This window comes from Astyanax mexicanus, chromosome 9, assembly GCF_023375975.1.
Source record: "Astyanax mexicanus isolate ESR-SI-001 chromosome 9, AstMex3_surface, whole genome shotgun sequence".
Lineage (NCBI taxonomy): Eukaryota > Metazoa > Chordata > Actinopteri > Characiformes > Acestrorhamphidae > Astyanax > Astyanax mexicanus.
The window spans coordinates 2,354,587-2,642,944 of NC_064416.1; the positions used below are offsets into that span (position 1 = coordinate 2,354,587).

Genomic DNA, 288,358 nt, shown 5'->3' on the forward strand with positions numbered 1-288,358 from the left:
TCATTCGGATGCTTCTGTCCTGTGTCACATCATCAATAAAACACTAGTGACCCAGTGCCACTGGCAGCCATGCATGCCCAAGCCATCACACTGCCTCCACCGTGTTTTACAGATCATGTGGTATGCCTTGGATCATGAGCTGTACCACTCCTTCACCATACTTTTCTCTTTCCATCATTCTGGTAGAGGTTGATCTTGGTTTCATTTGTCCAAAGAATGTTCTTCCAGAACTGTGCTGGCTTTTTTTAGATGTTTTTTTTAACAAAGTCCAGTCTAGCCTTTTTATTCTTGAGGCTTATGAGTGGCTTGCACCGTGCAGTGAACCCTCTGTACCTACTTTCATGCAGTCTTCTCTTTATGGTAGATTTGGATATTGATATGCCTACCTCCTGGAGAGTGTTGTTCACTTGGTTGGCTGTTGTGAAGGGGTTTCTCTTCACCATGGAGATTATTCTGATCATCAACCACTGTTGTCTTCCGTGGGCGCCCAGGTCTTTTTGCATTGATGAGTTCACCAGTCCTTTTTTTTCTTTCTCGGGATGTACCAAACTGTAGATTTTGCCACTCCTAATATTGTAGCAATTTCTCAGATTTTTTTTTCTGTTTTTGCAGCTTAAGGATGGCTTGTTTCACCTGCATGGAGAGCTCCTTTGACCTTCCAAATGCAAGCACCACACATTAAATCAACTTCAGGCCTTTTATCTGCTTAATTGAGAACAACATAATGACGGGATTGCCCACACCTGTCCATGAAATAGCCTTGCAGTCAATTGTCCAATTACTTTTGGTCCCTTTAAAAACAGGGTGGCACATGTTAAGGAGCTAAAACTTCTAAACCCTTCATCCAATTTTAACGTGAATACCCTCAAATAAAAGCTGAATGTCTGGACTTTATGCCCATGTACATTATATAACTTTAACTTGAATATGTTTCAGTAAACAGGTAAAAAGACAAAATTTGTGTCAGTGTCCAAATATATATGGCCCTAACTGTATATTCAGAAGCTCTGCTGCTGTTTAAACCAGGCAGGTAGAATGTGTAAAAATAGACTGTTGGTGGGGTGTAAGATAGCGATGAGCATCATGGTGCGCATTGTGCAAGCTGATCGGGATCGGACTTCTGGATATTTATCATCATTTTGAATAGAATTATGATCCCACACTTCCTTTTGGGTGCAGCTCTGTTTTTTTGAGGACGGGTTTAAATGCATTAGAAATTCACTGGACAAAGAAATGAATCTCATGAATAATTTTCTCTGTAATTCTTGGCTAAGCGCCTCCTCGCCTTAATAACAGCTGGCAGGTAGGATTATTCCAGCCACTGATGTCTAAGAAAACAAGCCCATTTCACTGTAATTGTGTTTTTAGCTGAAAGTAATGCAGATATTGGGTCATTATATTTTTATTTATTTATTTATTTAGTAATTTTGCTCTGAGGCCCTGAAGATCCTAGTTACACAATTAAGTGCAGCTGCAGACGCTAAAGAACAATACCCTCTGCATGAACAGGGTCTCTGCAGATATGGGGGAAATTAAATGTACCACTCACAGACACAATTCAGACCTTTTTCATAATAATAAAATGATAAAATGGACAGAACACCAATATAATACTGTATTTACAGTCTTTTGTGAGCTCTTTCGACAAACCAATATTATCAGTTCTGTAATAGGCTCAAGCCATGCTGACACCCCAATTACTGAGGATAATATAACAATTGGCCCAAGCCAAAATCCAAGTATGCCAAGTTTAATGCATCAATTGGCCCAAGCTGCGAGAGACAACACCCTGGTTGCTGAGTATAAAATGAAAATCGGCCCGAGCCTCATGTGCCAGTTCCCTGGTTGCTAAGAATAATGCGATAATTGACCCAAGCCAACACCCAAGACTGCTGAGAATAATACAACAATTAGCTCAAAACAAAACCCAAGTATGTCAAGAATAATGCATCAATTGGCCCGAGCCACAAGTGCCAACACCCCGGTTGCAGAGTATAATAAGACAGTTGGCATAAGCTGCTTGTAATAATAATGCGATAATTGGCCCAAGCCGCTTGTGCCAACACCCCGGTTGCCAAGTATAATCTAACAATTGGCCCGAGCTACTTGTGCCAACACCCTGGTTACTCAGTAGAATACAGGAATCGACCCAAGCTGCATTTGACAACTCCCCACTAAGTGTAAAGTGGGATTCAGTCTAAGCCACTCGTACCAAAACCCTGGTTACTAAGTATAATACAACCATCGCCCCAAGCGGCTTGTTCCAAAATCCCAGGTGGCAAGTTTAATACAAAAACTGATGATTTCATCGATTCTGCATTTTATCTGAACTAAATACAGAGTTTGTAAATTGCAAAATGCATGATGTTAAAAGCAGCATTTAAAAGTAGCATTTTTAAGACCTTTAGGGTGGATTTAAGGCATTTTGAGACAAAGTAAAGTTTAAAGGAGAACTAAGTACTAGTTGAATTGCCCACCTGCGTTCTCCCGCAGCTTTCTGAGATACAGCAACTTTGTGCTTTCTGACCAGAACTCTGTATCGGGGCATATTTAGTCCTAAAAAAACGCTTTTTACACCGTTATCCAGCTCAAAGTAGCTCCACACCTCCTTACTAGAATCTGGAGAGCCCTGACATTTAAAACGAGGCATTAATAACTTAAAAAGTTAAAAAGTTCACAGGAAGCTTATTAAAAAACACTGATTACATCCTTTAACACTAGCTTTAGCTCAGAGCGCCGCCATCACTGTACTGATAATAACATAGACATATATATACATAGACTCTGCATAGCGTAGCAGCCGGCGCCAGGAGTAATGGTGGCGCTCGTAACTGAAGCAAGTGATTAAGACCAGAAAACCAAGTACAGGTGTGAAAACGCCCACAGACAATGAGTAAAGCTTTAGCTTAAGATCTGTTTTTCTGCTCATAAAAAGCCAAAAAGCAGCAAAACCCTTTAGAATCTTTAGAATCTTTAGAGTTTAATAGAGAAAATCTTCCCAGCTCTTTTATGTTATCAGCTCTTCTCCTCAAATCGCTCTCAAAAAAACATCCCACAAATCAGATTAATCTCCTCTTTACCCCAAAAAACAGACTCAGCCGGATCGTTTCTCCAGCGTTTGATAAGATGTGGTGTAATAAGGCTCTTCACTCCGGTTAATACAGTCGTGGTAAAGGCCGGTGAGGCGAGGCGAGGCGGCACGGTGCCTCAGAACAACGGTCATCTCCTCTCACAGCGAGAGAGCGGCTGGAGGTGCAGAAAAATCACACCTTTAGTCCTCTCACACGCGTTATGGGGAACGTCTTGACTGCATTCGCTAGCAAATGTTTGCCGTTCGACTGCAGTTGCGTTTATTGTTGAGATTTTTTATCGTAGCCTGAGGGGTCTCAAAAATAATGAGATGACCAGCGATGCTAAATTTCATTTTATAAGATCAATTTTAATACAAAATTTCCAGTAGTTCAATACATGGGGTCTCTCACCAGGAGGTACACTACCCAATTATACAGGGCTGTGGGGAAAGTGAGGAAATCAAGAGGAGGGTGTAAAATTTCTGTACTCTCTCTCTCTCTCTCTCTCTCAAACTTTGGCTGCTGATGGAGAAACAGCAGCATGACCTACTGTACTCTCTCTCTCTCTCAGACTCCGGCTGCTGATGGAGAAACAGCAGCATGACCTACTGTACTCTCTCTCTCTCTCTCTCTCTCTCTCAGACTCTGGCTGCTGATGGAGAAACAGCAGCATGACCTACTGTACTCTCTCTCTCTCTCTCTCTCTCTCTCTCTCTCTCTCTCTCAGACTCCGGATGCTGATGGAGAGGCAGCATGACCTACTGTACTCTCTCTCTCTCTCTCTCTCTCTCTCTCTCTCAGACTCCGGCTGCTGATGGAGAAACAGCAGCATGACCTAATGTACTCTCTCTCTCTCTCTCTCTCTCTCTCAGACTCCGGATGCTGATGGAGAGTCTGTAGTCTCTCTCTCGGACTCTGGCTGCTGATGGAGAATAGTAAGGAAATTAAGAGGGTGTACAAGTTCTTCCCCTACTGGCCTATGTATAAAATGTTCTAAGAGGATTTTAGAGGAGTGCTAGACATGCTACTATGACTAGCAATGCAAACTTTTCTTTTTTACAAACTCAATTTTAATGCAAAATGTCCAGTAATACAATAGTTAGAATATAGTTAGTTCTTGGCATGCAGTTTGCATGTTTCAGGCACACAAATTCTGCATTAATAGTGACCTCATAAATTGAAATTCTGCATTGCTGGACGTAGGGACATGTCTAGAAGCCGATCTCTCACCAGGAGGTACACTACCTAAAAGAAGACTTTAAAAGAACATTTTATACAGGAGAATGGGGAAAGTGAGGAAATTGAAAGGGTGTAAAACTCTGGAAAAAAATAAGAGGTCACCTGAAAATGACGAGTTTCTTTGATTTTACCGAATTGAAAACCTCTGGATTATAATCAAGAGGAAGATGGATGATCACAAACCATCAAACCACCAAACTGAACTGCTTGAATTTTTACACCAGGAGTAAAGCAGCATAAAGTTATCCAAAAGCAGTGTGTAAGACTGGTGGAGGAGGAGAACATGATGCCAAGATGCATGAAAACTGGGATTAGGGTTATTCCACCAAATATTGATTATTTCTGAACTCTTAAAACTTTATGAATATGAACTTGTTTTCTTTGCATTATTTGAGGTCTGAAACAGTCAAAGTCAGAGTTTCAATTCCTGAGGTCACAAAATTGCAAAATACCACTAATATATTACTCATAATGGCTGCAAAACCCTTAAAGGGTCTCAGAGGTTACTTTTGGGTTTGAGTAAAATGAACATTGTTGTTTTATTCTATAAACTATGGACACAATTTCTCCCAAATTCCAAATAAAAATATTCAAAATAGTCATTTAGAGCATTTATTTACAGAAAATGAGAAATGTCTAAAATAACAAAAAAGATGCAGAGCTTTCAGACCTCAAATAATGCAAAGAAAACAAAAAGTTCATATTCATAAAGTTTTAAGAGTTCAGAAATCAATATTTGGTGGAATAACCCTGTTTTTTAATCCCAGTTTTCATGCATCTTGGCATCATGTTCTCCTCCACCAGTCTTACACACTGCTTTTGGATAACTTTATGCTGCTTTACTCCTGGTGCAGAAATTCAAGCAGTTCAGCAGTACCCGATCCACTCGATCCTGGAAGGATCTGGGTGAAGGTTATTAATATTATACAGCTTTGCTTGAGGAGCATTAAAAGCTTTAACGTCCTTCATCACGATGTCCTCCGTCCTTCAGAAGCTTAATCTGAGATAACCCAGTGCTTTATGGAGCAGGACGTCCCCGCCCCCCTCCTTCCTCCACTTCACCACGGCATTGGAAACGGCACAATGGCCGCCGCTGTGATTAAATCAGCGCTACCGTTAAGGAGGAAAGGTCAAGTCTGGAACACATCTGTCTTCCTGAAGCTCCTGCTGCGTGGAGGACAGGAAATAAAAGAGTGGTAATACTCAGAGATCGCCTGATTTATTATAAACAACAATCATTTTCTTCTGCAGGATACAACCCCTCGCTTAAGAGCTCAGCATCACGAGTATCTTGAGGAATTACAGATATTACAGTGAATTATACCACAGTTAGTTCTGATCGTGCAATGTGATTGGCTGAGAGGAGTTCTATAAATGCCGTTATCAGCCGGTAATGCACTGTAACCGAAGCTCTCCATGTATTACTCTGCCACATATAGGTAACCTAGAAACGATGCAGCGCTTACAAACCAAATACAAACCAAATGCAATGTCATTATTATACACCACTGGGAGGAGCTGGTTAAATATATATAACTATTCAAAATATGTACTGGTTTAAATATACAGTGTACAATGTTTAAAAGCAAGTCCACTAATTAATTTGATTTTCTCTCAAGAAAGTCTTTATTTTAAAGAAATGTGGTAATTATGTAGAAATTATTGCATTAAAATTAGACAATTAGATTTATTTTGAATGTTTGCATCACAACATTATTAGAACGTTTCTCACATAGCGTCCCAACTAGACAAACCCTTAAAAACATTATGGAAACGTTAAAACTAACATTCCACACATTTATGCAGAATGTTTAAAATCGTTAAATCTAAGAACATTGACAAATTAATTTTCTTTGATTTTATTAAATTGAAAACCTCTGGAATATAATCAAGAGGAAGATGGATGATCACAAACCATCAAACCAAACTGAACTGCTTGAATTTTTACACCAGGAGTAAAGCAGCATAACGTTATCCAAAAGCAGTGTGTAAGACTGGTGGAGGAGAACATGATGCCAAGATGCATAAAAACTGTGATTAAAAAACAACCAGGGTTATTCCACCAAATATTGATTTCTGAACTATTAAAACTTTTTAAGAATATTAAATAAATACAAATATTCTAAGAACATTGACAGATTAAATGTTCTAAATCAACCTGTAACATTCAGAAAACGTTATACTGATCATAAACTGAGAGACGAGTCAGAATCAGAGCTTTTGAAATGTTTATTGTTTTCTGTCGTTTTGAATCTCTTTCTCTTCTGAAATGAGGCATGGAGAAAAAAAGAACATTTACAAGAGTAACATGCAGAAATGCTTCGCTTTGTGTTTCAAACTGAAGAGATTTAGAGGCGCGAGTGTGTGTGTAAGGGCATGTAAGAGTGTGTAAGAGTGTGTAAGTGTGTGTAAGAGTGTGTAAGGGTGTGTAAGAGTGTGTAAGAGTGTGTAAGGGTGTGTAAGAGTGTGTAAGGGTGTGTAAGGGTGTGTGTAAGTGTGTAAATGGAAACTGAAACAGTAAGAGCAGTATGTGAGGGTACTCAGTCTCAGTGACGGGTTGTATTATATTTGTGTATTTGTAGGAAATGTCAGTGAACACACCACTATTTTATTTCAGTAATTTAATGTATTAATGGTTTTATAATGATTTGGCATTACTTATGTTTTCATACTAGAAACTCAGGAATGTGGAAACGTCAAGAGCTGCAGGGTCTTAAAGGAGAAGTTCATCATAAAAACATGGATAAAAATAAGAGAGCACTTAAAAATGATGAGTTTCTTTGATTTTACCACATAAAAAACCTCTGGAATATAATCAAACATAAACCTATAAATAGCAAAATCAGAGAAACTGATTCAGAAACTGTGGTCTTTTAATTTTTTCCAAAGTGTTAAACAAACAAAATAAAAAACTTTGCTTTTCATTTTCTGAAGCAGTCCAGATGAGTGCCAGTTCCATCATCATAGCGTTTTTGATGGTCTTTTTTCCCCAACTGCACTTGAGGAAACTTTGAAAGTTCTTCAAATGTACTTTCTTATAGAATGACCATTATTTCTTAATTAATTATATAAAGTAATAATAAATAAAGTATTTTTCTTTACTTAGTTGAGTAGTTCTTGCTCTAGCTCTTCACTACTTTACTTTAACTGATGCTCTCAAACACTTTATTAAGAGACAAGAAATTCAAGTAATTAACTCTTGATGAGTTCAGCACAGCTGTTAACTGAAAGCCTGAGTTCCAGTTTGTTTAACACTTTTTGTTACTATATAATGCCATATGTTTTTCTTCATAGTTTGTATGACTTTAGTATTAATCTACAATACAGAACATTTTAATATAATGAATAAACACTGAATTTAAGGTGTGTCAAAAACTGGGATCCTGTTGGGCTTCCCAATAGTTTCTGTAGTTTTGAGCTGGAGCTACATCGCTGTGATCAGATTTTTTATTTTTTAAATGTGTCTCAGACCACCTCTTTAAATTTATCTTAAGCCCTATCCAGACAGGATTAGTATCTCAGGGGGTTCTGGGTAATTTTCTCTTTTATGGGGGTTTTTATCCTATGTGATTTTATTCCCGTCCAGAACGATCATGTAGGTGTTTTTCTCAGACGTCCTCTGAGAAAATTACAGGCTGAATTATCTACTGTTTTTCTCTGAACTCCGTGCTCCTCCGGTAATTTTAGTCCCGTTCGGACGCACATCTCTGAGTTTCGTCTCCTCAAGTTTAATAAAATAGATATTTGTCCACTGCTGCGCACCGTAATTACACTTTGGAGCTTGGGAGTTTCCACAGAGATCCACGTTAAAAACACAACAGCGAGTGGAAATGGAGGAGCTACTGAACATGATGTCATGTGACTGAGAAAGCCTAAAAACTCACTGTTCCTCCTGTTTTTTCAATTGCAAGAGATTTATTGTGAAATTTTTACAGACGCCCCCCTGAGAAATGAATCCCATCCGGATAGGACTTAAGACCATGTCCTTAAATGGTTTGAGTTTTATTTTATCTGTTTTAAATGCAGCTCAGACCACATTCTGAGGTTGTTTTTTTAAAAAAAAATAAGTGTGTCTGAGATCACCTCCTGAAGTTTGTCTCAGACCATGTCCTGAAGTAGTTTGAGTGATTGAAATTGTTTCCGTTATAAATGCATCTCTGACGACCTCCTGAAGTGGTTTGAGAGATCAGATTTTTATCTATTTTAAATGAATCTCTGAAGTTTGTTTTAGACCATCTCCTGAAGTTGTGTGATTAAAAGTTTGGAGTTTGTCTCAGACCACCTTCTGAAGTTTGTCTGAGATCATGTCCTGTAGTGGTTTGAAAGATCGGATTCATATCTGTATAGATAATATTTATTGGATGTTTAACCACATTTCCCCTTTTAAATTTCAGTTATTTTGTAATTTGCCTTGAGCTCCAGTGCAAAACTAAAACTTAAGAAGAAAACTTGATTAATTTAGTTTATTTATTTATTTATTGTTATTAAACTATTATTTCTTTAAGGATATTTGCCTTTATCATGTTTGTTGTGGCTCTCACTGACTTCTGCTTGATCTGAAAAATCTTATAAACTTATATATATTCTACTTTCTGGAAACGTCTTTCTGGAATACGTGGTTTAAAGTGTGAGAATTGAGATCTGAGTTGGTGTGAATACTTCAGGACATTTTATAAATGCAAAATAAATACAATAAATAAATATTTCAGTATAGGATAAATACAAAAAAAAAAGAAAGAAAAAGGAACACACAGCATTTTTTTTTACAATGTACAGAATAAGGAGGTTCCTGGCAGGAAACTGGGTGCCGCTGTGCAAAATAATGACTTGGGCTGAGATGGATCGCTGCAATAAGCGCCTTCCTTGCAGCGTCTTTTAACGAGAAAACCCAAAATCCAGTTTTCCGGAGCTTTTTTTCTGTTTGTTTCGTATGAATCGTTGAATTTGCCTTGCGAAAAGCAAGACATCGTACACACATCAATTTGTTCGTAAGTAATAACTTCGTTACGGGGCGACGTTAGCAACGTTAGCGACGTTAGCTCATTTCCAATGTCATTATTACAGTGTAGGGAGGCAACTCGCAGTCAGTGCATGCTGTACCAGCCTCTGTGCTACCGTCATATTCATATACAGCAAATAAAACAACAAAAAACAAACAAATAAACCGAAAATAATGTGCACCAGCAATGCAAATACTCCTGTGCTAATGGGTTAAAGGCAGACAGGTGCAAAAATATGCCTAAGACCATCACATTTACAGTATTTATATATATAGAGAGAGAGTGCTCAGAAATAACCGGCAAGGGCCTGCTGCAACCAACCAATCAATACCCAGCTGATTACATATTACATACTACATATCTAGATTGACTGATCTTTAACTCACTTTAACCTAATGCCAGGTTCCCACTACTTCTCCAAAAACCCACCAAACGTGGTGAAGAACATCGTTATTGTCTCAGCGTTGAGTCGAATTAAAGATATTCTGAATGTGGATTGGATCTAGCTCTGATCTCAATCTACAGACGAAGTGCTATATCTCAGTTTCAGCCTCGTATCTCTGGGTTTTAGTAGTTTGAAACCAGCTTAAGTTGCAAAATCCTCCAAAAACCCAACAAACTTAGTGCAGAACATTGTTATCGTCTCAACGTTGAGTCAAATTAACATAATTCAAAAGGAAGGAACAGGAGGAACATTAAACACCTCTACAATTCCAGATTTTAATAGGATTTTATAAAATGTAACCTAAAATTGTGTAGTTTCAACCTGGCCTAAGCTGCAAAATCCTTAAAAAACCCAACAAACGTGGTGAAGAACATCATTATCGTCTCAATGTTGAGTCAAATTAACGATATTCTGAATGTGGATTGGATCGAGCTCTGATCTCAAACTACAGATGAAGTGATACATCTTGGTTTCAGCCTCGTATCTCTGGGTTTTTGTAGTTTGAAACCAATTTAATGATATTCTGCACTACATTTGTTGTTTTTTTGAAGGATTTCGCAGCTTAGGCCGGGTTCAAACTACATGATTTCATAAAATCAATCAATCAGCGCTTCCTAATGTTCCTCATGTTCCTTCCTTCTGGATAATGTTAATTTGACTCAGCGTTGAGACGATAACCATGTTCTACACTACGTTTGTTGGGTTCTTGCAGTTTAGGCCAAGTTCAAACTACACGATTTTAGATTCAATTTCATAAAATATGTATAAAGATAAAGATAAAGATGTTCTGGTGTTGTAGAGGTTTTAATGTTTTTTCCTTTAGTTCAATTTCATAAAATCAATTCAATTAATGTCTGGAGTTGTAGAGGTTCCTAATGTTCCTCATGTTCCTTCCTTCTGGATAATGTTAATTTGACTCAGCGTTGAGATGAAAAACATATTTTGCACTACGTTTGTTGGGTTTTTGGAATATTTCGACACTTAGGCCAGGTTTACACTACACGATGTTAGTTAAAATTGTATAAAATCAAATTAATATCTGGAGATGTAGAGGTTCCTAATGTTCCTCCTGTTCCTTCCTTCTGGATAATGTTAATTTGACTCAACGTTGAGATGTAAACGATGTTCTGCGCTACGTTTGTTGGGTTTTCGGAGGATTTGACAGCTTAGGCCAGGTTTAGACTACAAAAACCCAGAGATACGAGGCTGAAACCGAGAGGTAGGTCTTCATCTGTAGGTTGAGATTAGAGCTAGAGTCACTCCACCATCAGTATAAGGTTAATTTGACTCAACGTTGAGACGATAACGATGTTCTGCACTACGTGTGTTGGGTTTTTGAAGGATTTGACAGCTTAGGCCGGGTTCAAACTACAAAAACCCAGAGTTTAGAGCTAGAGTCACTCTGAGATGATAGCGATGCTCTGGAGTTGTAGAGGTTCCTAATGTTTTTTCCTTTAGTTCAATTTCATAAAATGAATCGAATTAATATCTGGAGTTTTAGAGCTTTCTAATCTTCCTCCTGGTACTTCCTTCAGGATATTGTTAATTTGACTCAACGTTGAGAAGATAAAGATATTCTGCACTACGTTTGTTGGGTTTTTGGAGGATTTCACAGCTTAGATCTGGTTCAAATTACATGATTTTAGAGTTCAATTTCATAAAATCAATCAAATTTATTTCTGGAGTTTAAGAGCTTTCTAATCTTTCTCTTGTTCCTTCCTTCTGGATAATGTTACAAACGTCGTGCAGAACATGGTTACCGTCTCAACGTTGAGTCAAATTAATCCTATCCAAAAGGAAAGAACAAGAGGAACATTAGGATGCTCTAAAACTCCAGATATTAATTTAATTGATTTTATGAAATTGAACTGAAGGAAAGAACATTTTAAACCTCTACAACTCCAGACATTCTCTAGGTAAGGTTAATTTGACTCAACATTGAGACGATGGTGATATTCTGCACTACGTTTGTTGGGATTTTTAGCCTCATCTCAACCTACAGATAAGATTTCATCCTCATATCTCCTGGTTTCTGATGGTAGAGGCGTGTAATTGTGTATAATCGTTTAGGTGTATGGGGTATGGAGTTTGGGCTGTGCAGGATTTTAGTGTTGCCTCAGACGTCTCTCTACGCCGTGGCGGCGGTTTTGTTTTCACTCACTCTCATGTCGCTCTGTAGCCTTCTGGAACAGTGTCTTTGTGAGGAGCGTTGTTAAACGAAGCTCTCAGGAGCTCCAGGGTGGTGTGAAATTCAGGTGGAGCTGTGGAGATTTGTGAGGGTGAGATGAAAGCTCTGCCCAGGTGGATACGAGTTCAGAGAAATCTCCCGATCCTCACCAGCTGAGACTCTTACGGGCTAACGTCTTCATTCTGGTAGCCGTGTGGTGGAGTATGGTTGGAGTACAGTGTGAAGACTGACTTTAAGGCTGGTTGGATGCACGGAGGTTTGATTTTAATGAAGCCTCATGAAGCCTCATGAGCACTAAACTCATAATGAGATCAATAAAGGTATAATGTTGTCTGTTTTGTATGCTAATAAGCGATTGAAACTATAATGCTGCAATGGGGTCAATTTGGCCCAATTTAATGTTAAAAGTATCTATAAAAATGGTTGAAATTAGTTTTGAGATTCATATTTATTGTCTTTTCCTAATGTGATGAAGACGATACATAAAAAAAAAAATATTTTCAATGTTTTGCTAAATAAGTGTTTTTTTATGATGGTGATGTTCAAAGATGGTTCTTTGAAAAGCAAAATAAACATATGCAGCCTATTTAATTAAGACAATTGTGAAAAAAGTGGCAAATTTTTTTATTCAGCCTTTTCAGATTAATGAATGAACTGATTTTAATCAAGCTCCACCGCCACCATGTTTAACAGAATGAGGAAAAGTACTGAATCCTTGTTATAAACACTCCGAAAAATGGCAAAAAAGCACTTTTTGTGTGAAAAAAATGAATAATTTTTACAGATTTTTGTTAATGTGATGAAATCACAACCAGCAGGGATGCACTAAATATTTGGCAACCAAATATTTATTTTAGACAAATTATTTGTCTAAAAATGGCACAAAAGCGCTTAGGCAATTGACTAACTGATTAATTAGTGAAAAAAAGATTTTTTGGGCAGTAAAAAATGTGCTCGATGTGCTCAAAATCATTAATTATTATTTTTTTTTAATTGTAACTACTTTTTCTTTGAAAAGCAAAAGAAACATCCTATTCAAGTTGTGCAATAGTGAAAAAGTGGCAAATTTTGGTATTCAGCCTTCAGATTAATGTTTTATTTTGTTGGGTTTAGGCCAAAAAATATGGGATACTTTCATATCCCATATTATATAATCAATAGTAGTATTAAAGTGATTTTAATCAAGCTCCTCCACCACCATGTTTAACAGAATGAGACGAAGTGCTGAATTCCTGTCCTGAACACCGAACTCTGTATTCATCTTTAAATCTAGCACAAATTAATAAGTATTTAATAGGGATGAAATATATATTTGGCAACTGAAGTTATATGTTCGAATGTGTCAGAAAAAACACTTTTGTGAAAAAAGACTGAACAATTTTTCTGATCAAAATCAGTAGGGAAATAATCTTTAAAAAATTTAACTTTTTCTTTGAAAAGAGAAACTAAATATATACATATATATATATTAATATATTTAGTTTAATTAATACTACAGTGAAAAAATGTCATATTTTGATATTTAGCTTTCAGATTAATGTTGTAATGTTTTATTAATGTGGGATATATTCATATTGTTGCATCAATAGTAGTACTGAAGTGATTTAAATCGAGCTCCACCACCACCATGTTTAACAGAATGAGACAAAATGTTGAATCCCTGTCCTGAACACTGAACTTATTAATCTTATTAAACTGTATTAATCTTTAAATCTAGCAAATCTAAATAGGGATGCATTAAATATTTGGCAACTGAAATATTTGTCTGGAAATGTCAGAAAAAAACACTTTCGTGAGAAAAGACTGAATCATTTTTTACCGTTTTTTGATGCTGTGATGAAATCCCAACCAGCTGGGATGTAAAAAAAAAGGGTTTCAAAAAGAGCCCCACCGCCACCATGTTTAACAGATTGAGACGAAATGCCGAATCCCTGTTCTGAACGCTAAACTCTACCCTGCTGTTATATATCTGAGTGCCCCTCTCTGAGCATGTGCGTGGTCTTATACCTTATTCGCCGACGTGTGGACGTCTTAGTAAATTGTTCTTCTTCAGCCTCTCTTTACTTTAACACTGGAATATGAATTATAAATACAGTAGAGTTACATTGCTTGATCTTGTTGAGTTTTAACGCTAGACTTTTTAATGCCACTTGGTTCTGAAGCCTATGACTGTTCGTAAAGTAAATTATTTACAACGTAATGTCCGCTCTGGAACACTGGACGTAACATTTAAGTGCCGTAAGGTCCTAAAATCAGAAAAAAAATAATATAAAGTGTTATACACTCACTGACCGTCAAAAAGCAACATGGCTGCCAGGCTCAGGATGTGTGTTTTATATATATATATATATATATATGTACAGGGGTTGGAGAATGAAACTGAAACACCTGGTTTTAGAGCACAATAATTGATTGTGGTGACGGACAGTTCTGGTGGAAACAGGAGAGTTGAGGTGCACATTGAATTCTGCATGATTTGATCAGCCGTGGTTTAATGTTTTTTGGATACAATCCGGGTTAGCACCCGAACATCCCTTTCAGACAGCTTCCTCTTACAGCGTCCACAGTTAATCCTGTTGGATGTGGTTGGTCCTTCTTGGTGGTATGCTGACATTACCCTGGATACCGTGGCTCTTGATGCATCACAAAGACTTGCTGTCTTGGTCACAGATGCTCCAGCAAGACGTGCACCAACAATTTGTCCTCTTTTGAACTCTGGTATGTCTCCCATAATGTTGTGTGCATTGCAATATTTAGAGCAGAACTGTGCTCTTACCCTGCTAATTGAACCTTCACACTCTGCTCTTACTGGTGCAATGTGCAGTTAATGAAGATTGAACACCAGGCTGCTCCAATTTAGCCATGAAACCTAAAATCCCACACTAAAATGATGACAGGTGTTTCAGTTTCATTGTCCAAACCTTGTATATAAATATATATAAATATATATATAATACTGCTTTGCAAAATTGCTTCGAGGACCTGTATTTGAGTTGAGGCAACAAGAATCCAAAACCAGTAGTTCAGTAGTTCTGAGCTAGAACAACGAGACAGTCGACGCAAACAGTGAATGAACAATGTAAAAGAACAACGTAAAGAACAACGTAAGAACAGCGTAAAGAACGTAGTTCTGAACTTTCTATCAAGACGCGCAAACGCAATTAAATTAAACATAGATAAACGTAGATTTTGCGTTATGTAAAAAACAAACAGAACACATTCCCTTCTGCGTACGCGTTAAATCTCTCGAATAAAAGAGTCGAGTCCGAGTCCAGTCCAATCCGAGACCAATCGCTTTAAATTCCAATCGTTTTTCAATCGTCCAATCATATTCTACTTTAGTTCCAGAGTCTCATCAACTCTTCAGCCAGGCTCCACCCCTCCCGCCCTGCCACTCTCTGCAGTTATTACCCTCCTGGCACGAGGCGGGCACCGTGTGCCGGGTAGAAGAGTGGCAGGTTCGTCAGCGGGTCGAGTGCCCCGTCGCTCCGGCCCCAAGCTGCGCCTGCAGGAAGCATCACCCACATCCCTCTCGAGTTCATCTCCTTCTGATTCTGCTTCTTCTTATAAAATACTGAGAAATATTGCCTTGTTTTAACCAATCTGTGCTTTGAACTTTGAACTGATACTGTATCTCTGTAGCAGTAACGTCTGTTTGGTTATAAAGTCAGTAGGAACGAGATTAATTTGTCCAAAGGTTTTGGTTCTGAGGTACCGTCTCCGTCTCTGCGTGTTCCCGTCGGACCTGGATGAAGCCAAGTGCCTGAAACACACATAAAAAACACATAAAACATACATAAAACACATAGTAATTCATTGAGAAACAATAATACTTAAGTTTTAATCATTCATAAATTAATATTTGGTGGAATATCCGTGATATTTTTAATTGCAACTTTAAAGTGTCTTGGCATCATGCTCTCCTCCACCAGTCTTACACGCTGCTTTTGGGTGATCTTATGCTTATTACAGTCCTGGTGCAAAAAGTAGTTGAAGTAGTTTTTATTTTTTTAAGGATAAAGTAAAAGTTACATGGCTCGTAAAAAGGCTTTTTGTGTAGTTAGCTATGAGTACTTTACAGTATAAAGTAAGTTTATTTCAGTAATTTGGTTGAAAATGTGAAACTATAGTGTCTCAAAACAATTTTGAACCTTATAAGAACAATTGGTAATTTTGGCAGTGTGGGCAGTGTGCCAAGTCCTGCTGGAAAATGAAATCCTCATCTCCATAAAAGTTGTTTTCAGCAGAGGGAAGCTGTAAGATATAAAGTGCTGTAAGATTTTGTGGGAAAACAAAACTGCACTGACTTTAGACTTGATAATAAAACACAGTGGATCAACACCAGCAGATGACAGACATGTCTCTCCAAACCATCACTGATCATCAGTAAATTTTACATTTCATTTAAAGTAAATCAAGGGAGCAGAGTCTGGAGGAAGAGTGGAGAGACACACAGTCCAAACTGCTCGAGGTCTAGTGTGAAGTTTCCACCAATCAGTGATGGTTTGGAGATGCGGATTTCATTTTCCAGCAGGACTTGGCTGGACACTGGCCACACTGCCAAAAGTACCGATTGGTCTTATATAATAATACTGTAATTTTCTGAGACACTGATTGTTGGGTTTTCATTGGCTGTGAGCCATAATTTTCAATGATATTTAAATTTTTTGAGATGCACCAGTAATACTTTGTTTTTTGTTTGCCGAATCCTATTGAAATGAATGTAATGTTGCTCACAGATGGTAGTGTGACTGTGGCAGGAGTTGGATAATCTCCCCAGGAGAGACAGTTCCAGCCTAGTTTAATAATGTTTTTTGCTCAAACACCTGAATTTACTCATCCGTTAATGTTCCAGCTCTTGCAGCTGCAGCAGAGCAGAGAAATAAAGACACAGCGCTGGACTCCGACCCTCAGCTCCACACCTGCAGCAGTTTACTGAGTCATTTACTATAAAGCTTTATCACTTTATACAGATCTGGAAGAAAAAAATTAAATAGACCGCTTCAGTTTCTGAATCAGTTTCTCTGATTTTGCTATTTATAGGTTTATGTTTGAGTAAAATGAACATTGTTGTTTTATTCTATAAACTACAGACAACATTTCTCCCAAATTACAAATAAAAATATTCTCATTTAGAGCATTTATTTGCAGAAAATTAGAAATGGCTGAAATAACAAAAAAGAGTTCAGTTCTGAGTTCAGAAATCAATATTTGTTGGAATAATCCTGTTTTTTAATCAGTTTCATCTTGGCGTCATGTTCTCCTCCACCAGTCTTACACACTGCTTTTGGATAACTTTATGCTGCTTTACTCCTGGTGCAAAAATCAATTCAAGCAGTTCAGTTTGGTGGTTTGATGGTTTGTGATCATCCATCTTCCTCTTGATTATATTCCAGAGGTTTTCAATTCCGTAAAATCAAAGAAATTCATCATTTTTAAGTGCTCTCTAAATTTTTCCAGAAAGATTACAGCTGTGAACTGATAAGACCTATAGGCGAGACATCAAATTTTCCCAAAAATCATCAGAGCTCCTTATAATCCGGTGCTGCTTATGTATGAATTCTATCAGTCAGGTATTAAGGAGCATTAAAGTCACTCCACTGAAGTACAGAGTTATATAGTCGGGGGGCCAAAACTGACATTGTAACTGATGCGGACATCTCAGGGTACAAGCTGACAACCTATATAATATTATTATTTGACCCCTAGGGATGTAATCTAGTCTGGTTGTCAGCTTGGATAATGAGATTTAGTGTTTCCTCTTCTTCTTAACCCCTGCTGTACTCTTGAACATACTTCCAATATAATCCATCTTATGTGCAAATATAACCTTTGATAAAATTAATAATAAGCATGCCAAAGGAGTATTGCTCCACAGGGGCACTGTTTTGTTATCACATCTGTGCTATGAAGCTTGAAGAAAAAGATTTAATGGAGATCATCGCAGAAGGTGTTTTCACAAGAATTCATTGATTAGTTTCACTCATTTCTAATTGTCTACAACAACAACAACAACATCTCACTTATTTCCAATTGTCTACAACAATTGGGTGGATTTCATGTGCAGATGATCTTCTCAAAGCTTATTGGTCAGCACCTCTCCAAATCATGAAGGGGAAAGGATGGAATCGTGTAGCCTGTGCACACAAACTTTTGAAGCCTTTGAAGCCCTTTGGAGAATGCTGTGGCCAACTTTTCTGCAATCTCAGAACACAAACGATGTGATGAAATTGAAACTGCTGCAGTATGCTATGAAGAGCTTGTGCTGAAAGCAGAAAAGGTTCAAGATCTCCTTGCAGAGTTTGACAAAACGATTGAGCACAATGAGTTTTAACTTTCACAGTAGCCTGACCAAGAGAACCCCCAAAACATTCTCAGATTGGTACTACAGCAAAGATAAGAAACTTGAAAAATCCAAATGTGTGAAGCCTGTTGCATAATTGTATCCATGGACAGCGGTAAAAAGGTCAACATTAATGAGCTCCTTCAAAAAGAACTATGTCCAGTACCTCTCTCTCTCTTGCCACAGCAGATCTGTTGCTCAGACCAACCAGCAAAGCTGACCTTGCCACCATACTACAAGCTGGTGCAATGGTAACCGACCATACTTCATCTCCTGTGAGCACGTGCACTATAATTGATGGGATGGCCCTGGTGAGAGCATCAGGAAAACTTCCTGATGCATCAACATTTGGAGAGTACGTTGACATTTTCATGCATAAAGTCAGTGGTCATCTACATGGTGGGATCACAAGAGTTGACCTATTGTTCGATCAATTCAAACAAAACTCAATAAAGAATAGAGCTAGAGCAAAACGCAGCATGACACAACTAAAGATTTGGACCATTGTCAGAAGGAATGTGAAGGTACCTGCTGACTGGAATACTTTTATTGACCTGGATGAAAACAAAGCCAACCTGACCCATTTCCTGTCAGAGGAGCTTGAGATTCATCAGTATGGTTGGGAATAGGGCTGCCACGATTAGTCGACTAGTCACGATTATGTCGACTATTAAAATAGTCGACAACTAATTTAATAGTCGATTAGTCGTTTTTTTTTTTTTTCTTTGTTTTTCTCTCCAAACTGCTGCGACTGCCTTTCTGTCCTGGACGCACATGCGCAGTAGTGGAAACCGGGGTAGGTAGTGGACGACATCTCAGGACATTATAAAGACAGGCTCTGGTTTCATGGCTACCCCGCTACAGAACTCAAAAGTGTGGGATCACCAAGAAAATAAAAGTGAAACGCGTGCAATGCAATATCTGCAATGAAGAACTTGCCTTCCTCGGCAGCACAACCGCGATGCACGAGCACCTGAAAAGGAGGCATGTTGTGGCTGATTAAATGACGAAGAAGCTAAATTGCTATTTAGCTGCTAAAATTAGCGTAAACAGAGCGTTAACTTAGTACTTAACTTACTCATCTTGATGGCTTTAAAACAGAGGTCACTAATAGGCGGACCGCGATCCGGATCCGGACCCAGACGTTGTCACAAATGCCGTCCCAAACCGATAAACTACAGAGAAGGATTTCATTCTGACAGTGGCTTCTGTTTTCAGTGCTTTTCGGTGCAGTAAACTCACAGATCAGTCATGTGTGGTGTAAAATCACCAAACGCTCTCCTCTGCCAATCAGATCTGTGCAGACCGCTGCCCTGTGTACGGTAATGTACACAATATCTGGACAGAGAGGCATTTTTTATTAATATACTTTTTTTTCATAATAGTTCAAACAACCTCACGGTTGAGATGTTTCATAAATGCCAGTGCCTTATCCTTATTTTACACAGTTGTTTACACTTTATGCTAAACAGTAAAATAATTGTCTGTTACAACAAGCTGCATATTTCATTAAAGGTTTAATGAACTATGATTTTAATTGTTTTTATTTTTAGTTAGCATATAGCTGAAATCTAATGTTGGTTGTATAATAGCAGCTGCATTCTATTGTGATAAACTGTGTTTTATATTCAATTAACGTATGATCCGATTAGTCGACTAATCATAAAAAATAATCGGTGATTAGTCGACTATAAAAATAATCGTTTTTGGCAGCCCTAGTTGGGAAATTGTGATTAGTGGGGGATTTCCTGACCCTAAAAAAGTGGCATCTACAGCTGACTTTGATGTTTCCCAACTGCAGGCTGTTCATGAGGAAGCAGATACACGCATTCTGCTACATGCAGTTGATGCAAAAGTCAAGGGGATTAGCGGCTCATCGATCAGTGCAGAGAGACAGATGTTCTGGTGTTCCTGCTTGCCTTTGCGCAACATTTGAGTCCTGAGGTTTGGATGAAGGCAGGAACAGCCAAGAAACCCCGCTTCATTAAAGTGCATGACATCAAATTACCACATAATATCAGTAATGGTTTATTGGCATTTTATGCCATCACCGGATGTGATACAACTAGCCAGTTCACTGGTATAGGAAAGTGTTCCAGCAGTATCCTCATCTTCTTCAAAACTTTGGTGAGGAAGAAATGCCAAATCCAGACACTCCAGGCATGGCAGAACAATTTGTGTGCAAATTGTATGACCCAAAATCAAGCAGTGAATCAATCCATGAGGTTCGATGTGCCCTGTTTCGGAAGGTGAAAGCCAATGTGGATACTTTACCTCCAACAAAGGATGCCTTGTCTCTGCACCTCATGAGGGCACACTATCAAACAAAGATTTGGAAACAATCACTAGTGTCTCATCCACAGCTTCCCTCACCAACTAGTTGTTGGCATATGAAGGATGGTGTGCTGGTACTCAAGCTTTTAACCAAAGAACCATTACAGGTAAGATCTTTGGAGCTGTCAACCTGTGCATGCAAGGAGAGTGGAACGCAGTGCAGCACTAGGCAGTGCTGATGTTGAAGAGGTGGGATGTTTTGCTGTGGGGCATGTGGTTGTGGTTCAGCAGCTTGGTGCAAGAATACTCAGGTAACCACATCACATTATCATATGTATCATATTATGTTCAAAATAATAATTTTCCTGTTCATGTGATGCATCTTTTAACAAAATTAAACCACAAACTCCTCTGTTAAATCCCTGTTCAGGACTTTGACTGAAAATGTGGACATGGCTTGTAGGTGTTTTCTGATGGCAATATTCAATTTCTACTTTATTCGGAGTACAACAAACCAATGTAATTCTACCAGCAGGCTTTGATGGACATTACTATACATCATCTTGCTGCAGATGGTGTCACTGTGCATCGGTCAACAATACAGCGCACTTTACACAAGGAGAAGCTGTATGGGAGAGTGATGCAAAAGAAGCCATTTCTGCAAGCAAACAGAGTCGCCTGAGGTCTCACTCTCCCATACAGCTTCTCCTTGTGTAAAGTGCGCTGTATTGTTGACCGATGCACAGTGACACCATCTGCAGCAAGATGATGCTGCAGCTCTTTGGAGGTGGTCTGTGGATTGTCCTTGACTGTTCTCACCATTCTTCTTCTCTGCCTTTCTGATATTTTTCTTGGCCTGCCACTTCTGGGCTTAACAAGAACTGTCCCTGTGCTCTTCCATTTCCTTACTATGTTCCTCACAGTGGAAACTGACAGGTTAAATCTCCCCTTATACTTATATCCTTCCCCTGAACAACTATGTTGAACAATCTTTGTTTTTAGATCATTTGAGAGTTGTTTTGATGAGCCCATGATGCCACTCTTCAGAGGAGATTCAAATAGGAGAACAACTTGCAATTGGCCACCTTAAATACCTTTTCTCATGATTGGATACACCTGGCGATGAAGTTCAAAGCTCAATGAGGTTACCAAACCAATTTTGTGCTTCAGTAAGTCAGTATAAAGTAGTTAGGAGTATTCAAATCAATAAAATGATAAGGGTGCCCATACTTTTGGTTTAATGCATATTGCACATTTTCTGTTAGTACAATAAACCTCATTTCAATCCTGAAATATTACTGTGTCCATCAGTTGTTAGATGTATCAAACTGAAATGGCTGTTGCAAACACCCAAATATTTAGAACTAAAAATTATTAAGATTAATATGGGTGCCCAAACCTTTTCATATGACTGTATATGAATTAAGTCAAATAGGACCAAATTGTATGGGTTTAATTAGAATTCTAAATTTCCGCCTAGTCATTAGATGTTAAAAACCTATGCAATGTTGTCCCATTTCACAATACACTTGGCACACCTCTTTCCCCCAGATGGGGGTATTGATTTGTAGAGGTTTTTAATTTGTATCTTGTGTTTTCAAGCTGATATTAACTTTATAAAGTGGTACACTTTAGGCGGATATTGATTTTTACATGTTCAAGCTCCATTATCTCCCAGAGTGTAATAGGTATGTACATGGTTCATACTTCTACTGACATCCCAGAAGTGTCAGCTTTCATTTAGTACCAAGTAGTAGTTTTTGTCTGTGGCCCTTGCGGTTCCTGAGATAATCACCATTTTCTGTAGTTATGTTGTGTTACACAAAATAATTTTTTCCCCCATAAAATAGCTCATAAAAGTCATAAAAATATTTTTTCAGCCTGACAACCACTGTAGAATTTTACCTGTGTGTCCCTTCTGACTAAAAAAATAGGTTGTCATCTTGTACCCTGACATGTCCGCAAAAGTCTTAACGGAAGCACTTTTCAGAAATGGCCCCCTGACTAATACAGGAGATTCAGTTTAGTTCTCCAGCACCGAGACTGGAGCAGCATTAGCATTAGCCGCTAACCACGCTAAGCGCTAGCTAAGTATTATCGGCCTGTAACCTGCTGCTAACCCCGGCTAGCACTGCTGGAGAAGCATTAGTATTAGCCGCTAACTGTGCTAAGCGGCAGCTCTTTCACTGTCCAGCGGTAAGTATTATCAGACTGTAGCCTGCTGCTAACCCTGGCTAGCACTGCTGGAGCAGCATTAGCATTAGCTGCTAACCGTGCTAAGTGCTAGCTCTTATGCCGTGAGTATATCAGACTGTAGTCTGTGTGTTTAGGGTGTTAAAACAAAGCTACGTGGGATGAACTGCTAGCTAATATCACCCTGGCTTACGGGAACACTCAGGGTTCCTCAGAGTAGCGCTGTTGGGCTAGAGGTTAGTCGCTAATGCTAATGCTCCAGCCTTAGTGTTGGAGAAATTCGTGAATGTAAGCTTACTGCAAATAAACAGAAGTGCTTTTCTCACCCAAATAAACAGTTTTTAGGAGAGAAATCTGTGTAGATTAACATCCAGCGCTCATTTGACTTCAAAAGAAAGTCTTTTTTTATTACAGTTTTGTTTACTTAGCTTGATTAATTTGCGTTTTATAATCCAGTGCACCTTAGATATGAAAATAGACCAGAAAATATAGGTTTATTGATAGTGCACTTTTTAATATGATGCACCTAAAATACGGTATACAGTATAAGCTGTGCAAACACCTGTTAAAAGCTGCAGTAAATGTAATTTTTTTTTATTAAAGGTTTTTCTACTTGTAAAAAGGTAATGTAGTGTACAAAAAGGAAAACAACAGTAGCAGTAAATGCTAATTTAACTCAATTAAACCAACCAGATCTTCAGCAAATGTGTGTCTGTGTGTTCATGTTGTGTCTGATTACCAGAATTCAGGCAGACGTCAGATCTCCACGTTCGGGTCTGTGAAGCCCTTCTTCCCTTCGTTCACCAGGACGGGCTTTTCTGTCCTCGTGTGCCACACGAGAATCTGCCAGCAATCAGAAAAACAGAGAGCGCAGTTTGTAAAACAGGCAGAAAAACAAGTACGTAGTGTTGCGCCGCGCTCCGGAGGGACGCTGCTGTTTAATTTTTCATCATGTTCACAGCCGGCAGTAAGAGAACGCTGCTCGTGATTGGGGTATTTCATCCTGCTGAATTCACTCCTACTCACTATCAGTACAATCTGTCAAACACACACATATATAACACATATATAACCACGTATACATTCTTTATATAAAGCTCTGCAGAGGAGCAGTGGTGGCAGACAGCTCTACAAACTGAAGAGAGCGCTCTATATCCTCCTAAAACCTGGAGAAAAAAAAATGTTATTGTAATACATTATATGATTATGATTTTAATATATTTATTAGATTCATAATAGAGACGTCCTGATTCTTTATTTATTTTTTACCTCATTGGTTTGATTGAATATTGAACATTTTTAATTTACCGATATTTAATTGTTCATTTTCTAGTTTTTTTTTTTCCTTTTCTCCTGTTTGTCTCTAGTTAAATGCTTGTTTTTCTCCTTGTCCTCCCAAAATAAAAAAAACGAATAAAAATAAAGTCTTAAATAGTCCTATGAAGATTGGGATCGTTGGGGGTTCAAAATAAATTATTAATAATAATAATAATAATAATAAAGAAATGTGATTGAAACCGAGTTGAAGTTACTTAAATTTACATGAAATTAAATCTACTTAAAAAAAGCAAATGCAGAAAGTTGCGAAACTTTTTTCAAGTAAATTTTACTCATCATTTTTTTCACTGCAGTGCTGAGAATGACGGTGAATGTAGGCGCTCATAATGTCCACAAGCAAATAATTTCTATTGTTCTTGTTCTATTGTTCTATTGCAGTTTTCTTTTGTTATGTAAGATCTTTAGGGAATAAACAGAATAAACAGGATTGACCCGTTATAATTAAATCCATCATCTTACGCAACCTAGACTTCCTTTGATTTTCTACATAAATCAGCTCAGAAACGAAATAATAAGAATGATAATAACGATGATAATTATTATTTATAAATGCAGCACCGCGCTCTGCTTGTAGCGGTTGTGAATAATATGCAGCATCACGCTTGTTATTGTCCTGCAGGACGAGTGGAGCGGGTCGAGGGAGCTGTGATAGCGAGAGAGGAACAGCTCTACATGCAGAATATTCATAAAGGACCAGATAACGCTCATCTTCCCTCACTCCCATCCTTTTGTTCTCCGAGCAACAACACTGCAATCACCTCTCACTACCTCCCTCTATCCCTCCCTCCCTGCATCCCCTCTCCTCCAGCTCACCAGCCCTGCTGATGAATAATGTATAGAAGTGTGTGCGTCAGTGTGTGTGTGTGTGTGTGTGTGTGTGTGTGTGTGCGCACCTGCTCTGCTAGCCCTAAGCCCACCAGGTAGAAGAGGCTAACTGTTGCATTTGGCTCCTGGAATGTAGGGTAAGTGTGCACGTGAGTGTGCACGAGAAAAAAGGATGTTAGTACTGATCTCTGCATCTTAGCACAAGAGCTAACATTGTAAGCGAGCCGTTAACCATGCAGCTTTTTAGAATTTAGGGAGCGTGTCAGTGTGTCTTTGCTATCGGAACAACGGGAAAAGTACACCTTGTGCATGTACTAATTCTCTTAATTAATCATGGGTTTGGTTCATTTTGGGCGTAACATAAAAAAAAAACAATCAATGTGTGATTTGCTCATCATTTTCTTTAAGAGTCAGGTGAGCTCTGACTTTGGTGGATTGCTATTTTAACGGCGCAGCTACCTGGACGTGTTCAACCAGCGCTTCTTAGCAGAGGATTAATGTTTTGTCACGTTCATTCATTCTGTTTATTGTTGATGAAAAAGTTGGGTTTCTGCACTGCTGTGCGGTGTGACTGTGGAGTGTGTTCCAGTAACAGGACTGAGTTCCAGTAACAGGACTGAGTTCCAGTAACAGGACTGAGTTCCAGTAACAGGACTGAGTTCCAATAACAGGAGTGAGTTTCACTAACAGGAGTGATTATTTTTCTTATTTTACTAATTCTTTTATCTTATTGTTTTTTTTTTTTCAAAATACACTCAAATGTGCTCTGTGTCTTCATGCTATTAGTATATCCGCCGTTTAGCTATTTTTCATGTTTTTGCTAATTCTATGCTAAAAACTTGTTTTTATTACTTTCATTCCTGTTACTCAAAACATAAAAAGTATCAGGAGTGAGCTCCAGTAACAGGATTTAGTTTCAGTAACAGGAGTGAGCTCTAGTAACAGGAGTGAGTTTAAGTAACAGGAGTGAGTTCCAGTAACAGGAGTGAGTTCCAGTAACAGGAGTCAGTTCCAGTAACAGGAGTCAGTTCCAGTAACAGGAGTGAGTTCCAGTAACAGGAGTCAGTTCCAGTAACAGGAGTGAGTTCCAGTAACAGGAGTGAGTTCCAGTAACAGGAGTGAGTTCCAGTAACATGATTGAGTTCCAGTAGCAGCAATGAGTGCCATTAACAGGAGTGAGTGCCAGTAACAGGAGTGAGTTCCAGTAACAGGAGTCAGTTCCAGTAACAGGAGTCAGTTCCAGTAACAGGAGTCAGTTCCAGTAACAGGAGTGAGTTCCAGTAAAATGATTGAGTTCCAGTAGCAGCAATGAGTGCCATTAACAGGAATGAGTGCCAGTAACAGGAGTGAGTTCCAGTGACAGGTGTGAGCTTTAGTAACAGGAGTCAGTTCCAGTAACAGGAGTGAGCTTAATTAACAGGAGTGAGCTCTAGTAACAGGAGGGAGTTCCAATAACAGGAATGAGTATTGTCCCCTCGTTTATTGATTTATTAATGTGAATATTAGTTAATGTAAAACACTGTCAATTCAGTTGAATTGAAAAGGTATTTTATAGAAAGATATTTTAGAAAATTACAATGTGCATGCATATATAGTGTTTTATGTAGTGTTATATAGTGTTTTAGTGTCATATATTTGAATGTGCAGTCTATAACTATTTCTTTAAAATAAAGACTTTCTTTTAAACATGATTTTTAAATGTTCCATGAGTTTTGTAACCATCTTCAGATTAGAAACCTTGTAAAAGTAAAGTAAAGCTGCCAGAGTTTGACTAGTACATGTTTTGAGTAGTTAAATATATGTGTTATTAGATATTAGAGTGTTGAAAAAAGATAAAAAAGTAAGTTTAATTTGGTAGAGTTACAACAAGTAAATGGCTTCCATTCAGTGGAATGGTCCTTATACACCCTCAGAGCTTCTTACCTTAGTGCAATTAGCAGCTTTAGGCTCCAGGTCGTTGAGAGTGACGAGCTCTCGGAGGAGGCTGCTCTCCTGGTACCCCCCCTTCACCCCCCGCAGTTTAAAGTAGGCCTGGGGTTTGAACAGGATGAGCCGCAGGTTGATGGCGAAGCCGGCCATGTCGATGGCGAAAGGCCGATGGGGGTCGAACACCGTTTTCCAGCCGTAGACTTTCCCAGCGGCGTTAACCTTCGGAGACTCGTACCGTAAACCTCCAACAAACGCCACGGGCCAAACCGAGACCTTACGGGTGGAGCGCATCTGCAGGGAGACGGAGGAGAGGACAGGGGTTAAACCAGGAAATAGTGATCCGGTATAACTGGGATTTTATACAGGCTTTAAATTAACCCTTTCAGATGCTGTTTTCTGTCTGCAATGCACATAAACGAAGACTCTAACATTATAATATAAATCTATATTAACATTAAATACAACTAACTAAAATACTGTAAATAATAATTTTTAATTTATAGTCTATTCTAAATAAACAAAAAATAAGAAATCGTTTGATGTCCATTGTAATGGGACGCAGGGTCTGAAAGGGTTAAAGCTTATGAAGAATATGAAGAAATCAGACTTTATTAACAGAAAATGCAGAGAAAACAGCTGGAGAATGTTAATAAACAACAGACCTTAAAAAGAGATATACGCCAACAACTTTAACACTTTAACATTCTTTACGAAACTAAATATTTTAAATAGTTCTACAAACACTATAAATAAACCTACAATACTCAAAGTTTAAGTATTTAAAATGGATATTTCTTAAAAAGTTTTTTAAAGCTTTTTTAAGCAGGTTTAATATAGATTTTAGTATGTTATTATTATTGACCCCATAAGAGGAATTACAGTATTAAAATCAGCCACAATTTCCTTCTTTCTCAAGATAACCAATACAGTAAATTCAGTTAAGTGTGCATTAAAACTATCATTTAATCTTCAGTAATAATATATTTAAACAGGGCTATAGTTACTGCTCTGGAAGTTTTTTTGCACCTCATATCCAGAGTTTGTGAAATTTTATCACTTATGCTGAATAAATTATTCGAGAGGTACTTTTTTTGTTAGCTGTGGACTGTTTGCGCAATTCCATTTCTCTCATTCCAAAGAAGAATAATTGCTGTTTGCTGTTGTTTTTCTATTTTACTCAAATGAAAGCACTAATATTGCTGGAAACAGCTGCAGGAGCTCCTCAGATAAAGTGTTGGTTCTCAAGTTTCTCCAGGCACGGTGGAAAGAGATGAGCGTGTGAAACAACAATTGTAAAACAATGCCCAGTTCTAGGTCTCAGTACTGAAATCTACAGTATCTAAGCTTGAAGTATCTTTATTCTACAGTTTATTTGCAGTATCTGGAGATCTGTTCTGAGTGGACACTGAAGCACTTGTTTCAGCCGCAGTGGGAAAAGAGCGTCGGCTAAATGTGATAAATGTAAATGTAAACAGAGCATCGATATAAAACCGGCTGCTGATAACTGAACTGTAGACCGGCTGGATTTTACTCCAGCAGCCACCAATAAACAGAGCGATCCATCTCCTTTAACGTTCCTCTCCTCCACAAATGCTCTAAAACCGTTAGAGCAGATTGTGGTTACTCGTTTTTTCCCCAGATAATATCATTCTCTGTCTGTCCTCTCACTACCGAGCTCTACATCCCTAAAACATCTACAGCATCAACAGCCAATCGCTGGAGAGGAGCGACCCGGCCCAGAGCCAATCAGAACCCCCGAGAGAACCCGCCCAGAACATCAGCAACTCACCTGAACAGGTAATCTGAGAGAGATCAGAGAGAGAGAGAGAATACAGAGAGAGAGAAAGAGAAATAGAGCGGGGGAATAGAGGGGCAGAAAGAGAAGGAATAGATAGATAGATAGATAGATAGATAGATAGATAGATAGATAGATAGATAGATAGATAGATGAAAGAGTGATAGAGACAGAGAGGGGGAGAGAGAAAGAAACTGAAAGACTGGAGGATAGATAAATAGATATATAGATATAGAAAAGAGAAAGAGAGAAAGCGAGAGATAGAGACTGGAGAAGAGACAGACCTAGATAGATAGATAGATAGATAGATAGATAGATAGATAGATAGATAGATAGATAGATAGATAGATAGATAGAAAGAAAGGGGGAGGGAGAGAGACTGAAAGAGGGAAGAGATAGACGAATAGATATATACATAGATAAGTGAAAGGGGGGGCGGGAGGAGATAGATAGATAGATAGATAGATAGATAGATAGATAGATAGATAGATAGATAGATAGATAGATAGATAGATAGAAACTAGATATATAGATATAGAAAAGAGAAAGAGAGTAAGCGAGAGATAGAGACTGGAGAAGAGACAGACCTAGATAGATAGATAGATAGATAGATAGATAGATAGATAGATAGATAGATAGATAGATAGATAGATAGATAGATAGACAAGTACAGGAGAAGAGATAGACAGCAAGAGAGAGACTGAGAGAAGAAGGGAGAAAGTGGAGGACTAACAGACAGATAGATAGAATGTGTGGAGACAAAGAAAGAGGGAGAGAGAGAGACTGAGGGATGGATGGACAGAGAGAGATAGTCTGACAAGAGGAGAGAGAGAGAGCAAGAGAAATATAGAGAAATAGGGGGGCACTAAAGAATTGTGAGAGAAAGAGAGAGAAATGATTCTTCTAATTTAATGATTTAATGTAAAATGAATAATTATAATGAGTGAATTGTCTATCTGCTTCTGCAGCAGTGAACCTGTTACAGTCATTCCATTAAAACCTTACTAAACTGTACTGAAATATTGAGAAATAGAGCAACAGAAACAGAGAGAGAGAGAGAGAGAGAGAGAGAGAGGGCCCTGGAGAAGAGAGACATTCTTTAATCTTCTGCTTCAGACGCTGCGCTCCTTTCTTCTGTCCAGGCTTTTTGTGCTCTACCCAACACAAGCGTACGCATCATAAAAGCGAGCCGGCTAATGAATGGTGGTAAAAGGGGGCTGAGGGGGATGCAGTTGTTCAGTGCTTCCACATAATGCACCAAACACTCACGCCAAAGAAACTCCTCTAGAGATCTGAGAGAGAGCTGCACAGTGCTGACACAGCCTATAGCGCTTTACAGCAATCCGATGCACACATGCACAACTACTGGTTTTAAAAAGGGCACAAATCTGTTCAAAACATTAAAGATAATATCAACTCTCATAGAATGTGTAAAACAACTGTAACTTGTGGAGAAAGCAGAGTAAAGATTTGTAACTCCACTGAGCAGATACCCCTGTCAAAAGTCCATTACTCAGCACAGTACAGTGAGTAGATTGAGTATAAGAACACTAATCGATTGAACTTAATGTTTAAATCAATAAAATCAATAAAAAACTTTTTTATCACTCAGCCCAATACAGTGAGTATTAGAACAGTAACCAAATACCCGTCTCAAGAGTCCATCACTCAGCCCAATACACTGAGTATCAGAACACTAACCAGATACCCCTTCCTAGAGTCCGTCCTTCAGCCCAATACAGTGAGCATCAGAACACTAACCGGATATCCCTTTTCGAGAGTCCATCACTTAGCTAAATACATGAGTATCAGAACATTAACTGTATAATTCTCTCAAGAGTCCATCACTCAGCCCATTACACTGAGTATCAGAACACTAACTGGATAACCCTCTCAAAGTCCATCACTCAGCCCATTACACTGAGTATCAGAACACTAACTAGATACCCCTGCCTAGAGTCCGCCTGTCAGCCCAATGCAGTGAGTATCAGAAAACTAACCAGATACCCCTTTCAAGAGTCCATCACCCCAAAACAGTGAGTATCAGAACACTAATCTGTAGGGCTGCAACAAATGAATATTTTGGTAGTCGACTAATCTGATGAATATTTTTTCCCTCTCAAAAGTCCATCACTCAGCCCAATACACCGAGTATCAGAACACCAACCGGATATGCCTCTCAAGAGTCCATCACTCAGCTCAATACAGTGAGTATTAGAACTCTAGAAGGCTACCTGCCTCTCCTCTAGAGTATCCATAGAGTTTTCACAGCCCTAGTAAATGGGAAAAAACAGCTATTTATCTGTAGTCTACGCTCCATTACCATAACCATCAGAGGATGTTGTACACGTTACCGTCCATTTCTCAGCAAATGACATCATAGGAAATTGTCTAGCGATATGTACTCAGTATCACATAATCAACATATCATGATAATATCGTATTGCGAGACGCCCTGTGATTCCCGCCCCTAATCCTGAGGCTAAACATTTGGGGTCAATACATTGAGTATCAGAACACTAACCAAATACCCATCTCAAGAGTCCTTCACTCATCCCAGTACAGTAAGTATCAGAACACTAACCGGATCCTCTCTTAGCCCAATACACTGAGTATCAGAAAACTAACCGGATATCCCTCTCAAGAGTCCATCACTCAGCCCAATACAATGAGTATTTGAACACTAGAATGCTACCTGTCTCTTGTCTTGCGATATATTGAGTATCGCAAAATCAGCGTATCATGATAATATCGTATTGCGAGATGCCCTGTGATTCCCACCCCTAATCCTGAGGCTAAACATTTTGGGAAGCGAATTATGTCAGATATATTAATAATTTTGTATTAGGGAAACGTGAGTAGAAAATCTCTCTCTCTCTCTCTCTCTCGCTCTCTCTCTGTCGTTCTTTCTCTCTATGAAATATATACTGAGTTGAGAGCAGCGCTGTGAGGATAGGTGTATTAATTAATGAGCTTTTATTAAATCTGCTTATGCAGGCAGTCTTACAGCACAGGCATATATTTACAGCACTCCTCTATTTTTATCCAGCACTCCCCTCCTCCTCCTCCTCAACTCCACCCACACTGCTGCCTTATCTTCAACACTTTCAGCACCTGGGCTCAGCACGTCTCTATACACACAGCTCGCTCGTTAACCAGGGAACACGGTTATCCTGCTGTTTCTTTACTTCTCACCTCAATATTAACTTTTTCTTTCTGTACAAGACTTTCCTAGACTCTCCTACACGCATAAAAACATCGATAGAACTGGATATTTCAGATTACGTGGGCTCTACCTTACACCCTGCCCAAGTTGCGTCGCAATGCTCATTGCTATCTTACACCCCTCCAACAGTCTATAGTTTCACTCCTTCCACCTGCCTTGTTTTAATAGCAACAGAGCTTCTGAATATATCTACACTCATGGGCGTGGTGGTCTGGAAATGAGTAATGCTATCTCTATCTTGGCAACAGAAAACACATGAGCTCCACTGACTGAATACAACCTAGACAGACGCCAACACTCAGACGTTCATTGCTATCTTTTGCATCAACAATAAACAGGATAGTAAATAAAATAATATTGCTGTTCCCGTAAATGAGCTGCTGGAGCTCCTTCACAGCGTCAACCAGCAGCTCAGTTTCCTCTGCTGAGAAGAGTTTGTTGGACACGTCCAGGTAGCTGCACCGTTACAATAGCAATCCGCCAAAGTCAGAGCTCACCTGGTTCTACTCTTAAAGGGAATGATGAGCAATGGATACTCTGATTGGTTTATTTTATGTTATGCCTAAAACTAACCACACCCATGATTAATTATTATTAGAATTAGTACGTGCCTTAGTACTTTTCCCTTCGTTATGATAGCAAAGACACGCCCTGACACGCTCTAAATCAAGCTGCTAAGTAGGGGCACTGTGTATCGATGGTTGTGAGCTAAAAATGGGGAGTGCAGAGGAATAATAACAATTAAAATAAGTTATTTATTTGCACACTGCTGTGTGTTCATGTGTTTAACAAGCGAGGGTGTACTTGCAATGCACCCGTGATGCCAAGATAGCAATGAACGTCTGACTGTTTACGTCTGTCTAGGTTGTATTCAGTCAGTGGAGCTCCTGTGTTTTCTGTTACCAAGATACAGATAGCAAAACTCCAGAAATGTACCTGAACACACCTCATTTCATAAGCAGAACACCACGCCCTTCAGTGTAGATATATTCAGAAGCACTATTGCTATTTAAACGACGCAGGAGGAAAGAGTGAAAATAGACTGTTGGCGGGGGTCTAAGATTGATGACTTTCATCAGGCAGCAGTTATTCCAGCAGTGTCGTTATTCTGCGAAGTCCTGAACTTTATGCATTACACTGCGCCGCCGCTTTCACGCCAGAATGCCCTCGTCACCCTTTTGTTACGCTGTTTTTCACGCCTCTCGTGGGTAAGTTTCTCTCTTTTGTTTGCCCGTCTCGCTGTACCCTGCCTGCAGAAGTGCTGCTCTGGCTCGTAAGGGTTTCTCTCATCTCTGACTGAACAAAAAAACTGAGCAGAAAGTGCAGCTTAAACAGAGGCGATGTGAGTCTGAGCGAGAGAACAGGCCGCTAAAATACGGTAAACTAGGCCAGCCTGCCACTGGCAGCGCTCCCACCGGACGGCTCTTTAAGCAAGATGGATGTTGGCCAGGATTCAAACAAAATCGCAAAAAAAAACTGTATGCAATTTCTGAGCGCTATATATGTATATATTTATCAAAGCTGTGGGGCAGATCTGTTTGAATATACTGTGAATGGAAAATAAAGTTCGGTGTCATTTGCTGAGAAATGGACGGTGCCGTATGCAACATCCTCTGATGGTTATGGTAATGAAGCATAGACTACAGATAAATAGCTGTGGGTTGGCGAGGCTAGACAAGAAGAGTTCATACATCAATTTTATTTCATTTATATTTTTTAGCATCTAATAATAGTGATACATTACAGGTAGCATGCTAATGTCCTAATACTCACTTGAGAGGGATATCCAGTTAGTGTTCTAATACTGTGTCACCATAAAAATTGGCATCTCTGTGGTGCTGCTCATAAGAGGTGTGGACCTGTTTTTCCTGTAAAGCGGCTTTGTGACCACCTTTGTTGTAAAAAGCGCTATATAAATAAAATTGAATTGAATTGAATCTTCAATGTATTGGGCTGAGTGATGGACTCTTGAGAGGGTTATCTGGTTAGTGTGCTGATACTCAGTGTATTGGGCTGAAAGGGGGACTCGGTTAGTGTTCTGGAACTCACTGTACTGGGCTGAGTGAGGGACTCTTGAGAGGGATATCTGGTTTGTGTTCTGATACTCAGTGTATTGGGCTAATGATGGAATCCTGAAAGGTGTACCCGATTAGTGTTTTAATACTCACTGTACTGAGCTGGGTGATGGACTCTAGAAAGGGTTATCCGGTTAGTGTTGTAATACTCACTGTATTGGACTGAGTGATGGAATCTTGAAAGGGTTATCTGGTTTGTGTTCTGATACTCAATGTATTGGGCTGAGTGAGTGAATCTCAAAAGGTGTACCCGATTAGTGTTCTAATACTCACTGTATTGGGCTAAGTGACGGACTCTCTAAAGGGGTATCCGATTAGTGTTCTGATACTCACTGTACTGAGTTGGGTGATGGACTCTAGGAAGGGTAATCCGGTTAGTGTTATCAACACCTTAGCAATCACCATAGCGAATGGTGGGAGCCCTTTTAGCTGTGCAAGCATCCTGCATTTCCTTCAAAAAAGGCACTTTCCCAGTTAATAATGAAGTCTGGTCTTAAATTATTTTATTATAATCGAATTTTCCTCCTTTTAAAGGAGGTTTAGACACGCCTGGTGTATATATTTCCACACTGAGAGCAGCTATATATACGACATTTCTTTGAAGCCCATTTCCTGCTCTGATTATAGGTAACCCTTTATACAGACATGCCATTGTTTGCAGATGGAGCTTCAGTAAGTGGCTCTCGCTGCTGTATTGATGACACTGTCGTTACCTTTGTCTTGGGATCACCCATAATGCTGCGACCCAGACAGCCCCCTGTCACTTCAGAGCCGCTAAGCTCTCTGAGACCGGTCTGTTGTTTCACTTACTGATCGTTAAGGGCTTTAAAGACAGGAGCTTCTTCTCCGGCTGACATTAAATGACTGCCCCTCATTGCAGATGCCAACAAAAGCTTGTGGCTAATGGGAGAAAAAGGTCAGAACAGGCCTGTATAAATTTTATGAACAATAGGTACTGCAGTATATAATGAGACACCTTCTCCCAGCAGGTTTTGTAAGTACGTTACAAGGACGAGAAGACTTAATTCAGTTCAGATTAAGCTAAAAGCAAAGCATCCTGCTCGAATACTGCGTATCAGAGCACTGCTGTTCACAAACGGCAGGTTTAAGTTCATTTTTAAACTCATTTTTAAAATAAAACGTTCAGGATCACTTAACACGCTCTGTGTTAGTTTACTCAGTTCACCACCTCTTTACAAACTGCCTTGTGTTTTCCAGCTGAAAGTTATGAGCTGTACAGGACAAGATAGTATACATGTTGGCTAAATTAACATGTGAGCTAAATTAGCCTTAGCATTTATTTGTTTACAAAAAAAATGGCTAGTTTTTCTGTGTACATTTCACTCACATGCAATTTAAATAGCACTACTGAGGTAAATGTATGATTTGATTAGCATTTCTGAGGTAAATTTATGATTAGATTAGCAATGCTGAGGTAAATGTATGCTAGGAATAGCGCTGCTTAAGTAAATGTATGATAAGAAAAGCACTGGTGAGGTGAATGTAGGATTAGAATAGCACTGCTGAGGTAAATTCCTGATAAGAATAGCATTACTGAGGTAAATATTTGATAAGAATAGGATTACTGAGGTAAATATATGATAAGAATAGTATTACTGATGTAAATATATGATTAGAAAAGCACTGCTGAGGTAGATCCATGATTAGTATAGCATTACTGATGTAAATTCTTGATTAGAATAGAAGTACTAAGGTACATTCATGCTAAGAATAGCACAGTTGAGTTAAATGTATGATTAAAAAAGCATTGCTGAGGTAAATATATGATAAGAATAGGATTACTGAGGTAAATATATGATTAGAAAAGCACTGCTGAGGTAGATCCATGATTAGTATAGCATTACTGATGTAAATTCTTGATTAGAATAGAAGTACTAAGGTACATTCATGCTAAGAATAGCACAGTTGAGTTAAATGTATGATTAAAAAAGCATTGCTGAGGTAAATATATGATAAGAATAGGATTACTGAGGTAAATATATGATTAGAAAAGCACTGCTGAGGTAGATCCATGATTAGTATAGCATTACTGATGTAAATTCTTGATTAGAATAGAAGTACTAAGGTACATTCATGCTAAGAATAGCACAGTTGAGTTAAATTTATGATTAAAAAAGCATTGCTGAGGTAAATATACGATTACTAAAGTAATTCTGAGGTAAATACATGATTAGAATAGCACTGCTGAGATAAATATATGATTAGAAAAGCACTGCTAAGGGTAAATTCATGAATAAAATAGTAGTACTGAGGTAAATATTCTTTGTTCTTTGTTGGTTTGTCTACTTTTAGTTTCTTTTAAGCCAAACAAAAATACATAGATGCTATTTATGCGATGGAAAATGCAATTTTAGTGCGCTACCTCTACAGATCACTCTGTTTAAGAAAGAGATGAAATCTGAACTCACCTCCTCGAAGAGCTCCAGGCTGTACGTGTTGTCGTCGTCGGCGAAGTAGACGATGCCCGCCTGGCTGCTGTTGGGGCTGAAGGTCTCTCTGAGCCACCTGAGCGCCAGGTTCCTCTGCATGGTTCCTCGGGGGATGCGGGGGTCTCGCGTGTCCCCCCTCAGCTTGTAGTTGCGCGGCGTCTCCACGTTCAGGTGGGTGTAGTTGAGGCCGGTCTCCCGGAGCAGCCGGGTCACCAGCGGTGTCCGTCTCTGGGAGTCCTCCACCAGGATCCAGTGCAGGTTGGGCACGTGGAGGAAGGTGTTGGCGAGCCGGGTGAGCTCGGCCTTCTGCACCGGCCGGCTGTAGGTGGGCGTGATGACGTGGATGGTGGGCAGCACGTCGGACCAGGGCGGCGGCCGGGTGTAGACATACTCGGTGCGCACCACCTCCACTATGTCCTTGTCGGGGGAGCAGTACTCCTTGGAGTCAGCGGGACCCGCCTCGCGCCGGGCGTCCGACCCGTCATCTACAGGGCGGAGAAAGAGAATTGAGCATTAGCTCGCCCCGGGGCAGCTCTCGCTATGTCTGACACATGCCAAGAACCCAAGAGGAGTACCTGCCAGGCGCTGCCGCTGGACCATTAGCCACTCGGGTATGATAAAGATCTCTTTTACTAGATGGTGACAGGCTGGAAAGAGTGAGAGCAGGCACCGTGAGAGGGGAACACTGGTGCTGTTCGCCAAGAAGAACTCTGATATAACCCTCTGATAAACCTACAACACTGGCAAAGGTGTCTTCTTCATCTCTACCTATATATTTTTTAAATATTTGGCACATGAAATTACTTAACTAAATTAAATATGTTCAGTCATACTGCAGCGTTTCAGACAAACGGAATGTTTAACTTGATTTTCATTTTTACACTCTTACACTCTCAAACTATTTAAAAGTAATCGAAATAAAGCATTCTGCATTAGTTTACTACCTCTTCACAAACTGTTTGTTTTCGTATCTGAAAGAAATTAGCTGTACAGGGCTAGGATAGTAGTGCTAGCTTAGCTTGATCAGTTTGATTGAAAGTTTAGATTTCTTACTCTGTAAATTTAAATCACATGTGATGTAATGAGCACTGCTGAGGTAAATGTATGTGTAGAATAGCACTGCTGAGGTAAAACTATGATTAGAATAGCACAGCTGATGTAAACTTATGATTAAAATAGAATTTCTGAGGTAAATGTATGATTAGAATAACACTGCTGAAGTAAATGTGTGTTTAGAATAGCACTTCTGAGGTACATTTATGATTAGAATAGCACTGCCGCTACACCATTAGCCACTCGGGTATGATAAAGATCTCTTTTACTAGATGGTGACAGGCTGGAAAGAGTGAGAGCAGGCACCGTGAGAGGGGAACACTGGTGCTGTTCGCCAAGAAGAACTGGCAAAGGTGTCTTCTTTATCTAAACTCATATATATTTTTTCAAATATTCGGCACCTGAAATGATTTGGCTGAAAATAACTTAATTCAGTATGTTCAGTCATATTGCAGCGTTTCAGACAAAAGACATGTTTAACTTCATTTCTACACTCTAATCAAACTAATTAAAACTAATCTAACTAAAAAAGGATAGTAACGTTAGCTTAGCTTGATCAGTTTGTTTACCAAACGTTTAGATTCCTATTTCTCTGTAAATTTCGATCACATGTGATTTAATGAGCAGTGCTGAGGTAAATGTATGATTATAATTGCACTGCTGAGGTAAATGCATCATTAGAATTGCACTGCTGCAGTAAATGTATGATTAGAATAACACTACTGAGGTAAAACTATGATTAGAATGGCACTGCTGAGGTAAATACATACTGACAATAGAATTTCCAAGGTAAATGTATGATTAAAATAGCACTGCTGAGCTCTTTTGCCGTTCATAATTTGGCACCTGAAATTATTTAGCTAAAAAGAATAATTGACACCAAACTTTGGCTAAATTCAATATGTTCAGTCATACTGCAGCGTTTCAGACAAACAACATGTTTAACTTCATTTTTACTTAAACTGTTTAAAACTAATAAAATAAAGCATTCTGCATTAGTTTACTACCTCTTCACAAACTGCTGGAAGATACAAGCTCTACAGGACTAGGATAGTAGAGTTAGCTGAGCTTAATCAGTCTAGACATTTGCTTGTTAACCAAAAACTCTAGATTCCTTTTTCTCTGTAAAATTCAATCACTTTTTTCAATAGTAGTGCTGAGGTAAATGCATGATTAGACTAACACTACTGAGGTAAATGTATGATCAAAATAACACTGCTGAAGTGAATGTGTGATTAGAATAGAACTTCTGTGGTAAAACTATGATTAGAATGGCAATGCTAAGGTCAATTCATGATTAAAATAGAACTTCTAAGGTAAATGTATGCCCAGAAAAGAACTTCTGAGATAAATGTATGATTAGAATAGCACTGCTGAGGTAAATGTATGATTAGAATAACACTACTGAGGTAAATCTATTATTAGAATGGCACTGCTGAGGTAAATGCATAATGACAATAGAATTTCCGAGGTAAATGTATGATTAAAATAGCAAACTTTGGCTAAATTCAATATGTTCAGTCATGCTTAGAAAAGAACTTCTGAGATAAATGTATGATTAGAAAAACACTGCTGAAGTAAATGTATGATTAGAATAACACCTGTTCCTTACTAGTCTTGCATAGTGCGCCTTATAAACTGGTGCACCTTATGATGCAAAAAATACGGTAAAAAAATATTTCTGAAGGCAATTGATTGCACTGTATTTTCATTCCACTTCACAATTATATGCACTTAAAATCTCGATAAAATAAGTTATACTTACTAGTCACTTATTTAGCGCTATAAAAATATAAAAGAGCAGAAGTGTAATCATATTTTAGAAACAAATCTGGGCTCATTATCACTGAGGCCGATTCACCCGTAATAATAAGCGTGGAACAGTTACTCTGATAACTTATATTCTAATAAAAATAATAAGAGCTCCTATCTCAGCATGAACACACTGATGTCTCATTAAAGCCATAAATCTCCTCCCTGACGGTGACACCCAGCATCGCAGGTCTTTAACACTGCTCCCTTAATGCCCTCTTCTCACTTCAGAGGAAATTAAACTTTCACTTCCCCTGCATTAGCATACTCCACTAACAGCCCAGCTGTTAGCGTTCTGATGCTACAGCGCTACAGCGTGATGACAAACGCTGTTAACATGCTCTAAACACCCTCCTCAGAGAGAGAAACATGATCATGCATCTACACTGCTTACATACACCACCAGTCAAAAGTCTGGAAACACCTTCTCATTCAGTGTTTTTCTCTATTTCTATACACAGCTCTCGAAAAAAACTTTAGTTTCTGAATCAGTTTCTCTGATTTTACTATTTATAGGTTTATGTTTGAGTAAAATTAACATTGATGTTTTATTCTATAAACTACAGACAACATTTCTCCCAAATTCCAAATATTTAGAAAAGCATTTATTTGCAGAAAATTAGAAATGACTAAAATAATACAAAATATGCAGAGCTTTCAGACCAGAAATCAATATTTGGTGGAATTACCAATGATGGGACGATACACATTTTCAGCTCCGATCCGATATGAAACTGATATAAAATTGCTGATACAAATACTGATACTGATACTTTTAGTTTATTATTAGTACTATGATTAAGGTTACATAATGAGACTGAAACAAATCACAAAGCCCTTTGAAGAGTAAATACAAGTGCATTTAATGTAAATGCATTTCAAAGTAATTTATTTGAAACACAATAGTTTTAATTTGAATTAAATAAATTTTTAAGTTAAATATTAAATACAGGGCTCAAGACTAAACGTTTTGCACTGGTTGCACAGGAGACTTTTATTTTGACACGTAGCATAGTGGATTAGCTGCAATGGCTAACAGCTTTGATCTCTAGGAATAACCAGGTTTTTAATCCCAGTTTTGATGCATCTTGGCATCATGTTCTCCTCCACCAGTCTTACACACTGCTTTTGGATAACTTTATGCTGCTTTACTCCTGGTGCAAAAATTCAAGCAGTTCAGTTTGGTGGTTTGATGGCTTGTGATCATCCATCTTCCTCTTGATTATATTCCAGAGGTTTTCAATTTGGTAAAATAAAAAAAAGTAACTTACTATTTTTAGTCTTTTTAGTCTTTTATTCAGTTTCTAGAGCTGTATATGTTGTTCCACTTCTTACACACAAGTTCCCGTAACTCCACATGAGTACAGCAGGTCAGAAAGTGAGGGCTGTCTCTTTAGTGAGCTCCACGGTCGTGTCTGTAGCATAGAGCGTGATGACAAATCAATACGGCGAGCATCACGCTCTGAGAAGAGTTCTGAGAAGCTCTGAGACGAATGCGGAGACTCTGAGTGTACGGCGGCTCTGGTAATTTGAGGAGCTGTTTAAAAGCAATCCAAATGGATCAGTGATTACACTTCTGATTACACAGCACTTCCCCAACTCAGCTGCTAAATACATCAGCCTGATGACTCCCATCTCCTGCAGACGAGACGGCCATCAGGATCTATCAGGTTTAGGTTTACCCTGAACCCCCAGCAGCTGCAGTCAGTGATTCAAAATTAATCGTGTGCATCATCGCTTTAGTGTTGACAGCCCTATTCATAACATGAATACATCAAAAATGACTTAAAATCATTGCATTACATTTATAAAATGTACAGTAAATGCTAATGCTAATAATTATCTTTATTTTGTATAGCCCCTCTTCATTCACTTCTGGCCGAGTGTTTGATTAGGTTCCGTCTGTCATTACAAATCATTTCTCCTTGTGTTTATTTTCTCATGTAATATGTATTATATATCTCTTTGTCCTTTTTTTAGGATTATGAGTTGCTTTCTGTTATTAATCATTTTACTATAAACAGACCTCAAGAGAGCGATTCACACCAGATATCCCATAATATTATAGCTGAACTGAAACAGTTTAGTGAAGAGGAATGATCCAGAATTCCTCCTGACCGTTCTGCAGGTCTGATCTGCAGCTACAGGAAACCATTGGTTGAGGTTTTTGCTGCTAAAGGAGGATCAACCAGTTATTAAATCCAAAGATTCACATACATTTATTTACTCTCACTGTGAATATTAACATGTTGTGTTCAATAAAACCATGCAAACATATGATTTTTGTGTGGTATTAGTTTAATCAGACTGTGTTTGTCTATTGTTGTGACGTAGATGAAGATCAGAACACAATTAATGACCAATTTATGCAGAAATCCAAGTATAATCCCAAAGGGTTCACATACTTTTTCCTCGAACTGTATATCTTAATTAAAAGATTAAGTACAAGTGTATGCCAAATATATTTAATTTGCTTAATTTAAAAGAAATAAACTAACAGTACACTTGAATAAACTCCTTTTTTGTAAGGGTGATATTGCCAATTGATAAAATCTCTTTTAAAAATCAATAGCAGTGCTTTACCAAATCCATTCTTATCACAACTGATGATAAACGTACCCTTTCGGATGGCGAGAAGAGGGGCGATAGCGCTCTGGTGCCACACGGTGATGAGCAGGGTCCACGGTAACACGATTAACACGATGGCAAGAATGTCTCTTCTCTTCGGCATCTCCAGGGTTGGTTCTGTGCCTGGTCATTACCTGGAGGAGGATGGTAAAGAGAGAGAGAGAGACAGTGAGACAGAGATAAGGGGTTTTAATGCAGGCCTTCTAAAAGTGAGATTGGGCTCTGTGTTGAATATAGATACACCTGCATGTTAATTCTGTTTATTGATTTTTTACATTTTCAACACTGAAGAGACCTTCTGTTTGAGGATGCCCCACAGATGCTCAATTGTGTATAAACTAAATGCTATAGATTGTAAATCTCTTAAACATATATTTTGTGCACAATAGAACACATATCAGATGAAGAAACGTTTGGAAATAACTTTGAAAATATCCTCAAGTGTAAGTGAACTGGCTCTCATGTACTAATTTTCTTAAGAAATAATGGGTGTGGTTAATTTTGAACATGAAATAAACCAATTAGTGTGTCAGTCATCATTCCCTTTAAAAACCAGGTGAGCTCTGACTTTGGCGCGCTTGTATCTTAACATTGCAGCGCTTTTGTGCGTCTCAGCAAAGGATACTGAGCTGCTCGTTCACACTGGGAATATACACCAGCAGCTTATTTAATGGAACAGTGACGTTATTTTATTCTTTATTCTGTTTATTGTTGAGTTAAAAGCTGAATTAGCATACAGCGTTTATTTATTTGTGTGTTACGAAGGCACGGCTCCTGCATGGCTATGATAGGATTGAATGGCTGACTGTTGACTGTTGTCAGGGTTTTAAATCAGTCAGTGGCGCACCTGAATTCCCCACCGCCAAGACAGAAACACGGCAGAAATTTGCATGAACACACCTCAATTCCATACCAACACACCCATCAGTGTAGATTTGTTTCTTAACCTTGTTGCACAGGGTATACAATAGGGCCCAATGTGTGTGTGTGTGTGTGTGTGTGTGTGTGTGCAGCATCTGCTCACCTGTGGTTATAAGTGCTGGACAGGTGTGTGTTTGTAACGCAGCTGTAGAGGCTGCTTGCTGGGGATTATGCGCCAGGCCATCACTGCCCAGGTCATCTTATACAGCAAAACCTGAGAAACACACACATACACACAATTATAGCCAGTTGCATAAACACACCTACCATAAACAAATATTCAGCAAAACAATTATGGTGCATTAAGAGCTGGGCAATATATTACTGTATCTTGAAAAAAAAAATTAAAAAGTTTTATTGGGATCAAATTTACAGTACATTAAGGATTTCATTAGTGCTTAAGAGCACACAACTCATACTCTAATGTATTCTAGCCAAATTAGCTGGCTAATCATGTTCAACAACATGCCAACACATGCAATCTAGCTTAGCTTACTTAGCTAAACTAGCTAAAAAATAGCTTAATTAATAAAAAAACTTACTTTTTAAAACTTAATACATTTAAATCTCTTTACTTTGTAAAATACATTGTAGCTATAGCTATGTTAGCTAGCAGTACATCCTACAGCCTCTAGCTTGGTTAGCTATGTAGCTAGGTTAGCTAGTTAGGCTAGCTAAAATAAGTAGGTTAGCTAGCTACCCAGATAGATAGATAGATAGATAGATAGATAGATAGATAGATAGATAGATAGATAGATAGATAGATAGATTAGCTAAGTAGCTAGGTTAGGTAGTTAGTTAGGCTAGCTAAGATAACTAGGTTAGCTTGCTAGTCAGCTAGCTAGATTAGATAGATAGATAGATAGATAGATAGATAGATAGATAGATAGATAGATAGATAGATAGATAGATAGATAGATTAGCTAGGTTAAATAGCTAAGATTAGTAGATAAATAGCCAGATTAGTTAGGATAGATAGGCAAGCCAGTTAGTTAAGGTCGCTTAGTAGGTAGGTAAGATAGGTTACCTAATTAGGTTAGCTAGGTAGCTAGATTAAATATCTAGCTAGCTGGGTTAGCTTGTTTAACAACTAGCCAGATTAGCTAGATCAATTAAGTGACTTAGGATAGCTATGTAAGATAGTTAGTTACACTAGATAGATAGGTAAGATAGTTAGATAGGTTAGCTAGGCAAGCTAGTTAATTAAACTAGCTATGTAGGTTAGTTAGGTAGGATAGTTAGTTAGGTTAGTTAGTTAAGCTAGGTTAGCCAAGATGTTACCTAGCTAGCCAGGTAGCTGGGTTAGCTAGTTATGTAAGCTAGTTAGGTAGGTTAGGTAAGCTAGTTAGTTAAGATATCTAGGTAGATAGCTAGGTAGGCTAGCTAGGTAAGATAGTTAGTTAGTTAGGTTAGCTAGGATAACTAGGTAGCTAGGTTACATAGGTAACTTAGGTCGATAGATTAGATAGCTAGCTAGCTAGGTTAAAAGCTAGCCAGATAGCTGGGTTAACTAGGTTACTTTGGATAGCTAGGCTTGCTAGTTAGTTAGGCTAGCTAGGTAAGCTAGTTAGTTAAGCTAGCTAGGTTAGCCAAGGTAACTATTTTACCTAGCTAGTTAGGTAGCTGGGTTAGCTAGTTATGTAAGCTTGTTAGGTAGGTAAGCTAGTTAGTTAAGATAGCTAGGTAAAATAGGTTAGTTAGGTTAACTAACTAGATAACTATGTCAATAGGTTAAATAGCTAGCGAGCTAGGTTAAAAAGATAGCCAGATTAGCTGGGTTACCTAGGTTACTTTGGATAACTAGGTTAGCTAGTTAGTTAAGGTAGCTAGGTATGTAAAATAGATTAGCTAGCCATATTAAAGTTAGGTAAGTAAGTTAGGCTAGCTAGGTTAGCTAGATTAGCTAGCTAGCTAGGTTAATAGCTATCTTACCTAGTCTAGTGTTCACTATCATTACTGAGAAATGAGTATTTACTTTATTTGCAGAAAATGAGAAATGGCTGAAATAACAAAAAAAAGTAACAGAGCTTTCAGACCTTTAATAATGCAAAAAAAAAAAAAAAAAGTTCATATTCATCAAGCATGTTCTCCTCCTCCACCAGTCTTACACACTGCTTTTGGACAACTTTATGCCTTTACTACTGGTGTGAAAAAATTTAAAAATTGGTAAAAATCTACCAAAAAAATGTACACATAAAAAAGTAAAGAATGTACAAAATATAAAATGAGGAAAAATATAATATAATAAAATAAAATGATAAGAATGATAAGAGATTATAAGAAATCATCTATATAAAATTAAAATATGAATATCCTTTATTTATTTTTTATTATTTCTTATTTTATGTTTTCAATCTCTTTTAAACTGTAAATGCTCAGCTGCATTGTAAACGAGATCACCCTCTATGTAATCTTGAGTAAAAAATAATAAATAAATAAATAAATAAATAATGATTCATTGATCTTGATGTGAGCGTTTCAGGGTCACTGTCGTTTCAATTGAGAAGCTGAGAAAATACCTAAAATCTTCAGAAATATCCAGATATATTCCAGGTAATATGGCTTTAATCTCTTTAATAAAAAAAAACTATTTTCGCTAATTTAAATTAAGCATTTAAAGTACTAAAGTATAAGTGAGAATATCCCAGCTGCAGCACTTTGTGTGGCTCTATATCGGACAGCTTCTGTTTAATCTCCAGCGTGTGAATATTTATTATATTAACAGAAATCTGCATTACAGCTGCCTCAATATTTAGAATATTCTAGGCTGCCCTCGGGAAGTAGCTGCATGCAGAGCCACGTTCTGTTTCCGTCTCTCTGATATGAATTATAATATTTCTAATAACAGGATAAAAAGCACAGCCTGTTGTGCCGAGATTCCCTCAGAAAACATCTACAGATTCACGAGTTCAGGCTGGAACAAAACATTTAATGCTAAAACACATAAAAACACATACAAATGAAAGCAGGGATGACGCTGTGCCTGCAGCAGTGTGTGTGTGTGTGTGTGTGTGTGGCAGCGCTGCAGTGTAAATGTTGGTTGACTGCAGATGCGACTGTATATTTTTAGCTGTTTTTATGGAGGGAGATGAAATGAAGTGGAGAGAGGAAGTTGTTTTGTTTGAACTGGGAGAACAGCAGGGTCCCTCCGGCTAATGCTAACGCTAACACTGACTCAGGCTATAGCGCAGTGTGTGAGGGGAAAAGGACGCGGCCTTATTTGGTGAAAAGTCCGATAGTACTGAAGGATCACTGCCCTTGTGAAAAAGAAGTATACCTATATTATGCTGACATAGGTCTGTACTTAAGTTATGTTATTTTGGAATCAATATTTTGTACTTAATTACTACTTATTTGTAATTAAAATTATATAAATGTGTTATTTTCGCCACTATTTAATATAATTTAAGTATATTTGTGTGAGCTGTCCGACTGAACATTAAAAATCTATTAAAAATGTGATTAAAATATAGATTTAACATCACATTCATTTTGAGGAGTGACATATATAAACTGGGGAAAACAAAATCAATATATCTCATTGCTACAAGTTTTTTTTTAAGTTCTTTTACCGACACAAGTAAAGTAACTAAAGTAAACGTTTTAGGTATAAATTTAACGCATAAAAGTTCATTGTCACAGTTTTAATTTGTCAACACAAAATTATTGATTTATAGCAAATTTGGATTTTATTGCAGAAATATCGACTCCTTTAGACTCATTTAGTAAAAGTATAGTTTTATCATAAAAAGCACAGTTTTATAAAATAATACTAAGCATATATTTTTATTAAGTACATCACCAGTATAAAATCAGCACAGCCAAATAAAGTATACCAGACATCCCAAGTTGCAAAAGTTGATTTCAGGGAGGTTACATCTCCCCCCCCCCGGCCAAAAAAAAAAAAAAAAAAAAATTCACACACACCAAAGGATAATGAAATTTTACTTTTATATGAATTAATTTTACTTTTTTAAAATTAAATTTAGAGTATTCAGAGGTGAAATGAGTTTTATCTTTTTTCTTTTTGGAAGGCCCTGCCTCTGCTTTTCTTTTTTTTTTTTTTTTGGAAAAAAAGCCTTTATTTGACAAAAATTGACAGTTACAATATCACAAAAAATTGCACAACATCAAAAACATTTCATATCATATTACAATATGATATGATATGAAAAGTCGGTGTATTCCCGACTGCTTTCAAACAAGCACATGTGACACCACTGCTTAAAAAGCCTTCTCTCAACCCCGCCCAGGTTGACTACAGACCGGTCTCACTGCTACCCTTTCTCTCTAAAACACTAGAAAGAGCTGTTTTAAACCAGGTCTCTGGCTTCCTCTCCCAGAATGACCTTCTGGACCAGAACCAATCTGGGTTCAAAAAAGGACACTCTACCGAGACGGCTCTGTTGTCTGTGACTGAAGGGTTGAAAACTGCCAGGATTGCTCATTGAGCTCCATTGGCTACCAGTTGATGCTCGCATCAAATTCAAAGCTCTTACAATCGCCTACAAGGTGATACAGAACAGGCTCCTTCCTACCTGCACTCGCTCCTGAAGACTTACGCTACCTCCCGGCCGCTGCGCTCCTCCAATGAACGTCGCCTCGCTTTGCCAAAAACTCACACAAAGCAATCCAGACTGTTCTCATACAGAGTTCCCCAATGGTGGAACAAACTACCTTCCACTACCAGATCAGGAGAATCTCTCGCTATCTTTAATAAACTCCTGAAGACAGAGCTCTTCAAAGAGCACTTACTCTCCTAACACCTCTAACTAACTACCTTCCACTACCAGATCAGGAGAATCTCTCACTATCTTTAATAAACTCCTGAAGACAGAGCTCTTCAAAGAGCTCTTACTCTCCTAACACCTCTAACTAACTACCTTCTACTACCAGATCAGGAGAATCTCTCGCTATCTTTAATAAACTCCTGAAGACAGAGCTCTTCAAAGAGCACTTACTCTCCTAACACCTCTAACTAACTACCTTCCACTACCAGATCAGGAGAATCTCTCACTATCTTTAATAAACTCCTGAAGACAGAGCTCTTCAAAGAGCACTTACTCTCCTAACACCTCTAACACACTAACTACTTCTATCCTCATTTCCTTCTTCCTCTCCTTCACTCCTCTATCCTATTATTCCCCTTTGTCCTCCTTTTATCCCTATCCAAAGATGTTTTACCTTTAAACTTATTTTACATTGTACTTGACTATTGTAAGTCGCTTTGGACAAAAGCGTCTGCCAAATGTAATGTAATGTAATGTAATGTAAAACAATAATTATTAATATTGCCTCCGCCATGATCTGCTTTCTCTCACTCACTGAACAAATCCCATCCGGGAGGGGGGAAAAACACTGCCCGCCCACACTAAAAACTGATTGGCTGTTTCAGACTCTTTGCAGAGAACAGGCCAATCAGAACCCTCTCTGTTTTCTCTCTCTCCTTCCCACACGCAATTAGAGAAAAAAAGTCTGTCTCTCGTTCTGAATTCCGGGAGATTATATGTGACTCGCAGGCATCAGGGAGCCACTACCGAAATGCGGGAGACTCCCGCAGCTTCAGGGAGACTTGGTTTGTCTGGTATACTTTTTCAAAGTAGACTGAAATACAGATTAAGTGGGTAAAAATGTAAGTATAAGTAGAAAAAAGTATACTTAAATTATTAATTAATTGTGCATAATTAATTGTGCATATAGTTCAAGAACACTATTATTATATTTAAATAATTTAAAAACTTTTTTTACAATGGTGATTAAGGCCTGATTAACATGTACTAACCACACCAGACCTGAACGGAGCAGCTTAATGACTAAAGAGGCTAAACGCAATGCTAACTCCTGCCTGGTTTAAATATCTTGGTAACATTAAACACTGGAGCTCCACTGACTGAAATGTAGACAATCTGGACAGACGCAAACAGTCAGGCGTTCATTGCTATCTTGGCAACACAGGCGCACCAAGCATACACCCCCAGATGTTACACATACATACACACAGCAGTACAAACCCAACTTTGATTTTAGTTTGAGTCGCCATAAACAACACTTGACACTTAAATATTAAAGTTTTGTTTTGTAGTTTTTATTAACTTTTTACCACATACAGAACCAGTCAAAATTCAGCATTACACAACCTTTCTAATGCACGTTTTTTTATTTTTCTCTTTCTTTACTTTCTCTATCTCTTTTTTATCTATCTCTTCTACATGTATGGAGATGCCCTGTTCCGGATGTTCCAGCCTGGCTCTCCACTGATCAACATTAACACACTCAGTATCTGTTTCTATATTAGCCGTAGCTCTTCATTATCAGTTATGTGCTCATCATATTGATGGTCCAGTGCGGTAGACTGAGCCCTCTTAAAGAACTGGAAGCAGCAGCAGTTAAAAACTGCAATCAGACGAGAATCCTAACGAACTCTGAACGACCCAGTCCAGAACGGCTCGATGTGCAACAGGACGACACACCCTCACCTATCCTGCCATGAACACGGCATCGGCAGGAGGATAACCAGCACTTTGTTATCAGACGTCCTGCGGTCGATAGAAGCCGATTTCAGCATGAATCAGCAAGATACTGAGACCCACTATCAGCTCTCCAGTAGTGGGTGGGAATCATTGATTTCATTTCATTTCATTTTTCATTTATTATTAATGACCACACAACAAGTTGGTGGAATTTACTTACGGTACAGCATAACATAACATGCTCACATCTCTGTCTGTATCAAAACAACAAACAACACATAACAGTGAATAGACAAATACATACATAAACAGTTAAACCTGGTTTAGTAAACGTACAGCTGTTGGGAAAAAACTATTTTTAAATCTGACAGATTTGGTTGACAGTGACCTGTAACGTCTTCCAGAAGGCATAAGTGTAAATAGATGATATGCAGGATGGGAGGGGTCTGAGGTGATTTTTATTGCTCGTTGTGTGATGCGTCTGTAATATAAAGTGTCAATGGATGGGAGGATGTGCCCTGTGATTTTTGATGATTTATCTACTATACTTTGCAGTTTTTTGCGTGAATGGGTATCCAAATTCCCATACCACACTGTTATGGATGAGGTGAGTATGCTTTGAATGATGGCAGTGTAAAACTGAAGAAGGATATTTTTCCTAACTCTGAATTTTTTTAGTTGTCTGAGAAAGAATAGCCTTTTATTGGCTTTTTTGTAGAGTTGGTGTGAGTGTAGTTTCCATTTAAGTGTGTTGCTGATATGGGTTCCCAAAAATTTGAATGAATCAGTGATGATAATGGGTTGTGAAAAAATAGAGATGGGTATTTTGTATATGGGTGTGCGAGAAAAATCAACTATGAGTTCCTGAGTTTTTAATATGTTAAGCTGTAAATTGTTATTTTGGCACCAAGTGACTGCTTGGGCAACCTGTTCACGATAGTGATGTTCGTTATTGTTGGTGATAAGACCAATTATTGTTGTGTCATCTGCATATTTGAGAATAGAAACTGAACTGTGGGTAGATGTGAGGGTGTTTGTGTAGAGTGAGAATAACCACGGTGAAAGAACACAGCCCTGGGGGGCTCCTGTACTAAGGGTCAGAGTTTGGGAAGAGAGGTTACCCATCCTGATACTGGGATACTGGGATTCTGGGATTCTGCAATACTCGATATACAGCTTTGGAAAAAATAAGAGAGCACTTAAAAATGATGAGTTTCTTTGATTTTACCAAATTGAAAACCTCTGGAATATAATCAAGAGGAAGATGGATGATCACAAACCATCAAACCACCAAACTGAACTGCTTGAATTTCTGCACCAGGAGTAAAGCAGCATAAAGTTATCCAAAAGCAGTGTGTAAGACTGGTGGAGGAGGACATGATGCCAAGATGCATGAAAAAAACTGTGATTAAAAACCAGGATTATTCCACCAAATATTGATTATTTCTGAACTCTTAAAACTTTATGAATATGAACTTGTTTTCTTTGCATTATTTGAGGTCTGAAAGCTCTGCATCTTTTTTGGTATTTCAGCCATTTCTCATTTTCAGTAAATAAATGCTCTAAATGACTATAATATTTTTATTTGGAATTTGGGAGAAATGTTGTCTGTAGTTTATAAAATAAAACAACAATGTTCATTTTACTCAAACGTGGTTTTTAATAACAGTTTTTATCATGCATCTTGTCATGTTCATGTTCTCCTCCACCAGTCTTACACACTGCTTTTGGATAACTTTATGCTGCTTTACTCCTGGTGCAAAAATTCAAGAAGTTCAGCTTGCAACATTATATGTTCGATGGCTTGTGATCATCCATCTTCCTCTTGATTATATTCCAGAGGTTTTCAATTTGGTAAAATCAAAGAAACTCATCATTTTTAGGTGCTCTTTTATTTTTTTACAGAGCTGTGTGTCTGCTATGTTCTTGCTGGAGTGTGGGCGTGGCGTGTGCATCCAATCACAATCAGATTCACTCTATCTGGATGGAGAGATTTATCTGGATAGGGGTTTTATTGAACGATGAGAAGTCGGAATGAAAACAAGCTGAAATGAAATAGGATTAACGAGGCTGTTTTTATTAAAATGTAAGAAGTAGAAAGTTCAGATAATTGTCTGAAAATAAAAATAAAAGATAATTACCCCAGTAAAGAATAGATAACCAACATTTATACTTCATAGAATAGAATAGAATATCTTTATTTGTCATTATACCAAGTATAACGAAATTAAGGTACAATCCTCTCCGGTGTCACACACAATACAATTTGACAAAACTTAAACTTAAGAATCTTAAAATAGAATTACAAAAAGATTTACATAAAGAAAAAACAGCAAAAACAAACAAGATGCAAAACAGTGACAGATTGCCCACTGCCCTATTCAACAATGAAATATTAGACTATTGGTTGTTAAAATGTAAAAAATATTGCACAATGCCAAGTTAATAAATAAATTAAAAAAAATGATATCTACGTAATAGATAGATAGATAGATAGATAGATAGATAGATAGATAGATAGATAGATAGATAGATAGATAGATAGATAGATAGATAGATAGATAGATAGATACTTTATTGATCCCCGGGGGGAAATTCTTGGCATCCAGCAGCAGGTTACACAATACACAAAGTTAAAAAAGATAAAATATAAAGATACATATAAATACAATCAAATAAGAAATAGAATATACTATAAATACAATCAAATAAGAAATAGAATATACTATAAATACAATCAAATAAGAAATAGAATATACAAGAAATAGAATATACAATATGTTTTTTTTGTTGCAAAAATAGTGACTGCCCTATTTAACTATTAAATATTACACTTATAGAGTCTTATGTTCTATGTCTTGCTGTTTAGTGCTCATATTGCGGTTGGATAAAAACAGTTTTTGAGTCGATTTGTTCTCGTTTTAATAATTCTGTACGATCTCAAAAACTTGGTGTCCAGGGTGAGATTTGTCCATAACAAGTAAGAAAATCAAGTATTAAATATTGCTGAATATTACGAATTATCCAATAATAAGTCAGGCACACGCTGTCCATCACACTCCACACACATACAGCAGCGAGTACAGCAGGTACAGTTTAACACCGCGGGCGCTAATTACTCAGCGCTAACTCGCCCGCGTACGCTCTCGCCTGTACGTGACACAGAGACAGCATTCTGAATCTCCATCACGAGGCGATAAGCTGAGCATCTCTGCTCAAATATTGATGTCTCATCTCCGGCGTGTCTCCAGAACACGCTGATCTGAATGCGCCGGCTGGCATCGCGGCACGGAACAAAAGAGGAGCTTAATACAGATCTGCCCGGCTCCTCGCCCGCCCCCCCGGCTCACCATTCACCATCTTCACCCGCCCCCCGGCCAGCAGCGACAGGTCCGTATCGACGTGCCCGTCAGCGCCCGCTAAACCAGCTCACCTGTCTGCACAGGTGAATTCAGAGAGTGACGTATTGATTTTATGTTGCTGCAGCATTAATTACCTTCCAATCGGCCAAGCGGAGGTTATAAGAGTTTATATAACAGAAAAAAGTAACAGTACAGCAACGAATAGTACAGTTCACAGGTACGCAGGACAGGTAGGACTGCTATTATTGATTATATGTACAGTATAGAAGGTATTAATTAATCATTAATTCATCTGCAGATTTGTCAACGATGTGATAAAGTACACTAGTAAGGATGCCTACATCGAAGTGAGCAAGGGTGTCACCATGTTTCCCTTCTAATAGTAAAGTAAACTAAACTGTAATTCTTAAAAATACATTTTCTTTAAAAGTAAAACGAGTGCTGGATTTATTTGGGTGATTAAAAAAGTGCTTCTGTTTATTTATGGTAAGCTTAGATTTACAATACTTGGTGTAAGGGAAGTTCTCCAGCATTAAGGCTGGGTGCAGCAGCATTAGCATTAGCCACTAACCGCAAAAACGTAAAAAAAAAATATAAGCTAGTGATTCATTCAGCTAGTGAAACACTCAGACTACAGTCCGATATACTCAACTCTGAACGGCGAAAGAGATAGCACTGTGGTTAGCGGCTAATGCTGATGCTGCTGCACCTAGCCTTAGTGCTGGAGAAACTTTACTGCTCCTTAATATCTGTCTGATAGAATTCATACATAAGATTTACCAGATTATAAGGAGCTCTGTTGATTTTTGAAACAAATTGAAGAATTTTAAGTCTTTAAGTAGTCCAAAAAATATAGTAATCATCTCTCATTACAGAGAAAAGCTAGTACGTTTATAAGATTAGCTAAAACAATGAAAGAATCACACCTGTAAGCTTACATCAACATGTCTTTAGAGCTACACTGAACTGATGCACTATGAAAGAAAGAGGTTGAGTGTAAATCCAGGTTACAGAGCAGGCTGACAGGTTTTAGCACTAATCAGGATGTCCTCTTCGTCACACTCATATCTTGATTGATCGTTTCTAAAAAATGCATAAGCAACAACCTAGACAGACGTCAACCGTCAGACGTTACTTGCTATCTTGGCAAAACCAGAAAGAAAATAACATTGCTGTTCCCGTAAATGAGCTGCTGGAGCTCCTTCACAGCGTCAACCAGCAGCTCAGTTTCCTCTGTTGAGAAGCGTTTGTTGGACACGACCAGGTAGCTGCACCGTTACAATAGCAATCCACCAAAGTCAGAGCTCACCTGATCTACTCTTAAAGGGAGTGATGAGCAAGAGACGCTCTGATTGTTTTATTTCACGTTACGCCTAAAATTAACCACAGCCATGCTTTGTGTTTCAAGCTGTGAAATGTGTACTTTTCCCGCCGTTACAATAGCAAAGACACACCGACACGCTCTCAATCAAGCTAAATCTGCACAATGCATGACTCTACACACTTCTACACAATCAGAACTCTGTTTAAAGCAAAGTTGAGAGAAGTGCTGTGAGCAGACCTCGCTCTGACCCTTCAGACTACAAACATCAAAATCAAAAGGGCAAAAACAGACATAAGTCACACCGGGTAAACCGGGAACAGAGCCACTTGTTCAGCGGTTTAGCCAGAGGCTCTGCAGGACTGGTGGACTGGTGCTGCTCGGAGAACACCACAGGGTCTGGAAATGTCAGGCTGATGACATCCAAAGAGACTAAATAAAAAACAGAGGATAAAGAAGCTGTTCAGACTGCAGTTCTGCAAGCTTCTCTGTTTTTCTAGTTAGAACAGATCATGTTGGAGGAGACTGTAAAGACCACCAGACTCAGGTACGATCAGTTCCACTGCAGATGTGGAAGCTATCTGCTCCCTGTGCAGTGTATGGGGTTGAGTGATTGGTTCATTTTGTAAGCTGATCCTATAATTTATGGCATTACTTCATTTTCTATCAGTATATCTGAATAAAGCACACTGTGCTCAGAGTATAAATACAATACAATAAAAATAAAAGTAATTTTTATGTGTTCGCTTGCTGCAATTGGCTTGAACTGATGTGAATTTAGTAATTGCACTTGAATGCGATATTGTATGTGGTGAGAACTCTGTGCACTGGGATTTGAATTCAATCCAACTTTAGGAGTATTTAGGATGTTTTCACAGCACTAAATCTGGGCTTATAATTGCTTGTTTGTTTTCACACACAAGAACTTCTTTTGTTCTAAATCGTGAATCGATTGCACAATTCCTGAGATCACTTTTTCTGCGAGTAGTGTCACTAAAGCTTCGTCCGTTTGCTGCTTTTTATTATTTTTATTAGAAATAAACAGTGAGCACAGTGTGCTTTATTAGGATATACTGATGAAAAAGGAAGTAATACCGTAAGTGTAAGCGTCAACTTGTGAAACGAACCATTCACTAGACCCCACATGTGGCACAGGGAGCGGACAGCTTCCACATCTGCAACAGAACTGACTTCACCGTATTCAGCTTTAGGTCTGAAAGAGGTAATTAAGACCAGATATCGGTACTGCAATCAGTACTCCAAGTCTTAAAGGGGTAAGGAGGACCAGAGATCGATACTCCTATCTGTACTTCAGGTCTGAAAGGGTTAGGGAGGGCCAGAGATTGGTACTCTAAGCTGTACTCAAGGTCTAAAAGGGTTAAGGAGGACCAGAGGTCAGTACTTCAGGTCTTAAAGGTTTAAAGAGGACCCGAGATCAGTACTCCAATCGGTTCTTCAGGTCTGAAGTGGTTAAGGAGGACCAGAGTTTGATACTGCAATCGGTACTCCATGTCTGAAAGGGATAAGAAGGACCAGAGATTGGTATTTCAATTGGTACTCCAGGTCTGAAAGGGTTATGGAGGACAAAAGATCGGTACACCTATCGGTACTCAAGGTCTGAAAAGGTTAAAAAGGAACATAGATCGGTACTCCTATCAGTACTCTAGGTCTTAAAGGGGTAAGGAGGACCACAGATTGGTACTTCTATCAGTAATTCAGATCTAAAAGAGTTAATAAGGACCAGAGATTGGTACTCCAGAGCTGAAAGGATTAAGGAGAACCAGAGATTGGTACTCCTATCGGTACTCTTGGTCTGAAATAGTTAAAGAGGACCAGAGATTGGTACTGCAATCAGTACTCCAGGTCTGAAATGGTTAAGAGGACCAGATATCGGTACTGCAATCAGTACTCCAGGTCTTAAAGGGGTAAGGAGGACCACAGATCGGTACTTCTATCAGTACTTCAGATCTAAAAGGGTTAAGAAGGACCAGAGATCGGTACTCCAATCAGTAGTCAAGGTCTGAAATGGTTAAGAAGGACCAGAGATCGGTACTCCTATTGGTACTCCAGATGTAAAAGGTTAAAAAGGACCAGAGATCCGTATTCCAATCAGTACTCCAGAGCTGAAAGGTTTAAAGAGGACCAGAGATCAGTACTCCAATCAGTACTTGAGGTCTGAAATGGTTAAGGAGGACCAGAGATCTGTACACCTATCTGTAGGTTTAAAAGGATTAAAAAGAAACAGAAATCGGTACTCCAATCAGTAGTGCATTTCTGAAAGGGTAAAGGTGGACCAAAGATCTGTACTCGAGGTCTGAAATAGTTAAGGAGGACCAGAGATCTGTACTCCAATCAGTACTCGAAACATACCAAATTCACAGAGCAAGCACTTTTAGGTCCGGAAAAAAGGCTGGTGGAGTAAATTTAGAAAATAATCCAAACATAAAGCAAACTTTTAAGTTTATTTGCAGCAAAAAAACAGGCCTACCTGTCTGGGCATCACAAAATTCAGCACGCAAGGTGAAATCTCAGCTCTTCCCCCTGAGAATAGCTTGTTTTGACGAAAACAGAGAAATCCGCGGCTGGCGTTCTTTGTGGCGGAGTGACAGTCGAGACACATTTGGGAATAAAGTTTATTCCCCAGACTCTGTGCCAGCTTTATTTATTAGCATCTTAAACTCTTTCTGACAGCGGAATACCAGATTCTCATTTTCTAAATAGAGACTAGAATCCATTCAACCACAACCCCATTAGCCAGCAGACAGGGCTTAGCGTGGAACTTAAAACACACTTGACGGTTCTGACACGATACGCTACTTAGCCCCAGCCTTCGCTCGGCTCCACACACACATTTACATTTATTTATCTGCTGTAGATGCCGGCGGAAAGTGTATCAGGGGCAGTCGGCCGGTGGTGAAGGCTGCCTCGCCTCTGATTTACGGAGGAATGGTGTTTTATTCTCAGGATAAGGTAAGTAAGCCGTTAGCGGTGAGCAGCGCCGCTGATTGATGGTGCAGGTCTTGTCTCGGGAGCTCTGGCTTGGCGCTGATGAAAGATTTAAGGGGGTAAGTTGAGCTCTGGGTCAAGAACGCATGAATGATGACCATCAGGCCAACTGTCCTCAATTCCATTAATCAATTACCTTTTTTATTCTGTTGAACTGTAGACTCTAGATCTGGAGCTCAGCTGTGTTCTGGTGTCCTGCTGGTGTAATTAAGTGTACAGATATAATACACTAGCCTTACACTCTTGAACAGATCACCTACTTCCTGTATTTACTTAATTAACCTCGCCCACACAGCTCTGACCAATAACAGGAGAGAATGTTCTTATATGGTTTGGTGTAACACATGACCAGACCAAGCCAACTGGACTAGACCAGATCATACCATACCAAAGCAGATGAGACCATGACAAGCCACACCAAAGCAAACCAGACCAGGTCAGACCAAGCCAAGACAGATCAAATTAGAACAGACATAAAAAGATAAAAACAGACAAAACTAGACCAGAACAAGCCAAGCCAATCCAGATAAGACCAGGCCAAAACCAAACCAAATTTATCACAGACATGACTACATCATATCAAAACAGAGATTGAAGACATGCAAAGCCAAGTGAAGACAAACAGAAGCAACCCAGACTAGAGTCGACCAGACCAAGCCAACTGGACCAGACCAAGCCAAGCCAGGTCAAACCAGAACAGACAAAAACAGACCAGACCAAACAAGACCAAACCAGATCAATCTAGACTAGATGAGTCCAAACCAAGCCAATCCAGATAACCAAGCCAAAACCAAACTAAATCCAAAACAGACATAACCAGTTTAGTTTGAAACAATCAGATCCAGACCATAAGAAACAAAACTAGACCAGACCATGCCATGCCAAGCCAGACAAAACCAGACCAGACCAAAGCAGATGAGACCAGACCAAGCAGACGAGACCAGACCAAGACAAGCAAAGACTAGAGAAGCCAAACTAAAGCAAATCAGACTAGATCAGACTAGACCAGACCAAGCCAACTGGACCTGACCAAGCCAAGCCATGCCTATCCAAAACAGACAAAAACAGACCTGACCAAACCAGACCAAACTAGACCAGACCAGACCAAAGCAGATGAGACCAAGCAAGTTAAGCCAAACCAAAGAAAACCAGACTAGACCAGACCAAACCAGGCCAACTGACCCTGACCAAGCCAGAACAAACCAGAACAGACAAAACCAGACCAGATCAAAGCAGATGACACCTGGCCAAGCCAAGCCAAATCGAAGTAAACCCTACCAGACCAGACCAAAGCAGACTAAAAGCAAAACCAAAAGCAAACCAAATCCAATACAGACATGACCAGATCAGGTCAAACAATCAAATTCAGACCAAACCAAACTAGACCAGACCTGACCAAAGCAGATAAGACCATGCCAAGTCAAAACTAAATCAAATCAGACTAGACCAGACCAGACTAATCCAGACTAGGCCAAACCAGATCAAACCAGACTAGACCAGACCAGACTAATCCAGACTAGGCCAAACCAGATCAAAGCAGACTAGACCAGATAACACCAGACCAAAACCAAACCAAATCCAACACAGACATAACCAGATTATATCAAATCCAGACCAAACCAAACCAGATCAAACCCAAACCAATTCCAAAACAGGCCTGTCCATATCAGATCAGAATATATCAATCAAATCCAGACCAGACCAAGTCAAGCCAGTCCAAACCAGACTAGACCAGACAAAACATGTATAAATATGTTTGTCAGTTTAATAAGAAAAAAATCTTTAATATAAGTAGAGCTTCTTAAAGTCTATTTCACAGAATAGTTTAATGCTATGAGATTTTTCTTGCTAATTATTATATATTTTCTCTTTAGGATCATCTCTCCTCCTGTTTAAGATTGGATCCATCCTTCAGATATCACTATTAGTCACTTTAATAGTGTGTGAGGTTGGCACGACTCCTGCAGCTCCTCGCCAGCAGTTAATCTGATTTCTGCATTCATGTGGCAGCGATTTGGCACCAGGGGTTTAGCTAAAATATTCATATTCAATTTAGTTTTAGAGCATGTAATGAATACTTATAGCCGAGTTTTCTATTGGGCGAAACTGTCATGCAACTTATTCCTGCTTAAAACGTGATGTTTTATGGATGGCGCTAGACGAGTGGCTGAGTTTATGAGATATTTATATGGATTTGTCATTTTTATGGCGGAAGATTTCTCAGCAAACTCTTCAAAAGTTGCTCAGAGTGTGGAAACTCAACTGCTCTCGTCTCCCTGAGCAATCCTGCAAGAGCTGCAGTCGTTTCACAGCAAGTTTCAAGAAGAAACCAGTCAATACACTGACGTGTTACATAGACGACGTGATGTAAGTAGATTCTGTTCACGCAAATGTTAACGAATTCTCTAAATTACAATTATAAAGAAATAAATCAAGAAATACTTATATAAATAATATATATGTCACTTTGGTCTTCATTATAGGCTCTTTTAACAGCCTAAAAATACGTTAAACACTCCAGAACTTCTCGCTCTTCCTTTCCTGGGGCGGTCCTGATGAGTGCCAGTTTCACCATAACGGTTTTGATGGCCTTTGCGACTGCACTTGAGGATACTACTTTAAGAAAACTTTAAGAAAAAATGAAGGTCAGTCAATCAGAAAAGAAGAATTTCAAGAAATTTAAAAGTATCCTCAAGTGCAGTTGTAAAGACCATCAAAAACAATGGTGAAACTGGCACTCATCAGGACTGCCCCAGGAAAGGAAGATCTTAAGGAATGTCTAAAACACATAATCTTAAGAACTTACGTTAAAGACGCTAAATTTGTGTATTAACGTAGTAATTAGGTTGTAATTAAAATAATTATTTGTATTTTTTTGTTGAATGTACAAAATGTACCATTTTAAACATTCCCTAAACTCTTGCTCTTCCTTTCCTGGGGTGGCCCTGATGAGTACCAGTTTCATCATAACTTTATCCTATCCTGGTCTTTGAGACTGTCCTTAATGTAATAATATTAGACTGTAATAATGTAGTAATTAGGTCGTAATTAAAAGTATAATTTGTATTTTTGGGTTGGATGAACAAAATGTTCAAATGTGTATTTTTAAACATTCCCCAACTTGGCTCTGATTAGTGCCAGTTTCATCATAAATTCATTATAACATATTCTTTGATAGTCTTTGATAATAGTCATGATGCTCTCAAGAAGTTATCTTGAAGACACAGATAGTACGCAATATTTTTAGAGGTTTATTAAGTTAGCTAAATTTGTGTATTAAAATATTAAATAGGTTGTAATTGTAAGGGAAAAGTTTCTATTATCCGGATCAGTTGATGAGTTTGTTTGTTTGAAGAGTTTCTACCTCTGTTTGGTTTGGTTTCACACAGGAATAAAAACTTAAACGCAGCAACATTTTTGCGCCATATTTGAAAAAATTGCTGCTGTGCTTTTAAACACAGTGTTTTCAATGGGACATGCAGCACATATGTACATGTAGTAAACAGTAGTAGTCACGTGGCTGTGAGCAGTGAATGCAGCACATACCGTACTCAGTGTGTAAACAGCATGGAGCAGCAGAGATGGCGTTTGTTCATAGCAATATATTATCTGGCTAATAGATCAGATTAAACTGCACCTTATCAGCAGTTGCACCTGCTCAATCGAACCGCACTAAGAGTATAAAACAACCAGAGTCCGTTTTAAAAGAATTAAATAGTTCTGGTGTGAAAAAAGCCATAAAAGTATAATTTATGTTTTTAGTTTTTATGTACGAAATGTTTAAATATGCATTTTAAACATTCCTTAACCCACCAGATGAACTGCTCAGCCTCCAGTATCATCATCTCTGTGTTTTATTAAAGCACAGCCTTGTTTTTTAATATTTTTTTTGTTTATGTTGGTATATATTTAAAGATGCCATCAGTATGTTTCTGAGCGAGCAGCAGTGGGCTTATTATAAGGCTTATTATGAGGCCATTAAAATCTCCCCTTGACTCCTCCACACAGAGAGCGTGTACTGTACTGCAGTCGGGTTACGGCTAATAGCCTCGCTCTAATGAGGAGGAAGCTCAGGACTCGCTCTCCAGAGTCCCCGTCCCGTCATTAATGCCCGAGTGTAGAGAAAAAAACCTATGAATCTGATCATGGATAATTAAACTATAGGGAAATAACCCAAGGTTGGGGAAAGTGCCTTTGTTGTAAGGTTGAAGAGTAATTAGTAAATATACTCATGAGCCAAAACATTGAGACCATCAACACTGAAAAAAAATGATGCGTAAAATGTACTTTAAAAAAGTTTCGCAACTTTCTGCATTTACTTTTTTTAAGTTAATTTAATTTGAGATAAATTTAAGTGACTTCAACTCGGTTTCAAGACTTAAATAGAGTTACATAGAGTAAATAAGTGAACTGAACTTCAGTCAATCCTTTCTTTTAGTAAACTTCACTTCATTTATTTTTACTGAATCAATCCTTTCTTTTAGTAAACTTTACTTCATTTATTTTTACTGAATCAATCCTTTCTTTTAGTAAACTTTACTTAAATTATTTTTACTGAATCAATCCTTTCTTTTATTAAACTTTACTTCATTTATTTTTACTGAATCAATCCTTTCTTTTAGTAAACTTTACTACATTTATTTTTACTGAATCAATCCTTTCTTTTAGTAAACTTTACTTCATTTATTTTTACTGAATCAATCCTTTCTTTTAGTAAACTTTACTTCATTTACTTTTACTGAATCAATCCTTTCTTTTAGTAAACTTTACTTAAATTATTTTTACTGAATCAATCCTTTCTTTTATTAAACTTTACTTCATTTATTTTTACTGAATCAATCCTTTCTTTTATTAAACTTTACTTCATTTATTTTTACTGAATCAATCCTTTCTTTTAGTAAACTTTACTACATTTATTTTTACTGAATCAATCCTTTCTTTTAGTAAACTTTACTTCATTTATTTTTACTGAATCAATCCTTTCTTTTAGTAAACTTTACTTCATTTATTTTTACTGAATCAATCCTTTCTTTTAGTAACTTTACTTCATTTATTTTTACTGAATCAATCCTTTCTTTTATTAAACTTTACTTCATTTATTTTTACTGAATCAATCCTTTCTTTTATTAAACTTTACTTCATTTATTTTTACTGAATCAATCCTTTCTTTTAGTAAACTTTACTTCATTTATTTTTGATGAATCAATCCTTTCTTTTAGTAAACTTTACTTCATTTATTTTTACTGAATCAATCCTTTCTTTTATTAAACTTTACTTCATTTATTTTTACTGAATCAATCCTTTCTTTTAGTAAACTTTACTTCATTTATTTTTGATGAATCAATCCTTTATTTTAGTAAACTTTACTTCATTTATTTTTGCTGAATCAATCCTTTCTTTTATTAAACTTTACTTCATTTATTTTTACTGAATCAATCCTTTCTTTTAGTAAACTTTACTTCATTTATTTTTACTGAATCAATCCTTTCTTTTAGTAAACTTTACTTCATTTCTACATACAATATTACCTAATTACAATTACTTAATTTATACAATATATATCTATAAATATGCTTACAGATTTATGTACTTAAAATATATTAAAAGTACATTATTATTATGCTTTCATCAAATGTTTGAAAGTAAACTTTGATCATACTTTTTCAACAGTACAATATAGTGTATTTAAAACAAAAAATACTATAAAGTACACTTTTAGTTTAATTAAATCTTTTAGTTTAATTAAATACTTATTTCTAAATATACTTTTGTACATTTTTAGGAAAGTGTGTTAAAAACAGCTGTTACAGTAGTTCAGTTAAAGTACAATATATCATGTAACTTTTTAGAAAGTAAATTAAATTACTACTACTAATCTACAAAAAATGTACACAGTATATTAAAATATATATTTCTATACCCAAGAAAGTATACTAGAAGTGGGCTACTTACAAAAGACAGGAGAAAGAATATATATAGTATATTTGTAGTATATTTGTACTCTAATGTAAATATAGATCACATATATTTAACATCAATTTACTAGTACATTTCTAATCTAATATACCTGGTGTATAATAAATAGTGATACAGTTGTAATACTCATTATTAAATGTACTATAATTTTACTGTAAGAATAATATATAAAATATATATGGGGTTACATACATGAAGTAGTTTAAATAGTGTTTAAATGTTACTTAAGTATACTGTATTTCAAATAATTCCTTTTTAGTACAGTTAAATACACTTTTTAAGCACAATTTAAGTAAGAGTTTTGTACTATTTTTATACTGTAATTAAAGTATAATAAGTACAAAAAAGTTGTTCCATTTTATCACTCTTTAAATATATTGATTAATAATAATGTGGCATAGTATAATAATAATAATGCTTAGTATACTTTAATCTTTCAGGGGTATGAATACTTTTGCAATCCACTGTATTATAAAAATGCACTGACGATTTTTTGGAAAAATGTAATGATTGTAAGTGCATTTGTCAACAGTCTATTTTCACACCCTGCGTCTGCACTGTTAAAATAGCGTCAGAGTTTATGAATAAATCTACACTAAAATCATCTTGAACACAAACCTAAAATAACGTTTTTGCTAGAAACCATAAAAAAATTCAGCACACAAAGAAAAATACTTTACAGCACTTTTACAGAGGTCTATTTTCTGTGCATTAAAGCACAGTACAGTACTTATTTATTTATTTATTTTTTTTGTTTAAGGGTAAAAGTCAGTCACGACATGAAGGCATGCAGGAGACTGTGAAAGTCTGCTCGAGTTATTCAAAGAATCCTCTGACTCATCCTGCTTCTTCCTATAAAATAAAGAACATAACCTTTCAGAACCCATACGGGTCATCTACCCATCGGCTACGCAGCGCTGTGATTCAGCGTACAGTATAAATAACCCAGTTCTGATTCATTAAACAGTAAATCTGACTCTGTACTGTCTCTTTAAGAAAAAACCATAATGTAATTTAGAGCGTTTTTAAGCAGTGATGTCATTTATACTCGGTTTTAATGTTTAATGTTCACAAACTATCTCTCAGATAAAGATAAATAGATCTCAGCAGCTCTATTCTTACTAGTTTCAGTCTATTTCAGAATGAGCTGTTTAAGGGCTCTGTCACTTTTATGCAAATAAGCTATAGCTGGCCACGCCCCATGTTTACACTGAGCATTTATCACATGTTAATGTTCGCTTGTGCTAAACGGCAAAACATGAACAAGCTAGTTATTACATCTCCCTCAACTGATGACTTGTCACAGACAGTAGTTACAGATTCCTCATTCAGAAGAAGTCTGATGGATAATTCTGCTTGTGTAGGATTTTAGCTGTCTGAGCTTCTTAACAAGCAAACCGAAATAACTGAAATAGCGTTTTCTCAACTGAAGATATAGTGGGTGGGGTTTTGGTGGGGGTTGACGGGTAAGGGGTGGAGACATAGTTATAAGGTAATGCAGAGTGTTTTTAAGCAGTGATGTCATTTATACTTGGTTTTAATGTTTAATTTTCACAAAATCTCTCTCTAGAGAGATCTCACCAGGTCTATTCTATTGCCAGTTTCAGTCCCCTTCAGAATGAGCTGTTTAAGGGCTCTGTCACTTTTATGCAAATAAGAAGCTCTAGCTGGCCACGCCCCATGTTTATGCTAAGTGTTTACTACATGTTAGTGCTAGCTTGTGCAAAAACAGCAAAACACAAACATCTCCCTCTTCTGCTGACTTGCTATAGACAGTAGCTACAGATCCCTCCCTCAGAAGAAGTCTGCTGCACTGTAAAAAATAAAACCGTAAAAAAACGGTCAAATTACTGGCAGCAGCGGCTGCCAAACAAAAACCCTAAAATTAAAGTAAAATACTTTCATTCATATGAAGTGCAAAACCAGTAGATTCACATGCATTTTCATTAAAGGTTTCACATACATACACCAGTATTTTACAGTTTTTCAGAGCATATTTACAACTAAATTTCTTCAATAAAGTGATTTTGATCAACGTTCTGCAGGGAAATAAACGTTATTTTACAGTTTTTCAGAGCATATTTACAATTAAATTTCTTCAATAAAGCGATTTCAATCAATGTTCTGCAGGGAAACACTGTTATTTTACCTTTTTTTTAAACTAACTTTATTGTCTTTCAAGTTGTGAGCTTTATGATTCACAAATTAATGTGTATTTGACTCATTCAGTGACAAACTGTATGATCTTTTCAGAATTTCTTTATTAACAGGCTCTCTGCTCATTTAATGCAATAAAAAGTGCTCAGAGAGGGAAACCACTTATATTAGCACAGTTTAAAACCCAGCCAGGTGGATAAAACTGCTATGAAACTACATCATGGTGAGCCCTCTAAACTGAACATCTAATTAACATAGCCACGCCCCACAGACAGTTTTTTTTTTTTTAGGTATATTTTATTTTACATAAAAGAAAGAAAAAAACGTTTTATTTCTATGGTTATTTTCTGTATTTTTTTTTAACAATGAATAAAAAATAAATAAATAAATAAACCTTACAATTATGAAGAAAAACACAGAGTTGTTGGGAAAGAAATAAACCTTTAAATAATAACACACACATATAATTACATATAATAATAAGTAATTTTACATACATATCTATATAACTTAAGAACATGGAAAAATACCATAAAAATAATACAGCAATATAGCCCTAAAAATAAGAGTTTTAACCGTAATCTCTCATTAATGTCATAATATGTAAAATTAGAACAGGGGCTTGTAATTAACAGAAAATGTCTGTAATTTGACAGAATTAGACTGCAGTACAAGAAAAGGGATAAATAGTGTAAACATTTAGAGTTATTTTCTGTAAAAATAGGATTTTTTTTTACAGTGTGGATAATCCTGCTTGTGTAGGATTAGCTGTCTGAGGTTCTAAACTAGCAAACTGAAATGACTGAAATGGCATTTCTTCAACTGATCTAGTTGATCTATAATTTTTTTTTATCCAGTTTGTCCAAAAGCAGTGTGTAAGACTGGTGGAGGAGAACATGATCCCAAGATGCATGAAAAAAAAACTGTGATTAAAAAACAGGATTATTCCACCAAATATTGATTATTTCTAAACTCTTAAAACTACTTTATGAATATGAACTTGTTTTCTTTGCATTATTTGAAGTCTGAGTAAATATAAAACCTATAACCAGAGTAAATATAAAAAATAGTTTTTAAATGATGATCTCATTTATTAAGGAATGATAATAATTTAGTTCAAAGCCCTCAAATTGTCAGAATGTAAATAAGTTATTTTACAGCAGAAAAAAAAGGTTTTGTATCACCTACACATATAGCTCGTATACAGAATAGGGTATTTTAAGTTTTTAAGCAGTAATGCAATTAAAATGTGTAAGAAAACTCGTCAAAAAGCCAATTTCTGACATGAAACTAGACCTTTCTGGTCACATATAATAGCAGATATGGTGACACTGCTCTACTCCAGCTCTAACACCCTGTAATTTACAAATACAGCTCCAAACATCGATGCCACCCTGTTGTTTTCTTAATTGTATAATTACTCAGGCCGCTGATGCGTGTGGATTATTCTTTGACATGTCGTCATTAGCTCTGAACCTGAACCGCGAGCCACGCCAACAAATTGATCTCCGCCAAGCCTTCGCTAATGGCTCAGGTAATTAAAGCGTATACTACGCGTGTGCTCCACCGCTGTTCAACTCGGTATTTTAGGTCACTAATTTAACAGAGGTGAACACGAGGCGTGAATTTAACACACGCAAAAAGAGAGCCGGACACGTTCAACACCACAGTGTGAAATAAAACAAGCTTTAGAAGCTACTAGAGCACTTAAAAATGATGAGAATATAATCAAGAGGAAGATGGATGATCACAAACCATCAAACCACCAAACTGAACTGCTTGAATTTCTGCACCAGGAGTAAAGCAGCATAAAGTTATCCAAAAGCAGTGTGTAAGACTGGTGGAGGAGAACATGATGCCAAGACGCATGAAAAATCTGTGATTAAAAACTACCAGGATTATTCCACCAAATATTGATTGATTTCTGAACTCTTAAAACTTTATGAATATGAACTTGTTGTTTTCTTTGCATTGTTTGAGGTCTGAAAGCTCTGCATCTTTTTTGTTATTTCAGACATTTCTCATTTTCTGTAAATAAATGCTCTAAATATGACTATTTTGGGACTATTTTATTGGGAATTTGGGAGAAATGTTGTCTGTAGTTTATAGAATAAAACAACAATGTTCATTTTACTCAAATATAAACCTATAAATAGTAAAATCAGAGAAACTGATTCAGAAACTGATTTTCACTACTAACCACAACCAGACCTGTACAATCAAGAAAGCACTTATATAATAGAATCTGTCTGACAACATGAAGCAGATAAAAGATCTCAAAAAGCAGCACATTATTATTATTATAACCCCATCTGAAGAAACTCAACAACAGATGAGAAAAAACAAAGTAATTGATCATCTATCAGTCTGGAAAAGGTTATAAGGTCATTTCTAAAGCTTTGAGACTCCAGAGAACCACAGTGATTCACTATTATTCACTAATAGAGAAAAAAACATAGAACACTGGTGAACCTTCCCAGGAGTGACCGGCCGACCGAACAAAATTACTCCAAAAGGGCATGAAGAACTCATCCAGGAGATCCATATAAAAGAATCCAGAACAACTAAAGAATTTAAAGAACTGCAGGATCTCACTCGCCTCAGTTAAGATCAGTGTTAATGATTCAATAATAAGAATAAAGAGACTGTTTGCTGAGTTTTGCAGCGATTCGAGACGCTTTAGACTTTCTTTTTCTACAGATCTGATCTCAGAAAACCCCCATAAACCCACAGTAAAGCGTATAAACCTCACCATGTTCTCTAATCCAGATCTGTGCCTCATATTTACACTCTGGATGCTGGATGTGAGGCTTTTATAAGCATGACCAGGCCGACTGATGATCCAGATCAGACCGGCGTATTTCCGTAATGTGAATATAACCCGGTTCATGTGAATGTAATGTCAGCATGCTCTTAAAAGCAGCTGCTAGATTTTAGTGTGTAAATTGATGAAGGTTATAATCAACGCTCTGTGAAACATGAATCGCTGCTTTAATTTAAGCAAAGTAACCATAGTATAGCCAGAATAATGAGTGTATCCTGCTTGTGCTTGTGAGAACAGACCTGAACTGTACAGGCATGGAACTTCGGCTCTATTTTACACCCTGTGCAAGGCGTGTTGCCATGCTCATTGCTATCTTACACCCCATTAACAGTCTATTTTCACGCCTTGCACATGCCTCGTTAAAATAGCGTTGGAGTTTAGGAATATATTAACGCTGATGGGTGTGGTGGTTTGGAAGTGAGGTGTGTCCAGGTAAATATCTGGCATTTTTTATCTTGGCAGCAGGAAATACAGGTGCGCCACTGACTGTTTAAAACCCTGACAACAGTCAATAGACAGTTGTGCAATCACCACAGCAAAAAAAAAAACTCACCCAGAACCTTCAGCAATCAACTATAAAATAAAATATACTCAAAAATGTGCACAGTACCTATAAATTATTATTAGTTATATTTATATTTCTGACATTTATAAAGATTTACATTTATGTTTACTACACATAAGCTACATAATTGTCATAATTGTCGTAATACTCATTAAAAATGAAAAGAGAGAAGCACTTCGACTGAACATAAATTTATTTTGTTTCACTGTGCTATTGTTTAATTTGCTTCCAAATTCGCTTTTATATTTTGTACATTTTTAAAAATGTCAAAGCTTATTGCCACCATGCTCTCGTCTTATTATGATTATTCAAAACTTCAGAAAAAGGGGAAAGTGCACACAGATCTATAACTTCTCTATAACTTCACTTCTCATCACCAGGTCACATTTATTCAAATATAAAATATATTAATTCAGTAACTTAAGTCTCGTCCAGCGCTCTAATATTGCTCTAAAAATTGAGAGCAAGGTTATAGATACAAATCTCAGTTCTGTTAAATAAACGTAAGATGAGTAGGGTAAGCGTTAAAAAGTTAATATCCCAAAGTTTTTTTCATGCATCTTGGTTTTATGTTCTCCTCCACCAGTCTTACACACTGCTTTTGGATAACTTTATGCTGCTTTACTCCTGGCGCAAAAATTCACGCAGTTCAGTTTGGTGGTTTGATGGTTTGTGATCATCCATCTTCCTCTTGATTATATTCCAGAGGAAAATCATAGCAACTCATCGTTTTTAAGTGATCTCTTAAGGCGTGAAAATAGACTGTTTTTGGGGTGTAAGATAGCAATGATAGTATCCAAAGTGTTTGTTTCTCTCTGTAAATTTGAATGACCTACACAGAAGCACAGCTCAGCACTCCTCCGCTGCTTTAGTTACAGCTCTGACATTTGATATATGATGGCGTTTAAATGTATGGGTAAGAAGTGAAGTGTAAAAGCGGTTGTTCTCTCCGTTAACTCTGGATCTGCGTCTCTGAGAGAGAGAAGATTACACTGTCCTCAGACACACGCCGCCGGCTGGAGGTCAGGAGGAAGGAGAGAGTAATACAGCAGCTCTTATATCTCCATCATGACCTTATAACACACTGTTCTTCTCCAGCGTTTACTGACCTCGCGCTGCTGCAGCGGGGAACACACACACTGATGCTGCGTATCAGCAGATATACGGAGGTGCTGTGTCAGGAGTTCAGAGCGTGAGGGATGACTTCGCTGTGAAACCTGACCCCTGACTGCTGCTTAACTCACTGCAGCATCCTCACCGCTGTCATCTCTCACCGGCTCTGACACCGACAAGCAGCGCTACAGGATACGGCGGCACACCGCGAGGAAACCAGGCTGTCATCAGAACAACTACGCTAAAATCAAATCCCTGTACCCACAGGAAGATTTTACAGCTCGCTATCTGATGAACTGCAGGAGTTTCCTTTCTGTATTGTCTTTTTTTTTTACTTATTACATTTTTTCCCCATTTTTCCCCTTAATTTTATCTGGCCAATTGTCCCACCCATTCAGCTGCAACTCTGCAGTATATACCCCATCATTAGTAAGTGCCCCAACACCAGCACACACCTCCTCCGATACATGTGATTAATATATATCAGACTCCGCCTCTTTTTGAACTGCTGCTGATGCTGTAGCATTGACGAGTAGCATCACAGCGCTAACACTCAGAGGAAAGCAGCGCAGCGACTCGCTTCTGATACATCAGCTCACAGATGCAGCCTTGTGCTGATCCAAGGCCAATTGTGCTCTCTCAGGGCTCCGACAGCTGATGGCAAGCTTAAATGATTTTGAGAGAGGTAGAGTGAGGTAGAGTGAGAGAACTGGGTAGAGGGGAGTAAAGTGTGGTAGAATGAGGACGAACATGGTAGAGCGAGGAAAAGTGAGGTAGAGCAAGGTAGAGTGAGATAGAACTGGATTCAGGAAGGCAATAGTAGGAGTGTGGTAGAATAATGTTCAGCGAGGAAAAAGGTAGAGAAAAGTACAATGAGACAGAACAAGATATCATTTGGTAGAGTGAGGTGGATTGAGGTAGAATATGAGAGTTGGGTAGAGGGAGGCAGAGTGTGGTAGAATAGGGTAGAGTGGGGTAGAATTACATAGAGTGTGATGGAATAAGGTAGAATGAGGTTGAGTGAGATATAATTAAGTAGAGTGAAGTAGAGTGTGGTAGAATTGGGTAGAGGAAGGTAGAATGAGAGAATTGAGTAGAGTGAGGCAGTGTGAGGTAGAATATTGTAGAATGAGGTAAAATGAGGAAAAAAAGGAGAATTGAGTAGAGAAGTGTGGTAGAATGAGAAAGAAGCTGGTAGAGGAAATCAGAATGAGGTGGAGTGTGGTAGAACGAGGTAAAATGAGGTAGAGGTTTTAAAAATAATTAAATGTATGTGGGTAGTCCTTAAAATGTTAGAGCATTCAGAGTAGAACAATACTATTTATTATTTATTATAATATTCTGTGTTTCTATAGTATCAGAGCTCTATTATCTCTTTTTCACTACAGCATGAAACTCGGATCGAGCCCAAATCCCTGACAGCGCTGGGGTTCCTCAGGGAGCTCTGCTCCACCACCACCAGCAGAACCAGCACCACCAGCACACGCTGCACTGGCATCTGACCAAACCATTAAACAGCAGCGGCGAGGGAAACGGACCCGTAATTAAGTCCCGCGGGACCGTCCCGCATTACACTCGGAAAACGCTCCAATTAGACTACCCCGTGATGAATTCCTCAACAAGACAATGCCGGGCTCATGCTCTTCACTGTAATGGGAGTCGGGGAGGTCAGCGGTGTCTTGGAGGTGACTGTAATCATATGTCATCAGCAGCATATTCATATTATGTACTTTTCCTGTGGTTATTATAGTAAAGACACACAGACTGGGGCTAAGTCAAGCTGCACGGTGCCTATATATACAGCTCACATATAGATGATATGACTTCAGTTACTAAAATAGGTCCCTTAAAGCGACAGTCTGTAAATTCTGAGGGATTCGGAGATTTGGAGCCCTCTCTGGTGAGAGTGTGTAATTGCACAGATCATGTGCAGAGTACTTTTAATGTGATATTCTGTGACATTAAACGTTTTAAATGTTTTTATAATGTTGATGCATTGTCACTTTTATCCGAATACAATTTTTTTGTTTTCCAGACACCTTTTTAAAACATTTCTATACTGTCAACATGTAGAGACTACTTTAGATTTAAAATAAATATATTAGACATTGTGGAGACAGTTGTGCCAGGACACTGATATCATTAATTGCAATATTTTCTCCTCTCCCACCTCAGAAAAAAAATACTGATTTTCATTTACTGGAACAAAAAGGCAAAGCAGAAAAGTTACATATATTTTTTCAAGCAGAACTAGTTTCCTGGCTATTTTTAACTTGTTTTCTTTGGCTGTTGTTCATTTTTAGACTCCCACTACATGAGCAAATCTGTGTTGAATAATTAAAGACAAAAGCAGATCTGGCAAACATGGAGTAAAGTTTCTTACACGCCCTCTCAGTTTAGTGATGCAGAGCTTTCAGACCTCAAATAATGTAAAGAAAACAAGTTCATATTCATAAAGCTTTAAGAGTTCAGAAATCAGTATTTGGTGGAATAACCCTGGTTTTTAATCACAGTTTTTTTCATGCATCTTGGCATCATGTTCTCCTCCACCAGTCTTACACACTGCTTTTGGATAACTTTATGCTGCTTTACTCCTGGTACAAAAATTCAAGCAGTTCAGTTTGGTGGTTTGATGGTTTGTGATCATCCATCTTCCTCTTGATTATATTCCAGAGGTTTTTAATTTGGTAAAATTAAAGAAACTCATAATTTTTAAATGCTCTCTTATTTTTTCCAGAGCTGTATATATTTAATGTTTCCGATATGTAAGACAGAAGCCTCTGTGTTTTTTTCTGAGTGCTAAAGCAGCAGGACTGCATTATGAAGGGCTGTTAGCTCTGCTGTAGTGCCTCAGGGTTTACAACTGCTCAACACTTGTGCATCCATCTCACTTATTCCCCGGGGAGGCTGGAGACGACAGTGGAATCTGGGAATTTATGTTTTGCCACCTTCTCTGAAGCTCCTCGTGAGCTCTTACCTTCTAAAATGCAGCACGAGTGGATTTTATAGGCGTGAAATAATGATGACACGATCACTGGGGTTCACTATACTGTATATCACTTTATGTTTCACTATTCAAACCCCATCATCCTCCCTCTAATAACTGGGAAACCTTTCTTAACTAGTATACCATATTTCTTTTCACACTATAAGGCTCACCGGAGCATTTTAAGCTACACTAGTAAGGAACAGGGGTGTCGCCATGTTTGTCTTTCTAATTCAGCAGGTCTCACCAGCTAAGTTAACAAAACTGTAATTCTTAAACAAAAAACGAGTACTGGATGTTAATCTACACAGTTGTCTCTCCTAAAAAACTGTTTATTTGGGTGTGTAAAGCTCTTCCATTTATTTACAGTAAGCTTAGATTTCCAGATTTACACTAAAGCTGGGTGCAGCAGCATTAGATTTAGCATTAGTGGCTAACCTGACAGGACTAAACTGAGGAACCCTGAGTAAGCCAGGATGATATTAGCTAGCGGTTCTTACCATGTAGCTTGTTTTAACACGGTAAAAACGCAGACTACAGTGCAATATACTCACCTCTGAATGGGGAAAGAGCTAGCGCTTAGTGCAGTTGCCAGCTAATGCTAATGCTGCTCCAGCAGTGCTAGCTGGGGTTAGCAGCAGGGTACAGGTTGATAATAATCTCCTCAGAACTGCAAAAGAGTTAGCGCTTAGTGCAGTTAGTGGCTAAAGCTAAAAATGCTGTAGAACTAAACTGAAACTCCTGTATAGCTCTGTACTTTAGTGGCTTTACTGCTCTGGTAAAATTCAGATTTTAAGGCGCGATTTTTGGGAAAATTAAAGTGCGCTTTATAGTACATAAAAATGACCTTTTTTAAAATGATTTAAATGCGGCAGCCTCTGTCGTCTTTTGCACCATTTAAGGTGGAATGGGAAAAGTTATCTAGCTGGCTAGATTACGAAATACGAAGTACTAACATTTAATTTATTTAAATGCTTGTTATGACAAACATGGCCATTAAACATTGATATATACAGTATATATATATATATGTATATATCTTACAGTCATTTTGGAGTAGTTCCTTTATATTCACTATGTTTAAACTCATTTTCCCAGAGCTGCAGATCTACACTGAACTGATGCACTGTGAAAGAAAGAGGCTGAGTGCAAATCCTTCCCACAGAAAACACTAATAGATGTACTGAGCACAAACTCAAACTCTCAATCTTATTTTTCATTTCTACCCCTATTCCTATGTTTTCGAGTGCAACCCTTTTTTCTCATGTCCACCTTAAATGTTGCATTTAAATATATTAATATATTAAAGCACAAAAAACAGCAAAAAACTACAGTGTAGCACAAGAGCAAAATACAGAGGACAGAAATGGAACATATTTTATGACAGTAATTGAAAACTACTAATATATTTTCTATTTTCTCAATAATACATAAAAAAATTCATAACAATTCTACTACTAATAATTATAATGATAATATTATTAGTTAATTTTAGTTAACAGGGATAAAAATCCCTGATTTTGTGGCTTAAAAGTTTTAAAAAAGAATCAGAAAACTTGACTGGTGACTTTTGGGTCAAATTACTTAAAACAAGGTGAATTTCCACCTTGTTTTAGGTAATTTGACTCAAAATAAGCTAAAAAATAATGTATAATATAATTATTCATAAAATAAGGAAAATAATCTTGAACTTACACAATGCTTAGTAAGATAAAAAAATATAACAGGACGTAAATGCTGCCCGACAGTGCTACACTGAGGAACCTTGAGTGTTCCAGTATCCCAGGGCACTATTAGCTAGCGGTTCGTCCCACGTAGCTTTTTTTAACACAGTAAACACAGAGACTACAGTACAATATACTCACCGATGAACAGCGAAAGAGCTAGCGCTGTGGTTATCAGCTATTGCTAATACTGCTGCTCCCAGCCTTAGTGCTGGAGAAACTTTACTGCTCCTTAATACCTGACTGCTAGAATTCATACATAAGATGCACCGGATTATAAGACACACTGTAGATTTTTGGGAACATTAAAAGATTTTAAGTGCACCTTATAGTCCAAAAAATACGGCAAGTAAAAAAATAAATAAATTCACTCAAGACTTTGAGATACGTGAATCAGTCTCAATCTAAATTTCCACGTTTAATGAGTTGAATTAGAATTTCAGCATCATGATTTGATCCTTTATATCCAGTTTGAAATCTATGTAATAATATAATTGGGTGATTTAAGCTTTAAGCTACAGAAGAAACCCCTCTGTTCTGATCCACATCTTTATTCATCTGAATGGATTCGACTTCCTGTTTCACATCAATGAACAATACGCAGTTCTGAAATATCTTGAACTTACACAATGTTTAGTAAGATAAAAAATATATATATATATATATATTTTCTTTAAATTAGATCATTTAACTTGTTTTTCGCAGTGTAAAGTGTTTAATCCTCTGCTGAAACATCTCAAACTGTATTCAGCTCATCATCATCATTCCTGTAAACATAATTCCTGTATTAAAGCGCAAAAATACAACAAAAACTACAGCGTAGCACCAGAGTGAAACACTGAGCTAATTATTCCTCTGGTGCTCTGGTGTGAATTCAGTGTGGGAAATATCGTCTCATTAGGCCACGTCCCGGCCCGGTTCTCCTGTTTTTCCCTGTTCCAGCTTAATTTAATCCAAAAAGAACAAAAAAAAAGCACAAACATTTCATTCTGACCCAGAAAAACTGGGATGTAGGCTACGCGTATCTCCCAACCGCTTCACAGCCGCTTCACGCTCTGTTTCTGAGACGCGTGGCGGCGGCGGTGCGCGAGTGTGCCGCGGGCGTGTAAAGGGAATAAGAAAGTACTTTTACACGCCTCAGAAATCGTGCCCACCATGATGGGTTTAGTCCACACAGAGAAGTAAAGCACAGCCAGATCAAGAGTGGATTTGCTGAACATGCTGCAGCTGCATCACTTGGATGCAAAACTATGTAAAATCGCAAAACCAAATGGAAAAAAGCATGTCGGTGAGAAATGGTTACATCCACCCTCAACACAAGTTGGCATCGTACTGTGCCAGGCTTTTTATTCGGGCACTGTTTTTATTTCCCTCAGAAAAACAGTGATATTAAAAAATAAAAGCAGTCAAAATCGTTTCAACAGCAACATTGCTTTTTTAATATATACCTACGCTGATGACTCATTAAAACCCTGACAACAGTCACCAGTCAGACGTTCATTGATATCTTACTATAAACAGAATACTAAATAAAATACAGAATACTGAATTGCTGTACCTGTAAATGAGCATGAACACGAAGGTCAGTCTCCTCTGCTGAGAAGCGTTGGCTGCACCGTTAAAATAGCAATTCGCCAAAGTCAAATGTGAAATGCTTCCATCCACCATTAACACAAGTTGGCATCGTACTGTGCCAGGCTTCTTATTCAGCCACTGAGTGTTTTTATTTCCCTTAGAAAAACAGTGATTTTAAAAAAATAAAAACAGTCAAAATAATTTCAATAGCAACAGTGCTTCTGAATATACCTACGCTAATGACTCATTAAAAACCCTGACAACAGTCAACAGTCAGACGTTCATTGCTACCTTACTTTTACATCAACACTAAATACAGAATACTAAATAAAACAAACATTGCTGTTCCCATAAATGAGCATGAACACGAAGGTCAGTCTCCTCTGCTGAGAAGCGTTGGCTGCACCGTTAAAATAGCAATTCGCCAAAGTCAAATGTGAAATGCTTCCATCCACCATTAACACAAGTTGGCATCGCACTGTGCCAGGCTTCTTATTCAGCCACTGAGTGTTTTTATTTCCCTTAGAAAAACAGTGATTTTAAAAAAATAAAAACAGTCAAAATAATTTCAATAGCAACAGTGCTTCTGAATATACCTACGCTAATGACTCATTAAAAACCCTGACAACAGTCAACAGTCAGACGTTCATTGCTACCTTACTTTTACATCAACAATAAATACAGAATACTAAATAAAACAAACATTGCTGTTCCCGTAAATGAGGATGAACACACAGGTCAAAAAAACTGTTAAAATAGCAATTTGCCAAAGTCAAATGCAAAATGCTTACATCCATCGTTAACACAAGTTGGCATCGTACTGTGCCAGGCTTCTTATTCGGGCACTGAGTGTTTTTATTTCCCTCAGTAAAACAGTGATATATAAAAAAAGTCAAAATCGTTTCAATAGCAAGACTTCTCCGGAATATACCTGCGCTGATGACTCATTAAAACCCTGACAACAGTCAGTTCATTGCAACAGTTCATTGCTCTCTCACTTTAACATCAACAATAAACAGAATACTAAATGAAAAATAACATTGCTGTTCCTGTAAATGAGAGTAAACACGCAGCTCAGTTTCCTCTGCTGAGATGCGTTTGTTAGACACATCCAGAAAGCTGCGCTGTTAAATTAGCAATCCGCCAAAGTCAGAGCTCACCTGACTCTTAAAGGGAATGATGAGCTCTTAAAGAGACACTCTGATTGGTTTAATTCACGTTACGCCCAAAATTACAATAAGCTTAGATTTCCAATATTTTGTCTACGGGTGAGTTTTTTTTAGTAAAGTTTCTCCAGCACTAAGGCTGGGAGCAGCAGCATTAACATTAGCATTAGCCACTAACCAAATTGCTAACGGGACGTAAACGCTGCCCAAATGTGCTACACTGAGGAACCTTGAGTGTCCCAGTATCCTAGGGCACTGTTAGCTAGCGGTTCTTACCATGTAGCGTGTTTTAACACGGTAAATATGCAGAATACAGTACAATATACTCACCTCTGAACAGTGAAAGAGCTAGCGCTGTGGTTATCAGCTATGGCTAATACTGCTGCTCCAGCCTTAGTGCTGGAGAAACTTTACTGCTCCTTAACACCTGACTGCTAGAAATCATACATAAGATGCATCGGATTATAAAGCGCACTGGATTTTAGGGAAAATTAAAAAGGATTTTAAGTGCACCTTAAAGTCAGAAAAATACAGCAAATTAAAAAAAAAAAAATACTCAAGAACTAGATTTGCGTGAATCAGCCTCAATCTAAAATTCCATGTTTCATGAGTTGAATTAGAATTTCAGCATCACGATTTGTTCCTTTATATCCAATATGAAATCTATGTAATAATATAATTGGGTGATTTAAGCTTTAAGCTACAGAAGAAACCCCTCTGTTCTGATCCACATCTTTATTCATCTGAATGGATTCGACTTCCTGTTTCACATCAATGAACAATACGCAGTTCTGAAATATCCCATGATAAATCTGCATATTCCGAGACAATCTGAGCGCACAGATCGATTCCACGCTGTCGGGATAAAACCTCGCTATTAATAGTCATTTATACGTCAATTCATTACAGAACAGAGAGAGGGCTTTCAGTCTTTAAACAGGAAGTTAGTTCTGCAGCCGAGCTGCTTCAGATATCTGCTCTGATTATGCACATTACTGCGACGCTGAACCGGACCGGCCGGTTCCGGGTGGGCGGAGAGAGAACAGTGAGACCTTAATATTCACTTTGTTTTTTACATAATTAAACTTTCATGCAATCAGAGGCATTTTAGAATTAGCATTAAGGCTAACAATGAAGAATAACAGTGGAAAAAACAGATATTCAACCTACTGTTTCTGCTAGCTGAAAATAAATAGCCATAAAGTAATGAAAAACCTTGTTGCAATTAAAAAACCTTTCCTGGGGTGTTCCTGATGAGTGCCAGTTCCACCATTCCATTAAGGGGTTGTACAAAGTACTAACACCAGGGGGGGCGTCAATAATTGTGGCACACATGATTTCATTTAAAAGATTTATTCCTTAAAGTGTGATTTTTCCCGACCAAATAATGGCACTTGAATTAAAGCTTAGAATTAGATTTTGATTTATTAGAAGCCACTTGTAAACTTCTTAACCAGAGGTGCCAATGATTTTGGCAGGCCCTGTAAGGTGCACTGACGATTTTTGGTAAAAAACAATAAATTAAGAATTTTAAGTGTGCCTTTTAGACCAAAAAATGCAGTAAAAAAAAAAAAAAAGAAATAGAAATACTTAAGAGATCAAAACACGTGAATCAGCCTCACTCAAAATTTCTATCTTTCATGAGCTAACTTAGAATGTGCATGATGCTACTGCATAACTAAGATAGGATTGGATTAGGCGGATGTTGACTGCTGTCAGGGTTTTAATCAGTCAGTGGTGCACCTGTATCTTGGCGCTGCCAAGATAGCAATAAGCCAGAAATTTACCTGAACACTACCTCACTTCCAGACGACCACGCCCATCAGTGTAGATATATTTCTAAGCTTTGACGCTATTTTTACAGGGCAATGAGCAATGAGCATCACCAGGCACCTCATGCAGGGTGTACGATAGGGCCCTTAGAAATTCAAGTAATTAACTCTTGACGAGTTCAGCACAGCTGTTAACTGAAAGGTGACTCTACCTCATAAAGCTGACTGAGAAAATGTCTTATCTAAGCAAGAGGTGCTATTTTGAAGAATTTAAAATATAATATAATAATGCTGCACATGATAAAACTCTTCCTCATTGTCTGCAGCAGCTAGTAAAAAAAATATTCAGAAAAACGAGTCGATCAGGAAAAGCACCGTGTCTACATCAACCTGTCAATTAGTATTCATGGCCCCGCCCACCTCGGCTCGGGACCGCCCACAGACAGATCTGAAGCTGTGCAGCGACGCCGTCTCGTCAGATAGGAGATAACTAACAGCGCTAGGAACAGCATGCAGTTCATTCCTGTGTTATTTGTGTGAATAACACATCAGTGTTTATATACTTTACCCAGTCATTCAGAGCTAAGAAACAAATGGTTAGAATTAGTCTATGGAGGAAAAGCACCACCAGCCAAGTACAATTGAGATAGATAGGTGTTTAGATGTTTAGAACAGTTCTGTTTACACTGGTTAAAACTAGTAAAAATTAGTAACTAAATAACTATAGGTTTAAATAGGATCTCCGGTGGATTTGGTGTTTTACAGAGACTATAAGACTAGGTCAGTGTCTGAACTGCACTTAGCAGGGCATTATTACACATGTTGTAAAGTAACATATGACATTGTAAATACTGTTATTAGTGTAAAAATGTCTTTATTTTAAAACGTTTCTAAATGCTGTCCGTCTCACTGCCTCACATATACTGTAAATTTCAGCATGTCACTGATCTGGTATAAACCCTCCACACACACAGAAACACAGCAGCAGCCCGGGAAGCTTCATGGATGTGTAGTTATGTAGTTTTCATGCTAATAAAAAGAGCCAGAACCCTGCTGGGATGGATTCTCTCAATTATTCATGATCCAATTCTGTGTTCTGTAGGAAAGGAAAGGACGCGGATAACTCGGTCATGGATCTGGTTTTCACCGACTGTTTCCAGGCTTCCCCATGGACGACTGCATCACAGAGCCCACGACCAATCAGATAGCTCGTGCTGAGCAGGAGGAGAGGAGGAAGGCTCTTTGGCACAAGCATAATGACCTCTGGGTAATGACCAATCCTGTGAAGGGAAGGGTTTTGAGCAGATGCCCTCGTGTTCCTACAGGGCTGTCCGGCCGTATATAAGCATATATTATATAAAGATGATACACGGTATATTAAAGGAGGTGTAGAATGGTGTAGAAATAGGGATTTATTTGCATGGGTAACTCTGTGGCCCTATTGGTAGGATTGTAAGCCTGTTGGATGCATCGGCTAAAAGCTAAAATGCTTGGTGTAAATAAACGTTAGCTATTCGACAAACGTTTGTACTTGTTATCATGTTTTACTTCATCAAAAGTTCATTTCGCTCTGGAATTCTCCTTTAACTTGGTTACAATATTAGCGTGAAAGAATGAAAGTTTATTGGATTTCATTGGAAATGAGACTCTAATTTAGACCCTGTTGGATCCATAGAGATGAGATTGAGAGAGTTCTGTATGGAGGTTCTACAGTACGTTCTGTATCCTTAAAAAAATTATCCCACAGATGCAAAAATAAATCTTAGCAAGTGAAATCATCTAATTTCAAGGCAATAAATCTTATTGTTTTCTCTGATAAGAGTTTTTGTCTTACTAAGCATTATAAGTGTAAGATTGTTATACTTATTTTATGAATAATTATCTTTTTTTATTCTTACTTAGAATTTCCACCCTATTGTAAGTACCTTGAACTCATAATAAGCACTAAATGCCACCAGTTAAGTTATTCTGATCCTTGTGTTCAAATTTAAGCCACAAAATAATGAATCTTTGCTTGATTTAAGTTTCACTTCACTCATTTTGGGACTTTTTTTATTGTGGCTTATTTAAAAGAAACATTTACTCACCGTATTGGCAGATTTGTTTGCTTAATTTAGTCATTTACCTCTCAATTTACATTTATTTGGTCTAGTTTTTGCCAATGTTTTTTTTTGCAGTGTGTTGTTACAGCTGGACCTGTAGATCCTGTAGCTCTACACTCGTAGGTTGAAACTAAAGATGCCGCATCCCAGCTGCTTCCTAAATGCTTAATTAGTGATATAGAAATCTGAAAAACGGGCAGAAAAAGGACAAGTGCTGCAATCTGGTCGAGACGTTCCTGCATTCAGTGTGTCTTTGCTATCGTAACGACAGGAAAAGTACACCTTGTGCAGCGTGAAATATGCAAAAGACGAGCACTAATTATCTTAGTTAATTATGGGTGTGGTTAATTTTGGGCGTAACGTGAAATAAACCAATCAGAGTGTCACTTCCTCATCATTCTCTTTAAGAGTCAGGTGAGCGCTTACGAATTTGTCGGATTGCTATTTTAACAGTGCAGCTACCTGGACGTGTCCAACAAACGCTTCTCAGCAGAGGAAACTGAGCTGCTGGTTGATGCTGTGAAGGAGCTCCAGCAGCTCATTTATTTCCACATATAATTTAGCAAACACCATATATATTATATGGTAACATAACTATGATCTACAGCTCTAGAAAAAAAGTAAGAGAGCACTTAAAAATGATGAGTTTCTTTAATTTTACCAAATTGAAAACCTCTGGAATATAATCAAGAGGAAGATGGATGATCACAAACCATCAAACCACCAAACTGAACTGCTTGAATTTTTACACCAGGAGTAAAGCAGCATAAAATTATCCAAAAGCAGTGTGTAAGACTGGTGGAGGAGAACATGATGCCAAGATGCATGAAAACTGTGATAGAAAAAACAGAGTTATTCCATCAAATGTTGCTTTATTATCATTTTGTGTTTTCTATTGAAGAACAAGCTACTATCAACCCCAAAACTGTTACATCACTGTCAAAACTGGTGAAATGGTAAAATGTAAAGGCGACTTTGGGAGAATACAGTGGTGTTGTTGATACTGGAGAGCAGCCCATCACCTCCACACTGTATAAAAATCAATTGGCAAAAACTAGACAAAACATAAAATTGAGACATATTTTCTTAAGAATCTAAAAATACTTGAGGTAATAAAAAAATTGATATTTAGTAAAATATTCAGTAAAATATATATATATATATATATATAATTTACTGATCAACTGTAGGATGCTTTATCATTATTTTGTGTTTTCCAATGAAGAACAATGTCTAATTGCTACCCCAAACCCCAAAACTGTTACATCACAGTCTTGACAAAACTGGCAAAATGGTAAAATGTAAAGGCGACTTTGGGAGAATACAGTGGTGGTGTTGATACTGGAGAGCAGCCCATCACCTCCACACTGCATACATTAAGAACACAAATATGCTAAAGGTAATTTTCTCAAAAAAATCTCTATATCATTGAAATTTAGTAATTGAATCAAGAACAAACCTGATATTTACTAATACATTATATCATTTAATGATCAACTATAGGTTGCTTTATCATTATTTTGTGTTTTCTAATGAAGAACAAAGTCTAGGAGCTACCCTCAACCCCTAAACATAATTAAAAAATGGCTTTCAGGAGAATACAGTGGTGTTGTTGATACTGGAGAGCAGCCCATCACCTCCACAATGTATAAAAATCCTTTGGCAAAAACTAGACAAAACACAAAATTGAGACACATTTTCTTAAGAATCTAAACATACTTGAGATAATAATTAAATCAAGAAAAATATATATATATATAATTTACTAATCAACTGTAGGTTGCTTTATCATTATTTTGTGTTTTCTAATGAAGAACAATGTCTAGCAGCTACCCTCAACACCAAAACTGTTACATCACAGTCTTGACAAAATCAAAACTGGCTTTCAGGAGAATACAGGGTTGTTGTTGTTGTTGATACTGGAGAGCAGACCATCACCTCCAAGCTGTATTCAAATTAATTGGCAAAAACTAGACAAAAGATAAAATTGAGACATATTTTCTTAAGAATCTCAAAATACTAATTGAATCAAGTAAAAATCCCTGATATTCACTAATGAATTATATCATTTACTGATCAACTGTAGGTTGCTTTATCCTTATTTTGTGTTTTCTAATGAATAACAACACCTAACAGCCACCTTGATCCCCAAAACTGTTACATCACAGTCTTGGCATATTCAAAACTGGCTTTCAGGAGAATACAGTGGTGTTGTTGATACTGGAGAGCAGCCCATTACCTCCACACTGTATAAAAATCCATTGGCAAAAACTAGACAAAACACAAAATTGAGACATATTTTCTTAAGAATCTCAAATCCTTGATATTCACTAATGAATTATATAATTTACTGATCAGCTGTAGGACCCTTAATCATTTAGTGTCTTCCAATGAAGCACAACAGCTACTTTCAACCCAGGAAAAGCACACAGAACATTCACACTCCATCCCTCAGTACTGAAACCAGACTCCGGCCCTATTGATCATCTATTTCTAATTAATTCCTAATCAATAGAAAGGATTTCCCCGGCGTTTCAATCCAATTTGTTGCATGAAACCCAGTTTAAATGATCCGCTAATGAAGAATTTAACGTGTTCTGGTAATTAGTCAAAGTCAAATCAATTTGAACTTATAATTGCTCAGTTAGCAGCGAACCCACAGTGTGGTGAAATTTAATGTTATAATGAAAACATAATGAAGAGAATGTGGAGGAATGTGAGACTCCAGCACTGGAAATATCGACTTTTAATGGTCAGGATTTTACTCTCAGCTGCTCTGTTAACAGTCTGTGAGTTATAGAGGTTAATCAATATCAAACTGATGTGAAAACTATCACTGATATTGATTTTAACAAGCTAAATAAGCTGATACATTAATTTATTTGTAGTTTCTGAATCAGTTTCTCTGATTTTGCTATTTATAGGTTTATGTTTGAGTAAAATAAACATTACCGTTTTATTCTATAAACTACAGACAACATTTCTCCCAAATTCCAAATAAAAATATTCTCATTAAGGGCATTTATTTACAAAACACAAAGATGCAGAGCTTTTAGACCTCAAATAATGCAAAGAAAACAAGTTCATATTCAGAATGTTTTAAGAGTTCAGAAATCAATATTTAGTGGAATAACCCTGGGTTTTAATCACATTAACCTACGTTCAAGAATTGACAAGAGGGTCTACAAATGGAGAAAGTTCAGCACTGTTGCTGCTACTCTCTCTAGGTGTGGTAAAGTCCTGTAAAGATGACTGTAAGAGCACAGCACATGCAGAATGATCAATGAGGTGAGGAAGAATCCTATAGAGTGTCTGCTGAAGACTGAATACAGAAATCTCTGGCACATGCTAACATTTTTGTTGGCAAATCTACAATAAGAAAAACATTAAACAAGAATGGAGTTGATGGGAGGACAACATGGAGGAAGCCACTGCTGTTAAAAAGAAAAACCATTGCTGAACGTTTGAAGTTTGCAAAAAAAAAAAAAGCACCTGGATGTTCCACTACAGCACTACTGGCTAAATATACTGTGGACAGATTAAACAAAATTGAGTTGTTTGTAAGGAAAACACACCCAACGCTATGTGTGGAGAATAAAAAAGGCACAGCACACCATCATCAAAACCTCATCCCAACTGTGAAACATGGTGGAGGGAGCATCATGGTTTGGGGCTGCTTTGTTTGCTGCCTCAGGGTCTGGATGGATTTTGCCGTCATCAACAGAAAAATGAATTCCCAAGTTTATCAAGTTTACCAAGAGATTTTGCAGGAAAACTTAAAACCATCTGTTCACCAACTGAAGCTCGACAGAGGATGGATGATGCAACAGAACAACGACCCAAAACATAGAAATAAATCAACAACTGAACGACTTCAACAGAAGAAAATAAATAAATACTCCTTCTGGAGTCCTGACCTCCTGAACCCAACTGAGATGCTGTTTATATAATCAAGAGGAAGATGGATGATCACAAACCATCAACCACCAAACTGAACTGCTTGAATTTTTGCACCAGAAGTAAAGCAGCATAAAGTTATCCAAAAGCAGTGTGTAAGACTGGTGGAGGAGAACATGATGCCAAGATGCATGAGAAAAAAACTTTGATTAAAATCCAAAAGGGTTATTCTACCAAATATTGATTTCTGATCTCTTAAAATGAACTCTTTATGAATATGGACTTTTTTTTTTTGCATTATTTTAGGTCTGAAAGCTCTGCATCTTTTTTTGTTTGTTTTTTTCAGTCATTTCTCATTTTCTGTAAATAAATGCTCTAAATGACTTAAATATTTTTATTTGGAATTTGGGAGAAATGTTGTCTGTAGTTTATAGAATAAAACAACAATGTTCATTTTACTCAAACATAAACCTATAAATAGCAAAATCAGAGAAACTGATTCAGAAACTGAAGTCTTTTTTAGCATTTTTCCTCTATTTTTGTCTTGCTTTTCATTAGATTTATACTACTGAACTGAACTATTACACTTTTTATCTTAACTGTTATCTTAAAAAGCCACTGTAGTAGTTGGTTGATTTGAAAGTTATAAAAAATGTTCTATTCAGGCGTTTTTTTAGACAGATTGTGGACAGTATACTGCGAGTGTAAGAGTTGCTCTCATCAATCTGCTGCTGCTGCTCTCTCAGCAGTGCTCTCGCGCCGGAACAGCGAGGAAGATCTATAGGGATGCGGTGTCAGATCCGAAACGGACTGATTAGACAGCTGTCCTCTTAGGAAATGAGTTTTATGGCTTTATCGATATTTCTTGTTTACTTAAACAGCAGAAACCAGCGCTGCGCTCTTCCCTCCCTCCATCCCTCCCTCCCTCCACCCCTCCGTCCCTCCACCCCTCCGTCAATTCATCTTTCCCATCATGTACTACATTTCCAACTCAATAGCTTTCAATAATCATTCTCCCGGCTGAAAATCACCGGCAGTAACAAAGGAAAAGCTCACGGCGCATTAGTTCATCACGGTGTTCCTCGGCTCGCGGTGAACCGGCGGCAGCGGCGGCAGCCCGTCGGGAATCAGCGCATTGATGATTACTTTACTTACGTCCCCGAGGAACCGGCGTCTCATATTTGGGAAAAACAAACAAACAAAACCAGGCGAACTAAAAATACGATGCTTTAATAATCTGCCGACGCCGTCTCCGTTACGGAGTTGAAGATGATCTTTAGAGATCAGCTCTGGAGTCACCCAAGGATACTTCACCAGCACTAGTGAACTTTCAGCTTCTTTACCCAAAGCTTAAGGCCATGTTCACACCCAGAATAGTGATTCTGGTCCATCTGATCACAAAAAACGATTGCCCAAACTCAAAGCCGTTCACACCTAACATCTGATTTAGATTTTGGGCCCTATTTAACATCATGAGAAAGTCTATTTTCATACCTACTACCTAAAATAGCATCGTTTAAATAGCAACAGTGCTTCTAAAAACATCAGTTTCTCTGATTTTGCTATTTATAGGTTTATGTTTGAGTAAAATGAACATTGTTGTTTTATTCTATAAACTACAGACAACATTTCTCCCAAATTCCAAATATAAATATTCTCATTTAGAGCATTTATTTACAGAAAATGAGAAAAGACGCAGAGCTTTCAGAGCTCAAATAATGAAAAGAAAAATCAGTTATCAATATTTGGTGGAATAACCCTGGTTTTTAATCACAGTTTTTTTTCATGCATCTTGGCATCATGTTCTCCTCCACCAGTCTTACACACTGCTTTTGGATAACTTTATGCTGCTTTACACCTGGTGCAAAAATTCAAGCAGTTCAGTTTGGTGGTTTGATGGTTTGTGATCATCCATCTTCCTCTTGATTATAGTCCAAGACAAGTCCAGGTGCGCCATTACAATAGCAATCCGCCAAAGTCAGAGCTCACCTGACTCTTAAAGGGAATGATAAGCAAGCCCAAAGTTAACCACACCCATGATTAATGAAAAATGTTTTTGTTCAAAGTAAATTTGTTCATGCTTTTTGCGCATTTAGAGCCACACACAAGGTGTACTTTTCCCATCATTATGATAGCGAAGACACACCGTCACGCCCTAAATCAAGCTGCACAGTGTACAGTTGACGACTCACCTATAGATCACTAAAATAGATCCCTTTATTTGCATCTCCTGTGACCAAGGTGGGGCTGTAGATGGGGCTAGTCTTAAATTAACTCTAATATTAAAACTGTCCCACATAATATACTGTATATTCTCACTCTCTACAGCGTGAAATAAATCATACAACAAAACGATAATAATTTACACTTAATGTAACTTCCCTGTATGGATTCAAGAAGTATCTACTCTATTGAACTGATTCCGCTGATGGAGCAGTGTTTAGTCTCTTGGTGTTGGATTTAAAGTTGGATATGGGTCTCAACTAAAACTTTGTTCATTTTAACGCAACCTAGTTAATGCTAAACTGTGATAGAAAACAGAACTCATCACTGTATTTGAAAATTCTTTAATCTCCCTCGTCTGCTGACTTGCCACAGAGAGTAGGTACAGATCCCTCCCTCAGAAGAAGTCTGCTGGCTAATCCTGCTGTGTACTGTCTAGGCTCCTAGACCCAAAATAGCACCCACCACCATATTCTAACCCTGAGGTAAAGTTCACTAATTATATCAAGCCCAGGCCTCACAGATGGTGGAAATAAGTGGATTTAGCATTAGCAACAGCATCTTTTGGTATTGCAGAATTCGTAAACCCCTCACCTTTACTTAGGTATGAAGGAACTATCTACAGTATGATATATAATATCATAAGATCATTTTTCAAATGTTAACACAGGTTCAGAATCACCAAATGTGTGAAAAGTATCTCTATTCATTACTTTGTAGGTAGAATAGAGTATAGATACTAGGGTTTAAAAATAAATACTTTTGTGGAAGTTAAAGAAGAATCAAATTAAGCTTTTTACTCTTTAAGTAAAAGTGTTTAAAAAAAGTACTGGATTCAAAACTACTTAAAGTATAAAAGTAAAAGTAATGTGAGGGGAAAAAAGATTTAGGCCACGCCCACAGAGTCCTATAGTGCGCTTACAGAATAACTTGTGTTTGTTTCTGAGGCTGGGAACTTGTCAGGGTAGGGTGCGGGAAAGACGAGGAGGCGGACGCAAACGCAAACTATACAAAAAATGATTAACAAAAAAAAAAAAACACAAAATAAACATAAACTTAACAAAGAAACCAGAACTGAGCATAAACAGAAAAAACACGAGGACCACTAACAGACGTAAAAACGTACAAAGATCGACACGAGAGAAGGGAACACGGACTATAAATAGTGGTGGACACACACGGGAAACAGTTAACACCTGGGACTAAGGGGCGGAGCTACAAATGAACACAGGTAAGTGGAAAATCACTGGGGAAGAAACACAGAGAAGCACGGGTCACGTGGGAGACACAGACATGAGGAACAGGTAAATAACAGAGAAACATGACAACAGACCGGAAACAGGGCAAGGACGTGACAGAACTCTTCCTTTCCTGGGTCAGTCCTGATAAGGGCCAGTTTCATCGTTATAAAATGTTGTGTTTCAACCTTGAAACCTAATTCTAACTCTAACATTAACCTAAAACTTACATCCTTATAAACCTAAACCTAACTTCTAAAGGTTAAATTAGGATGTGGGTTTAGAGTTGGGTTTAGGGTTACATTTAATGCTGGGGGTTTTGGATATTTATTTATTTATTTTATTGAATCTACGAGGAATCACCAAGTAAGATCATACAAGTAAAGTGTTGGTTTCCAAACCAATGAACTCAAATGAGAGATTCTACTGTAGACGATGGACGAAGTAAAGAGAAAAAGTGATCACTTCTACTTACTTACGATTAACGGTGTGGCGTTTCTCCTTCTTCTTCTCCTCTTTTTCTGTGAACGATGTTTTTTCTGAGCTCCAGTAATCCAGTAAATTTTAATCCACACAGAGAGCTGATAGGACAGGGGTTCAGTGGACGGGGGGTATCTCTGGAGAGGAGATTCTGCAGAAGCTGGAGATGCTGGTGTTTTTCTGGAGGTTCTGCTGCTGGTCTCCACACCACGTGTTGGGTCACGTCCTCAGAGCAGGCGGCTGTGGACACAAGAGGAGTCGTCTGTTAAAGGAGAATGGGTCATTCTCATCCCCACACAAAGCCTCACATTGAGGCCAGCGGGTGGAGGGGAGGGGGGGCTCTCCAGCGCTCTTCTGCAGGACAGGATATATCCAGCCAATCAGGAGTCTCGATTTATAATATGCTCGTTAAAGTAGTCAGTGTAGATTTAATGTGATTTACAGATCAGAATTTAGTATACAAGCAACAGAAAGAGAGAGTACACTGCAAAAAATCCATTGGCAAAAACTAGACAAGATATATGCAAATTAAGACAAATATATGTATATTAAGCACAACAATCTGCCAATGGGGTAAGCTATATTTCCTCAGTAAGATTTATTAAAAAAGCAATGGCAACGTCTCAAAATGAGTGAAGAAACACCTAAATCAAGCAAAAAAAGTCACTGTTTTTGGACACAAGAATCAGAATAACTTGATTTTGCTTATTTTGAGTTCAAATCACTTAAAATAAGGTACACATTCTAAGTAAGAATGATTAAGATAATTATTCCTAAAATAAGCAAAATAATCTAACACTTACCTAACACAATGATTAGTAAGACAAAACTTCTTGTCAAAGAAAAGAATACGATTTTTTGCGTTAAAAATAAATCATTTTACTAGAGCAATTATTGTTCTTCCTTTTCTGGGGTAGCCCTGATGAGTGCCAGTTTCACCATCATAACATTTTTGATGGTCTTTTTTGCAACTGAACTTGAGGATACTTTCAAATTTCTTGACATTCTTCTTTTTGGATTGACTGACTTTGATTTCTTTACTTAGTTACTCAAATATTCACTATTATTCACTGTATACCTGTAACTCTACCTCTTCACTACTTTACTTTAACTGATGCTCTCAAACACTTTATTAAGAGACAAGAAATTCAAGTAATTAACTCTTGATGTGTTCAGCACAGCTGTTAACTGAAAGCCTGAATTCCAGGAGACTCTACCTCATAAAACTGACTGGAAAAAATGCGTTTAGTAGTAAACTACCATGCAGAACATTTAAAAATAAAGACTTTTAAGTGTCTACTCACAGCAGGAGAGGAGAATCTGATATCCCAAAGGTTAATACGAGAAAACTGTGTTTAATAATACTGGTGCTACTCATTTACCACATTAAAATTTCTGCTGTTTCCTCCGATCTTTATGTCCGTATAGACGCCATATCGAACCTGAACAGCCATCAGCAGCACGCCTGTGTATATATATTTATATATATATATCAACCCGGAGGGTCAGACCCAGGCCGCTCGATTTTCCTGCATCTTTTTCCAATATCCCCTCCTGCATGTTTGCTGTTGTTCTGGTTGCTCTGGCTGTGCTCCGGTACAGTGTTCCCACACTCTTATTGGCTGCTGCTGATCGCTAAAGCTGCTGTGTTTTGTAGAAACAAGATTTTAAACATGCTTCAGCAGATTCAGCTTCTCTGATCAGTAAAATCGAGGCTATTACTGCTAAACAGACCTTAGAGGTGTCCTGATCCAAACCCAGATATAATGTTAATAGATTGTGTATCAATTAGTCTTTGTTTTAACAGTGTTCTTCCACTAAAATCCACTTTTTCTTGGTTTTACTTTAAATTCAGCAGGTCTCTCTGAGTTGTTTATGATGAAAAGAAAACATTCAGAAAAACGTGTCGATCAGGAAAAGCACCGTGTCTACATCAACCCGTCAATTAGAATTAGTATTCATGGTCCCGCCCACCTCGGCTCGGGACCGCCCACAGGCAGAGCTAAAGCCAATCAGAGACGCCGTCTCGTCAGATAGGAGATAACTAACAGCGCTAGGAACAGCATGCAGTTCATTCCTGTGTTATTTGTGTGAATAACACATCAGTGTTTATATACTTTACCCAGTAATTCAGAGCTAAGAAACAAATAGTTAGAATTAGTCTATGGAGGAAAAACACCACCAGCCAAGTACAATTGAGATAGGTAGATGTATGTTTAGAACAGTTCTAGTTAAAACTATCTAAAATAAATATCCAGATCTTTACTTTCTGGACCTGGACTCTACCCACCTCTGTGTGTGAGTAACTATAGGTTTAAATAGGATCTCCGGTGGATTTGGTGTTTTTCTCTGAGAGACTCTAAGACTAGATCAGTGTCTGAACTGCACTTAGCAGGGTATTATTACACATGTAGTAAAGTAACATATGACATTGAAAAGACTGTAATTAGTGTAAAAATATCTTTGATTTAAAACGTTTTTAACTGAAACGTACATCTCGCTGCCTCCTAGTGTTGCAGTGATGTTAGCCAATCAGAGGCGATATGTTTGCATGTATGAATATTCATGAGCAAGAGACGAAATCCTATTGTTTCTCCCTGCCGCTCCACTCCTCCACCAGACTAAAGCAGTGTTATACTGGATGTAACTACTTTACACACTAACTAGAATAAAAAAAAAATATATATATATATATATATATATATATATGAATATTGCTACATCCATAATACAATTTGGTTGCAGATTTTCAGAGTATAATGATCGATTCTACATATTGCACAAGTGTCATCAATGATTATCAATAAAAATGTCTCTAACAATCTGACAATGACAACAGTTTTTCTTGGTTAAACAGTCATGCACTGTTAAATCTAATTTTAAGGCAATTAATCTGAGAAGATTTATTAGACTTACGTTTTCTTAATAAGCATTGTGTGTAAGTGTTAGATTATTTTGCTTATTTTAGGAATAATTACCTTAATCAGTATTACTTAGAATGTTCAACTTATGTAATTTTAACTAAAAATAAGCACATAAATTAGCAATCAAGTTACTCTAATACTTGTGTCTCTAATTCCCCTCTAATTGAGATGTAGATGCTTAAATTAAGCAAAGAAATCTGTCAAAGATGTTGTGATATAATCAGGTAAGATAAGGTAAGACTGGCTTAAATTTGTACATAAGAATTAGACTAACTTGACTGGTGACTTTTTTGTACTTATTTTGAGTCAAATTGTAAGTAAGTTTAGTAAATAAGTAAAACTATCTTACAGTTACACAGTACTTAGTGCGACACTGCTGGAACAGCATTAGCATTACCCTCTAACCATGCTAAGCGTTAGCTCTTTAGCCATCTAGAGGTGAGTATTATCAGCCTGTAGCCTGCTGCTAACTCCAGCTATCAATGCTGGAGCAGCATTAGCATTACCGCTAGCGGTTAGCTGCTAATGCTAATGCTCCAGTTTTAGTGGAAATATGTAAACCTAAGCTTACTGTAAATAAACAGAAGGACTTTACTCAAATAAACAGTTTTTCAGGAGAAAACATGTGTAGATTACCATCCAGCACTTGTTTGTTTTAATGTTTTATTAAGAATTACAGTTTTGTTTACGTAGCTTAGCTTTACAGGTCTCACTATCCAGCGATATAATCTGCAGCTATGATTTCTCAAATTAAGCTTTTATAAAAACTCACTTCATATAAAGTCAGTAATGACTGTATATAAGGCTTTATAATGTGTTACACACTTATATAAAAGCACACTTAATTTAAGAAATCATAGCTGCATGTTATACTGCATTATACCAAAATATACCAAATCTGTGTTTTAGTGCATTACAACACTACTACAGTGTACAATGTTCTCACGAACAGATATTACAAAGCATTATAAGCCCTTTCTTTATAAACCCTTATACTTGTAGTTTATAATGTGTTTTGAATGTCTTATGAGTTACAAGTTGTTATAAAGGCTTATTACTGTCATTATAATAAGGTATTATGCATGTCCTATAATGCGCTATGAATGCATTTATAAGGCATTATGAACACAGGGTTCATAGGAAGTGTTACCAAATGTTCTTCTCTAGTGTTTATTCCTTTTTTCACAATATCAATAAATCAATCAATCAATCAATCAATCAATCAATCAATTTATCAATCAATCAACCAGTCTTTATTTCCACTCGGTAAATATTGGTGTTACATGGGAGTCGGAGGGGTGTGAAGGAGGAGGAGGACGTAAGTGCAAAGATATTTATTATAATTAAACAGACAAGATAAATCAAAATAAACAAAACGCGGGTAACGCAAAAACAAGGCTTGGATGATATAAACAAGAAACACAGACTAAGAAACTAAGACAAGGAAACATACGGGTAGCAAGGATACATACTGGAATCTGGATACAAAGGATACTGGATACAAGATACAAAAGACAAAAGACTCGACACTGAACATTCTAACAGAGGGGCTTAAATACAAGAGGAGAGTGAGAAACACCTGGGCTAGGAAGACGAGGGGGCGGGGTTACAAACAGGACACAGGTGAGAACACTGATGCTACAGGGCAGGGCTGGGGCGGAGCTAGGGTGGAGACAAATACTAACAACAACAATAGCACATGGCTGTGAACACTGACAGGAAAACAGAGGGGCAGGAGCACAAGAGACCAAACGAGGGAGAAACAGAAGACAGACAAAGGCTAAACTGTGACATTACCCCCCCTCAACGGCGCCACTACCAGAGGCGCCGAGAGAGAGGGAACAGGGACTGGACAGGGGACACGAACGGAGACTGGACATTAGACTGGGACAGAGACTGGACTGTGGAGGAGAACATAGACTGGGCTAGGGGCTTAGACTGGACAAACGACCTAACAGGGGACTGAGACTGGACAGGGGACAGAACAGGAGACGGAGACTGGACAGGGAACGGAGACTGGGACTGGACAGGGGGCTCAGACTGAACAAACGACTGGACTGGGGACTGAGACTGGACAGGGGACAAGGACTTGACAAAAGACTGTACAGGGGGCTTAGACGGGACAGAGGGTTGGACACTAGACAGGAATGGAGACTGGACAGGGGGTTGAAACACAGACTGGACAGTGGCCGGGAACTGGGACTGGATAAGACTGGGCAGGGAAACTGGGACAATTACATGGACAGGGACGGACACAAACACAGTGACAGGGACGGGAACAGGAAAACCACCGGGGACAGGAATGGGAACAAACACAGACACCGGGACCAGGACAGGGAGAGACACGGGAACAAACACTGGTGGGTGCCCAGGACTGGCGAAAGTCTGTACGGAAGTCCAAGGAGCCAGCCTGGGCACAGTTCTGGGGGCAAAGACAGGGGGCCTTGGGGCAGGCCTGGGGGTATACAAAGTTCTGGGAGTGGGCACAGGGTCAGAGACGGCCGGAGCCGCGGGCACAGGGTCAGAGGCGGCCGGAGCCGCGGGCACAGGGTCAGAGGCGGCCGGAGCTGCGGGCACAGGGTCTGGAGCAGTGGGTACCACGTGGGCGGCAGGCACTGCTGGTGCTGGAGCTGAGGCTGGAGCAGCGGGAGCTGCAGGAGCTGAGGCTGAGGCCGGAGGTGCTGGAGCTGGAGCTGTGGCAGCAGGTGCTGGAGCTGGAGCTGTGGCAGCAGGTGCTGGAGCTGGAGCTGTGGCAGCAGGTGCTGGAGCTGGAGCTGTGGCAGCAGGTGCTGGAGCTGGAGCTGGGGCAGCAGGTGCTGGAGCTGGAGCTGTGGCAGCAGGTGCTGGAGCTGGAGCTGTGGCAGCAGGTGCTGGAGCTGGAGCTGTGGCAGCAGGTGCTGGAGCTGGAGCTGTGGCAGCAGGTGCTGGAGCTGGGGCAGCAGGTGCTGGAGCTGGAGCTGTGGCAGCAGGTGCTGGAGCTGGAGCTGTGGCAGCAGGTGCTGGAGCTGGAGCTGTGGCAGCAGGTGCTGGAGCTGGAGCTGTGGCAGCAGGTGCTGGAGCTGGAGCTGTGGCAGCAGGTGCTGGAGCTGGAGCTGTGGCAGCAGGTGCTGGAGCTGGAGCTGTGGCAGCAGGTGCTGGAGCTGGAGCTGTGGCAGCAGGTGCTGGAGCTGGAGCTGTGGCAGCAGGTGCTGGAGCTGGAGCTGAGGCTGGAGCAGCGGAAGCTGCTGGTGCTTGAGCTGGAGCTGAGGCTGGAGCAGCGGATGCTGCTGGTGCTTGAGCAGGCGCGGCGGGTGCAGCTTGAGCAGGCGCGGCGGGTGCAGCTTGAGCAGGCGCGGCGGGTGCAGCTTGAGCAGGCGCGGCGGGTGCAGCTTGAGCAGGCGCGGCGGGTGCAGCTTGAGCAGGCGCGGCGGGTGCAGCTTGAGCAGGCGCGGCGGGTGCAGCTTGAGCAGGCGCGGCGGGTGCAGCTTGAGCAGGCGCGGCGGGTGCAGCTTGAGCAGGCGCGGCGGGTCTAGGAGCTCGTGACCTGGGAGTAGGCACAGGAGCAGAGGCTGGACCCCCAGGCACAAGAACTGGGGTAACAGCAGGCACAGAGTCAGAGGCGGCCGGGGCCGCGGGAACTGGGTCAAAGGCGGCCGGGGCCGCGGGAACTGGGTCAGAGGCGGCCGGGGCCGCGGGAACTGGGTCAGAGGCGGCCGGGGCCGCGGGAACTGGGTCAGAGGCGGCCGGAGCCGCGAGCAGCGCTGATCCAGAGGCGGCCGGAGCCGCGAGCAGCGCTGAAACAGAGGCGGTGGGTCCTGCTGGCGAAGAAGCCGCTTCAGCGGGAGCCGAGAGTGCGGCTGCCGCCAAGATCCGGACTGGAACCGCAGACTCAGCAGTGGGCGTGGCTGAAAACACCGGACCGGAGCTTGCTTCCGGAGCAGGAGTCGAAAACCCGGAATCCAGCCGGGCTGTACAGCTGGGATCTGGCCGAGCTTGAGAGCTGGGAGTCGGCCGGGCTTGAGAGCTGGAAGGCGGCCGGGCTTGAGAGCTGGAAGGCGGCCGGGCTTGAGAGCTGGAAGGCGGCCGGGCTTGAGAGCTGGAAGGCGGCCGGGCTTGAGAGCTGGAAGGCGGCCGGGCTTGAGAGCGCGGTGGAGTTAGCAGGCTAGCTAGCTTAGCTGGAGCTGGGCTGACACTCTCCACCCCACGGAGAGGCGCCGGGAGCGGTTCATCCCCCCGAATTAGCTCCGCGAGGAACCGGAGATACGCCAGGTCCGCCTTCCTCGTGGCATTCCTCTTCGCTACGTCCATATTTGGGTCGAGTCTTATGTTACATGGGAGTCGGAGGGGTGTGAAGGAGGAGGAGGACGTAAGTGCAAAGATATTTATTATAATTAAACAGACAAGATAAATCAAAATAAACAAAACGCGGGTAACGCAAAAACAAGGCTTGGATGATATAAACAAGAAACACAGACTAAGAAACTAAGACAAGGAAACATACGGGTAGCAAGGATACATACTGGAATCTGGATACAAAGGATACTGGATACAAGATACAAAAGACAAAAGACTCGACACTGAACATTCTAACAGAGGGGCTTAAATACAAGAGGAGAGTGAGAAACACCTGGGCTAGGAAGACGAGGGGGCGGGGTTACAAACAGGACACAGGTGAGAACACTGATGCTACAGGGCAGGGCTGGGGCGGAGCTAGGGTGGAGACAAATACTAACAACAACAATAGCACATGGCTGTGAACACTGACAGGAAAACAGAGGGGCAGGAGCACAAGAGACCAAACGAGGGAGAAACAGAAGACAGACAAAGGCTAAACTGTGACAATTGGTGAATGTCGCTGTAAGTACTTATGAGTTATAAGTTATTATAAAGGCTTATTACAGTCATTATAATGTATTATGCATTTCATGTAATGCACTATGAATGCATTTATAAGGCATTATGAACACAGGGTTCATAGGAAGTATTACCAAATGTTGTTCTCCAGTGTTTCTTCCTTTTTTCACAACATCAATAAATCAATCAATCAATTAATCAATCAATCAACCAGTCTTTATTTCCACTCTGTAAATAATGGTGAATGTCGCTGTAAGTACTTATGAGTTATAAGTTATTATAAAGGCTTATTACAGTCATTATAGGGTATTATGCATGTCATATAATGCGCTATCAATGCATTTTTAAGGCATTATGAACACAGGGTTCATAGGAAGTGATTATAATGCAGGATCTGTTAAACTGTCTGGAGGTACAGTGTGTTCAGGAGGTTTTGTAAACTCTCTGTTCTACAGCTGCATAAATAAATGACATATTTCAGTTCAGCCTCTCTCAGCTTTTCAGTGCTTTTTCAGCAGAACTGAAGAAGAAACTGATAATTAACTTCTCTTTTTCTGCTTTAATAGCTCTTCCGTCACGCCGTTCCCATGCGACTGAGGTGTGTAGGTGTAAATCCTGAGCCAACCTGCAGAACATGCAGAGGAAGCTGCAGACTCTGGATCAGCGCTGACAGGAGCCTCGGCGTTCACTATAAATAGTGCGTCCTCCGAGTCCTGCCTCCAGGAAAGCCGAGCTTCTGCACGTCTGCTGTAGAAGAAAGCATCCAGCATCATCCTGCACTTTTTATTTGAGCTGTTTTTGGTTGTTTTGAAGTTTTATTTTTTGATAAAGTCCAAAAAAAAGGTCTGGTGTGTCGGAAAAGCATATGAGATTCCAAGCAGCAACACCTTCTGAGGTAACTGACCAATAGAAACCTGTTACACTAACCTGATCAGCTATGCCTACTTAAAAAAAGTAGATTAAATTATACTAAGCATTATTATGCTATAGTGCACTAAAGTGTTTTTGTGGCCACATTATTATTAATCAGTATATTTAAAGAGTGCTTTTAAATTGTACTTTTTTATACTTTAATTACAGTATAAAAATAGTACAAAAGTCTAACGTATTAAAGTGTACTTAACACTGTACTACAGTAAAGTGGAACTATTTTAAATATACTTAAGATTACCATTTAACCATTTAAACTACTTCATGTATGTAACCCCATATATATTTTAAATATGCTTACAGTAAAATTATAATATATTTAATAATGAGTATTACAACTGTATCACTATTTATTTATTATACACCAGGTATATTAGATTAGAAATGTACTAAAAATTGATGTTAAATATATGTGATCTATATTTACATTAGAGTACAAATATACATGCTTCTTGTTCTTGTCTTTTTTAAGTAAGTAGTACACTTCTAGTATACTATGTTGGTATAAAAATATATTTTAATATACTGTACTAAAATTTTTAGCGTGTTACAAATTTACTTAAATGTTTTTTGTAATTAGTAGTAGTAATTTAATTTACTTTCTAAAAGGTTACATGATACATTGTACTTTAACTGAACTACTGTAACAGCTGTTTTTAACACACTTTTGCTAAAAATGTACAAAAGTATATTTGTAAATAAGTATTTTAGAAGTATATTTAATTACATTAAACTGAAAGTGTACTTCATAGTAGTCTATTTATTTTAAATACACTATATTGTACTAATTAAAAAGTATGATCAAAGTTTACTTTCAAATATTTGATGAAAGCGTAATTTTAATGTACTTTTAATATATTTTAAGTAAGTATATAAATCTGTTAGTATATTTACAGCATAGTTAGATCTTTCTCAATATGTTTTAAGTACAATTAAGTATATTTCATTTTTTCCATTTTCTCCTAATTTTATCTGACCAATTGTTCCACCCATTCAGCTGCTACTCATCTGCATATCCCCCTATCACTAGTGATGCTCCAACACCAGCAGCCTGAAGATTAGAACATGCCTCCTCCGATACATGTGAAGACTCCAGACTGCACCTCTTTTCCAACTGCACTGATTTTAGACTTGATGATAAAACACAGTGGATCAACACCAGCAGATGACAGACATGTCTCTCCAAACCATCACTGATTGGTGGAAACTTCACTCTAGACCTCGAGCAGTTTGGACTGTGTGTCTCTCCACTCTTCCTCCAGACTCTGCTCCCTTGATTTACTTTAAATGAAATGTAAAATGTACTGATGATCAGTGATGGTTTGGAGAGTCATGTCTGTCATCTGCTGGTGTTGATCCACTGTGTTTTATTATCAAGTCTAAAGTCAGTGCAGTTTTGTTTTCCCACAAAATCTTACAGCACTTCATATCTTACAGCTTCCCTCTGCTGAGAACTACTTTTATAGAGATGCAGATTTCATTTTCCAGCAGGACTTGGCACACTGCCCACACTGCATACCAAAAGTATCAATTGTTCTTATATAATATTCTAATTTTCTGAGACACTGATTTTTGGGTTTTCATTGGCTGTAAGCTTCATAATCATCAACTATCAAACAAATGCTTAAAATAGATCACTCTGTGTTTAATACATCTATATAAACTGAATTACTGGAATAAAGTAGCTTTTCAATGATATTCTGATTTTTTTTAAGTGCACTAGTAAGTCCTTGTATCCATATACAAAAAATAAATTAACACCTAAAGATTTTATAAAGGGCAAAGAAACTCTTAAAAAAACGAATCTCCCTCACAGAGAGTGTAACAGGATTTGATGCATGCTCTTCACAAACCCTGACCACACCTCAGAGACAGGTAATCCTATCAGGTAGAGTCAGTTCAGCACCTTCACAGCCCTGAGCAGCATCAGCATCAGCTTCAGCCTCTCCATAAACTCACGGTTATTTCCGTCGCCATCCCCCCGAGGAGCGTTAAACCAAGCTCTGCTGAGAGATCCGCTATACACACACTCTCGCGCACTGAGAGAAAGAGAGAGAGAGTGGCTGTATGTGACCTATGGGGGATCAGTGGATTAGTATTGATTGAATGTGCCAGTCTGCAGGCAGCAGGGATGAATCAACAGCTTATCAGTCTCTATCTGTCCCAATACACTCATACAGATTCCCACTCCAACCACAGCTCTCACCAGTAACACCATCATAAATCAGAGCTCCCACCCGCAGTGTGTGGAGGAACACGTGTGTGAGCTTTACACTGAAGAGAAATGGTTTAAAATGGTGCTGCGGTTGAGTTACGTCAACATCCAGATCAAATTAATCAGATATAAACGGACCTTTACTGAACGCTAGTAATGGTACGATCCACTTTTTTCAGCTCTGATCTGTTTCTGATATAAAACTGATATAAAAAAGGCACACTGATATTCAGCCCAATCAGCTCTCCCTTCTGCCCTGCCCCTAAACCCATACATCACCCAGAGCCCCTCCCATATTTGAGCATTTTTCAAATTTGACACACCTGAAATTCAGTGATTTTTCATTATTTTAAAATGTTCTTCATTGTAGATTAATATAAAAGTTGTCCAAACTATGAAGAAAAACATATGGGATAATTTAATAAACAAAAAAAAGTGTTAAACAAACCAGAATATTCGTCTCACCGCCATCAGAGGCACACTGATACTCCCTCCTGCCCCGCCTATAAACCCATACATCACCCAGTGCCCCTCCCAAACTGCCCCTCCTATTTTCTTTAGCATTTTTCAAATTTGACACACCTCAAATTGAGATTTATCTTTGTTTTAAAATGTTCTGCATTTTAGCTTAATACTAAAATCATCCAAACTATGAAGAAAAACATATGTAATTATTTAATAAACAAAAAAATCATTAAACAAACCAGAATAAGCGTCTCACCGCAATTAGAGGCACACTAATACTCAGCCCAATCAGCTCTCCCTTATGCCCCGCCCCTAAACCCATAAATAACCCAGTACCCCTCCCCTCCTATTTGTTTTTCAAATTTTTCAAATTTGACATACATTCAGAGTTTTTAAATTATATTAAAATGTTCTGTATTGTAGATTAATACTAAAGTCATCAAAACTATAAAGAAAAAGAGTAACAAAGAGCTATCATCAAAGGGTAACATCAAAGGGTAGGCAAGAATTAAGGAACAAAACAAGATCAAAACAAATAATAATAAACACTGACAATAGGATAGATAGTTGTACAAGAATATAATTGTAAATGAGCCCATTATATAGGGCTAAAACCATGTGGCTAGTACTCAGGTGATCTACTCCTAGTACTCTGTGTGCTGCATTCTGGGAAATGTAGTCCAGATTCTGCAGATATCAGGCAGAGCTGACTGTGGGAGTGGTAATGCTTTCAGTGCCAGGTGTGACACCTTTCTGCCCCGCCCCTAAACCCATACATCACCCAATGCCCCTCCCAAACTACTCCTATTTTTTTTTAGCATTTTTCAAATTTGACACACACACTTTAAGTTTAGTGTTTCTTAATGATTATTTTAAGATGTTCTGTATTGTAGATTAACACTAAAGTCATCTAAACTATGAAGAAAAACAGTAACAAAGAGGTATCATCAAAGGATAACATCAAAGGGTAGGCAAAAATTAAGGTTGGTGAACAAAACAAGATCAAAACAAAAGATAATGAACACAGACAATAGAAAAGATAACGTGTTGTACAAGGATAGAATTGTCAATACTCAACAAAGACTAAAAGCAAATGAGCCCTATTTTTTAGGGATAAAACCATGCGGCTAGTACTCAGGTGATCTGCTCCTAGTACTCTGTGAGGTGCATCCTGGGCAGTGTAGTCCAGATTCTGCAGACTCCAGGCAGAGCTGACTGTGGGAGTGGTAGGAATGTTTTAGCGCCAGGCGTGCCACCTTTCCCTAAACCCATACATCACCCAGTGCCCCTCCCAAACAACTCCTCCCATTTTTTTCACCACATTTTTTCAAATTTGAGCTGAGGGTGGAATCAGCTAAAATCAGAGGGTTTAGTGTTTCTTTAAGAGGTGGTATCAGTGTCAGAGTGGTATAGTGGCACTACCGTATTCACTATTGCACTACTACTGCCTCACGCTACCGCACACAGGCCCGGGCCATCACCATGGTAACTGTTTTCACCCTTTCACGGACATCGTTAGAGGGGGATCTGCAGGGGCATCGCAGAGGTCTCGACTCAGAGAGCGCGAGAGAGAGAGAGAGAGAGAGAGAAAGAGGGAGAGCGAGAGAGAGGGAGAGCGCGAGAGAGAGAGAGAAAGAGAGAGAGAGAAAGAGAGAGGGAGAGAGAGAGAGGGGGAGAGAGAGAAAGAGGGAGCGAGATAGAGGAAGATATAGAGAAAGAGAGAGTACGAGAATGTGAAGGAGAGAAAAAGATAGAGAAAGAGGGACAGATAGAGAGAGAGTGCTATACATAAAAATACTCTCTCTCTCTCTCTGTGGCTTTCTCTTTGTCTCTGCCTCTCTCTCTATCTCTCCCTCTTTCACATTCTCTTACTCTCTCTCTTTCTCTATATCTTCCTCTATCTCACTCCCTCTTTCTGTATTTCTCCCTCTCTCATTTTTTCTATTACACACTCTTACTTACTCTTATCTCTCCCTCCCTCTCTCTCTATGTCCCTCCTTCTTTATATGTTTCTCTGTCTCACTCCCTTTTTCTGTTTCTCTCTGCCCCCTCTCTTTCTAATCCAAATAAGCTTTATTGGCATGACCATAGTAAATAACAGTATTGCCAAAGCATTAATTGATTAAATGATTAATTGGAAAAATAAGAACAACTTTTGATCAGTTATAACATCTACATAAACAATTCACATCTACATAAATAAATAATTTGCTTCATTTAAATTAGACATTGATTATTATTGTAATTGATTGTTTAGATATTTTATATATATATATATATATATATTTTTAATTATATGATTTATATGATTATCTCTGTTTTAGAATCTGGTGTTTTGGTGTGTTTATGACTAAACTAACTAACTCTCTCTCTCTTTCTCTCTCTATCTCTCTCTCTACCTCTCTCTACCCCTCTCTATCCCTCTTTTTCTCTCTCTCTCTTTCTCTCTCTCTACCTTCACTCTCTCTCTATCTCTCTCTCTCTCTGTCTCTACCCCTCTCTATCCCTCTTTTTCTCTCTCTATCCCTCTCTCTACCTCTCTCTACCCCTCTCTATCCCTCTTTTTCTCTCTCTCTCTTTCTCTCTCTCTACCTTCACTCTCTCTCTATCTCTCTCTCTCTCTGTCTCTACCCCTCTCTATCCCTCTTTTTCTCTCTCTATCCCTCTCTCTTTCTCTCTCTACCCCTCTCTATCCCTCTCAAATTCAAATTCAAATAAGCTTTATTGGCATGACCATAGTAAATAACAGTATTGCCAAAGCATTAATTGATTAAACAATTAATTTATCAGTTATAACATCTACATAGACAATTCACATCTGCATAAACAATTCACATCTACATAAACAATTCACATCTACATAAATAAATAATTTGCTTCATTTAAATTAGACATTGATTATCATTGTAATTGATTGTTTGGATATTTTATATATATATATATATATATATATATATATATATATACACGTACACATACATACATATACATATATATATATATATATACATATACACACACACATATATATATATATATATATATATATATATATATATATATATATATATATATATATATATATATATATATATACAGTGAGTCCAAGAAGTATTTGATCCCTTGCTGATTTTCTTTGTTTGCCCACTAATAAAGACACTATCCTTCTGCACTTTTAATGGTAGATATATTCTAACATGGAGAGACAGAATATCAAGACAAAAATCCAGAATATAATTTTAAAGAATATATTTTAATTAATTTGTATTTCAATGAGGAAAATAAGTATTTGATCCCTCTTGCCAAACACACTCAATACTTAGTGGCAAAGCCTTTGTTTGCAAGCACAGCGGTGAGACGTTTGTTGTAGTTAACCACAAGTTTAGCACACACACCAGGGGGAATTTTGGCCCACTCTTCTTTGCAGATCCTCTCTAAATCATGAAGGTTGGTGGGCTGTCGCTTGGCAACTCTGACCTTCAGCTCCCTCCATAGATTTTCGATCGGATTGAGGTCTGGCGACTGGCTGGGCCACTCCATGACCTTAATGTGATTTTTCTTGAGCCAATCCTTTGCTGTATGTTTAGGGTCGTTATCATGTTGGAAGACCCAACCACGGCCCATTTTCAGATCCCTGGCAGAGGGGAGGAGGTTGTCCCTCAGGATTGTGCGGTACATGGCTCCATCCATCTTCCCAGTGATGCGGTGAAGTAGCCCTGTACCCTTGGCAGAGAAACACCCCCAAAACATTATGCTTCCACCTCCATGCTTGACGGTGGGCACAGTGTTCTTGGGGTCATAGGCAGCATTTTTCTTCCTCCACACATGGCGGGTGGAGTTGAGGCCAAAAAGTTCAATTTTGGTCTCGTCTGACCACAAAACCTTCTCCCAATAACTTGGTTTATCTTTCAAATGATCATTGGCATACTTGAGGCGCGCCTCCACATGTGCTCTCTTCAGCAGGGGTACCTTTCGGGCACTGCAGGATGTGAATCCATTGTTGCGCAAAGTGTTGCCAATTGTTTCCTTGCAAACTGTGGTCCCAGCTGCCTTCAGGTCATTTGCTAACTCCTGCCGAGTGGTTGCAGGACGATTTCTGACCGTTCTCAGCATCATTGCCACCCCACGAGGCAAAATCTTCTTTGGAGCACCGGGCCGAGGTCTGTTGATTGTCATGTTATACTCTTTAAACTTTCTGATAATTGCACCAATAGTTGTTACTTTCACATCCAACACCTTACTAATCTTTTTGTAGCCCATTCCAGCTTTGTGAAGGTCAACAATTCTGACTCTGAGGTCCTGTGACAGCTCTTTGGTTTTACCCATGTTGGAGACTTGAAATCTGTGTGATCTGTCTGATTCTGTGGACAGGTGTTTTTCACACAAGTGATTAGTGAGAACAGGTGGCTTCAGGTCAGGTAACAAGTTGATTGGGAGTGTCTAACTGGTCTGTAAAAGCCAGAACTGCTAATGAATACTAAGGGATCAAATACTTATTTCACTCCATGAAATACAAATCAATTAATATATATTCCTTAGATTTATTTTCTGGATTTTCTTTTTAATATTCTGTCTCTCCATGTAAGAATACATCTACCATTAAAAGTATAGAATGATCATGTCTTTATTAGTGGGCCAACGAAGAAAATCAACAAGGGATCAAATACTTCTTGGACTCACTGTATATATATATATATATTTTTTAATTATATGATTTATATGATTATCTCTGTATTAGAATCTGGTGTTTTGGTGTTTATGACTGAACTAACCCACTCTCCCTCAGACTGTGACACTCCTGCACATACCTGCCAGCCAGAGCAGGACTCCGCTCCTCTCCCAGCACCACCCTCAGTTTCTGTTCATCTGATAAATCAGTGAACCCAGAAATCTGCTCTCTGAATTTGGGAAAGTATTTATCTCTGATGTGTTTATATTCATCACAGTGGAGGAGAAAGTGCATCTCCGTCTCCACCTCTCCCCCCCACACACTGATCACACAGCCTCTCTCCTCTGGGCAGCCAGGTCTTCCTCTGCCTGCCTCGCTCTATAGCCAGGCTGTGATCACTCAGTCTGTACTTGGTAAGGAGGTTTCTGTGCTGAGGATCTCTGATAGAGTAGAGATACGGGGCCAGTGTGTAGGTGTCTCTGATGGACCGGTAGCAGATCATTTTGTTTTGCTGAGTTGTTGTGGTGTCCCAATGTTCCAGATAAGAATTTTGTGAGAGAGAGTTTGATTATTTGTTGAATTGGAATTTGGTCAGCAGGAGGGGTCTGAACTGTAGAGCTGCTGGATGGTAGCTGATGAGTGAGCTCTAAAACCAACTGGCAAAGGGGATTCCTTGGGTTCAGCTCCTGGGCCTGAAGTGCTTTAAATTGCAGTGAATTTGGGGAACTTGCTTTTAAATGCATCCAGAATTTCAGTGCCCTTTTTTGGATTTTTATAGCCAATGGGAAACGGCCTAATTCAGCTCTACATGCATTGTTTGGTGTGTGTCTTTGCACTTTTAGGATTTTACGGCAGAATTCTACCTGTAGGCTCTCAATTGGGTGCTTGTCCCATGTAGTGTAATTGATTCCGCAGGCTGGGCCTCTCTCTATCTCTCTCTCTATTCCTCTCTCTTTCTCTCTCTCTATCTCTCTCTATTCCTCTCTACCCCTCACTCTCTCTCTATCTCTCTCTCAAATTCAAATCCAAATTCAAATAAGCTTTATTGGCATGACCATGTTCAACAGTATTGCCAAAGCATTATCACAACACAAGTGGACAAGTCTAAACATTAAGAAAAACAGACGTATAACCAAAAATAAATACATAAACATAAAATCTACTGAACACTATTAAAACATTTGAACAGCTTTATGAACAACATAAATGTAAATGTAATGTAATATGTAATATTTATACTATATAAAGGGGTACAGAGAAAAAATACATAAAGATGTTCACATTCAGGGCTGTGTGGTGTGGTGTGTATGTGTGTGGGTGTGTGTGGGTGTGGTGTGTGTGTGTGGTGGGTCACTCACTGTCCGGCATGTTGTGGCAGGCTGAAACGTATCGTGCTGCCAGGGCACTGATGTCTCTCTCTTCTCCTAACAGGACGGGTAGTTTGTGGGTATCAGAGAGACGGCTGAACTGGGGGTGAATTTGATTAATTTGTCTATAATAAATTTCCCGTATTTGATTATATTTCTCACACTGAGTGAGAAAGTGCAGTTCTGTCTCTACAGTGTTGCTGTGGCACTGCTGGCACACCCTCTGCTCTGCAGCGGCCGGTCTGTACTGCCAGGCTGTGTTCACTCAGTCTGTACTTTGTCAGCGTGGTTCTGTGTTTGAGATCAGATATTCAGCTACAGTGTACTGACGCTTTAGGGCCAGATAGCACTGCATTCTGCTCTGTGCTTGTGTTTTAGTGTTCCAATGGATGATGTAGTTTGTTTTTTGGAGTGTGAGAATTTGGTTTGGTCTAATTGAGTTGAGTACAGGCTGGTCCTGATGGTGAACAGTGTTAGTGTGTGTTGGTGAACTCAGGCTCAGGACCAGCTGTGTGAGGGAACTCTTTCTGTTGCTCAGCTCTTGGCTCTGCAGGGCTTTATAGTGATAGGAATGGGGGTCACTGTTTTTTAGGTGTAGCCAATATTTAACAATTCTTTTTTGAATTTTGAGTAGTAGTGGGTATTGTCCTAATTCAGCTCTACAGGCGTTGTTCATTGTTTTTCTGTGGACCTGTAGAATACTCTTACAGAATTCAGTGTGCATCATTTCTGTGGGATGTTTCTCCCATTGGTCAAAATTATAATTTGGTTGTGCCCCCCATACCTCACTTCCATATAGGAGAATTGGTTCTATAACTGATTGAAATAATTTGAGCCAGATTTTGATTGATATTGGGATGGGAATTTGGCCTGCATGCTTTCTCTCTCAGTTCACTTACTGCTGGACTGAAGTTTCCGGTGGAACTGATCTTCAGTCCTAAATAATTGTATTCTTTACAGCTATCTAATTTGTGTGTCCCTATTGTGAAACAGGAGGTGCCTCCCTGAGATCCGGATCTGTTTTGGAAAATTATAGTTTTGGTCTTTTTAAGGTTTACTGCCAGGGCCCAGGTCTGGCAGTACTGCTCCAGCAGGTCCAGGTTCTGCTGTAGACCCTGCTCTGTGGGGGACAGCAGGACCAGGTCGTCTGCGTAGAGCAGGAATTTGATTTCGGAGTCGTGCAGAGTGAGACCCGGGGCTGCAGATCCTTCTAGAATAGTGGCCAATTCATTAATATAAATGTTAAATAGTGTTGGACTTAAGCAGCAGCGCTGTCTCACTCCGCGCTCCTGAGAAAATAATTCTGTTCGCTTGTTGCCAATTTTTATTCCGCACTTATTATTTGTGTACATAGATTTAATAATGTCATATGTTTTACCCCCTACACCACTTTCAAGAACTTTGTAGAATAGACCGTTATGCCAAACTGTATCAAAAGCTTTTTTAAAATCAATAAAACATGCAAATATTTTCTTTTTGTTCTGTTTTACGTGTAAGTCAATTAGGGTGTGTAGGGTGTAAATATGATCTGCTGTGCTGTGATTTGGAATAAATCCAATCAAGACACTGTGCTTCATAAGGAAGTCTGTAAGTCTCGAATTCAAAATGCTACAGAATACCTTCCCCAGATTACTGTTCACGCAGATGCCTCGGTAATTGTTAGGGTCGAATTTGTCTCCACTTTTGAAAATGGGAGTTATAAGACCTTGACTCCAGATTTCAGGGAAGTAACCTACACTCAGAATCAGATTGAACAGTTTAAGAATGGCCAATTGGAATTTTGTACTAGTGTTTTTGATCATTTCATTTAAAATGCCGTCAGATCCACAAGCTTTTTTAGATTTCAGGGTTGATATTTTAGATTGAATTTCCTGCTCAGTAATGGGGGAGTACAGGGGATTCTGAAAGTCTTTTATTGCTAATTCTAATGTTTTTAGTTCTTCTGTTATATTTTTCTGATCAGTTGTTATATTGGTGGGTATTTTATTATATAGTGATTTAAAATGTGTGGTCCAAATTTCTCCATTTTGAATAGCCAAATCCTCTGATCTAGATTTATTGAGAGAATTCCATTTGTGTTGATGGACTCCTCAATTAGTGTCAGCTGTTTGTGTGCATATTGTGCTTTTTTGATTCTGAGTGTACGTTTGTAGAGTTTTAATGTTTCACAGTACTGAAGGCGTAAATCTGCGTTATATGGGTCTCTGTGTTTCTGATTTGACAATTTACGTAATTCTTGTCTAATTCTTTGACATTCTGTGTCAAACCATTTATCATCTTTAATTTGTTGGGGTTTGTTCTTTAATTGTTTTAATTTGCGTATTTTTGCAGTTGAAATGAAAATATGGTTTACATTTCTAACTGCCAGATTGATGCCTTACTTTTGATTGATTACTGTGAGTGTATGTGGTGTCCAGAAAGTTGTCTAAAAGTGTTTGAATTTCTTGATTTCCAATTGCTTTCTGGAACTCTTCGGTGCTGTTTTGGGCCCATCTGTACGGTCTCCGGATGTTGTACAGCTTGCTGGGCTGAGTGTGTGCTGTGCTGTTAGTCTCTGTCCTTTTAATGAACACAGTAATTGGACTGTGGTCAGACAGAGGGGTTAGTGGTCTAACAGAGAATGCACTGAGAGAGAAAGGGTCTCTGTGATCATGTAATCTACTGTACTGTTCCCAAGAGGTGAGCAAAATGTGTATCTTCCTAAAGAGTCCCCTCGTGTCCTACCGTTGACAATGTACAGACCGAGGCTTTGACAGAGCTGCAGGAGGTCCCTTCCATTTCGGTTCACCTGTAAATCAGAATTATATCGAGGAAGGTTAATTATGTTTCTTGGGTATTGGATCCTGTGCGTGCGTTGAGATCCCCACAGATCAAAATGCTTCCCTGGGCCTGGAAGCTGCTGATCTGATCATGTAAAATAGGAAAAATGTCTTCATTATAACATGGGGATTCACTGGGAGGAATATAGACACTACATAAATAAATGTCTTTTGGAGTGTCAGTAATATCTTTGTTAATTTTAAGCCAAATATGTGATTTTTCCAATTTTATTGGGACTACAAATTTTGATAATTCTGATTTATACCATATAATAATTCCACCAGAATCTCTACCGCGTTTAATATTAGGGTGTTTAACAGAGGGAATGATAATTTCTTTATAGTTTGCGGGGCAGTGAGTGATGGTGTCAGATCTACACCAGGTTTCTTGTAGGATTATGATGTCAGTGTTTTTTGTGTTATATGTGAATTCATTGTTTTTAGTTTTGTACCCGAACAGAGATGAATTTATGCCCTGAATGTTCCACATTGAAATTGATAGTGTTTTCATTTTAAAAAGTGTAAAAGTGGGAATTATTTTTAAGAATGAGATAAACCAATGTATTTAAGAATTCAAAAATGTATATCGTCGCTGTCCAATGAAAAACACTTATCTCCAAAACAGCAACTTTACAGGAGAGAGAAAAAACCTTGTAAGCTTTCAATGGAAGTCAATGTAAAAACAAGTTTATTTCAGGTCATTTTGAAGCGTTTCTATTGGTCCATTCATCAAGAAATTTTGACACAGTGTAAGAGACAGTTTGTTTGTTCAAATTATGTAGTAAACTAAAAATCGACAAATACGGAGATAAGTGTTTTTCATTGGACAGCGACGATATGTAATTATAAACAAACCATTAGTTGTCTATGTACAATTACATTCATATACATTCATATATATATACATATACATCTTTCTCTCTCTCTCTCTCTTACTCCCTCTATCTGCCCCTCTTTCTTTACATCTGTCTCACTCCCTCTTTCTGTTTCTCTTTCTCTCTCTCTGTCTGCCCCCCTCTCTCTATCGCTCTCTTTCACATTCTCTCTCTCTCTCACTCCCTCTTTCTGTTTCTCTTTCTATCTCTCTGTCTGCCCCTGTCTCTGTCGCTCTCTCTTTCACATTCTCTCTCTCTGTCTGTCCCTCTCTCTATCCCTCTCTCTGTCTCTCCCTCTCTGCATCTCCCTCTTTCACATTCGCTTACTCTGTCTTTCTCTGTATATCCCTCTATCTCGCACCCTCTTTCTGTCTCTTTAATTTTTTCTATCACACATTTTTACTCTCTCTCTCTATCTGTCCCTTTCTTTATATTTCTGTACATTATCTGTGTAAATTTTATTATAATATTTCTGCTATATATAACAGTGCATCCCAATTTTTCCAAACAATTTTTGAAACATTTTAAATCTTTATTTTACTTTTATTGTTGATGATTATGAAGCTTACAGCCAATAAGAAACCCAAAAATCAGTGTCTCAAAAATGTTGAATATTATATAAGACCAATCTGTACTTTTGGCAGTGTGGACATTGTACCAAGTCCTGCTGGAAAATGAAATGTGTACTCTCTCTCTCTCTCTCTCAGACTCCGGCTGCTGATGGAGAAGCAGCATGACCTACTGTTCTCTCTCTCTCTCTCTCTCTCTCTCTCTCTCTCTCTCTCTCTCTCAGACTCCGGCTGCTGATGGAGAAGCAGCATGATCTACTGTACTCTCTCTCTCTCTCTCTCTCTCTCTCAGACTCCGGCTGCTGATGCAGAAACAGCAGCATGATCTACTGTACTCTCTCTCTCTCTCTCTGTCTCTGACTCTGGCTGCTGATGCAGTAACAGCATAACCCGGGATTTGACCTGGAGATCTTTGGATCATAGTGACAGCATGGTAGACTAAAGTTTAGTTTATGCTCAATCTAAAATACAGAAATACAGAGGACAAATTTATTTAGCACTGGATATTTCTCAGTCAGTTTTATGAGGTAGAGTCTCCTGGAATTCAGGCTTTCAGTTAACAGCTGTGCTGAACTCATCAAGAGTTAATTACTTGAATTTCTTGTCTCTTAATAAAGTGTTTGAGAGCATCAGTTAAAGTAAAGTAGTGAAGAGGTAGAGTTACAGGTATACTAATCCAGATTATGAGAAGCAACAACTACTCAACTAAATAAAGAATCACAGCAAAGACCATCAATAATGTTATGATGATGGAACTGGCACTCATCAGGACTGTGCCAGAAAAGGAAGAGCAGGAGTTACCAGCCTCAGAAACAAACGAAACAAAAGTTAACAGCTCCCCGGATGAGAGTATCTAAAAGCTTTTTACAGAGTATTTTAGTTTGTTTAACACTGTTTTTAAGCTACTACATGATTCCTTATATGTTCCTTTATAGGCTATTCTTTCCATCCTGCTGCTTTCTCTATGCTTTGCTAAAGCATGGAATTATTAGAGCCAGTTCTGTAACTCATAGCGTGGAGGGAGCTTGGGCGTGAGTGGTGACAGAATGTGAAGTGGAATGATGATTTATAAATTGCCGGCTGCTCGCTTTTATCCAGCAGGTGGAAAATGTGACGGCGGAGACAACAAAAGCCCGTCTGCTGAATTTTTGATGTCCGGTAAAGTGATGCCGCAGATAATAGCCGGGTCCAGACTGCTGAAGACGTCCGTCACTTACAGAAAAAAACGGAGGGTTTTTAATGAAGGAGCTGGCCATGCTTTTCGGACGATGTTATGATTAATTCAGTAAAATGCTTTATTCTGGGGAAAGCGGCCGATATCAATAATTTAATGGTGGGCACTGGTTCAGACTCAAGTCAAGTAATGAAATACAAATACTTTGTTACGTTACTTAAAGGAGAACTCTGGTTTAAAATACACTTTTGTTGTAGTAAAACTGATCAAAATGATAAAAAGTTGTTACCTTTATTGAATAGCTCACCTTAGTTCTCCCACAGCTTTCTGAGATCCAGCAACTTTGTACTTTTTGCCCAGCACTCTTTACAAAAGCCGTATTGGCTTTTAAAACAGTGTTTTTGAATAAGCTTTTTAAGTTATTAAAGCCTCGTTTTAAATGTCAGGGCTCTCCAGATTCTAGCCAGGAGGTGTGGGGCTACTTTGGGCTGGATAACGGTGTAAAAAGTGAATTATCAGGGCAAATTATGCCCCAAAATGGCCGTTGTAAAGAGTAATGGGGAAAAAGTACAAAACTATGGACCTCAAAAAGCTGTGGGAGAGCAGAGGTGTGCTGTTCAACAAAAGTTTAGTACTTTTAATCATGTTTTACTACAGCAAAAAGTCCATTTTACACCAGAGTTCTCATTTAAGTAGAAATGTAGGTTCTCTGTACTTTTTACATTTTCACACAATTATCTGAACTTTCTACTCCTTATATTTTAATAGAAATATCCTTGTTACTTCTATTTCATTTCAGCTGGTTTTCATTCCGGCTTCTCATCGTTCAATAAAACTGAATCTGATTGTGATTGGATGTAGAGAAGTATAAACATATACCATTCCCACTCCCTATTGGTTTATACTGTGATCCATCACACCTGCACATGCCCCCAGCCACCACCCCCCCAAATAGTGTAGTGCACTATAGGACTCTGTGGGCGTGGCCTAAGCTTTTGTTTTTAGTCTTATTGCCTTAATTTTTTCCCCTTACATTACTTTTACTTGTATACTTTAAGTAGTTTTGAAACCAGTACTTTTACAGTACTTTTAATTAAAGAGTAAAAGAGTAAAATACTTCTACAGAAGTATTTTATTAAACACTAGTATCTATACTTCTACCTACAGAGTAATGAATCACCTGTGCACTGGAGATTTTTTACACCAGGACGTCCAGACCAAGGTCCAAATCAAAGCAGTTACACTGTATTATGTACTGTATTTAATTTGGTTAGATTTAATCCAGTTTTACACTGCAGTTTAGTGACTGAGCTCAGATAGAATATGTATAAGGATATTTATTCAGGTGTAATAGTGAATAAATGTTGTATATTTTGGTATATTTGATCTTTGAAGTTGTTTGTTAACGTCATGCATTAGTTCATTCGTTATTTGCTATGATTACGGTTATTTTGAAACACACCCCAATAAATTACAAATGATCTGAAGCAACCAGAAAACAAACAGAAGCAAGTGATCAAAACAGGATATTATGCGTAGTATGCAATGAGGAGATGTTGGCAATACTTCGCAAAGTCAGCAGCTGTGTCCAACACTGGGGAGCTATTTACTATTCCCCACATTCCCAACATACAGGTCACTGTGAGTACTGTGAGTAACTAATTCTCAATGCATTTAATTTTACAATATTACAGAATCATTTACAGAATCCATACACACAAACATATGTAAATATGCAATCATCAAACAAGCAACTCATTCATCTTATTAATGGATTATAAAGTATTTACAACCTAATTATAACCATTAATAATCTGCTTCATAAACTATTAGGAACCCATTTTAAAGGAGCCTTATTTTAAAGTTGTACGTTTTTTTGGTCTTTTAGACTGGACCAAGGTTCTTGGCACCTTTAACACCTGCTATTTGGGTTTGGGATCAAACTGAAAAGTACAAAAAAATCTTATCAAAACAGGAATAACACTGTTGGCAATACTTTGCAAAGTCAGTATCTGTGTCTAAAACTGCAATATTCTCTTTACCTTACTCTGAATGCTGTGAACAACCATTTTTCAATGCATTTCATTTCAGAAAAGCTCATTTACAGAATCCATTCGCACAAACATTAAGTCGCTGGTTCGAATCCCAGTTATGCAGCTTGCCATCAGATGATGGAGCCCCGAGAGTGCACAGTTGGTCTTGCTCTCTCTGGGTGGGAACAGTAGATGGCGCACTTTCCCTTCATCACTCCTAGGGTGATGTGGATCAGCACAAGGCTGCGTCTGTGAGCTGATGTATCAGAACCGAGTCGCTGCGCTGCTTTCCTCCAAGCGTTGGGGGGCATCACTAGTGATTAAAGGGGGGATATACAGCTGAGTAGCAGCTGATTGGGTGGGAGGATATAAAAAAACATCTAAACATCAAACAAGCAAACTATTCACTATAGCCCACTTGTGTAGCAGAGCCGGTGGGCGTGAACAAAAGAGCTCAGACAGGAAGTTATCAGAACATCAGAGAGGAATGATATCCCTCTTTAACCGACTCCCTCTTTAACTGTGGGATGAAGAAAACATTCCCAGTCTAACCAATAGAGAGAATAAGAGAGTGAAAAAACACATTTACGAGGGATGCGGTTGCCATGACAACACGTTAACTCCTCCTCAACCTCCCGAGAGCAGTTTCAGGGTGTGGTGGAGATGATAGGAGCATCATGGCATCAAGTCATGGCCGGTCATGATTTTACCAGATTGAAAACCTCTGGAATATAATCAAGAGGAAGATGGATGATCACAAACCATCAAACCACCAAACTGAACTGCTTGAATTTTTGCACCAGGAGTAAAGCAGCATAAAGTTATCCAAAAGCAGTGTGTAAGACTGGTGGAGGAGAACATGATGCTGAGATGCATGAAAAAAAAACTGTGTTTAAAAACCACTCTTAAATACTCTTAAAACTTTATGAATATGAACTTGTTTTCTTTGCATTATTTGAGGTCTGAAAGTTCTGCATCTTTTTTGTTATTTCAGTCATTTCTCATTTTCTGTAAATAAATGCTCTAAATGAGAATATTTTATTTGGAATTTGGGAGAAATGTTGTCTGTAGTTTATAGAATAAAACAACAATGTTCATTTTACTCAAACATAAACCTATAAATAGCAAAATCAGAGAAACTGATTTTTTTTCTTTTCCAGAGCTGTATATTTAACTTATTTCTTTATAAGGTTTCTAATCTAAAGATGGTTACAACACTTTTACATTGTGAGGTTTAAAAAAAAACATGTTTAAATTCCTTTGATTTTCTCTCAGGAAAGTCTTAATTTTAAAGAAATGGTTATAGACTGCATGTTCAAATAATTGATATTTATGACAAAAAAAAAATCACTCCTGTTACTAAAACTTATTCCTGTTACTAGCACTCAGAAATGTTCTAATCCATATTATGAGAAGCAAGAACTACTCAACTAAGAGAAGAAAAGTAAAAAATAATAATTAAAGAAAGTATCCTCAAGTGCAGTCACAAAGAAGGAAATCAAAAATGTTATGAGGATGAAACTGGCACTCATCAGGACTGCCCCAGAAAATAAAGAGCACAAGTTACCTCTGTTGCAAAGGATAAGCTCATCAGTCTCAGATATTATTACCAGTGTTTCCTGTATTTTGGTTTGTTTTTGTTTGTTCACGCTTAACTGAAATAGATAGCTACAGATCCCTCTCTCAGACAAGGTCTACTGGCTTATCTTGTTGTGTACTGTCCAGGGTGGTTTTATGCAGGTTTCCTTATTGTGACATTACAATAAGTAAGGAGCAAAAAACGGCTCATAGAAGCTGAATATTATTCCTGACACCAAACTTATTCAGCTGATTCACAAAAAAAAAACTAACAAAAAAACTGACGGATGGATTTTTTTGGTGTTTGGAGTGTTTATAGTGTTTATAGGGGCAGTCAAGACTCAAGTGAGATTTGCATGATATATGAACCCTATAAAGAACCCTAAAAAGAGTATTTTTGTTTGTTTAACAATTTTAAATTACTACATGACACCAAACTCTTTCAGCTGATTTACAGAAAATGGATGGATGGATAGATTTTTTTGGTTTTTAGAGAGTCTATAGAGTTTATATGGACAGTCGAGACCCAAGTAGGAACACAAAAGCACACAAAAAGTGAGTTTTGCATAATATGTCCTCTTTAACCAACAAAAGAACCCTAAAAAGAGCCAGAATTTCCATCAGAACCTCTTACATGTTTCCATTCCCCCGATCAGGACCACTCAGGAAGAGCAAGAGTTACCTCTGTTGCACAGGATATGTTCATCAGTTTTAGATATTATTACCAGTGTTACCAGTATTTTTGTTTATGTGTTTCATCTCAACACAAACAAGCTAGATCACGCTTAACTTTGATAGAAGCACAAAATGTATTATTTGAAAGTTCTTACATTTTCCTCATCTACTCACTTAATAGACAGTAGCTATAGATTCCTCCCTCAAACAAAGTCTGCTGACTAATCTTGCGGTACAGAATAGTTCAGCTCATTCACCAAATAAAAAAGTAGTTGGATGGATTTTTTTGGTGTGCTTATAGTGTTTATAGTGTTTATAGTGTTTATAGGGGCAGTCGAGAGACAATTTAAAATACAAAAGCACTCAAAAAGTATGTATTGCATAATATGTCCCCTTTAAGCAACAAAAGAACCGAGGTTAATCAGTCTCAGATATTATTACAACTAGCTACAGATCCCTCCCTCAGATGAAGTCCGCTGGCTAATCCTGCTGTGGACTGAATATGATTCCTGACACCAAACTCTTTCAGCTGATTCACAAAAAATGGATGGATGGATTTTATTCTTTCGAGTGTTTATAGAGTTTATATGGGCTGCCGAGACCCAAGTGGAAATACAAAAGCAAGCAAACAGTGTTCCTTCACAGTCTGAATCACTTAACTATTTATTTGTAACGTAGTAAAAAAGAAAAATTAGATGCTGAGCCTGAACTTTTTACAGGTACTGTATTTATTCTATTCTGAGCTCACCACGACATGAACCTCCACCTTCAGAAGCTTCCAGTAGATCCGAACAGAGCTGTAGATATTTTTACCTGCTGCTGGCGGGCGCTGGCGTATTTCCCGCGCTGCAGTGTAATGGGAGAGGACGCTCTGTAATCTCAGAGACCAGAGCTAAACTCTTCCCTTTGCTCCTGCAGAGAGACGCTTCCAGAAAGGTCTCGTATTAGAGAAAGGTCCCGCTAAACCCCGGCAGCTGCAGGCTCACAGATAGCGCCATCGACCCGGGTATTAGCGGTAGCCTCCGTCCCGCTGTGGAATTTGGCATAGCCTCGGATTCTGTGCCCCGGTGATAGAGGACGGGGCGAACTCACCCCCCTCCCCTCCCCCCCCCCGTCACTCGTCCCAGGTCACCTCGGTTTTAATAATGCTCTGAAACTTATCAAACTGAAACTGAAATCTAATCACCCTTCCCCACCTCCAACACCCCCACCACCAGGGGCATCACCTGGCCTGGGCTTCTGGGGCTTTAGCCCCGAATAATTATCCAGTAGCCCCGAATCATTTCACTCAGCTCAGCTGTTTTATTAATGAGGAGACAGACCACTGAGCGCGGTGTGAATGGAAAATCTCTTAACGCCAATCACGGAGCCAGTTCAAGGATAAAGTTCCGCCTCTCAGAAGAAACAGCCAATCAGCTTACTAATGACTAATTCACTTTGAGTTTCTCTGAAGCAAGTCTTTATTTTAAAGAAATGGTTGACTGCATGTCAAATAATCGATATTTCTGACAAAAATTATAACTCCTGTTACTGAAACTCACTCCTGTTACTGGAACTCACTCCTGTTACTGAAACTCACTCCTGTTACTGAAACTCACTCCTGTTACTGGAACTCACTCCTGTTACTGGAACTCACTCCTGTTACTGGAACTCACTCCTGTTACCTTTTATGTTTTGAGCTGAATACGATTCCTGACATCAATTTCTTTCAGCTGCTTTAAAAAAAATGGATGGATGGATTTTTTGGTGTTTGGAGTGTTTATCGTGTTTAAAGGGGCAGTTGACACCCAAGTGAAGCTCCTTTAAGTGAGCCTAGCCAACCCTAAACCCTAAAAAGAGTAATTACCATCACTACATCTTAAACATTTCCATTCCCCTCATCAGGACCACCCCAGGAAAAGAAGAGCAAGAGTTCCCTCTTCACTTTTAAGTTGTTATAGTGTTAAACATTATATATCAGGATATATATATATATATATATATATATATCAGGATATACATACCCAGGCAACTCCCCTGCCCACCACCACCCCCTCCACCACTCTGCTACTCTTCAGCCCAGGGAAACAGATCTGCTGATCCATGCAGAATGTCCTACTGAAGAAATACTGCCTGAAGCTGCGAGCGTAGCATAGTGTGCGCACATGAACAGCAGGTAAAGGAGATTTTTTATCTAATTTATATAGGCCTATTGAGTGTAAACAGAACTGTTCTAAACATCTAAACACCTACCTATCTCAATTGTACTTGGCTGGTGGTGTTTTTCCTCCATAGACTAATTCTAACTATTTGTTTCTTAGCTCTGAATGACTGGGTAAAGTATATAAACACTGATGTGTTATTCGCACAAATAACACAGGAATGAACTGAATGCTGTTCCTAGCGCTGTTAGTTATCTCCTATCTGATGAGACGGAGTCGCTGCCCGGCTTCAGCTCTGTCTGTGGGCGGTCGCGAGCCGAGGTGGGCGGGGCCATGAATACTAATTCTAATTAATGGGTTGATGTAGTTTTTTCTGAATATTTTCTTTTACTTGCTGCTGCAGACAATAAACAACAAACTACAAGAAAAGGGGGATTTTAGCAGAAGGAGACCTTTAAGACTTTTTATTTTAAATTGAAGCTACGATACATTATATTCATCATTCATAAATGCGTGTTTTAAAAGTACTCTTCCACATACTCATACGCAATTACACATTCTCAACAGAGGGGTCTCCAAATCCCCATATTCTCGAATATTCCCGACACTTACAGACTGTTTCTTTAAATTAAACAGCATTTTCAGGCCATCAAATGAATTCTAGTGCTCAGCCTTCCCATAATGCACGCCGTTTTCATTTCTCCACGCTGTCACTCAGCTCCTCCAGTCACATTAACTACAGCGAGGATTCAATTAATCCCAGCAAGAGAGGAGCACCAGTTCATTTTCACCCACGACGAGTGGCTGACCACTGCTCTGTTTACTCTCTCTCTCTGTCTCTCTCTGTCTCTCTCTCTCTTTCTCTCTGTCTCTCTTTCTCTCTCTCTCTTGGCTCAGGGGTTATAACACCAGAATAACAATGGCAGTGGTCTCAGCATCCCAGTGCTGTCCAAACACTGACAAATCCATCGCTGTATCAGAGAGAAGGAGGTGTAAGCAAAGTCTTTACTCGTCCTCCAGACCAGACTTCCATTAAAATACTTTAAACTGAGGCTCTAATTACAATTTCAACAGCATATATTACATCACTGATAAAATATGATAAAACCTCATGAACAGTTTGTAATATTTGGCTTAAAAATGCACAAAAATCATGATTATTCGACATGTTTTGGCTGCTGCACTTCCATATAAGGAGGGGCAGGACTTTTCTACCAGTGTTACATGAAATGGGGAGAGACCAAAATACTCTGAACTGAGTATTACAATTTCAACAGCATATTTTACATCACTGATTAAATCAGATAACGCCTCATGAACAGTTTGTAATATTTGGCTCAATAATGCACAAAAAAGCATGAATTTTTCAGCTTGTACTGGCTGCTGCACTTGCACAGATCTCCACAGCACTACATGAAATGGGGAAAGACCCAAAATACTTTAAACTGAAGCTCTAATTACAATTTTAACAACATATTGTGCATCACTGATTCAATCTGATAAAACCTCATGAACAGTTTGTAATATTTGATTCAGTAATGCACAAAATACATGATTTTTCTGCTTGTTTTGGCTGCTGCACTTGCGCAGATCTCCATAGCAAGCTTTCCTACCAGCATTACATGAAATGGGGAGAGACCAAAATATTCTAAACTTAAGCTCTAATTACAAAATTTCAACACCATATTTTACATCACTGATAAAATCTGATAAAAAAAACCTCATGAACAGTTTGTAATATGTTGCTTAATAATGCACAAAAAACATGATTTTTAAACTTGTTCTGGCTACAGAAAATACTTTAATCTGAAGCTCTGATTACAATTTCAACAACATATTTTCATCACTGATTAAATCAGATAAAACCTCATGAACAGTTTGTAGAATTTGTCTCAATATTGCACAAAAAAGCATGAATTTTATGCTTGTTATAGCTACTGCGCTTGTGCAGATCTCCATAACAAAAAGGGACAAGGCTTTCCTACCAGTGCAACATGAAATAAAGAGAGACCAAAGTACTCTAAACCAGGGGTGTCCAAACTATGTTTGCGGCCCATTTCCTTTTTTGGAGCGGCCCGCGAGGTATTTTAGAAATAGAATGAAAGTTGGCCCGCTGTTAAGCAGGTTTTTATAATGTGAGATTCAAAGTTTAAACGCTAGGTGTCAGAAACGGACCAAAGAGTCTAAAAGCGGAGAGAGTGCGCATTTCTAGTGCAGAAAAACGGGCCAAAGAGTCTAAAAGCGGAGAGAGTGCGCATTTCTAGCGCAGAAAAACGGGCCAAAGAGTCTAAAAGCGGAGAGAGTGCGCATTTCTAGCACAGAAAAACGGGGCAAAGAGTCTAAAAGCAGAGAGGGTGCGCATTTCTAGCGCAGAAAAACGGGCCAAAGAGTCTAAAAGTTGGTGTAATTAAGGGGTTTAATATTAAGAGACATCATGAAATTAAACATTAATTTGAAAAATCTTAGTTTACACAACACTGTCAAAGATAAAGATAGTAAGTCAAGTAAAATGGTGTGTAAATGAAATAATCAGGAAAAAGTATTATTTAAAGTGGTATATTTCATTATTTGTTTTATTACAGAGTCTGTGGCCCGTGACTTCAAATATATTTCTCCTTCTGGCCCCCAACAAAAAAAGTTTGGACACCCCTGCACTAAACTGAAAGTATGATTCCAATTTCAATGACAAATTTTACATCACTGAAAAAATCTGATAAAACATTTTTTTCAGAAATGCACAAAAAAAACATGATTTTTTGATGAGTTTCTGGCTGCTGTGCTTGCGCAGATCTCCTATCAACACTCTTATACCACTACCACACAATCTGCAGGAACTGTGTGAGAATATTGAGTTATTATGGGATGGATTACCACAGGAGGAACATTAGAAACCTCTACAGCGTCTAGCTAATGTTGCAGCATTACTCATGTTACACACTATTACTGTATGTGTAGCTCAATAATTATGACCAAAAGTTTCCATATCAGTCTAAATTTATGATCATTTATTGTTCCTGGAAAGTTTCCCTCGTATAATATATGAGTTTCACACCTTTTTTTACGGAACTGTCCACAGCAGAACATCTCCAGTGCTTATGCTTTTCCACCTACACACTTGTCAAACACTTCTCACACCTACACTCCCCTTACTGTACCTATAATGCACTGTACCCATAATACACCATCCAAAAATGGAACAATACATCTTCTGCAGCTTTATGACAACTCCATGAAATTCAGACACTATAGAACTGACAGTATAAAGTTATGCAAATATTTTTCTCACTATAAGGAGCACTGTATTATAAGGTGTGTTATGTGACACTAGTAAGGAACAGAGGTTTCACCAAGTTTTCCTTCTAATTCAGCTGCTGGGTGGTTAGGTAAAGCTAAGTTAAGTAAACAAAACTGTAATTCAAACTGTTTTTTTTGTAAACTGTAAGTCAAACGAGTGCTGGATGTTATTCTACACAGATTTCTCTCCTGAAAACTTTATTTGGGTCAAATGACTGATTCCGTTTATTTACAGTAAGCTTTGATTTCCAGATTTCCACTAAGGCTGGGTGCAGCAGCATTAGCATTAGCAGCTAACAATAAATGTTGCCTAACAGCACTGCTCCTCTGACTGAAAACAACCTAGACAGACGTCATCAGTCAGACGTTCATTGCTATCTTGGCAACGCCTGCATGCATAGCAGTGCACAAACCCAAATTTTACATTAACAATAAACATAATACTAAATAAAATAACAATGCTATTCCTTCACACCTCGACAGCGTTGGACACGTTCAGGTAGCTGCACCGTTAAAATAGCAATCCACTGCCACTATGAGCAGGAGGTTGCAGGTTCGAACCCAGCATCGAACCCAGCATGCAGCTTTGCCAAGCTGCCGGCGCTCAGAGGGAGCACAATTGGCCCTGCTCCCTCCAGGTGGGTACAGTAGATGGCGCTCTCTCTCCACATCACTCCTAGGGTGATGTGGATCAGCACAAGGCTGCGTCTGTGAGCTGATGTATCAGAACCGAGTTGCTGCTCTTTCCTCCGAGCGTTAGCGCTGTGATGCTACTCGGCAATCCTACAGTATCAGCAGCAGTTCAAAAAGAGGCGGAGTCTGACTTCACATGTATCGGAGGAGGCGTGTGCTAGTCTTCACCCTCCTGGTGTGTTGGGGCATCACTAATTATGGGGGGTAGTCCTAGTGAGTGGGTTGGGTAATTGGCTGTGCTAAATTGGGGAGAAAATGGGAAAAATTAGAAATAAAATTATATATATATATATATATATATATATATATATATCTTTTTTTTAATCAGAGCTCACCTGGCTTTTCCTGGGAAAAATAAGCAAGAGACACTCTGATTGGTTTATTTCACGTTATGCCCAAAATTAACCACACCCATGATTAAATAAGATAACGCCTTTTGCACATTTTTGAGCCGCACCAGGTGTACTTTTCCTGCTGTTATGATAGCAAAGACACACTGACATGCTTTAAAAACCTGTAAACTGTTAAAATAGGACCCACTGTACTACATTTAAAACAACATATAAACTACATATAAAATTGCCTCATATAAAATGGACCCTTTCATGCTAATCACCAGGATGTAGCATTGCGCTAAACTCCGCAGGTTACAAAGGAACTGGCCTGGACGCGAAAGAGAAAGCGCGACGGCACAATGAGAAATCTCATTAGCATGCTCCAGCAATTGAATTGAATGAAAGTGAAAATGACGCTGCATGCGGCTCCCAGAGCACCAGGGCTGGGTGGCTAAAGAGGAAGCGAACCTTCTGCTGGAAACTGAAATCACCTGGCACCATCTGTGAGCTGGGTAATTACAGCCACTGGGGGACGGTAGGAGGCTCATGCTAACCGCTAGATTATAGCTTCAGTAATATGCTGGAAACGGGGTGAATTTCAGAGGGTCCCGGGCGCCGGTGAGGTATGTTTTATTCAGTGTAAACACCAAGAAAGCGTTGGCCAAAATTCAGAAACGCAGAGCTAATTTATTTCACACCGAGCAGAAAAAATCAGAGATTATTATCACATCAGTTCCGCACGCTGCCAAGACATTCTGTGAAACTGAAGCTCTTTGCACATTTTAATATTCACAACTTTCTTATGACTCCTTATGAAAAAAAGAAACAGGGTGGTAAAGACTTTCTGAAAGAAATTATGTTTTCAAAATGATGAAAGCAGGGATGAGGGGAAAGAGCGCCATCTACTGTGCCCACCCAGAGAGAGCAAGGCCAATTTCGCTCTCTCGGGGCTCCGGCAGCTGATGGAAAGCTGCATGACCGGGATTCGAACCAGCAATCTTGAACCCAATCATAGTGGCAGCTCTTTAGACTGCTGGACCACTCGGAGCCCCATGGTCAATAGCATTTATGAGTCTAATAACAAATATATTTAACTATTCAAAACATGTGCTGGTCAATCTCAGGCAGCTTTACTTCATTTTTTACAAGGTTTCTAATCTGAAGATGGTTATAAAACTCATGTGAAATTTAAAAAGCATGTTTAAAATCAAGTCCACTAATTCCTTTCATTTTTTCTCAAGAAGGTATGTTCTTGCATGTTCAAATTATTTATATTTATGGCAAAAAACACTCCTGTTACTGACACTCACTCCTGTTACTGGAACTCACTCCTGTTACTGACACTCATTTCTAATACTACTTACGCTTTGAGTAACAGGGCTGAAAGTAACAGGCATGACTTAGTTAGCGTAGAATTGGCAAAAAATGATAAATAGCTAAATGGTGGATATGCTAACAGCATGAGGACACTGAGCACATTCTAGTGATTTTCCCAAAATGTGTATTTAAAAAAATAATCAAATAAGATGTAAGAATTAATTGAGGTAACAGGAGTGAGTGTTGCTCCTCAGTCAGAGTTACAATAAGATCAAATATACAGAAAAAAAACTAATGAGGGAATTTAATTTTGATCTTCCCTTGATCTCCAGAACCAGAACCAGCTGATGATGTCACTTCCTGTTGTAGATGTGACTTCCTGTTGTAGAATGTTCCAGATGTTTCAGATGATCAGGGGTAATGTGTTACACTAACAGAACTGAGTAAAACCAAAACACAGGGACACAACTAAAAACTATGTTTATTTTATAACTTAAATATAATGGATTTATTAGATGGGCATAGATGGGATTTGGAGTCACACAACAATGCAAAAAAATACATTTACCATTTAATGAGTTTGTAGTTTAAATTTTATAGTTCGAGAGTGTGGAAAATGGGTAACAAATGCTATTTCTTCAGTGTTTTAAGTAGCTTTTATGAATGTTTTTAATTACATATCTTACTTTTGCAATTAGGTCAATGTACAATACACTATGCAAAATAAATAAAATGTATTTTAAAGTTATTTTGTGTGCACGTTTATACATGTAATTTTTTATCTCATTTTCTTTTTTATTTACAAGGCCAATTACCCAACCCACTCATTAGAACTCCCCCCTATCACTAGTGTTGCCCCAACACACCAGGAGGATGAAGACTAGCACATGCCTCCTCCGATACAGGTGAAGTCAGACTCCGCCTCTTTTTGAACCTTTTTGCTGAGTAGCATCACAGCGCTAACGCTCGGAGGAAAGCGCAGCGACTCGGTTCTGATACATCAGCTCACAGACGCAGCCTTGTGCTGATCCACATCACCCTAGGAGTGATGAGGGGTAAGACACCATCAACTGTACCCACCCAGAGAGAGCAAGACCAATTGTGCTCTCTCGGGGCTCCGGCAGCTGATGGCAAGCTGCATAACCGGGATTATAACCAGCTGTCGATCTCCCAATCATAGTAGCAGTGCCATAGTCCAATGGACTGTCCATTTGGAGCCCTGGGTTTGACCCTTTTGACTGCAAACAATGGAAATCCTCAAGAAACCAAAAAATTAAAAAATGTAAAAAGTTCTTCACTTTTTTTAAAGCATTATCTACAGTATTTTGAGAGCACGTCCTCCGTATTACTATTCACGCTATACTGTCACACCACTAACACACACACAATAAGCCCCGACCTCTTTATACTTGCAGGGAAAGAAGTTGCCAGAACTGTCAGAATCCTGCAAAGACGAGCGCGGTGATGTTGTTTAGGGCTGGAGAGCGTAGCGCAGAGCGTGGTTACAGGGCGGCATTGCTCAGCACTGTACTGTCCTCTGACACATCCAATTATAGCAGAGTGACGAGACACTTTCATCCCGCCATCGCCGCCAGCAGCAGAGCATCCTGCAGCCCCGGCTGTGTTTAGTAGCTGAGAGCAGCAGTACTGATTTCCAGAAGAACATCAGGACCTATAGATACGTCTAGAGCTTTCACAGGGTAGCGATGCATCAGTATACAGGTAGAAATATACAGGTGTTGGACAATGAAACTGAAACACCTGTTTTTTCATTTTAGTGTGGGATTTCATGGCTAAATTGGAGCAGCCTGGTGTTCAATCTTCATTAATTGCACATTATTGCACCAGTAAGAGCAGAGTGTGAAGGTTCAATTAGCAGGGTAAGAGCACAGTTCTGCTCTAAATATTACAATGCACACAACATTATGGGAGACATACCAGAGTTCAAAAGAGGACAAATTGTTGGTGCACGTCTTGCTGGAGCATCTGTGACCAAGAGAGCAAGTCTTTGTGATGCATCAAGAGCCACGGTATCCAGGGTAATGTCAGCATACCACCAAGAAGGACCAACCACATCCAACAGGATTAACTGTGGACGCTGTAAGAGGAAGCTGTCTGAAAGGGATGTTCGGGTGCTAACCCGGATTGTATCCAAAAAACATAAAACCACGGCTGATCAAATCACGCAGAATTCAATGTGCACCTCAACTCTCCTGTTTCCACCAGAACTGTCAGTTGCCGGGGGAGATTCACTCTATCTGGATGGAGAGATTTATCTGGATAGGGGTTTTATTGAACGATGAGAAGCCGGAATGAAAACGAGCTGAAATTAGGAGTAATGAGGCTATTTTTCAAAATGCAATGCTGTATTGTGCTTTAATGTGAATAAACACATGGGCTCAACGTATCAATGTATTACACGCATTATGCTCATTGCTACCTTACACCTCACCAACAGTCAATTTTCATAATAGCAATTTTTAAATAGCAGCAGTGTCTCTGAATATATCTACACTGATGGGCGTGGTGGTCTGGTTATGAAATGAGGTGTGTTCAGGTACATTTCTGGAGTTTTGCTTGTTTATCTTGGTAACAGAAAACACAGGAGCTCCACTGACTGAATACAACCTAGACAGATGCCAACAGTCAGACGCTCATCGCTATCTTGGCAACACAAGCCTTCTGTTCCTGTAAATGAGCTGCTGGAGCTCCTTCTTCACAGCGAGAACCAGCAGCTCAGATTCCTCCGCTGAGAAGCGTTTGTTGGACATGTCCAGGTAGCTGCACCGTTAAAATAGCAATCTGCTAAAGTCAGAGCTCACCTGGTTCTACTCTTAAAGAGAATGATGAGCAAGAGACACTCTGATTGGTTTATTTCACATTATGCCCAAAATTAACCACCCCCATGACTAATTAAGATAATTAGTTCATGCCTTTTGCTTTGCGTTTTGAGCAGTGCAAGGTGTACTTTTCCCATTGTTAAGACAGCAAAGACACACTGATATACTGTACTATAGTAAATACTGATCTGGAATCAGTACACACTCACACTGCAGGCGTGTAGCTGATATTCAGCAGCAGCGTCATGTTCTGAACCCAGGAGAGAATCGTTCACACTGATGGATCAGAGCGCCGCGACCGCAGCTCTGAAATATTCATCTAACAGCTGCGCTGAGCTGAGCTGGCAGAAAGCAGAGCACAGTAAACTGCGCCTGAACGTCTGACTGCTGACCTGATCCAAAACATTTCTCCTGCATTCTCCCTCTTTTATTCCTCCTTTCTCTCTCAATTCTCTCCATCCGCTGGTGTCACGACATCTCCCAGCCAATCAGAGCCCTGCCTCCATACCAGCCTGCGCCAACCCTTCCACTGGCACCACCACCCAGCTGCCCGTCAGAACCCTGCCCACCATCACCATCACACAGAGAGAGAGAGAGAGAGAGAGAGAGAGAGAGAGAGAATGAACAAGAGAGCAAGGTAACAGAATGTGAGAGTGTGTGATATTAAGAAAGAGAGACAGATTGAAATAGAGAGAGTGAGAGAGATAAACAGAGAGAGAGAGACTGAACAAGGGCAAGATGAGAGAAAATGAATAAGAGAAAAAGAGAGACAGATTGAGAGAGACTGTAAACAAGAGAATGAAAAAGAGAGAGAGAGAATAAAGATAAATAACAGTGATATATAGAGAGAGAGAAAGAGAGAGAGAATAAGAGAGTAAATGAGAGCGTGACAGAGAGAGAGAGAGAGAAAGATAAATAAGAGTGATATATAGAGAGAGAGAAAGAGAGAGAGAATAAGAGAGTAAATGAGAGCGTGACAGAGAGAGAGAGAGAGAGAGAGAGAGAAGGAGTGAGAGCAAGAGAGTGACAACGAGAGAGATAATAAACAAGAGTGGTATAGAGAGAATGAGTGAAAGAGCAAGATGTAAGTGAGTAAAGAGAGAGAGAGAAAGAAAGTGACAAAGAGAGTGAGAGAATAAGAGAGAGCAAGAGAGTGAGAGCAAGATGTGAGTGAGTAAACAAAAGAGTGATATGAAGAGAGAGAGTGACATAAAGAGAGAGTGAGAGACAGATAATGAACAAGAGAGAATGAACGAAATAGCAAGATGTGAGTGAACAAGGGAGTGATATAAAGAGAGAGAGAGTGAGAGAATGAACAAGAGTGCAATATGAGAGCTGGACAGTGACAAAAAGAGAGAGAGAGACAGATAATGAGCAAGAGAGTGATTAGAGAGCTATAGAGAGAGAAAATGAACGAAAGAGCAAGAACAAGAGAGTGACAAAGAGAGAGAAAGAGAGAATAAATGAGTGAGTAAGATGAAGATAAAGAGAATGAACCAAGAGGGAAAAAAACAAGTGAACAGGAGCATAGCAGAGCGAGAGTGAAGAAAAGAGAGTGACATAAAGACAGAGTGAGATAATAAATAAGAGCAAGAGAGTGACAGAGAGACATAAAATAAACTAGAGAGTGATACAGAGAGAGAGAATGAACGAAAGAGCCAGAGCGATTGAACAAGAGCATGACAGAGAGAGAGTGAACGATAGAGTGACATGTGATAGTGAGAGAATGAGTGAGAGCAAGAGAGTGACAAAGAGAGAGAGACAGATAATGAACAAGAGAGTGATATATATATATATATATATATATAGACAGAGAGAGAGAGAGAATGAACGAAAGAGCAAGAGTGAGAAACAAGAGCATGACGGAGAGAGAGTGAACGAAAAAGTGATATAAAAAGAGAGTGAACGAGAGAGAAATATAAAGAGAGATATTAAAAGCAAGAGAATGAATGAATTAAACAGCAAGATAAGAGTGAGAGAACAAGAGAGTGACATGAGAGAGAAAGAGAATGAACAAGAGAGCAAAATAAGAGAGATTGAATAAGAGAGTGATATAAAGAAAGAGAGACAGAGATTGAGAGAGAGTTAAAGAGAGAGAGAATGAATGAAAGAAAGAGCAAGATGAGAGCGAGACAGAGAGGGAATGAACCAGAGAGTAAATGAGAGAGTGACAAAGGGAGAGAGAGAGAATGATCGAGAGAGCAAAAAGAGAGAAAGTAAGTAAAAGAGTTATATAAAGAAAGAGAGACGGAGATTAAGAGAGAGAATAAAACAAGAGAGCAAGATGAGAGCGAGAGAAAAAACAAGAGAGTGGCGAAGAGAGAGAGAGAGAGAATGAACAATGAACAAGAAAGCGAGTTGAGAGCGAGAGAGTGAATGAGAGAGTAATATAAAGAAAGAGAGAGAGAGAGAATGGTCGATGAACGATAGAGCAGGTTGAGAACGAGAGAGTGATATAAAGAGAGAGATATAAAGAGAGAGAGAAAGAAAAAGAGACTGAAAGATGAACGAGAGTAAGTTGAGAGTGAGTGAGTGAATGAGAGAGTGATATAAAAAGTGAGAGAGAGAGAGAGAGAGAGAGAGAGAGAGAGAGGAAGAAAGAGAATATGAGACGGTGAGTTCTGTTCTAAATTAGATTGGCTACATCTGTGCCCTGAAGGACTCTGGGAAATGAGTCTGTCTCCATCACTGTGTGTTTCTCCTTGACTGAACTCACTCCAGCTCCTCTACACGGTTTCTCTTCCTCCGGTTCTGGAGAAAAGCTCGCCGACAGCCGGCCCGGTTCACATTTTACCCCTCGACTCATCCATAACCCGAATATATACACTCCATTTCCTGTAGAAAACTCCGCTCTGCGTCAGGTAGAACCGTACAAGTTCCTCCCCAACCTTAATAATCTGACCGATCTTCTAAAACATTGGACCTTTAGTACAGATCCCTCTCTCAAACAAAGTCTGCTGACTAATCCTGCTGTGTACTGCCTCATAGAAGCATATGATTCCCGACATCATCTCCAGAACGTCCACAAAGTTTCCTGGTTTCAATACTGTCCAGACTCAGCGACCCAGACAAAACTTTTGCGCTGTCTAGGTTTAGTCCCTTTCAGAATGAACCGTTTAAGGGCTCTGTCACTTTTATGCAAATAAGCTGTATCTGGCCACACCCCATGCTTACGCTGAGCATTTACCACACATTAGTGTAAGGGAGCTAAATGGCAAAACAAAACACAAACAAGCTAGCGCATTTTTAGCTGCGATAGAAGCACAAAATACATTATTTGGAAGGTACAGATCCCTCACTCAAACAAAGTCCGCTGGCTAATCCTGCTGTGTACTGCCTCATAGAAGCATATGATTCCTGACGTCATCTCCAGAACATCCACAAAGACTTCCGTTTCTCGCTTTCAATACTGTCCAGTCACACTTTTGCTCTGTATAGTTTCAATCTCTTCCATAACAAGCCATTTGAGGGCTCTGACACTTTTATGCAAATTAGCCGTAGCTGGCCACGCCCCATGCCTATGATGAGCATTTACCACACGTTAGTGGTAAATTGGTTTTGCCATGCATGGCGGAGGCGTGGGCACGCTGTGATTTTGTGTGGGTCTCTGAAGGCATGTGTGCTTTCAGATACAGAGGTGTTTAAAGTCTCGCTTAAAATTCAGCTCGACACCAGCAGAGTGTATATTTACACTACAGGAGGGAGAAGAGGAATGATGGTGGTTTGTCCTGTAGACGTGAGGTCAAATATCTTCTGCTGCAAATAAAGAAGGATTTTTAAAAGCTAGAAGTTCAGAGCTGTGATGTACCTGTGTAGAACTTTCCTGGATGAAGAGATCGCTGATATAGACCTTTAATATGCTGGATACATTGCAATTACAGACTGTAAAATGACCCCACAGAATCACCTACAATATAAAATAAGGTAAAAAAAATATAACACCTCTTAAAAACATTGAAAACCTCTGGAATATAATCAAGAGGAAGATGGATGATCACAAACCATCAAACCACCAAACTGAACTGCTTGAATGTTTGAACCAGGAGTAAAGCAGCATAAAGTTATCCAAAAGCAGTGTGTAAGACTGGTGGAGGAGAACATGATGCCAAGATGCATAAAAAAAAAACTGTGATTAAAAACCAGGGTTATTCCACTAAATATGGATTTCTGAACTCTTTCAGCCATTTCTCATTTTCTGCAAATAAATGCTCTAAATGACTAAAATACTTTAGTTTGGAATTTGGGAGAAATGTTGCCTGTAGTTTATAGAATAAAACAAAATGTTCGTTTTACTCAAACATAAACCTATAAATAGCAAAATCAGAGAAACTGATTCAGAAACTGAAGTGATTTCTTACTCTTCTTCAAAAGTATTGAAACAGTGAGGTCAATCCCTTTATTTCTGCGAAAAAGACTAAAAACATTTGCATTTGACATTGATGTATAACAAAGATGAATATGAGACAAAAGATCAATATTTCAGCTTTTATTTCCTTTTAAAAGAGATTTAAATCTGAATCTGATACACAGTTCACAAGATTCAGCACATTCTATATGAACTCACTCATTTTAATTATGAGAAAAAGTATTATTCAAACAACAGACATTTACCACACGTTATTGTTAGCTTGTGTTAATGGCAAAACACAAACAAGCTTTAAGTTTAAGCTTAACTGCATGCAACAGAAGCACAAAACTCTCTATTTGAAAGGTACAGATCCCTCCCTCAGACGAAGTCTCCTGGCTCAACCAGTTCTCAACCAGCAGAGCACAATGGCGGATCATTAACTAAGTTCACAATAATGGAGGAGCATCCAATCCATCCATCCATTCCCTGCTTTATAGGGGCAGTCGAGACCAAATTGAAATACAAAAGCACATAAAAAGTGAGTTCCATTTAAACCTTTTTTAGACTCTGCATCCATTACAATAGACATCATGTTTTCTTTATTTATTATTAAATAGTAGACCATGAACCAGTGAACCAATGAACAAATTAATAAATCAGTAATGAAACAGTACCTTGGTCCCAAACACTGCACTGGAAAAATAAAACAGATACCAGCATTCTTACATTTTTTTTTTTATCCATCAATGGAGATAATTCACGTCTCAACCGGGTATTGAACCCACAACCCACACACATTCTTCCACTGTGGTGCCCTTAAACAAATTCCAAATAAATAATTGTTGGAAAAAAGTCAGAATCTTTGTTTAAACTACAGAATTGGGGGCGTCGAGTGGTCCAGTGGTCTAAAGCCGCAAACAAAGCCTCCTGCCACTATGATCAGGAGGTCGAAGGTTCGAATTCTACTCATGCAGCTTTGCCATCAAACTGCCGGCGCTCAGAGGGAGCACAGCTGGTCTTGCTCTCTCTGGGTGGGTACAGTACAGTAGATGGCGCTCTCTCCCCACATCACTCCTAGGGTGATGTCCACAGCACAGTGCGTCTGTGAGCTGATGTATCAGAACCGAGTTAGCACTAGCGCTGTGATGCTACTCGGCAATGCTGCAGCATCAGCAGCAGTTCAAAAAGAAGTGGTGGCTGACTCTACATGTATCGGAGGAGGCATGTGCTAGTCTTCACCCTCCTGGTGTGTTGGGGGGCATTACTAGTGATAGGGGGGAGTCCTAATGAATGGGTTGGGTAATTGGCTGAGCTAAATTGGGGAGAAAATGGGGAAAAAATAGAAATAAAATCATTAAAAAATGAATAACGTCTGGGGAATGATGGTTTTTAATTGTTATCAGTCACTGATACAAACTTAAAAACTGAAATTTTAGCATTTTAGCATTCCCGCTAGCTCCGCAGCCGACGCTCAACAATTAACAGTTTGATTAAAAAAGAGGGAACCGTGACGGCTCCGCAAACAAAGCCCCGACTTTCCACGGAGGCAATAAATCCGCAGTGATTATTTATTCTTTCCAGCGCAGCGAACGCTTAGCAGAAATCAATAACATACGCAAACACCCGACCCGAACACCAATCACAGACCGACGCCATTAAACAAATGCAGCACTGAAACAAACACAGCAATGAGCTTTTACTCCCCCATCCCTCCATCCCCCCATCATTCCAGCAGGGAGGAATTAAGCAGCCGACTGAAAGACAAAGATGAATAATTAAAAGAACACAACCTGAGCGCGGTTTTATTCTTCTCATCTGTTTCACGGCTGCGGTAGAGAGGAAAACACAGCGCTTCATCACGCATCATTTTCTCTTTACTCTCAGATTGAGGGATTGAATTTGAATTAAAGAGCTCGTATCCTACAGATTTATAACACCACGAAATGTATCTACTGTAACTGTAGATTAATTACAGAGCAGTACGGATACAACAGATTACGGTGCTGGTGATTCTGTATCTACTGTAACTGTAGATTAATTACAGAGCAGTACGGGTACAACAGATTACAGTGCTGGTGATTCTGTATCTACTGTAACTGTAGATTAATTACAGAGCAGTACGGATACAACAGATTACAGTGCTGGTGATTCTGTATCTACTGTAACTGTAGATTAATTACAGAGCAGTACGGGTACAACAGATTACAGTGCTGGTGATTCTGTATCTACTGTAACTGTAGATTAATTACAGAGCAGTACGAGTACAACAGATTACAGTGCTGGTGATTCTGTATCTACTGTAACTGTAGATTAATTACAGAGCAGTATGGATACAACAGATTACGGTGCTGGTGATTCTGTATCTACTGTAACTGTAGATTAATTACATAGCAGTATGGGTACAACAGATTACAGCGCTGGTGATTCTGTATCTACTGTAACTGTAGATTAATTACAGAGCAGTACGGGTACAACAGATTACAGTGCTGGTGATTCTGTATCTACTGTAACTGTAGATTAATTACATAACAGTACGGGTACAACAGATTACAGTGCTGGTGATTCTGTATCTACTGTAACTGTAGATTAATTACAGAGCAGTATGGGTACAACAGATTACAGTGCTGGTGATTCTGTATCTACTGTAACTGTAGATTAATTACAGAGCAGTATGGGTACAACAGATTACAGTGCTGGTGATTCTGTATCTACTGTAACTGTAGATTAATCCTTATTTCTAAACAGAATCTGAGTCAGATTTTGACAGTATTTCTAGTGTTATTGCTACAAAATTCTGCTATGGTTGTTCAATTTGTTTGATGTTCACGCTAGCGTTAGATCTTCTTTAGAAACAGAAGAGCCGTGGAGCAGGTACACTCTGGCATGCGCATATTTTTAGATTTTTTGATAACTCTCTCGCGCTGATGCCATCTATTCACAGTAAAGCAGTCAGTCAGCAGCTAAATTTAATATCGCCATCCACTCAAACCTCCAGCTTGATCTGAAACTGTCTATGAAATTAGCCCCATCATTCTATTCACTCCTGCCGTTCGGAATATACGCCACAAATTGCCTCAACCCAATTCTCCACAGCCTCCACTTCAATGCCGTACTCTTACCAGGCATTTAAGATGCAATCTGAGCCTCATTAGAGCCGGCTAAAAGCAGGGGGAGCTATCCGTCATGAATTACACTGCTAGTCAGCGGTTTGCGGCTTAGTTGGGCGCTTTACGGACTGGGAGCAAAGGGTAGAACCAGATGCTTAGATGGAGAGAATATGATCTGGATGTCTTGAAGGAATTTGTTATTTGGTGCAAAAATGTGATTTAAAGGAGAACTCTGGTGTAAAATTGACTTTTGGTGCAGTAAAACATAATTAAGAGTACTAACCTTTGTTGAATAGACCATATTATAGGTGTATTACCTTAGGTGTAACACCTTCCTCAGTGTAAATAAATGCAAAACTATGCAGAGTCTATGTATATATATGTCTATGTCATTATCAATACAGTTATAGTGGCACTCAGAGCTACAAAGAAACTATATAGTGGTTTTTAATAAGCTTCTTGTGCACTTTTTAAGTTACTAATGCCTCGTTAGCTGCACTGTTAAAATAGCAATCTGCCAAAGTCAGAGCTCATCTGGCTCTTAAAGGGAATGATGAGGCACAAGGTGTACTTTTCCCATCGTTACAATAGCAAAGACACACTGACGCCCTAAATCAAGCTGCACTTTGCATGGTTGACAACTCGCCGATAGTAGAATAGTAGTAGTCTAGTCTAGTCTAGTTTTCTCTAAAAAAAAAAAACAACTCTTCGGCAATTGCAAATATCATTGAAAATTTAAATTTTTCATGCAGTATTTTAATTAATAAACAGTGTTTTTTTAAGTTGTTAATGTCTTGTTTTAAAAGTCAGGGCTCTCCAGATTCTACCAATGAAGTATGGAGCTACTTAGACCTGGATAAGGGTGTAAAAACTTATTTATCGGGGCAAAAAATGCCCTGATACGGCCGTTATAAAGAGTGCTGGGCAAAAAACACAAAAATTACTGGATCTCAAAACGCTGTGGGAGAGCAGAGGTGTGCTATTCAAGGTAAGTACTCTTTATCATGTTTTACTAAAAAAACAAAACGCTCAGATGCTGTTTTATATGCTGATTTACAAGCCAAGTTATTTTACCTCAGAATAAAACATGCAAATAAAGAAAACTAACTAAAAATCAAACAAAAAGCGTTATGTTCTAGGGCTCTATCTTGCACCCTGAGCAAGGTGTGGTGCGATGCTCATTGCTATCTTAAACCCCACCAACGATCTGTTTTCATGCCTTTTTTCTGCATCGTTTAAATTGCAACAGAGCTTCTGAATGTATCCACACTGATGGGCGTGGTGTTCTGGAAATAAGGTGTGTTCAGGTACATTTCTGGCGTATTGCTATCTTGGCCATTGACATCATGTATACCCCCACTTATTAGTCCCACAACGTCCAGGTAGCTGCGTCGTTAAAATAGCAAATCCGCCAGATTGTCAGAACGGACCTGGCTCTTAAAAGTAATGAGGAGCAAGTGACACGCTGATTGGTTTATTTTCACATTACGCCCAAAATTAACCACACCCATGATTAATTAAGAGAATTAGAACATGACTTTTGCATTTTGCAATTTTGAGCTGCAAGGTGTATTTGCAGCCAATGAAAACCCAAAAAATCAGTGTCTCAGAAAATTAGAATATTATGTAAGACCAATTGGTACTTTTGGCAGTGTGGGCAGTGTGCCAAATCCTGCTGGAAAATGAAATCAGCATCTCTATAAACGTTTTTCTCAGCAGAGGGAAGCTGTAAGATATGAAGTGCTGTAAGCACTGACTTTAGACTTGATAATAAAACACAGTGGATCAACACCAGCAGATGACAGACATGTCTCTCCAAACCATCACTGATCATCAGTAAATTTTACATTTCATTTAAAGTAAATAAAGGGAGCAGAGTCTGGAGGAAGAGTGGAGAAGACCAGTGTGAAGTTCCCACAATCAGTGATGGTTTGGAGATGTGGATTTCATTTTCCAGCAGGATTTGGCACACTGCCCACACTGCCAAAAGCACCAATTGGTCTTATATACTATTCTAATTTTCTGAGACACTGATTTTTGTTTTTTTTCATTGCCTGTAATCCATAATCATGAATAATAAAAGACATAAACGCTTAAAATAGATCACTCTGTGTTTAATACATCTATATAATATTTAAGTTTACTGAAATAAAGCGACTTTATAATGAATAATGATTTCTATTTTTTTTTCTTTGAGATGCACCCTGTAAATCATTTATATTACAGTACAACATTCTCCCTGTAGAGAGAAGGATGTGTTTCCTGTGTTACACTCGTACCTTTATCCTCACCCAGCTCTCTAACAAGCCATTACCAGAAACAGCGTCACGCTCAGACCCTTCATCCTCATTACTGGAGTCTGCTGGTGCCAGAGCATCCATCCAATACCACCATGTTTCCCCCACCCCCACTCCATCACCCCCAATCACTCTCCATTCTGCCTCCCATCAGGCTCCGGCCGACACCGCCCGACCAATCACACTCCAAACAGCCAATAAAGTCCAGCGTTCATACATCCCACTGCTAAACGACTCGGACCACTGTCCAATCTAGCCTGAAATTGGGTTTGAATGCAGCGGGTTTCAGTTCAGCGAGATTTCTGACCGTGCAGACGCTCACTGACCCACAGCTCCTACTCAAATAAAGGGGTTTTCTCTGCTGCAGTACCAGATTCTACTAGTCTAGAAAAAATGCAAAATAAAAAAAAATAAGAGAGCACTTAAAAATGATGAGTTTCTTTGATTTTACCAAATTGAAAACCTCTGGAATATAATCAAGAGGAAGATGGATGATCACAAACCATCAAACCACCAAACTGAACTGCTTGAAAGTTGTCCAAAAGCAGTGTGTAAGACAGGTGCAGGAGAACATGAAAAACCAGGATTATTCCACAAAATATTGATTTCTGAACTCTTTTAAAACTTTATGAATATGAACTTTTTTTTCTTTGCATTATTTGAGGTCTGAAAGCTCTGCATCTTTTTTTGTTATTTCAGCCATTTCTCATTTTATGCAAATAAATGCTCTAAATGAGAATATTTTTATTTGGAATTTGGGAGAAATGTTGTCTGTAGTTTATAGAATAAAACAACAATGTTCATTTTACTCAAATATAAACCTATAAATAGCAAAATCAGAGAAACTGATTCAGAAACTGAAGTGCTCTCTTCATGTTTTCCAGAGCTGTACATGCTGTATAAATTATAAACTGTATAAAGGTACCTATAGTGCTGTAAAAAAGTATTGTTATTGTAATTTTCTCATACATACATTTTTCAGATACAGAAAACGTTTTTTTTTTATATAATAATTGTATTTATTAAGAGATAAAAACAATCCAAACCACCCTGGCCTATGTAAAAATATAACAGCGGTGAACCTTCCTAGTAGACTGAAATTACACCAAAAGGGCATGGGCCACTCATCCAGGAGGTCCCAGATGAAACCAGAACAACATTTAAAGAACTGCAGGAGCTCACTCGCCTCAGTTAAGATCAGTGGTCTGATTTAAGGCAAAAACTTTTAGTAGTTTTTAGTAGTCCGAAACTATATTTTATCCATATTTACATGGCTAAATAAAATTGTTGATACAACACTAGACTCTGCCAACTTGTTAACAGAATTAATTTGTTAAATATAAAAGAATAATTGCATGCATTAATGCGTTAGGAAATTTGGGCATTTGGGAAACACCATTTAATAGATTATTTTGGTCTGTCAGTGTATATATTTAAAGGAGAATCCTTTTCATAATGGAATATAATGATTTATAGTGCATGTCTGCAGATCTGAATCTCCATTATCTTCTATTAAACAGCAGCTCTATCCCGTACCGTTACTCAGAGTCTGCCCTGTTTCTACCCTGGGTAAATCTTCCGGGTGCACTAAAGAGAGCAGGACTCTTATCAGATTTGTCTTTAGCTCGTAAAACTCACAGTCCTCTACTTTCTTTGTTCATTTAAACAGCTTTATTCCATTTATCTCCCCCGCAGGCTTAGCCCTCGCCTTTCTGGATAAAGAACTGCAGCCATTATCCAGGTTTCTGCTTCTGCTGTAAATTCAGGACCTGAAATACCACCTTTACTCATTCTGTTAATGATATAATCAACATTTTTTAGAAATAAGAGGAATCTGAGTGCAATCTTTACTATACTGATGTATATTTTTGCTGTCTAATTAAAAACAGGCCTAAAAATGCAGAATACTATAAAACAATCACATGCAGTTCTGGAAAACATTGTTGTTTTATTCTATAAACTACAGACAACATTTCTCCCAAATTTCAAATAAAAATATTGTAATTTAGAGCATTTATTTACAGAAAATGAGAAATGACTGAAATAACAACAAAAAAAAAGATGCAGAGCTTTCAGACCTCAAATAATACAAAGAAAACAAACAAGTTCATATTCATAAAGTTTTAAGAGTTCAGAAATCAATATTTGGTGGAATAACCCTGGTTGGTTGTTTTTAATCACAGTTTTTTTTTCATGCATCTTGGCATCATGTTCTCCTCCACCAGTCTTACACACTGCTTTTGGATAACTTTATGCTGCTTTACTCCTGGTGTAAAAATTCAAGCAGTTCAGTTTGGTGGTTTGATGGTTTGTGATCATCCATCTTCCTCTTGATTATATTTTTAAGATTAGATTTTAGGTTTTTAATTTGGTAAAATCAAAGAAACTCATCATTTTTAAGTGCTCTTTTATTTTTTTCCAAAGCTTTAGTATCTCCAAAACAGCAACTTTACAGGAGAAAGAAAAAAAAACTTTTAAACTTTCAATGGAAGTCAATGTAAAAAGAGTTTATTTCAGGTCATTTTTTAGTATTTATCAAGAGATAAATTTTTGTACAGTGTAAAATACAGATTGTCTGTTTATATTATGTAGAAAACTAAAATTTGACAAAAATTGAGACACTTGTTTTAGTTCTCCAACACCAAGACTGGAGCAGTATTAGCATTAGCCGCTAACCGCACTAAGCCCTAGCTCTTTCACCGCTCAGAGGTCAGTATATTATTGGCTGCTGCTTAACTTGGCTAGCACTGCTGGAGCAGCATTAACATTAGCCACTAACCATGCTAAGCGCTAGTTAGCTCTTCTGCCATTCAGAGGTGAGTATATCGGACTGTAACCTTCCTGTTTAATGTGTTAAAACAAGCTACATGGGATAAACTGCTAGCTAATATCGCCCTGGCTTACCGGAACACTCAGGGTTCCTCAGTGTAGCTTTGTTTGACTAGCTGTATGAGAAATCTGAAATCTAAGCTTATTTTAAATAAAAGGAAGTGTTTTACTCACATACTTAAACAGTTTTCAGGAGAGAAACCTGTGTAGATTAACATCTAGCACTCGTTTGACTTATAAAATAATAACGCCAATATGATTAATTAATTCCAATATGGCTGACTTTCTGTTGGGTGGAGCTTACACATGCCAGAAATTTTGAGACATTTACAGCTAATTTATTAGCCTAAACAATATAGGGGGTGCTGTAGAGTCTGCTAGCTACACATGAGAAAAACGACAAAATATTTCTAAATCATTTCGTGGCCTTATTGAATCTGCCAATTTTTTTAAGAGGCTGCGAGCTTTCTGGCGCAAGAGAGCTGAAGAAACACGAATATAATATATAAAATTCCACTTTAAGATCAAAGGAAGGCCTAAACCAAATAGGCCTGTAAAGTTTTATGAGTTTAAGAGCATCCTAACCCCCTCAAAACCTAGCGGGAATCTTATTTTCTTGCGACTTCCTGTCAAAATGGCCGGCTTCCTGTTGGGCGGAGTCAGATAAAACCAAGTGATCGTTGTTCTTTATGAGGAAGTCAACTTCATCCCGGCCAATGCCAACATTTGGTGGCGCTATGGAGCAACTGAACCATGCCCAAACCCAGGCTCTATGGAATTTTGTGTGTTATAATGCAAAAAATACTGTAGTCAGATTAATTTAAAATAAAAGTATGCTTTAAAAGAAGTAAATAAACAAAAAACCCAGTTTTATTTTCATAATTCAGTTCCCCTGTGCTTTTACTCGATACAGTCAGGCTGTGGGAAACAGAGCGGAGATGTAAGAGCGTGTTCTGATGTTAAACTGTGAATTATCTGCGCAGATAAAAAAGAAAACAGCACAACAGAACAATAAAACCAGTAACAAACAGCTTTGTCTTCAGGCAGCAGCAGCAGCAGGGAGATTGCAGGGTCTGATGGATGCCTCTGGTTTTTCAGCATCGCACCATATTTCCTCAGAGACTCAGTACAAGATGAACAGAACGGTCCAGACGTTCCACAGACCCAAATACAGAAGAGCTGCGGGGCGGCGATGTGGACATGATGAGCTTTAGATTAGCATTCGTCTTCTTTTATGTGAAAAACGTTACTTTTAGGGCAAAACAAGACAAGAATTGTATCTGTTGGGTCAGATTTAGCTGTTTAATATGAATATTTGACCATAACACTACCACCACCATGTTTTACTACATTCAGTATGATGCTTTTTTTTCTGAAATTATGTGTTTATTATATAGTTTTACGCCAAATGTAACGGATGGACACACACCTACCAAAAAGTTCCACTTTTGTCTCATCAGTCTAAAAAGAAAATGTATACAAAATTTTCCTGGAGATCATCAAGATGTTTGTTGGTAAATGTGAGACGGGTGGTTGTGTTGTTTTTGGTCAGCAGTGTTTTTTATCTTGGAATTCTCACATGGAGACCATTTTTACCCAGTCTCTTTATTCTTATTATTGAATCATTAACACTGATCTTAACTGAGGCGAGTGAGACCTGCAGTTCTTTAAATGTTGTTCTGGGATCTTTTGGGATCTCCTGTATGAGTTGTTCATGCCCTTTTGGAGCAATATTGTTCGGTCGGCCGGTCACTCCTGGGAAGGTTCACCAGTGTTCCATGTTTTTTTCTCCATTAGTGAATAATAGTGAATAACTGTGGTTCTCTGGAGTCTCAAAGCTTTAGAAATGACTTTATAACATTTTTCACACTGATAGATGATCAATAACTTTGTTCTTTTCTCATCTGTTGTTGAGTTTCTTTAGATGGAGGTATAATAATAATAATGTGCTGCTTTTATCTGAGATCTTTTATCTGCTTCATGTTGTCAGACAGATTCTATTTAAGTATTTCTTTTATTCTACAGGTCTGGTAGTAATCAGGTCTGGTTGTGGTTAGTAGTAAAATTAAAACTCAGCTTTACAAAAAGTGATTAATCACAGTTAATTCATGGGGATGACAAACACTTGTTTACACAGGGCTAGATTGGTTTGGATAGTTCACCTAACTTTACTGCAATAGAAGCACATTAAAACTCATTATATAAAAGTTGCCACAGACAGTAGGTACAGATCCCTCCCTCAGAAGAAGTCTGCTGGATAATTCTGCTGTGTATGATAAGCTGTTTGAGGTTCTCAATCAGCAGACAGAAATGACTGAAATGGCATTTCTTCAACTGATCTAGTGGGCGGGGTTCTGGTGGCGGATGGCGGGTGAAAAATGTTGAGATACAAAAGCCAAATTTGAAAGCTCTATAAAATGTATTGTGTTGTATTGTATTTCAAAAAATTGCTATATGAAACATAAAATATGCTGTACGATTTTCGTACAAATTTGTCCCACAGGAATGGATCAAATGGGGGGCCCAACGTCCCCAGCAACCACCTAGCCGCACCTTACAACCACTTACAAACAACATAGCAACCAACACAGATACCATAGCAACACCTAAGCAACCACCTAACAACCACTTAGCAACACCTTAGCAACCAGCAGAGACACTATTGCAACACCATAGCAACCAACCAGTGTGATTGTAGTAGGTAACTCCTAGACAACACCTTATCAACCATCTAGCATCATCTTTGCAACTGAATGTGAATCCTCTTTTGTAGTGTATATATATATATACAAATCTGAAAAAAATAATTTCTGAATCAGTTTCTCTGATTTTGCTATTTATAGGTTTATGTTTGAGTAAAATGAACATTGTTGTTTTATTCTATAAACTACAGACAACATTTCTCCCAAATTCCAAATAAAAATATTGTTATTTATAGCATTTATTTACAGAAAATGAGAAATGGCTGATATAACAAAAAAAAGATGCAGAGCTTTCAGACCTCAAATAATGCAAAGAAAACAAGTTCATATTCATAAAGTTTTAAGAGTTCAGAAATAATCAATATTTGGTGGAATAATCCTCGTTTTTAATCAGTTTTTTTTTCATGCATCTTGGCATCATGTTCTCCTCCACCAGTCTTGCACACTGCTTTTGGATAACTTTATGCTGCTTTACTCCTGGTGCAAAAATTCAAGCAGTTCAGTTTGGTGGTTTGATGGTTTGTGATCATCCATCTTCCTCTTGATTATATTCCAGAGTTTTTTAATTTGCTAAAATCAAAGAAACTCATCATTTTTAAGTGCTCTCTTTTTTTCTTAGGGATGGACGTGAAGATGAGCATGATGAAGACGTGCTGTTGGTGCATGCGCTGCAGCTCAGGTCTGAGCCGTGATTAAAGCAGCGCTGCATCTCATGCGTCTCAGGAGAGAGAGACTGATGCACTGCCAGCATCTGCTACTGTCAGCTCAATCCCCAGCACAGCTCACACAGCTGGAGCCTCAATCAGCAATCTGCACTTATTTCACCCCGAGAATAGAGACATGCTGATGAAGAAGCAGAGAAATACAGAGATATACGGAATAAAAGCAGAGAAAGCGGCCGGATACTGAAGCTAGAGGAAGCTACAGGGTTCCTGACGGGAGATAAAAGAGATCAGGAACGTCCTGTGATACTACGACCGCCGCTAATAATGAAAATGTCACAATCCGTTACTCTACACTCAGAGAAAAAGTGATTCTCGGCTGCTTTGAAATCAGTTCTTTGATTTATAACAATAGAGGAATCTATTTTTGATGTTATATAATGAATCATTTGAGTCATTTGTTAAAACAAACTTAAAAGCAGGTCTCTATTATAATAATAATACTTTAAAAAACTATTTGTGTTGCTTATTGTGTGTTACTAGGTGAAATATAGTTATATTGATAAATGGTTGCTAGGTAGTTGCTATGGTGTTTCTATCACCGTATTAAAGCTGTTCTTTTCTAATGCATTGCTATGTGATTGCTACATAGTAACATACTGTAGTGTTACTATGGAATAGCTAGTGTAAATTGTTGGTTGCTAAGGTGTTACTATGCGATAGCTATGGTAACGCGTTGGTTGCTATATGATTGCTATGTTATAAGGATTTGTTTCTAAGGTGTTGCTATGCAATAGATATGGTAATGTGTTGGTTGCTATACGATTGCTACAGTATGATGATTTGTTGCTAAGGTGTTACTTTATTTTTGCTATGCTAAAGTTTTTTTTTTTGCTGAGACTATACTTGATCTAGTAAAGAACAGCTATGATAAATGATTGGTTGCTAAGGTGTTGCTATTCAATATCTATGGAACACCTTTGGTAAATGACTGGTTGCTAAGGTGTTGCTATGCAATATCTATGGAACACCTTTGGTAAATGACTGGTTGCTAAGGTGTTGCTATGCAATATCTATGGAACACCTATGGTAAATGATTGGTTAGGTCAAACTATGCGATTGCTGTGGTAAACTGCAGAGTGCTAAGGTGTTGCTATGTGATTGCTATGGTAATTGATTGATTGCTAAGGTGTTGCTATGCAATAACTACGTAACAGTTGGTTGCTTAGGTGTTACTATACAATTGCTATGGTAACAGAATTTGTTGCTAAGGTGTTACTGTATTACTGCCGTGATAAAGGTTTGGTGACTAAGGTGTTGCCAGGCTGTTTTTATTTTTTTTTAGCTTTCGCTTTTGCTTTGGTATTGCTGTGGTTGCTAAGGTGTTGCTATATGAGTGCTATGGTAAAAGGGTCTGTTGCTAACTTGTTACTGTACGACTGCTGTGATAAAGGCTTTGTTGGCTAAGGTGTTGCCAGGCTGTTCTTTCGTTGTTGCTATGGTATAGTTGTTGGTTGCTAAGGCATTGCTAGATGTTTGCTAAGGTCTACCTAGGCAATTGTTTTGGTGAAGAAATGAGAGACTTTCTCTTTAGGTAGAGTCCAATCACTAACTTTCTACAGAGCGATTATTAAACCAACAACCCAAAGCTTCTGGAGCCGCACCGTACGCCCCCTGTGCCAGCTGTGCCACCTACTTATGAATATGTAAATCAGCGTATTTGCGGTGCTGACGCGGTCAATTACATCAGCGAATGTGGTCTGACAGCACAGCATCTGTTTACAGAGTGACGCTCTGCATCTGGAGGACGTCTGTTCAGGCCCTCCCACGTCTCCTCCGGCGGTGAAGCCGAGTCAGCGGCACACGGCGCCCTCCTTTAATCAGAGGCGGGGCTTCGTACCGGACGGGCACCATCCTCCCCTCCAAAGTGCCCCCTGAGCGCGGCGGGCACGAACCGTGAACCGCAAAAAATAACAAACAACATCCACCATTCCTCCCCCTCTGCCCTACTCTCAGTATTGAGAGGGAGAAACCAAGTCCGTTGCCATGGAAACAGGAGGAACAAATCAACGGTGCCAGTCGGCACAGCCCTGCCAGGGTCTGGCCGTGGCCTGGCACGGCACGGCACGTCCGTATCTGCATCTCACAAAAAGCCAAAATCACACAAACACCAAGAGTATTAATCCCAGAGGAGTGTGATGCCCTGAGGGCAGCAGTGTGCAACATGTATTCATTTATTCATTTATTCAATTTATTTTATCATATTTATATTTTTTCATTTTTCCCCACAGAGGGTGGCACCATCGCTGGCAAAAGATGCAGTGGTTTCAATGCAATTCAGTATCAGAAAATGTAAAATGCATCATAACATAATGCAACCAAAATTATCAGGCTAAAACAAAGGATAATAAATAATTTATACAAGGCAATGGCTTGTTAGGCTGTAGTGTCAATTAGCTGTTTAATAAATATTTCAAAAAGGATATTTCTTTAAATTTAGGCTTTTTTCTTTAAACAGTGGAGATGCAATACTCAGTATTCGGCCATTAGCAGAGAATCAGATATCAGATTTTATAGCAGTACTGGAAATGGATTGAGGTAATGTGTCATTTATACAATATAACAACCTACACACTGCACAAAAATAAATTGTTTCAAGTAAAATGATACCATTTTAAGACAATTTTGATTGAAGAATTTTTATCTTATTAAACATTATGATTATATAGGATTATTTTGCTTATTTTAGAAATAATTTTCGTCATCAGTCTGACAGAGAATTTAAGTAATTTGAACAGACCCTTTCACCATAGCACTCATATAGCAACACCTTAGCAACCACAGCAATACCAAAGCAAAAGCGAAAGCTAAAAAAAAATTTAAAAACAGCCTGGCAACACCTTAGTCACCAAACATTTATCACAGCAGTAATACAGTAACACCTTAGCAACAAATTCTGTTACCATAGCAATTGTATAGTAACACCTAAGCAACCAACTGTTACGTAGTTATTGCATAGCAACACCTTAACTGACATTCAACTAACATTCAACCACATGTCTATTAAATGCAAATGAGCTAAAAGATGAAAGTAAATGATTCTCTATTGAATAAAACCCTACATTCACCTCTAACCCAAACGCTTATCTTAATATTTTAGGATTGGGTTTAGGGTTAGATTTTAAGTTTAGGTTAAGGTTAGGGTTAAGGTTAGATGTTATGGTTGATTAAGGGTTAAGGTTAGGGTTAGGTGTAGGGTTAGATTTTATGGTTGATTAAGGGTTAAGGTTAGGGTTAGGTGTAGGGTTTGATTTTATGGTTGATTAAGGGTTAAGGTTAGGGTTAGGTGTAGGGTTTGATTTTAGGGTTGATTAAGGGTTAAGGTTAGGGTTAGGTGTAGGGTTTGATTTTATGGTTGGTTAAGGGTTAAGGTTAGGGTTAGATTTTAGGGTTGATTAAGGGTTAAGGTTAGGGTTAGGTGTAGGGTTAGATTTTATGGTTGATTAAGGGTTAAGGTTAGGGTTAGGTGTAGGGTTTGATTTTATGGTTGATTAAGGGTTAAGGTTAGGGTTAGATTTTAGGGTTGATTAAGGGTTAAGGTTAGGGTTAGGTGTAGGGTTAGATTTTATGGTTGATTAAGGGTTAAGGTTAGGGTTAGGTGTAGGGTTTGATTTTATGGTTGATTAAGGGTTAAGGTTAGGGTTAGATTTTAGGGTTGATTAAGGGTTAAGGTTAGGGTTAGATTTTATGGTTGATTAAGGGTTAAGGTTAGGGTTAGATTTTAGGGTTGATTAAGGGTTAAGGTTAGGGTTAGATTTTATGGTTGATTAAGGGTTAAGGTTAGGGTTAGATTTTAGGGTTGATTAAGGGTTAAGGTTAGGGTTAGATTTTATGGTTGATTAAGGGTTAAGGTTAGGGTTAGGTGTAGGGTTTGATTTTAGGGTTGATTAAGGGTTAAGGTTAGGGTTAGATTTTAGGGTTGATTAAGGGTTAAGGTTAGGGTTAGGTGTAGGGTTAGATTTTAGGGTTGATTAAGGGTTAAGGTTAAGGTTAGGGTTAGATTTTAGGGTTGATTAAGGGTTAAGGTTAGGGTTAGGTGTAGGGTTAGATTTTAGGGTTGATTAATGGTTAAGGTTAGGGTTAGGTGTGGGGTTCGATTTTAGGGTTGATTAAGGGTTAAGGTTAGGGTTAGGTGTAGGGTTAGATTCTATTTTGAATCATTTACATTCAACATAGGGTTAAGTTAAATTTAATGGACATTCAGTTCAGTGTTAGTTGAATGTCAGTTGAGCATCAACAAGGCCATAAAATGGACCATCCAAGTAAAGTGTTACCGAAGAATGGGGTTAAAAAAAACTAAAAATCTCAGTCTCCAGTTTTATTTTCCAGCAGGACTTGGCACACTGCCCACACTGCCAAAAGTACCAGTTGGTCTTATTATATAATATTCTAATTTTCTGAGACACTGATTTTTGGGTTTTCATTGGCTGTAAACTTCATAATCATCAACAATAAAATAAATAAACACTTAAAATAGATCACTCTGTGTTTAATACATCTATATAATAAATAAGTTTCACATTTTGAACTAAATGACTGAAATAAATGAACTTTTCAATTATATTCTGAATGATTATTTTAGATGTGCTAGTATATATATATATATATATATATATATATATATATATATATATATATATATATATATATAGTAAAGAGCAGGAATAAAAGATGAGCTGTGATTATAAATCTATAGTTATAATCATGCTGTGTGGGCTCCTCATCAGCGCGGTGCGTCGGGAGCGGTGAGATATCGATTTCTCTCTCTCGTCTCTCTGTGGGAAGTTAAAGCTTGTCTCGTCTCTTGTCTCGTCTCTCTATTCATCCAGTAATTTTCTGCAGAGCGTGACCTGCTGCACCTCCCAACCTACACTTTACTACCAGTATATTACTGACAGGACCGGAGTGCTGATTACTAACACTGCCGGCGTGCTGCTGCTGTGTGATTCCTGCGTTTGAAATAAATCATCAAACAGTGATTTTATACAAGATACAAGAAAATAAGTCAGAAAATCAGCAGTTTCATTTTCTGACTGTATTAAAGCTAAAATTGAAATGAAGAAGAAATGTGTTTTCATCCATTGTTTTTGTTGATTATCGAGTTTTTCGTTTTAGCCTTTTGCAAACAGAATTTAAAGAAAATGTAAAATTTGTATGTTCTCTCGATTTTTAGGTTTCTCTATTTTTGTATCTTGTAACACCAATATGATGGTATAATCCAACTTGCAAAATGCAAAATTTGAAAACATCAGAAAATAAAAGATAATTTTTTTAATTTTTCCTGAAATTCCGGTTGTGAGGGGCAGAAATAAAAAAAACAAGATTTTAAAAAATGATGAAAACTTATTTCTTATACACTGCACTACATAAAAAAAATAAATAATTGTTTTTTACAACCAATTTTCTATTTTTGCATTTAACCTTGAATAGTTAATTTAAAGAAAATTAAATAAATAGACGTTACACTAACCCTGAATTGTAACTCACTCATATCATTATGTCATATAACACTATAAAGTTTTCTGAACCTATTTCTTCTACTGATACTGTCCCTCTCACACCACAGTCACAAGCTCCTTTTCAACAGGTTCATTGTCACCTGAGTTCTAATTGCCTGCACCTGTGTCTAATTGCCTCTGTGTATTTAATGCCTGTTGCCCTTTGCGAGGTATTGCCAAAATAACATTTGTAATATTTTTCAGACTATAAGGCACACCGGATTATAAGGTGCACGTCTATTTTCAGTAAACGTCTATTTTCTGGTCTATTTTCATAAATAAGGTGCACCGGATTATAAGGTGCATTAAGAGACATTTTCTTTAAAGTCAATCGAGTGCTTGATGTTAATCTACACAGATTTCTCTCCTGAAAACTGTTTATTTGGGTGAGTAAAGCTCTTCTGTTTATTTACAGTAAGCTTAGATTTCTAATTTTTTGTATAAGAGTGAGTTTTCAATGAAGTTTCTCCAGCACTAAGGCATTAGCAGCAGCAGCATTAGCATTAGCCGCTAACCCCAGCACTAGCGGGATGTAAATGAAGTCCCATAGCGCTACACTGAGGAACCCTGAGTGTTACAGTAAGCCAAAGTGCTATCAGCTAGCGGTTTGTCCCACGTGGCTTGTTTTAACACATTAAATGGGAAGGCTACAGTCCAATATAATAACCTTTGAATGGTAAAAAAAAAAAAAGCTAGCGCTGTGGTTAGCGGCTAATGCTAATACTGCTCCAGCCTTAGTGCTGGATAAAAACTTCAGTGAAAACTCGCCCTGTATAACTGTACTTGTGTGGAGTGGCTTTACTCCTCATTAATACCTGACTGGTAGAATTCATACATAAGGCAAACTAAAGGACAATTAAAGGATTGTCAAAAATGTGTTTTCTTTCTTTGTAGGATTTTTTACATTGCACATTTTGCAATATAAATATTAATATTGAAGACTATATTAAAGCTACACAGGAACACATTCAGAACTATGGTGATGCTACATGGTTGTTATGTCATCCCAGGTGATTTGTATTCTATAGTTAAGTGGCTGCAGTGGTATAAAAAGCAGTAGCTATGGAATCTCAACTGGTTGCTTTGGTGTTTCTATAGAGTTGTTTAATGTTATAATGTATAGAGTTGCTATGTGATCAGTATGTTGTGGCTAAGTATTTTTTGTAGTGTTGTGGGATGGTTTCATTGGTATTCCCGGTGGTTGATATGTGGTTGTTCAGTGGTTGCTAGATGCCTGTTATATCTATATAATTGCCAGGCTGTTGCCATAGTGTTGCTAGGTGGTTGCTACAGTGATGCCATGTGGTCAATATGGTGTTGATGGGTTGGTGCACAGTGTATGTAAGTACATAGTAAGTAAGTAAATACTATAGTATCTCAGATGGTTGCAATGGTGGTGCTACATGGTTGTTGTGTTTTATTTCTTTTTATGATTTTTTTTTTTACATTGTAAATTTAATATTGAAGACTATATTAAAGCCATACATTAAAACATGCAGAATTATTCAGTAAGATTTTCATCAGATAGGAGCTAACTAACAGTGCTAGGAACAGCATGCAGTTCATTTCTGTGTTATTTGTGCGAATAACACATCAGTGTTTATATACTTTACCCAGTAATTCAGAGCTAAGAAGCAAATGGTTAGAATTAGTCTATGGAGGAAAAACACCACCAGCCAAGTACAATTGAGATAGATAGGTGTTTAGATGTTTAGAACAGTTCTGTTTACACTAGTTAAAAGTAAAAATCCGGCTCAGCCAACAAAACTCAACTGGTGTGGATTTCTGGACCTGGACTCTACCCACCTCTGTGAGTAACTATAGGTTTAAATAGGATCTCTGGTGGATTTGGTGTTTTACTCTGAGAGACTCTAAGACTAGATCAGTGTCTGAACTGCACTTAGCAGGGCATTATTACACATGTTGTAAAGTAACATATAACATTGCAAAGACTGTTATTAGTGTTATTAGTGTTTCTAACTGTCTCACTGGTGTCGCAGTGCTGTTAGCCAATCAGAGGTGATATGTTTGCATGTATGAATATTCATGAGCAAGAGCTGAAATTCTATCGTTTCTCCCCGCCCCTCCACTCCTCCACCGGACTAAAGCAGTGTTATACCGGATCACCGGAGCATTAACCAGCCCACAAGGCATTCATTCATACTAAAGACACAACTAGACATTTAAAATGAATGAAAAAACGATGGAATGAGAATTTTAATTGTACAGTTAATTTTTTATGTCTTCAATATTAATCTAGAATGTAGAAAATACATTAAAATACATAATGGTACTGTATATATATTGCTATATATTTTTTTCTGATATGGTGCGGCCGGATCTCCAGCAGCTGCAGCAGTAGACAGAATGTCCTGAATACCTCAGCCTACGCTGACGCTACATATTCCCACATCACAGACCGATAGGCTGTGTGAGTGAGCGCAGAACCGGCGGAGGATTTTAATTGGCCGTTGTTTTGACAGGCGCTCTGGGTGAGTTAGGCTGATGAGAGGGACTGGCGAGCCGGGCAGCGGCGGAGTCATCGGCTGGCACACTCACACAAATGTCACCCCCTCAGAAAAACAGGGACTTTCTGTGAAGTGCTGATTTATAATGTGGGATTTCTGTGATTTTTTTATTATACAGACATTTCTACACATGCAGTTAAGTCTCAATTACAAGCTGCATCATTTTTATAGCAATTAATGAAGAATAAACTCTACTATAACATTTTTATTCTTTGTTTTTTTCTATTTTCTCCCCAATTTACACGGCCAATTACCCAACCCACTCATCAGGACTCCCCCCATCACTAGTGATGTCCCTTTTACACCAGGAGGGTGTCGAGTGTTGAGTAGCATCACAGCACTAATGCTCAAAGGAAAGTGCAGAGTCTCGGTTCTGATACATCAGCTCACAGATGCAGCCTTGTACTGATCCACATCACCCTAGGAGTGATGAAGGGAAAGCCATAGCGCCATCTACTGTACCCAACCAGAGAGAGCAAGGCCAACAATTGTGCTCTCTCAGGGCTCTGGTAGCTGATGGCAAGCTGCATGACCAGGATTCGAACCGACAATCTCCTGATCACAGTTGCAGCATTCTTGTCAGTATGAAAATATTATTATCTATTATTATATGACACATCAATTGAAAAAAAAGTATTTAAATTTGCTGCAGTAAAAAAGAACTTCAAAACAGCAAAATCTTGCACCAGATGGTTGCTATGGTGTTGCTACTTGGTTGTTATGGCATCCCAGATAATTATTATTCTATTGTTAGTTGGCTGCTGTGGTATATGCTGTGGTGTTTGCAAGGCAGTAACTATGGTATCCAAACCGATAAATACCTGGTATATTGTCAGTTTGTTGCTTTAATGTTGAAACTATTCTTAATATTGTTTCTAGGTTGTTGCTACTGTTGCTAGGTAGTCACTATGGTGGTTGCAATGGTATTGCTAGAAGGCTGCTGTGGTAGTCCAGACAGTTGATGTGGTGTTTGTACTGTATATGGTTCTTAAGGCAACTAATGAAGAGGTATTTGCCATAGTATCCCAGGTTGTTGTTATGCTCTGTTGCCAAGTGGTTGATATGGTATTTCAGGTGGATGTCATAGTGTTGCCTATAGGTTGCAAGGAGGTAGCTATGGTATCCCAACCGATAAATAACTTCTATATTGTTGCCAGGTTGTTGCAAGGTGCTTAATATAGTTTCTAGGCTGTTGTTACAGTGTTCTAAGGTAGTCACTATGGTGTTGCCATTTGGCAGGAGGCTGCTGTGCGGCGTTGCTAGGAAGTCACTATGGTGTTGCCATGTGGTTGCAATGGTATTGCCAGGAAGCTATGGAATGGTATACCTTTTAAACTGTTGCCAGGTTGTTGCTACAGTGTTGCTACTTAGTCACTATGGAGTTGCTATTTGGTTGCAATGGTATTGCTAGAAGGCTGCTGTGGTATCCCAAACACAATTAATGTGGTGTTTGTACTGTATATGGTTCTAATGCATACCATGAAGTTGTAGTTGCCATAGTTTATTGTTATGCTGTTTCCAAGTGGTTGGTATGGTATTTCAGCTGGTTGTAAGGCAGTAGATACGGTATTCGGACTGTAAAAATACCTTGTATATTGTTGCCAGGTTGTTGCTACGGTGTTGCTAGATAGTTGCTAAAGTGTTGCTAGGAGACTGCTGTGGTATCCCAGACAGTTGACGTTGGTGTTTGTACTGTATATTGTTCCTATGGCATATCATTAAGAGGTAATTGCCATAGTATCCCAGGTTGTTGTTATGCTGTTGCCAAGTGGTTGATATGGTATTTCAGGTGGTTGTCATGGTGTTGCTTATAGGTTGCAAGGCAGTATAAAAATTTGCAGTTTAAACGTGTTTATATCTTAAAAAACTGTAAAACACTGAAACAAAGTAGCAGAAAAAGAAGAATTAGAAGAAAAACAACAACAAGCAAAACCTTAATAACGCAATTCACAGTAAAAGCATCCAGTGAAACGAGAGAACCATCTGCTGTCGGCCACAGGGGACGATTCTCCGGACAAACGCTCAGGTCAGCATTCTTACAACCGGCGGCTTAACCGCCCCTAAAACTAATAACGTACCACAGCGTCCCCCTGCCCCGCCCCGCCCTGCTGATACAGTACACTGATACTGAACAACAGCAGAACATCACAGAACCCACAGTCCTGTAATCACAAACACTGTGGGTACAGGACCGGGTTAGCCTGAACCCAACACACTAATAAAAGTGAAACAGTGACTCAGGATAAAGGAAAAGAGTGAAAAAGGCTCCATATATATGGAGGAGACAAACAACAGTTAGAAACGTTTTAAAATAAAGACATTTTTACACTAATAACAGTCTTTGCAATGTCATATGTTACTTTACTACATGTGTAATAATGCCCTGCTAAGTGCAGTTCAGCCACTGACCTAGTCTTAGAGTCTCTGTAAAACACCAAATCCACCGGAGATCCTATTTAAACCTATAGTTACACACAGAGGAGGGTAGTCCAGGTCCAGAAAGTGGATTTTTACTTTTAACTAGTGTAAACAGAACTGTTCTATTAGGGTGATTGAGGGACGCCCCACCATGAGAAGGACGAAAACCCTCTTCAACCGGTGTTAAACTAGCTGTGACTGTTCTGGACAGCAGGTCCGGCCTCTAAATATCACAGACCAATCACAGTGTCTGCCTCTTGCCTTACTGACTCCAAAAGTAACTAAACATACTAAAAGAATACTAAACATACACCTATCTATCTCAATTGTACTTGGCTGGTGGTGTTTTTCCTCCATAGACTAATTCTAAACATTTGTTTCTTAGCTCTGAATTACTGGGTAAAGTATATAAACACTGATGTGTTATTCGCACAAATAACACAGGAATGAACTGCATGCTGTTTCTAGCGCTGTTTGCTCCTATCTGACGAGACGTGTCGCCGCCCGGCTTCAGCTCTGTCTGTGGGCGGTCCCGAGCCGAAGTGGGGAAATAAAATAATGAAAAACTGTGCATTGGTAAACAAACTGCAGATGAAAAAAATAAGAAACGTGAGTTATGAGAGATTTTTTTTTTTAATGTTTTTTCATAATTTTAGACTGGAATAAAATTATTTATTTAATTATTTATATATTTAACAGTCTGGAAGCTGAACGCCTCCTTAAAATAGAGCGGAATAAAGCCGCCTGTGAGTTTTGTTAGTTTGGGATCAGAGCGTAAGCTAGTCTAATATAAGGCGGATTAATAAAACCCAGGACAGGATGTCCGTCGTCTTTAATCTGTATGTAAAACAGGAATCTGCAGACGGGCGAGGCTTCAGCAGATCATTCCTCGATTATGGGATGTTCAGTAATGTTTGTTCTGGCAGTGATCCGGGTCCCCTCCACACCGGCTAATCCCCCCGCCATCTACCGAGGGTCTCACCTCTCCGGAGAGGCCGGACCACCAGCTGCTCGGCGCTGCAGTGTAAACATCATTTCTGCTGCTGATGGAGTTTAATGGGTTTCGTCTGCTGTTCATTAAGCTGCAGCAGCTCGTTCAGAAGCACCTGCAGCCTCCGTATATACGGCCATTACATCCGTACGTCTTCTTCTACACTCCTGTAACACTGCAGCGTCCGTATATACGCCCATTACATCCGTACGTCTTCTTCTACACTCCTGTAACACTGCAGCGTCCGTATATACGCCCATTACATCCGTACGTCTTCTTCTACACTCCTGTAACACTGCAGCGTCCTTATATACGCCCGTACCTCCGTACGTCTTCTTCTACACTCCTGTAACACTGCAGCGTCCCTATACCTCCATACCTCCGTAGGTCTTCCTCTACGCTCCTGTAACACTGCAGCATCCGTATATACGCCCGTACCTCCGTACGTCTTCTTCTACACTCCTGTAACACTGCAGCGCCGCTAAAGCAGGGGGGGGCATGTACCACCCCTGCCACAGAAATCGATATCTGAGTGAGAGAGCTGCCAGTATTAATGGGACGTATTGAAGGCGCTCGGCAGCCTGGGAAATTAGCTGCATTTGTATACAGGCATCTGTAGCAAAATAAATACCAAGAATGAGAAACTAAAAGGCTTGTTAGCCTTTTGTTAGGTGAAAATATTAGTTTAGAGTGCTGTTCTGGCATCTAATGTCTTCTAAAATCCATATATAAACATTTATGAACTGTAGAAATTAAGTTTCCTCAAGAAATACAACATCTAATTACAAATCAGTGGTCGTTTCTTCATTAGGACGATCGGTGACACCTCAACAAAGGATGAGAAGGACAAAAAAGTGTTTCCAGCATCTTCAACCAGTGTTAATCTAGCTGTGAGTGCTCTGGACAGCCAGTCCTGCCTCTAAATCAAGCTGCAAAGTTGATGGCTGGAAATGAGGTGTGTTCAGGTAAATTTCTGGAGTATTCCTATCTCTATCTTGGCAACAGAAAACACAGGAGCTCCACTGACTGAATACAAACTAAACAGACAGACGTCAACAGTCAGACGTTCATTGCTATCTTGGCAACACTGGCTAGATAGCACTGGCTATGGCACTTAAAGGGAATGATGAGCAAGTGCACACTGATTGTGTTATTTCACATTAAAGCCCAAAATTAACTACACCCATAATTCATTAAGAGAATTAGTACATGCCTTTTGCTCTGCGTTTCGAGACGTGCAAGGTGTACTTTTCCCGTTGTTATGATACCAAAGACAAACTGATACACCCTATAGATTTTTATTGGCATATATATATATATAAATATGGCATATATTGTACATATATTTCATATATTGGTTACTTGGGTTACTTGGTTACTTTTGATAGTCCGCCCAGAATGCAATAACAGGATTGTTGGCAATACTTCGCCAAGAGACAGAGGCAAACCGAAAGGGCTTTTCATGTATATACAGGTAAATTGAGCACAGGTAAAATATGATTTACTATTTATGTCTCATAGACTGTGGGAACTGTTGTGATTCGCTGTGATTTGCAGGCATGTGACGGAGTCCTGCGAGAGAGAGAGGTGGATTATGGGAAATGTAGTTGTTTTGTTGGAGGGCCATTCAGCTGTCGTCAGGCAGGTGTAGGTGTTTATATATTGAGCCGTTTTTTAGTTATATTTTCTGCGAGGCGGAGCCGGACATAACTCACTCGCCTGTCCGAGACGATTCATACGCAAACAATATACAGACTTATGGGAGTGTGAAATAGCGGGCCGGCGGCGGGAAATGGCCCTCAGTGAACGGCGCATGTCGGATATTAAATGGCCTTTGAGAGGCAAATGAAAGTGTGGCCTGTGGCTCGTCTCCCGGACATGAAGTGCAATTTCATAAGCGCTGATGTTTAGTAGATGGGTCTGGAAATCTGGCCAAGTCCTGCTGTAAATTGATGTCTGTGACACTGCGAGCCTCCCGGCCCAATAAATTCAATATTTCTCAGCTAAAACTACAATAACAGCAAATATATGACGGGAATGTCCTGGAGGCGTGGATTTCCAGGCCTAAATAATGTAGAATTCCCTCAGTAAAAACCTGTACAGGTGCCAAACGGCCGCCATAAAGTATAGATAATGAAGGGCTGTAGTTTGGGCGGCAGATCTGTGTATTCTGCACTTTTGTTCAGTTCTAGCTCTTTATATGAAGCAGGTAATCAGCGGCTGTGGAAGAATAATTACGTGGCGGCTCAGGTGCACCGGAAAAATGAGCAGAAATATACAAATATATAAGAAAAATATTAACACCCTCTGGGGTCTCTAAGGCTTGTCTGGGAAACCTGTAATATTTTTCATCACTCTGTGCATTTTTATCATTGTGCATATTTTTTCATATCGTTAAAAGTGCCCTAGAATAAGAGTCTGTGTTTACCTTGGTATTCTGTAGTTGAATAATGAGAGTTTAATACTGTGAAGCACTGTGAATATAAGTTAATATAAAAAAGCACTTTTTGGAAAGATGAGTAAAATTTCACTACTAACCACAACCAGACCTGATTACTGTCAGACCTGTAGAATCATCAAGAAATCACATAAATAGAACCTGCCTGACAACATGAAGCAGACAAAAGATCTCAAAAAGCTGCACATTATTATTATTATAACCCCATCTGAAGAAACTCAACAACAGATGAGAAAACAAAGTAATGGATCATCTATCAGTCTGGAAAAGGTTATAAAGTCATTTCTAAAGCTTTAAGACTCCAGAGAACCACAGTGATTCACTATTATTCACTAATGGAGAAAAAACATGGAACACTGGTGAACCTTCCCAGGAGTGACCGACCGACCGAACAAAATTACTCCAAAAGGGCATGAAGAACTCATCCAGGAGATCCCAAAAGAACCCAGAACAACATTTAAAGAACTGCAGGATCTCACTAAACTGGGTGAAAATGGTCTCCATAGAATGACCTTCCATTGATGATCTCCAGAACTTTGGGTAAATATCCTTTTTTGGACTGGCGAGAGAAAAGTGTAACTTTTTGAAAGGTGTGTGTATAATAAACACATAATTTCAGTAATAAAAGAATAACATACTGAACGCAGTAAAACATGGTGGTGGTAGTGTTATGATGGTCTGTGGCTGCGTTGTTGCTTTAATTTACTCCTCAAACTCAGGTGTACTTGGGTTCTGCAGCAGGACAATGACCCAAAGCTCACAAACTTCAAAGTTCACCTCTGAATGGATTTAAAAAATAAAAACTAAATGAAGGTTTAGGAGTTAAAAGTCTAGTTAAAGTCTGATTGAGATGCTGTGCATGATCTTAAACAGTTTTAGACGTTTATGCTGGAAAATCCTTCAATGTGTCTGAATTAAAACTGTAATTCTGTAAAGAAGAGTGAAACTAAATTCTGTTCACAATTAAAAGTAAAGTTTTATTGCAGTTGTTGCTGCCAAGAGTGGCAAAACCAGGCTGGTTTGGCCAGATTGATTTGAATAGGGTTTTTTTTCCTTTTATAAATAAAATTATAATTTAAAAAGAGCTTTTTGTATTTACTCATGTTATCTTTGTCTGATTTTAAAGTTTGTTTGATAATCATAAAAATATCAGCATGGCAAAAAAAAGCAAACACAAAAGAAATCTGTAAGCACAAATACTTGCAACAGCAAGATTGTTGGCAATACTTCGCAAAGATAGAGACAATACAGAATAAGAAATTCGGGTGGGTTCAGATAAAAGGTGCTGAATCTTCTGAACTGTGTATCAGATCCAGATGTAAATACCTGAAATTAAAGCTGAAATGTTAAACTTTTGTCACATATTCATCTTTTAATGTCATATGCAAATGATTTCAGTTTCCAGCAGAAATAAATGGATTGGTCTTACTGATCTAATGCTTTTGGAGGGGTCTGTATCCATTGCACACTGTGAAATCTGTACAGTTAAATCAGCAGTTAAAGCAGTTAAGTGGGCTGATTAAGTGTAGGAGTAATGAAGCCTGATCTTTTCAAACAAGGTAAATCCAGAGGGACCAATCATTTCTCAATCAATTAGAATAGCATTAGATTTACAACCATACGGCTCAGGGTGCACTTTCTATACTACGATACTTTAATTATAAGCAATATCCATAATGTGAAGTATTTCAAACATTTAAAATTCATTCAGAAGGTTCATGAACACCAAAAGTGACTTTCTGTAATAAAAAAAAAAAATCTGTAATATCTAAGACCAATTGGACATGATGTTATATATTATATTATGCTGCAAAAAAAAATAACACTGCATGAAAATAAAAAAGGCTCTGGTAATGATATAGGTATATATTGTACTATTCACACAACAGTTCTGGGCCACTGGTCAAGCTGTTTTGCCCAATGCCATGTACTCAAAGAAGAATTGAGAAAAACTACATTCAGCCTGTTTTAAAAAAAAAAAGCCATGTACTCGAAGAGGAATTGAGAAAACCTACATTCAGCCTGTTTTTAAAAAAAAGCCATGTACTCGAAGAGGAATTGAGAAAACCTACATTCAGGCTGTTTTGCCAAATGCCATGTACTCAAAGAAGAATTGATAAAAACTACATTCAGCCTGTTTTTTTTAAAAAAAGCCATGTACTCGAAGAGGAATTGAGAAAACCTACATTCAGGCTGTTTTAAAAAAAAAAGCCATGTACTCGAAGAAGAATTAAGAAAACCTAAGTTCAAGCTGATTTGTAAATGCCATGTACTTGGAGATGAAATTAGAAAACCTATATTTAGGCTAGTATGTAAATGTCATGTACTCGAAGAAGAATTGAGAAAACCTACATTCAGGCTGTTTTGCCAAATGCCATGTACTCGAAGAAGAATTGAGAAACCTACATTCACGCTGTTTTAACTCGAAGAGGAATTAAGAAATCAGTACTTTTAAAGTTTCTGGCCATGTACTCGAAGAAAAATTGAGAAAACCTACATTCAGGCTGTTTTAAAAAAAAAGCCATGTACTCGAAGAGGAATTGATAAAAAAAACTACATTCAGGCTGTTTTGTAAATGCCATGTACTTGAAGAAAAATTAAGAAAATCTACATTCAAGCTGTTTTAACTCAAAGAAGAATTGAGAAAACCTACATTCATGTTGTTTTAACTCAAAGAAGAATTGAGAAAACCTACATTCAGGCTGTTTTGCAAATGCCATGTACTTGAAGACAAATTGAGAAAACCTACATTCAGGCTGCTCTAAAAAAAGCCTTGTACTCGAAGAGGAATTGAGAAACCTACATTCACGTTGTTTTAACTCGAAGAGGAATTAAGAAACCAGTACTTTTAAAGTTTCTGGCCATGTACTCGAAGAAGAATTGAGAAAACCTACATTCAGGCTGTTTTGCAAATGCCATGTATTCGAAGAGGAATTGATAAAACCTATATTCAGGCTGTATTTAAAAAAAGCCATGTACTTGAAGAAAAATTGAGAAAACGTACATTGAGGCTGTCTTAAAAAAAAGCCATGTACTCGAAGAGGAATTGAGAAAACCTACATTGACGTTGTTTTAACTCGAGGAGGAATTGAGAAACCAGTACTTTTAAAGTACTGTGATGTGAGTAATGGGAGTAGATACAGAACGTGCATTAAAAATTAGTGTACTGAGCACCGGCGGCTGAAACGCTCATAGCCACCATAAAGTGACTCTACAGGATTAGAGAATCTGATTGGTCTCAGGCGCTGGACGAGCGCAGTGCTGCCCAATCAGATGGCGGACGGATAGTGTGAGATTGAGTAGACCAGGTGGGGGGGATGAGCAGGGTGAGGATGAGCCGCTATCTGTTAGTGGCGCTGCTGCAGAGGACGACAGGGAGACAGCTACTTAGTGAAATTAAATTTACTAAAAGCAGACTTTATTGTTTTTAAAGGTCATTTTCTTGTTACCTCGTTACGGCGCTCTGTTCTTCTGCTGTCTGTAAAATCCAGAAGCTCTTAATGATCCTCAGAAAGCTGAAGCTTTATAGAGCAGTAAGTGTTCTCAGCCTGTTTAAACGGGTTAAAGATGAGGAGTTACATCAGAGCGCTCCGTATCAAAAGCAGATTCACAATAAAGAACTCTCTTTCATGTTGAAGGAGCTTCTTTATCTTGTCTTGTGTTGCTGTGTGAAGTTTCTAAAACCCATAATCATCATATTATACAACTGATGTTTAATAAAAAAGGAGGAGAACAAAATAAAAGAACAACCCGGCAAACCTCGTTTTGTTGAAATGCTAACGCTAGCAATGCTGAGTGACGCTAATGCTGCAACAGCAATGCTAATATTACAATAGCAAGGCTAATACCATAGTAGCAATGCTGAGTTAGGCTAATTCTGCAATACCAATGCTAATACCAAAGTAGCAATGCTGAATAGCAATGCTGAGCCAGGCTAATTCTGCCATAGCAAGGCTAATAGCACAGTAGCAAATTCTGATCAAGGCTAATGCTGCAATAGCAATGCTAATATCACAGTAGCAATGCTGAGCAAGGCTAATTCTGCAATAGCAAGGCTAATACCACAGTAGCAAATTCAGATCAAGGCTAATGCTGCAACAACAATGCTAATATTACAGTAGCAATTCTGAGCAAGGCTTATTCTGCAATAGGAATGCTAATATTACAGTAGCAAATTCTAGAGGCTTATTCTGCAATAGCAATGCTAATATTACAGTAGCAATGCTGTACTAGCAAGGCTAATACCACAGTAGCAAGTTCTCATTGAGACTAATGCTGCAATAGCAATGCTAATACTACAGTAGCAATGCTGAATAATAATGGTAGCAATGCTGAGAAAGGCTAATCTGCAATAGCAAGGCTAATACCACAGTAGCAAATTCTGATCGAGACTAATTCTGCAATAGCAGTGCTAATGTTACAGTAGCAATGCTGAATAGTAATGCTAGTAATGCTGAGCATGGCTAATTCTGCAGTAGCAAGGCTAATCCCACAGTAGCAAATTCTGATTGAGGCTAATGCTGCAGTAGTGATGCTAATACCACAGAAGCAATGCTGAGAGAAGCCATTTCTTCAATAGCAAGGCTAACATTACAGTAGCAATCCAGAGTGAGGCTAATTATGCAATAGTAATGCTAATGCCACAGTAGCAAATGCTGAATAAGGCTAATGCTGCAAAAGGCAAGGCTTATACTACAGCAGCAATTCTGATCGAGGCTAATGCCGCAGTAGCATAGCTAATACCACAGTAGCAGTGCTTAGCGAGGCTAATTTTGGAATAGCATTGCTAATGCCACAGTAGCAATGCTGAGCCAGACTAATTCTGCAATAGCAATGCTAATACTACAGTAGCAAATTCTGAGTGAGACTGATTCTGGAATAGCAATGCTAATACCACATTAGCAATGCTGAATAACAATGCTAGCAATGCTGAGCAAGGCTAATTCTGCAATAGCAATGCTAATTCCGCTGTAGCTAATTCTTATCGAGGCCAATGCTGCAATAGCAATAATAATACTACATAAGCAAATCCTGATTGAGGCTAATTCTGCAATAGCAATTCTAATACTACAGTAGCAATGCTGATCGAGGCTAATACTACAATAGCAATACTAAGGGAGGATAACTCTGCAATAGACATGCTAATACCTCAGCAACAATGCTGATAGAGGCTAATGCTGCAATAGCAATGTTAATACCTCAGTAGCAATGCTAGGCAAGGCTTATTCTGCAATAGCAAGACTAATTCCACAGTTGCAAATTCTGATCAATGCTAAAGCTGCTATAGCAAAGCTAATTCCACATTAGCATTGCTAAACGAGGGTACTAAGCGAGAAGTGTTGGACACGTCCAGGTAGCTGCACCTTTAAAATAGCAATCTGTCAAATTCAGAGCTCACCTGACTCTTAAAGGGAATGATGAGTGCCATGCTCATTTATTTTACATTATGCACGGTGTACTTTTCCCGTCATTGCGATAGCAAAGACACACTGACATGCTCTACATCAAGCTGCATGATGCATGACAGCATCTCTTTGAGTACATTGACAGCAGGCCTGACAGATAAAACAGGGCCATTAGGGTTAAAAATATAAACTTGAATTACAAAAAAACTCACATATATTACCTTAAATATTACTTGTCTCTTCAACTTAACCAAAAATGAAGTGAATTTGGATACATTTGCTTATTTGCTACATAATATTCTGTACAATTACCATTTAAAACCTTATATATTTCTATTCTTCTGTGTTTTAATCTATCTAGCTAAAATAAAAACAATAATTTTATAAACAGATTAATGTATTTCCATGGAGTAGACATGCTCAAATTCTGCTGAATATTATTACGCTGAATTTTAATTTGTTCAAGGATAATACTCAGTCTGTATTAGAAGAGCAGAAATCTCTAAACAAATGAGCAAATAACATACAATATATATAAAAAAACATTGGCTTTTTTAAACATTTATGAAAATTGTGAGCTAGTTTAAAAAAAAACAAATCTTATTATACAGAAATAGATGCAGAAATATACAAATAAAATTGGAAATCAATATTGTTCGGGTTTAATATGCAAAGCAAGGAAAGAAAGATAACCAGAGATAAAAGGTGAAGATGTTTCTGTGATCTATTTCAGGATCTTCTTCTTGTTTGAAGTTGTAAAGGAGTGTAGAGCGCTGCACGTCTCCTTTATTCATTCAGAGAGACAGCTCTGTTTTTACTGTCTTTCTGTCCAGAGTAATCACACAGGTCTCGCAGGACATCCTACAAATCAGGAGAAGCAGCTTTATTGCTAATATATAAAGCAGCAGCATGCTTCATTACAGCCTTTCACTTTACACGAGGAGATAACTCACTACTGTAGAGAAATAACTGCAAATTCTTACAAAAAAGAAGAGTTCTGTTAATCGAGCACTGTTTAGCTTGATTTAGGGCATGTCAGTAAGTCTTTGCTGTCGTAACGACAGGAAAAGTACAACTTGTCCATCTCAAAACATGCAAAAGGCATGTACTAATTATCCTAATTAATTATGGGTGTGGTTAATTTTGGGCAGATTGCCCATTTCCAATAACCTTAGATTTCCAATATTTTTTCTAAGGGTGAGTTTTCAGTGAAGTTTCTCCAGAAATAAGACTGTCTTTTGTTTTGTCTCTCTCTCATTTTCTATTTCTCTCTTTCCTTCTGTCTCGTTCCTTCCTCTTCTATCTACCTCTGTACATCCCTCTCTTTTTCACATTCTTTCTACCTCTCTCTCTCTCTTCTCTCTTTCTGTCTCAAACTCTCTCTCTTCCTGTCAACTATAGACAAAGTGCTTTATATTTTTCAGACTATGAGGCGCACTCAAAATCATTTTATTTTTACAAAAATCGTCAGTGCACCTTATAATGCAGTGCTCCTTATGTATGAATTTTTGGTTATATTTTCAGATTATAAGGCCCACTGTCGATTTTTGGGAAAATTTTTGGTGCGCCTTATAGACCCAAAAATATAAGGAGCTTTATCTATAGTTGATGGGTCTAAATTTATAATGTACATATCTATATTATACTTCAAATGGAATTAGTCTATGAAACACCACCAGCCAAGTACAATTGAGATAGGAAGGTGTATGTTTAGTTATAAGTAAAAATCCATTTTTACTTTTTTGACCCAGAATACCCACCTCTGTGTGTAAGTAACTATAGGTTTAAATAGGATCTCCGGTGGATTTGGTGTTTTACAGAGACTATAAGACTAGGTCAGTGGCTGAACTGCACTCAGCAGGGCATTATTACACATGTTATAAAGTAACATATGACATTAAAAAATAGTGTTATTAGTGTAAAAATCTCTTCCTTCTAAAACGTTTTTAACTGTTATCCATCTAGCTGGAGAGTGCTGTTAGCCAATCAGAGGCGATATGTTTGCATGTATGAATATTCATGAGCAAGAAAGCCGAAATCCTATCTTTTTTCCCGCCCACTCCACCGGACTAAAGCATGGTTATACCGGATTACCGGAGCACTCAAGACATTCATTCATTTATACTATAGACACAACTACACATTTTAAAATGAATAAAAAAAATGATAGAGTGGGATCTTTAAGTATTTAAGTGCTTTTAGTGCTTTCACTGCTTTTATCTGTGCGGCTCTGAGAGATTTACTGAAGGCGGGGAGATTAAATATAATCTGAAAGGGATTTTTATGCTGCGGATAGTGTAATTAGGATAATTAAGAGGCGTGAACATCTGTAAATACAGCCCGAGACAATAATCAAACATCAGGCTGTAGAGAGTTTACAGGGAAAGGGTGGGCCGGGATTGGCTGAGTACGTCGGGCGGGGGGCGGGGGGATGGGGGGCGTCAGTCAGCTGCCAACAGTGTGATGTCATCTCGGTACAGGAGGGCGGGGCTATTACTGAAGGTTCTGGACTGAAACATATTATCCTGATGTCACACTAAATGTGTGTGTGTGTGTGTGTGTGTGGTGTGTGTGGTGTGTGTAGTGTGTAATGTGTGTGTGTGTGTGGTGTGTGTGTGTGATCTGTAACAGACAGGCGAGTCTGATGAATGTGGACAACAGTGACATTATACTGCTAGCAGCTTCTGACACTCATCCCTCTCTCTCTCTTTTCCTCTACCTCTCACTTCTCTCACTCTCTTCTTTGTCTCTCTGTCTCAATTTCTACTTCTCTCTTACCTTGTGTCTCACTCTTTTCCCTTTCTCTCTCTCTTTCCCTCTTCCTCACTCTCTCGCCTTCTGTCTTTCTCTTTCTCTACTTCTTTCTCTCTAACTCTTTCTTTATCTTCTCCTCTATTTCCTTTCTATTTACCTCTCTCACCCCATCTCTCTCTCCCACTCTCTTTCTTCCTTTCCACCTCACTTTCTCTTTCACACTTCTCTTTCTTTATCTCTCTCCAGTTCTATCTCTTTTTTGTCTCTCTCTACCTCATTTTGAATGTTTTTCTCATTCCCTTTTTCTCTTTCCTTTTTTGACTCTCTCTTTCCTTTATATCTACCTCTCTTTCCTCTGCCTCTCCCTTTTCTCTCTCTTTTAGTTTCTCTTTACTCCCCTCTCTTTCATTCTCTCTCTCTTTCCCTCTACCTTACTCTCTCGCCTTCTGTCTTTCTCTACTTCTCTCTCTCTCTAACTCTCTTTCTTCCTTTCCACCTCACTTTCTCTTTCACACTTCTCTTTCTTTATCTCTCTCCAGTTCTATCTCTTTTTTGTCTCTCTCTACCTCTCTTCAACTGTCTCTCATTCCCTTTTTCTCTCGTTCCTTTCTATCTACCTCTCTCTCCTCTGCCTCTCCCTTTTCTCTCTCTTTCAGTTTCTCCGTACTCCCCTCTCTTTCTCTCTCTCTCTACCTCTGTTCTACTGTGTCTCTCATTCTCTACTTCTCTCTCTCTACTTTTCTCTTCTGACTCTCTCTATTCTTTCTCTCTACCTGCTTTTCTTCTTCTCTTTACCTCTCTCTTTTCTGTATCTCTCTTTCTCTACCTCACTCTCTTCCTTTCTCTCCCTCTCTCTCCATGTCTCTCTAACTTTCTTACTTTCTCTGTACTTCTCTTTCTCTCTTATTCTCTATTTCTTTCTTTCATTCTTTGACTCTCTTTCCTTTCTCTCTACCTCTCTTGTCTTTTTCTATTCTCTCTTTACCTCTTTCTCTCTTCTACCTCACTGTCTCCTTCTGTCGCTCTCTAACTCTACTTCTTTCTCTTTTCCTTTCTCTCTTCCTCTGTCTCTCCCATTTTCTACTACCTCTCCTCTCTCTCACACTCTCTTTCCACCTCAATCTCTCTCTTCCTCTCTCCATTTACTCTCTTTAACTCTTATCCCCTCTCCTTTTCTCTCTCTTTATCTTCTTCTGTGTCTTCCCCTCAATCTCTCTTTCTCTCTCGCATGCATGACCTCTTCCAGCTGGACAGTGCTCATCTACACTCTGCAGCTGCCGTCTCTAGAGCTTGAGCCTTGAATACATAGATATTATAATTTCTCTTCATCTTTCTCTCTCGCTTTCTCTCTATCTCTCTATCTTCTGTCTCTTTCTCTTACTCTAATCTCCTTGTGTCTGTCGCTCTCTCAATCTGTTATCTCCCTTTTGTCTCTCTTCTTTTTCTGCCTTTCTCTCCCTTTTGTCTCTCCTTCTCCCCCAATTTCTCCAACTCTCTCTCTTATTCCGTCTCTCCATTTCTCTACTCCTCTCTCTCGTTCTGTCGCTCCATTTCTCTACCCCTCTCTCTCTCGTTCTGTCTCTCCATTTCTCTACCCCTCTCTCTCATTCTGTCTCTCCATTTCTCTACCCCTCTCTCTTGTTCTGTCTCTCCATTTCTCTACCGCTCTCTCTCTCGTTTTGTCTCTCCATTTCTCTACCCCTCTCTCTCGTTCTGTCTCTACATTTCTCTACCCCTCTCTCTCGTTCTGTCTCTCCATTTCTCTACCCCCTCTCTCGTTCTGTCTCTCCATTTCTCTACCCCTCTCTCTCGTTCTGTCTCTCCATTTCTCTACCCCTCTCTCTCGTTCTGTCTCTCCATTTCTCTACCGCTCTCTCTCTTGTTCTGTCTCTCCATTTCTCTACCGCTCTCTCTCTCGTTCTGTCTCTCCATTTCTCTACCTCTCTCTCTCGTTCTGTCTTTCCATTTCTGTACCCCTCTATCTCGTTCTGTCTCTCCATTTCTCTACCCCTCTCTCTCTCGTTCTGTCTCTCCATTTCTCTACCCCTCTCTCTCGTTCTGTCTCTACATTTCTCTACCCCTCTCTCTCGTTCTGTCTCTCCATTTCTCTACCGCTCTCTCTCGTTCTCTCTCCATTTCTCTACCGCTCTCTCGTTCTGTCTCTCCATTTCTCTACCCCTCTCTCTCGTTCTGTCTCTCCATTTCTCTACCCCTCTCTCTCTCGTTCTGTCTCTCCATTTCTCTACCTCTCTCTCTCGTTCTGTCTCTCCATTTCTCTACCCCTCTCTCTCGTTCTGTCTCTCCATTTCTCTACCCCTCTCTCGTTCTGTCTTTCCATTTCTCTACCCCTCTCTCTCTCGTTCTGTCTCTCCATTTCTCTACCCCTCTCTCTCTCGTTCTGTCTCTCCATTTCTCTACCTCTCTCTCTCGTTCTGTCTCTACATTTCTCTACCCCTCTCTCTCGTTCTGTCTCTACATTTCTCTACCGCTCTCTCTCGTTCTCTCTCCATTTCTCTACCCCTCTCTCTCGTTCTGTCTCTCCATTTCTCTACCCCCTCTCTCGTTCTGTCTCTCCATTTCTCTACCCCTCTCTCTCGTTCTGTCTCTCCATTTCTCTACCCCTCTCTCTCGTTCTGTCTCTCCATTTCTCTACCGCTCTCTCTCTTGTTCTGTCTCTCCATTTCTCTACCGCTCTCTCTCTCGTTCTGTCTCTCCATTTCTCTACCTCTCTCTCTCGTTCTGTCTTTCCATTTCTGTACCCCTCTATCTCGTTCTGTCTCTCCATTTCTCTACCCCTCTCTCTCTCGTTCTGTCTCTCCATTTCTCTACCCCTCTCTCTCGTTCTGTCTCTCCATTTCTCTACCCCTCTCTCTCGTTCTGTCTCTCCATTTCTCTACCGCTCTCTCTCGTTCTCTCTCCATTTCTCTACCGCTCTCTCGTTCTGTCTCTCCATTTCTCTACCCCTCTCTCTCGTTCTGTCTCTCCATTTCTCTACCCCTCTCTCTCTCGTTCTGTCTCTCCATTTCTCTACCTCTCTCTCTCGTTCTGTCTCTCCATTTCTCTACCCCTCTCTCTCGTTCTGTCTCTCCATTTCTCTACCCCTCTCTCTCGTTCTGTCTCTCCATTTCTCTACCCCTCTCTCTCTCGTTCTGTCTCTCCATTTCTCTACCTCTCTCTCTCTCTTGTTCTATCTCTCCATTTCTCTACCCCTCTCTCTCGTTCTGTCTCTCCATTTCTCTACCCCTCTCTCTCTCGTTCTGTCTCTGCATTTCTCTACCCCTCTCTCGTTCTGTCTCTCCATTTCTCTACCTCTCTCTCTCTCGTTCTGTCTCTCCATTTCTCTACCCCTCTCTCTCGTTCTGTCTCTCCATTTCTCTACCCCTCTCTCTCGTTCTGTCTCTCCATTTCTCTACCTCTCTCTCTCTCGTTCTGTCTCTCCATTTCTCTACCCCTCTCTCTCGTTCTGTCTCTCCATTTCTCTACCCCTCTCTCTCGTTCTGTCTCTCCATTTCTCTACCTCTCTCTCTCTTGTTCTGTCTCTCCATTTCTCTACCCCTCTCTCTCGTTCTGTCTCTCCATTTCTCTACCCCTCTCTCTCGTTCTGTCTCTCCATTTCTCTACCCCCTCTCTCGTTCTGTCTCTCCATTTCTCTACCCCTCTCTCTCGTTCTGTCTCTCCATTTCTCTACCCCTCTCTCTCGTTCTGTCTCTCCATTTCTCTACCGCTCTCTCTCTTGTTCTGTCTCTCCATTTCTCTACCGCTCTCTCTCTCATTCTGTCTCTCCATTTCTCTACCTCTCTCTCTCGTTCTGTCTTTCCATTTCTCTACCCCTCTCTCTCGTTCTGTCTTTCCATTTCTCTACCCCTCTATCTCGTTCTGTCTCTCCATTTCTCTACCCCTCTCTCTCGTTCTGTCTATCAATTTCTCTACCCCCTCTCTCGTTCTGTCTCTCCATTTCTCTAACCCTCTCTCTCGTTCTGTCTCTCCATTTCTCTACCCCTCTCTCTCTCGTTCTGTCTCTCCATTTCTCTACCCCTCTCTCTCTCGTTCTGTCTCTCCATTTCTCTACCCCTCTCTCTCGTTCTGTCTCTCCATTTCTCTACCCCTCTCTCTCGTTCTGTCTCTCCATTTCTCTACCCCTCTCTCTCGTTCTGTCTCTCCATTTCTCTACCCCTCTCTCTCTCGTTCTGTCTCTCCATTTCTCTACCCCTCTCTCTCATTCTGTCTTTCCATTTCTCTACCCCTCTCTCTCTCGTTCTGTCTCTCCATTTCTCTACCCCTCTCTCGTTCTGTCTCTCCATTTCTCTACCTCTCTCTCTCTTGTTCTATCTCTCCATTTCTCTACCCCTCTCTCTCGTTCTGTCTCTCCATTTCTCTACCGCTCTCTCTCGTTCTGTCTCTCCATTTCTCTACCCCTCTCTCTCGTTCTGTCTCTCCATTTCTCTACCCCTCTCTCTCGTTCTGTCTCTCCATTTCTTTACCCCTCTCTCTCGTTCTGTCTCTCCATTTCTCTACCCCTCTCTCTCGTTCTGTCTCTCCATTTCTCTACCCCTCTCTCTCTCGTTCTGTCTCTGCATTTCTCTACCCCTCTCTCTCGTTCTGTCTTTCCATTTCTTTACCCCTCTCTCTCTCGTTCTGTCTCTCCATTTCTCTACCCCTCTCTCTTGTTCTGTCTCTCCATTTCTCTACCCCTCTCTCTCTCGTTCTGTCTCTGCATTTCTCTACCCCTCTCTCTCGTTCTGTCTTTCCATTTCTTTACCCCTCTCTCTCTCGTTCTGTCTCTCCATTTCTCTACCCCTCTCTCGTTCTGTCTCTCCATTTCTCTACCTCTCTCTCTCTTGTTCTATCTCTCCATTTCTCTACCCCTCTCTCTCGTTCTGTCTCTCCATTTCTCTACCGCTCTCTCTCGTTCTGTCTCTCCATTTCTCTACCCCTCTCTCTCGTTCTGTCTCTCCATTTCTCTACCCCTCTCTCTCGTTCTGTCTCTCCATTTCTTTACCCCTCTCTCTCGTTCTGTCTCTCCATTTCTCTACCCCTCTCTCTCGTTCTGTCTCTCCATTTCTCTACCCCTCTCTCTCTCGTTCTGTCTCTGCATTTCTCTACCCCTCTCTCTCGTTCTGTCTTTCCATTTCTTTACCCCTCTCTCTCTCGTTCTGTCTCTCCATTTCTCTACCCCTCTCTCTTGTTCTGTCTCTCCATTTCTCTACCCCTCTCTCTCTCGTTCTGTCTCTGCATTTCTCTACCCCTCTCTCTCGTTCTGTCTTTCCATTTCTTTACCCCTCTCTCTCTCGTTCTGTCTCTCCATTTCTCTACCCCTCTCTCTCGTTCTGTCTCTCCATTTCTCTACCCCTCTCTCTCGTTCTGTCTCTGCATTTCTCCACCCCTCTCTCTCGTTCTGTCTCTGCATTTCTCCACCCCTCTCTCTCGTTCTGTCTCTGCATTTCTCCACCCCTCTCTCTCGTTCTGTCTCTCCATTTCTCTACCCCTCTCTCTCGTTCTGCTGCTGGCACCGTCTCAAGAGCTTGAGCCTTGAACACACAGATATTACACTCTTTTTCTAAATCTCTCTTCAGCCCTTTTTCTCTTTTCTCTGTCTCTCTCTCTACCTCTTTTCCTCTGTCTCTGTCTTTATTTGTCTCTCTTCGGTCTCTCTTCTTCTGCCACAATCTAAGCATTTTCTTCCCTCTTTTCAATGCTCTTCTACAAACTGCCAAACTTTTATCCCTTTACCCAGCACAGGAGATCATTATAGAACAGGTTAACCATCCAAAAAGTTATTTTTCTCTATTTACTAAAGCACTCTTGAAGAATCTCTTTTTAAAGAGTGCATTTTTATATTTTATTTGTGTTCTGACACTGTAGGTTAGTCATGTCTTTCACTGGTCTCCTCTCTTTTACACAGTGAAAAAGAAGCTTTTATAATAAAAATACATGTAAAAAAATATATATTACAATATGAAAAGAAAAGAACACAAAGCCTCCGTGTGCCTTTTTCCCATAACCTCCACCTCCCTCTCCCCCGGGAACCTACAGCAGCGCAGATACAGAGGGAGTGTAATGGGATTACGCAGTAACTGTAGAGCAGTGTGGAGGTGGAGGTGGAGGTGAGGCGGTTCTGAATGGGTGGATGGGTTCGGTGTGAGGAGCCGGGTGGTGCTGTGAGGCTGAACTGAGCCGATTCCTGCCCGCCGGCCGCCGTAAGCCCGGCTCTTCTGGGGTAGCAGCTGCCGTCCCCTGGGGTATTATGGCTCAGCGATGACAGTGTATGTGTGTGAGAGTGTGTGTGTGTGTGTAAGAGTGTGTGTGTGTGTGTGTAAGAGTGTGTGTATAAGAGTAAAGTCTAAAGAAGGCTGGCAAACACACGCTGGAAGCCCTGCAGTGCAGAACTGAAGAAGCCCAGTAAGACTCCAGCCCGAGGCCGGCCAATCTGCTTCCCTGCTTCCTCCCCGTAGTTCCGCCCCTCAGCTGTTCATTAACCCAGCGATGAATAGTGAACAGTGGGTTTCTGGGTTGGGGCCGGGTGCAGATCGCCCCCCTGCCCGCTCTGAGCTGGTACTGACCCGACTCTCAGTGTGGCACACAGCCGGATGAATAATGTATACTCATACAGTGGTGCCACTCAGAGAACAATAGCGCTGTTTAATATTCACAACATGCAGATTCAGCACCCCTTCATCAAACACCACCTAACTATCTTATATATATATACAGCTCTGGAAAACAAGTTCATATTCATAAAGCTTTAGGAGTTCAGAAATCAGTATTTGGTGGAATAACCATGATTTTTAATCACAGTTTTTTTTCATGCATCTTGGCATCATGTTCTCCTCCACCAGTCTTACACACTGCTTTTGGATAACTTTATGCTGCTTTACTCCTGGTGCAAAAAGTCAAGCAGTTCAGTTTGGTGGTTTGATGGCTTGTGATCATCCATCTTCCTCTTGATTATATAACAGAGGTTTTCAATTCAATAAAATCAAAGAAACTCATCATTTTCAAGTGGTCTCTTATATTTTTCCAGATGTGTATATATATATATATATATATATATATATATATATATATATATATGTCATACTATGTCAGATCAGATTTTTTTAACAAACTTTAATATCAGACAAAGATAATATGAGTAAATACACAAATCTGTTTTGTAAAGCAGTCCTTTCTAAAGCTTTGAGACTCCAGAGAACCACAGTGATTCACTATTATTCACTAATGGAGAAAAAACATGGAACACTGGTGAACCTTCCCAGGAGTGACCGGCCGACCGAACAAAATTACTCCAAAAGGGCATGAAGAACTCATCCAGGAGATCCCAAAAGAACCCAGAACAACAACGAACATCTAAAGAACTGACACAGATGTTTATATTCATAAAGTTTTAAATGTTTAGAAATCAATGTTTTGTGGAATAATCTTGGTTTGTAATCACAGTTTTTTTCATGCATCTTGGCATCATGTTCTCCTCCACCAGTCTTACACACTGCTTTTGGATAACTTTATGCTGCTTTACTCCTGGTGCAGAAATTCAAGCAGTTCAGTTTGGTGGTTTGATGGCTTGTGATCATCCATCTTCCTCTTGATAATCATTTTTAAGTGCTCTCTTATTTTTTAACAGAGCTGTACTTAAGTTGCTGTAAGTTAAAACCATGAATTTTTCTTTCACAAGTCTTCAACCACTGCTTTCACTGCATACATGACATTATGAAATGTGTTGTTTCTGGGCTGCAGCAGCAGTAATGCTGTGTTCCTCAGGGAGCTGTTACCTCCTCTATTACACCCTGTTACACCAACTTCATAACTCAGATTCTGCACCACAGTACAGTTTCCATTCATCTATTCAGAGAGAAACCTTCACTCTCAGAGTAAACAGAGAACAGAGCCTGGTAAAAAAAAATATATATATATATATATATATACTTAATTGTACTTAAAACATAAAAAAGTCTAAGTATGTTTTTAATATACTAACATATCATGCTTTCATCAAATGCTTGAAAGAAACTTTGATCAAACTTTTTAAAATGTACAATATAATACAGTTTAAATAAATAGACTAATATGAAGTACACTTTTAGTTTAATGCAGTTTAATGTAATTCTTAATATACTTCCAAAATACTTATTTACAAATATACTTGTAACTCATTTTTAACCATTTAACTAAAATAAGAAACTTTTGAAGCGTATAGATTAAAATTTTCATTTTAGATTTGATATTGACCTTTTTGTCCACAAGCCATCTCTAAACACTAAAATAAACAGGAAAAAGGTGTTTTAAATGACATATAATTATAAAAAAAATAGCACTTTTAATTTGACTTTTTGGTTTTAGTGCTGTTTTTTTTTCATTGCAGTGGGCGGGGCTAAGCTATTGTTTCACTGCTTATAAACTTTTTTTTTGGCTCGTTTATAGTCTATTCTGATTTTTATTTTTTTTTAAATAGGTCTCAATTAGTGTTCAATTAGTGTTTTGATATTTGAATAAATAAGAAAAAGCATGATGTCCATTGTAATGCACGCAGGGTCTGAAAGGGTTAAAATAGTTCCATTTTAGTACAGTTATTTACACTTAGCACAATTTAAGTAATACTTTTGTACTATTTTTATACTGTAATTAAAGTATAATAAGTACAATACAAGTTGTTTAAGCATTTTAGCTCTCTTTAAATATACTGATTAATAATAAAGTGGCTACAAGAACACTTTAGTGCACTATAGCATAATAAGGCTTTTAGTATACTTTAATCTACTTTTATTCACTCAGGGATTTAACAGTAACATGATCTGGAGTTAGGAGGTTTATGCAGTACAGTGATAGGTCTGTGTTACAGGGTATAAATCAGTGGTTATCTGTGAGAGCTGCTGGTGGGGGGGGGGGGGGAGGGGATGTATAACGGGGGTTAATTCTCGCGGCGTGTTCGGTGTTGCAGGTCTCTGTATGACATTTGTCAGCTGTAATAGAAGCTGTGTAGCTGCACTCGAGCCCCGGCTGCTATGTGCTGATGTCCTGAATCAGCTCTAAAAATGCCCCGCCAGCCCCCCCGCCAACCCCCCGCCAACCCCCCGCCAGCCACTCGCCTTCCCCAGACCAGCGCCGAGCACACTTTATAAACTGCTCTCCAACCAATGAGTCAGACTTTTAACCAGGGCCGGTTATAGGGGTGGCTGAGGGGGGCATTGCCCCCCCAAATTTAGTTTTCACCCCTCGAAGCGCAATGCGAGCAATGACTAGTTTTTAAATGATCTCTTCAGGAAACTTCAGGAACTTCTCTTTGCAACACAGAAGTATTAGCCATTTTGCCACTTGGTATATGTGTACATAAATTAATTGAAATTAGGATAACTGTTCATTCATGTGCTTTTTTTTATTTCCACTTTTAAATATTATATTCTCAGCCTAGGTCTTGATCATTTTTTTACACTTCTATCAGTAAATTCCCATTTAATAAAGGTGGGGTATTGAGTCATGATTTTTTAATTGGTTCAGGCTTGTCGCTTTAAAGCAAAATTAAGTAAATTGATGTTCTATATATATATATATATATATATTTTTTTTTATATATGTTTTAATGTTCTTTAACTAGCGGTCGATGACTATGTGATTAATTAAGCAATAATACACGAGAAGGAGTGCTATAACGTGTAATATTGGCACTGCTGTGATGCAATTATTACACGTTATAGCACGAACCTCGAGTGTATTATTGCTTAATAATATTGTGATTATACCACAGTTCCATCATTATCGCTGTTTATTTAAAGATTTTAAAGAGTTAAAGAGGAGGAGAAAATAATAGGATCTGTTTGGTTATAAACCAAAACTCTGCCAGTTAAAATAGTTCCATTGCTGCTCTGTTTGTAGCTGTGCTGTTTGGTTTGTAAGCGCTGCACTGTTGCTAGGTTACCTGTATGTGGCGGAGTAATACTTGGAGAGAAAAGGGTACTCATAGAACACCTCTAAGCCAATCACATTGCAGGATCGAAACTTACTGTGATATAATCATGATTAATAACACTTTTTTCCCCAAAGATAATAAAAAAATAAGCTTTTGATAATAGGGTTAGTATTTAAATGTGAATAAAAGTGTGAATCAGCGTTAGAAACCTTTTTTTGGTGAAAATTTGTTTAAAAAAAAAAAAATAAATTGTATTAAAATAAAAAAAAAAGAATATTCTGTAAATAAAACATGGACAAAATCATATTTTTTACCCCCCTGTTTCTCAAGGCTCTATATTGGGATCTTTACTGTTTTTAATCTATTTGAATCTATGACCTATATCTACCCGCTAAAAAAAAAAAAATATATATATATATTTCATTCTGTTTGTTGATGACACCAATATATCTGACAAAGATGGCCACAGACTTATGTCAACTATTAATTTAGAATTAGTTCATATAAATGCTTGGTTTAATATAAATAAACTTTCTGTTAACATCAAGAAAAGCTCCAAAAAAACAAAAAAGGAACATATACTATATACAATTGCAAGGAATATTGGTGCAATTAAAACATCAAAGAGCATCAAAAACATTATAATGATGAAATTGGCATTCATCAGGATCGTACCAGGAAAGGAAGATTAAGAGTCATGGCAAGAACTACTTAACTAAGAAAAGAAAAAATTGACTTAAGAAACGAACTTTTAAAGTATCCTCAAGTGCAGTCACCACAAAGACTGTCAAACACATGATAATGATGAAACTGGCACTCATAAGGATCGCACCAGAAAAGGAAGAGCAAGAGTTCCCTCTGTTGCACAGGAACGATAAAGATATAATTTCTTTGTAGTGTGACATCTAATAAATAACTGTCTGTCTGTTCCGTCTGTTTTTAAAACTAGTCTTAAAACTCATTTTTACTCTTTGGCTTTTAACTCAAAATAAGATTTTATTTCTATTTTTAGTGGGGTTTTTATGTTTAATAATAATCTCTATACAACACTTTATTTTCAGCTGTTTTCTTTTTTAAAGTACTTTATAAATAAAGTTGAGTTGAGATCAGTTGAGCTATAAATATGATAAAAATTAAATTAAGTCATTTTTCTTAATGTTATGAGTATAAAAGCACAGTGTTTTGTTAATAAATTCTCTGTAATGTTGGATGCTACGTGCTAATGGTGCTAAAACTGCACAGGAAGCGATGAGTCACAGTTTCAGCTCAGCGTGAGTCGAGTCATGAATTGAAAATGAAATAATTTGAGATGTCAGTCCAGCGTTTGTTTCTTCAGTTTTAAACAGACGGCTGCTTGTTTCTTATTAAATAAATATCTGAAGTCATGGAGTCGAACCCGAGCCAAGTCCTGACCACAGTTCTCCCAGGCTTTCCATCAGGAGCTGCCCAGACCGCTGGACGACGTCAGGACGTAATAACAGAAACACCGGCTTACAGTTTACAGCAGCTCCGCTAACAGCTTTCAGCCCTGCCTAAACTCCAGCACGTCTTACATAACAGCTTATAATAGAGCTTTACCTAGCGTTAGCATTAGCGCCGCCGCCGCTACTTACTCCACAACATCTGTCTGAAACTTGGCCAAGGAGAGCGGAGGGAGAGGGGGGTGTGATGGAGGGATTTCTGATGATGCTGATGAATGCTAAAGCTGACACTAGTTAATTAGCATAGCGGCTAGGCTAATGCATGCTTTTATAGCATGCTGTTCTACTGCTACTGCACATAGCATTTAATAATAAATGCATTGTTGATCTACAGTAACAATAGAGATGATTTTTTTTCTTTTTCAATAAATGTATTTCTGTCTTGCTTTTTCCTAAGCAATGCAATGTTGTTATTAAATGTACCTCAGCAGTGCTATTCTAAATCACATTTACCTCAGCAGTGCAACAGAGTTTGGGAGGTGGAGGGATTTTATAAGAGCATGCTTTTCTAATGCTACTGCCCAAAGCATTTAATAATAAATGCAATGTTGATCTAACAGTACTCTAACAGAGATGAACCAAGAAAAATGCTGTACTAATCGTAAATTTACCTCAGCAGTGCTATTCTTATCATACATTTACCTCAGCAGTGCAATTTTAGTATTAAATGTATGTAGTGCTGTTCTAATCATATATTTACCTCAGCAGTGCTACTATTCTAATCATACATTTACCTTAGCGGTGCAATAGAGTGGATGGTGGGGGGGTGGAGGGATTTCTGATGTCGCTGATGAATGCTAAAGCAGTCACTGGAAATTAGCATAGTGGCTAAGCTAATGCATGCTTTGATCCAATGAACATCTATGCATGAATTTGTGATGCAGGTCACCAACATTGCAAAAAACATATACTCAAATGATCTAAGTAGAGATGCACTAACAAAGGTAAAAAAAAAATCAATAATTTTTCCCAAGACCAAATTCATTGCAAATGAAAATGCAAGCATTAACAGTTACCTCAGCAGTGCTACTATAAACATATATTTACCTCAGCAGTGCTATTCTAACCATACATTGTGCTACTATTCTAATCATACATTTACCCCAGCAGTGTTATTCTAATTATACATTTACCTTAGCAGTGCAGATCTAATCATACATTTACCTTAGCAGTGTTATTCTAATCATACATCTACCTCAGCAGTGTTATTCTAATCATACATTTACCTTAGCAGTGCTATTCTATTTATACATTTACCCCAGCAGTGTTATTTCAATGCAAAATTTACCTCAGTAGTGCTATTATTCTAAATCATACATTTATCATATGATCATACAATCTTACAGTCGTACAGTACATTTATATAAACCCAGAGTTTGTATTTGTTAAGAACACTGTGATTTAATATGTTGAGTGGATTTGTGGTCACTGTGTGGCTCACAAGGTGCTTAAGCCTATAATTACTGAACAGCACTGATACCCAGGTACAGATTAGCGAGCGCTAGCTGTGTGGTTCCTATTCCATTTTCGTTCAGTTTGCTAAGTGCGGACCACGCCTTATAGAAGTAGAAAAGGAGGAAGAAAAAGGGGAGGGAACTCGGGGAAATTTGGGCTGGAGTTCTGAACTGCGTGCTGAAGAAGCGTGCAGTTATATCCCCCCCTTTTTATTTAATGAGAAGTGGAAGAGTAGAAAAAAGGGGGTTGTTGGGGAGGAGGTGGGTTGCGAAGTTTTCGTCACGAGAGGTAGTTAGTTAGGGGAGGTATTTATAGGACGGTTGATTGATACGGGGTGGAGTTAGAACGTAGAGTTCGGGCGTGGTCCTTCTCCCAAACTTTTGTTATTACATAACATCATTTTAAAATGTTAAGTGGTGGATCCTGTAAGAATGAATGTCATGTGAGCTAGTTTTTGTGGAAAAAAAGTGCTCTGGTAATCCTGTATAACGTTGCTTTAATCCAGTGGAAGAGTGGAGGGGGAAAAACAAAAGGATTTCTAGTCTTAGAGTCTCTCAGAGTAAAACGCCAAATCCCCCGGAGATCCTATTTAAACCTATAGTTACTCACACACAGAGGTGGGTAGTCCAGTTCCAGAAAGTAAAAATCCAGCCCAATCCAACCAAAAATACACACACTCTCTTAGACAGACATATATATATATATATATATATATATATATATATATATATATACCATATATACACACACCAGATCAAGACATACAACAGCTCAGATTGCATGCATTGTCTCTCATCACATTTGGATCATTTGAATCATTACATTATCATCATCATAAAATGAATCGTAACCTCAGCAGAAGGTTGAAAAGCACACACACACACTTCACATATATATACATAACACACACACACACACACACACTTCACACATACAGTACACACACACATACACGTACACACACTTCAACAGGCAGGGATTTGGCTGTATGATGCATGTCATATTTGAATCATTTGAATCATTAAATGAATCATAGTCTTATTAGAGTGTGAAGAGCAGACACCTTATACGTTCAATTTCTTTCTTTTAAACACACAAACACACACACACACACAGACACACACATTTCACAGCCACATATAAATATACACACATTAGCTCAAGGCAAGGATTTAGCAATAGCTCTGGCCGAATGTTTCTTTTTGGATTGGAATCATTTGATTCATTATCATTAATTGATTCATAACTACAGTATGTAGAGTGTGAATAGCAGGCACACACACACACTCACTCACTTCACAGCCATATGTATGTACACACATCAGATCAAGTGTCTGCAACAGCTCGGGCTGCATACACTGTTTCACATGACATTTGAGCCATTTGAATCATTTCAGTCATTTTTATCAGTCATTAATTGAATCATAACCTCGTTAGAGTGTGAAAAGCAGGGACATCCTATGACCTGTCCAACATCCAATGTCTTTCTTTCAACACTCAACACACACACACACACCAGATCAAGAATCTGTAACAGATAAGGCTTCAGATGTACATCTGAATCATTTGAGTCATTTGAATCATTATTATCAGTCATTAATTGATTCATAACCTCATTAGAGTGTGTAAAGACAGAATATCATATGCCCTATGTCCAATATCCAATGTCTTTCTTTCAAACACACACACACACACACACACACATACTTCACAGCCATATATATATACAGTTGTGGTCAAAAGTTTACATACACTTGTAAAAAAACATAATGTTATGGCTGTCTTGAGTTTTCAATAAGTTCTACAACTCTTATTTTTCTGTGATAGAGTGATCGGAACACATACATGTTTGTCACAAAAAACAGTCATAAAATTTGGTTCTTTCATAAATTTATTATGGGTCTGCTGAAAATGTCACCAAATCTGCTGGGTCAAAAATATACATACAGCAACATTAGTATTTGGTTACATGTCCCTTGGCCATTTTCACGGCAACTAGGCGCTTTTGGTAGCCATCCACAAGCTCCTGGCAAGCTTCAGGTCGAATGTTTGACCACTCTTCTTGACAGAATTGGTGCAGTTCAGCTAAATGTGATGGTTTTCTTGCATGAACCCGTTTCTTTAGCACTGTCCACATGTTCTCAATGGGGTTTAAGTCAGGACTTTGGGAAGGCCATTCTAAAACCTTAATTCTAGCCTGGTTTAGCCATTCCTTTACCACTTTTGATGTGTGTTTTGGGTCATTGTCTTGTTGGAACACCCAACTGCGCCCAAGACCCAACCTTCGGGCTGATGGTTTTAAGTTTTCCTGCAGAATTTGGAGGTAATCCTCCTTCTTCATTATCCCATTTACTTTCTGCAAAGAACCAGTTCCACTGGCAGCAAAACATCCCCAGAGCATAATACTACCACCACCATGCTTGACAGTAGGCATGGTGTTCCTGGGATTAAAGGCCTCACCTTTTCTCCTCCAAACATATTGCTGGGTGTTGTGGCCAAACAGCTCAATTTTTGTTTCGTCTGACCAGAGAACTTTCCTCCAGAAGGTTTTATCTTTGTCCATGTGATCAGCAGCAAACTTCAGCCGAGTCTTAAGGTGCCTTTTCTGGAGCAAGGGCTTCTTTCTTGCACGGCAGCCTCTCAGTCCATGGCGATGTAAAACACGCTTGACTGTGGAGACTGACACCTGTGTTCCATCAGCTTCCAAATCCTTGCAGACATGCTTCTTGGTGATTCTTGGTTGACTCTTGACCATCCTGACCAATCTCCTCTCGGCAGCATGTGATAGCTTGCGTTTTCTTCCTGATCGTGGCAGTGACACAACTGTTCCATGCACTTTATACTTGCATATAATTGTCTGCACAGTTGCTCTTGGGACCTGTAGCTGCTTTGAAATGGCTCCAAGTGACTTCCCTGACTTGTTCAAGTCAATAATTCGCTTTTTCAGATCCACACTGAGTTCCTTTGACTTTCCCATTGTAGCTTTTGTAGCTGAGTCTAATCACTGGGTCAAATGAGCCCTATTTAAATGGGCTCATGAGAAGTCAACAGCTGTAGTCAATCAGAATCACTTACAAGAAGTGAAGAGGCCATGACATGAAGCTAATTTGATTGACACAACTCGCTACATCACCAAAATTGACAAATTTTGTTGCTGTATGTATATTTTTGACCCAGCAGATTTGGTGACATTTTCAGCAGACCCATAATAAATTTATGAAAGAACCAAATTTTATGACTGTTTTTTGTGACAAACATGTATGTGTTCCGATCACTCTATGACAGAAAAATAAGAGTTGTAGAACTTATTGAAAACTCAAGACAGCCATAACATTATGTTTTTTTACAAGTGTATGTAAACTTTTGACCACAACTGTATATATATATACACACTTCAAATCAAAAGTCTGCAACAGCTCAGGCTGCATACATTGTTTCCCATCACATTTGAATCACTTGATTCACCAATTTCGTTCATTAGAGTGTGTAAAGCAGGAACGTCCTACGTCCAATACCCAATGTCTTTCTTTCAAACACACACTCACACACACTTACTCAACACTCTAAACACAGCCATATACACACACACACCAGATTTTGACATTGAGTTTGCAACAGCTTATTATCATCATCAACATCACATTCGAATCATTTGAATCATCTTCATTACTATCAGTTATTAATTGAATCATAACCTTTTTAGAGTGTGTAAAGCAGGGACGTCCTACGTCCAGTACCTGATGTCTTTCTTTCAAACACACACTCACACACACACACACTTACTCAACACTCAATACACACACCAGCTCAAGACACGAAGTCTACAACAGCTCAGACTGGAATCATTTGAATCATTATTATCAGTCATTAATGGAATCATAATCTTTTTATAGTGTTAAAAGCAGGAACATCCTTCAAACACACAACACACACTTACTCAACATTCAATACACTCAACACACACACACACAAACACACACTTACTCAACACACACACCAGATCTAAGAAACAAAGTCTGCAACAGCTCAGGCTTCATGTTTGTCAGATTCAAATCATTTGATTCATCATCATTAATTGAATCATAACCTTGTTGGACTGTAAAAAGCATAGAAACACACACACACACACACACACACACACACTTACTCAACACACAGCCATACACACACACACACCAGATCTTGACAGATCTTGAGTCTGCAACAGCTTATTATCATCTTCAACATCACATTTGAATCATTTGAATCATCTTTATTATTATCAGTCATGAATTGAATCATAACCTCGTTAGAGTGTGTAAAGCGAGGACATCCTACGTCCAATGTCTTTCTTTTTTAACACACACACACACTTCACAGCCATATATACACACTCCAAATCAAGAGCTGCATACATTGTTTCTCACCACATTTGAATCATTTGATTCATTATTATCAGTCATTAATTGAATCATAACCTTATTAGAGTGTGTACAGCAGGGACATCATACATCCTATGTCCAATGTCCAATACCCCATGTCTTTCTTTCAAACACACACACAAACACTCGCGCACACACACACCAGCTCTAGACGTTGAGTCTGCAACAGCTCGGTCTGCAACAACTGGCTGAATCGTTTAGTGCATCGTCTGAATCGTCCTCATCATCATCGTTACCGTCGTTAATTGAAGCGTAAGCTCGTTACAGCGTGGACGGCTCGCCTGCATGTGTAACGAGGGGACAGCTCGTTCTTACCTCTTGGCAGGGGCCGGCTATTCGGCTCGTCTCGGCTCGGCTATTCCCTCCACATGCCGCTGGAAGGGCACCAGAGCTTCCTTCAGTTAAACCATCTCCTCTTTGTTTGAGCTGGAAGCGTCAGCTGCATTCTAATCGAGAGCCTTTACGCCTCCGAACGTGTGGCTCTTCTTCTCTTCTACCGCTCCCGGCCTGATTCGCTAATTCGCCGATGCGTTCCCGTCGCTGGGCTTTGGGCTTGGGGAATCGGAGTGAGTATGTGTGTGTGTGTGTTTGAGTGTGTGTTTGAGTGTGTGTGTGCGGTTGAGATGCTGCGAGAGGGAAAGCTGTTACGCTACCCCCTCCTTTTCCTCCTCCTCCTTGTTCTTCTCCTTCTTCTTCTTCTTCTCTTTCTTTCCTCTCCTCTTTCTCCTCTTCGTTCTCGTTGAATACAGAGGGATGCAGGCGATGATGATCAGCAGCAGTGATGCGGCGATGCTGCTCTTGCTCTACTTGCTTTGCTTGATGCTTCTTATTCTAATTCATATTCTCTCTCTCTGTCTTTCTTTCTCTCTTTATATATACATATATAAATATATATAAATATATATATATGTCTCTCTCTCTCTCTCTTTCTATATGTATGTCTCTCGCCCTCTGATCAGAGAGAGGTCAGGCTGAGCGGGCGATGGAGAGGCATCTGCGAATGTGTTTATGAGGCTGTAGAGCAGCTTCCTCAGCCAGGCTGAGAGAGACCACCCCTCCGTTCTCTTTAGATGGGCTTGCTAATGGCATGTACCATTACGGCTAGTGGGAAGGGTGGGCTGCTGGAAAGAGAGAGAGTGGGGGGGGGAGCGGAGCGAAAGAGAGAGTGAGAGAGAAAGAGAAAGAGGAGGAGGAGGGGGTTGCGGAGTGTGTGTGTGTATATGTATGTGTATATGAATGCATATGTGTGTGTAGAGTGAGTGTAGAGTGTGTGTGTAAGGGGTTTCTAAAAGGGAGGGTTGGTGGAGTGTGTATGCATTTAAGGGGGTATTTAAGGGGGTATTTTACCCCCCCACAAACACTATTCATGAGCTCCTCTTTCCCCCCACTTCCCCCCCTTATTTGCTTTGACCCATCACTCAGTCAGTCAGTGAGGGACCCCCGCATTAATGCAGTAATGCCCCGAGTCCAGATTACAGCCCCTTTAATCTCCCCTCCCTCAGGACCGGCCGATACATCAGAGTACGAGTCATCATCACGATATCCGCTCGTGCAAATATGATGCATATTTTTTTGCGCTGTGAAAATGGGAAATAAGAAACATACATTGCTCAAAAAAATAAAGGGAACACTAAAATAACACATCCTAGATCTCAATAAATAAAATATTCCAGTTGAAAATCTTTATTTATTGCATAGTGGAATGTGCTGAGAACAAAATAACATAAAAATGATCAATGAAAATCTAAATTATTATCTCATGGAAGTCTGGATTTGGAATTTTATTAAAAATTAAAGTGGAAAACTTCAGTGGAAATTCCTCAAGACCAGTTAAAATGAGGCTCAGTAGTGGGTGTGGCCTCTACGTACCTGTATGACCCCCCTAAAACACCTGGGAAGCCAGGAGAACTAATATCATCAAGTTGAGTGAATTTACTTAAAAATGTTTGTTGAGCCAATGAAAAAAATGTGATTTCAACCAAAATTTAGTTTTACTATGTGTATCAATGCTCTTTCATCAGTGTTGGTTAATACAGCTTTCCCATAAGGCTCCTGGAACCATATATTTGCATATTGGGTGTGGCCTATCTCTTATTAGATTGTGTTGTCTGTTGCCCAAAGCTACCTTATCCTAGTCCTGCATTAGTGTGATTGATAATATACTAAATTATTTAAGCCCACAATACTTGACAGAAAAAAAAATGTAGAGCTAATTAAACTATTGTGTGAACAAAACTCTGATAAGTTGAATAAATTTAAAATGAGTCAAATCAAAATGATGATTTGACTGAGTTAAGTTGAGCCAATGAATATATATTTCTTTCTATATTTTATTATAAAAATTGTTCAGTTTAGAAGTGTTTTATCTGTTGACATGTACAACAAACACAGAAATCAATATTTAGTGGAATAATCCTGTTTTTTTAATCACAGCTTTTTTTTTTCATGCATCTTGGCATCATGTTCTCCTCCACCAGTCTTACACACTGCTTTTGGATAACTTTATGCTGCTTTACTCCTGGTGCAAAAATTCAAGCAGTTCAGTTTGATAATCATTTTGATGGCTTGTGATCATCCATCTTACATCTTCCATGATTACATTCAGAGTTTTTTCAATGGGGTTCAGGTCAGCATCCGCGAGATGACATCAAGTAACCTATAAAAAGAATGGCAAGTGGCAGCTGGGGTGAAGAGCATGGAAAGAACAGTTCAAAACAAACTCTTTGAGGCAGGACTCAAGCTAAAAAAAGTATGTATGAATTCTATCAGTCAGGTATTAAGGAGCAGTAAAACCACTCCACTGAAGTACAGAGTTATACAGGAGTTTTCTCCTGCTGCATTAGCATTAGTTGCTAACCGCAGGAAGCGCTATAATCTGCCTATAGCCTGATGCAAACCCCAGCTAGCACTGCTGGAGCAGTATCAGCATTAGGCGCTAACCACACTAAGTGCTAGCTCTTTTGCTTTTTTTTAGGTAAATTGTAGCCTATGTAGCCTTCGTGTTTGCTGTATTAAAACAAGCTACGTGGGATAAACCGCTAGCTAATATCTCCCTGGCTTGCCATAACACTTATGGTTCCTCAGTGTAGCGCTGTTGGGCGGCATTAGCCGCTAATGCTAATGCTGCTGCACCCAGCCTTAGTGGAAATCTGGAAATCTAAGCTTGGAAGTGCTTTACTCACCCAAATAAACAGTTTTTAGGAGAGAAATCTTTGTAGATTAACATCCAGCGCTCGTTTAACTTTGAGTTTTGTTTAACTTAGCTTAGCTTTACTTTAACTTTAGATGAATTAGATGGAAAACATGGCAACACCCCTGTTCCTTACTAGAGTCGCATAATGTGGCTTATAATCCCGTGCGCCTTATAGTGTGAAAAATACAGTGCTACAGTACTACATAAAATCGAATTCCTAACAGTCCTTTAAATATGAATATTTCTGCATTGTTCTGCATTTTTAAAGCTAAAAGGTGGTTGGCCATTTACTCTACGCAAAAGTTGGTCAGCCATCGTTAACGATAAGATGGGAAATACACTGGTTGATTTTTATTTATAAAAACTCACTAAAACTCAGTTCACTGGTGTCACTAAATCATTTTAAACATTTAATATCTAACCACCTTCAGACAGCCTGTTCCTGTATTACTTAATATTATTTATTCTTAACTTTTATTTCTTTATTTCCTTTTTATTTCTTTCCTTATTTTATTATTTTTTTTTTATTTGATTTTTAAAATAGTTTTGTATTATTGCGTTTTAACTTATTCGGATTTTCTTTTATTATTCTTACTATTATTATTTTATTACTTTTGCTTTTATTTTATTTTTTGTTAATTTATTTAATTGTATTTTTATTGTATTATGTAAAAGTTAGTTTTACCTTCATTTTAACTCATTTTTGTTTTATTAATCTTATCTTCTTTTGATCTTAATTTCTTATCAATTAAACCAAGCTTTATTATGATTGTTATTATTTTTTTATTCTAATTTTATTTTTATTTTTTATCTATTTTTATATTTTATTAATTTATTTATTAAATATTTTATTTATTGTCAATCCCTGTTTTTGTAAAGGCTCGGCTTCATTCAAAATGAGGGCTGCCCTCAATGTACTTCCGAGTGAAAATAAAGGTTGATTGATTGAAAAAAAAAAACCACTATACATGAATTCTAGATACTATAAATACATTATATTAAAAAGAAATGTTAAAAGTAGTGATGTACTGATGTGGGAATTGAGCACTGATGCTGACATATTTAGTTTTGTCTTCATATGTATTCAATTTAATTCAGTATATCCCTTTTCATACAGAGATATCACCACAGAAAACATGTTGTGCTGTTCTGAATATCTGATTTTTGCCTGCATGAATAATGCATAAACAAGCACGATGTAATTAATCCTTAATCAATTATTCCGTTAAGCACTTAGCTCTAAAGCCACATCAACAGACCTTTGATTTACAGCTGACGACGCAGACAGACTGCGGGGGAATATTTATTATTATAGACGGAGCTGAACCGCAGATCTTACTGTAGAACTGCGAATAGGAACCGCAGGATTCTACTAATGGAAAGCTTATATCTTTAAAAGGCATAAAGTATTAATTCAGTCAATCAATCTGCCTTTATTTTCACTCTGAGATACATTAAAAGTGACCCTCGTTTATAATACAGACAAGCATTTACATTAAACAGGGATTCAACGAGCAGATGAAATAAAAATACTATTTAATCATCTTAGGCAAAAAAAAACTAAACAAAATTAAGAGTAACTAAGATTAAGATTTGATTAGTGAATAAAGAAAGCAAAGTAAACTGGTAAAACACAAATTCAGATTATTTGCATGTTGTTGTGTTCTATACCTGACAAACCAGGGTGTGACAAAAAGAGCTGTCAATGCTCAAAGAAATTATGCTTTCTTAATATCTGATGAGAAATTTTTATCATGTTATGAGTTACTACAGAAAATCTACTCTCAAAACAAACCAGCCCAACCCAACCCAACTGAAACCAAACCTAACCAACCGAAACCAAATCAGGCCGACCCAAACCAACTGAAACCAAACCAAATTAAAGCAAGCCACCAAACACTGAATCAACCCAAATAAACTGAAACCAAACCAACCCATCTGAATCAAACAAACCCAAAGGAACCCAGCTGAGACCAAACCAAAGCAACTGAAACTAAACCAAACCAGAGCAACCCAACTAACACTGAATCAACCCCAAAAAATGTAACCAATCCAAACCAACTGAGACCAAACCAAATCAAAGCAAGCCAACTAATACTGAATCAACCCAAAAAAATTTAAACCAATCCAAACCAACTGAGACCAAACCAAATCAAAGCAAGCCAACTAATACTGAAACCACAGCAAACTAACTGAATCAAACAAACCCAAAGGAACCCAGCTGAACCCAAACCAAAGCTACCCAACTTAAAACCAAATCAAAGCAAACCGTCTGAGACCAAACCAAATCAACCAACCATTTCTACCCAACTAAAACCAATCCAACTGGAACCAATCCAAAGCAACCCAAATAAAACCAATCCAAAGCAACCCAACTGAATCCAAACCAAATCAAAGCAAGCCAACTAACACTGAATCAACCCAAAACAACTGAAACCAAACCAACCCAATTGAATCAAACAAACCCAAAGGAACCCAGCTAAAACCAAACCAAAGCAACTGAAACTAAACCAAACCAGAGCAACCCAACTAAAACCAATCCAAAGCAACCCAACTGAAACCAAACCAGAGCAACCCAACTAAAACCAATCCAAAGCAACCCAACTGAAACCAAAGCAAACCAACTGAAACTAAACCAAACCATAGCAACTGAAACTAAACTAAACCAAAGCAAACCAACTGAAACCAAACCAAACCTAAGCTACTAAAGTCAAACCAAAGCAACCCAAACCCTAATCAAACCCAAACCCTAATCAAACCCAACCTGAACCCTAACCAAACCAACTTAACTCAACTGAAACCAAACCCAACCCAGCTCAACTAAAACCAAACCAAACCAAACCAAACCAAATTAAAGCAAGCCACCAGAAACCAACCCAAGAGAAACTAAACCAAGTCTAAGGAACCTAAACCATTACCAATCCAACTGAAACCCAACCAAAACCAAACCAAATTAAACCAAACCCAAACCAAGAGAGGGAAACACTCTGAATAAATGAATTGATTGATTGATTGATTTGGATTAGAGAAAGGAACTACAGGTGTGAAAGCACTGAAATATTACAAACTTCACTTTGATTCAGATTCTGCACTGTGTAGCGTTTAGCTCTGAAAGCTGGTGGCAGATGGCGTTACGCTCCTGATATGTGGCTGTAATATTTAACTGTGTGTAATATTTAACTGTGAAGTGTTGAGAACTCTATTCCAGTACTGTATAAACTCCAGTAAGAGCTGAGCTGTGGTTTGGTTTAGAAGTGCGAGTTCTTACTGGGGTTTCTGGTGTGGAACGTGGAGAGCTGCCCGGTCTGGCGGCACTGGAGGTCCTGTTATTGAATGTGTCACCCATGAATCATGTCCCGTCTTATGGGCGACGCCCAGCGGGCGCAGACCTGGACTCTGGCCTTATTCTGTCAGTGGGTGGACCTCAGAAAAATAATGTTTATTTTAAATGCTGTGCTTTCTTACTCTGAGCGCCCCATGAATATCAGAACATTCACCCAAAGCTGAGCTGGGCCAAGATACAGGGTGCGTCTATGACCCCCTCAAACCCCCCCAACTAAATAACTCTGTAAACCAATCAGGATTTGAGATTTATATGTTTTTACCATGAGGCTATTAAAACTTCACGCCAATCCCTAATCAACCCAAGCCAAGATAACTGAAACCAACACAGCCACAATCCCTAACCAACCCAACCTTAGACCAAACCCAATCCAACCACAATCCCTAACCAAACCAAAACCAAACCAAGGTAACTGAAACCAACACAACCAAAATCCCTAACCAACCCAACCTGAAACCAAACCCAATCCAACCACAATCCCTAACCAAACCCAAACCAAACCAAGGTAACTGAAACCAACACAACCACAATCCCTAACCAACCCAACCTGAAACCAAACCCAATCCAACCACAATCCCTAACCGAACCAAGGTAACTGAAACCAACACAACCACAATCCCTAACCAACCCAACCTGAAACCATACCCAATCCAACCACAATCCCTAACCGAACCAAGGTAACTGAAACCAACACAACTACAATCCCTAAGCAACACAAACCAACCACTAATCAATCCCACCTAATGCCAAACCCTAACCAAACCCAACCGCAAATCCAAATCAACCACTAACCAACCCAACCCAACCACAAACCCTAACCAAACCAACCTGAAACAAAATGTATATGCTTGTACCATGATGTTGTTAAAACTTTGTGGGCGATTCTGTAACTGTGTTCTTTTTGCTTAAATTGAACCAAAATTGCAGTAATTTACATTTAATTACAGATACTTGCAATTTCTGAAGCAGTGAAGCTAATGAACTTAACCTGGGCAACAGAGGAAACTTTTGCTCTTCCTTTCCTGGCGCGGTGCTGATGAGTGCCAGTTTCACCATCATAACGTTTTTGATGGTTTTAGAGACAGCACTTGAACATACTTTCAAAGTTCTTGAGTTTTTTATTTTTTAACTTTTGAGTAGTTCTTGCCTCTAATAATCTGGATTTTACTCAAATATTCACTATTTACTGTATACCTGTAACTCTACCTCTTCACTACTTTACAACTGATGCTCTCAAGTGATTAACTCTTGATGAGGCACAGCTGTTAACTGAATAGTACTCCAGTAGATAAATACAGTGAAGTAAAAATAAAAATACTCCAGTAGAGTACATATACAATATTTTAGTACGTTGGTACATTTGCAAAAATACGTCTTCTGGAGAGACCATGTTGTGTTCAATAAAACCATGCAAATATATAATGTTTTGTGTGGTATTAGTTAAAGCAGACTGTGTTTGTCTATTGTTGGGATGTAGATGAAGATCAGAACACATTTAATCAACAATTTATGCAGAAATCCAAGTATAATCCCAACGGATTCAGATACCTTTTCTTGCAATTGTATTAATTCTACTTCAATACTATACATCTTTGGTGCTATCTGGTTGTTATACGACCTTCTCCATTGTTCAGATTGTTGGTTTATGGTAACGTACAGCACGTTGAGGATCTCTGACAGAATAAAGCCTGGTGTTTAGTAGAGTCTGAGCTGGAATCTGAAGGATGGTAGAGTAGGAAACTGAGCTGTGCTGATTGTTGGAGGCAGTGTTATTGGGTCAAGGCTGTAACAGTGCTGCCAGTGAAGCGAGGCTGCAGATAATCTGGCGGCTTGGTGCTACATTTGGCTGCAGAGTGTTAGACAGTATTTTGGGGACGATTCTGTCACAGCTTTTAAAGCTTCCTAATGTGAGACGTGGATCTGTGGGCATCAGGCCACTGAGCTGCAGGCATTTACCCTTAGATACCCTACAGACAGATTTTACGTCCAACATCGCACCTTGTGTTCTCAGCTTAGTTATTAAGTAGAAATAATTCATTAACTGAACATTGCACCAGTAAGAGCAGAGTGTGAAGGTTCAATTAGCAGGGTAAGAGCACAGTTCTGCTCTAAATATTGCAATGCACACAACATTATGGGTGACACACCAGAGTTCAAAAGAGGACAAATTGTTTGGTGCACGTCTTGCTGGAGCATCTGTGACCAAGACAGCAAGTCTTTGTGATGCATCAAGAGCCACGGTATCCAGGGTAATGTCAGCATACCACCAAGAAGGACCAGCCACATCCAACAGGATTAACTGTGGACGCTGTAAGAGGAAGCTGTCTGAAAGGGATGTTCGGGTGCTAACCCGGATTGTATCCAAAAAACATAAAACCACGACTGATCAAATCACGCAGAATTCAATGTGCACCTCAACTCTCCTGTTTCCACCAGAACTGTCCGTCACCACAATCAATTATTGTGCTCTAAAACCAGGTGTTTCAGTTTCACTGGCGATTGCTCTAAGACTGCAAGGGAAGCTCAGCTTCCCCTAAAATGTAAAAAAAATAAGTGATTAAATATATACTGTTGTGTGTACATGTCACTGATTAAATATGCGCGACACCGCGCTGAACTTTAGTTCAGAATCAGCTTCTTCTTATCACTGGTAACACCGCGGCTTTCCTCTCACTCATTCCCGCAGCTTCACAGCGCTGCTTTAAACAGTGCACAGACTTCAATAGCGGAGCAAAGCGCGCGGCCAAACCAGACGAGTCATTGGATAAATGCTGGGCTTTGTCCCGCCCATCAGACGCTCAGCGTCTCTGGGGGTCTATGGAGCAGTGGGCTGGCCTCGGCCGGCCCGAACGCTCAACTTCTGCGTGATGATTGGATGATCTGTCTGAGACGGAGTCCCTTTTTGATTGCCAGCGAAATGAGCGAATCAGCGATCTTTTAGTGTAAAGCTGCGCGATGGGAGCATTTTCATTCTGTTCTGAGTTGAACAGGAGACTTTACTAATCCTTATAGCGGCATTTTCTTTATTAAAAACGACTAGCGACAAATCCAGCTTCTATTTCTGGTGCTTTTCTGTAGCTGCTTGTGTTTGGAGACTGACTTCTGTACTGTTGTTCATTCCTCTTGATGAAACCATCTCAGGACATAAATGAACAGGGGCCAGTAGTAAGTATTGTGTTATCATTAAAAATAATTAAAATAATTTAAATTAATAAAGGGATTATTTAAGGAAATTAAAACTGTGTGAAATAAATTTACCTGCATTTTTTCCTTTACCAACTTTAAAGATTTCACGTTTTTTTTTACTGATCATTTTATGTTTATTCATTTCATAGCCTCTTTTTTATGTAATTGTTCAATTTAAAGAATGGGTACCTTTTTGTTGTGTAGTGAAAACTTGAAAATAATGCTTTTTAAAAAAAAATCTCAGGGAGAGTAGAATTTACGTATAAATAAAACTACATATGTTAAGATGTAGGCCGAAATTGAGCTTCCCCTCCTTGAAAGACCAGCATCCGCCACTGGTACACATATACATGCAATTTGCTTTCCCCCAACCGATATTATTTACTTCTAGTCCTTCAAATATATTTATATGATGTTTCAAACCAAATAATATCAGAAAATGACCCAATAGTTTTAATAGAAAAAGTATGAAACTACCTGCTTTACTCAAACTAAAGCTAGGTATGGTGCAAACACATTTTTTACTAATTACTTATTTTGCAGTAAACATTTTCATTTATTTAGACTAAAAAGTTTACATTTTTCTATATAGTTTATATTGTGTGTCCTAAATAAAATTACATTGTTGTCACGAATGACCCAGGCAGGGAGACGAGGAGGCGGACACAAGTGCAGGTAGGGCGATATATAAATAATTTAATAAATAAATAACAAAGAAACACTGAATGAGGAACACGAAACAAAGATACACAAATAACCATAAACCAAAACAAATCAGAGAACATAAACTAAACCAACTAGAGAAAAAGACAATAAATAAACAGGGAATATATACAATGGAAATAAACTAGAAAAATAACACTAAGCAGGGGTATCTACAAGGAACTAACTGAAATAAACAAGAGACTAGAAACATAAAACTATAGATAAACACAGAGACTAAGGGCGCGAGGAACAGGGGCTATGAAACACAGAGAGACAAACGACAGGGGAAGGTGCAAAGACCGACAGAGACAAAGTGGCACAGGGGATCTATATAAGGAAACAAGAAACACTCTAGAATTGGAAACACCTGGGGAAGGGGCGGAGCTACAAATGAGACACAGGTGGAAATCTACTAAGACGGGAGACACAGGGGAGCACAGGTCACGTGGGGAAGACACACAGAGACACGAAACAGGGCTAAGACCTGACAATTGTGGAATGACTTTATTATAATATTTGTTGTTGTTATTATTATACGCAGCTGAAAATAAATATCTAGTTTAGTAAATCTGTTTTGTTATTAGTTGGAATATTATTGGAGCTGATATATATAAAATACTGAAAGGTATAGGCTGCTCTGAGTGTCAGGTTTTTAGTATCTACATGTATCCTAGAGATGTGATTATTGATTATTGATTATCAAGAAATATAACTCCACCTGATGCTGTTTCTCCATGTATTTTATCAAAGTAATAATTAATAAGCCATGTAATGAACTAAAATCATCAATATTCTTATGCTTTCACCTTATAAACACTCTAGTCTAAACATGTTTGAAAATATATTTTAGGTGTGAATATATCTAAAGTCTATATATTCCAAAATTTTGAGTAAAACATGATCAGTTCCAGGAAAATAGAACAATTCTGCTTCCTTTTACATTTTAAATGATGATATTTTTGAGCAGCCGTATGTCTTCTGGAGTAAAAGAGATCAGGGCATGTGTCTGTCTGATATAATTACTGTGTTATAAGACCTGAAAGAGGCACTGAAAACAAAATTGAAGAAAAAACACATAAAAAAAAGCCAAGAGTTCAAAGGGTTAAAGCTGCAGGAGGACCTGGTTCTGAGGACACTGGAGTACACCCTGCTGAAGGGCTTGTTGTTTGGGTGAGGGAAACATGAAGCATGCATGTGATTTCTTTTCTGAATCTATTAAATATTGATATCAATCATAACACATGACTAGCTTTAATGAGATTGTGATTTGTGAGTTAGTGTTGTGGCACAACCTGAGGTGTCCAAAGTATGTTACTTACTTACTATACTGTAGACGTCTATAATAAGAAATAACATCCTGTTTATTACCACAAAAAGTAGAATTATCAACCATCAATGAAGGCAAGCCATTCTGGCCCAGATGCAGCAAATATGATGATGTTTTTGGTCACATTTATGCAGAAATACAGAAATTTGAAGACATTCTGTGTATTATATACAGTTATTTCTTTTTACTTCTGGTCTGGTAGTGAATATATTTTCCTTGTCTTTTGCTATATTATTAAATATTAAATATTCTAAAAGTTCTTCAGTGTATAATTTATTTGAAGTCCACAACATGAGCTGTGATCTGCTGATTTATCAGCTGGTGTCAATCCTTTTACAGAGGCCATATGCTGAGTGTAAGCAGCGCTGCGGAAGAACTGGGGATTAAGATAAAATCCCTAAACCCAAATGTCCAGTTTTCAGCAGCTGCTGACAGTGGGAGCTCTCTACTGTCCTAGAATCGGTTGCCAGGTCAGTGGTAGAGTTCGGGAAACGACAGCTGTAACTGATCGGGATTTTAGAAACCTTCGCTCTTTGGAGGGCAGGGTTATTATGACTGAATCTACCACTGTACAGAAACGATGCATCACTAGTGAGAATTGTTTTATTAGAAAACATATAAAAAATGTTGGGAACAACAGCTAGAAAATGAGCTTGCAATGCTTTATTTTATAAGCTGTGTTCCAGTGTTTAGATTAGGATGCAGGTGAGGTAGGGGGCGGGGCCTCAGAAGGACACTCATTGCTATCTTACACCGCACCAACAGGCTATTTTTACACCTTCCACCTGCACCGTTTAACCCTTTTGGATTTTCCGTCCAAAATCTCTCCTTGTGTTCTCAGCTTAATTACTCAGGAATCCCTTCACACATATAGAGCGGTCACTCGCCTAAACAACTGAAGTCTAATCTGCTTTCGGCTCCCGCCCTATCAGCACTCGGCCTTGTGGATGATAGGGAGCATTCCTCCAAAGAACACTGTGACTTTGAATCTCTCCCTGTTTACCTAACGACCCCCCCACCTCCCGTACCCTTTCCCACGCCTTCATTGCTTGGTCTCTTGTGTATATTGTATGTGCCTATGTGCTGAGGTTTTTTTGATGTTCCTACACTGTGCTCTTTAGGGCACAGTCTAGGAGTATGTTTTTTTACCCTCTTCTTCCCCCTTGTATCCCTCTAACTGAAGAAATGATTGGCGGCGCGTGCACACGCTGCGGCTTACCCTGTCTTCCTATCCTGTCCTGTTTCCCCCTTGTATGTTATTGTATGGATGGGTTGATGGCTAATTTCGCTGGTTGACCATGTGACAATAAAGGCAATTCTAATCTAATAATCCATATATGGTTAGAAAGGGCGGAGCTTACTCTTTCTAAAAATAGTGATCACATCCCAGTGCAGTAAAGCTAAATCTACAAGAAACCCATTGAGAGAAAAACACCTAAAAAAGTGAGAAATCTCCTTCCCCAACCAATATTATTTACCTTTAGTGCTTCAAACATATTTATATGATGTTTCAAACCAAATAATATCAGTAAATAAAGACTCAAAAGTGTCCACAGAAAAAACAGTGTGAAACTACCTGCTTTACTCAAACTAAAGCTAGGTATGGTGTGCGCACTACTTTATATAGTTTTTATTTTACTCGTGCATTTTACTAAGTAGTTATTTTGCACTAAACTAAATTTGTATTTATTTAGACTAAAAAGTTTACATTTTTGTAGATTCTGTAGTTTTCTTTGTGTGTCCTGATTAAAATACTGAAAGGTATAGGCTGCTCTGAGTGTCTTTAGGTTTTTAGTATCTACATGTATCCTAGAGGTGTGATTATTGATTATCAAGAATAATAAAATAACTCCGCCTGATGCTGTTTCTCCATGTATTTTATCAAAGTAATAATTAATAATAGATGTAATGAACTAAAATCATCAATATTCTTATGCTTCCACTCTAGTCTCTAGTCATTTTTGAAATATATCTTAGGTGTGAATATATTTAAAGTCTATACATTCAAAAATAAGTAAAAAATAGTAAAATTTTGAGTAAAACATGATCAGTTCCAGGAAAATATAACAATTCTGCTTCCTTTTATATTTTAAATGATGATATTTTTGAGCAGCCGTATGACTTCTGGAGTAAAAGAGATCAGGGCATGTGTCTGTCTGATATAATTACTGTGTTATAAGACCTGAAAACAAAGAAAAAAACACACAAAAACAGCCTAGAGTTTAAAGGTTTAAACAGCAGCAGAGCTTCTGAATATATCTACACTGATGGGCGTGGTGTTCTGGTTATGAAATGAGGTGTGTTCAGGTACATTTCTGGAGTTTTATCTTGTTTATCTTGGTAACAGAAAACACAGGAGCTCCACTGACTGAATACAACCTAGACAGACGCCAACAGTCAGACGTTCATCGCTATCTTGGGCAGGCACCAGCACCCCTGTTTATGACGCAGTGTTATTTACGAGAGCATTTATTTAAAAAAAACAATTTGAGAATAAAATCATAATATTAAGAGAATACAGTTGTGGTATGTTGAGGGAAATGTGTTTCTAAGTGCTTGGCCCGCAGTTTAACATCCTTTATTTGCAATTATAACCTGCTTTTAAATTATTAATGCTCTTTCGTTACAGTTAGATAATACAATGTGAAGTTTTTTGTGAGTTTTTTGCGAGTAAAGGAACATAAATACAGTAAATTCCAGTAATGAATAAAGGAAATAAACATTTTACTGATGCAGGAAGACTGTATCTGTGTTATAAACTTTATCAAGATAAACTATAGTGTGAAATATACATGATATGCGTGTCAGTCATGATCAGTGTGGAATTGTGTTTATTAATTTTATTATAATATTAATTTTAATATAATATTATTTTTAACAGAAATACAACATAAACCTGGCCTACCTCTACTTGTTATACATATATGGACGATATATAATGTACCGCTGTCACTACTGCACTTTAACCTTACCTTAACAGTACCTCATCATTCAAACATAAATATACACATACTAAAAATAATCATATTGTGTGTATTGTCAGTGTACCCTCTTCTTTTTGCCTTGCACTTGTCCTCTGTACTTATCGTCTGTGCACTATATACTCTGTCCTACACTGGCTAGACTAGATCTAGCCTAATAGTGTTTCGTTTTACTGTACAACCCTGTATCATTATAATGACAATAAATTGAATTAAATTGAAATACAACATAAAGAAGTTTCGTTTTATAAATACTGAATCATAAGACTTAGTGCTTCAAACTTATTTATATGATGTTTCAAACCAAATAATATCAGTAAATAAAGACTCAAAAGTGTCCACAGAAAAAACAGTGTGAAACTACCTGCTTTACTCAAACTAAAGCTAGGTATGGTGTGCGCACTACTTTATATAGCTTTTATTTTACTCGCACATATTTACTAAGTAGTTATTTTGCACTAAACTAATTTTTTTTTTATTTAGACTAAAAAGTTAACATTTTTGTAGATTCTGTAGTTTTCTTTGTGTTTCCTGATTAAAATACTGAAAGGCATAGGCTGCTCTGAGTGTCTTTAGGTTTTTAGTATCTACATGTATCCTAGAGGTGTGATTATTGATTATCAAGAATAAATAAAATAAATCCGTCTGATGCTGTTTCTCCATGTATTTTATCAAAGTAATAATTAATAATAGATGTAATGAACTATATATCATTAATATTCTTATGCTTCCACTCTAGTCTCTAGTCATTTTTGAAATATATCTTAGGTGTGAATATATTTAAAGTCTATACATTCAAAAATAAGTAAAAAATAGTCAAATTTTGAGTAAAACATGATCAGTTCCAGGAAAATAGAACAATTCTGCTTCCTTTTACATTTTAAATGATGATATTTTTGAGCAGCCGTATGTCTTCTGGAGTAAAAGAGATCAGGGCATGTGTCTTTTTTTATAAATACTGAATCATAAGACTTAGGTAATAGAAACAAGCTTGTAAGTCGTTCTGGATGAGAGCGGCAGCTAAATGCCATAAAATGTAAATGTAATAAAAAACTCTATGTACTGTACTGTGAAAATGCATGCACTGTCAGGATCAATGGAACACTGTATGTAAGTAGCCTGTTTGGGCAGTTTATACCCAATAATGGTGTTTATGATTCATTTTTATTGCATTTTTCTATCATCTTCTTATCCTGCTATTAAAGACCCAACAGCCACTTAATCTTCAGATGGTTTGCACGTATGTGTGTGTGTGTGTGTGTGTGTGTGTTCATGTGCGAGTGTGTGTCCATCTGCTTTCTTAAAGATAGTGGGAGGAAAAGTGGGCGAGGCATCAAGGAGAACAGAAGCGTATGTAGTGATGAGGAAAGAAGAAGCTCCTGGTAATCAGATAAGATATGGATTGATCTGGTCGGCGATAGAGAGCATCATGGGAAAAAAAAAAACGTCCAATATGCTGGACAAAGAAAATGCATCTAGAGACTGAGATTTTACCTCATTCTTCTTTATAAAACAACTGAAGCTCAGCCAGGTTGCATGGAGCAGCATATTATGGCAAGAAATGGTACCAATTTAAAATAAGACTACCTTTATAAAGGGTATATATGTCACCGGGGAAAGGACGCACACCAAATGACAAAATATGTTTTTTTCCGGGTATTTTATTCTGATTTAGTTGTATTTAAAACAATAAAAATAAAAATGAATACACTGTAAAACCCTAACTTAGAACACAGTACAGTATTGGTAGTGGCACTTATTACAGAAAATAGATAAATAACATTAATACCACCTTAATACCATTAACAGAGCTCTTTTAATATTTGTTTTTAAGCTCACCTCGATTTACTCAGCTTTACTCAACAAGATTTGAGCATTTCATCAAGAGAACTTGAATAAACAGCTTCTGTAACCAGGAAAATAAAAGGCTTGAACACGAGGAGCACACTACCCCACAGAAACAATGCCATCTGCCCGCATCTGGTTGTGATTCATCCAAAATACATGTTTAGAAAGGCAAAATAGGCATCTACTACTGTTATAGGCCAACTAAACCTTATATAGTTCAGTATTTCCTGATTTCTACCTCTTATTTCATTAGGATGGCTCTGGATGAATCCTAAAATGGAGCACCACCATTCACTGCAGCTTGAGCCTCCTTCTCTACCATGCTCTTAGCTCCTCCCTTTCCTCTCTCAGGGTGACAACAGTTCTGATTGTGTTTCTTAAAGTTACAGACACACATTTTAAAGGTGTATTCTCAATTCACCACCTGGCTACATATAAATGGTTAATTACAATTAGTTTATTAATGGTTACGAATTAGGTTGTAAATGCCTTAAAAAAATCATCAATAATCAGTTTTAACACATACGTAGAAAGGGCAACAATGACCTGTTTTTTGCCAAATAGTGAACCCACAGACTCTTTTTAAGGCATTTACAACCTAGTTAGTAATCATTAATAAACTAATTGCAAACCATTTATAAACCCTTTATAAAGGTAGTCTTATTTTAAAGCGGTACCCAAGAAATACTCAACTAAGTAAAGAAAAGTAAAAAAAAAAAAAAAACTAAGAAATAAAGGTCAGTCAATTTGAAGAACTTTTGAAAGCATCCTTAAGTGCAGTTGCAAAAAAAGATCATCAAAAATGTAATGGTGAAACTGGCACTCATCAGGACTCCCCAGATGAAAAAGCACCTAAATGCTTCTTCACAGAGTATTTTGGTTCGTTTAACACTGTTTTTAAGTTCCTACATGATTCCTTGTGTGTTTCTTCATAATCTGATAGATCACTTTACTATTAATTTACTATGTAAGGGAACAAAAATAAGCAAAGAAAAAACTACAGGCTTTACTGCTAATTGTAGCAGAAAACTTCAATATTCGTCACTCATACCTCAACCAATCAGCAGCTTCCATCTGTTTTTATAAGACCTCCGCCTATATATGCACTTCTCTTCTTGCAGGCTCTGTTACATTTCCCCTTCTTCCTCATTTCGCCTCCAGTTTGGCCCCACCCCTGCCTTCTATATGTACAGCAGGATCTGCAGGGGTCTAGGTAGTCCAGATGTTCCAGATCTGGGCCAATGAGGGGACCTACACCAACGACAAATTTTACATTAATTGTTATCTAATAACATCGCTGAAAGTACCCTCAAGTACATTTACAAAAAAAGACCATTAAAAAAGTTGTGATGAAGAAACTGGCACTCATCAGGATCGCTCCAGGAAAGGGTGGAAGAGCAAGAGTTTCCTCTGTTGTACTGGATAAGTGTATCAGAGGTACCAGCCTCAGAAACCACAAGTTAACAGCTTCCCAGATAAGAGCAAATATATATATATATATATATATATATATACTGCCGTGTGGTGTTTGAGTGATGAACGAGTCAGTCTGAGATGATTATGAGCCACTGGGTGAAGCTCTGGTGAGAGTGGGGAACAGTAATGGCCGCTTGATGGTATCTTCAGCCTTGGGCTCCATCATTAGAGAAGAGTCTACTTATTTTCTCTAATCTCAGTGCTGAACATAGAAAAACACAGTGAAAGATGAAGTGTGGGGTTTAAAATGTCAAAAAGCCATATTTGGGTGTTTTCACACCTGTAGTTGTGAAAGTTTCTATGATCCGGATCAGTTGATGAGTTCATTTGTGTTTATTCCCAAGTGTATCAGACATTTCTGTACACCAGCTGAAACTCTGTGGAAGTTGGGTCATGCAACAGGACAATGACTCAAACACTGGAGGAAGTTCCTATATTATATAAATATATATAATAGAGTGATCTATTTTATTTATTTTATTGTTGATGATTATGGATCATAGCCAATAAAAAACAACCCAAACCTTATAAGAGACCAGTTGGTACTTTTGGTGTGCAGTGTGGGCAGTGTGCCAAGTCCTGCTGGAAAATGAAATCCACATCTCCATAAAACCATCACTGATTGGTGGAAACTTCACACTAGACCTCGAGCAGTTTGGACTGTGTGTCTCTCCACTCTTCCTCCAGACTCTGATCCCTTAATTTACTTTAAATGAAATGTAAAATGTACTGATGATCAGTGATGGTTTGGAGAGACATGTCTGTCATCTGCTGGTGTTGATCCACTGTGTTTTATTATCAAGTCTAAAGTCAGTGCAGTTTTGTTTTCCCACAAAATCTTACAGCACTTCATATCTTACAGCTTCCCTCTGCTGAAAACAACTTTCATGGAGATGCAGATTTCATTTTCCAGCAGGACTTGGCACACTGCCCACACTGCATACCAAAAGTACCAATTGGTCTTTTATAATATAATATTCTAACTTTATATTTTATAAAAAAAAAATAACTGCTTAAAATAATCAGTCTGTGTTTAATACATCTATATAATATATGAGTTTCACATTTTTAACTGAATTACTGAATTAAACTAACTTTTCATTGATATTCTAATTTTCTGAGATGCACTAGTAGACTGTAGATATAAGTGCATGCAAAATTATAATTGCAAAATTCTGCACTTTTACACATTAATACACTTTAATAATGTGTGAATCCCCAATTAATGAACACGTGCAATTATAAAAGACTAAAAAAAGAAATGGAAAAATCATTTTTTCACCCAAATTTCGTGTAAATTCAGTATAGTTGATGTGATTGAAGGTTGCGGGGGTCTGGTTAGCTCTGATTGGTTGGAGGAAGGTGTGCTGGTGAAGACTCCTCGCTGAGATAATGCTCCTGTTTTCTGTTTGCAGTGTTCGGTTCGTGTCTCGCTCGCGGCTGATTGGACGAGGACGCAGAGAGCTCGCGGCGTGGCAGGGTGCTGGCTGTCTTTGAACAGAGACTGAGTGAAGAGAAAAATCAGCAGGAAGTGATGAAATTAAGCAATTAATTCAGCAGAATTGTTGAGCTGCTGTCACTAAATCATCCCTTTAATCTTCAAGAAGATCAGTTCTCAGAGACTGGGTTACAATATTCCCATTCATTACTCTGTAGGTAAAATAGAGTATAGATACGAGAGTTTAAAATAAAAGTACTTCTGTAGAAATTGAAGAAGTATCAGCTCAAGCTTTTTTTACTCTAAGTAAAAGTACTGGTTTTAAAACTACTTAAAGTATAAAAGTAAAAGAAATATAAGATGAAAAAAATAAAGCCATTAAGAACCAAAGCTAAGGCCACGCCCACAGAGTCCTATAGTGCACTACCCCCTACTAAAAGCCATAATTTGTTTACGTAAACAGTAGGGAGCATCACATACTAAGTGGTGAGCACCAGATGATAAGTGGTGAGCACCAGATAGTAAGTGCGGGGCATCAGCTACTAAATTAAGACTACCAGATAGTGAGTGTTGAGCACCAGATAGAAAGTTGTTAGCACCGGCTACTAAGTGGTGAGCACCAGTTAGTAAGTGCTGAGCACCAGATAGTAAGTGGTAAGCACTAGCTACTAAAGTAGTGAGCCCCACATGCTAAATGGTAAGCACCAGATAGTAAGTGTTGAGCACCAGCTACTAAATGATGAGCACCAGATACTAAGTGGTGAGCCCCACATACTAAAAGGAGAGCACCAGATAGTAAGTAGTGAGCACCAGATAGTAAGTGGTAAGCACTAGCTACTAAAGTAGTGAGCACCACATTCTAAGTGGTAAGCACCAGATAGTAAATGGTGAGCACCAGATAGTAAGTGGTAAGCACTAGCTACTAAAGTAGTGAGCACCACATTCTAAGTGGTAAGCACCAGATAGTAAATGGTGAGCACCAGATAGTAAGTGGTAAGCACCTCATGTTAAGTGGTGAGCAGCAGCTACTAAGTGGTGAGCACCACATATTAAGCATCTCACAGTTATCAAAACCATATTTATTTAGCTAGCCATTTGTGATCATTTACTATCTGGTGCTCACCGCTTAATAAATGGTCCCCACCACTTACTATGTGGTGCTTACTGCTTAGTCCATGGTGTATACTACTTTCATAACGTTCATTCTCTGTTAAAAAAAAAAAGCTGCCAATAAAACTAGACACTTTTAGTAGACTAAATCACTTAAAACTAATACAAGGAAGTTACAAATAAGTTATTGAACCTCGTATATTATGTTAATTATCTCAAATTAGAAATATTAGATATATAGACTACATTTTAGAAGATGTTACTTGCTAAGACAATTTTCGCAGTGCAGGTGAATTATGGGAGTTGTAGTTAGGTCTGATGGATGGTCAGTGCATTAATATATTTAATTTATCTGTTTGACATTACAACAGTCTTTAGGCCAATTTGGGTCTGTAAAGCCTTCTGTTCCCGCCGTGAATTAGATGCGTTCTTCTGCATTCTGAAGCATTTAAAAAAAAAATTTAAACACAGAACTTTACAGACAAAATTGACTTGCAATGTGAATTCAGTGACTATTTTAGTGACAGATTCAACAAGTCCTCATTCAGCTAATCCATATAATTATTAGCCCGTTTCAAATCATTAAATTAATCTAAATAACTGATCACCAACAATGTTAACTTATTTTATAATCTTGGTGTTTTATTTTTATTTTTAGCTACTTCACTGTTTAGTCTCATATGTCCTTATTTGGTGTTTATCTTCTATTATTCTAGTTATTTATCTTTTTATTTTATTGTTTAAATCATGTTTTTTGTTTTCTTTTGCTTTTACCAGCTAACTTTTTATTTTTTATTTTTATTTATTTATTTTAGCTTAACCTGATTAAATACTTGATTTTAATGAACAAAAATTCAGTTTCTATCAGTTGTAAATGTTGGACTGCACTGAAAGTAAGGGTTAGCCTAAATGTGTTACTAAGTGAAAATAAAGATTGATTGATTGATTGATTAATCAGTGATTTGATTAATTTAGAGATTTGGCCAAATGCTGAATGCCAAACATGTTTTGTTTTATGCAAAAGCCATTAAAAACTACAATTTTTAACAATTTCTTAAATATTTGAATCTTTTTTTATTACAGCAAACATATCAACAAAGCATTATTCAGTAATGCTTGGCCAAACAAACATTAAGGTGATTATTTTGCCATTTTATGTAAATCCTTAGATTTCATAAAAACAACAAAATAAGATCATTCACTCTCAGTAAGTATCAGTAAATATGTATTATTGATTAGATATTGATCCAGGCACGTGAATCCCTCGTGCAGAGCTCCGGTACCAGCGAGTAACAGAACGACAGTTTCTGAGCGTGCGAGGACGGACAGTGACCGGTAACCATGGCAACAAAAAAAAAACACATCCCAACGGCAAACAACACTCTGGCAGCGACCATCGATTTAGAGACACACAAAAATAATATTTTTAGTAGAGAACATTATGTGAGTGAGGTCCTGCTGACCTCGATCCAAATTCACCAGCATTTAATAACCAGCAGATTCTGAATCCACACAGCTTTATTATAGAAAATCATTAAAAAACTTACTTTCATTCAGTTTAAAATGTGAAACTCATATATTATGTAGATGTATTAAACACAGAGTGATCTATTTTAAGCGTTTATTTAGTTTATTGTTGATGATAGTTATATAAATGTATATATATTGTGGCGTGAGGAGGCGGGGCGAGTTGGGGATCCGCCCCCACGCCAGAGCGCACAGCTCTATGTGTCCCAGCTGGCCCGCATCCGGACTGATTAAGCAGCCAGCTGGGACAGGTATAAAACTCAGGCTGAGGCTGCACTGACCTTTAAAAACAAAAACTAGTTAATTTCTACGGACTCTAGAGCCCCATTGGGCGAGCTATGATTTAAGTGTATTTTGGGTGTGGTGGAGGGCATTTTCAAGCCGAATAAAGGTATGTTTTGAGTTCGTTTAATCCCCGTGTCTGTGTATCTCTGTGAGCTTCCTCCTTCCGGGTCACAGTGGTCACGCCCCTAACCCCAGGGGCCTACCACAATATATAAAGTTTACAGCCAATGAAAACCCAAAAATCAGTGTCTCAGAAAATTAGAATATTATATAGAACTATATAGACCAATTGGTACTTTAGGCAGTGTGGGCAGTGTGCCAAGTCCTGCTGGAAAATGAAATCCCATCACTGATTGTGGAAACTTCACACTAGACCTCAAGCAGTTTGTAACACCTTAAAAATAATTTAAATAAACAGAAATGTGCCATCATACAAGAGCAAATAAATGTTTATAAACCCCACTAAAAACAAAATAACCAAAATCAATTACAAAAATGATTAACAATATATAACTCATTAAAGTCCATTGAGATGTTGGTTTAAATTATATCAAATCTAATTAAATGTATCAAATCTGTCTATTAATCCATTTATTCATATAGTGATTTTAATACTGATGCTTTTGATACTTTTGATAACAACTATTGATACTTATATTTTAATCTGTCTTGTTGTTTCTAGTATTTGTGTTTATCCAATAATTTGCTATGTACAGCACTGTGTTGCGGCTGCTGTTGTTTTTAAAGTGCTCTATAAATAAAGTTGAGAAAGTTGAGTTGAGTTGAGAATTTTTTTAAAGTAAAGCTTCTTAAAAAATGAGCCAAACATAAAAAATTGAAAAAAAAGGGGTTATTCTTACCATCGTTTCAGTAAGAAAGTCCTTATGAAAAATATCCACCAATCCTGTGTACTGTAGAGAAATGGAGATGAAATAACCCAGCTTTGGTTTGTGGTAATGATGAAGATCTGGTTGAATTGTTGATGAAGTTTAATGGTTTTGTCCATAAAAGTCCTTACAGAGAACAAAAAAAAATACTGAAAAAAAAACATAAAAATGAAAAGTCCAAACAAGGACAATAATTGAATCACTTATTCTGATCTTTGACTTTAAAAATCCTTTAAACAAACATTCATTATTAAGAGGCTCAAACAACAGCTTCCTCTAGACCTCCATTGTTACCCCATGACCTCAATTTGTTTGGCTTGTAATCCGAGATACAAAATCAGTGCTGCCACCAAATGGTCGGGGAGGAATTACAACCAAGTTATTCAATGCAACAAAAGTCCTAATGAGTGCCAGTTCCATCATTATAATCTTTTTGATGTTTTTTTGTGTTGCCTCCACTTGACAATACTTTCATAGTTCTTGAAATTCTTCTTTTCAGATTGACTGACCTTATTTTGTTCTTAAAGTATTTTTTTTCTTTAGTTAGTTGAGTAGTTCTTGCTGTAATATGTATTAGAACATTACTCAAATTACCATTTGATGTATAAAATAAACTGATTTTTATTAATTATTCCAATGTTTTTTTTATATATCTGTGCCAAACAATTAGAATTTCAGGAAAAATGAAAAAAAAAAATCCAAATTTTCCATCTCGTAACAAAAGTTGTCTTATACCCTCAGACTTTTGTTACAAAAAAATAAAAACAAAAAACAAAAAAAACAAATTGAGAGAAGATTATTTTTTGCATTTCTGTTAGTAAAAAAAAAAGAAATAAAAAACTAAAGATGGGTAAAAATAAACAGATCTATTTCTTCTTTACCTTAGTACCGTATTTTTCGCACTATAAGGCACACAGGATTATAAGGCACATTTCATGCAACACTAGTAAGGAACAGTGGTGTCGCCATGTTTCCCTTCTAATTCAGCAGATCTCACTGTAATTCTTAAAAAAGTCAAGTTTTAAAGTCAATCGAGTGCTGGATGTTAATCTACACACAATTTTCTACTTAAAACTTTATTTGGTTGAGTAAAGTGCTTCCCTTTATTTACAGGAAGCTTAGATTTCCAGATTTCCACTAAGGCTGGGTGCAGCAGCATTAGCAGCTAAACACTAGCCCTAGCTTGAGTGTTCCTGGTAAGCTAGGATGATATCAGCTAGCGGGTTGTCCCACGACTACTGTCCATACTCGCCTATACTCACCTCTGAACAGCAACAGAGCTAGCGCTAATGCTGCTCCAGCAGTGCTAGCCAGGTTTAGCACCAGGCTACAGGCTAACAATACTCACCTCTAAACAGCAAAAAAGTAGTGCTTACTTAAGCGGAGTGGTTTTACACTGACCACATACACTATTGGCCCTGTTTTATTGATCTATAGGCAAGCCCATAACCATGCACCATGCAGCTTGATTTAGAGTATGTCAGTGGGTCTTTGCTATCATATCGACAGGAAAAGTACACCTTTCGTGTCTCAAAACGCTAAGCAAAAGGCATATAACATTAAAGTTGAGGGTCTCATGGATTCCAGTCAATATCAGCAGATTCAGTGAGAGAAAATTGAAGTTGAAGAGCTGGATACTGCAACAAGAAAACGACACTAAACACTAAACACTGCTCAACATCTACTAAAGCACTAAAGTATTCATGCAGAGGAACAAGTACAACGTTCTGGATTGATCATCTCAGATTATCTCAGTCTTTAATCCAGACCTGAATATTATTAAAAATCTGTGGTGTGATTCAGAAACCTGAATCAAATCTGACTGAACTGGAGATGATTAGCAAAGAAGAATGAACCAAAATACCTTCAACCAGAAGCCAGACTCTCATTGGAAGCTGTATGAAGAGTTTAGATGCTGTTATTTGATTTCTGCAAAAGGAGGATCTACTAAATATTGATGCCAATCAATCAATTAATCAATCAACCTTTATCATTTTTACTCAGGAAAAACATTAAGGGTGACTCTCATTTACAATGTTGCCAAGCCATTACAACATCAAGGGGATTGAAAACATTTAATAAGCAAATAGAAATAATAAGGAATAAAATACTAAGAAATAATAAAAAATAAAATAAGTACTAATTTAAATAATAATTTAACTTATCATATAAAACTGAAAATTCTAAAATACCATAAAAAATACATTTGACACATAAAAAGTTAAACATAAAATGAGTTAAAAGATAAAGTAAGAACGATAAGAAATTCTTAAAGGTCACCTTCCGCGAAAATCCGATTTTTCTTGTTTTTTGTGGAATACAGTAGGTCTCTCCGAGTTGAATGTGTACACCTGCACATTAAACTGTTTTGCAGCCCCCATTGTCTGCAGGAGCTAAGCAAAGAAATCCCCCCTCCCCCCCTCCGAAAAACGGGTGAATTTTGAATTATCTTTCTGCCTACGTAGGCAGAAACTCACAGACCAGCCCACCTTGGCTCGAGAAACTCCCAGAGGCGGAGCTGAAGCGACGCAACATCACCGCTCATCAGTTAGGAGGTGGGAGGCAGTGAGCGGCAGAGCGGCGGAGGGGCGTCGCAGTGCTCCTAGCCAATCAGAGGAGAGATATTTGCATGCTGTTTGCATGTATGAATATTCATGAGCAAAGCTGGAATCCGGTCATTTTGGACACACCCCTAAAACAGTCCATTAAAAAAGAGCTATACAGAGACACCTGAGCACTTTTTTTTTTTACAAAAACGGCTCACATGTCATTCATTCATACTAGAGACCACAACTAGACATTTTAAAATGAAAGAAAAAACGACGGAAGGTGACCTTTAAATAAATAATAACCTGACAGGTGATCCAGCCGCTGGAGCGAGTCTGATAATTACTGTTATTAAATGAGATGTAATGATGTTATTTTTCTGCTTTACAGAATTTAGTTTAAACGATGAGACAAGATAAGATAATTCTTTATTAATCCCACAATGGGGAAATTTACAATGTTACATCAGTACAGAGGAAAGGACAGAGAAACAGGTCAGAAAAATATATAAACAAATAATAAAATTATGTATACAAAAAAATACAGGAAATAAATAAAGATACTTTATTATAAAAAATATATACATCTAGTGCCGCTATGTTGCACAAAGAGTAACTGAATAAATATCAAATAAATAGTAGGTGAAAAGATAAGAAAAATATTGCACATTAAACATATTGCACAAATAGTGATAAGGAGATCACACTACACATAGTTATTGCACACTTTTTAAAATCTTATAAACTTTACTTTAATTGCTGATCCCAACAACCAATTATTTAATTTATAAAGGAAAATCATGAAAATTATCAGGGCCAAACTTTTACACACTACTGTAATATGAATAAGTAATTCAGTTAGTAAATAATTCCTGTGGATCCAGTGAAAGCTTTACAGCGTGAACAGAGTGTTTCAGTGTGAAGGTGGTTTAGGTCATTTCAGAAACAGGATCTTTATTATTGATCACATCTCTCCTGGTCTATATTACACTCCTCTGAGAGCAGCATGATGAAAACAACATCCAGCTGAGAGTTCACTAAGCTAATAGCTTGGAAAATATCGTTTTATGAACATTTAATCAGTTTTGAACAATTTTTGCTTTAACAATTGTTTTGGCAGTCTTTAGAGGCATTGGCAGGATACTTTTTGTAATTTTAAACACAAGAAGTAGCATAAGAAGTACCGTATTTTTTGCACTATATAAGGCGCACTATCAATAAACGTCTATTTTAATACATAAGGCGCACCGATTGTAGGATGCATTATGCGACACTAGTAAGGAACAGTGTTTTACTTCTTATTCAACAGGTCTCGCCCCTGGGTGATGAGACCTGTAAAGCTAAGCTAAATTACACGAGTTCTGAATGTTAATCTATGTTTATTTACAGTAAGCTTTGGTTTCTAGATTTCCACTGAGGCTGGAGCATTAGCATTAGCATTAGCGGATAACGGCTAATGCCCGTACACAGTGCTACTCTGAGGAATCCTGAGTGTTCGGGTAAGCCAGGGTGATATTCCATGTAGTTTGTTTTAATTTGGTAAACATGCAGACTACAGTCCGAGAATACTTGCCTCTGAACGATCAAAGAGGTAGCGCTTAGCATGGTTAGCGGCTAATGCTAATACTGCTGTAGAAATAAACTGAAACTCCTGTATTTAAAAAAAAAAAAAAGTATTTTGAGGTCGCCTTATAGTTCGAAATATACAATACCATAATAGTAATCAGTGTAAATAATTGAAACGTTAATATTAAACTTTAAAATTAAACTTTAATATTATCCAATGGGAAAAATGGGGCCTTCAGTTGCTTATAAGTTCCTTATTTCTGTGTTTCTTTTGCTTAGAAGTTCCCATTTCTTCGTGAGCTTGACTATTACAAAGACTATTGCAGGGCTTGTTATTATTGACCTGTGAGTTCACACTGTGAAGGAGCTCCAGCAGCTTATTTAAGGGAGCAGCAATGTTATTTGATTTACTATTCGGTTTATTGTTGATGTAAAGGCTGGATTTGTGCTTTGCAGTGCGTTTATTTGAGTTTGTATTGGTTAAGATTCTGTAGGATTGGGCGGCTGACTGTTGACTGTTGTCAGGGTTTTAATCGGTCAGTGGCGCAGTGTATTTCCCACTGACAGAAATTTACCTGAACACACCTCACTTCCAGGCCCCCACACTCAGTGTACACACAAAGTATATTTATTCCTAAATTTTAAATGCTATTTTAACAGCGCAAGGTGTGAAAATAGACTGTTAACAGGCTTTAAGATAGCAATGAGCATTGCAACGCACCTTATGCAGGGTGTAGGATATGGCCCAGTTGGTTAAAAGTCTAATTTATTTTTTATTTCCAATACATTCTTGTTCTTTTACATGTTTTTAATTTAACTTTTTGTTTTAATCATCTTTGAATCATGCATGCTTTATTCTTATTTTCATTTCCATTTTTATGGCTATTCTTTTACATGTTTTCTAGTTTTTAAAGCACTTTAAATGACCGTTGTGTATGAAAGGTGCTATATAAATAAATTTGCCTTGCCTATCGTCTCATATTTATCAGTGCATGCTGATATTGCACTACAGAATAAACTAAATCCGTTTCGGTGATGAAAAGTGAATCTGAAAGGCAGTTTTGTGTATTTTTCCAGTGTATGAAGCTGAACGGTCTGTAAAACTGCAGTTCCATCTCTTCCTGTGCTTCTGCCTGACAACACAGTGGGGAAGCCAAGACAATCCACGTCAGCCCAAACATGCCATCACCCATCATGCATCAGTCAGCGCAGGTAGGAGGCTGACACTACGCCCGCCCCCCCGAGAGAAACACAGCGCTTTCTGTTTATTCTCTAAAATACAGACGTCCCAGAGCTTTTCACAAGAGAAGAATGTGTGATATTTTAATAAATACAGCCTAAAATACATTATAACTCTGATTTGATTGGTTATTTGAGGAATAATAATGTAAAAGAAAGAAACAAACAAGGTTATTTTCTTAAAATCGCTTAGATATGCTTTAAATTGCTCTTATTTTGGTAAGTGTAGTAAAATAATGCACAATATGCGATGCCACGTGTTGGCAATTGTAACGATTACTACAGAGTAGTAATGTGTTAGCTAGTTTTCAATATTTTAATATCAAGCACTAATATACTGAGCAATAGAAAGGATAACTATAGGCCGGTAGGTCAGAAGATACCAGGATCGTCTACGGAGCCCAGGACAACACCACGTGAGAAACAACACTGCACCACGTCTCTGGAATTTGGAGCTTAGTGGAAGCCTCCATTTATTGAAAAGGTAAGTACGAATACTATTATAATACTATTATAATAAAAGAAAATAATAAACAAAAGATATAGAATATTCAATATGAATAATACCAATATTATCTTTCCCCGATGTTGTTGTATGTGATACTATTTATATTACTACTACCCGGGTAGGAAAATCTATAATAATAATATATTTATATATGCAAAATATCAATATCAACCTCAGTATCAATATCAGAATATCCCTTTTTCACTAAGAATATTAGTTAGATTTAGTAAATTCAAGAATTAAGTTCAATTAAAATTATAACACAATATACATATATCAAAACCACAACAATATAAAGTTCTTTTTTTCTTTTGTTTTTTAACAGGTGGGAGTTGGAGTTTGAAGTGTGGGTATGTGCAAAGAGTCCAGTCTATGGCATGGTGAGTATTTCTCCTACCGCTCTGAAGATGAATAAAGGTTCAGCAATAAGGGAAAAAAGGGGTTTCACAGATCAGAGTTGTCCACAGTACTTGCAAACAGCTTTCAGGGTCGAAGTCCAGGGAGGCTCGCCATCAAACGTAGGAACGAGGGAATCCAATTCGAACTCTAGTCAAAAAACCTGACCTATAATAGGTCATAAAACTCAGTCAATATCAAAGTTTAGCTCTATATGAACAGATATCAGCTCTAAACACAATAATTCACACTGAACTACACATATTCACAATATAACTGAACACATTTACAACATTTTAGGATTTATGTACGGAGAAATAAAGATAAATGCACCGCTTGTCACACAAGGGGTTAAATTTCTGCAGCGCGGGTCTGTACTGCGCGCGAATTTGTGGCGCCCACTTCTCTCGGCCACACACGGCCCAGCCTGTGGCTAAACAGGCTGAAAAATACCCGAAAAGTGTATAAATACGCACTCTCTACCTCTACAGATCCCACTCCTTGCTTAGTTTCAGTTATAAGAGTCAAAGATAATTTTAAACAGTTATATTGACTCGTTTAAGCGCTGGCATCGCTAGAATTCCATAGAAAATACATTGTTAGCTTAGCATAGTCGTTAGCTTAGCATAGTCGTTAGCTTAGCATAGTCGGCTAGCGCCGTAAGTATTAAAGTAACTCACCGATGCAAAAAAACCTCTGTGTATCAGGCTAATAAGCTCCTCATTCACCACAAACTGCGTCTTGGCTCCACCAGCTCAGCGTTTTAGAGTAGATGAGAGTTATTACTGATAATAATAAGGTTTCTATCACCTAAGTTTGGCTTGTATCTAGCTTTCTGTCAACTTTCTTCCAGCATTCACCTGCTCCTGACGGCTTGACCCAAAAGGAAGTGCTGGGTCAGGGTCAACAGTATTTCCCACTCATGTCAGCGTAATACGATCACATGCAATAGGTGACGTGCTACTAAAACAACAAAGTATTCCCAAAAATATGAAAAATAATTATTTATGGATTAAATAAAGTTTATTTTCCTCTAATATTTGTGTCTGTATTTATTTACATTATTTTCCCAGCTCCTTATTTAATTGACTTATTTTATTTATTGTGTTTTTATTAAGAATTAGCTATTCTTAATTGTAATAGACTATATATTAATTATGTGCCCTTTTTAATAATAAAATGTACTTTTTAAATAATTCAGACTTTTATAACCTGGGTTACACCATACTTCGCAAAGATACACAGAAACAGGCTAGATGTACTGTATCAGTCTCGGGTGACGTAAATCAGTACTCAGGGGATGCTGAGTGGAAAAGCTGTTCCTGATTGGCTGGTGTGAGAAGGGGATCAACACTTTGAGGTGCTTTTATTTTGATGAGTGTAGTAAATAACGACAGGGGTTGGCAATACTTCGCAAAGATACACTGAAACAGACTAGATGTACTGTTCGTATATATACACACACAGAATAATAATCCGTCTCAGGTGACTTAAATCAGTACTCAGGGGAAGCTGAGTGGAAAAGCTGTTCCTGATTGGCTGGTGTGAGAAGGGGATTAACACTTTGAGGGGCTTTTATTTTGATGAGTGTAGTAAATAACAACAGGAGTTGGCAATACTTTGCAAAGATACACTTAAACAGGCGAGATTTACTGTATGTATTTACACACATACAGGATAATAATCAGTCTCAGGTGACTTAAATCAGTACTCAGGGGAAGCTGAGTGGAAATACTGTTCCTGATTGGCTGGTGTGAGAAGGGGATTATGGGTATTGTAGTTCAGATAAACAGAGAACAGACGGAGACCAGGAAGTGTGACATTAATATTAATACAGATTTTTTTACAGAAATCCCAGAGCTTATCACCATTAGGGAAGAACGAGTCTGTCTGATATTTAAAAGTACAGCATTAAATACAGTATAACTCTGATTCTAATGGCTATTTGAAGGATAATGTAAAAGAATGAAGCATCTTTTATCTAATCAAAAGGTTATTTCCTGGTAATCGCTCACAAACGCTTTAAATTGCTCTTATTTTGATGAGTGTAGTAAATAACAACAGGAGTTGGCAATACTTTGCAAAGATACACTAAAACAGGCAAGATTTACTGTACGTATATACACACAGAATAATAATCAGTACTCAGGGGATGCTGAGTGGAAAAGCTGTTCCTCATTGGCTGGTCTGAGACATGTACCAGAGTGCTTAGGGAGAAGGGCATCATGGGAATTGTAGTTTAGATCAACAGAGAATAACCTGAGGCCAGGAAGTGTGACATTATTAATATTAATATATTTTATACAGAAAGTTTAGAGCTTTTCACACCAGAAGAATATCACCTTTAGTGAAAAACGAGCCTGTTTGGTATTAAAAAAGCCTTATAAATACATGGAAAGAGAAAAGCACCATCTACCCATCCACAGTGAGCAAGGCCAGTTGTGCTCTCTCGGGGCTCTGGCTGCTGAAGTTGGCAATACTTTGCAAAGATACACTGAAACAGGCAAGATTTACTGTATGTATATACACAAGGAATCATTTTTAGTCTCAGGTGACTTAAATCAGTACTCAGGGGATGCTGAGTGGAAAAGCTGTTTCTGATTGGCTGGTGTGAGAGATGTACCAGAGTACATATGGAGAAGGGCATCATGGGAATTGTAGTTTTCTGAGTGTGCAACAGAGAACAGATGGACAGATGGAAACCAGGAAGTGTGACATTATTAATATTATTAATATTTACAGAAATCTTAGAGCTTTTCACAAGAGGAGAAAATCATCTTTAGTCAAGAACAAGACTGTCTGATATTTGAAAAATAAACCTAAAATACATTTTTTAACATTTTTAACGATTTAAATCTCCTTTATCAAAATGCCTTTTTAAATTATTAAAATTATTTAAAAAAAAACATATTTCCTCCCAATTGCAGTACAGTTATACTGTACTGCAATTGTAGCGTGTTACAAATTTTCTCTATATATATAGATTTTTTTATTAGTAGTAGTAATTTAATTTACTTCCTAAAAAGTTACGTTATACATTGCATTTTAAGTGAATTACTGTTAATAACAGCTGTTTTTTACACACCTAGCTGAAAAAAACGTACAAAAGTATATTTAAAAATAAGTATTTTAGAAACAAAATAAAATGTTTTTTAAACATTTGATAAAAGCATAATATTATATAATATTATTTTTCACCAGGGCACCCAGAGAGAGCAAGGCTAATTGTGATATCTCAGGTCTCCGGCAGCTGATGGCAAGCTGCATGGCCGGGATTCGAAGTGCTTTAGAGTGTAGTGTTTTTTTCTCTGTTACCCGCTGAGTGACGCTTTGAACCGCTCTTATTTTGACGGGTGTAGTATAATAATAGTGAGCGCTGGTTGAGCTGAGCTGGGTATAATCACACGCTGGTGTGAACTGGGCTGTTGTGGTTTAATCTGTGGGCTGTGAAAAGCATCCAGTAAATATCCAGCTGTGAAAATGCTACTCCCAAAGGAAAAGAACAAATACGGCCGCAAGAATAACGGCGAGCGAGAGCAGCGCTGGGTATTATTCTCTTCCCCTCAGTTTCCTCCCCCGCCACAGTGTTTGACCCGCACACAATAACTCACTGTTCACTACTGTACGCTGCTATTGTTCAGCCTGGAAAAGTAGTTACACACCAATTTACACTAAAAAAATCCCTCTCCATAGAGAGAAGTGAAGGAACGGTGTCATATCTACAGTGAATAGAGTTATAATAGACGTGTAAATGTGTTTAATTACCTCTTTTAACCCTTAAATCAGCATCTTAGATTGGTTAATTGGGGTCCTGAGATAATATTCTCTTTAAAAGTAGCTCCTCAATCACTTATATTCACATTAACATCTATCACATTAACTGTAAATCCTGAAATAAAATTAACCAAATGTGGCTATTTTCCTGTGGGCAGTGCCATGTAAACTGTGTCCTGTAGATGCAGTCCTGTAGGTGGTGTCCTGTAGGCAGTATCATGTGAGCATTGTGCTGTGAGCATCAACCTATTGGCAGCTTCCTGTAAGCAGTGTCCTGTGGGCAATGTCCTGTAGGCAGCGGCCTGTGGGCAACATCCTGTGGGCAGAGTCCTGTCGGCAGTATCCTGAGAGCAGAATCATGTGGGCATGGTCCTGTGAACTGTGTCCTGTAGACATCGTTCTGTGGGGCAGCATCCTGCGGACATGTAGTCAGCAGAATCCTGTGAGCATCATGTGGGTGATTTTGTCTGTGTCCTGTGGCCAGAGTGGTTTAGGCAGTGTCCTGTGGGCAACGTCCTGTGGGCAGAGTCCTGTAGGCAGCGGCCTGTCGGCAGTATCCTGAGAGCAGAATCATATAGGCATGGACCTGTGATCTGCGTCCTGTAGACAAAGTCCTGTAGGCAGTGTCCACTGGGTATAGTCCTGTGGGCCAGCATCCTGCGGACATGTAGTCAGCAGAATTCTGTGAGCAGCATCATGTGGATGATTTTGTCTGGGCAGTGTCCTGTGGGCAGAGTGGTTTAGGCAGAGTCCTGTAGTCAGTGTCCTGTGGGCAACCTCCTGTGAGCAGAGTCCTGTAGGCAGCGGCCTGTCTGCAGTATCCTGAAAGCAGAATCACGTAGGCATGGTCCTGTGAACTGCATCCTGTAGACATAGTCCTGTAGGCAGTGTCCACTGGGTATCGTCCTGTGGGCCAGCATCCTGCGGACATGTAGTCAGCAGAATCCTGTAAGCAGCATCATGTGAGTGGTTTTGTCTGGGCAGTGTCCTGAAGGCAGCACTCTGTGAGTAGTGTCCTGTAGCCACTGTATAGATGAGGTGGTGTATTAATAAATCTGGTGTACTGTATTAATGGAGTGTATTTAAATGACCTGGACTCTGTTCAGCGCAGGACTTTCTCTTTTCATCCTGAAGATCAAAGCTGGCGCCGGTTCAGACGGACGCTGACGCGGGATGAAGAAGACGTCCTGAAGAAGCTCCACGCCAAACCCTGATTAAAGGAACCGCAGAGACAGATTCTCCACAGTGATTTCCATTGTCTTGTCCTCACCCTCATCAGTCCTGAACAGACGGAGACTGGAGACGTTCTGCACTAATAGACTAAAGCTTCTCTTTGAAGAATGAAGACGCTCTGCTGATGAAGAACGAGACGTGTCCTGGTCATCTTCGCAGTGGAGACAGATTTTTCCGTATATTCCGTAAATTAGTGCTGTCGATACGATTAATCTTGTATTTTAACGTAGATTAATCACGTCATCAATTTTGCCTTTAACTTCCTTCTATATTGTACTGATTTTACAGAGCCTGGTGCTGCTTTAGCTATATTTTGTGGTATTTAGCAACATAATCATAGCATGAAGGCAGATTATCTTTTATTTATGCTGATTTATACAGATTAAAGCTCTCTCTTTGGTCATCATTTGTTATTGAAGGTGTGGAATATGGAGCTAGTGTCCTCAATTTTGTCCTCCATTAATTCTCATCAATCATTTCTGATTTGATTTTATTCATTTCTGATATAGTTTAATTCTATATCAGTTGTGATTAATACACTTAATGTTTTAAACAGTTATAATGGGTACTTTGGTATTTGTAATTAGCCTGCTTCAACTTGTAATGTAATGTAATTGGTCTGAAAATCTGATTTGTCCAAAACAATTCAATACAAAACTAAAAAGTCCAAAGATCCAACACCAAGTAAGACCTATTTGAATGCAAATGTATAGCAGGTGAATGCATGCACTCTTTAGAAAGAGAATATGGGAGGATGTACAAATGGGATTATTGTGATTATATATGTACATAAGTATTCATACAGCTTGAACTTGATAGATTCTCCCACCTGAGATGTGGATCTCTGCAGCTCCTCCAGAGTGACCATGGGCTGTTCGCTTGTGGTAAGAACGTAATCTGTCCTTGATCCGACCCAGATATCAAATATACTCCTTTTTATTTGATCTAAACTGCTGATAAGGTGCAGTTTAATCTGATATATTAGTCAGATAATATACTGCTATGGATAAACGCTGTCTCTGCTGCTGCTCCAAGCTGTTTACACAATAAGAGAGCACGGTATGTGCAGCGTTCACTGCTCACATCTGCACTGAACGTCCCATTAAAACATTGTGTTTAAAAGCAAAGCACCAAATTTTCAGAGTTCAGTGTGTTAACCCTTTTAGAGCTGAATTATATTCAGTGTTTGGGGAAAAAAAATCTTCTATAAAATCTGTATAATAAATACATAAAATTAACTAATTTAGCCAATTCATTAAAATATTAAAAAAAAAAAAAATTTATTGCATTGGAAACCTGTGTTTTATATATTTTGTATTTCATATTGACCTTTTTATTTCATAGACCATCACTAAACAGTGAAAAAAACATGATTAAATGTGTTCTAATTTACAATAAATTATTAAAAATTAGCTGATAATTTGCCGTACTGTTTCATTGGTGGATAACAGCTCTCAAATAGTGTTATGTGCAACAAAAGATTTTATAATAAAGAAAATACCTGATTGCCTCCATGCCATGCATAACTGAACATAATTATTTGAAGGTTGACTTTTTTTGTATTAAAAACACTTTTCTTTTATTGGTCGGATGAAATATGCTAATTTTTTTAGATTTTTTGTGTTTTCTTTACTTTTTTGCCAAAATCATCAATGTTAAAACAATAAAAGGCTTCTTCACTGCTTCAGTTGTGTGTAATGAATCTAAAATATATGAAAGACTAATGTTTATCAGTACATTACAGAAAATAATGACCTTTATAACAATATGCTAATTGTTTGAGAAGGACCTGTATATTTACTGTCAGAGGAGATGATGTGCTTGCATTGTTTAATGATTTAAATGTGAGAAAATCACTGTATTCTGTAGAATAACAGTAAAAAACTGAGCTGAACGTCTGCTTTTCTGAGGAACACAAGGAAGAAGAGGCTATTATTGCTTCCCTCTGAGGATATTTATATCTGTTTTATGACGGGAATATTTCAGACAGACACACCGTGTCTCCTTAAACCCCAACACACAGTAACAAATCAGATAAAAAATGTAAAATGTTCTTTTCTGCTCCTTTTTAAATTGAACTCTCTCTCACATTTGCTGTTGTTTCAGCCGTAGACACGGCTAAATCCGGTCCGGAGCTGATTTTACCGTATCGTTTTTCTTGATTCTTGAGTTTCTTTGATTTTACCAAATTAAAAACCTCTGGAATATAATCAAGAGGAAGATGGATGATCACAAACCATCAAACCACCAAACTGAACTGCTTGAATTTCTGCACCAGGAGTAAAGCAGCATAAAGTTATCCAAAAGCAGTGTGTAAGACTGGTGGAGGAGGAGAACATGATGCCAAGATGCATTAAAAACCAAAATGGTTATTCCACCAAATATTGATTTTTGAACTCTTAAAATGGAATATGAATATGATCTGTTTTCTTTTGTTGCATTTTTTGAGGATTGGTGTCATGTCCTGTCTGTTCTCTTGTCTGTATGTTCTCATGTGACCCGGCTCCTCTGTGTTTCATTCCCAGTGTTTTTCCACTCACCTGTGTTCATTTGTAGCTCCGCCCCTTCGTCCCAGGTGTTTCCTGTGTGTGTGCACCTCTATTTAAGGTCCATGTTCCATTTCCCCGGTGTCGATCCTTGTGCGTTTTCACGTCTGTCACGGCTGTGTTAATCCCGTCTGTTAGTTGGTCTCCCTGTGTATGAGTTTCTGTTTGGTTTATGTTTTGTTTTCTGTTCTTAAATAAATATTACTTGCATTAGCGTCCGCTCTCCTCGTCCCGTCCTTCAACACAGCGTTACAATTGGAAAAAAGCTTTAAGCTTAAATCTTTTTTATTCGTGTTTTTCAGCCATTTCTCAATTATTTTTTTCTCAAATAAATGCTCTAATAATAATGCACTACATTCACTCATGATAGGGTATTCACATATTCACTTCTCAGAACTATTTTTAACGTATGCATATTTATATTTGACACTTTTATAGTCAATGTCATTGCACATTGCACTGTTAATTATTTAATGACCATTAGCAACATCTACTGCACTGCTCCGTTTACAGAGAGATCTTTACCTTGTATAGTTAGGTTTTTTATAGCCTTATATATTTTCTATTCTTCTTTGTTTTAATGTATGTTTAAATATGTTTCTTATTGTACTGTGTTGTTCCTGCTGGATGCCTAAATTACCTTTGGGATAAATCAAGTATCTATCTGTCTGTCTGTCTATCTGTCTATTTATTTGTCTATCAATCTATCTATCTATCTATATATCTATCTATATGTCCGTCTGTCTTTCTATCTGTCTATCTATCTGTCTGTCTATTTATTTGTCTATCTGTCTGTCTGTCTGTCTGTCTAAATGAGAATAATTTTATTGGGAATTTGGGAGAAATGTTGTCTGTAGTTTATAGAATAAAACAACAATGTTCATTTTACTCAAACATAAACCTATAAATAGCAAAATCAGAGAAACTGATTCAGAAAGTGATATTTATTCACTTGTTTCAGCCGTAGACGAGGCTAAAGTCGGTCTGGAGACAGTTTTACAGTATCGTCCCGAAGCGACGCCTGGTGTAGCGTCAGATTCCGATAGCGTAGCATTATGAATTCTGCTGGGGGAAGCAGGTTTTTCCGCAGGACGTTCATAAAGGCGGGAAATTACCTCAATCAATCACATCGCGGCCTCGACCGAGACCAGACTTCATTAGGTCAGCGCTGAGGACACCAATCATCATTACTTCCATTAGCCTGTTGTTCAGTTTCTGCATTTACTGCGAGCTGCGAGTAGCGGAACAGCAGCGCCGCCGCAGTGCTGATGCATGACCGTGTCAGAGGCAATGACACAATCTGGCCCGACATTAATGAAGCAGCACACGAGAAAAAGCCGAGTCCGAGTCCAGAGCCCTGTTCCTGCTGTACCTGTCAGTCTCCGGCATAACTAGCAGTGTTTGGATGATGGAATATGCAGCCGGGCCGTGAAGCAGTGACTGTAAACTCGCTGGTAAATGTCAAACATGTTCCAGATTATTGGGCTTCTCTCTTTCTCTCCCTGAAAAACAGGAAAAAACACACTAATGATGCTCAAACACATTCAAACCTGCCATTACACTACATTACCATACAGCTCTGAAAAAAAAAAAAAACACTTAAAATGATGAGTTTATTTGATTTTACCAAATTGAAAACCTCTGGAATATAATCAAGAGGAAGAAGGATGATCACAAACCATCAAACCACCAAACTGAACTGCTTGAATTTTTGCACCAGGAGTAAAGCAGCATAAAGTTATCCAAAAGCAGTGTGTAAGACTGGTGGAGGAGAACATGATGCCAAGATGCATGAAAAAAAAACTGTGACTAAAAACAACCAACCAGGGTTATTCCACCAAATATTGATTTCTGAACTATTTTCTTTGCATTATTTAAGGTTTGTCATTTTCAGCCATTTCTCATTTTCTGCAATATATAAATAAATGCTCTAAATGAGAATATTTTTATTTGGAATTTGGGAGAAATGTTGTCTGTAGTTTATAGAATAAAACAGCAATGTTCATTTTACTCAAACATAAACCTATAAAGCAAAGAGAAACTGATTTTACTATATATATATATATATATATATATATATATATATATATATATATATATATATATATATATATATATATATATATATATTTATATATACATTTTAAATATCTGACAAATATAACCTGAGTAAATATAAAAAGCAGTTTTTAACTGATGATTTCATATACTTACTGTATATAATAGAATCTGACAACATGAAGCAGATAAAACATCTCATTTGAAAGCAGCGCATTATTATTATTATAACCCCATCTGTAGAAACTCAACAACAGATGAGAAAAAATATGAAAGAAAATTAAGTCATGAAAGGTTATAAAGTCATTTCTAAAGCTACCAGGACTTTGGATCTCCTGGATGAGTTCTTCATGCCCTTTTGGAGTAATTTTGTTCGGTCGGCCGGTCACTCCTGGGAAGGTTCACCAGTGTTCCATGTTTTTTCTCCATTAGTGAATAATAGTGAATCACTGTGGTTCTCTGGAGTCCCAAAGCTTAATGACTTTATAACCTTTTCCAGACTGATAGATGATCAGTGACTTTGTTTTTTCTCATCTGTTGTTGAGTTTCTTCAGATGGGGGTTTAATAATAATAATAATAATAATGTGCTGCTTTTTGAGATCTTTTATGAGGTTCTATTTCTGTGATTTCTTGATTCTACAGGCCTGGCAGTAATCAGCCTTTTCAATGTATACCTTAATTCACATACATTTTGTCTAGTTGTTGCCAATGGGTTATTTGCAGTGTGATGTGTGCCAGTCTCAGTGTATTTCAGTCTCTGTGTATTTCAGTCTCTGTGTATTTCAGTCTCTGTGTATTTCAGTCTCAGTGTATTTCAGTCTCAGTGTGTGATGTGTGCCAGTCTCAGTGTATTTCAGTCTCAGTGTATTTCAGTCTCTGTGTATTTCAGTCTCAGTGTATTTCAGTCTCAGTGTATTTCAGTCTCTGTGTATTTCAGTCTCAGTGTATTTCAGTCTCAGTGTGTGATGTGTGCCAGTCTCTGTGTATTTCAGTCTCAGTGTATTTCAGTCTCTGTGTATTTCAGTCTCAGTGTATTTCAGTCTCTGTGTATTTCAGTCTCAGTGTATTTCAGTCTCAGTGTGTGATGTGTGCCAGTCTCAGTGTATTTCAGTCTCATTGTATGCCAGTCTCTGTGTATGCCAGTCTTAGTGTATTTCAGCCTCAGTGTATTTCAGTCTCAGTGTATTTCAGTCTCAGTGTATTTCAGTCTCAGTGTATTTCAGTCTCAGTGTATTTCAGTCTCAGTGTGTGCCAGTCTTAGTGTATTTCATTCTCAGTGTATTTCATTCTCAGTGTATTTCAGTCTCAGTGTATTTCATTCTCTGTGTATTTCAGTCTGAATGTATTTCAGTCTCTGTGTATTTCAGTCTCAGTGTATTTCAGTCTCAGTGTATGCCAGTCTCAGTGTATTTCAGTCTCAGTGTATGCCAGTCTCAGTGTATTTCAGTCTCAGTGTATGCCAGTCTCAGTGTATTTCAGTCTCTGTGTATTTCAGTCTCAGTGTATTTCAGTCTCAGTGTATGCCAGTCTCAGTGTATTTCAGTCTCTGTGTATTTCAGTCTCAGTGTATTTCAGTCTCAGTGTATGCCAGTCTCAGTATATTTCAGTCTCAGTGTATTTCAGTCTCTGTGTATTTCAGTCTCAGTGTATTTCAGTCTCAGTGTATTTCAGTCTCTGTGTATTTCAGTCTCAGTGTATTTCAGTCTCAGTGTATGCCAGTCTCAGTGTATTTCAGTCTCAGTGTATTTCAGTCTCTGTGTATTTCAGTCTCAGTGTATTTCAGTCTCTGTGTATTTCAGTCTCAGTGTATTTCAGTTTCTGTGTATTTCAGTCTCAGTGTATTTCAGTCTCAGTGTATTTCAGTCTCAGTGTATTTCAGTCTCAGTGTATTTCAGTCTCAGTGTATTTCAGTTTCTGTGTATTTCAGTCTCAGTGTATTTCAGTCTCAGTGTATTTCAGTCTCAGTGTATTTCAGTCTCAGTGTGTGATGTGTGCCAGTCTCTGTGTATTTCAGTCTCAGTGTATTTCAGTCTCTGTGTATTTCAGTCTCAGTGTATTTCAGTCTCTGTGTATTTCAGTCTCAGTGTATTTCAGTCTCAGTGTGTGATGTGTGCCAGTCTCAGTGTATTTCAGTCTCATTGTATGCCAGTCTCTGTGTATGCCAGTCTTAGTGTATTTCAGCCTCAGTGTATTTCAGTCTCAGTGTATTTCAGTCTCAGTGTATTTCAGTCTCAGTGTATTTCAGTCTCAGTGTATTTCAGTCTCAGTGTGTGCCAGTCTTAGTGTATTTCATTCTCAGTGTATTTCATTCTCAGTGTATTTCAGTCTCAGTGTATTTCATTCTCTGTGTATTTCAGTCTGAATGTATTTCAGTCTCTGTGTATTTCAGTCTCAGTGTATTTCAGTCTCAGTGTATGCCAGTCTCAGTGTATTTCAGTCTCAGTGTATGCCAGTCTCAGTGTATTTCAGTCTCAGTGTATGCCAGTCTCAGTGTATTTCAGTCTCTGTGTATTTCAGTCTCAGTGTATTTCAGTCTCAGTGTATGCCAGTCTCAGTGTATTTCAGTCTCTGTGTATTTCAGTCTCAGTGTATTTCAGTCTCAGTGTATGCCAGTCTCAGTATATTTCAGTCTCAGTGTATTTCAGTCTCTGTGTATTTCAGTCTCAGTGTATTTCAGTCTCAGTGTATTTCAGTCTCTGTGTATTTCAGTCTCAGTGTATGCCAGTCTCAGTGTATTTCAGTCTCAGTGTATTTCAGTTTCTGTGTATTTCAGTCTCAGTGTATTTCAGTCTCAGTGTATTTCAGTCTCTGTGTATTTCAGTCTCTGTGTATTTCAGTCTCTGTGTATTTCAGTCTCTGTGTATGCCAGTCTCTGGGGGTATTTTCTCTGCCTCCCGCCTCGTCTCTTCCTCTCCTCAGTCGTCAGACGGAGGGACTGACCGTCATTTTCCTCCCGACTGAGCAATTTCCCATCATTCAGCCAGACACTGCAGGACCTCCGTCTGCAGCCTGAAACAGCTCTTTATACGCCAGGAGGAGTTCTGTCCCTCATATTCACCTCTTACACTTCATAGCAGGACGTTAAACAAGACATTTTATACTGTAGATCAACTGTGGTTTTATCGATTAAAAAAATAATATAATAAAAATAATTATCAGATAAATCACTATTCTGTTTTCTGTGACTAATCATGAATAATCCCATTCCTCCTCTTCTTAAGACTTAAAATAAATGAAATTTAGGGAGAGACTATGTAGTTCACTACATAGACTCTGAGTCACCAAGCTGTTCCAGCGGTCTAAAGCACTGCCACTATGATCTGTGGCTCGCTGGTTTGATTCCAGGTCATGCAGCTTGCCATCAGCTGCCGGAGCCCTGAGAGAGCACAATCGAACTTTCTCACAATTGTCCACAGACAAGATGCCTGTGAGCTGATGTATCGAAACCGAGTCGCTACACTTTCCTCCGAAAGCAGCAGTTCAAAAAGAGGCGGAGTCTGACTTCACAAGTATCGGAGGAGGCGTGTGCTAGTCTTCACCCTCCTGGTGACAGGGGGAGTCGTAATGAGTGGGTTGGGTAATCGGCCATAAAAACAAAAAGCTAAAGTTCTCTCTGAATCTCTGGGCTGATCATACAATAAAGGTTTTCATTGGCTGTGAGCTTCATAATCATCAACAATGAAAGAAATAAACACCTAAAATAGATCACTCTGTGTTTAATACATCTATATAATATATGAGTTATACATTTTCAACTAAATTAATGAAATAAGTGTTTAAACTTTTCAATGATATTAAAATTTATTTGGATGCACTAATACTTCCATAATCCAGACAAAGCTCAAACTATACTGACATATTTTAATTATTCACGAAAAACATATTTTTCTCCCCCGGATTCCCGTCCCCCTGCTGCTGGTTCTGACGGCTGGTTAGTGAGTGGGGGATTGTGGGATTGGGTCTCGGGGGAGAGGTTTTTTTCAGATGATGGGACAGATTTGCTGATACAGCTCCAGCAGAGCTCATATAAAAATAAAATAAAAATTCTCCCCTCACTAGACATCTTTTCTAGTACCTTTTTTTTGCTCTTTTTACATAGAATTGTTCTTAGGAAAAACTATAAAAAATAAGGAATTTTCTTCCTTTCAGTGCAATTAAATTTATTCTTAACCCTTGTGTGGTGTTCGGGTCTCGTTTTCATTTTTCATCAAATGATACAAAAAATATATTTTTTCTAACTCAAACTCATTGGCTTTGGCTCATTTTTTGTGAAAAACATATATCAAAACACATTTTCAATAAACACACACTGTACACCCCCCCCCCCCCCCCCCACACACACACACACATTTATATTACATACAGTATGTTTGGCCAAGGGCTAATAAACATTGCTTCATTTGTAAATTTGAAACTAAACAAATGTTCTACTCATATCTTGAGTTAAATTCATTTTCTTTTACATTTTATTAAAAAACTAATAAAAAAAAGAGTAGCACTTTTTAAAAGAAATGTAACATAAGAAAGGTAAAGGGCAAATATTAACCATGTAAGCTGTTTATATTGCTTGCAATTTAGGTGAAGCAAGCATGTGTAAAGCATTTTAATGTAGAATTGCTTAATTTTGCTGAATTAAATACAAGTAACAAAGTAAACGAATAACAAAAATATGAACACCACACAAGGGTTAAATAAACCGAGTGTAATATAATCTAAAATATAAAAGTAAACTCTTATGAATCCACGTGTGCAGCAGTCAGTGCTAGAGGTGGGCGATACCAGGGATTTTGGTATTGATCTGATACCAAGTAAATGCATGTCCAGTATTGCCGATATTGATATTGATACCGATACTTTTTTAATATTTAAGCTTCATTGATCCATATAATCCAAAAGACCTAGGATAGAATTTCGCCAAACATTTTACGTGACAATAAAATGCTTTATTATTACAATCAACATTTTTGTTTTGAAACAATGGAACAGTAATAAAACAAAGCTTGCCTTAACATTAGGAAAATAAATATTTTTTGACGTAGAAAAGGGAAAAACCACAATACAAAAATAAAATAAAAATTCTCCTCTCACTTGACATTAGGGGTGTGCCATATCGTATCGTACACAATAATATCGCCAACACTTTTGAATATTGTGAACGATATTATACCCTGAAATATCGTGGCACATTACCCACCCCTAATTATTACATCACACTGTTCTCACTGTTTCCCATTATATATCTACTAGAGACAGATTATATCTGTCCAGTATCATTTATTTTACTTTAATCCTGAATATATTTAGATATTTAAGGTGTATTATTATTATTATTATTATTATTATCATGACATATCATGGTTCATTGACTTCTGTTAGTATTTTTTAAATCTCTTAGTTAGGGGTGTGCCATATCATATCATTACATCATATTCAATAATACAATTTAATTTTCATTTTATTGCAGAAGTGTTTTCTAGAAATATATATTTTTAAAATTCAGTGTTTTGTCATATCGGCAAGATTACCGTTATCGCGAAAATACCATGAAATATCATGATATAATTTTATGACCATATCGCTCACCCCTACTTGACATCTTTTATAGTCCTTTTTTTTTCACATCGAATTGTTCTTAGGAAAAACAAAAAAAAAAAGGAATTTTCTTCCTTTTTCAGTGTAATTCATTTAATTTAAATTTTCTTAAATAAACAGAGTGTAATATAAAAACAATTTACCTGACCCTCAGCGCCCAGGTTCTTCTACCTTTATTACCAACAATACCATCTCCACAGAGTGGCCACACATCCCATAATGCCCAGGGCAGTTTTGCAAGCTAACGTTATTGTAGGAAAATAATAAAATTTATCAAAAAAAAAATATATATATATTCAAAGCAGAAATTAAGGCAAAAAAGACAAATGTCATGAACTAGTTCCTGTTTCTAGTCCTAAAAGTCGATAAAGAGAACCCAGTTTAACAAATGAGACGAAAATAATAAACTTGCTGATTTATTTATTGAGGACGATGATCCAATATTACATATTTTTGAATGACAAAATTACAAAAGTTACTTTATTTCAGTAATTCAGTTCGTCGCTGTGAAAAACAAGTCTCCAAAACTGAAAAAGATAAATCCTACGTAACTTTCAATGGAACTCAATGTAAAAAGTTTTTTTTCAAGTAATTCTGAAGTATTTCTATTCTATCGAGACATTTTTACACAGTCTAAGGGACATTTCTCCTTTATTCTGTTTAGATTATGTAGTAAACTAAAATGCCACAAAAATTGGAGATACTTGTTTTTTCACTGGACACTAACAATATATATTATATAGATATATTAAACACAGAGTGATCTATTTTAAGCATCTATTTCTTTTATTGTTGATGATTATTTATGGCTTACAGACAATGAAAACCCAAAAATCAGTGTCTCAGAAAATTTGAATATTATATACAGTAAGACCAGTTGGTACTTTTGGTGTGCAGTGTGGGCAGTGTGCCAAGTCCTGCTGGAAAATGAAATCTGCATCTCCATAAAACCATCACTGATTGGTGGAAACGTCACACTAGACCTCGAGCAGTTTGGACTGTGTGTCTCTCCACTCTTCCTCCAGACTCTGCTCTCTTGATTTACTTTAAATGAAATGTAAAATTTACTGATGATCAGTGATGGATTGGAGAGTCATGTCTGTCATCTGCTGGTGTTGATCCACTGTGTTTTATTATCAAGTCTATAATATGAAGATTAGAGTTTGGGTTAGAGTTGAATATGGGGTTTCTCCTTTCAGCGTCTGATACAGCTCTGCTCCTGTTTACGGTTTATTTCAGAAGAAGACGTCGGGGAGCCAATCAGCCGGTTCTGCAGCCGGGAACTGGGAGGGGAAGAACTGTGGAGCAGATCAGCTGGGATTTTTACAGTTTCTGCCCAAACTTTAACTCCATCTGTTAAAATCCCAACTTTATTCTCTTTAATAAACCCACAGATCAGATTCAACTCAGCTGATCAGAACGACAGAAGACGTCTAATTTAGCTTCAGTGTGAAAAAAACTGTAGATCAAAGGTAAACGATGAGATAAGATGAAGATAATTAGATGATTAGATGAAGATTTGAAGAACGTAAGACTTTGATCTTCAAGATCTTTGGCCTTTTCTACATTGGAGAATGTTATTGGCCATTCCACCGAATGGGGGACATTTGTTTGTTGAAAAATCTTCCAAATTAAACATATTTTAATTTTATTTTTCAACTCTGAATCTAAAAACAGATATATTTAACTATTCAAAACATGTACTGGTTTATGACAGTCCAACGTGCAACAGCTGGGACAGACTGAGGCTGCATGGTTGCCCCCGTTTTACTGTCTTTAAAAGGGTGTAATTCCTTTGTTATGATATTATGTTATTATTGTATTAGTGCCATTTAATGGTCTTAACAATATTGTTTATCACAATAATTTCTAGGACAACATATCACTTGCAAAAAAATGTTTTTTACAAGGTTTCTAATCTGAAGATGGTTATAAAACTCGTGACATTTAAAAAGCATGTTTAAAAGCAAGTCCACTAATTCCTTTTTTGATTTTCTCTCAAGAATCTTTATTTTAAAAAATGGTTGACTGCATGTGAAAATAATATATATTTATGACAAAAATCGCTATATATGCATGTATATACTTTTTTCTAAAAGATGCAAAGCTGTTATTATCTTATTAGGAATACCCAAACCAGAAATTGATCAAATGTATTATTATGGAATGTATTAAACAACAGGATAGATAATAAACCAAACAGAATAGGGGAAAAAAGGTGGTTTACATTAAATAATATTCACATTAATAAATCGATAAACCAGAAGACAATACTCACTCCTGTTACTGGTACTGAGTGCTGTTAATTTCTTAGTTTTGAGTAACAGGACTGAAAGTAACAGGAATGAGTTTTTAGCATAGAAGAGTGTCTCTTGCTCATCATTCTCTTTAAGAGTAGATCAGGTGAGCTCTGACTTTGGTGGATTGCTATTGTAACGGTGCAGCTACCTGGACGTGTTCAACAAACTCTTCTCAGCAGAGGAAACTGAGCTGCTGGTTGACGCTGTGAAGGAGCTCCAGCAGCTCATTTACGGGAACAGCAATGTTATTTTATTTACTATCCTGTTTATTGTTGATGTAAAAGTTGGGTTTGTGCTGGTCTGTTTTACATGCATTGCCAAGATAGCAATGAACGTCTGACTGTTGACGTCTGGAGGAAGAAAAATTAGGGAAAAAATGGATAAATACACGCATAAATAATTGTAAAGATAAACAAATTAATTAATAAATACATATCGTCATAAAAAGAACACACTTCAAATTATATCAGGATTTATTTGGGGCTTTTTCTGCATGTATTTATTTATTTATTTCTATATTTATTGATTTATTTATTTTAACATTTTTACTTTCATTTATATATTTCAACATTTCTTCATGTCTTTATTATTTGTCACATTTCTACATTTATTGATTTATTTCCACATTTCTTCATGTATTTATTTATGCATTTGTTTATTTATTTCTTTATTTTTTTATTTTTTTATGTATTCATTTCTTTATTTATTTCCACATTTCTTTATTTATTTATGCATTTGTTTATTTCTTTGTTTATTTATTTTAAGATTAATTTATTTAAGCATTTATTCGTTTCAACATTTCTACATGTATGTATTTATTTCCACATTTCTTTATGCATCTATTTATTTATTTCCACATTTCTTCATTTCTGTATTTCTGCATTTGTATGTTTATTATGTAATAAATAATCAGCAGAATTGGTCAATCAGTGAATCAGACAAAAGGAACCGGTACTCTAACGGGGAATTAGAGTGTGTAAATAGAGTGTGTAAATAGAGTGTGTAAATAGAGTGTGTAAATAGAGTGTGTAAATAGAGTGTGTAAATAGAGTGCTGGCGGGATGTAAAAGACATAATAAAACTGAGGACAGAGTTTTCAGCAGCATGTCTGAACCGGTATGCATTCAGTTCATCCAGGAAATCATGGCGTCTTCCTCCTTTATGCTCCATGTTTAGAGAATGAGGATGAAGATGATGAAGATGATGAAGACGATGTGGGGTTAATGCAGGTGTTCCCGGGAGGATGGGGACAAAAAGTCTCCTTATCTGAGCCGAGAGAATAACCTGTCAGATTCACCCCGATTCTCCTGCTCTTTCTGCTTCATGTCCTGAAGATCAAAGAGCAGAATCCAGGAGACAACGTCCATCCTGAATACAGAGTGGCCAGAGAGAGAGACAAAAGAACGAGAGTACTGTCTCAGAGCACGGCTGAAAGGGAATTCAGGATAAAGGCCTCCCCATATTATTATTATTATTATTATTTATTTTATTTGTTTTGTCCTACATGAGTAGTTAGGTCTGTCACGATAACATTTTTTTGCAAACAATATGATGTCCCAGAAATTATTGCGATATTGTTAAGATCATTAAATGGCACTAATATAATAATAACATAATAATAACAAAGGAATTACACCGTACTGTGCGCTGACATGCTTTTGCTTGATGAAGAGCCTACCAGCAGGTAAACCAGACATCAGGTGATTTCTGTGGGTTCAGTATAAATTATGAGGTGATAAATTTCACCAAATGTTTCCTGGGCTTTGCTACAGATGAAGAGCCGCTTACACCAGAATGTGAATTTTGTGGTCAGGAGCTCCTCAAAATTTCTGTTTACCAGCCGAAAAACCACAGTCTATTCTGAGAGAATAAGAATGATGATGGGAGATTTTGAGCACTGCGTAAAGTCCTACTGTACAGTAGGTCATGCTGCTGTTTCTGCATCAGCAGCCAGAGTCTAAGAGAGAGAGAGAGAGAGAGAGAGAGAGAGTACAGTAGGTCATGCTGCTGTTTCTGCATCAGCAGCCAGAGTCTAAGAGAGAGAGAGAGAGAGAGAGAGAGAGAGTACAGTAGGTCATGCTGCTGTTTCTGCATCAGCAGCCAGAGTCTAAGAGAGAGAGAGAGAGAGAGAGAGAGAGAGAGAGAGAGAGAGTACAGTAGGTCATGCTGCTGTTTCTGCATCAGCAGCCGGAGTCTGAGAGAGAGAGAGAGAGAGAGAGAGAGAGAGTACAGTAGGTCATGCTGCTGTTTCTGCATCAGCAGCCAGAGTCTAAGAGAGAGAGAGAGAGAGAGTACAGTAGGTTATGCTGTTAGTCCATCAGCAGCCGGAGTCTGAGAGAGAGAGAGAGTACAGTAGGTCATGCTGTTAGTCTATCAGCAGCCAGAGTCTGAGAGAGAGATAGAGAGAGAGAGAGAGAGAGAGAGTACAGTAGGTTATGCTGTTAGTCTATCAGCAGCCAGAGTCTGAGAGAGAGAGAGAGAGAGAGAGTACAGTAGGTTATGCTGTTAGTCCATCAGCAGCCAGAGTCTGAGAGAGAGAGAGAGAGAGAGAGAGAGAGTACAGTAGGTCATGCTGTTAGTCTATCAGCAGCCAGAGTCTGAGAGAGAGAGAGAGAATACAGTAGGTCATGCTGCTTCTCCATCAGCAGCCAGAGTCAGAGAGAGAGAGAGAGAGAGAGAGAGAGAGTACAGTAGGTCATGCTGTTAGTCCATCAGCAGCCAGAGTCTGAGAGAGAGAGAGAGTACAGTAGGTTATGCTGCTTCTGCATCAGAAGCCGGAGTCTGAAAGAGAGACAAATAGGTGATGCTGTTAGTCCATCAGCAGCCAGAGTCAGAGAAAGAGAGTACTCTCTCGTATCTCCACACTTCCTCCCTCGACACGAATTTACTCGAACCCTGTACTCCGGTCCCGCAGGACGAGTTCTATAGTGAGTAAATAATAAATATGGTTACAGCTCTGTCTGATTTACAGGGTTTCCTCTCCGCTGGTGTTTCCCTCTTGTTTAGAGCTGGATCTGATCCAGAGCTCGTCTCCTCGCCGCCTGTAGGTCACCCTCAGCCCGTCTGTGTAACGGATTTAACTGACCTCAGTGGTGAATAGTGGCGTTTCTCCATATGTGCTGCTGCTGTGAGGGTTCAGATCTCAGCGGGGAGCAGCTGAACTGCCTGTATACAGTACAGCATGTCCTAACATACCATCCACATCCAGCCAATCAGCTCTGAGTCTGCGGGAGAAACATAGAAATATAGAAAACATACAAAATTAGGCTTTTTCAGATTGAATAACAGCTTATTTTTTATTATTTTGACAATTTATTATATGTACTGTGCCCACTTACAGATTTCTTTTGTTTTAACTTTTTTATCAAACTTAAATTTTTCACATTAATGGTCATTCCATTGTTTTTTCATTTCTTTTTAAATGTTGAGTTGTGTCTCTAGTATGTATAAATGCCATGTGAGCTGTTTTTTGTGGAAAAAAGTGCTTTGGTGATCCGGTATAACACTACTTTAGTCTGGTGGAGGAGTGTGTGAAGGGCAAAGAAGATCTTGCACAGGAATTTGCACATGAATATTCATACATGCAAACATATCGCCTTTGATTGGCTAACAGCACTGCGACACCAGGAGGAAGCGAGATGGACAACAGTTAAAAATGTTTTAAAATAAAGGTATTTTTACACTAATAACAGTTTTTACAATGTCATGTGTTACTTTACAACATGTGTAATAATGCCCTACTAAGTGCAGTTCAGCCACTGATCTAGTCTTAGAGTCTCTCAGAGTAAAACACCAAATCCACCGGAGATCCTATTTAAACCTATAGTTACTCACAGAGGTGGGTAGAGTCCAGGTCCAGAAAGTAAGTTTACTTTTAACTAGTGTAAACAGAACTGTTCTAAACATACACCCACCTATCTCAATTGTACTTTGCTGGTGGTGTTTTTCCTCCACAGACTAATTCTAATCATTTGTTTCTTAGCTCTGAATTACTGGGTTAAGTATATAAACACTGATGTGTTATTCGCACAAATAACACAGGAATGAACTGCATGCTGTTCCTAGCGCTGTTAGTTATCTCCTATCTGATGAGACGACGTCACCGCCCAGCTTCAGCTCTGCCTGTGGGGCAATAAATAATAATTAACAGGTTGATGTAGACACGGTGCTTTTCCTGATCTGAATATTTTCTTTTACTAGCTGCTGCAGACAATGAGGAAGAGGTTGAGGAAGAATTTCAACATGTGCAGCATCATAAACAACTCAGAGAGATCTGCTGTATTTCACAAAGAAAAACGTACTTAGTACACCAGTGACGACTTTCTTCTTCAGGATATTCCAATCCATTCTTTTTTTATCTTCTTTCAGCTTTACAGTTGCTTGGTTTTCATTCATAGACTCTCACAGCTAACCTATAATCTGAACCCTAAATCTAAAACTGAGCGTTTAGACATTCAGCGCTGTTTATTGATTGTTTAAATAATTTATGTATCATCAGGAAACACCTGGGCAATAAAACACACCTGACAGTCACATGTTCCAATAGTTTTGATCATAATACCTGTAAATGTTAATATTTTGTATTATTTTATTTTTAAATGATGGGTGTAAAGAGATAAATAAATGAAATGGAAATTCTGTGTACGATACGAAGAATGTTAAAACCCTTCCTCCATCCAGACCAACAGCATCTATCACAGGGAGAACCGTCTGATTATAATATAATCTAACATGATGAGACTGATGAAATGCATGTTGGGATGCAGGTCCTCCTCACTGGAAGCTCAGAACTCGTTTTACAGCGTCTGACTGAGAATAAATCACTATAATTCTCCCTCCGCTCATTTCTGCTGTAGCGTTCAAGCAGCACTGGATATAAAAATACCCATTACTGAGATACTGCAGCAGATATATGGAAGCTATTGACCTTTACCGCTCTCGTCCCCAGCTCCCGGTAAACCCAGCAGGACGAGGGGGACACCCGACGTCTTCCTCTGAAACATCACCTCATTTGATGCTCCGGGGCGTCGCTGCCGCCCTGCTCACTTATCAGGAATTGCTGTTTTCTTTGAGGGGAGGTTGGTAATTTGTAGATCTGTACCATTTTTCACTGTTAAATAAAACACTACATTTTATGTAAAACGTGTTTTTTTGCATTTCCTTATTAAAGAAAGAGTTATTATTATTACTATTATAAATATTATTGTCACATCTTTCCGCTTTTGTTTCCATGTGCTCCTGTCCTCCATTTTCCTATTTTGTATTCCCAGCCATGTGCTTGCTCTTTAAGCACATGGCCTTGTTTTTTATTGTCCTGTGCCTAACCCCGCCCCCTCGTTACTTCACCAGGTGTCTCTTGTCTGTGCATTTACATTCACATTTAAGGTATTTAGCTGACGCCCTTATCCAGAGCGACTTACAACAACAGTGCTTCATTTTTTACCTTAAAATATCCAGAGCTAGTTTGTAGAGATTCTGTTCAAGAGATACACCAAGCTTTTATTAAGATTAGTTTAAGACCTTATTGAAAGGATGACTCTTCAGTCGGCAGTGTTTGAAGAACGTGAGTGACTCTCGGAGCTGTTCCGACACAAAGTGGAAGTTGGTTCCACCATCTTGGTCCTCTAGAACAGAAAAGAATATGGATGTTTGTTTTCTGTTGTTTTTTGTGAGGGATGGAGGTTCGAGCCGAGCCGTACTGGAAGCTCTAAGAGTTTTTGGTTTTGTAGACCAGCGTCAGAGTTTTAAATTTGATGCAAGCAACAGGAAGCCAGTGGAGGAATGGAGTCACATGACTGAACTTTGAAAGATTGAAAACGAGTCGTGCTGCCGCTAATTCTAAACTAGTTGCAGGGTTTTGGTGGCTCGCAGTGGTAAACCAATTCTATTCAATTTAATTTAATTAAATTTTTATATAGCACTTTTTACAACAGAAGTTGTCACAAAGCAGATTTACAAAAACAGAAAAACAGGTCCACGCCTCTTATGAGCAGCACTACAGAGATGCCAATTATTGAGGAAAAAACTCCCTTACATTAAAGGGATAGTTCGGGATTTTTGACATGAATCTGTATGGCATCAACATGACCAGTGTCGTGCATTCTCACTGACTTACCCCCGACCATGTCCGGTGAGCGGAGTTCTTGTCCAGTATTGTCCGAGCCAAAAGTAGTCCGGCATGTTTGCTGGGGTCACGAAACGAAAGTGTTTTTCTTCCCAAAACAGTACGAGTGCAAAAGAGTGATTTATTTGCATAACAAAAAACGGTGTCTGCAAAAGTCACGCCTCATTATCACTGGGGCACTACTTTCATTTTGGATCAGTGCGCGCGATTGCGCAACCTGGCAGCTAGCCTACGGTTTCGATTTCACTGTTTACTGTTCGGGAACATGTCGGACTACGAGAGCGACGAGGAATATATTGATTTCCGCTCAGAGCCAAGGGGGTATCTTTATGAGCCTGAGTATACTGAGGAGGAACTTGCCCAAATCGAATTGGATCGTGCAGAAAGAGAGAGGGTGGACAGAGAAATGATTGAGACCGAAGCTGGAGCCGCTGCTGCTGCTGCTGCTGCGATACCAAGGGTGGCCGACAAATCCTGGTGCACTTGTTTGAAGTGCGAACTAATGCCGACAGAGGTGGAATGTTACTGCTGCCACGAGTGGGATTTAGTTATGCCCGAGATACAGAACCTGTCAATTGATGAGGACGTCGGCGGGCCAGCTGCTGCCTGCATCACAAACAACAGCGGGCATGGAGAAACATAGTCATCCTCGCTGAAGTGCGCACCGCAAACACGAAGCTTCTTCATTTTCACCACTTTGGTGTCCACATGGAAGCCCATTGCAAGTATCCAAAGTTGCCTGAGAGCAATGTCAGTCACGGGGATACGATGGAAACTGTGCGGAGAATCAGCCACATCTTTGTTGCTACAGCCTGGATAATCACAAGTCCGCACCATTTTAACACACACACATACAAATGTATAAATCTGTGTTCAAGAAGCTTCTAAAAGCCGATAAACTTCTCTCTAAAGCTTGCTCTTTGCGTTGCTGGTTGAAGCTGAGCGCAGCCAATGATCTGAAAGACTAGTGCGCTGCTCGCAGTTAGAATGACATGCGCACTGATCCAAAATGAAAGTAGTGCCCCAGTGATAATGAGGCGTGACTTTTGCAGACACCGTTTTTTGTTATGCAAATAAATCACTCTTTTGCACTCGTACTGTTTTGGGAAGAAAAACGCTTTCGTTTCGTGACCCCAGCAAAGGACAAGAATGTGACAAAAGCTGTCATTTAGCTGTCATTTAAGATATATGTAAAATATAAAACATATTCCATCTGCTTTATATTTAACTTGCAAGAGCTGCACTCGGCTATATGTAGAGTCTGGTTTCAGGGTGAGTTCTGAGTGAGACGGGCTCTGATTCGTGGATTCTCCGGTGATGAGCAGGACGGTAACTGATATCTGTTCAGGTTCTGCTCTTGCCTTGATGTTGGTGCTTTGATGTGGAGCCTTTTAAAGCTGTAATTGACAGTGACCTGCTGTCAGATTCACCTGATTCACCTGATCGCTGCAGAGCTGCTGTGTGGATTCATGATGAGAACCTCATTTCAGATTCATCGCGTTTATAACCCTTTAAAATCTGAATTATATTCCAGTAAAAAATAAAAATATAAGTATAAGAATGCTGTTTTCTTCTGTTTGCAATTCACACAAAAGAAGACTCTGTATAAATCTGTATAAAAATGAAATACAATTAACTAAAATGTTTAATTGCTTTTTTTTTATGTCCATTGTATTGGATGCTTAAGATTTTTTATTTTAGATTTGATTCTGACCTTTTTACTTCACAAATCATTCATAAACAGTTATATTAGCATGATAAAAGTGTTCTAAATAATATAAAATTAGTGGGCGGGGCTAAGCTACTGTAAATTTTTCATTGGCTGGTTAATGTTCTATTCTGATGGACAATAGGCTTTAATTTGCATTATTTGCAATAAAACATAAAAAAGAAAAGACATTTTGTCCATTGTAATTGACGCAGGGTCTGAAGGGTTAAATACAGAATTTTTAGGTGTAAAAAAATTTAATGATTATGATTTTGCTGTATATATACATACATTATGTACAGATTCATTATGAAAAAGTTGCTGCATCCAGGAGAGGGTGTTGAATTCTTCTCTCCTGAAATCTGTTTATTTAAGTGAGTATTTAAGTAAAGCTCTTCCGTTTATTTACAGTAAGCTTAGATTTTCAGATTTTTACTAAGGCTGAGTGCAGCAGCATTAGCATTAGTGGCTGAGTGCAAATGCTAACCACAGTTAGCGGCTAATGCTGCCCAACAGCACTACACTGAGTACCCCTGAGTGTTCCGGTGAACCAGGGCGATATTGGTTAGCGGTTTGTCCCATGTAGCTTATTTAACACAGTAAACACACAGACTAAAGCTCTGAATGGTGAAAGCATTAGCGCTTAGTGTGTTTAGCGGCTAATGCTAATGCCGCTCCAGTCTCAGTGCCGTAGAACTGAACTGAGTGGCTTCACTGCTCCTTAATACCTGACTGGTAGAATTCATATATAAGAAGCTCTGATGATTTTTGGGAAAATTAAAGTATTTTAAGTGCGAAAAATACAGTTTATGTAATATACTGTAATATATTTGCATTCTACGTCCACAGGATTGAGGGTTGAGTGTGTAAAATGAGAGGAGACCACACAGCATCATCACATAACCCAGCTCTCCCTCCCTCTCCTGCTCTTCATCATTAATATGGATGAGTGTGGAGCTGGTAGCCCTGTGGTGGACGGGTCAAAACACCCAGCTCTCAGCCTCAACTTCATCCACAGGTCAGCTCTCAGAGGAGTTCTGATCCATACCACACTTCCTGCTTAAAAATAAGAGAGCACTTAAAAATGATGAGTTTCTTTGATTTTACCAAATTAAAAACCTCTGGAATATAATCAAGAGGAAGATGGATGATCACAAACCATCAAACCACCAAACTGAACTGCTTGAATTTTTGCACCAGGAGTAAAGCAGCATAAAGTTATCCAAAAGCAGTGTGTAAGACTGGTGGAGGAGGAGAACATGATGCCAAGATGCATGAAAAAAACTGAGATTAAAAACCAGAACAGGGTTATTCCACCAAATATTGATTGATTTCTGAACTCTTAAAACTTTATGAATATGAACTTGTTTTCTTTGCATTATTTGAGGTCTGAAAGCTCTGCATCATTTTTTTAAATTTCAGACATTTCTCATTTTCTGTAAGTAAATGCTCTAAATAATAATATATTTATTTGGAATTTGGGAGAAATGTTGTCTGTAGTTTATAGAATAAAACAACAATGTTCATTTTACTCAAACCTAAACCTATAAATAGCAAAATCAGAGCTATATATTTGAAAACACTGTTAAGATAGCTTCTAGTAAGTGCTGGGCTGTACTACATCATCTGATCACTCACAGATAGTGTCTCCCACACCTGCTCTTCATCATAATCCAGGTGATGCAGAAGCTGGTCCTCAGCAGTGGATGGGTTTGGTCTGTAGATGACTCCATGCTCTCTCTGACGGGTACGACAGCTCCTGCTCGGCTCTGGGTGGCTCTTAAATGAAAGAGACAGTTTCAGATTTCTGCAGGTATCAGACAGAAAGCACTGCACATTTTTTTTATTTATTTAACTACTGTAACAGTTGTTTTTAACACACTTTGCTAAAAATGTACAAAAGTATATTTGGAAATAAGTATTTTAGAAGTATACTGATTTACATTCAACTAAAAGTTTTTAAAATACACTATATTGTACTTTTTAAAAAGTATGATCAAAGTTTACTTTTAAACATTTGCTGAAAGCATAATATTAATGTACTTTAAGTAAGAACATAAATCTGATTTTTTTTTTATCTATTTTTTTTTTCACCAGGGAAATCCGATACATGTCCACAACTCATTTTGAAAAGCCAGAATTAATTCAACTTTGGGTGAGTGATTCTGTTTATTTACAGTAAGCTTAGATTCCCAAATTTCTCCAGCACTAAGGCTGGAGCATTAGCATTACATTACATTACATTACATTACATTACATTACATTTGGCAGACGCTTTTGTCCAAAGCGACTTACAATAGTCAAGTACAATGTAAAATAAGTTTAAAGGTAAAACATCTTTGGATAGGGATAAAAGGAGGACAAAGGGGAATAATAGGATAGAGGAGTGAAGGAGGGGAAGAAGGAAATGAGGATAGAAGTAGTTAGTTTGTTAGAGGTGTTAGGAGAGTAGGTGCTCTTTGAAGAGCTCTGTCTTCAGGAGTTTATTAAAGATAGTGAGAGATTCTCCTGATCTGGTAGTAGAAGGTAGTTAGTTAGAGGTGTTAGGAGAGTAAGTGCTCTTTGAAGAGCTCTGTCTTCAGGAGTTTATTAAAGATAGCGAGAGATTCTCCTGATCTGGTAGTGGAAGGTAGTTTGTTCCACCATTGGGGAACTCTGTATGAGAACAGTCTGGATTGCTTTGTGTGAATGTTTGGCAAAGCAAGGCGACGTTCATTGGAGGAGCGCAGCGGCCGGGAGGTAGCGTAAGCCTTCAGGAGTGATCAGTGCAGGTAGGAAGGAGCCTGTTCTGTCATCACCTTGTAGGCGATTGTAAGAGTTTTGAATTTGATGCGAGCATCAACTGGTAGCCAGTGGAGCTCAATGAGCAGCGGGGTGACATGTGCCCGTTTTGGCTGGTTGAAGACCAGACGTGCTGCTGCGTTCTGGATCATCTGGAGTGGTTTTACTACACAGGCCGGGAGGCCAGTTAGCAGGGCATTGCAGTAGTCGAGGCGTGAGATGACGACCGCTTGCACCAGGAGTTGGGTGGCCTGTTGCGTCAGGAACGGTCTAATTTTTCGGATGTTATAGAGCGCAAAGCGGCAGGACCGAGCAACTGAGGCCACATGGTGCGTGAAGGAGAGTTGGTCATCAACCAGAACACCCAGGTTCCTAGCAACCTTTGTCGGTGAGAGAGAGAGAGAGTCGATACTTATAGAGAATTTGTGTTGAAAAGATGGTTTTGCTGGTATAACCAGAAGTTCAGTCTTTGAGAGATTTAATTGAAGGTGATGCTCCTTCATCCATGAGGATATGTCAGAGAGACACGACGATATCCGTGCAGAGATTGAGTGATCTTCAGGTGAGAACGACAGGTATAGCTGGGTGTCATCAGCAAAGCAATGGTAGGAAAAGCCATGTGAGCGGATAACCTGACCAAGAGGGGTGGTGTATATGGAGAAGAGAAGGGGTCCCAGTACCGAACCTTGGGGAACCCCAGTGGATAGGGAGTGGGCTGAGGACAGCTGTCTTTGCCACGACACCTTGAACGAGCGCCCAGTGAGGTACGATCTGAACCATGACAGCACATTGTCTGAGATCCCCATGTTTGAGAGTATAGTTAGGAGGAAGTCGTGGTTGACCGTGTCGAAGGCGGCCGAGAGGTCCAGCAGAATGAGCACTGAGGACTGACCTGCAGCTCTGGCAGTTTTCAACGCTTCAGTCACAGACAACAGAGCCGTCTCGGTAGAGTGTCCTTTTTTGAACCCAGATTGGTTCTGGTCCAGAAGGTCATTCTGGGAGAGGAAGCCAGAGACCTGATTTAGAACTGCTCTTTCTAGTGTTTTAGAGAGAAAGGGTAGCAGTGAGACCGGTCTGTAGTTGTCAACCTGGGCGGGGTTGAGAGAAGGCTTTTTAAGCAGTGGTGTGACCTGTGCTTGTTTGAAAGCAGTCGGGAATACACCAGAAGTTAAAGAGGCATTGATCGTGTGAGTGATAGCCGGAATGATTGCAGGTGCGATAGTTTGCATATCGCACTAGCGGCTAATTGCTAGCTAACCGCCTGACAGCACCACGCCGAGGAACCCTGAGTGTTCCAGTAAGCCAGGGTGATATTAGTTAGCGGTTTGTCCCATGTAGCTTGTTTTAAACATGCTAAATACGTAGACTACAGTCCGATATACTCACCTCTGAACTGCTAAAAAGCTAGTACGGTTAGCGGGTAATGCTAATGCTGCTCCAGCAGTGCTAGCCAGGGTTAGCAGCATGCCAAAAACCAATAATACTCACCTCTGAACAGGGAAATGGGGGTTAGTAGCTAATGCTAATGCTGCTCCAGCCTTAATGCTGGAGAAACTTTGCTGAAACTCCTGTATAACGCTGTACTTCAGTGGAGTGGTTTTACTGCTCCTTAATACCTGACTGGTAGAATTTATACATAAGGAGCACTGATGATTTTTTGGGACAATTATAGGATTTTAAGTGCACCTTATAGTGTGAAAAATGCTCAGCATTATTACAACATCTAGATACTCTAGAGTAAAGACTTCTCAGAGGAGTAGAAGATGAATGCTGGATGAACAGCTGTCTAGAAACATGCAGATATAGAAGGCATTTACTGAATGTATTTACCTGATTTAATATGCATCATTTGCACATTAATAAAATACACCCAATTTGTGTTTGAGTTTAGCTGCTTTAAGCGGCGTCTGGGTTTATGTTTATTTATTCATGTGGAAATGATTCACACATTTAAAACCAAATAAATTCAGAGCATTGCCTTTTTTGCACGGTACATGCACAGCTTTCTAATTTCTTTAGGCGTTTCATACTTTAATCTGCAATAATACCGTATTTTTCAAACTTTAAACCCTTTATTTTTCCCAAAAATCATCAGAGCTTCTTATAATCCGATGCTCCTTATATATGAATTCTATCAGTCAGGTATTAAGGAGCAGTAAAGCCACTCTGAACACTGAAGTACAGAGTTATACAGGAGTTTTAGTTTAGCATTAGCCGCTAAGTGCTAGAGGTGAGTATTATTGGCTTGTCGCTCGCTGCTTACCTTGGCTAGCACTGCTGGAGCAGTATTAGCATTACCAGCTAACTGCACTAAGCGCTAGTGGTTAGCCGCTAAGGCTAATGCCCCAACCTTAGTGCTTACACCCTATATGGCATGATCAAGAGGAAGATGGATGATCACCACATCAAACCAAACTGCACTGCTTGAATTTTTGCACCAGGAGTAAAGCAGCATAAAGTTATTCAAAAGCAGTGTGTAAGACTGGTGGAGGAGAACATGATGCCAAGGTGCATGAAAAAAATGTGATTAAAAACCAACCAGGGTTATTCCACCAAATATTGATTTCTGAACTCTTAAAATGAACTCTTTATAAATATAAACTTGTTTTCTTTGCATTATTTAAGGTCTGAAAGCTCTGCATCATTTTTTGTTATTTCAGCCATTTCTCATTTTCTGTAAATAAATGCTCTAAATGACTAAAATATTTTTATTAGGAATTTGGGAGAAATGTTGTCTGTAGTTTATAGAATAAAACAACAATGTTCATTTTACTCAAACATAAACCTATAAATAGCAAAATCAGATAAACTGATTCAGAAACTGAAGTGATCTCTTCATTTTTTGATGATGAGAGTATACTCTAACAGCTTTTCTACAAATTAGAGTTGTTTGTAAAAAGGTGTTATACTTAAAAAGTGTATTTTAATCACAACCAGTAGAGCAGAAAACACCTCCAACCCCCTGCGTTCAGATCTGAGAACATAAGCTTCTAACATCTGCTGTATCACAGAGCAGCTCAGACTGTCTAAAAATAATTTAATATCTTAATATCACCTGGAGAAAAAATATATACTTAATTGTACTTAAATATATAGAGAAATGTGTAAGTATGATTTATTAACTTACCTAAAATATATTAAAATTACATTAATATTAGATTTGAAAGTAAAATTTGATCAATCAAGTACAATATAGTGTATTTTTAAAAAATAGACTACTATGAAGTGAAATTTTAGTTTAATGTAATTCAATATATATCTAAAATACTTATTTCCAAAAATATACTTTTATACATTTTTTCAGCAAAGTTTGTTAAAAACAACTGTTACAGTAGTTCACTTAAAATACAATGTATCATGTAACTTTTTAGAAAGTAAATTAAATTACTACTAGTAATAAAAAAAAAATTAAAGTTAATTTGTAACACTTTAAATATTGTAGTACAGTATATTAACATATATATTTTATACCCAACAAAATATATTAGACTAGAAGTGTGCTACTTACAAAAGACAGGAACATAAAAGCAAAGCATATTTGTACTCTATATAAAAAATATAGATCACATATATTTAACATCAATTCTTATTACATTCCTAATCTAATATACATGGCGTATAATAAATAGTGATACAGTTGAAATACTCTCATTAAATGTATTATAATTTTACTGTAAGAATTTTTAAAATAGTTAAAAGTAGTTAAATAGTGTTAAAATGTTACTTAAGTACATTTGAAATAGTTCCATTTTAGTAGTTATGCACTTTTAAGCACAATTTAATAAGTAAGACTTTTGTACTATTTTTATACTATAATAGTATAATTCAAGTACAACAAGCACTTTTAGCACTTTAATACTTTAATACTGATTAATAATAATGTGGCTACAAGAACACTTTAGTACTTTAGTGCACTATAGCATAAAAATGCTTAGTATATTTAGTATACTTGAACTGCTTGAATTATTTTTGCACCAGGAGTAAAGCAGCATAAAATTATCCAAAAGCAGTGTGTAAGACTGGTGGAGAAAAAAAAAACCTGTGATTAAAAACCAGGGGGTCCCACTTTATAATAAGTGTCCCTAAGTACTATGTAGTTACACAGTAACAATCCATGTAACTACAGTGTAACTACTGATGAAGTACACATTGTTACAGATTAACTACAGAGGTACAGGTTATGTAATTACACATGTGTATTAAGGTTATTTTGACTTGTGTAATTACACATGTGTACCAGGGTGAGCGTACTTACACAAGTAATAGAGCACGTGTACTTACACATGTGTAACAATGTGTGTGTACTTACACGTGTGTAATAGTGTGTAGTAGACAATAGCTGTTAGATAAGTTTATACTCAACTTATCACACACACTAATACACGTGTGTAAGTACACTCACCCTGAATTAACCTAAAATTATATATTTAAATAGTAATTGTGTAATTACATAACCAGTACCTCTGTAGTTAATCTGTAACAATGTGTACTTCATCAGTAGTTACACTGTAGTTACATGGATTGTTACTGTGTAACTACACAGTACTTAGGGACACTTATTATAAAGTGGCACCAACCAGGTTTATTCCACCAAATATTAATTTCTGAACTCTTAAAACTACTTTATGAATATGAACTTGTTTTCTTTGCATTATTATCTACTTTTTTACACTATGGTTGAGTCTAAAATTGACAGTAGAGGCATTTGATAGACAGAAAACTACTTTTAATGAGAATCAGAGAGCGTGCCAGCGAGCCGAGGCTACCCGAGGCCGGAGCCGCGCCCTTCCGTGCGACTCGCTCGAGGACTTTTCAAGGGCCCCTTCGTTTTATCAGCCATTGTTTCTTGTGGAGGGAAGCGGGAAGCCAGCTGGTGGCTCTCGATGAATATTTAATCAACATTACCGTGGCTGGCATCCTCTCACACGCCGGAGCGGGGAAATGCAGATCACTGCTACATCCTCACTGAACACAGAGCAGAAGAAGAAACGGTTTACAGAAAGTCTGCGGTGAGGAAACGAGGACAGTTGTAGCGTTTAGTTCTGAATAACCTCTGAGGCACGTCTGCCTTTCCTCCCTGGTGAGGAAACAGGTATATACTCAGCTTTAAATGCAAATAAATGTGCATCGGAATAAAGGCCGATATTTTATTTAAAACATACAACAATTAAACATTTTTAGAAGTTTTTAACAAAGGTGTGAAAAGCACAGTATTTACATGCATTACTCTGTAGATAGAAGTGTAGATACTAGGGTTTAAAATCACACAATTTATTAACACAGGGGAAAGGCTTATCAATCAATCAATCAACCTTTATTTAACCCTTGTGTGGTGTTCGGGTCTGTGGGACCTGTTTTCATTTTTCTCCAAATGATATAAAAAAATATTTTTTCTAACTCAAACTCATTGGCATTGGCTCATTTTTGTGAAAAACATATATCAAAACACATTTTCAAAAAAACACACACTGTACACCCCCCCCCCCCCCCCCCACACACACACACACACACACACATTTATATTACATACAGTATGTTTGGCCAAGGGCTAATAAACATTGCTTCATTTGTAAATTTGAAACTAAACAAATTTTCTACTCATATCTTGAGTTTAATTCATTTTCTTTTACATTTTATTAAAAAACTAATAAAAAAAAGAGTAGCACTTTTTGAAAGAAATGTAACATAAGAAAGGTAAAGGGCAAATATTAACCATGTAAGCTGTTTATATTGCTTGCAATTTAGGTGAAGCTAGCATGTGTAAAGCATTTTAATGTAAAATTGCTTAATTTTGCTGAATTAAATACAAGTAACAAAGTAAACGAGTAACAAAAATATGAGCACCACACAAGGGTTAAACTCGGAGTACATTGAGGGTGGCCCTCATTTACAATGCAGCCAAGCAATTACATAGGGAAGGGATTGACAGAAATAACAACAACAAAAAAGTAGATAGAATAGAATAAGTAATAAAAAAGCATAAAAAACAGCATTAAAATAAGGTATAATAATTATTTTTTTAAAAATTGTAAGATATAATACAAATAAGGTACAAATAATAATTTAAGAGTAGGAATCATAAAATCATAGGTAAAAAAAGGTAATAGAACTAATGAAAATTCAACTACAGATGAATAAATAAAAAACTAAACACATAAAATAGTCAAATATAAACAAGCAATAACTAATAATACAAGAAAAAGTAAGAAACTAAAAACAGCTAAAACAAACCAACATAAGAAAACTAAAAAGTTAACCAAAAATAAATAAATAAATAAATAAATAAATAAAATAAAGAAACTTAAATCACAACAAATCATAAAAAAAATAAAATGACCTAAAACAGTGGCAGGCTGTCTGAAGGTGGTTAGAAACTAGGAGTTTAAAATGATTTAGTGACTCCAGCGAGCTGAGCTTTAGAGTTTCCTGTAGTGAATTCCAGCTCGCTGGTGCACTGTGGCTAAAAGCAGATTTAAAGGGGTAGTCAGAGACAGGCAGGGTCAAATATGGTAAATCCAAAAGGCAAGGACAAGGCGAAAAAGAGTAGGCTGAATATAAAATACATAAGATTGGCACAGATAAACAAACATTAGGAAGGATGAGGCAAAAGTGTAGTCGACAAAAGACAAAATACAAACAGATGTCAATAACACAGAAAAAAATAAATAGAACACTTAATAGAATATTCAATACCTGGAAAGAGAACAAAGGAACAGGGGGGTATTTATGCAAGGCAGTCCAGATGTAAGCAATCAGAAGCTCGGTGAGCGTGAACGCTGTAGCGTCACATGACCAGGAGAGTAAGGGAAGTCTTTTTGGTTAAGTTCAGTGTCCACAGCAGGATAACTGACAGCATCAGGACTGATATCTGTAGACGCTGAAGTATCAACTCAAGCTTTTTACTCTTTAAGTAAAAGTAAAAGTAGTGTTTTTTTAACTACTTAAAATATAAAAATAAAAAAGTAATGAAAGGTGAAAAAGCTAAGCCACTAAGGACAATGCAACACAGGGTCATATAGAATTAAATACACCAAGGAGTAGGCTGAATACAAAATACATAAGGTTGGCACAGGGTAACAAACATTAGGAAGAGCGAGGCAAAAAATATTAGAAAAAAAAGACAAAATACAAAAAGATGTCAATAATACACACAAAAAAAATAGAAATGCTTTGTAGAATATTCAATACCTGGAAAGAGAACAAAGGAAAAGGGGGTATTCATGCAAGGCAGTCCAGGTGTGAGCAATCAGAAGCTCGGTGAGCGTGAACGCTGTAGCGTCACATGACCAGGAGAGTAAGGGAAGTCCAATGAGTGAGCAAGCTGGGAAATTAATTATTTCTTGTAAAGTTCAGTGAATTTTAGTCACTTAAAAAGCTTATATTAGATATTTTTATTGTTTTACTATTTTATATTTGTGTTGTTATTTTAAGATTTACTGCTAATGTTAATTAAAGTAAAAGACTTTAAGTTTTGTTGCATTTAAATTATGCTAACATTAAAATGTTTTAAAGCAAGTTACTTCTAAAGATGGTGAAACAAATAAAGTAATACACGTTTCTGAATGATACTCTTGTACTGCAGTACAGATTTATACTAACATTATTGGATTTCAGTAGACTAAACTTACGTTCCTTAACAAGTGTATTTGAAACCGTTCATATGCAGCTACACAGATTTTAAGTTTCATGGTTAAATTGGAGCAGCCTGGTGTTCAATCTTCATTAATTGCACATTGCAGCAGTAAGAGCAGAGTGTGAAGGTTCAATTAGCAGGGTAAGAGCTTTAACAGTTCTGCTCTAAATAGTGCAATGCACACTATAACATTATGGGAGACATACCAGAGTTCAAAAGAGGACAAATTGTTGGTGCACGTCTTGCTGGAGCATCTGTGACCAAGACAGCAAGTCTTTGTGATGCATCAAGAGCCACGGTATCCAGGGTAATGTCAGCATACCACCAAGAAGGACCAACCACATCCAACAGGATTAACTGTGGACGCTGTAAGAGGAAGCTGTCTGAAAGGGATGTTCGGGTGCTAACCCGGATTGTATCCAAAAAACATAAAACCACGGCTTAACAAATCACACAGAATTCAATGTGCACCTCAACTCTCCTGTTTACACCAGAACTGTCCGTCACCACAATCAATTATTGTGCTCTAAAACCAGCTGTTTTAGTTTCATTCTCTAAACCCTGTACCTACCTGAGAGAGAACTGCATGCTGAGTTTAAAGTGCTAGAGATTGCCTTATGTTAATGTTAGTGATGAGGAAGGAAAAGATTAAAGAATTTGCTGTTCACACAGAGAAAAGCTGCACAGATCACAAAATCTAACACCATTAGCAGCCTTGCTAATGTTCGGCTGATCTGAGGTCAGTATATATATATATATATATATATATATATATATATATATATATATTTCATTTCCTGATATGGTTAGAATACACACATTTAAAAGGGTAATCTCCTCCTGTACTTTTTCTGAGATACGCGAACAGTTCAAATGCTTAATCTGTTAATGATGGAAAACCAGGTCTATGTGTATCTCTCTCTCTCTCTGTCTCTCTCTCTCTCTCTCGTTCTATCGTTCTATCAGTAGGCAGATGGTGTGGGTTGTCTCGGGGTGGGTAATCTCCCGCTGTGGGGGGAAGACGAGCTGTAAACTGCAGATGAAACAGGTTTAATACTGTAAAATCCGAAGGTTTTAGCCGTGCTGTAGTGATGCCGTACATATGGCTGAACATCTGGGGAAAGTGTTCAGCAAAGTGCGTTGCCATGTTGGTAACTCCCCGTTCATCTCTGAATTATAAATAGTCATGTATTAAACTTCAAACATAGCCTGAACTTATGTAACCGGAGCCTTTTTTTTTGGACTTTTACGCTTTAATTTTTATCACCTGTTTAATCACCTGGCGAGAGTTATGGGGATTGGATACAGGCCGTATAAAGTTTCTTTTGGGAGCTACATATGATGTTCTGCCAACGCCACAAAACCTTGCTCAGTGGGTGGGTGAGGATCCAAGTTGTAAGCTATGTGCAGGAAGTGGCACGCTGAAGCACATTTTGTCGGCATGTAAGGTGAGTCTATCCCAGGGGCGCTACACATGGAGGCATAATCAGGTACTTAGATCTCTTGCAGGTGCACTTGATAAGAAACGGTTAGAAGTTAATAACATGCCCGTGGTAGGTTGCAGTAGGGTAATAACGTTTGTGCGTGAGGGGCAGCATAGTGGAGAAACAGCACAGTGCTTGAAAACTGCTGGTAAGTGGGCCAATGCACGAGATTGGAAGTTATTAGTGGATGTAGGTAGTAAACTGCAGATCCCACAGTGCATTCTGGTTACAACCTTGAGGCCGGATGTAGTGTTGTACTCTGAAAGTAAGCGGATAGTGTATTTTATAGAGCTGACTGTTCCGTTTGAAGACGAGGTAGATGGAGCTTATGAAAGGAAAAGGCTGAAGTATACAGACTTGGTGGCTGAGGTGAGAGAGCGTGGGTGGCAAGCGTATATTAGACCGGTAGAGGTAGGTACTAGAGGCTTTGTTGCGAAGTCTGCCACAAGACTGCTGTCTGAATTCGGAATTAGAGGTCGTGTGCTAAGGACTGTAGTGAAGGAGTTGTCAGATGTAGCTGAAAGATCTAGTCAGTGGTTGTGGTTCAGAAGGGCTGAGGCTGTGTGGGGAAGGGAGTGAGTTTGTGCTTCTACAGCAAGCTTGGAGGGGGGTGGGTCTGGGACGCCAGACTTCACTGTTGAGCCTTCTGGAGGTGTCGTGGGCCTAATTCAGCGAAACACTGACGAAGGAAGGTGCCTGCCTGATGACCCCTGAGAAGAGCTTGCACTGAAGTTTGTGTTAAAGTTTGGATGAAGGGGATTGGTGTGGTCCTGCTCTTGTAATAATTTGTCTCATGAGTTTTTGTAGACGTCTGAGTACTTGGCAGTTGAGGCACGGACCATGAACATAGTTCGCTATGCTTCTGGATTCTTGTCGAGCCAGTATCAGATGGTAGTGGTTGCTGTGTTCTGCTCACACAACTTATAATGTGATTTATTGTGTGTGATTGTGCTTAGGTAAGTGTGTTGTTGCCATAGTTAAAGGAAGTGATTAAGGAGGGATTCTATGTGTTCATAGGTTATTTTTTGGTAGGTCTGTTACTTGGCAGTTGAGGCAATGGACCATGAACATAGTGTTAGGCTGTGCTTCTGGATTCTTGTCGAGCCAGTATCAGATTGTGGTGGTTTTGCTATTGTTGTTAGTTGAGTGAGTAGTAGATCCTGGCTGAGCCCTATGCATAACCCCAGCTGTTAGGTGCAGGATTTGTCAATTTCCTGTATTATATTACTTACAGCAATGTGCAATACCATATGTCTACAGTGTAAGGCAGGGGTCGGCAATATGGCCAAATGTGGCCAACAAGCATGAAACATCTGGCCTGTGAGGTTGTTTGTTTGAACTATAATAGACGATAATGAAAAAAAAATAAATAAATAAAACAAAATGCTTCTCTGGTGAGCTTTTGTTTATATTCCTCCCCTGTCTCTCTCTTTGTTGCGGCGTGTATTTAGTTTCCGCTCGTTCTCGGGCTCCCTATCCCCTTATAAGGACTTTTTTTTTTCCTCGGTTGTGTCCCAATTCACTAGACGGGGCAGCGGTAGTGTATTGGAGCGCGACCCTAACATAACACGGGTTTGATCCCGTGTGAGGAGCAGTGTATTTGTTTATTTACACTGCACAAAACTAAATCTTAGCAAGTGGAATTTTCTACATTTAATGCAATAAATCTTATTTTCTTCTCTGATAAGACCTTTTGTCTTATTAAGCATTGTGTAAGTGTTGGGTTATTTTGCTATCTAAACTTTGTTATCTAAACTTAAAATAAGCACAATCAAGCAGCAATTAAGTTATTCTGATTCTTGTGTCCAAAAACACATTTTGAGACTTTGAGGCCATTGCTTTTTTGTAAGAAATCTTACTAAGAAAATTGAGCTTACTCCATTGGCAGTTATTTTTTTGCTTAATATACATATATTTGTCTTAACCCCTTAACGCCTGTTGTTGCAAATATGCGACTAACCGTTTGATTCAATCAACCTGCCAAGATAGCGCCTGCATTCCCCCAATGCCTGTTAGTGCATATTCGCCACGGACCTAGGAACCTTTGACAATTTACAATTCAAATGAATCTAGAATTCAAATTAATGAAATGTTTCCTGTAATATTTGTGTATATTGTGTTGGTGACAGTAATTGGTGTTATTTATTATTGAATGCCTGCTGTTGGGTGCATAAATAAAACATTGATTTTTCACTGTTATATTACTCTGTTATTGTTATCTTAGTATGGACCATTATGTCTGCTGTAGCAAATTTGCAACATACCAAATTTACCCCAAATAGACCATATTGCCTGTTGTTGCAAATTCAGGCGTTAAGGGGTTAATTTGCATATATTTTGTCTAGTTTTTTTGCAGTGTATTTATTAATTTTTTATTCTTGGGTTTACCTGCTTTGAGATCAACTGTTCTGCAATTGGGTTTAACAACCCACTGGGCTGGAGAGCTACTCCATCCCATTACACTTCTTTTTCCAAAACAGTTGTTGTAAGTTACTGTGTACATTGTTTAAGTTAATTGTATATTTTCTGTTGTATTCTACTCTACTTTATGTTGTAAAAAATGTTCTCTGCATAGTAGAAGGAATTTACACCAAAGTTTTCACCAAGGTAATTGATTTGATTCAATTTGATTTGGTCAATAGTTCCTATGTACCATAATAATTCAGATAGTGATGGTGCATTTCTATATAGTAACTAAATATAACTAGCCCAAAAGCTACAAACCTACATATTTTATGTTCTTGAAGGACATTTATTACCAATATCATTTTATACAACCTCTACAACCATTATGGACCCTGTTTTATTGATCTATAGGAGAGTCGCCAACCGTGCAGCTTGATTTTGGGCATGTCATTGTGTCTTTGCTATCGTAACAAAGGGAACAGTACGCAGTGCGTGGCTCAAAGTGCATGATTCCCTTAATTAATCAAAGGTCTGGTTATTTTTGGACGTAACGTTAAATAAACCAATCAGTGTGTCGCTTGCTCATCATGGAGGGTGAAGACTAGCACAGCACACAGGGTTCGTACGGGTGCTTGAAATGCTTGAATTTTAACATTCTGTTTTCCAGGCCTGGAAAGTGCTGGAATTTTGGAAAAAGTGCTTGAAATTGTAACTGCACTTACATTACAACAAATAACTGCCTGACTAAATAAGTACACTTAAAGAAAAAAATTGCAGAGCATAAAATAAAAAAGGCTTCGCTCACGCCTCCACGTATGTGAGATTACAAAGTCCGGATCTTTCTCGTAATCCAAGAGGAGTTGGTTTACGAGGAATCGGCTCTGTTTGCACCTTTGTGTTTTTTAAAACACTGAAAGCAGGAAAGTTAGCTAGCTATGCTAAAAGCCAAGCTTTGGATTTACACGTTTGGAGTTACACGTATAATGTACTATTAGGCTAAACCCAGCCCGGCAATGTTAACACTGAGTTACCGTCCTCCAACGAGCTGCTGTTGGGTCCGCTACAGCGCCGTGAAACGCGCTGAAACGAGCCGATTTAGCTCTGCTAAAAGCCAAAAGCCGGGTTAACAGTGCTGCTGAGCGAGTCGTTCTAAGCCACTGAAGCCGCGATACAAGCCCCGGAGATCGGAGGATGCTGACGCCGCGTTAACAGTGCAGGTGTTCTGTCGAGTTCTGCTACCCTGTCAAACCGTGCTACCCTAGTGTATGTTTAACTGTAAAAAAATATATAGTTTTATTACATTTATTACTTTTTAACACTCAAGCAAACGATGACTTTGAGTCCAGACTGTACAAAAAACTAAATCGTCAGGAAAATACTACAGGTGGGTAACCCAGGTCCAGAAAGTAAAAATCCAACCCAGGGTTTTTTTTTTATCTGCAGCAAAGCCGCTCAGTGGGTTGGTACAAAACCCTGGATTGCATTTTTACTTTCTGGGCCTGGGATACCCACCTCTGAATTCATTAAAAAATGATTGAAAGTTATTTGCCTAGTGATCTTTTGTGCCCCAGTTTCATTATTGACCCAATCAAGTTGGATAGCAAGCAAACTCTACAGACAGGTGATAGATTTTGAATCATAAAACATTTGATTAAATTTCTTCTCCTTCTGCTATTACCAAACACAATTCTGATTGTGTTCACATGAACATAATACCATCTCTTGCAGTGTGACAAAAAGCAAATCTATTATTTTGAGTGTATGTATGTATAAATGCTCTCAGCTCACCCCCAAATTTGACATATAACAGTAACTGCTCAATTAAATGAATAGGGTAAACAATGCGGTGAAAAACATTGGTATTGGTATATTCCCCTCCTTTACTCCTCTATCCTATTATTTCCCTTTGACCTCCTTTAGGCCCTGTCTAAAGATGTTTTTACCTTAATTTCTATTACTTTTGTACTTGACTATTGTAAATCGCTTTGGACAAAAGCGTCTGCCAAATGTAATGTAATGTAATGGTATTTAAATTGTGTAAAACGGACACCAATAAATCCATAATCGTTATCATTAATTTACCACAGCTGAAAGGCGCTGGAAAAAACTTGAAATTGGGCCTTGAAAGTGCTTGAAAAGTGCTTGAATTTTAAACTGTAAAAGGTGTATGAACCCTGAGCACAGCAACTTGGTTCTGATACATCAGCTCACAGACGCAGCCTTGTTCTGATCCACATCACCCTAGCAGGGTAAAGAAGAGCACCTTCTACTGTACCCGCCCAGACAGACAGCAAGACAAACTGTGCCAACTGTTCTCTCTCGGGGCTCCGGCAGCTGATGGCCAGTTTTAAGAATTAGCCGATTAAGTATTTGGCACTTAGTTACAAAGCCAATGCAATGGGTTTTATTTAGTTTATTTATTTTTCACACAAATTCTCATATTTTATGTGCTAGCATTTTTCTATATTGCACTAACAGGAGATTGGTTTAAAATATAATTATAATTATAATTATTTTAAGGTGGGGAGAGGTTGGTAGAATTCAGTGTCTGGTTAAAAGTGTCTTTAAAGAGTTCAATATGTGTAAGGGCTGGTGGCCGACGGGGGCGTCCTCCGGGGCATCGGAGGGTGCGCCAGGCCAGCGCCGAGGGTTGATTGGCTAATTACCAACACCTGCTTTGAGCTCTTTAAAAGCAACGCCAACCAACCACTCGGCGCTGGATCTTTGAAGCTCGTGGGAGCGAATCTATGCCGGTTTCTAGACCGAGCCTCTGCTCTTTTTCCCCTTCTCTTCCTGCTATCCCTTGGGAGAGAGTATGATCCAGCACCGCTGGCATACTCCTCCCGCATAAGTAGCTTCCTCTGTCCCTTTATATTCTCGAGTGTGGTGTAGTCGTGTTGAGCGGTGTGCTCCGCGGCTAACCCCCCTTTCTCTCGGGTCTGTGTGTCTGTGTTTGTGTGTGTGTGGTAGCCGCTGCGAGGCACGCGGTGTGCTAACCTTTCCTCTCCCCTCGCTGTTCCTCTTCTCTCTGGTGGAGCAGCGTTTAATCCAAAAGCACCCCAATTCACTTCTTTGTTTAGTTTGGAAGCTCTTTTGTTTTTACCTCGCGCCATAAGAGGTAGCCGTTAGCTTCCGCGGCGAGTCTTGTTTACATTCTCCCCTTCTCTTTCACTCACGCTAGGCGTGATTTTGTTTTGCACCCATTTTCCTCCTCCGCCCGTTCTCGTTGCTCCGCCCCTTTCGGCGGAGGCTCTTAAAGGGCGATTAAAGCGGCCGCGTCCCAATCCACTCGCTGGTGTAGTGGTTAGAGCATTGGGCCGCGACAGCCTCGGTTCGATCCCCGCGTGGAGCGGGGTTTAAAATTAAGATTTACATGTATAATATTATTATATAATATTATTATATATCTTATTAATATATATATATATATATATATATATATATATATATATATATATATATATATATATATACTAACAGTTGTTGTTGTTGTTATTATTATTATTGTTGTTATTATTATTATTATTATTATTATTAGTAGTAGTAGTAGTAGTAGTAGTAGTAGTAGTAGTATTATTAATATTATTATTAGTAGTATTATTTCCCTTTTTCTTGGGTTTACCTGCTTTGAGATCTACTGCTTTGCAATTGGATTCTGCAACCCTCTGGGCTGGAGAGCCTCTGCTCCCCAACCCCCTTACAATATGTGTTAAAAAGTGTTAAAAACAGTGTAATATGAAGCGTAAGGCCTTTAAATGTAGTATTCTGGATGTTTTAAGGATGGATGATCTGTTTTTATCAGCTCTTTTGATCGGTTTTCATGATTTAAAAATGTTTTACATTAAAATACATTAAAAAGTGGGTATTAAAAAGGGAATTCATTAAAAATATTATAAATATGTTTAAGTTAAAAGTTAAGTTGAAAGATAAATAAGCAATATTACACATGTCCCAGTGTATTTCTATATTTTTATATCAGAATCTTGTTGTAGTGTGTCTGTGAAGTGAATTTGTCAAATATGTATTATAAGTAGTCATTTTCATACTAAAATATTATATTGTCACACCTTAGCCTATGTCTGTCTCTGTTTTCCTGTCTTGTGTCACATGGCATTTGTTTTGGTTATCCTTCTGTCTCCGCCCCAGCCGTTAGTGTTGTAACCTCTTGTCTCATTTGTAACCCCGCCCCCTTGTTAGCTCCCACAGGTGTCCCTTATGTTTGCCTGTGTATAAATAACACCATGTGCTCCTTTGTTATCTGTCGTGCTTTTTGTTTGACCTTATGCTGTTTCTCTGTTTAGATTGTGTTTATATGTTTTGTTAAGCCTCAGACCTGCTGTGTTTTTTGTCTTCAGTTTTCAATAGTGACGGCAAAAGTGGGGCTTTTGGGAGATCGAATCAAATGAACCAATTGATTCGAAAAATGATTCGATCTTGTGAGACGTTCGAATCATCACACGCCACAGTGACATCTAGTGGGCAACCAGGGCCTAAATCCACAACTTTTTCTTAACAGGGACAGAAGTGATTTTTGTGAAAAATTAAAAAAAATTGAGTCATGAAAACATATCATTTTGCAGAGAACAGGGTTGTTTTAATGATGTCATTAAGATGTATTTTTCATTATGATACACTGTTAGTCAGTGTTTTTTATAGCGGACATTATTCATTTTACATTGCAAGGTAGGGAAATGCTTGTGTAATACTTTATTTATTAAACATTACAAGGAATCAGTTGTTTTTATTAATAAACAGGATCTGTTCCTCAGTGGAACAGATTGAGAATTGAGAGTTTTTTTGTGTTATTTAAAACAAATGAGGAAAGACGGCAAAGTGTCTGAGCCAGTGATCCATAGGGTCTTCTTTTCCTCTGGGCAGATATGAGACCAATCATTCTGATTTCAGACCAGCTGCTTGAACTTCAGCGCGGACTAAAACGTGCGAAAAGATTCGAAACGTTTCGAAACTGCGTGACGTAACGAAACCCGTTTTAGGAACAGTCACGTGGCTTTCCTCTTTTGATACGGACTTCGAAACAGTGTTTCGGAACATCATGATTCAAATGAATCGATTCAGTTCGATTCCGCGTTTCGAGTTTGACATCACTAGTTTTCAAGGTTTGCTTTATGTAGTTTATTTCTTTATTTGTTATTTTGGCTGGTTTGTTTCAGTATTTTAGTTTATCTTCTGGTTCATAGTGTTTTGTTTCAGCAGACATCCCAAGTTGCAAAAGTTGATTTCAGGGAGGTTACCCTACCACTAACATCCCAACAACCCCCCCGACCCCCCCCCCCCCCACCAAAAAAAAAAATAATAATAATTTGCACACTCACCAAAGGCTAACGAAACTGTACTTTTATAGTAATCAATTTTACTTTTTTTTTAATTAGAGTATTCAGAGGTGAAATGAGTTTTATCTTTTTTCTTTTTGGAAGGCCCTGCCTCTGCTTTCCCTTTTTTTTTTTTTTGGAAAAAAAGCCTTTATTTGCCAAATTGACAGTTACAATATCACAAAAAATTGCACAACATCAAAAACATTTGATATCAAATTACAATAATTATTAATATTGCCTCCGCCATGATCTGCTTTCTCTCACTCACTGAACAAATCCCGTCCGGGAGGGGGGAAAACACTGCCCGCCCACACTAAAAACTGATTGGCTGTCTCACAGACTCTTTGCAGAGAACAGGCCAATCAGAACCCTCTCTGTTTTCTCTCTCTCCTTCCCACACGCAATTAGAGAATAAAAGTCTGTGGCCTGTGTGGTGTTTGGGGCATTCGTTCTGAATTCCGGGAGATTATATGTGACTCGCGGGCATCAGGGAGCCACTACCGAAATGCGGGAGACTCCCACAGCTTCAGGGAGACTTGGTTTGTCTGTTTTAGATACCTTTTTGTTATATTATTCCATAGTGTTTTGTTCTTTGTTAGTTTCTTAATGTCTAATAAAAGTGACTTGCGTTTGCATCCGGCCTCCTCCTCAATGTTACATATATATACTGTGAATGAAATTATTTTATATATTTTTCTATTGGCTATGTGTGTCATTTTTGTACATTTTCTTATTTTAGGTTCTGCTGGTGTCAGTATCTTACACAGATATTTGAAAGACTGGTGGAAGATTATACACCGGGCTGGTGTTCTCCAGCAGCACCTGCTGAGATTCAGCTCCACTGATACTTTACCCTGAAATGAAAACGCAGGTGAAGAAAGACTGTGATCTGCTGTGTTTAGGTGAGATGATTGTGTGTGTGTGTGTGTGTGTGTGTATGGGGGGGGGGGTGTTGATGGAGAGAAAATCACAGTTGTTTGGCTTTTGTTCAGAGACGCTCGTACCTGTCTGTGTTAAATAACATCATTTCAGAACTGCGGCTCTGAAGAGTCGATATATTGGCATTTATTTTCCGCTCTCTGGGCTTTTTGTACAGTTTAGATGCTGTCTGAGGAAAATATGGGGGTAATATTCTGTGAGGATTTATATGCTTATGTTTATAACTATTTTATTATGTATAGGTTCGGATACTGGGGTCTGTTTTATGGAGATACAGTAGATACAGGTGCATCTCAAAAAAATAGAATATCATTGAAAAGCTACTTTATTTCAGTAACTTAGTTGAAAATGTGAAACTCATATAATATATTATATAGATGTATTTGACACAGAGTGACCTATTTTAAGCGTTTATTATTTTTTACTTTTATTGATGATGATTATGAAGCTTACAGACAATGAAAACATAAAAATCAGTGTCTCAGTGTGCCAAGTCCTGCTGGAAAATGAAATCCGCATCTACAAAGAAGTTCAGAGACTAAATCCTGTGGACTGATTATAAACTGATGAGATAAAGATTCATCTTTACTAGTGTGATGGAAAGAAATCTGATCATAATCTCAAACAACATATCAGCTCGTCTGTGAAACACGGTGGAGGTAGTGTCATGGCTTAAGCTTGAGTGGCTTATTCTGGGAAAGCTCATTAATCTTAATTAATGTTTAATGAACTATACAGAAACATTTTTTACGACAGCGTTTTAGGGCCATACAAAAAATAAATAAAAACAGTTCACTTCGAGATTAAAGTCGTAATATTATGAGAATTAAAGTTGTAATATTACGAGATTAAAGTCGTAATATTACGATATTAAAGTCGTAATATTACGACATTAAAGTCGTAATATTACAAGAATAAAGTTATAATACTACGAGCTTAAAGTCGTAATATTATGAAATAAAGTCGTAATATTACGAGATTAAGGTCGTAATATTACGATATTAAAGTCGTAATATTACGATATTAAAGTCGTAATATTACGCTAATAAAGTTATAATATTACGAGCTTAAAGTCGTAAAATTACGAGATGAAGTCGTACTATTACGAGATTAAGGTTGTAATATTACAAGTATAAGGTCGTAATATTACGAAATTAAAGTTGTAATATTACGATTTTAAAGTCGTAATATTATGAGATTAAGGTCGTAATATTACAGGTATAAGGCCGTAATATTACGAAATTAAAGTTGTAATATTACGATTTTAAAGTCGTAATATTACGCGAATAAAATCATAATATTACGAGATTAAAGTCGTAATATAACGAGCGTAAAGTCATAATATTACGCAAATAAAGTCGGAATATTATTCATATATTATGACTTTATTCTCGTAATATTATTACTTTAAACTCGTAATATTACGACTTTATTCTCGAAGTGAACTGTTGTTTTTTGGTTTGGCCCTAAAACGTCGTCCTACATTTTATGTATGAATTTAATTAAATAATTAAAAAAAAATACGGATCTGGAGATCATCATCATCATCATGCAATAAGATAATGACCCAAAACCCCACTGCAGCCTGGAAATAAAAGACTAAATATTAAGTCTTATTCTCTTTAATTTACTTTAGGTTTATCTGTTCCAATACTTTAACTCATAATAAAAATGGGTGGGTTCAGAAAGAAGGTGCTGAATCTCCTGAACTATATATCAAATCCAGATGTAAATACCTAGAAATAAAAGCTGAAATGTTGATCAGTGTACAGCAGACTGGATTTGCCTCACTTTTCCTCACTGGAGTCCAGAAATGTGAGATAAGTCAGAATTCTGTCACTTTAAAGACCGATTCTCACTGATCTGTAGAAGCACAGGAATAGATCATGTTAAACGAGCGCTCCAGTCAACATTAATCATTTAACACATGATTTCCTGCCTCCAGAGCGTGAGGAGCGCTCCTGCATGTAATGGTGTAATGATGTGTGCAGTGATTGATCACATGTGATCTGTTTAAGTGTAAATCTTCAGAGGAAGCCGCAGCAGTTCCAGTTCCAGTTCGCCAATGGCGTCATGCAATTAACATTTACATAGAAGATGCAGGTACTGAAATGATCAGCTGACAACCAGATGGATAGTTTCTGTAGAACGTCCTGTCTTCTGATTGGTTCTTTAGGATTCGTAATGCCTTAGCTGCATCCAAAAATTCTTAAAAAGTTACTTTATTTCAGTGATTACCCAAGAATCACCCAATGAAAACCCAAGAATCAGTGTCTCAGAAAATTTGAATATTATATAAGACCTATTGGTACTTTTGGCAGTGTGGGCAGTGTGCCAAGTCCTGCTGGAAAATGAAATCCACATCTCCGTAAAAGTAGTTATCAGCAGAGGGAAAAATCATGAAGTGTCTCTCCACTCTTCCTCCAGACTCTGCTCCCTTGATTTACTTTAAATGAAATGTAAAATTTACTGATGATCAGTGATGGTTTGGAGAGTCATGTCTGTCATCTGCTGGTGTTGATCCACTGTGTTCTATCAGGTAGAAACCTTTAGTTTTGCCTTAAGCAAGAGAAATACTGTTTGAATAAGACCTTTTGCTTAACTGCAGAATATTCCACTTCTTTTAAGAGTTGCTTTTGCAGTACACATCGTCCATCTGTACTGTAAAGCGCCTTCCAATAATATACTATAAACCTTATATACTACTAAAAACTATATAAGGTTTTAAGAAGTAAGAGGTTTGGTTTGGCTTGACTTGATGAAGGATCTAGTTCAGGGGCGTTGCCTGGGTATGTAAAGATCCGGGGCTTAGCCCAGTTAATTATATATATATATAGCCCCAGATTATAAGTGTCCTGATATATTTTATTACATTTATATTTCATTTCATTAAAACTAAGTATAGTACTAAATTCTGGCGATCCACAAAATCCAGCTTCTAGCTAACTGATTAGCTAAATACATTTAAATTATTTATATCTTACAGTATGTTCTGCAATCCTTAATTAATACAAACATTTTAAAAATAGAATTAGTTATTGGCTGATGAGGCACATCTGGGCAAGTTAAACATATATTGTTTTATTTTCTCAAACCTTGACTATCTTACTTATCTAAGCTAGCTAATTCTAAAGTTAAGCTAACTGACTATAGTCACAGGCTGTAATTTATTAATCACACAGTGGGTTTAATCTGTGTGTTTTGATTCAGAGACGAGTCTTTTTAACAATCAAATAATCTCATCACACTTTACATGGTTAATCTACCGTTACCTTTCTTTTAGAAAAATCTAAATATATCCCGATATGTTGCAACATCAGCGCTGCAACCTACTGTAAGATCTCAAAAATCCTCCCTACTAGCCCACTGCGCTCCGCAAAACCAGCAAGCTGATTGGCTGTTTTTTCTAAAAGGCATAACTTTATCCTTAAACTGGCACAGTGATTAGCGTTAAGAGATTTTCCATTCACACAGCGCTTAGCGACCTGTCTCCTCATTAATAGAACAGCTGAGCTGAGCGAAATGATTCGGGGCTACTGGATAATTATTTGGGGCTAAAGCCCCGGAAGCTCAGGCCAGGCATCGCCCCTGATCCAGTTTATTGTTTTTATAGATATCTAAGGTTCTCTCAGAATTCTTCACCAGCTTCAGCGTTGAAACGAATCAATGCACCTTTTTGTTGTCCGTCATCACCACAGATAATTCTGATCTTTGTTGGTAGAGGCAGGTCATTACAATTGAAGATCTTCTCCAGCTGCTTTGTCCTTGTTCTGCTGAGAGCCAATCTGTGTCAAGTTGCTTGACTGCTGGATCCTTTTGTTGTAAATAATTGATCAAAGCAGGAAAAGCTGTCCAACACTTTTGCACTTTCTCTCCATCGATGGTAACATTAGTGATGTTTCTGGGTGTGATGACCTCTGCTTTATTTATACTCTTAAACTGAAGTTCTTCATTTCTTTATTTCTTTAATTCTGTTTTCAAAGGTCTTCTTCTGCTAAAATCCTCTTTTTCTTGTTGTTCGTGAAATACAACAAAGAAAATATTCAGAAAAACAAAACGAGTCGATCAGGAAAAGCACCGTGTCTACATCAACCCGTGAATTAGTATTCATGGCCCCGCCCACCTCGGCTTGGGACCGCCCACATACACAGAGATAAAGCCGGGCAGCGACGCCGTCTGGTCAGATAGGAGATAACTAACAGCGCTAGGAACAGCATGCAGTTCATTCCTGTGTTATTTGTGCGAATAACACATCAGTGTTTATATGCTTTACCCAGTAATTCAGAGCTAAGAAACAAATGATTAGAATTAGTCTATGGAGGAAAAACACCACCAGCCAAGTACAATTGAGATAGATAGGTGTACTACCCACTGGAGTACCCACCTCTGTGTGTGAGTAACTACAGGTTTAAATAGGATCTCCGGTGAATTTGGTGATTTTTTACAGAGACTCTAAGACTAGGTCAGTGGCTGAACTGCACTTAGCAGGGCATTATTACACATGTTGTAAAGTAACATATGACATTGCAAAGACTGTTATTAGTGTGAAAATGTCTTTATTTTAAAACATTTCTAACTGTTGTTTGTCTCGCTGCCTCCTTGTGTTGCAGTGCTGTTCTATCCTATCACTTCCTATCGTTTCTCTTCCTGCCCACTCCTCCACTGGACTAAAGCAGTGTTGTACCGGATCACCAGAGCACTTGTTTTTTTTTTTTTTTTTTTTGCAAAAAACAGCTCACATGGCATTCATTCATACTAGAGACACAACCAGACGTTTTAAAATGAATGAAAAAATAATGCTGTTGCACTATTTAATGTGGAACATAAAATTAAGCTAGCTAGAAAGTTACTGAGACAAACTACTAGCAAATGTTTTGTGCTTGTTATGAAGAAAATGTCCATAAAACACTGGAACTACACATTAAACTATAAAAATATAGTGGCTATTGAATTTTAACATGGAAAAAAATCCAATTCGTGGGTTTCTTTGGTCGCTTGTGCTGCTCTTTCCTAATTGTAACATGAATGGCTTTGCCCTGGTGAAAAAATATATATACTTAATAATACTAACTATGCTGTAAAAACAGCATAAAAAACTTACTTAAAACATATTAAAATTACATTAATATTATGCTTTCATCAAAAGTTTGAAAATAAAGTTTGATCATACAATATAGTATATTTAAAATAAAATAGACTACTATACAAATACACTTTTAGTTTAATGTAAATCAATATACTTCTAAAATACTTATTAACAAATATGATTTTGTAAATTTTTAGCAAAGCGTGTTAAAAACAACTGTTATAGTAGTAAAAAGTAGTAAAAAGTACAATGTATCATGTAACTTTTTAGAAAATAAATTAAATTACTACATATAAATAAATTACTACTGGTAAAATGTTAAAAAATATATTTAGGTATTACATTAACATTACAGTTAAATGTATTTCAATGCTCTGTAATTATAATTAGAAAAATATAAATATAAATTATACAGTACAGGATTCAGTGTTAAATAACACATCAAATGCCGAACAGAAAACTGTAAGTAAATTTGTAACACACTAAAAATTGTAGTACAGTATATTAAAATATACATTTTATAATGAAATATACTAGAAGTGTGCTACTCACAAAACAAGACAGGAACAAGAAACATATTTGTACTCTAATGTAAATATAGATCACATATATTTAATGGTACCTGGTGTATAATAAATAGTGATACAGTTGTAATACTCAAATACTTGTATTATAATTTTACTGTAAACATATTTAAAATATATATGGGGTTACATACATGAAGTAATTTAAATAGTGTTTAAATGTTACTTAAGTATATTTAAAATGGTTCCATTTTAGTACAGTTAAGTACACTTAGCACAATTGTAAGTAAGACTTTTGTACTGTTTTTATACTAAAAAGCTCTCTTTAAATATACTGATTAATAATAAAGTGGCTACAAGAACACTTTAGTGCACTATAGCATAATAATGCTTAATATACTTTAATCTACTTTTTTTCACTAGGGCACCCAAAGCAGTGTCCACACGCAGGCCGTCTGCAGTAGTAGAGAGGTGCTGCTCTTTTCTCAGTGTTAATGTGATAATGTGATAATGTGATAACGAGCGCTACATCAGCGATCTGCCGCTCGGCCGGCTGATGGAAAAGCTTTCTGTCTGGCTGCTTCAGCGTGGTTAAAGAGAAGCTCTGATACAGGAGGAAAGCCTGATGGTGAGCTAAAGGCGTTCCGTCAGGCTGAGGGATAATGAATAGTGATATCCATTTCCATTAAAGAGCTATAAATGTCATTTTCTTTACGTGAACATGTCCTCTCCATAACTTATTCAGCACTTCAGAGACAGCTCCTCCTTCTCATCTGCTCTCTAGTATAGAACATTTACAGCGGGAGGAGATATATATATATATATATACGCCACGCCGTCGTGCTGTATTACCTTCACTCAGATTGGAGACCACCTCAACTCTGCCAAGAATAAATGAATGGATGAAGCTACACTTATATAGAGCCTTTCTAAAAACCCAAGAACTCTTTACAATCAAATTTTACATCATTTACACAGAGCAATTTACACTCAACACTGGTCAGAAGCAGCAGCCAATCAAAAACAGCGCACTCTCAACCGGAAACAACCGTCCACCTGGACAACTAAAGCATTGATCCAGGACAGAGTACCAATTCATATGTTGGCAATTAAAACTATAAATTTTTTTTCTGGGCAGTTAAGAGTATTCAATATTTCTGAGCTAGAAAATAATGAGTATCCGATTTTCTGGGAGATTTTGAGTATCTGATTTTTCTGGGCAATTAAGAGTATTCAATTATTTAGGGCAATAAAGCATATTCATTTTTTCTGGGCAATAAGAGTATTCAATTATTCTGGGCAATTAAGAGTATCTAATTATTCTGGTCAATTAAGAATATTCAATTATTCTGGCCAATTAAGAGTATTCAATTGTTCAGGGCAATTAAGAGTATTAAATTATTCTGGGCAATTAAGAATATTCAATTATTCTGGTCAATTAAGAATATTCAATTATTCTGGGCAATTAAGAGTATTCAATTATTCTGGCCAATTAAGAGTATTCAATTATTCAGGGCAATTAAGAGTATTCAATTATTCTGGGAAATTTTCAGTATCTGATTATTCAGAAAATTTAAGATCATTCGATTATTGTGGTCAATTAAATTTATGCAATTATTCTGGGCAATTAAGAATATTCGATTTTTCTGGGCAATTATGATTTATGATTATTTTTTCTGGAAAACAGAGTATCCAATTTGTCATAGGAGTGAGGGGTATCCAATTATTGTGGGCAATTAAGTTTTTGATTTTTGCATTCTGATGCATTTTTATCATACTTACATTTTTTAGATCATCAAACAAACTTTAATCAAGATTAAATATTCAAATTAGAATCAAGAAATTAAGCAGACAATATTAAGCAGATAAAAGATCATAAAAGTAAAGCAGATAAAAGGTTACAAATTCAACCACTCCAGAGAACCACAGTGATTCACTATTATTCACTAATGGAGAAAAAAAAAAAGGGAACACTGGTGAACCTTCCCAGGAGTGACCGGCCGACCGAACAAAATTACTCCAAAAGGGCATGAAGAACTCATCCAGGAGATCCAAAAAGAACCCAGAACAACATTTAAAGAACTGCAGGTCTCACTCGCCTCTTTGTCTGATAGTAAAGTTCGAATGATTACTGGAAAAATATCAGAACAAAACAAATGTCAGCTCTGCTCTGCTGGAACACAGCGGCAAAAACAAAGAACTGGAACCGGATCAGGCTTAAAGTAATCTCTCAATACCCAATCAGATCAAATTAATATGGATTGGTTCTAATTAAGATCCACTTAACTGTATCAGGAGATCCCTACTTAGCATTAGAGATTGTAGATGATATGTGAATGGAAATGTGTTAAATAAAGACCTGTTTATAAGCATATAGGCTACATATTTATAATTTACACCTCTATAGTGGACCGTCTTATCATATGTGTACAAACTTATGATCGTTGTGAATGGAGATACGATAGACAAAGACATGTTTATAAGCATATACATATATATATATGTATTTTACATATATACAGTAGACTGTTATTACTACCAAAATGTACATAAATAATGGACAATCCACCTGAATGTAAGCTACTTTTTCCATCAGAAAGTAAAAAGCACATGAAAATAATTACAACCAATCTGAACTACATCATCAATTTGTCTCTTTTAGCATGAAATGTTTACTTTATTCTAATCACGACTGAAACAAGACATTTCTTCTGCGTCTACAACTGATAAAACAGCGTGTTTACCAAACAAGCACAGCATGAAATAATATTAAAACAAAAACACAGTATCAGTAAAATCAGCTTTTACAAGCCCCACACTAAAATGTATATTTCAATTTGGGGCAATTTACTGCAAGCTAAGCTTACAAAACCTGAATCAGATACAGTGTATGTAAATACTAGCTCACTATAACCATCGTTCGAATGAACGAATCTTTTTAGTGAACGGATTCTAAGGATTCAGTTCATCTAAAAAAGATGCTGCATCACTACTACTTAGCTTCTGTAAATAATAAACCAACTCCAAATAGCGGGTTTTTGCAGTCCTTGTAGAACTGTTAGAACTACATACAGGTCTGAAAGCAGGTCGCAGTGCTGGAAAGCAGGTCGCAGTTCTCGCGAGCGTTGGTCGCGGCCGCCTAGGAAAACTTACAGAGTCTGGTTTGAGCTCAGAGGAGTTCCGGCACAGACACGAGAGCACCGCTATTCCTCCTATTTCAAGCTGTAATTTCACTTCTTTAAAAAGTTCAATAATCAAGGAAATCCTACCTAGTGTGTAATTTTAGGAAGCATTGTTTTACAGTCATGGTTGTACTGTTTCTGGTCTGAAGTGTATCAGGTGACGGGTCAGTAAACTATAGTCCCAGTTTAAAGATGGCTCTGAGGAAACTGGCTCCAGAATAAACGGGTCAGACAGATGGAGGAGGCTGAGTGACGGGCCGGAGGGAAGAGGACCGCACTCCAGAAACTGGGAAAGGCTCTTAGCCCACTGGGCCAGAACCATATGGAGCTGGGAGGGATGGAGGAGTCCATTAGTGTGAGATTATTTCTGTCTCTCTCTCTCTCTTTCTCTTTCTCTCTCTCTGTGATAAAGACCGCGGAGGTCTTTCAGTTTCTGGTGTCGTGCCGAATTCTGCACCCCCGCCAGGAAAAGCACCCCCTCTCTGAGCGTATTTCCAAGTAAAGTTAAATTGCTTTTATCAAGAAGCTGTAGAGAGAGGGTGCTTTTCATGGCGGGGGCTCTGATTTTAGCAATATTAAGGTATATTTCTTAGGAGTCAGCGTAACTTAGAACAGTATCTTGGGTACTTTTTTTTATTTTCTAAATAAATTTAAAGCCAAGAAGATGTATGTGCCCGCTCCCGAGAGGGGGTGCTTTTCCTGGCGGGGGTGCTGAATTCAGCACAACACCGGCGCTGTGCATTGTGCCAGGGTTCAGCGGGGACGGCTGGGTTTGGTTTGGGGCTCTGTGACTGCAGTGTTCTGGAGCTTTAATGCAGGGTAAAGTCCTTTAGATGAAGAGTCTCACAGAGTGAGAAAAGGTTGAAATCCTCGCCGTCGCCCTCCGGTTCAGTCGAGTTCACCCGGCTCAAACTCTCACCACTCACACACAAACCGGATTTACAATAACCACGAGTCAACCGCATTAAAACCGTACAGCAGGAGTTTAACAGAGTTCAAATACACACACATGTTTTACTGTTAGATTTCTCCTATATTAATATGGATTGTCTCTTACAGTATATTTCCTGTCCCTACTCTGCCTCTTCCTTTTTGTGCATGCTGTGTAATGGAGAGGTAGGTGTCAGAAACTGCTCTGATTTTAATCCAAAATAATCCACAATAATTTTAAGATCATCATAAATTGCTTTATATATATCCCCAAATTTATTAACAACAATTGTGGATTAAATGTGTCACTAGTATGTCACTTTTATACTAAATAAAGAGAGGAGTGGAGAGGAGAAAAGAGGTGCCCACCTATCCACAGGCTTTTTATTTCTGTTTATCAGGTACGGAGAGTTTTAATTTATATTTTTCGTAGAGTGGTTAGGCTAAGTGGCTAAATAGCTAAGCTAGTTAAGCTAGTAAAACGCTAAGTTTTAGCGATTTACTAGCTTAAATGCTAAGCGAGAGAAAGAGCAAGATGAAAGTAAAAGTGCACAAACGAGTGAAATAAAGAGAGAGAGTGTGAACGAGAAAGTAACAAAGAGAGACAGAGAGATTTTGAGAGAGAAAAAGGTGAGAGAGGGAGGTTTAAAAGAAAGAGAGAGGAAGAAAAAGTGAACAACAGAGTGACAAAACAAAGAGAGAAAGAGAAAGTGGTAGAGAGTGTGAACAAGAGAGGGAAAGGGTGAGAGAAAGAGAGAATAAATGAGAGAGTGACAAAACAAAGAGAGAAAGAGAAAGCAAACATGAGAGCGACACTTTCTTTGTCACTCTTTTGTTTGCTAAGAGAAAGCGAACGAGGGAGTAACAAAAAAGAAAGCCATTTAGAGAGAGAGAGAGAGAGAGAGAGAGAGAGAGAGAAAGCAAGGTAAGAGAGAGTGAAAGAGATATAGAGAGGTAAGAGGACGAAAAAAGGACGAGAGTGTTTTGGAGACTGAGAGGTAAAAGAAAGAGAGATAAAAGAAGAGAGAGGGAGAGAGATTTAGAAACGGAGAGAGAGAGAGTAAGATGAGAGTGACACAGTGAATGAGAGAGAGACAAAGAGAGAATGAATGAGAGAGGATGATGGGAGTGAGGGAGAGAGAGAGAGAGAGAGAGAAACACAGACAGGTGGTACCCTTATTTACTGAACTGTCAGTAAAACACGGCGCTGATTGACAGGATGACAGGAGGAACACAGAGCTGAAGAGGAGCAGGAGGAAGATGACACCAGAGAGATAGAGGATGATGTCAGGAACTGGTAAATCCGATTTAACACTACAATTACTGCCACTTATAATATTATTATTATTAATAATAATAATAATAATAATAATAATAATAATAATAATAATAATAATAATAATGCTGATATGGTTAATATTTATTGAGCTACACATACAGAAGTAGTGTTTTCTCATTCCTACATAGTAAATGAATAGTAAAGTGGTCTATCAGTCTATAAAGGAACACATAAGGAATCATGTAGTAACTTAAAAACAGTGTTAAACAAACCAGAATACTCTGTAAAGCGTTTAGATACTCTCATCTGGGGAGCTGTGAATTTGTGGTTTCTGAGGCTGGAAACTCTCTCTGTTGTTCTTGCTCCTTTCCTGGGGTGATCCTGATTAGTGCCAGTTTCATCATTATAACTTTCTCGAAGTATTCATTTTATTCTTAAAGTATTTTTCTTTTTCTTTATTTAGTTGAGTAGTTGTTGCTTCTCATAATCTGGATTAGAACATTACTCAAATATTCACTGTTCACTGTATACCTGTAACTCTACCTCTTCACTACTTTACTTTAACTGATGCTCTCAAACACTTTATTAAGAGACAAGAAATTCAAGTAATTAACTCTTGATGAGTTCAGCACAGCTGTTAACTGAAAGCCTGAATTCCAGGAGACTCTACCTCATAAAACTGACTGAGAAAATCCAGCAGAGATGTTCAAAACTGTCTAATCTAAACAGGAGGAGCTACAGTACAAAAGCCAAAAGTTTGGACACACCTTCTCTTTTTCAGTGCGTTTTCTTTATTTTCATGACTGATATTTACATTGTAGATTCTCACTGAAGCATCAAAACTATGAATGAACACATGTGGAGTTTTATGTACTTAATAAAAAATGAGCTGAACCTCCACAGTCACCGGACCTGAACCCAATCCAGATGGTTTGGGGTGAGCTGGAGCACAGAGTGAAGAAGACAAAGGAGCAACAAGTGCTAATAAACACCTCTGGGAACTCCTTCCTTCCTTCAAGACTGTTGGAAAACTTTTATTTCAGGTGGCCACCTCTTCAAGCTCATTGAGAGAATGATGCCAAGAGTGTGCAAAGCAGTAATCAGAGCAAATGGGGGCTATTATTTTGAAGAAACTAGAATATAAAACATGTTTTTTTTTCAGTTATTTCACCTTTTTTTGTTAAGTACATAAAACTCCACGTGTTCATTCATAGTTTTGATGCTTCAGTGAGAATCTACAATGTAAATAGTCATGAAAATAATGAAAACGCATGGAAAAAGAGAAGCATTCAATTGAAGCTTTGAAGCATCTAAAATATAAAACATATTCTGGTTTGTTTAACACTTTCTCTCTCTTACCTTTATCTCTTATCTTTTCCTAAATCTCTCTCTCTCTCTCTCTCTCTCTCTCTCTCTTTCTCTCTGGATTCTGATCACGTCGTGTGGCTAAGTGTTATCAGTATGATCTGGTGAGGGATATGATATGGTGCGGTGGATCTGGGTGGTGTAAATTGGCTGAAATCTCTGTGCTAATGAATCATATTAAGAGTGACAGAGCGGCGTCTGGAAGAAGAGAGCAGATTTATGGGCTCAGCGGGTTCAGTCCCCGGTTTCACTGCTGTAAACAGGTCTGATTCCCACAGAAAGATTTCAAAGTGAAGCTCCAGAATCAGACGCTGTCTTACTGTAGATCAGTAATACTGTATTCGCTGTGTTTGATGTATTTCGTAGACAAACAACAGTAGAACTCAGGGATATTTAATATGTTGTTTAATAGTGAAAGTAAGAGCTTTACCACATACACACAATGCAGTGAAATGAACTGAATGGATTTAAAGGACTACATAGCTGTGTAGCTTAAAAAAGCACTAAAAACACCAATAAACACTAAAAACAGCTTATATTTGTTAAAGAGCGTAAAGATCAGACTCTGGACTCTTACTGTAGACCAGTAATATGGTATTCGCTGTGTTTGATGTATTTGAGTTATTTCAGGTATGCGTTTTTTGTGTTGGTGTATACAGTATAAAGGCTGCCCTATCTTAAATGCTCATTGCTATCTTACACCCCACCAACAGTCTATTTTCACCTTTTCCTCCTGCCTGGTTTAAATAGCAACAGAGCTTCTGGTTATAAATGTATTGTTTTCAGTATAAATTTAGTGTGAATTTATACAGCCTAATTAAAGAGAAATTAGTGGTTCAAAAATAGCATAACTAAAGTACAGTCCTACTACTTAAAAGTAAAAAGTAAAAAAGTAAAATCGTAGAAAAACAACAGTAGAACTCAGGGATTTTTAATATGTTGTTTAATAGTGAAAGTAAGAGCTTTACCACATACACACAATGCAGTCAAGGGAATAAAAAGGGACTTTTTTAGGGACAGTGTGTAGCTTTAAAAAAAGCACTAAAAACACCAATAACCACTAAAAACAGTGGACCTTAACCTCATTGAGAATCTGTAGGATATGATATGGATATGATGAGGCTTTTTTGTTCCTCAGGGGAGATTTTAAGATGATGGTATCAGTGTGTGTTTAAAGTTTTAGGACTGAGCAGATATTTCAGATATTCCAGCAGCTCTGAGCTGATCTGAGATTCTGCTGCAATCTTACATCACTGATCTCGGTCAGCGCCGTCTCACCGGGAGAACACCGTGATCCCAGCAACACTCTGGAGCTCAGAAACATCAAACTGCATCGGGTTTCTTTTCTTATTTTCATGTATTTTGTTTCCAAAGTACAAAAAAAGGCCCAGCATTCAGAAACATCAGCAGTGGTTTGTTTAAATTCATATTTGTGTATTTTATTATTATTTTTTTTTTAACACCATTTCAAAATATAAAAAGGTGGAATCATTCTTGTTGCTGAAATTATTTAAAAATATTAGAGTTTACATGTACTTACAAGAACTAACCCGACAGTTGATGTATGAATTTTATTATCATTACTTAATAGAACACAACAGTATGTGTAATGTAAATACACACTCGACTGTGTACTTGGAATGATTGAATGTAGCTGCTGCTGGATTTAATGTGGAATTTAAGGTGGAATGAAAACTCACTAAACATGAGTGATATATAAATTTACTAAAAATGAGACTCATCTTGTTTAACTACTCTAGCAGCCTCTAGAATGAGTAAGAGAAACAATAGAACTTGTTGCTAACATTACCTTAACTAAAACTACAACTTGCTTTGGAACTGCTGTTAAGCAGCCATGCACAAATTTAAGGTAGAAGGGAAAACTCTGTGATACACTCAACTAATTCGTTGCCAACTATTTAATTACGGATTTTAATCGATTTGGAACTTTTGGTTGAGCGGCCATATTTAAGGTGGAATCTCAAAAAAGGGAAAATAAGAGATCACTTCAGTTTCTGAATCAGTTTCTCTGATTTTGCTATTTATAGGTTTATGTTTGAGTAAAATTAACATTGTGTCAGGAAAACCCAGGCAGGGAGACGAGGAGGCGGACACAAGTGCAGGTAGGGACGAAACGAATAATTTAATAAATATATATATATATATATATATATATATATATAAATAACAAAGATAAACAAATAACAAAGAACACGTAATAATAAAGTAAACCAAAACAAACGAGACGAACTAGTGAACATAAACTAAACAAACAAGAAGTACTAAATATATATATATATATATATATATATATATATATATATATATATATATACACAAACAGGGAGTAAATAAACAAAGAAACAAACAAAGCTAAGAACATAAACAAGGAATAAACAAGAAACTAGAAACTACCAGAAATAACCAAGAAATAACCAAAACTAAACAGGGCAGGGATATATATACAAGGGAAACAACAAGAAGCAAAACACTAATAAATAAACAAGGAAATAGACTATATATATATGGCAAAAACAGAGAACAGAGAAACGCTAAGAGGACTGATAACACTGAGAGAGACAAAACAACATTGGAAGGTGCAAAGACCGACGGAGACAAAGTGGCAGAGGAGGGCTAATATACTAACATAAAACACACTAGAATTGGAAACACCTGGGGAAGGGGCGGAGCTACAAATGAGAAACACGTGGTGGAAATCTACTGACAAGAGACACAAAAGAGCACAGGTCACGTGGGAATAACACAGAGACAAGACCAGGATATGACACATTGTTGTTTTATTCTATAAACTACAGACAACATTTCTCCCAAATTACAAATAAAAAATGTTGTAATTTAGAGCATTTATTTACAGAAAATGAGAAATGACTGAAATAACAAAAAAAAGATGCAGAAAAGCTTTCAGACCTCAAATAATGCAAAGAAAACAAGTTCATAGTCATAAAGTTTTTAATCACAGTTTTTTTTTTTCATGCATCTTGGCATCATGTTCTCCTCCACCAGTCTTACACACTGCTTTTGGATAACTTTATGCTGCTTTACTCCTGGTGCAGAAATTCAAGCAGTTCAGTTTGGTGGTTTGATGGTTTGTGATCATCCATCTTCCTCTTGATTATATTCCAGAGGTTTTTAATTTGGTAAAATGAATGAATCATTTTTAAGTGGTTTCTTATTTGTTTTTTTTTAGAGCTGTATATTTTATAACATAAGCTCTAGATTGTAGAGCAGCAGCCATATGTTACGTTCCGTCACTTTCTGTGTTAAAGCCATTTCAGGCCAAATACCCACGAGATGAGTGACATATTGTGCATTAAGCTGTGAGTGCTGCCCTTTAGACTGTGCTGCAGTACACAGCATTATGGAAAGTGTATCGTACACATAAATATATGTAGGACACGGAGCTGTTAGTGGAATAAAACATGCGGCCGGGCCGGCGTGCCCGGGGGGGGCTGCCGCTCTGTAAAGCTGATGGATGCTGGGACGGGGGTCCGGAGCTCAGGCCCTGCTGCAGGAGTTATATATGGCTTTTATTTAACATGCATCAGATAAACAGACATCAGCGAATATATATATATATATATATATATGTGAATATATAACCACCTCTAACCCAGCGACAGTAACGAGGAGCATGTGGAAGCATTGGTGTGCATCAGTGAACAATAGGCTGTAAATACATCTCTACACAACTAAATATATAAATAAACAGACGCTGCCCTCAGAGCAGAGGAGTGTATGTTCAAAATATAAATATATATATATATATAGAAAAACAAATTAAATTATTTAGCCAACAAAGCAGATAATGTTTTATATTTTATGTGTAATTAAAGGCGTAGGACCGGGATTGGAATTATAGTTAATCACAAAAAAACAATACATACATATATATACATATATATAACATATATTTGTTCTTCAAAAAGAAGATTTTCAAGAACCTTAAGACAGTATCCTCAAGTTCAGTCACTGAAAAGACCATCAAAAAAAAAAAACATTATAATGATGAAACTGGCACTCATCAGGATTACCCCAGGAAAGGAAGAGCAAGAGTTCTGTTGCAGGATACAGAAAAAAGAGAAAAGAGAGAGCGAGAGAGAGAGAGAGCGAGAGAGAGAGAGAGAGAGATATTATAAGAAATCCCAAATAGCTTGCTTGGTATTTGATGGGATCTAACTAGGTGGTTGCTATGGTGGTGAAGATGGTTTAAATATCATTGCTGTAATATCCCAAGTTGTTGATATGAAGTTGCTATGTGGTTCCAAAGGTCTTGATATGTAAATAAAATGTAGTCCTAAATCTTTGCTACATTATTGTTATTGATAATTGAAGCTGCAGTGTTGCTACGTGGTTGCTAGGCGGTTCTCAGAAACTTTTAGGTATGTAATATATTATAATATATAATTCCTGGTCGTTGCTACAGTGCTGATAGGTGGTTGCTGCGGTGTTGCTAGGTGGTTTTAAGGTCTTCCTTGGTTAATAATATGTAATCCCAAATTGTTGCTAGGTGGTGGCTATGGTGTTTCAATGTGGTTGCTATACTGGTGCTAATTATTTTTCTAGGTGGTTTCTGTGGTTTTCCTACAGGGTTGACGTATAATCACAGGTTGTTGTCATGTTGTTACTAACTAGCGTGCATTTTTAATTTTATGTTTTCATCTTTTTTTCTATAATATCCCAGAGGTTGCCATGGTGTTTGCTAAGTTATTGCATTTGTGTTGCAATTGCTATTGTGCTATTGTAGTGTTAATTGGTTGCTAAGCGGTTGCTGTAGTGTTGCTAGGTGGTTGAGATTTATTATCCCAGGTGGTGACTGTGGTGTTGTAAGGTGGATGCTATACTCGTGCTAATTGTTTTACTAGGTGGTTTATATGGTCTTGCTACATAGTTGATGTATAATCACAGGGCATTGTCATGTTGTTGCTAGGTAGTTTTTTTACTCTGATATCCCAGGTGGTTTCTATGGTGTTGCTAATGGAATGGCTTTAGGTGCAGTGGTGGTGCTAACTGGTATTCCATATATGGAATGTTGTTTACTTGTTTTCTGATGCATGCAAAGTTTTCAACATCTTTTTACTCTGATATCCCAGGTGGTTGCTATGGTGTTGCTAATGTTCATGCTTTGGTGTCTCAAAGTTATTGCTATTGTGGTGTGAATTGGTTTTTTAAGTGATTGCAGGGGTGTTGCTAGGTGGTTGATATCTTATCCCAGGTGGTGGCTATGGTGTTGCAATGTGGTTGCTATACTTGTTTTGCTAGGTGGCTTCTCTGGTCTTGCTACAAGGTTGCTATATAATCACAGAGCATTGTCGTGTTGTTGCTGAGTATTGTGCATTTTAAGGTGGGTTTTCAACTTTTTTTTGACGATATCCCAGGTCGTTGCTGGGTGTTGCTAATGTAATTGCTTTGATGTTGCAAAGTTCTTGCTATTGTGGTGTGAATTGATTGCTAAGTGGTTTCTGTGGTGTTGCTAGGTGGTTTAAATGGCTATACTGGTACTAATTGTTTTGCTAGGTGGTTTCTAATCACAGGTTATTGTCATGTTGTTGCTAAGTAGCGTGCATATTCATGGTGAGTTTTTTACCTTATCTTTTTACTACGATATCCCAAGTGGTTGCTATGGTGTTGCTAATGGAATTGCTTTAGGTGCAGTGGTGGTGCTAATTGGTATCCCATATATGGAATGTTGTTTACCGGTTTTCTGATGCATGCAATCCACTAATGATTTATAGACGCAGGATTTTTTTGTAAAGGGCGTCGTGCCGCAATTCATCACCATAGCAACAATAAATCATCTTATTAACCCACTTTACACTGATGCACTGATGCTGCTTTGGGAGCATATTGCTCACGTGTTGTGCAGTACGTACTCATGCATCATTATTATGTTGCGTTTGCTGCCTGTTACGCTTGAATGCACTTTCTTCGGTTGAGCCGTATTAAAGAATACGATTTTAATCCTAATTGCCAGGAGCCGTTGCTCCGCCCTGTAAATGGGGGCGGGGTTTTCCTCAGGAGATCAGGGTTTTAATTTCAGCTCCAGATGCAGAGTAATGAATTTTAAACTATTGTATTCATGCTGGAGCTGAAGAAACACAGAATAATTATATTATAGTGCACTAAAGTGTTCTTGTAGCCACTTTATTATTAATCAGTATATTTAAAGAGTGATAAAATGGAACAACTTTTTTATACTTATTATAACTTAATTGTAAATAAAAATCATACAAAAGTCTTACTTAAATTGTGATAATGGTACTTAACTGTACTAAAATGGAACTATTTTAAATATACTTAAGTAACATTTATACATTTTAACTACTTCATGTTTGTAACCCCATATATATTTTAAATATGCTTACAGTAAACATAATAATACGTTTAATAAAAGAGTATTACAACTGTATCACTATTCTATTATACACCAGGTATATATATATATATATATATATATATATATATATATATATATATATATATATATATATATATATATATGTGATCTATATTTACATTAGAGTACAAATATACTGTCACGAATAACCCAGGCAGGGAGACGAGGAGGCGGACACAGGTGCAGGTAAAGGCGATATAAATAAATTTATTAAATAAATAACAAAGAAAGACAAAGAAACAAGTAACAAAGATAATAAACCAAAATACTAACAAACAAGGAACTAAAACAAGACAGGGCAAGGGAAACTGGGCAAGGGAAATATATACAATGGAATAAACTAATAAACTTCAAGCAGGGGTATATACAAGGAACTAGGGAACACGTAAGTAAACAAGAAACTAGAAACATTAAACAAGATATAAACGAGAAACACGGGACTAAGGCTTAGGAGACAAGAAAACACTGAGAGAGACTATTAAACGGAGAGAAAGACAAAACAACAGGGGAAGGTGCAAAGACCGACGGAGACAAAGTGGTAGACGAAGGCTATTTAAAGAAACAAGAAACACTATAATTAGAAACACCTGGGGAAGGGGCGGAGCTACAAATGAGACACAGGTGGAAATCTACTAAGACGGGAGACACAGGGGAGCACAGGTCACGTGGGGAAGACACACAGAGACACGAGACAGGGCTTAGACCTGACATATACGTACATGCTTTTTTTTCCTGTCTTTTTCTAGTATATACTTTGTTGGGTACAAAAATATATACTTTAATATACTGTACTACAATTTTTAGCGTGTTACAAATTTACTTTAATTTGTTTAAAATAACTAGTAGTAATTTAATTTACTTTCTAAAAAGTTACATGATACATTGTATTTTAAGTGAACTACTGTAACAGCTGTTTTTAAGTATTTTAGAAGTATATTGAATTACACATATAAATGCAAAACTAAAAGTGCACTTTATAGTTGTCTATTATTTAAAATACTTTATATTGTACTTTTTAAAAAGTGTGATCAAAGTTTACTTTCAAACATTTCACGAAGCATAGTATTAATGTACTTTTAATGTATTTTACGTAAGTACATAAATCTGTTTTCTCAATATAAAAGTGAGTATATTATCTATCAGAAAGTTATAAATAATTATTATTAGCTAATATATGTTGCCATTGTATTTTATTTATCTAAACTAACTACTTATTTAACTAAAATATACCTAGTAAATTAAAAAGTAAGAAAGGAAAAAAAAAATAAAAAAAGTATGATGATCAAAAACATTTTAATTCATCAGTTCATTGAGGAATAACTTAATTTCTGAATGACTGAATTAATGTATTGCTAAAATATATCATAGAAACCCTCAGCCATACATGAAGTTACATGGAAAATGAATGCAGGATGATACAAAAAGAGCATTTTTCAGAAAATAAGACAGGAAAAAATAAAATAAGAATATATTACGATCCAAAACAAGTTAATTGAGGAATACCTAGAAAAACAAATTAGTAATTTATTGCAAAGATATAAAACAATTAAAACTATTCCAGGTCACTTTTGACCCATGTTGCACATCAAAGGGTTAATGTGTTTGAGAGCATCAGAAAAAAATGAAGGTCAGTCAATTTAAAAGTCAATTTTAGGAGCTTTGAAAGTGTCCTCAAGCGTAGTCACAAAAAAGACCATCAAAAACGTTATGGTGATGATGATGAAACTGGCACTCACCAGGGCCACCCGAGTAAAGGAAAAGCAAGAGTTTCCTCTGTTGCAGGACAGTATTGAATCACACACTGCATCGTTGTATAAATGTAACGCAGATCTGATTTTTTTGGGATCTATAGACACAACAAATCTGGGGTGGGTTTCCCGAAAACGATCAATCTTAGCGAATAACGAACGAACTAACGAATGACGTGTGTAAAGAACGAGCCAGTTCTGCGAGTGTTTCCTAAAGAGCTTCGCAACGTGAAAATTAACGAACGAGGTTAAAGAACGTCTTTGTTGACTCCTCCCCCGAAACAGCGCGCTCAATCGATCCACAAATATCGATTCAACACTGCAATATGCAGTATTTATTCACTATTACACCCTAAAAACGTAGAAATGTGTTGTAATTAACAACATTATACTCCTAAAGATACATATGACTAAATAAATACTCGAAAATCTAATCTATTTTAAAACATTAAACTTATTTTTTACATTTTTAAAACTATTATTGTTGATATATATTATATTAATAGATAGTATACTAAATATTATTAATAGTAATATTGATAGTAATATTAATTTATTATTATTCTAATTATTAATATTATAAAAATAATATAATAATACATATACGTATGTTCCTGTGTGTGTTTTTGTGTGTGTGTGTGTGTGTGTGTGTATATATATATATATTACTCGTCAACCGCTTTATCCGTTAAGGGTCGCGGGGGGTGGGGGGGTGGGGGGGCTGGGGTGCTTGGTGGCTGGAGTCAGCTGGCATCGGGCTGAAGGCAGTATACACCCTGGACAGGATGCCAATCCATCACAGGGCAGACAGACACAGACAGACACACAGACACATTCACTCACACACTCACACCTAAGGGGCAATTTTTATCCGACATCTAATTAGCCTGAACTAATTTCTTTGGACTGTGGGAGAAAACCGGAGGACCCGCAGACACGGGAAATAAAATAATATAATATAATATAATATAATATTATATTTATATAGTAATATAATTGATTATAATTAATAGTAATATAATATAATTGCTTCAAACACGGAAATTATAATTTTTCTTCCTCAACATTGGTGGTCCCTGGTGTTTAAGGTGCTGAACTGCAAGTAGAGATCCCCTAAAGAAGCTCTTAAGAATAACGACTGGGTGAGGGCACTCGTTAATCTGCGATCGAGTTTACGCAGTACTTTAGTTACGCACGGGTTTGGGAAACACTCTTTAATTAACGATCAATCTTAAGTACGAGTTAACGAAGTTCTTAGCGTTACGAAGCTTTCGGGAAACCCACCCCTGATCTTTTAAAATGTAAGATTTAAGTCACTTTTGTTTGACATAAATTTAAATAAAACACTTAAACTGAGTGAGAAAAGCTTCTGTAAATGAGATTATATTAAGGGTTGAAGCAGAACTCTGTGGTCAGTGCAACAGAAATCACATTAATCTCATTAAATCAACACACACACACACACACACACACACACACACACACACACACACACACACACACACACACACACACACACACTCACGCATATCCAAACAAACTCAGATCCACTGAAGGTAAATTCACAGTGTAAAATATGTCCTTCATGCTCGTCATAAAAAACTGAGTCTGTTGCCATAGAGACACACTCCGTGGCACAACCTCCGGTGACAGGGAGGAGCAGTGTGTGTGTGTGTGTGTGCTTGTATCGCAAGATGTCCTCACAAGGATAACAGTATATGACATTTTTTAGCAAAACCACAAACCTGTTTTCACTTGTTTTGATGTTTTTTTATACAAAACTGGTTCATTAATAATAAAAAAAAACTAAATAATGTGGAATATTTGGATTTTAGCTATTAGGGATAATAATCATAATACATAATGTTAATGGAATGTCCTCAAAATCATAGGAAAGTCCTCCTAAGTATATTAAAACAAGAATGTGTGTGTGTGTTTGTGTGCACTTGTCTTGTAGGAAAGCAAAATATGAGTAGAGTAAGAGTAGAGTAAGGTCCTCACAAGTGTTGATGCTAGTTTTACATTTTTTAACTTAAAAAAATCTAAAATTGAAATGATTATTAAGATTAAGGTTCGGTTTAGGGTTAATGCAATGTTAATTAGCCACAATAGTAATATCAATAGATGTTCACAAGTACAGTAAGGTCTTCATAAGTAAAGAAATGTCCTCACAAATATAGTAAGTTGCACAAGTAAAATAAGGTCCTTACACATATAGTAATGTCCTCACAAGTAACTAAGGTCCTCACAAGTAAAATAAGGTCCTTACAAGTATAGCAATGTCCCCACAAGTAACTAAGGTCCTCACAAGTAAAATAAGGCCCTTACACATATAGTAATGTCCTCACACGTAACTAAGGTCCTCACAAGTAAAATAAGGTCCTTACTCGTATAGCAATGTCCTCACAAGTAACTAAGGTCCTCACAAGTAAAATAAGGTCCTTACAAGTATAGCAATGTCCCCACAAGTAACTAAGGTCCTCACAAGTAAAATAAGGTCCTTACACGTATAGCAATGTCCTCACAAGTAACTAAGGTCCTCACAAGTAGAATAAGGTCCTTACAAGTATAGCAATGTCCTCACAAGTAACTAAGGTCCTCAAAAGTAAAATAAGGTCCTTACAAGTATAGCAATGTCCTCACAAGTAACTAAGGTCCTCACCAGTAAAATAAGGTCCTTACAAGTATAGCAATGTCCTTACAAGTATAGATAAGGTCCTTACAAGTAAGGTCCTTACAAGTATAGCAATGTCCCCACAAGTAACTAAGGTCCTCACAAGTAAAATAAGGTCCTTACAAGTATAGCAATGTCCTTACAAGTATAGATAAGGTCCTTACAAGTAAGGTCCTTACAAGTATAGCAATGTCCCCACAAGTAACTAAGGTCCTCACAAGTAAAATAAGGTCCTTACAAGTATAGCAATGTCCTCACAAGTAACTAAGGTCCTCACAAGTAAAATAAGGTCCTTACAAGTATAGCAATGTCCTCACAAGTAAAATAAGGTCCTTACAAGTATAGCAATGTCCTCACAAGTAAAATAAGGTCCTTACAAGTATAGCAATGTCCCCACAAGTAACTAAGGTCCTCACAAGTAAAATAAGGTCCTTACAAGTATAGCAATGTCCTCACAAGTAACTAAGGTCCTCACAAGTAAAATAAGGTCCTTCCAAATAAGGTAAGATCATTTCAAGTATAGTAAGGTTCCACAAGTAGAACAAGGTTCTCACAAGTTTTGATTTAGTTTTGCTAAACTGTTTTTTTTATTGGAATGATTATTGAGGAGTTAGGATTGGATATAGGGTTAGCTGCAGTCATATTTAGCTACAATTGTTACGTCAAAGAACAGTAATGTCCTCACAAGTAAATTGAATATTGAGGTTAAGGTTACATTTAGGGTTAGCTGCAGCGTAAATTATCTATATAATTAGCAATCATTATATAAATGGAAGGTCCTAATAAATATTGGAAGTTCCTCACAAGTAGAGCAAGGGCTTCAAAAGTAAAGTAAGGTCTCCACAAATACAGTAAGGTCCTCCTCATTTTTTCATTTGAAAAATAAAAGTAAGAAGGAATATTAAGGTAAAGGTTAGGTTTATGGCTTGTTGCAGTGCTATTTAGCTATATAATTAGCAGTTATTATGTAAATGGAAGGTCAGCAAGTACAGCAAGGTCCTCACAACTATTGTAAGGACTTCACAAGTACACTATGGTCTTCACAATTAGAGTAATATCCTCAAAAGTGAAGTAAGATCCTTATAAATACAATATGGTCCTCTCAAGTTTTTTTTTATTTATTTAAAAATAAAAAAGTGGAATAAATATTGAGGTTTGGGTTAGGTTTTAGGTTAGCTGCAGTATTAATTATCTATATAATTAGCTATAGTTATATCAATGGAAGGCCCTCACAAGCATAGTAGGTCCTCACAAGTAGCATAAGATCATCGAAAGTAAAGTTCTTGTAAATACAACAAGGTCCTCAAGTTTTTTTCATTTAAAAAGAAAAAAGTGAAATAGATATTGAGATTAAGGTTATGTTAAGGTTCTCACAACTATTGTAATGTCCTCATGAGTACAGTAAGGTCTTCACAAGTATTGCAAGGTCCTCAGAAGTACAGTATGGTCCTCACAATTAGAGTAAGGTCCTTATAAGTAAAGTAAGATCCTTAAAAATACAATATGGTCCTCTCAAGTATTTTTTTATTTATTTAAAAAGAAAAAATGGAATAGATATTGAGGTTTGGGTTAGGGTTTAGGTTAGCTGCAGTATAAGTTATCTATATAATTAGCTATAGTTATATCAATGGAAGGTCCTTACAAGTACAGCAAGGTCCTCACAACTATTGTAAGGTCCTCATAAGTACAGTATGGTTCTCACAATTATTGTAAGGTCCTTAAAAGTAAAGTAAGGTCCTTATAAATACAGGAAAGTCCTCACAAGTCAAGTAAGGTTCTGAAAAGTAAGGTACATTTCTAACAAGTAAGGTTTTAAAAGGTACAGCAAGGTCCTTACAACTATTGTAAGGTCCTCACATGTACAGTAAGGTCCTCATAAGTACAGTAAAGTCCGTACAAGTAAAGTTTTTTTTTTTTCATTTAAAAAATAAAAAAGTAGAATAAATGTTGAGGTTAAGGTTAGGCTGCAGTATTAATGAAAGGTCCTCACAAGTACAGTAAGGTCCTCAAAAGTAGAGTAAGACAAACTGTGTGTGTGTATACATGTGTGTGTGTGTGTATATATATATATATATATATATATATATATATATATATATATATATATATATATATACGTGTGTGTGTGTGTGTGTGTACACATTTGTGTGTTTGTTATAAAAGCTTGCGAGTGTGCCGTGACCCCCGGATGACCCCTGAGTGAATGTGCAGTAGAGTAGTGATTGCAGGACGAAAGCTCGGCTGACCTGTAGACTCTGTACAGTCGAACTCAGGACCTCCTGACCCGCGCTGTATAAACCAGGCCAGCGCTGAAGGTCCTGCAGCGTTTAGAGCTGATACAGCGAGACAGACCTGCAGACGACTCTTCTATAGAGGAGAATCACTCTTCAGTCTGTATAAACTCTATACATCAACTCTACTGACACAGTTTTATACAATTTAACACAACTTTTTCCTTAAAAGCCTGAAAAAATACATTTAGTTAAAAGCTTGTTTGTAAAATGTCAAACATTTTTTAGTCTAAATATATGTATATAAATACTAAATGTAATTGTTTACTGTATTTAGGTACATTTTGTACTTTACGTACAAAAGTAAAAAGCTCTTCAATTATAAGTGACTTTCTACTTTAACTACACCACATTCAAACTAAAATGCTTTATTTTTGTTACACTAGAGGCTTTATAAAACATACATAAGCACTGAATATTTTTTGAGTTTCTTTGATTTTACTAAATTGAAAACCTCTGGAATATAATCAAGAGGAAGATGGATGATCACAAACCATCAAACCACCAAACTGAACTGGGTTATTCCACCAAATATTGATTTCTGAACTCTAAAACTTTATGAATATGAACTTGTTTTTCTTTACATTATTTGAGGTCTAAATACACTCTGCATCTTTCTGTAAATAAATGCTCTAAATGAGAATATTTTTATTTGGAATTTGGGAGAAATGTTGTCTGTAGTTTATAGAATAAAACAACAATGTTCATTTTACTCAAACATAAACCTATAAATAGCAAAATCAGATAAACTGATTCAGAAACTGAAGTGCAGTTAGATATTTTCCATTCATAATGCCTTTATAAAGTAGAATTCAGTAGACATATTTTGTATTAAAACCAGCTGCAGCCATGATGCTCATTGCTATCTTACACCTCACCAACAGTCTATTTTCACGACTTCCTCCTGCCTGGTTTAAACAGCAGCAGATCTTCTGACTATATCTACACTGAAGGGTGTGGTGTTCTGCTTATGAAATGAGGTGTGTTCAGGTAAGTTTACAATTTACTGAATACAACCTAGAAAGACGTCAACAGTCAGACGTGCATTGCTATCTTGGCAACACTCAGAAGCACAAACCCATCTTTTATGTCAACAATAAACAGTACATTCTTGAGACGCAGCAGAATTGTCCTGTTGGAATAATGCACTACAGTGTTCATTCAGAAAAGGGGGTTAAAGTGGCTGCAATAAAGATTAATAGAGGATTTCTCTGTTTAGGAAAGTTTCTAAAAGAATCTACTATATTTAATCAGTCAGACTTTTTTTAGTATGTATATTATTTATAAGCGTTCCGCTCTTCTGCAGTTTTATTCTGTTTTATTCAGTCGTTTTAAAAAGGAAAGTGAGGAGCTTACAATTCCTGAAGAGTTACAGTCTGGCCTACTTTCATAAGTCATGACAAAGCAGAATACAAATGAAATCAACTGTGTAGAGTTAGGAATTTGCATGCACAGGAAGAAACTAGTTCTGTCAGTCACTGTGTCAGAGTGTGTGTGTGTGTGTGTGTGTGTGTGTGTTTATGAGCTAAAGCTAGAAGGAGGAAATTGGCTGAACTGATTTCATCTCCTCTCAGTCGTCTAATAAAGCCGGAGTAATTTCCACGTCTGACACAATAACTCCCTCAAACACGCCGCTGTGTTCACCACTACACCAACCGGACGTCCAATCACGTCCCACTTCACTCTTAGAACACATAAGGAATCATGCAGTAACTTAATAGTGCTATGTCACCGGGGAAAGGACGCACACCAAATGACAAAAGATATTTTCCGGGTATTTTATTCTGATTTAGTTGTATTTAAAACAATAAAAATAAAATGAATACACTGTAAACCCCTAACTTAGAACACAGTACAGTATTTGGTAGTGGCACTAATTACAGAAAATAGATAAATAACATTAATACCACCTTAATACCATTAACAGAGCTCTTTTTATATTTGTTTTTAAGCTCACCTCGATTTACTCAGCTTTACTCAACAAGATTTGAGCATTTCATCAAGAGAACTTGGACAAACAGCTTCTGTAACCCAGAAAAATACAAGGCTTGACCACGAGGAGCACACTACCCCACTGAAACAATGCCATCTGCCCGCATCTGGTTGTGATTCATCCAAAATACATGTTTAGAAAGGCAATATAGGCATCTACTACTGTTATAGGCCAACTAAACCTTATATTGTTCAGTATTTCCTGATTTTTACCTCTTATTTCATTAGGATGGCTCTGGATGGATCCTAAAATGGAGCACCACCATTCACTGCAGCTTGAGCCTCCTTCTCTACCATGCTCTTAGCTCCTCCCTTTCCTCTCTCAGGGTGACAACACTTCTGATTGTGTTTCTTAAAGTTACAGACACACATTTTAAAGGTGTATTCTCAATTCACCACCTGGCTACAGTTAAATAATACAGCAGGTCTCTCTGAGTTTGAGTTTATGATGCTGCACATGATAAAACCCTTCCTCATCCTTTTTATCATTGTTCTGCAGCAACTAGTAAAAGAAAATATTCAGAAAAACACAAACGAGTTGATCAGGAAAAGCACCGTGTCTACATCTGTTACACCTTAGCCCATGTCTGTCTTCTGTTTCTCCCTTATTTTGTCTCTTGTGCTCCTGCCCCTCTGTTTACCTGTCATGTTTCCCAGCCATGTGCTATTGTTGTGTTTTGTACCTGTCTCCACCCTAGCTCCGCCCCAGTTAGTGTTCTCACCTGTGTCCTGTCTGTTACCCCGCCCCCTCGTCATCCCAGCCCAGGTGTTTCTCACTCTCCTCTTGTATTTAAGCCCCTCTGTTAGAATGTTCAGTGTCGAGTCTTTTGTATCCTTTGTATCCTTGCATCCTTAGTCCGTATGTATCCTTGCTGCCCGTATGTATCCTAGTCTTAGTTTCTTAGTCTGAGTTTCTTAGTTTGATTTATCCTTGCCTTGTTCTTTGTAAGTTTTTTGCGTCACCCGTGTTTTGTTTACTGTTTTATTTTATCTTGTTTGTTTAATAAATAATATATTGCACTTACGTCCATCCCTCCGTCCCTCCTTCGTAACAACATCAACCCGTGAATTAATATTCATGGCCCCGCCCACCTCGGCTCGGGACCGCCCACAGGCAGAGCTGAAGCCGGGCGGCAACGCCGTCTCGTCAGATAGGAGATAACTAACAGTGCTAGAAACAGCATGCAGTTCATTCCTGTGTTATTTGTGCGAATAACACATCAGTGTTTATATGCTTTATCCAGTAATTCAGAGCTAAGAAACAAATGGTTAGAATCAGTCTATGGAGGAAAAACACCACCAGCAAAGTACAATTGAGATAGGTAGGTGTTTAGATGTTTAGATCAGTTCTGTTTACACTAGTTAAAAGTAAAAATGTAAGTAACTATAGGTTTAAATAGGATCTCCGGTGGATTTGGTGTTTTACAGAGACTCTAAGACTAGGTCAGTGGCTGAACTGCACTTAGCAGGGCATTATTACACATGTTAAAGTAAAGTAACATATAACATTACAAAGACTGTTATTAGTGTAAAAATGTCTTTATTTTAAATTGTTGAAGCGATTTGTTTGCATATATAAATATTCATGAGCAAGAGCCGAAATCCTATGCACATGATGCAAAGCTTTCAGACCTCAAATAATGCAGTTTTTTTCATGCATCTTGGCATCATGTTCTCCTCCACCAGTCTTACACACTGCTTTTGGATAACTTTATGCTGCTTTACTCCTGGTGTAAAAATTCAAGCAGTTCAGTTTGGTGGTTTGATGGCTTGTGATCATCCATCTTCCTCTTGATTATAATCCAGTTTTTTTTATTTTTTTATTTGGTAAAATAATAAAAAAACTAATCAAAGTGGTATTTTACAGCTACTTTAACAGACAATCTACCTCCTCCCACTATTCCATCTCACCTTTCAGGAGACGTCTGTACAAAAATCCTATTTAAACCTACTCTTCATTAAGTGTACATGTGTTTTAATATCCTGACAGGATTTCTTTAAAGCTGTCATTCTATGTAGACTTTATTTTTATATTACTGCATTAACAGAATCCATGATAAAAAAGTCTGTAACGCAACAGCACAAGATCTTACTGCAGCTCTGTTAAAATCACAGTCTTTAAGAGCAGCAGAGACAGGCGGTGGATTCAGGCGGTTATAAGGAAATTATAGGTTGTCAAATCATAAAAGATGGGCTCTGGGCTCATTTATTAAAGTGCTTTGACTGTTTGTCAATGCATCCATCAACCACACTCTCTCAACTGCTGAATTTATTACAACTGATGGTTTCTGCACTGACTTAATGCAAGATTATGTAGTAATTTACTCTATTATAGACAGATATGTCATCGAAAAGTTACTTAATTTCAGTAATTCAGTTCAAAATGTGGAACTCATATATTATATAGATGTATTAAACACAGAGTGATCTATTTTAAGCGTTTGTTTCTTTTATTGTTGATGATTATGAAGCTTACAGCCAATAAAATCCCAAAAATCAGTGTCTCAGAAAATTAGAATATTATATAATAAGACCAATTGGTACATGTTGTCAGTGAGGGCACTGTGCCAAGTCCTGCTGGAAAATAAAATCTGCATCTCCATAAAAGTTTAAGAGTATCCTAAAGTGCAGTTACCGAAAAAAAATGACCATCGAAGATGTCACAATGATGAAACTGGCACTCATCTGTAAAGGTGCACCAAAAAAGGAGGAGCAAGAGTTTCCTCTGTTGCACAGGACGCTTGTGCAACTAACTTCTGAACTTGGTAAAGACAAAATGAAGGTCAGTAAATCCGAAAAGAAGAATTTCAAGAACTTTGAAAGCAACTTCAGGTACAGTCATCTCAAACATTCACTTCACTTTCGCCTGTGGTCCCGTCTGGGACATAGGCCACCAACAAGCTCTCTCCAGTCATTGCGGTTCTGGGCGAGTCTCTCCAGCTGCCCCCACGTCTTGTCCATCTGTTTAACGTCTGCATCCAGGTCTCGTCGCCAGGTGTTTCTAGGCCGTCCTCTCCTCCTCTTTCCTTGGGGGTTCCAGGTAAGTGCTTGTTTGGTTATATTGGATGTAGGTTTGCGGAGGGTGTGGCCAATCCATCGCCAGCGTCTCTGAAGGATGTCTTGGTCAACAGGCTGCTGCTTTGTACGTTGCCACAATTCTACATTGCTGATCCTGTCGGGCCAGCGGATCCTTATGATATTCCTGAGGCAGGTGTTAATAAAGACCTGGATTTTCTTCATGGTGGTGACGGTGGTTCTCCAGGTCTCTGCTCCATAGAGTAGTACTGGCTTTACTAAGGTGTTGAAGAGCCTGATCTTGGTGGTAAAGCTGATCTCGCTGGATCCCCAGATGTTCTTCAGCTGATGGAAGGCTTTTCGTGCTTTACCGATGCGGGTCCTGACGTCTGCATCTGTTCCTCCATGTTTGTCCAGGATGCTGCCTAGATAGGTGAAACTGTCCACCTCTTCCAGTGCTTCTCAAACATTAAAATGATGAAACTGGCACTCATCAGGACTGCCTTAGGAAAGGACTAGCAAGATTTCCCAGTGTTGCACAGGATAATACTCAATTAAATA

General features: G+C 38.1%; 1 protein-coding gene and 1 long non-coding RNA gene across 5 annotated transcripts; both read right to left on the reverse strand.

The window, feature by feature from the left end:
• Window positions 1-6,521: 6,521 nt before the first annotated feature.
• Window positions 6,522-182,860, reverse strand: b3gat1a (beta-1,3-glucuronyltransferase 1 (glucuronosyltransferase P) a). 4 transcript variants are annotated; one of them, XR_007440781.1, is made up of 10 exons: window positions 182,139-182,860; window positions 88,758-89,002; window positions 42,909-43,019; window positions 41,876-42,018; window positions 36,967-37,038; window positions 36,371-36,876; window positions 26,840-27,136; window positions 23,493-23,596; window positions 16,770-16,918; window positions 6,522-15,706 (listed from the first exon to the last, which is right to left on the reverse strand). XR_007440781.1 is itself a non-coding variant. In XM_049483776.1 (9 exons), exons 4-8 carry the CDS (start codon window positions 41,985-41,987, stop codon window positions 23,510-23,512), a joined length of 1,074 nt encoding a protein of 357 aa, XP_049339733.1. In that variant the 5' UTR covers window positions 41,988-42,018; window positions 42,909-43,019; window positions 88,762-89,002; window positions 182,139-182,860; the 3' UTR covers window positions 6,522-15,706; window positions 23,493-23,509. The 4 variants fall into 4 exon arrangements, 3 of the variants coding, with proteins under 3 accessions (XP_049339733.1, XP_049339732.1, XP_022520670.1); XM_049483776.1 differs by lacking the exon at window positions 16,770-16,918 and having other exon boundaries at window positions 88,762-89,002; XM_049483775.1 differs by lacking the exon at window positions 16,770-16,918.
• Window positions 182,861-210,923: 28,063 nt separating this feature from the next.
• LOC111191020 (uncharacterized) lies at window positions 210,924-212,308 on the reverse strand. The gene is made up of 2 exons (XR_002649316.2): window positions 212,065-212,308; window positions 210,924-211,552 (listed from the first exon to the last, which is right to left on the reverse strand). It is a non-coding gene; the product is annotated as an uncharacterized LOC111191020 (long non-coding RNA).
• Window positions 212,309-288,358: the final 76,050 nt, after the last annotated feature.

Bases quoted from the DNA above. Each gene is read 5' to 3' on its own strand.
- b3gat1a (XM_049483776.1), bottom strand. From the start codon at position 41,987: ATGCCGAAGAGAAGAGACATTCTTGCCATCGTGTTAATCGTGTTACCG. The intron at 27,137-36,370 runs GTGAGTTCAGAT...GTCTCCCTGCAG, and splicing joins GCCTGGAGCTCTTCGAGGAG to ATGCGCTCCACCCGTAAGGT. The intron at 23,597-26,839 runs GTAAGAAGCTCT...GATTGCTGGCAG, and splicing joins AAGCTGCTAATTGCACTAAG to ATTCTCGTGTGGCACACGAG.